The following is a 242,582-nucleotide window of genomic DNA, read 5'->3' as shown; positions in this document are numbered from 1 at the left end:
CCAGATTCTGCAAACTCTGATTTTTGTGTTTATAAAGCTGGGCCTTTTCTGGAATAGCATATTCATGGAATCACACCCCATGCCTCCTTTTGAGTCTGGGTTCTTTTATCAGCGTAATGGTTTTGAGGTCATCTCATTTAATTTGCATATACATTGCCATTCTCAAAGAAGAAAAATTATATTAAAAAAAGTTAAATAACTTAAAATTATAGTTAGCGAGATAGAAATCTGGCCCCAGCTTCACTTGTTTCAAGCTGTGTGTTTCACGTCTGCTATGTCATCTTGCCTTCCGTTAGCCTATAGCTTATTACACACTCCCACGATCAGTTCTGGAATTTATCTTCACATCCAGCCACTATTCCTCCACCTTCCTGTAAACAAAGACCGGGAAAGCTAACAAGCCAGATGACATCAGGGCACAAAGGGGAGGTCTGGGCAAACTGCCAGGTTTTGCCGTGCAGATGCCCAGAGTAGGTCACCATTTTATCTTAATACAGTTCACTATTCAGTTCTTACATGTATTTGTCACACAGTTTGGGGAACATTTTACATTACTCTTTCATTTAATTCCTACAATAGTCTGGAGAGATATCATTAATCCTGTGTACAGCTGAGGAAGCTAAGATGCAGAAAGGCCAAGCAGCAGCTATGTTCGAGGAGCCGGGATTTACAGGCAGGTGTATCTCTCTCCAAAGTCTGGGCTTTGTTTACCAGGCCTTCTGCTACCCACAATGGAAGCTGCCATTTATTATTAGACAGTATGCTGGGCAGTTTTATAGACACCATGTCATTTAATTCTGATGAAGGTCCTGCACATACATGGTATCAGCTCATTTCAAAAAGGAGGAAATTGATGCTCAAAAGGCTTAAGTAGTCTGTGCAAAAGGTTCCCATAACCACCAAGGAATCAGAATTCCATTCTAAGAGTGTGTGCCATGGTTCACGAGTCCATGGAGCACTGTGTCGGAGGAAAAGGAGGGAAAAAATGGAAGGGAAAAACGTAAGTATCTATGAGTGTATAGTTCAATAGAATCAGCTTCACTAAGTGTTTCTCTGTTAAATAGTAAGACAACATAAGAAAATAAATTAAGGTCCTAATACTAAAAGTTAACATTTCTGGGAGCACCTGGTTGGCTCAGTTGGTTGAGTGTCTGACTCTTGATCTCAGCTCAGGTCTTGATCTCAGGGTCGCGAGTTCAAGCCCCGCATTAATATTTCTGTAGTGTTTCCGCTGCACAAGGCACCACTCTAAGCATTTTACATATATTAACATGTTTACATTACAGAAAACCTTATAAGGTTGTCACTAGTATGGTTCCATCTTACAGACATGAAAACTGCTAAGATTTGAACCTCACTTCTGATTCAAGAGTCTATGCACTTAAAGCATTCTACGGTTCTAAGGCTATTTTGAGTGTACTTTTCCTAAGTGTTAGAAGCAATAACCACTGAAAATCTTCATTTAAGATAGTGTTTCCCTGGGGTCCCTGGATGGGTCAGACATTAAACCACTGTTTCTTATCTCAGTTCAGGTCATTTGTTTCCCAATCTTTTTATTTTCTTCTTTCTGGTAAATGTCTCTCTCTTGCGTGTGCTCTCTCTATATATACATTTATTGTGTGTGTGTGTGTGTGTGTGTGTGTGTGTGTGTACACACACACACACATAGAGAGAGTAGATATATTTGAAATTTGTATTACTTAGATATGAATTGTAGCAGGTGTATTTATTACATTAAGCAATTTTGGGGGAAAGTCTGGTGTGGTATGATTTTATTTGTACTCTCAGAAGTAGATATTTTTTAAAAGAAAAATAATTACATTCATTAATAAATTCACGGGACGCTTGGGTGGCTCAGTGCTTGAGCATCTGCCTTTGGCCCGGGTCCTGATCCCATGATCCCTGGAGTCCCACTCCTTGCGAGGAGCCTGCTTCTCCCTCTGCCTATGTCTCTGCCTCTCTCTGTGTTTCTCTCCTGAATAAATAAATAAAATCTTTAAAAAAATAAAAATAAAATAAATTTATTATACTCCTTGGATACATGGAGATAACTATTCAACAAAAAATTAAAACCTATTTCTTGAATTACATTATGACTCTAGGTTTTAAGGATACCTATTGTGTTTTTTTTTTTTTAAGATTTTATTTATTTATTCATGAGAGACACACAGAGAGAGAGAGGCAGAGAGACACAGGCAGAGGGAGAAGCAGGCTCCATGCAGGGAGCCCGATGTGGGACTTGATCCCGGATCAAGCCACCCGGGCTGCCCACCTATTGTTTTTATTAAGAGCTTTTAATGTGAAGGCTTCTTTAACATACTTATATATCTACCAATAATCTTCTTTAAACTCTTAATCCTAGTGCATTCCTAAAGTATTTCTCATTCAAATCCTCACAACCAGTTTCTTTTCCTTTAACGAAATTAGTCAATACGAAAAAAATATGTTGCTTTCTTGTTGGAACTATACTATCTCTAGGCTGTTTTCTTCAAGCCATTCTATGGGTTGAAGTTTCTCTGTTCAGACTTGTCTAACTAGTTTCATTTCAATTATTTGTAATTTGTTTTAATTTCTTTCAGCCGTGGACCTCTAATACATCTAGACATGGCATGCAGTTGATTAGAAAGTCAAGCTCAGGGGGGTCAGACCTTCAAGATCATATTCTTCCTCCTGCAGATGATGTATCGGTAAGTTCAGTTTCATTTAGCAAATGGCTTGTTTGCTCTACTGTCCGTGGCTAGATTTTCAATATGTCAGAGCACTGCCTGTGAGGTGTCCTCAATGGATTCATTCTGCATGGGTCCTGTGAGATTTCTGGAATTATTATAACAGCTGCATTAATTAATCTCTAGATGAAATCAATATTTTTGTATTAAAAATCATTCTTATTATTTCATGTTGCCAAGTTCAACAGCTGGATTTTGGAAGTTATTGAAAAACCATATTGCCTTATGTTCTGATTGATTCTGGCTTTGGGAGGTTGGGAAAGATGTTCATTTGTTTTAAGCACAGCATCCTTTAAGAAATCTGACTGAAGGGGGGATCCCTGGGTGGTGCAGCAGTTTAGCGCCTGCCTTCAGCCCAGGGCGTGATCCTGGAGTCCTGGGATCATGTCCCACATTGGGCTCCCTACATGGAGCCTGCTTCTCCCTCTGCCTGTGTCTCTGCCTTTCTCTCCCCCACCCCCCGTGTCTTTCATTAATAAGTAAATAAAAATCTTTTTTAAAAGTGTTAAAAAAAAGAAATCTGACTTAATTTAGCTTCTATAGCATTTCTCTTTTGTTACTTTTCGTTATACCTTATAGTCAGTCCTGGGAACTAACATGGATTGGGAGGTCCGTAGCTGCAGAGACACCTGCCTTCCTCATAGAAATCCCAGGATTCCTGTGGGAAGAAGGGAAACAGGAGATCCAGACTGGGGAAAGCCTGTTTACTTTCTAAAATTTTAATTTTAAATATTAAAGAAAAAAATCTCAATTATTTCAAGGTCTTTTCTTTCTAAAAGGGGTTTGCTACATGCAAAGGAGAGGGAAAATAATATTCTTTAGGATAACTTTATATGCAATTAAAATAGCGATTTTAAATATCCATGATGACAATAATACCTCATTATTGCTTAGATTTATGCCACTTTCAAAACATTTTTACATACATTATTTCATTTGATAGTCAAGACACCCTTGTGAGATCAGAATGGGTATCATTAACTCCCATTTTAAAATGAGGAGTCTGAGCAAAACAAATTAAGGAGCTTCTTTAGATCTATGAAGTTGTATGATGACACAGTCCGAGACCTGCCATCCACAAATCCCAAGACTTACTGGACTTTTTCAGCATCCCTAGGTGGCAAGGATTCTAACCAGGGGAATTTCAGAGATGAGAGTTTAACACTAGCTCAGCCACTAAGTTAGTAGACTTCCCTGGGCTTGCTTCCCACTAATAAAATACACATTTGTTTTAGTTCTTTAGTGAGCACACAGTAATTGTAAAAGAGTTTCTGAGATCCTTAGACAGGGTTTACAGGCTTCACACATAATCAGCACTCCACAAATATTTGTTGAACAAATGAATGAGTACACACGTGTAAATTCTAGTATAATATTTTGCTTATTCTTTAAAAGTCATTGAATTAAAAAATGCATATTTCATGTTTATGGAAACCATGATTTTGTAAAGAAATAGTTCCAAACTTTCATATGGCACATTCTCCAAATTATTCTTTTTTTAAAAAAGATTTTATTTATTTATTCATGAGAGACACAGAGAGGCAGAGACATAGGCAAGGGAGAAGTAGGCTCCCCACAGGGAGCCTGGTGTGGGACTCAAACCCAGGACTCTGGGGATCATGACCTGAGCCAAAGGCAGACGCTCAACCACTGAGCCACCGAGGTGTCCCATCCAAATTATTCTTTTAAAAATATCAAGTACCATGATTATAGACACCAAAAGTCCTCTTTTCTAATGAATATTTGTGTGTTTATAGAAATGTTTTTGGTTTAAGGAAAAGATTACAGGAGTAATATTGGGGGTCAGTGCTATTGTTCAGGATATCTGTGACATTTGGCAAAGAAAGAGGACAGTGGGAGACACTGGATGTGTATGGTTTCTTTAACGTAACTTCATACAACACTCATCCAGGATTTGGAGGATTTGCAGGAAATAGCAAGTCACACTAATAGGAAGACTGAAGGACTACAAAAGAGCAAATGCTTAATAATTACTATGATATTCTGTGTTTTACCTACAGTATTTCTACAATATATTTCATAGCCGTGATCACCATTTTTCTCTATTGATAAGAAATACAATGTGGAAGTTTTCTCAAAATATATTTGATTCATATCTTCACTGTTTCTGCTGCACTGAAACTTGGATCTCTTCACTATAAGTTTTGGGAACATCTCTACATTTCAGAGATAGTCCTTAGTGTTCAGACTTTTCTATGAATACCCATTTGTATTTGCCTTTGCATTAGAAGTATCCAAACCCCAACTCTTTCCTATAAATTAATTGGGTGATTCATTCACATAAAATATCAATTATTTTTCCTATACCAAATGGCTTCACCTGAGATTACTGTCCTGTTCCCAAAAGTCTGGCATTGTTTTCTTCCTACAGCTTATTATCTTCAGCATTGCTTGTTAATAAATACAAATATTAGGGTTCCTTCTCATTATCATTCTTTAGAGAAAAACATAGTCCTAGGGAAAACGTTACAAATATTGATGATTTAAATTTTAATTTCATTAATTTTGGATACTCATGTCAATCAACTGTTAAATCACCAAGTTTATTCTCTAATATATTCAAAAATGCTATCTTCAGGGTTAAAACCAAAATAACGAAGTAAAACCTCCATTTTACCTACTGAACACTAAACTTTGTATAAATTGTCAACTACACTTTACTGTTTGGTTCATTTTCAACAAACTCACAGTGCCTCATATGGACTACCTATTGGCTTATTTAATTCTTGCAACAATCCTATGATTAGATGCCTCTATTCTCTCTACTGTATAGATGAAAAAAATAACTGGCCATACATCACAGGCAAAGGAGTAAAAGGGTAGGGATTTCAGGCAGTCTGGAGACAGAATCTGAGCTTAATTATTAGTATATCCTGCTTTTCCTTCTTTTTGATAATTTTCAAGAGACAATAACTTTTTGTTTTTTAATTTAAAAACTGAGTAAAAGATTCATAGCACTAAAAAAGGTTCACTCGGTAGGGCTTATCTATAGTCAACAAATTGAAATATGTATTCATATCATTAAGAGTTAAAAGCTATTTATAGCATCTTCTTTGTTCTGCTTTCCCTCTTTTCCAATTATATGTCATACAGGGAATAATATACTTGTAGATAAAGCAGGCAGGTTGGCAGATATGTATATAAAGTATATGGAAACCCAGATGTTAGGAATTTATGATCAGATGAGTATATAAATCCTTATTGGGTGGTAGTTATTTTTAATTATATAATAACACCTGTCACTTATTATCTACTTACAAAATGTGAATCGTTTTCCATACAGTATCTCATTTATTGTTTGCAATCCTCATATGAGTTAGCTATTATTACCCTCTTTTAAAGAAAAAGAGGTGCCGCAGATCATGATTGCCAACTTTAAACTCAAGCTATCCACACCATCCTATCCCCGATATATTCACAGGCCTGTGAAACATATTGGGCAATGACAACAGGTTGACCCACCAGGAGTCTAAAAATAAGCGACATTTGAACAGTATACTACAAAGGGCTTTCACATTCATTATCACCAAGGTCTGGTTACAAATGGGGCAGATAGCCTTGAAGTCAGACTGCTCGCTCAGGCCTTCCCTCTCTTCAGCTCTGTTAACTATTTTGCTTCACCTCTCTGATCCTTAGTTTCATTAATGAGCTGGTGATAAGGTTAGGTAAGGCCCACTCCACAAAGCTGTGATAACAATCCTATGAGAACTCCTGACCAGAAGTAGAAATTTGATATGTGCTAGAGCCCTTCATTTACTCAATCTATTGCCTCATGACTCTGGGTAGTATTTATTAACAGCACTTTACAAATAGAGAAACTGAAATTCAGAGAGGTTTCATAAACTTTTCAAAATATATCTCAAAGAATTACAAGCAGGAACTGTAGCCAAAGTCTTCTGATCCTAAAAGGTAGAGTCTATCTGTAATACCGGGACTTGGAGAGGATTTGTCTAGGCAGGTGAAGACTTAAAGGAATTTTTAAAAATCTTTGTCAAAGAAAAATTCCGTGTGTTTTCCTTTACTAAATTACTAAACTCCTTTCCTAGTCCACTACCACACTCACAACACTTCTGACACCAGCTATGTGGGGGTTTCCTCCGAGCAATTCTCCACACCATCCAGGTGTTATACAATTCCATTCTGGCATTAACTGGAATTAGCACAGGCTCCACCAGTTAAGGACTCAGTCTTATAAGACCTTCTCTGCCCCTACTTCAGACAGAAATCACAAGTCCAGGTTGTTGTTACCTGAGTTCCTGACAACTGACTATAAATTGGAGCTTCCCACAATCCGCTCCTCTAGTTTTTTTAATATGCTAGGATGGCTCATAGAACTCAAGAAAACAGTTTACCTACAGGATTACCAATTTGTTCCAAATGATATTAAAGGATATGTAAGAACAGCCAAATGAAGAGATAAATATAACAAGGTCCAGAAGGGTTTCTAATGTAGGAGATTTTGTCTTTATAGAATTGGGGTGTACCACCCTCCCAGCACACGCTATACTAACCCAGAAGGTCTCCAAACCTCATACTATTAGGATTTTTGGAGGCATCATCACATAGACATGACCAATTATGAACTCAATCTTCAGCCCCTCTGCCCTACTAAGAGGATTATGGCAGGTGGGGGGTGGGAGAATGAAGTTGAAAGTTCCAAGTCTGTAACCATAGCTTGGTCTTTCTGGTGACTAGTCCCAATCCTGAAGCTATCTAGAAATCCACCCAGAGTTACCCCATTGGGACAAAAGACATTGCTATTAACCAGGAAATTCCAAGGGATGTAAGGGCTCTCTGTCAGGAACTGAGGTTAAAGACCAAATATTAGAACAAAATATGCTCCTAGTGCTCTTATCACTTAGGCATTACAAAGGTTTTAGGACCCTATGTCAGGAACTGGGGCCAGAGACCAATACATATTCTACTATTTCACAATTTTTAATGTTCATTTTTATTACTTTAGTAGAAATTTATTATTCGTGCTATTTAAAATATTTATAGAAAAGTTTACAATGCTTCATTTTTTTCAATCATATGGCACAAATTGAGACAAAAGCACTGTAGGTCATACCATGAGCTCATGAGGGTAGAATCCAAGTCTTATTCATCCATGCCTTTCTAAGCACTGCATGATGCCTTAAAACAAAATAGAGGTTCAATAAAAGATGGTGAAAAAAGAGAAAAAAAAGAAAAATAAGTGGATAGAAGGACACATGGATGGATAATTGGATAGACAGATGGAAAAACAAGAGGACAAAAGAGGAATAAGAAATATTATAATAACTGATCAATTCTTAGAAGAAGTTTGTTAGGACATATTTATAGTATATAAGGCATTTGAATACAATTTATTTTTCACACATGCATAGCATCTCAGCCTGGACCTTAACCTCTAATCTGATATATATTTACAACTTTAATAGAGAGGATTGCATCTTGTGCCGAAAACATGTTAGGACTAAACCACACAGACACACACACACACACACACACACAAATGCACGTGCACACATACCACATAACATTTGATGCTATCTTTTCTAGTAAAGTACAACATTCTGTAATAAGTTTCTGTTTTGTTATTCAATTTCATATTCTTCCATTAATATTGTACTTGTAAAACAGCATCTCCATTTTGTTATCACTCTGGATCCCAGTGTAACACATTTTTCTTGATTAATACTGCATTAAAAATATTTTGGGGGGATCCCTGGGTGGCGCAGCGGTTTAGCGCCTGCCTTCGGCCCAGGGCGTCATCCTGGAGTCCCAGGATCGAGTCCTGCCTCGGGCTCCTTGCGTGCAGCCTGCTTCTCCCTCTGCCTATGTCTCTGCCTCTCTCTCTCCCTCTCTTCTCTCATGAATGAATAAATAAAATCTTAAAAAAAAAGATATTTTAGGTATTTCCTAATACCCTTCCAATATGAGCTCTTTCCTGTGGGGCCACTCCAAGATGATCCTAAAATCTAAAATTCTACTTGTCTCAAAATTACCTACCATAAATATTCTTATTAGTAAGATGCCCATTCTCTTAGCATGGCTGATTTCTATCAAGTGTGTAGTAATAATAATAATAATAATAATAATTCATATTTATATGGTATTTATTATGTTCTGGTCACTTGACATGGATTAATGCGCTTATTTTTCATATAAATCCTATGAGGTATGTAGTAATTTCATTTCCATTTTACAAATGGGAAGACTGAGACACAAAAGACCCAAATACCCTGCTTCATATTGCAGAGCTAGCAAATGGCAGGGCTAGGACTTGAACACAGGTAGTCTAGCTCCAGAGATTGGTTTCTTATCATTAATGCTCTACCATTCTCAATTAGAAGTCAGTTCAATTATGTTGCATTAATTTAAACTAACATGTGATGGTGCTGTATCTTTAACCCAAAGTATAAGTTCTAATCTATTTAAGAAAGGCTTTAGGGGATCCCTGGGTGGCTCAGCGGTTTAGCGCCTGCCTTCAGCCCATGGCGTGATCCTGAAGTCCTGGGATCGAGTCCCACGTGGGCTCCCTGCATGGAGCCTCCTTCTCCCTCTGCCTCTCTCTCTCTCTCTTTCTCTGGCTCTCTAATTAATAAATAAATAAAAATCTTTTTAAAAAAAGTCTTTGCAGCTATAAACCAGCACCATAAAACTTCATATTTTGCTAATATCTGAAGGCAAAATACCTATCCTATCCTAGAATACAGTGAGAGAAGACCCTTTTAAAAAATTAAGACTGGAAGATCTAGAACAGACAAGAATTTGAAATCAATCTCACTCATTAGGGTTGGGTAGAAAAAAAAAAAAACAGGGCTGCAAGACTTTGGAGTAAATCCAGCTCAGCAAGCCAGACGTGATTAAGCAGGGAGTAACTGTGCAGAGAAGTGGCAGGAAGTGGGAGGCTCACTCCATGGGGATGAAGTATCCATGGGGATCCAGGAAAGGTGTTCTCTCTCTCTTTTTTTTTTTTTGATTTCTTTAATCGAGAAGTTCAAGTCCATTTCATATATTTATTGATTATTGGTACTTCATTTTCTGTGAAGTACCTGTTCATATCATTTGCCCAATTTTTTTCTTTTTTTTCTTTTCTTTTTTTTTTTTAATTGGAGTTCAATTTGCCAACATATAGCATAACACCCAGTGCTCATCCCATCAAGTGCCCTCCTCAGTACCCGTCACCCAGTCACCCCCATCCCCCACCCACTTCCCTTTCCACCACCCTGTTCGTTTCCCAGAGTTAGGAGTCTCTCATGTTCTTTCTCCCTTTCTGATATTTCCCACTAATTTTTTCTCCTTTCCCCTATAATCCCTTTCACTATTTTTTATATCCCCCAAATGAATGAGACCATATAATGTTTGTCCTTCTCCGATTGACTTACTTCACTCAGCATAATACCCTCCAGTTCCATCCACGTCGAAGCAAATGGTGAGTATTTGTTGTTTCTAATGGCTGAGGAATATTCCATTGTATACATAGACCACATCTTCTTTATCCATTCATCTTTCGATGGACACCGAGGCTCCTTCCACATTTTGGCTATTGTGGACATTGCTGCTATGAACATCGGGGTGTAGGTGTCCCTGTGGGAAAGGTGTTCTCAATTCGCTTTAGTTCATGCTTTCCTCTTTTAGCATCAAAATCCTTTTTTTTTTTCTTTTTTTTTCTTTTTTTTTTTTTAAGAGGGGAGAGGCAGAAGAAGTGGAAGATAGAGAATCTTAAGCAGGCTCCACACCCAGCACAGAACCCGACACAGGGCTCCATCTCAAAATCCTGAGATCATGACCTGAGTTGAAATCAAGAGTCAGTCGCTTGCTTAACTGACTGAGCCCACAGATGACCCAGCCTCAAAATTCTCAGTTATGCTCCCCCTTTTTTTTTGCCACTTCCATTTCTGGGGCCAAAGTGAAAACGTTCCTTAGATAGAAGAAGAAATAGAGTCTTTTCTTTTTCTGAGGTCCTCATTTTCCTTTTGAGTCACCTGAATTCAGCTCAGCTTGAATAATTTCATCATTTTCCACAAAAAATTTTCTTTGCTCTAGACTCACAATGATATTCAGTTTTCCCCATCCTCCCATTTCCCCACCCCTCACTCCCACCCATTACTAGGAGTTAAACAAAGAAGGAGTATTAAAGTTCTGTTTCTCCTTTTTTTTTCAAATTATTATTTAAATTCTAGTTAGTTAATATATACTGTACTATTGGTTTTAGGAGTAGAATTTAGTGACATATCACTTATGTATAACACCCATGCTCATCACAAGTTTCGACCTTAATGTCCATCAGCCATTTAACCCATCCCCTTTCCACCTCCCTCCATCAACCTTCAGTTTGTTCTCTATAGTTAAGAGCCTCTTACAGTTTGCCTTCCTCTCTTTTTTTAACCCCACTCCACTATGTTCACCTGTTTTGTTTCTTAAATTCCACATGTGAGTGAAATCATATGATATTTGTCTTTCTCTAACTTATTTCACTTAGCATAATACATTCTAACTCCACTCACCTTGTAAATGACAAGACTTCATTCCTTTTGATGGCTGAGTAATATGCCATTGTGTATATGTGTACCACATCTTCTTTACCCGTTTATTAGTCAATGGACAATTCGGGCTCTTTTCATAGTTTGGCTATTGTGGACATTGCTGCTATAAGTAAGCATCAGAGTGCGTGCACCCCTTTGATTCAGTAGTTTTGTATCCTTTGGATATGTAGTAGTGTAATTACTAGGTCATAGGGTAGATCTATTTTTAACTTTTTGAGGAACCTCCATGCTGTTTTCTAGAGTGGCTGCACCAGTTTACATTCCCACCAACAGTATAATATGGTTCCTCTTTCTCCACATTCTCACCAACATCTGCTGTTTCCTGTATCAGTCATTTTAGACCTTCTGTCTGGTATGAGGTGATACCTCACTGTAGTTTTGATTTGTATTTCCCTGATGATGAGTGATTTGAGTATCTTTTCATATGTCTGTTAGTCATCTGTATGTCTTCTTTGAAAAAATGTCTATACATGTCTTCTGACCATTTCTTGATTGGATTTTGGGTTTTTTTTTTTTTAGTGTTTAGTTTGATAAATTCTTTATAGATTTTGGATACAAGCCCTTTATCTGATAAGACATTTGCAAATTTCCATAGGCTTTTAGTCTTGTTGATTGTTTCCTTCACTGTGAGAAAACTTTTTATCTTGATGAAGTTCCAATAGTTCATATTTGTTTTTGTCTTCTGTGCCTCCAGAGACATATCTAGTAAGAAGGTGCTACAGCCAAGGTCAAAGAAGCTTCTGACTGTGTTCTCCTTTAGGACTTTTACGGATTCTTGTCTCATATTTAGGTCTTTCATTCACTTTGAATTTATTTTTGTGTATGGTGTAAGAAAGTGGTCCAATTTCATTCTTCTGCATGTGGCTGTCCAATATTCTCAAAACCATTTGTTGAAGAGACTGTCTTTTTTCCTGTTGGATATTCTTTTCTGCTTTGTTAAAGAGGAGTTGACCATAAGGCTGAGGGTCCATTTCTGGGTTCTGTAACATTCTGGAACAGAATGTTCCATTGACCTATGTGTCTTTTTATGTGCCAGTACCATATTGTCTTGATGATTTCAAGCTTTGTAGTACAGCTTGGAGTCCAGAATTATGATGCCACCAGCTTTGATTTTCTTTTTGACATTCCTTTGGCTATTCGGGTCTGTTGTGGTTCCATACAGGTTTTAGGGTTATTTGTTCCAGCTCTGTGAAAAATGCTGGTGGTATTTTGATAGAGATCGCACCGAATGTATAGATTACTTTGGGTAGAATAGACATTTTGATAACATTTGTCCTTCCAATCCATAAGCATAGACTGTTTTTCCATTTCTTTGTGTCTTCTTCAATTTATTTCATAAGTTTTCTATAGTTTTCAGAGCACAGATCTTTTATCTCTTTTATTAGTTTTATTCCTAGGTCTCTTAATGTGTTTTGGTGTAACTATAAATGGGGTCAGTTCCTTGATTTTTCTTCCACTTCATTATTGGTGTATAGAAATGCAACAGATTCCTGTACATTGATTTTGTATCCTTCCACTTTGCTGAATTTGTGTATCAGTTCTAGCAACTTTTTGGTAGAGTCTTTTGGGTTTTCTACATAGAGTATCATGTTGTCTGCAAATAATGAAAGTTTTATTTCTTCCTTGTTGACTTGGATGCCTTTTATTTCTTTTTGTTGTCTGTTGTCTGATTGCTAGGACTTACATTACTATGTTAAATAATAATGGTGCAAGTGGACATCCTGCCTTGTTCCTGACCATAAGAAGCAAAGTTCCCAGTTTTTATCCATTGGGGATGATATTAATTGTGTGTCTTTCATATATGCCCTTTTTGATGTTGAAGTATGTTCCATCTATCCCTACTTTGTTGAGGGTTTTTTTTTTTTAAATCAAGAATGGATGCTGTGTTTTGTCAAATGATTTTTCTGCACCTATTGAGAGGATCATATATATGGTTCTTAACCTTTCTTTTACTAATATGGTGTATCATGTTGATTGATTTGAAAATATTGAACCACACTCGCAGCTTAAATGCATGAATTATTCTTTTAATATACTGTTGGATTAGATTTGCTAGTATCTTGTTGAGAATTTTTGTTTCTATGTTCATAAGGGATATTGGTCTGTAATTCTTTTTAATGGTCTCTTTGATTTTGGAATCAAGGTAATGCTGACCTTATAGAAAAAGTTTTCCTTCCATTTCTATTTTTTGGAACAGTTTGGGAAGAATAGGTATTAATTCTTCTTTAAATGTCTGACAGAATTCCCCTGGGAAGCCATCTGGCCCTGGACTTTTGTTTGTTGGGAGATTTTAGATTTCTGATTCAATTTCTTTGCTGATTATGGGTCTATTCAAATTTTCTATTTCCTCCTTTTTCAGTTTTGGTAGTTTGTATGTTTCTAGGAATTTATCAATTTTTTCAGATTGCCCAATTTGTTGGCATATAATTTTTCATAATATTCTTTTATACATTGTTTGTATTTCTGTGGTGTTGGTTGTGATATCTCCTTTTCATTTGTGATTTTATTTATTTGGATCCTTTCTCTTTTCTTTTTGATAAGTCTGGCTAGAGTTTATCAATTTTATTAATTCTGTCAAAGAACCAACTCCTAGCTTCACTGATCTGTCTATTGGGCTTTTTGTCTGTTTCTATATCATTTATTTCTGCTTTACTGTTTATTATTTCCCTTCTTCTGCTGGCATTAGGCTTTATTTCCTATTCCTTTCTAGGTCTTTTAGGTGTAAGGTTAGACTGTGCATTTGAGACTTTTCTTGTTTCTTGAGGTAGGCTTGTATTGCAATATACTTCCCTCTAATGACCACTTTTACTGGATTGCAAAGGTTTTGAACTGTAATTGTTTTCTTTTTTTTTTTTTTATTGGTGCTCAATTTACTAACATACAGAATAACACCCAGTGCCCGTCACCCATTCACTCCCACCCCCGCCCTCCTCCCCTTCTACCACCCCTAGTTCGTTTCCCAGAGTTAGCAGTCTTTACGTTCTGTCTCCCTTTCTGATATTTCCCACACATTTCTTCTCCCTTCCCTTATATTCCCTTTCACTATTATTTATATTCCCCAAATGAATGAGAACATATAATGTTTGTCCTTCTCCGACTGACTTACTTCACTCAGCATAATACCCTCCAGTTCCATCCACGTTGAAGCAAATGGTGGGTATTTGTCATTTCTAATAGCTGAGTAATATTCCATTGTATACATAAACCACATCTTCTTTATCCATTCATCTTTCGTTGGACACCGAGGCTCCTTCCACAGTTTGGCTATCATGGCCATTGCTGCTATAAACATCGGGGTGCAGGTGTCCCGGCGTTTCATTGCATTTGTATCTTTGGGATAAATCCCCAACAGTGCAATTGCTGGGTCGTAGGGCAGGTATATTTTTAGCTGTTTGAGGAACCTCCACACAGTTTTCCAGAGTGGCTGCACCAGTTCACATTCCCTCCAACAGTGTATGAGGGTTCCCTTTTCTCCGCATCCTCTCCAACATTTGTTGTTTCCTGCCTTGTTAATTTTCCCCATTCTCACTGGTGTGAGGTGGTATCTCATTGTGGTTTTGATTTGTATTTCCCTGATGGCAAGTGATGCAGAGCATTTTCTCATATGCATGTTGGCCATGTCTATGTCTTCCTCTGTGAGATTTCTGTTCATGTCTTTGCCCATTTCATGATTGGATTGTTTGTTTCTTTGCTGTTGAGTTTAATAAGTTCTTTGTAGATCTTGGAAACTAGCCCTTTATCTGATACGTCATTTGCAAATCTCTTCTCCCATTCTGTAGGTTGTCTTTGAGTTTTGTTGACTGTATCCTTTGCTGTGCAAAAGCTTCTTATCTTGATGAAGTCCCAATAGTTCATTTTTGCTTTTGTTTCTTTTGCCTTCGTGGATGTATCTTGCAAGAAGTTACTATGGCCGAGTTCAAAAAGGGTGTTGCCTGTAATTGTTTTCATTTGCATTTTCTTCTATGTATTCTTTTTCTTCTTTAATTTCCTGGTTAACCCATTCATTCCTTAGTAGGATGTTCTTTAACCTCCATATATTTGAGGTCTTTCCAAATGTTTTCTTGTGGTTGACTTCAAATTTCATAACGTTGTATTATGAAAATATGCATGATATGATCTCTATGTTTTTGTGCTTGTTGAGGCCTGATTTGTGATGCAGTATGTGATCTATTCTGGAGAATGTTCCATGTGCACTTGAAAAGAATGTGTATTCTGCTGCTTTAGGATGAAACATTCTGAATATATCTGTGAAATCCATCAGGTTCAGTGTGTCATTCAAAGCCATTGGTTTTCTATTAATTTTCTGCTTACATGATCTGTCCATTTATGTAAGTGGGGTATTAAAATCCCTGACAATAAGTTTCTTTATGTTTATTATTAATTGATTTATATATTTGGGCGCTTCCAAGTTGGCAGCATAAATATTTATAATTGTTAGAGCTTCATTCCTGTTGGATAGATCCTCTTGTTATAATATAGTACTCTTCATCTCTTTTTAAAATCCAGCTTGTCTTATGTGTGTGGTTATGCTGACTTTCATTTAACTCCATTAACTCTATTAGCATGATAAATGGTTCTCCAACCTCTTTCTTTCAATCTGTAGGTGCCTTTAGGTCTAAAATGAGTCTCTTGTAGGAAGCATATTGATGGATCTTGTTTGTTTGTTTGTTTGTTTGTTTGTTTTATCCATTCTGATACACTGTGTCTTGATTGGAGTATTTAGTTCATTTACATTCAGAGTGATTATTGATAGATATGAATTTAGTGCCATTATATTACCTGTAGAGTTGGTGTTTCTGGAGATTTTCTCTATTCCTTTCTAGTCTTTGTTGCTTTTAGTCTTAATTTCTCACTCAAGGGGTCCCTTTAAATATTTCCTGCAGGGCTGGTTTAGTGTCACAAACTCCTTTAACTTTTGTTTGTCTTGGAAACTCTTCATCTCTCCTTCTATTCTGAATGACAGCCTTGCTGGATAGAATATTCTTGGCTACATATTTTTATCATTCAGCATGTTGAATATATCATGCCACTCTCTTCTGGCCTGTCAAGTTCCTGTTGAAAGATCTGCTGCTAACCTTATTTGTCTTCCCTTGTGGGTTAGGGTTTCTTTTCTCTTGCCGCTTTCAGGATTCTTTCCTTATCACTGTATTTTGCAAATTGTACTACAATATGTCTTGGTGTTGGCCTGATTTTATTGATTTGATGAGTTCTCTGTATCACCTGTATTTGGATATCTGTTTTATTCCCCAGGTTAGGGAAGTTTTCGGCTATAATTTGCTCAAATAAGCCTTCTGTCCTTTTTCCCCTCTCCTCTTCTTCTAGGACTCCTATGATACACATGTAATTACACTTTATGAAGTCACTGATTTCTCTAAGTCTATCTTTGTGATCCAATATTTTTCTTTCCTCTTCTTTTCACCTTCATTTTTTCCATAATTTTATCTTCTATATCACTTATTCATTCATCTGTTTCTTCAGTCCTTGCAGTCATTACGTCAAGTTGGTTATAGCATGTTTTATTTTGGCCTGACTAGTTTTTAAGTGTTTTATCTCTGTGGTAAGGTACTCCTTGGTGTCTCCAATGCTTTTCTCAAGCCCAGCTAGTATCCTTATGATTGTTGTTTTAAATTCCAGTCAGGCATAGTCTTCTGTATGTTGGAAAGCCTGTTATGTTTCCTGCTTCTGAGAGTAATGGCTGTATTAAGAAGAGATCATATACTGTCCAGGATCTGGTTCTTCAAGGAAGTGTTTCTGGTGTGTGCTGTGTACAATCTGCTGTTGTGTTTTGGGTGCTTTTTTCCTCAGGTCAGGCCTATGCAGAGTTTCTCCTTGTCTACATGAGGAGTGTTTGGATCTTGTCCACTGTGTGGCAAGTTTTAACTAGGTGTCTTTTGCTTGTTAAAAGGATCTAGGTCCTATTTCCCCTAGAGGTGAAACTCTGCAGTACTCTATAGTCAGTAGACTTGGTGAGTGCTGATAGGGGCAGGTGAGCCACTGTTGTGCTATGTGGTCTTCTGGGGGAGGGGTCTCTGGTGCTCTGACTCTCAGGCACACTTGCCCTAATTTAGAAACATCTGCAGAGCACAGAGGCATGGGGCTTAGTGAAAGTGGCCCAAGTCTCTACTGTGGGTGCTATGCTGCTCATTGAAGTCCTTCCATGCTAATGGGGTGTGGGGGAAAATGGCATCAGCCTGCTCTCTAATGCCCGGAGTGAGTTCATGCTGGCTGCTATTCAGAAAGCCCTCATAGAAGAGCTACCAATCTTCCCTTGTGTGTCCCAGGAATCCCTCCGATCCTTGCCTTCATCTTGTCTGTGTCTGAGCTGTCTGCCCATCTGGCAGTACAGTGCTCCTGTATTTTCTCTCTGGCACAACAGCTGGGCTTCCAAACTCCAAGTTTTAGGGATCCAGTGTGATAAGGACCTGAACTTAGCCTCTGGGGGAAGGTCTTGCCACAATATGTCTGGCGCTGATTGTCCCAGATGGGCAGTTGCAAGAACATGCAGAGGTGTAGAGTTTATGTTAAAGCACAGCAAAAGCCAATGTCCAGATTAGTTGCCCTTAGCAGGCATCTCTGCTCATATGTTAATGAACAGGGCAGCTCAATGGTGCCTGCCAGCTGTTTTGTCCCCTGAAAGGCAGTGCCACCTCTCCCAAATACACTCCAAGAAGGGGAACTATCTCTCCCAGTGCCACCCAGGGGATCCTCAGAGCACACTCTCTGCCCCTGAGCCTCTACCCTTCTTTTCCACAGGAGCACCTGTAAGCTCACAGCTCTGTCTGGTGATGGCATGGACTTCTAAAACTTCAGTCTTTGTGCTCCACTGCTTGTAAAAACTTGCAGTAATCAGGCTTTATTGTTTTCCCCATCAATGGTTTTGGGGAAGTGTTTTTCTTGGGCAATGCCCTTCTCTGTTCCCCACTTCTTCAGTCTCTCTCTCTCCCTTCTTCCACATCAGGGTTTCCTCTCCTCCACAGCATTAGTGATTATTTTCTCCTCCAAATCAGGTCTCTGCATCTCCTACCTTCCATGATGTGGCCTCTCTTCTCCCTCTAATTGCAGTTTGTTTTCTCATTCCTCGGTTTATTTCCTGAGTGTTCAAAATGATTTGATATTCATCTAGCCGTGTTTGATGGACAAGGCAAGCATTACTACTCCACCATCTTAACTCCTCTCCCTTGTTTTTCTTTTTATAACCTCCAGACAAGCATTCCATGAGCATCACAGTGGTATAAATACATCTAGAGCTATGTTTTCTAAACTATTCTGTGGAACATCAGAATCCCACAAGATATCAGTAGATATTGTGCTGTTTTAAAAAGTATATTTGAAAAACTTTCATTTCAGTCCAATTTGATAACAGTTTTCAAGTATTTACTAAGAGTCAGATGATGTATACAGCACTGGGGTTGCATCCGTGAACAGATTAGAATATATACAAAACCAAGAGAAATATATTGTTCACCTATACCTCCATTTAAAACCAGATTCTGAGACTTCTAGAAGTGAGGATTCTATCTAACTTCATTTAACCCATTTTTTCCAAACCTATTTGAATATGCTCTCTCTGGATGCTATACAGATTTCTATTTTTATGAATTCATAATATTTCCAGCTGTGAAAAAATTTTAAATGGATCTCTAAGATTCGCATCTCCTGGTGTACACATTTCTTCTCCCAATTATTCAAGCACTTATTTATGTGCTGTTGTAAGGGAATTTTACAGATATACTTAAGGTCACAAATCAGTGAACTTTAAGATGGGGAGATTATCCTTGGTGGGCCTATTCTAATCATGTGACACCTTTGGAAAGAACTAAGCTCTACCTGGAGAAAGAGAGATTCAAGAGAGATTTGTTAGGAGGGTGATTCTCCACTGCTGGCTATAGAGATGGAATGGGCCACGTGCAAAGAATGGGGATGGAATTTAGGAGCTGAAAGAGAGGTCTGCGACAGCCAGCAAAAAAACAGGGACCCCAGTTCAGCTTCAAGGAACTGAGCTCTGGGGTGCCTCGGTGGTTTAGTCAGTTGGGCACCTGACTCTTTTGGTTCACATCACGATCAGATGGTAAGATCGAACCCTAAGTTGGGCTCCCTGCTTAGCTCAGAGTCTACTTGAGATTCTCTCTCCCCCTCTCCCTTTGCCTCTCCCCCTGCTCACACACACTCACTCTCTAAAATAAATGGATACATACATACATACATACAATCTTCAAAGAACTGAGCTCTGCCTATAACCTAAGTGAGCTTAGGAGATGATCACTACTGTCAGATAAGAAAGCTGCTTCAACCAACACCTTGATTTCAACTTAAGAGATCCTGAGCAGAGAACTCAGACATGACACAGACAGAATTGTGAACTAATAAGTGGTATTTGCTTTATGGTGCTAACTTTGGTAATTTGTGGCAATTGAAAATTGATACACTAGTGTTTGTTTTATGGCGCAAGTAAAGCAGGAAGAAAAAATGTATGAACACCACGGTTCATTGCATCTCTACTTACAATTAGGCTAGATTTCCAAGGCTTTACTAAGCCTATTTCTTTTCAAATCTGAAGTGACATGCACATTACTAGCAGGACCTCTCCAGAATGGAAAGTCAATGATGCATGTTTGCTTTCATGCATTTCTTATTTGTATTCATAAAAGTGACTCTGAGTTGAAAGTTTATTCATATAAGGATTAAGTAGCTGCAGCTTTGTCTCATGGCTCCTGAAGCTTTTGTAATTTGCTATTGTACATCTGTTATTCCCCAGACATTTTCTCAAAGGAAGAAACATCTTAATACCCCCATTCATTAGTCATCATTCCCCAGACTCCAAGGAGTCTGCAACTCCTTGTATGGGATTTATAGATATGACTGCCACAGCACTTGAAGCAGTGTGTCATTGATTATTGAACCACTCTTCTGCTAAGAGTCTCACCGTTCAGTCTGTAACAGTGTGAGTTTGTGTACATCTCAGTAGTAGGATATGATCTTCCTGTCACTGATTTTCTTCATTTGTCCTACTCAGAGGAACTCTGCTGTGATGGGAAGATAGATTTCAAAGCTTGTAAATCTCCTTAAATTCTAGGTTTTCTTCTTTGTTTTTGTGTTTGAATGACTTAGAGACATACTAAGATTCTCTGAGAAAAGGAATGTTCAAATAAATGAAGAATGAATAAATGAGTGAATAGATGAATGTATGAATAATAAATCAATTTAAGAATTTTAATGTGCATTCAGTGGAAAAGCAATCTGGATCTGAAAAAAAAAAAAATAGTGCCCTAACGTTAGAAGACATGAGTTTGAGATGACTGCTGTTATATCAGAGAAGTCATTTAATCATCTCCAGGCTCAGTTTCCTCACCTGGAAAATGTGCTGAATTTTACCAAGTAGCCTCTAAGTTATCCTTCCCTTCTGATTTTAGATTTTAAGCTATTTAAGAGGCAGTAATATTATACTACATGGAGCTTATGTTTGTTATTATATTCTGGCACTTTAGCTTTTGTCCATTGGAAGACATGCTGCCTTTCCATAGCCAGTTGTCTAGGTTCTTTTTAATCAGTCAATGCACACATTTTCAATATTTCCTATACTCAACAGAATTCAGATCTCTCAAGTTCCACTAGATTTATTAGGCAAATGTATTACTTTGGCCAAAACTATCATCTTCTTAAGTATTTAGGTCCATACACTGAATCTTTTGTGCTTGGATTTACATATAAAATATATTTATGTTCAAAAGAAAAAATTCCTATAAATCAACTAATATCTATTTAAAATTACATTCAGTGCAAAACATTGCACTAAACCTTGTGAGGAAATATAAAAAATACTTTCTACCCCCAAAGCTAAATGAAAGGGATAAATAAAGCTGACTACAATGGCAAATTGCAGAGAAGGTGCACTACAAAATGAGTTAGATGACCAGGACCCATCCTCTCAGTCTCTGTTATTTCATATGTAAAGCTGGTATAATATCTTCCTCTCATGGATTTATAAAATTCCCACTCTTTACCAGGTATCTTATTAAATGTTGATGATAAAAATATGAACAACGCTAGTCTAGCCCATTAAGGAGTTCACAGTTAAGTTTTGATTAATATACATGCAAACAAATACTTGACACAATGTCATTAGCACTATTGTTAATCATATGGTTCTAGAAAAAAAAAAAGCAAAGAGTTATTTTTTTCCTCCTAAATTGTGGGAATTTCCTCTAACCTTCATGTGATAAAAATATAATATATATATACCATCCCATTTGAAGTAGTCTTGTCAAATGAATTTAACCAAAATCTAATCAAGTCTTTAGATATTTTTAACCTTACAGTAAGTGAGAGGGATAGATGAAAGAATTAGTGAAACTGTAAGAAAGCACTGAGACAAGCAATAAGGTGGGGTGTTCTAAAAGACGACTGGTTTGATGTCTACAATTCAATGTCATTAAAAATAAAAGGAAGCAGGACTCTTCTTTTAGACTGAAAGACTTAGAAGATATAACAATCAAATATACTACATTGTTCTTGATAATGTCCTGATTTGTACAAACCATTATTAAATATAATGCAGATAATAGAGTGAGTTTGAAGATGGACTGGATAGTAGGAGATACTGAAGAAATATTGTTAATTTTTAGGAGTGTTATAGTATTGTGGTTATGTGGGAAAAACTCGGTTTATAATAGTGATTTAGTGAAAAATCATAATGTCCTATTTCACATTAAAATATGGCAGCAAAATGAAGGAAGCAAAATGGCAAAAATATTAACAATTGAAAAATGATGTGATAAATACAAGGGTGTTCTACTCTACCACTCTAAATTTCTATGTGTCTGAAATATTTCGTAATAAAGACTTAAAAGACAAAAAGTAAATGGGATATTAGATTTGAAATCACTTTGTAAACTCTAAAAGGATAGATAGAGAAAAGAGAGAAAAAAAGGAGGAAGAAGGAATGGTGTTTTTTCAAGCATGTGTGCTACTTTGGACCACACTGCTAAGAGAAGTCAGACCTGGCCACCACAGAGAACCAGTGCCTCCAGAAATAGAAACCAGGAGCATAAAAATATCATGGATTCTCAGATCCTGATATTTTTAACACCTCTTTCACACCAAGATGACCTTGATGAAAATTGAAGACAAATGTCTTCTTGCTGGGAAAGGCAGACCAAAGCAACCTAATTTTATCCAAAAGAGAACCAGAAAGCCTTTAACTGTTGAAATGTAAGAGTAACTGGTGACTTTTCTTTTTCGCAGAACAGTAGGATTTCGCACCCAAAATAGAGATTTGAAACCATGGATGATTGCCCTTCTTGCTGTGTTATTACTGACAGTGGTGGCAGTAACCATTGGTCTTCTGGCTCACTTGTTAGTCTCTGGTATGTAAAAATTATGGATTCCACTCAGTCTGATTTCATTTTTCTGCAAACCTTCATTTGTACATCTGTATATGTAATTTCATCCAAAAACAGATTTGTACTTACCAACAAATGCCCCCATTTAGAATTTTTTAAATTTATTCAACCATTTTATCAATAAATAATTACTGACCGCCTATTATATATGAGTACCTTTCTGGATGATTCAGGACACAGTATTAAGTAAAGCAGACCAGGTACCTATCTACCTAGAGCTCACAACTTAGTATCCTTTCGCGCCTCTACACAAAAGATCAAAAATAGTAACTGAAATTTACTAGCAATCATAATAAAGAAGTCTAGTCACTCAAGTGAATAACTCTGATAAATTAGTTATTAAAATTGGCTCATTCACTCATCATTCTATCCACCAACATTGCAAAGGCAAAAGAAAAACATGTCTAATGAAATAATGAATTTTGAAATTAGTAAACTATAGATATGATAGAATTTTGCTACTTATTTTTAGAGAAAATTTTATTCTTTCCAAAATGATATTCAGCTATTTTTAAAAATTGTGTAAATAAATAAATAAAATTAGCATATTTATAATCATGTAAATACTGCATGTCAGAATTCTTTTTTTTTTTCAGAATTCTTTCTAAAATTGCATCTTTCTCTGCACAGACTGCAAACCATTAGTATTTTTTGACAAATCTCCATAGCGCCACTCACACAGATGTATATGATAAAACAACTAGCTCAGGCTGCTTACTTGAATGGTTTCATCTATTGTCATCTTCCTCAGACTTGATGTGGAGTGATGAAGACTCCATTAGGAGCTTTCAAGGTTTTAAGAACACGGTTCTGGGCTTCCTATGACAATCCCACCAATGGCCAAAGACTCTTAGGTCAGTTAATTTGATTGCACAAAAACCCCTTTATTATGACTATAAGGTTTGATAACAATATGGATTGCATAGGTAAGTATCAGGGGGATCAAAAAAGCACTACAGAGTCTGGAGATGTCCCACACAGATGTACCATCCTGAGATCCCTCCTTCTTTCCTAGGTCCATAGCTGGGAAATTCATTTTATCTTCCCTGACTCAGGCTCCCCTGGGAGAGATACTGTTCTGTGGTTGCTTCATTCTTCATCTTTCTCTATATTTAACTCTTTGTAGCTTTCTTGTCCACCCGCCTCCCCAAGGCCATACTCCTAAGATTACGAGATTTCCCAGGAGTCTCCACTGCTCTCTGTTTTCTTACCTTTCCCAGTAGTCAAGCAGAGATCTGATTGTTTCACCCCAATTACACAATGTTCTTACCTCTCACCTTAAACAGGTTGTTTCCCTTTCTTTTCCTGTCTTTCTTATTGGGCCTGGCTCTCCCATTACAAATCAAAATTCACAAGGACACTCATTACTACTACTTCCAGTTGATTATAAGGTGGTATACATTTCATTGTCCATCAGCAAGGGACATAATAAGAATTAATTGAATTAATTGTTCCAGCTCTAGAACCACACTGTCTAGGTTTAAACTCAGGCAACTTACTAGTTATTATAGCATAGAGCAAGTTACTTAACACCTCTGAGTCTCACTTAACTTCATCTGTGAAATGGAGGTAACACCAATCTTAGAGAGCTAGAGTGAGTACCAAATAAATTAATACATGTAAAATACCCAGAATAGTGTTTGACAACATGGTAGACACTCAATAAATATCAGCTATTATTAACATAAAACATTAATTATCATTTTCATTAGTAGTATTACGAAAGTAAATTTTTAAAAATCTCAGTAATAATTTAACACTTTATGTTAGCCCCATTATATTTGTGCCTTAGATCCTGAAAGCTATTCCCATATCATGTGATTTCTTACTTTTCCTTGGTATCACAGGCCAGAAAATGGAGTATTATCATGGCACCTTTAAAATTTCAGATCTACAAGTTAATAGTCATTCTGAACAAAACAGCACATACCAACTTAAGGACTTACGGGAGATGAGTGAGAATATGGTAAGTCAAATGATATCCTTTCTGTTGTAAAATAATGTAGATGGAAGGGATTTGTGGATCATTTCACTCAATATTTCTCAATAGATGATCTTCTGACCACTTGCATCCAAATCACCTTGAAGGTTCCTAAGCCCCCACTCCAGACCACTGAATCAGTATCTAATGGGATGGGTAGGCAGGGATGGGGAGTAAAGGAATTTGCATTCTAACAAATAGCAATTCTGATAAACCACTCTTTCTAACTCAAACTCCTCATTTAAAGGTGAGAGAACTGAGGCCAACTGTATCCCAGCTTATGGCTTCCCCCATTGCCCCATAATATCATCCAAATGGTAGAGTTTAACCATATCAGAAGTGGTTATTTGTAAAACCACATGACTTATTTGTAGGATCCCATTTTAAGATCTAAAATATTTTTAAAATATATGAGAGAAAGAAAGATAATCACAAGTATTCATTTTATCTCACAGACATGCTAATAAGGATAAAATACCCATACCTATTGCATAATATTCTAATGCAATGCTAATAAATTTGTTAAAACTAAATACAAGACTACCCCCAAAAAGGAAAAAGTAAATGCAGTTATATAATAGTTCTGCTCAGGATGCTTGTGAACCATCACTCAAAAACTAAGCTCACTTTAACTCCTTTGACAAGAAAGCACAGGAATACAGTTATTTCAAAAGGGTGAGAATGGCAGGTGTATTGGTTTTAGTAGTCAAAGAATCTTTTTAGTTCAAAACATTTCCTTTCTTTCTCTAATCAATTTTCATGTTTTCAAATCACCATCTGATCTTTACCCTTATGCATACTCAATTGCCCATAATTGCAATAATATCGAGTTATAACCTATAATTTCAGTTCTCACTAAATCATACGGTTGTGTTCCATCTTGCAGTCTTGTCCCCCCAAATATTAATTAATGTTCATAGGCTGAAATATATCCTTCCATTCTTTCATATCCACAGCACCTTAGAAAACAGCATTTGCAATCATTTCTTGAGGAATGCCAAAAAAACCTTGGATACATACCCTAGTACTTCCTTTATTCCTCTAATCCTGAGTGACTACACAACTTCTTCAATGTAAAAGCAGTAATAAAAAATCTGTCTTTGATATACAAAGTCTTTGAACTTGAGAAACATTTATAATAAATCAAGAAAGTTTAAAATCTGTTTTCTTTACATTTTATAGTCAACACTGCTGTTGTTTTAGGCTAATCAAGACACTGTCTTTTGCTTTTGTTTCTTTTGCCTTCGTGGATGTATCTTTCAAGAAGTTACTGTGGCTGAGTTCAAAAAGGCTGTTTCCTGTGTTCTCCTCTAGGATTTTGATGGAATCTTGTCTCACATTTAGATCTTTCATGTCCGCACATCTTTGCCAGCGCTTGGTATTATCTGGCTTGTTGATTTCTGCCGGCCTAACAAGCAAGAAGTTATATTGTATTTATGATTTAATTTACATTTTTCTAATTACTAATGAGTTTGTGCACTATTAAATATACTTGATAGCCCTTTGAGTTTTCATTTTTATAAATTGCCTATATCTAGGCTTTATCTGTTTCTCTATTAGAGTTATTTTTTTACTTGTTATTTTTCAGGAGTTCCTTATATTTCCTAGATGTGAACAGTTTGCTGGTTGTAGAAACTACAATTATCCATTCTGTTTTCTATTAATTTGGACCGTGTTATCCTTCATGATATAGAAATCCATAATTTTGAAATAATCATTTTCATCAATTTTCTTTGCTTTCAATGTATCTAAAGTCCACCTTTAAAAAAAAATAAAGTCCACCTTTGTGTATAATGTTAGGTAGGGACCCATGTTTTATTTTCCATGTAAGTGAGCTACTTTTCCCAATTTAACTAAACAGCCTTCCTTCCCAATATATGGTATGATTGTTCAGCTCTTTACATTTCTTTGCACTTGAGTCTTGCAGAAAAGGAAACATGATCTATCTCCTCAAATTGCTTCCAATCTCTTTGGAGAGATGAGAGTGACACACCTGAAACTGAACAGCATGACATAATTAAGGACTAAATTGTATGTTGAGGACCTTAAGGGCAGAATAACTTCAAAGAAAGGGAAGTTCAACTAGGTTTGCCATAGTCAAGAAAGGCTTTGTATTATTTAGCCCTGTTTAAATGAGACAGGTATCCTTTTTCCTCCACTCACCCAGTCACCTTTAGAAGAACTACACAAAAGGTTCATGCCTCATCCTGAGCCACTCCTGTTTATTGTTGCTAAAATCCCAATGAATAAAACCCAGATTCCTGTCTCTGCCCTATATGAGTGCTAATTAGACAGCCAAGAAAGACAGGTTGCAGGTCCTGTTCTTCCTCATAATTTGGGATTTACTGATTTGAAGGCAAACAGAGATGCAAAAGTAAATTGAGTTCATGTTCAGATACTGCTAAAAGAACCAGACACCAGTAATTCATGACACTCCCAAACATGTAGTCATCTACTTTAATTATTATAAGTTTGGGTGGGGTCACTGGCTGAGATAGTACTTTATTTGAAGAAACATATTTCAGAAATATCAGAAAATATTTTTAAACTATAGGATCATTACAAATGTGAAAGTTATAAGCTTGTAATATCAGAACAATAAGTAATATGTATTGAGTGCCAAGTACTACATTGAGCACCTTATATATATATTATTTTAGTTAATCCTCAAAAACAACTTTATGAGGTAGGTTCAATTAGTATCACAATTTTACAGATGAGAAAAATCAAGGTACTAAAAAGTTAATTTACTCAAGATCATACGGCTAGTAAATAACATTTAAGATTTGAGATTACATGTTCTTAATAAATTTCAGTCAATCCTAAAACTCATCTGTGTGATTTGACTCCTAACTACAATTCCACAAAATTCCAGATATCAAGTAATTATCCCTGGCACATTAGTCGCTTTCAATTACACTGTCAACATGGGCCAGTGACCATTGTTTGCATTAACAATACCAATAGTTGGGTATTTTCTTAAGGTTGTCTCTTCCAGAAAAATACTGCTCCTGTGCCCAAGGACACCAGAAAAGAGCCTAAAATGATTCTCAAAATATCCTTGATACTTTGTGTCTACAACTGTAGAAACAAGGAACTTGGAAACAAAGAGATGCAAGGACATAAACCAATTAGAAACATTCTCTAAAAGAATTAGAAGACAAAAGTAAGAGATCTGGCTCTGATCAACACTGAGTCAGGAAGTGTCTCTACCAAGAAAAGTCAACTGAGTCAAGACAAACAAACTTAGCAAAGGTGTTTGTCTTAAAGTTTGGAGTTGCATAAGGTAAGAGAAGTAAAAGATGTTCCATGCTTGGTGGAGGGCTGTGATCCTATGCCTAGAGAGAAGAAATTGGATTTGGAAGATTTGAGAGAAAACTAAGCAGACATTATCAGGAAACTTCACGTTCAGAGTTAGAAAAATTGGATGTAGAGTACGGCTGAGTCCTTACTTGAGAACATGGACTTAAATTTATTTTGTAATTAAAGATGAGGCATATCTGGAAGAGGAAGATGTGTATCACTGCACCTCTACCTTCAATGTGTTTAATGTGAATCCTGGAAGAAAAAGATAATTGTTGTATATTTCATGTCTAATCTGCAGTGTAACAGTGCAAAGGAGGCATGATTATCTACACTTTGCTGATAAGAGAATGAAACCTCTGAAATTAAGGTCCTCAGCCGGTAAATGACAGGGGGAGATGTGAAGCCATAGAGGCAATTTGAACATGTGCTCTTTTATTAAATTGTTCTACTTGTCAGGAAGGAGCTCAGCTAAGATAGGAAGCTCAGTTCTACATCAATTCTTCTTCCATTTAATATTTAAATTTATTTTTTTCCTATTTTTTTATAAATTTTGTTAGTTAAAAATTACATATGTTAAAAAAATTACATATGTTGTGCTAGGTAACTTTTACGTAAGCAACATGCCAGATTTATTTATTATAAGTATGTCCTCCAATTTCCTCATTTCCGGATATCGGCTTTGTGTTCAGCTTTATTGAGATAATTTAGAGGTAACATTGTGTTATTGTATGGTATAAAACATGTTGATTTGATATACTGCAAAATGATTATCACCGTAACACCTCCATCATGTCACATAATTACCCTTTCTTTTGTGGTGAGAACATTTCAGATCTTATTCTTTTAGCCACATGCAAGTGTATAACACACTACTATTAGCTATACTCCCCATATTGTACATTAGATCAGTTTGTACCCTTTGATCAACATTTTCCTGCTTCTCCCACACCCCTGCCCCCACCCCCAGCCTACTCTGTTTCCATGAATTCAGCTTTTTGGAGTCCACTTAAGTGATATCATACAGTATTTGTCTTTGTCTGATTTATTTCACTTAGCGTAATGCCCTTAAGTTCTAGCCATGTTGTCCCAAATAGCGGGATTTCCTTCCTTTTTGTGGCTGAATATTCCTGTGTGTGCATGCACATTTGTATACACACACACACACACGCACACAGACACCACATCTTCTTTATCCATTTATCCATCCACAAACACTTAGGTTGTTTCCACATCTTAACTATGGTGAATTAATACCCTAATGAACATAGGAGTTCAGATATCTCTTCTGTATCCTCTTTTCATTTCTTTTGGATATATATACACAGAGGTGGGATAGCTAGCTCTTTATATACTTGGATATTAACCTTTTATCAGATACATGATTTGCAAATATTTTCTTGCATTCCTTAGGTTTCCTTTACATTCTGTTGGTGACTTCGTTTGATGTGCTGGAGCTTTTTAGTTTGATGGAGTCCCACATACTAATTTTTGCTTTTGTTGCTCGTGCTTTTAATGTCTTATTCAAATAACTGTCGCCACACCAACGCCAAGAAGCTTTTCCCCTATGATTTCTTCTATAAGTTTTATGGTTTCAGGTCTTATGTTTAAGTATTTAATCCCTTTTGAATTATTTTTGAGATGGCGTATAGAGGCCCTATTTCATTCTTCTGTATGTGGTTTTCCGGCTTTTCAACACTATATATTGTAGAGATTACCCTTTCCTCATTGAGTATTCTTGGCTGCCTTGTTAAATATTAGCTGATCATATATGTGAAATCTTTAGGATTTTCTCTATATAAGATCGTAGATCTTCAAATAAAAATAACTTATTTCCTTCTGATTTGGATGCCTCTTATTTCTTTTTCCTGCTTAATTGCTCTGGCTAGAACTCCAGTAACATGTTGAATAGGAGTGGTGAAAGTAGGCACCCTAAGGGTTCTGTTCCTGATTTTAGAGAGGAAGATTTCAACCTTTCCCTGTGAAATATTATATAAGCTATGATCTGTGGGCTTTCCATAGATGGCCTTTATTATGTTGAGGTTTGTTCTTTCTATATACAATTTGTTGAGCATTTTTTATCATAAAATGATGTTGTATTGGTCAAATGATCTTTCTGCACCTATTGAGATAATCATATGATTTTTATCTTTCATTCTATGAATGTGGGTGTCACATTTATTGGTTTGTGTATGTTGAAGCGTCCTTGTACCTCAGGAATAAATACTACTTGATCATAATGTATCATCCCTTTAATATATTGTTGAATATGATTTGCTAATTTTGTTGAGAATTTATGCATCTATGTTCATCAGAGATTTTAATCTGTAGTTTTCTTGTGTCATTATCTGGCTTTGGTATCAAGTATTTGGAAGCTTTATCCAAGTATTTGGAAGTATTTGGAAGCTTTCCTTCTTCTTCAATTTTTTGGAAGAGTTTGAGAAGAACTAGTGTTAATTTTCTTTAAGTATTTGGTAGCATTCACTAGTGAAACCATTGTCTTGGGTTTTTCTGTACTGGGAGGTTTTGATTACTGATTCAACCTCCTTACTCCTTATTGATCTGTTCAGATTTTCTATTTCTTCATGACTTAATCTTGGTAGGTTGTATGTTTCCAGGAGTTTATCCATCTTTTAGGTTATCCAATTTTTAGTATATAATTATTCACAGTAGTCTCTTATGATCGTTTGTATTTCTGTAGTATCTGTTATAATATTCCTTCTTTCATTTTCTGATTTTGAGTCTTCTCCCTCTCTTAGTTTAGCCAAAGGTTTGTCAATTTTGTTTACCTTTCCATAAAACCAACCTTAGTTTTGTTGGTCTTTTCTCTTGTCTGTTAGTCTTTCATTTATTTCTGCTTTAACCTTTGTTATTTCCTTCTTTCTGCTAACTCTGGGCTTTGTGTTTTCTTCTACTTCTTTTTTAAAATTTTAATTCCACTATTGTTAACATAGTGTTATATAAGTTTCAGGTGCATAATAGTTTTTCTTCTTTTCTAATTCTTTGAGGTGTGAAGTTCGTTGTTTATTTAAGATCTTTCCTTTTTCTCAATATAGGTATTTATCACCATGAACTTATATCTTAGAGCTGTTTTGGTTCAAACATAGTTTTGGCATATGTTTCCATTTTCATTTGTTTCAAGATTATTTATTTTCCTTTTGGTTTCTCCTCTGACCCATTGGTTGCTCAGAAGTGTATTGCTTGATTTGTGAATTTTCTGGCTTTCCTCCAGTTACTAGCTTCTAGTTTCATACCATTGTAGTCACAAAACAGTATGATTTCAGTCTTAAATATTTGCTAAGACTTGTTTTGTGACCTATGATGATCTATCATAAAGAATGTTCTGTGTGTGCTTGAGAAGAATGTGTATTTTCTTGCTGTTGGGTGAAATGTTCTATATATGTCTGTTAAGTCCTTGGTCTAAAGTGTGGTCAAGTCCAAAGTTTTCTTGTTGATTTTCTGTCTGGATGATGGATCCACACTAAAAATGGGGTATTGAAGTCCTCTACTATTGTTGTATAGTCTATTTTTCTCTTCAGATCTGTTTATATTTGCTTGATTTATTTAAGTACTCTAATGTTAGGTAAAATATTTATTATGATTATATCTTCTCAATGAATTGACTCCTTTATCATTATAAAATGACTTTCTTTGTCTCTTGCTACCAGTTTTGGCTTCCTTTTTTTTTTTTTTTTAAGATTTTATTTATTTATTCATGAGAGACAGAGAGAGAGAGAGAGAGGCAGAGACACAGGCAGAGGGAGAAGCAGACTCCATGCAGGGAGCCCGACGTGGGACTCCATTCCAGGTCTCCAGGATCACTGCCCCGGCCGCAGGCTGCGCTCAATGCTCTAAGCTGCTGCACCACCCCCCAATTTTGGCTTCTTGTCTCTTGTCTGTATCAGGTCTTTGAGGAGGAAGACAACAGAAACAATGATAATAGAGGAAGGAGGTTGATAAAAATATCTGCATATGTATGTTTAGCATAAACAATCCATGATTGGGAAAAAAATGTGGATAGGTGTTTTCTGAGAAAAGTTTTTTTTGAAAAAAGAAGCAATATTAACCATCTCTAAACTTCCTGACAAAGACTACAGCACAATCTTTACTAGATAATCTATTTAGATTATTGCTCATCACTCAGGAACTATAACAGTGTCTAACAGTAATGATTCATATCCTCTCTTTTTCTCATTCTCACTGAATAATTAAATTTAGAAATTTCAAGGACAGCACACCTGGAGAGAACAGGAACCTTCTAAAAAATGACCTTTCTTTGCCTCAGGTATTCTGGTTTAAATATCTTTAGTACAGTTTAAAAAGACACAAATTATATATTTTCCTCTTCTAAAATGGTAATTCAGAGATCTAAGCTTTTGTGTTATACCAAGTTAATAATTTATCTTTTATCACTCTTAATTGTAAACATTTTAATTTACTGAATTTACTTTGCCTCTCGATCTCAAGAATAAAAACCAATTTGGAGTAAGATTATCCACTATATTGTTGCTTGGTAAGTGTGATTAGAGAGTCACAGATGTCCATCTGTTTCTTTCTGATATCCTACAAGGAGATACTGAGGAATGACTAGTACAATCAAAGAAATAACTTTGATAATATCGCATAGTGTCACACCCCACTTGTTGAGATCATTACCTCCTGGTTTAGAGTAATCAGAAAGTCATATTTCCATGGCACTCACCCACACACCCATAGACCCCATATGACACTGGATCCAAATGCCATATCTAATAGACATAGCACTGGGTTCAAAACTGTGGCAAGGTCTTGTTTTTTGTTTTTTTGTTTTTTTTTTTTAAGGACTTTTTTTTTTAACACAAAATGACTCAATTTCCAGAAGGCTATCAAGCTTCAGAATCCTATAAACACCATTACTGCTCAGGTTTGGCCATGCTCTTTGTAGGTTTAGAAAAATTATTCATAGCTGACTTCTTGATTCTTGGGTTTTGCCAAAAATCTAGAATTATAAATAGATACAACTTTAAAAATTGCAGTAAGAACTACCAAGATTTTATTCCTCATTTTTAGAGAGCAAAGAAAACAGATTGGTGTTATAACAGTTTCTTGACTCTTTACATGCTACCTGCTACACATCAGTGGGTAGGAGCCTTTAGTAAAAACACACGTGTATGCTCATCCCAAGGTCAGCTGGTTCACTACTTTGTCACATTGGGCAAGTCACTTCCTCATCTATATAATTCAGATAATAATAGTATTCACCTCAGAGGGTTGATGAGAAAAGCAAATGAGCTCACAAATACAATGGAGTTAGTGCTTGGTGAACAGGTGACACACAACTGTGATGACTATTCTTACTCTTATAACTATTGTAGTCTCATCATGGAGGAGCTTTCCACAAGCAATCAAATTACCTGAAAATGTCCAAAAGGAGGAAGAGTACCCATCAGTAATTCATAGTCAATTTGTTTTTTATTCAGAAGCATTAGTCTAAATCTAATGAAAAGCTCATTAAAAACTCTTGCAAATTTCTTAGTAAATGCAGGTCTTTCTGATAAATTCTTTCTTTCTTTTCTTTCTTTCTTTCTTTCTTTCTTTCTTTCTTTCTTTCTTTCTTTCTTTCTTTCTTCTTTCTTTCTTTCTTTCTTTTCTTTCTCCAAAAACATGCTGTATTCCTATGTATTGTAGGGCATGAAAAAAATCACCATACTGATCCATACAGGGTGTGCAGTATAGTAACGGAGATAACTTATTTGCATAAATGACTATGTTAAGGAGGGAGTTGAAGGGATAAGAAAAATTAAGACAGGAAGAGGAAAGATTACTCTGAGGTATAAAGAATAACAACAAAGTCAATTAAGTCTTATTTAAGACTAAACGTGTGTGTGTGTGTGTGTGTGTGTGTGTGTTTAAAGCATCTCTTATACTGTTCTTTGCGTGCTACTCTTATTATAATTAGGAGACAGCAACAGGATCTGAAGTCTTCTTCATGGCATGTTTGTGGATTCTTTAATTTCTGGTGCTCATGTGGTGTGACATTGAAATAAACTGTTTTTATACTCCATTGGCCAATTTTTGGTGGCATCTTTCTGAAGTTTGCAGTCTCAGTCATGAAACACCTCCTATGTAAACACTGGGGTTGCTGAGAGAGAAGTCAAGTTGGGAAGCATCTGACAGTGAAAGGCAAGCAACATGTATAAACAGACTTGGGTCAGGAATGAGAACTGAACGGTTGGGCGCAGTCTGTTAGTTGGAGTTACAGCCTCTCCCTAACTCTTTCATTAAACACCCCACTAACGTTCAATTGCCCTTTGAGAACTTAATCTCAGTGCAACTGCCAGCATTTCAACATCATCAAAATAAAGAAGTACTACCCTGAAAGGGGTGGGGTCTGTGTTTAATGTTAAGTGACTAAGTTCAACCAGCAAACTCTGCAAATGCCCCAGAATGGGAGGTAGGTTAGATTTATAAATCACTCTCTATTAGCTTGTGTAAATAACACATTTATAAAAACCCACATGCAATTTTTTAAAAACAAAACTTCTTCACATTTAGAATGCCAAAGTGTCAGCAGAATGTTCCTTATGAGGCAAGCTTTCAACTTTTAGGAAAAATTAATAATTATTTTAGTGACTCGTCCCTAGAAAGTTAGTTCATATATAAGATCCATTCAGCAATAAGGTTTACGCTCATGTTTTCTCTGATCTCCCCCCTTCGAAAATTTCTTTATTGTAGCCAGTCCCTGTGCTGCAGTATTTCTGTGTTTTCCTCAGGCTACTTGGATCACCTAAACATCCTGGGCCTCACCCCAAGCTAATCAAAGAGGCTTTAGAGGGGCAGGGTCCTGGAATTTGTATTAGAGGAAAATTTTATTTCTCTGATTACTGAAGTCACTTATACCTAGATTCTTGTTAATGACATTCTTTCAGCTTCTATCTTTCCAGACAACTGAACCATGCAAAGACGGGAAGGACACTGGGTGTAGATACTCTTCTCAGTAGCCATGTGACTTTAGAATGATGTCACATATAGTCAAAACTTAATCTCATACCTTCACCAACAATTACAAACAGCCAAAGGAATGATCGTGGGTAGAATTTCAGAGGATAATTACAAACCAAACTTCTGTAAATACTCAACTGTCATTTACTTTTCTTCCCTTTCATATTTAGCACTTTTCTTCCTGTTGGGTTGGTGTTTTGTTGTTGTTGGGTTGTTTTGTTTTGTTTTGTTTTGCCTTTTCTTTCCTTTTGGATTTTTTCCCCCAGATACTGTAACAAGACTAGGTATGTGTAACAAGAAGAGAAATGGTTACAACCATGCCACTCCTGCAAAAACGTATCTTCCAAGACAGTTCTAGTTTATAAACCTCACACCTCCCCAGTCCATTTAAGCTTTTCTTATGTAAATGAAAATAAGTATATATTTTGGATACTAACAATTTTTCTATTTTCTAAATACTGCCTTTGATCTTCAGGTTTACAAATACATGATTAATTATATCGACGGGCAGCCCTGGTGGCTCAGCAGTTTAGTGTCACCTTCAGCCCAGGGCCTGGTCCTGGAGACCTGGGATCGAGTCCCACGTCGGGCTCCCTGCATGGAGCCTGCTTCTCCCTCTGCCTGTGTCTCTGCCTCTCTCTCTGTGTGTCTCTCATTAATAAAATCTTTTTAAAAAATTATATTTGACAAGCTTTATACCTTAAGTCAACCAAATGTTTATTTTATAACTTATTGTTTCATAATCTCTGAAAGAACTTGAAGTAAAATGCACATCACAATTAACAAAGAGTCTGTGCGATCAATGAGAAGAGACACACTGGCAAATTGAAGATCTAAATTTAATTCCCAATTTATTATCCACCCAATGCCAGGGAAATTTACAATCTCCTTTTCAAATAAAATATGGATCAAAATAATGTTTATTCCATACCAGTTATTGTAAGGGTTAAAGGAGATGAGGAATATTTTGTGTCCCAATTAAGTATTTGTGAATGCCCAGTGGTTCCTTGATCTCTGAAATAGCCTTTCATTAATTTTTATGTTTTTGTCTTTTTCCAAATGAAAGTTGGTGACTGCTCCTTCCTTAAGGATTTAGGACATGGTTTTTGTACCTTTGGTTCTTCTACCAAGTGTGAAATGCAGTGCTCAACGTTTAGTTCAGATGACACTGTTGCCACCCAGTGGCACTAGGAGATATGCAAGCCAAAATCCAGGTGTGATAAACCACAGCCACACAGAGCTGGATCAGTCAATTAAAATTCTGTGCAAATGAACCAAAAAACCGTAGCTTATCTTTTCCTTCCTTGGTTATATAAACTAAGTAATACAACTTTGATCTAAATATGCAACACCATATTACTCTTTCTTCCTCTCTGATTTACCCTAGGGCCCCCAATCAACCATTTAAAAATCATTGGCTCTCTCCCAAATCCCTAATGCCTATTCTCTGTACTTAAACCAAAAAGCTGCAGGGAAATCTGAGACGGCAATGCCAGGATGAGGGGTAGGGAACCACCTGCATGTAGTTCACTACCAAAATATACCCGGCATTTTATGTGTGTTTAATCTTTATACCCTATGAGTAGCACATCAATATCTTTGTTTTACAGGTTAGGAAATTGAAGCTCAGATTGATTCAAGAACTTCCAACATTGCCCAGTTCATAGGCAGCAGGATAGGCTTCAAACCCAGCTCTCAACCAAGGTTGTCTCCATCATCTCTCAAGGCCTCCCTCCATGTCACATCTTGGCTCTGTGTCTTTTGGCTTCATCTTCTGTAGAATTTGGGAGGATATCTTCTATTCAAAATACCTATGTTAGCACATTAGAATCACCTGGGAAGGCTTTTAAAAATATGAATGCCTAGATTCCCTCCTGATCAATTTTATCCAAAACTCTGAGAGAGGGACTCCAGTATCTATAATTTTTTTTAAAAAAATCTGTCATTGATTGTTTCATTGTGAGAGTTGAGAACCATCAGTATAAATAATATTACTCATGTTAAAACTCTTTTCTATTGCTTTAGTATTTAATCAGAAGGATATTCTTATTATAAAATATCTTATTAACACAGACTTTTTCTCTTGTTGTAATCATAGGTGGATGAGATATTTATAGATTCAGCCTTGAACAAGCATTATATCAAGAACCAAGTAGTCAGACTGACGTATGTATATTTGGGCAAAGGTGGACTCCCAGCCTGGAGGGATATAGGGCAAAAAAGATGGGAACTCTCAAAAAAAAAAAAAAAAAAAAGATGGGAACTCTCATATATTGTTGCCTCTGTGGGCTTGCTCTTGCCTAGGATTTCTCATGAATAGTATCTCTATAGCAGTCTGGAGATATAGAGGGCTGACCATCATTTTCTAAATGCAAAAACAAAGATACAGGAAGTTAAGTGATACATTCAAAGTTCCCCAAGTGACAGAAAAAGGACTCAAACCCCATGGACTGATTGTAAAGCCCAAGACTACCAGAACCTGTGGCCATGGGAAAACCTACCAAGTTGTCTTTTTTTGACAGATGTGCCATTTCAAAAATAAGAAGGCAAAGTTGACTACAGGATGGGATCATAAATTTTACCTGTAATGAAGCCCCAGGAGGCATGCCCAAACAAAAAGATGTTCATGTTCTAACAGATTTTCTGTTTGTTATGGTAAAGGGGGAAGGCTCATATCAATTGTATAAATTGCTCAGAGGTTTCAGTTGTGTTATTTGGAAAGCACGTAGCAGAACATAAATACATAATAGATGCAAACCTATGGGCCTGTAGGACTCACCCTTTTTAAAAATGAGCATATTCAGATAGATTTACATAAAGGAAATAATTTTTCTCACCAATAGACTAATGCCTTATTGGAAGACATATTCCAAGTTCCTTACATCTTTACTAAATAGCTAGTGACCTCCAGAAGGATTTTATTATATAAATCGGACAAATTCTACAATGTTTAGGAAATAAAAAACACATATTTGCAGAAATTCTCTGGATTTCATATCCTCTATTTTCAAATTCTGATTTACTGTAACGTTCTAACAACATTATTACAGTCTGTGAACTCCTTTGAATATACGGTCGTTATCACAATGTAAGTTTTTGTGTGGGTCCAGAGAAATTCTACCTCATAAACAATGTTTTCTTTCTGTTTCAAGAGGGAAAATTACTTGGTCATACATTTGTCAATTTGACATAAAATTCTGATTATTTGTATCTTTACATTCTAGAGCCTAAATGGACCACAATATATAAAATGCCTCAGAATCAATATGATTTCCTTTTTTTTTTTAGTCAAAGGATTCAGGAGAATTAGGTCTCCTGCTTTTCATGGCTTGGGTCTTTTGAAATGTAAAAATAAGAGACATGCCAGATCAATACACAGATTTCATTTTTTTGAAAGACTTTTACTTGTTTGGTTTTCCTAATTTAAGAGGAAAAACTGACTACTACAGGTAAAGGGATTTGAATATTTTTATATGAAAAAAAGTTCAAGGAACTGGACATGTTTAATCTGAAGAAGAGTCAGGAACCAAGAAAGCCATTGTCTTTAAATATTTTATGTGGAAGAGGAACTTGATGTTTTATATATGTCCCAACTGGTAGACCTAAGCCTATTGTAATGAAAGATATAAGGAGACATATTTCAACTCAAAATGAAGGACTGTCTTAAAATCAGAGCTGGGCAAAGAGAAACAGCCTCAGGAGGGCAGCAAATTTCCTATTATTTTAATTACTGCACTGGGGTCAGAGGGCCAGGGATGCTGTAGAGGTGATTCAGGTATCAGATACACGAGCAACTGGCCAAATGGACCACTAATGTTTCTTCCAATATTCAGATTTTATGATTTTGATGAAAATTTTTTTGATATGTGAATCTTAACCGCTATAACAAGCCTTCAAATTAATGGGGAAAATCTACTCAAAACATAATGGAAACTTGAAGAGAGATTGTATGAAATGATCTTGGTTCAGACAGTGACATACAAATGAATGTCAAAACCAAAGGATTAGTCCTTGACACTTTTAGCAATTAAGATATAATTCAGGGGCATTAAATCCAGGAAAGAGTATAATAACTGATTTATTCTTTGAATAAACAGCTTTCTCTTGTATGTTGTAGTCCAGAGGAAGATGGTGTGAAAGCAGATATCATTATGGTGTTCCAGTTTCCCTCTACCGAGCAAAAGGCCCTACTAAGGGAGAAAATCCTTAGCATCTTAAATCAGAAGATAAGGAACACAAGAGCCTTATCCGTAAATGCCTCTTCCGTTCAAGTTAATGGTAAGTAGGTATACCTTTCTATGGGACGGGAAATTTTCTATCAGGTCCATTTTAAAGATCTAATCTTAAACTTACTTGCGATTATTTACATTCCAAATAACAGCTAGAATTTAGATGGGAAAAATTTTTCAAGTTAAAAAAATGACATTTCGAGGTTTTATGTTTCTCTGATGAAAGCATGTCTGAGATTAGTTGTCAAGTGGTTTTTCCTGTAGGTACTGACCGGCAGTCATCCTAAAATAAAAGCAAACATCACCACTAACAGAATTAATCTGACCTAGCCACTGCCTCCATGACTAAGCATTTAGCAACAACCATTTCTCTGGGTGAGATCTTCCTAAAACATAAACTCATTTGTTGCCTTTTAAGAATATGGATGGTTTCTGTATATGATGGAATTATAAAGTTTCCCTTAACTTTTTTCCTGTGGGCATTTGGGAAAATGATAAACCAACTTTGGAGCCACGAAAGCCACCTTATAAGCAATGTTTTAAAAATCACAGAGCTAGAAAAAAAAATCACTGGAACTATTATACCATTATCATTGCTCTAAAAAGGAAAACTACTCTTTATCAAGGCCCTTTTCTACACCCTTCCAATGCAACATCTAATTTTTATATTCTTAGGAAGTAGGCAAATACACTTTTATAAATATAAAAGAAAGACAAAAAATTAAGGACCCTAATAACTAAAAGATGTAAGTTTCAAATATAGATCTCTAATTTCCTAAAGGCTCTATATAATATAGTGTTCTGTAGTCAAACACATCTTAGAAATTCTATGATATTCATCTCTTACATTAGCATATTAAAGGCTCCGAGGAGTCCAACTAGATAGAGACGTATTTGCCCTTGTGCATTAAGCTGCGTCCACAAGCACCTGCTTCTGTCACACAAGTGCAGATTTCCCCTACAAATTCCAATCAACACCAGACTTAAGAGAGTTGCAGAGTAAGGGATTAATATCAGAGGTAAAACAGGATGCCCTACCTTTGTAAGAGTCTGGCTGACTCTTCAAGAGGAAACCTGATCAGGAAGTGAAAATCTGAGGGAATGGGATGGGCAGGAGTTTGCTGGTGAAGAGTCAACTACTCCGGGAATAAAGCTGGGGACCTCTCCCAACCCAGGAGGGAAGAACCTGTCAAGGGCTTAATCCACCTTGTAAGGTGGGGAAACAAATGAATTGAGGTTGTGAAATAGTGGCAATTCTGATAAATTATATGATGTGATTTCCAATAGCCAGTTAATTAGCCAGAAATTTAAAAGCCTGATCTATCTGAAACCAGCACTGAAGCATGAAATGGTGATCGGTTGCCTGGCCTTTTTGTTTTTTACAGGCTCAGTTTGTGTGCTACAGCTTATTTTAATGACTAGTATCTTAAAAGCCTGGGTGTGCTGATGGAGAACCTGATTTGAAAGTTACCCAATTCTGGGGATGCCTGGGTGGCTCAGCGGTTGAGCATCTGCCTTTGGTTCAGGGTGTGATCCCGGAGTCCCAGGATCAAGTCCCGCGTCGGGCTTCCTTCATGGAGCTTGCTTCTCCCTCTGCCTATGTCTCTGCTTCTCTCTGTGTGTGTCTCTCATGAATAAATAAATAAAGTAAGAAAGTTACCCAATTCTAACCCCATAGAGTCACTGCAAGACCACCCAAGTAATTGGCCTGTAACTTTTACTTCCATTCTCTCATCTGTAAAATTGCAATGATAATGTTTGTTCGTCCTGCAATCATAGAAATAACATGAGAGAATATACAAGAAAATAGAAAATGTGAAACATATAGGCCATTACGACTTAGAAAGCTATTAAGTTCTACACGTGCTTTGGAAACCTAAAAGCATTAATGTGAGTAGTAGTAGAAAAAGCTGGAACCTTGAAAGTTTCCAAATTTCCAAGTGTAAAAAGAGCAGTGTTTACTAGCATGTAGGAAAACCCATTTAGCGAAAAGCTCAGCAGAATCCTCAAGGCAATTCTTTCAGGCAAAAATCACTGCTTTCCAGGAACACTCTCCGGGTGATTCCCAATGAGTGAAAAACTGTCGAAATTCTAGACCAAGTCCAGAAATAACCCTGTAACCCAAGATTATCTGTTATTTGTCAGGAATTTGTGGGTTGTTTTTGTTTGTTTTGGGGGGGGTTCTTTGGAAAAACAAAAACTGTGCTATATGGGTCCTTTATAGGATGCAGTGTGTCAAAGCAAACCTGAAATCAACCTCTTTGCATTGCAAACACCATGGCTCTGGAAGAGCAGCTCACTGCCTACATTTGGTTCCTGTGTGCTCCAGTTCCCCTTATGTGGTTTGTAGCATATGAAGCACTGAATACTAACTGGATCACTCTCAACTCAGAAGTATGCTGGAGGGTCATTTTTATGACTAAGGTGTTAATGTTTATTTCACTCCTACATATGAAAAGTAAAACTATTTGGTAAAAATTAGATATCTTCTTTTTTTAAATAAAATATTTATTTATTCATGAGAGACACACAGAGACTGAGACATAGGCAGAGAGAGAAGCAGGGTCCATGCAGAGAACCCGATGTGGGACTCCATCCCAGGATTCCTACCTAGATCATGCCCTGGACCAAAGGCAGACGCTCAACCCCTGAGCCACCCAGGTGTAACTCTAGGTATAACCATTCTCCCTAAAAATTCAATCCTCAAAAATCCAATTACACTCACAACCATTTTGAGCAACCTGGTATCATTCTTGGAAAGGGGAAATTTGCATCTTGCTCAAACTAAGATGAAATTTTAACTGAAGAATTCTAACATTATACTATTTTCTATTTTAATGCATTACTAACTAATATAGGGCATATTAAATTGGCTTTTTAAAAAATGAAACAAGAAATTTACCTATCTTAAAAATACATTTGATAGAAAATTGAGTTCTTCCATAGAGTAAATACTGGGAATCTATCTTGAGCAACCAATTCTTCACTGTATAATGACTTGAGCATGCATGTAAGGGTATTCTTGAATTGGATATTTTCAAAATTTCCACTTTACCAAATTCCTTGGTACTAGTTTCTAAATGGAATTTATTGAAGGTGAGTAGAAAGAAACATTCTTGTTTTGTACAATGTAAAGTTAGGGACAGAGAATATGAGTCTGAGAAACGTAACACCGGTTGAATTAAATAAAACAGTTTATCCTCATTCTACTCAGTAAGCCTTTTTATCTTGGAAATCATCACAGTTTTCAAAATAACCTTCCACCAACTGAAGTTTAAATGTTCATGTGTCCTTTGTCAGATTCCTAACTTTTTTGGAAATTGACAATTTAATTTACATTCTGTCTTTACCAATATTCAGCAGATGTTGGATACAAATATACAATAGTTTATTCTTCCAAAAAAAACATTTTGATAACTTAGTAATTGTGTTTTAAAAGTATTTTAAATATAGTTTATGTGGGTGGTTTCAACGATTTTTTTCTTCCTAAACGCTTTGACTAAGTAAAGGCTTATGTGAATTCTTAAATAGAGGAGACAAAAGCAGAGCTGCTCTGACTAAGGCTGGGTGTAAGCCTGGAAATCCCATCTTCTTGCTCCCTCTTACCCCATTTTCTCTATCTCCTGAAGAAAATCCAAAGAGGCTATACCCTGCACCATTAGGAAAACATAGTTCTGTATTATTACAAACTATGTGTGGGTTTTAATCATCCACTATTTGTCCCTTAATCACCTACTGCTTGAGAATGTATCAACCTAATTAGAGACTGTCTGTGAATCTCTATAAAAATTGTATACATATCCTATGTATTGGGCTGTCATTCTCCTGATTATATTATACTCAATGTCTATATGGATATAGTCAATATTCTCTGATAATTTCTGGTCGTTGAGGACAACTAAGAGAATATCACATTATCATTTTGTTCTACTTTTTTTTTTCAGCGATGAGCTCATCAACAGGAAAGCAAACTGTCCAAGCATGTAAGTCCAGTTAGCTTATAAAAGCAAGTTAAATTTCCACATCAGAAAAGACAATATCTTCAAGTATTACCTCATGATTTTTCATCAATGTCACATATTTTCTTTGGAAGAGAGTAACAATTGGACAATAGAGTTGGACTTTTTTCCAACTCTGAGATTGATCTTTTTCATCATGTTCAAGAAAAACATATTATATGGTGGGAATTTGGGGGCAATCTGAAGAAATTATGTATTTCTGTCTTGGAATGTATTTCTGTCTTGGGCTTGCTTTTCTAATTTTTAAAAATGCTATGAAATATTCTTTCTGCTGAGAAAATCATGAGAAAGCATAAATGGGGAGGATATAGACAGTATTGACTGTGATTGAGCTATAAAGTTTTCTTAATAGGTTCATTTTCATGGTTTATAGCAGCTCTACCCACTCACTTCATATCACTGTGACCTAAATTTTGAAAGATTTATCAAAGTGGTGATGAATTTGAGCAAAGGTATTCATGCATTTGCCTCTGTGTCTTGCAAACACATTATATGTTTCTATTCATTCATTCATTCATTCATTCATTCATTCATCAAATGAGTATCTTTTTCACAACTACCAAGTGCCAGAAAGTGAATACCACTATGAATAAGACACAATCCCTTCTCAAAAATGAAGAATTTGAAGGTAGGGGAAGACATAAATCAGGAAATGTTAAAATGGTGTGATAAATGCTACAACAGACAAAGTTCACAATGCAATTGACAGTCAATCATAGAGTCTGCTTAACCTGGTCTTATAGCATCAGAAAGTGATCCCTAAGAGAGGAAAGAGTGGAGAGGCCATGAGTCAAGAGACAAGTGAGAAGAATGTCCTGGGAAGGGGCAGTATTATGTAAAAATGTCTTCAGAAAAGCAAGAACATGGTCATTTCTTGCAACTGAAAAATGTCAATGTAACTGGGAAATAGAATGGAGGTTGGTGAATATAGGAAATGGGTATGATTAATAGTGATCAAGGATCAGAACAATGATGAAACATTTTGACTTTATTTGGAGGACTATGGGAAGTCACTGAAGGATTTACACATATAAGAAAGATCATTCAGTTTTCAGTACAGAGAATAGATTAGCAGAGCAAGCCCGGAAGCAGGGAGATGAGCTGGGAAGCTGTTGCTGTCCTCCAGATGAGAAAAATAGTACTCCAAACTAGAGTAGTGGCAGAGTGGTAGATTTTTAAAATGACTAGCCACAATGCAGCATACTCAATATCAGTAAAATGAGTTTTTTTCTTTTGATATCCAATTAGTTGGAACAAGAATTGAACTACCATATATTTTTTTTATTAGCACCAGATTCTAAACAGTCTTAATTCTTAGGAACCCTAAGCAGCAAAGTAATCTCTGATCTGATGCATATTATAGAGTACATATTTATTCCCACCAATATTGAATGGGGTGTTTGTGTGGAAACATGGAACTCTTCATCCTGAAGAGTGAGAAACTGGTTATTCTACATTAACCCAGGCACACCTTAGGAAGTCATGCAGTCATGCAGAAAAATGTATGGGAGAAAGAGTTCCAAAAAATGGGCAATTACTTGTCTGGCGAGTTCTTCTGGTAAAGACACACACTGGATCATCTGAAACTGGGAAGCAATAATCTTGGTAGGAGCTCCCAGGACATCTAGATGATGGATACCACCTAAGTCCTCAGGGCACATACTTTGTGATATGTCAACCCTTTGTAATTTAACATAGTTTTAGTAGGCAATATATATCCACATCTCTAAATACAGGATGAGCAAAAAACATCAATATACCAGGAAGCACAGAGGATAGATATTAGTATTGCATATGTTTATATAATGACAAATGCCAGTACATTACAGTTCTCTCTTAGGTTCTCTGAATCAAAGACAATAGAGACGTTTCTTATAACTTAATGATCTTATCTCTTATAGGTTGTGGTAAACGAGTTGTTCCATTAATAGTCAATAGAATAATGTCTGGAGACATTGCAGCCAAAGCTGCCTGGCCTTGGCAAGCTTCCCTTCAGCGTAATAACATTCATCAGTGTGGAGCCACCTTGATCAGTAATACATGGCTCCTCACCGCAGCACACTGCTTTACGAAGTAAGTTACTGACTGTAACAGTTTTCACTACTGTAGAAAAACTGAGTTTTATTATGTTCTGAGTAATAATCAATGCCCCCAGGTATTACTGAAATAAATGAGAAAATTTTCTTTCTGGTTCTTTTCTAATATAATGTTATAGTTGCATACTTATTTGCAAAGTCAGTGGGGGTAGCAGTCATTATCCTAGCACTCATTGGTCATGGCCCTACAGGGCTTGGGGGTGTTTAGAGTATAGTTGACACAAATGTTACATTAGTTTCAGGTGATTCAATTTTTCTATATGTTATGCTATGCTCACCACGAGTGTGTCTGCCATGTATCACCACAGAATGCTATTACCGTATCATCGACTATATTTCTTATGCTGTGCCACTTATTCCTCTGACTTATTCATTCCATATTTTTCCCATCTCTCAATGCCCTTCCCATCTGGCAACCACCAGTTTGTTCTCTGTATTTATAGGTCTGATTCTGCTTGTTTATTCTTTTTTTAATATATATTCCACATACAAGTGAAATAATATGGTATTTGTCTTTCTCAGTCCAAATTATTTATTATTAGCATAATATTCTCTAGGTCCATCCATGCTGCTGCAAATAGCATGATCTCATCCTCTTTATGGCTGTGTAATATTCCTCTGTGTGTGTCTGTGTGCATGTGTGTACACATCTGACAGCTTCTTTATTCGTTTATCAGTGGATACTTCGGTTGCTACCATATCTGGGATATTATAAATAATGCTGCAATAAGACATAGGGGTGCATATATCCTTTTTCTTTTAGTTTCTTTTTTAAGTTTTTATTTAAATTCCAGTTAATGTACAGTGTAATATTAGTGTCAGCTGTACAATTTAGTGTTTCAACACTTACATACAATACCCAGTGCTCATCATAATAGTTGTACTCCTTAATTCCCACCACCCATCCAACCCATCCCACTATACACCTCCCCTCTGGTAACCAACAGTTTGTTCTCTACAGTTAAGAGTCTAATTCTTGGTTTGCCTCTCTTTTTTCCCTTTGCTTATTTGTTTTGTTTAAATTTCACATATGAGTGAAATCACTGGTTCATTTCACTTAGCATAATCTCTAGTTCCATCCACGTCATTGCAGATGGCAAGATTTCATTTTTTATGGCTAAGTAATATTCCGTTGTGTGTATATATATATATATTTTTTTAAGTAAATAAACCTTTATTCACATTCCAATTTTAACAAATCATATCTATATTCATGTTTCCATACAGTAATTTATATAAAAAATGCTAAATTTTAAATATACTTTATTTTTTTAAACATTTTGTTTATTTATTCATAGAGACACAGAGAGAGAAATGCAGAGACACAGGCAGAGGGAGAAGCAGGCTCCATGCAGGGAGCCTGATGTGGGACTGGATCCTGGGTCTCCAGGATCACACCCTGGACTGAAGGCGGCACTAAACCCGCTGAGCCACCAGGGCTGCCCTAAATAAGTGCTTTAAAATAGACACCAGTCACACTAGCTAGAGGGAAAATATATATACAATATGTGCTCTAGTACGTAAAATCAAACTTTTTAAAGTGAAATTTAAGGACAGTGTAAGTTATCACATCAATTACATATAGAAATACAAATACACCTCCACAGATCATTAACTTTCCCCTAACAATGGCAGGACTTTCAAAATCCTAATAGAACCAACCTGGTTTCTTTAAGAAGACAATGACACACAGGAAAAGAATTAAAAAATAAAAATAAAAACAGGTGGACATTTTAGATTAAGAGGCTGAAGAAACATAATCAAGTAAAATGCATCAGTCTTGATTGAGCCCTGGTTCAAAAACAATTAGACATTTTGCATATAAGGTGACATCGTAGTTTTGATTTAGAATGCATATATATTTTTTTTAATTAGTGTTTTTGTTTTCTTTGAATGATTACCCGGTAGTGGGATTACTGTGTCATATGTTAATTCTATTTTTAACTTTTTGAGGAACCTCCATATGGTTTTCCACAATAGCTGTACCAATTTACATTCTTGTCAACCAAGAGTTCCTTTTTTCTCCACATCCTAGCCAACAGTTGTTTCTTATATTTTTCATTTTAGCAATTCTGACAGGTTTAAGGTGATGTCTCATTTGGTTTTGATTTACATTTCTCTGATGACCAGGCATGTTGAGCCATCCATAAGTCTTCTCTGGAAAAATGTCTATTTGGGCCCTCAGCCCATTTGTCAGTTTCTTTGGTGTTTAGATGTATAAGTCCTTTTTTTATATTTTGAATATTAACCTTTTATCAGATATATCATTTGCAGATATATTCTCCCATTCAGTAGGTTTCCTTTATGTTTTGTTGATGGTTTCTTTCACTGTGCAAAAGATCCCAAATACCCAAGGCAATCTGGAGAAAGAACAGGGCTGGAGGAATCACAATCCCAGATTTCAAGATATATTACAAAGTTGTAGCCAATAAAGTTTGATACCGGCACAAAAATAGACACATAGATCAATATAGCTGAATAAAGTTCCCGGAAATAAACCCACCATTATGTGGTCAATTAATCTACAACAAAGGAGGCAAGAATATACAATAGGAAAAAGACAGTCTTTTCAACAAATGGTGTTGGGAAAACCATACAACTACATGCAAAAGAATGAAACTGGACCACTATCTTATATCATACGCAAAAATCAACTCAAAGTGGGTTAGAGACCTAAACGTGAGACCTGAAACTGTAAAATTCCTAGTAGAAAGCACAGGTAGCAATCTCTTTGTCATCAGCTTTAGAAACATTTTTCTAGACATGTCTCCTTGGGTAAAGGAACAAAAAGCAAAATTAAACTACACCAAAACACTACTATTTTGAGACTACACCAAAATAAAGAGCTTTTGCATGGTGAAGAAACCATTAACAAAACAAAAGACAACCCATCAAATGGGAGAAGATATTTGCAAATTAAATTCTGACTTTTGATACCATAGTAAATTCTGCCTACCTGAGTCTAAATCTGCATAGAGACTTAGATTCTTAAAGTTTGAAAGACATCAGAGTTCAATAGGTCAGTATTTTAGAATGCACAGAAATCCCTTATGCAGATGCCTAGTTTGGCATTGAATATCTCAAAGTAATGGAGAGCTTACTAGCTCCAAAGTTTGCCAATTTTGTGGTAGACTGTTCTACTTTGCAAATATCTTTAAACGCTGAAAACCAAATCTGCAACCTTATAACTTCCACCCATTGATATTTGTTCTTTCACCTAGAAGAGAAGATATCAAATTTCTTTCTTTCCCCATAGAATGATTGGTTTAGCGCTACCTTCAGCCCAGGGTGTGATACTCGAGACCGGGGATCAAGTTCCATGTCAGCCTCCCTGCATGGAGCCTGCTTCTCTCTCTCTATCTCTCTCTGTGTGTGTTTCTCATGAATAAATAAATAAAATCTTTTAAAAAATCATATTCTCAAAAGAGAATTATCTAACTACCCCTCCCCCCCGTACTCTATTCAAGTGCCCTATTTTATTTTATTCAAAGCCATTATTACTGCTTGGATTTATTTATCTGTTAATTATTTATCTGCTTTGCTCTTTTTCCTTCCCTGGAATTGAATATAGCCACCAGCAGGCACATTTTCTGTCTGGTTCACTACTTTAACTCCAGCACTTCAAATAAGTCTCACCATATAGGATTTCAATAAATATTTGTTGAAGAGATAAATGAATGATAGTTTATATGCTTTACAGTTCTAAAATTCAATCATTCTTTTTTGGATTTTAGCTCTAAGATGCTGTTTGTACACAGTTTATCTTTCAAAATAGCAATAGACTATATTTAAAGGTCAAAGGAAACTATCATTACAACCAAATATTTTTAAGATGGAATTTTTAAATTAGCCTTCATGCAATTATTATAGTGCAGTTTATATATTCTGTTCATTTCTAACCTTTTCCAGTAGTGCAAATCCACATCAGTGGACTGTTAGCTTTGGAACAACTATCAATCCTCCGTTAATGAAAAGAAGTATCAGAAGAATTATTGTCCATGAGAGATATCACTCCCCAGCAAGAGAATACGACATTGCTGTTGTGCAGTTCTCTCCTAGGGTCACCTTTACTGATAACATCCGCCGGGTTTGTCTGCCAGAAGCCTCTGCATCCTTCCAACCAAATTCTACTGTCTATATCACAGGATTTGGAGCACTCTTCTATGGTGGTAGGTATCTCAAAAAGGACCACGGGCACTATGTCCGATTTAGGACAATATGATTTAATCTCCATTAATATTATCTTGCCAGCCATTCCTGCACAGCTTGATTAAATTAGAGTTCTTATTTTGTACATAACAGAAATTCAACTTTCACTAAAGCAAAGATAATAATAAAATGGCAAACTTGGCCCTTGTAATTTAGAAGTCAATAGAGATATGAGCCTGGTTTCAGGCATAGCTGGATTCAGGAGTCTGTATGATGCCATTAGGTTCTGAATCTTCCCATTTCTGGCTCTGTTTTCCCCTAGGTTGCCTTCATGTGGAGGGATTCTAGCTCCACATAGTGTCAAAGGTGGCCAACAGCTCAGGGTTTATGTCATCTTCTCCTAGTAGATGTGGAGGGAAGAACATGTCTTCTTTGCCAGAATCCACACTAATCCCTGAAAAGGTCTCTTTTGGCCCTGCTTGTGTCCAGGGGTACTTGGATTGACTAGCTAACTCAATACTCACTTCTGTGCCCATTCCAAGAAAGCCAGGTTTGTGAGAGGCAGCCTGGTCAGAATCACATGGAGTAAGGGAGAGGCAGTTCCAAAAGGGTGGGCTTCAAGGAAGACATAAAAAAAGCAAATGTTCCCTCAGCAACACTAGAGCCTATGTCTATGTTCTGTTCTCTACACAATGCCAGCCGTACATCGATGTGTTGTCATCCTCATATCCACCTTCACTCCAAGACTCCCTCCCTTTATGCCCCACCTTTGTGAGCCTCCCTCTACCCTTTTCATCTCCTCCTCCCCCTTGTTTGTTCCACTACTCCTTTTCACTTTCCTCGGCCACCTTACGAGTTTCCCCATTGCTCAGCTACAATGTCCAGTTGCAGCAAAATCTGCTTCAGAACTACAGAGATTAATTGAAAAGTGATCAGTAATAAGAATGCTGTGTAGAGAGAGTCTCTGATAACAAAGCTTCCATGGCCCTCTCTAAAATGATTTAACTCGATATGCTAACTTAAACTTTTCATGAATAAAAATGATTTTGTTTTTGTTTTTTGGGCAAATGTAGTCAGATACACTCTGGATTGTAAAATCTCACCTAGTTACAGATACATAACAACAGCAAGAGAGTTTGCTTAACTCTGGGAAATGTTTTTCTTCCTAATATAGGTATTTATAAAATGTGATAAGCATAATAATTATCATTTTAAAAAATATTTTATTTGTTTATTCATGAGAGACACAGAGAGAGAGAGGCAGAGACAGAGACAGAGACAGAGACAGAGAGAGAAGCAGGCTCCCTGTGGGAATCCCTGGACCCTGGGATCATGCCCTGAGCCAAAGGCAGACCACTGAGCCACCCAGGCATCCCAATAATTATCATTTAAATGTGTCAGATTCCAAAGGGAAGTTTATTCTCTAGAAACTGCTTACATTAACCTCATTTTGTATTGATAATTTTAGTATGAAATAGTTTAGAAAAAAGTCCACTCACTTCATTCTAGCTAAGATGTTGATTGTAAACTCTAAAATTCCTTTGTTTTCCCTGAAGGGAAATCCCAAAATAATCTTCAAGAAGCCAAACTGAAAATCATAAGTGATGAAGTGTGCAAGCAACCACATGTATATGGCCATGATATAAAATCTGGAATGTTTTGTGCTGGATATCTGGAAGGAATATATGATGCTTGCAGGGTAGGTAGAGAGATTATTTTAATATCATTAATTCAAAACATGTTTATCTCTTTCAAGAAATAGTCTATGTTCTTTATGTTAGTACCTACACAAATATCTTGTCAGTTCAGTAATTTCTAAATGCAAATTTCACAACACAAACATTTTTAGGTGTTTTATTAAGCAAAATGATATAAGCAGAGTTTCTTTGATCCTATCAAACAACTAACCACCAAAATTAAATTTTCTTAGTACCAGAAGTCCAAAGATTCATAAAGCAGTCCCCTTCTTTAAAGGGCTTTCATCTAGAAAGGAAATAATCATGAACAATGAACTGTGATGAGAAGTTTTAAATAATATAATGGAGAGCAAATATTTTTAGGGTGAAGGGAACATTTTGCAGCAAGTATCAGAGAGATCATACTGAAGGGTATGAGGCCTGAAGGATAAATGGCCCTTGCCCAGTATAGAATAAAAGCACAATTGTCCGTGTATAGAAAGAGTGCAGCAAAAATTATGAAGGCATGAAATTATAATTCATATTTGAGGGAATTCCAAGTAATCAGTTGGGTCTCAGCATAAAGAGGATGATAGAGGAGAAGCAGTTAATGCTTAGTGAGAAGGTGGATTAGACCATGTTGAGACTACTTGGTGCCCTTTCCAGTGCCTTCCTCTGCTGTCCAATAGCTATTCTGAATGTATATTTTCAGACAAAGATCGAAAGTCTATTTCTTCCTGGAAGTACTTGCTTTATAACATAGGATTCTTGAAAACTCCAAGGAGGTGATGCTCCATGATGAAAGGATCAAAATTGTTTTGAAATCAGGTAGCAGAAAGCTCTGCCCAGAGTCCCACAAGTTACACATGGAAACTTCTGTTGGAAAAGGAGCAGGGAGTTTTGTAGTGTACAGGTGGGGCAGGAGCAGAATCTGGTACATATCCAGACTACTCAGTTGCTGAGAATGTGGAGGAAGGCAGTTGGAATTCAGAGAATGCACAGAAAATTCCAAACCATGATGGACAAGAGGAAGGTGGTAACAGGAGTCCGTTTGCAGACAAGATATGGGAGTCTAGGCAAATGGTGAGATTAGTGATATGTCTCAGGAAGGACGTGGTCATAAAGAAATTTCACTGAATTGAGGAGCAGAGGTAAGATTCCTGCTCCATGACTGTGCAAGTGAATTTCTATAACCATAGAAAAATTGGGGAAATTATCGAGAAAGTGAATTAGGAACAGAGTCCAAGACAGGAATACAGTGATTATAATTGAGGTGCATGGTGAGGGGTTTAGTTTGTCCAATAAAACCGAGGTCCAAACACCCTGCCTGGAGTCAGAAAAAAACCAACACCAGCTAGACTTTCTGTGTTGTGTACTTCAAATTTGCCAGTAGACCTTAGTCATTCTCAAAATACACACACACACACACACACACACACACACACACAGAGTACCTGTGTGAAGTGATAGATGTGTTAATTAACCTGACTGTGGTAATCATTTCACAAAGTATAAGTATGTTAAATATCTTGTTCACATTAATATATACAATTTTATTTCTCAATTATATGTCCATAAAGCTGAGAAAGTTAAAATGTGGAAATTGAAATTTAAGGCTTTTATAACTTGAAATCTACATTTCAATTAATTATCTATAACTGGTAATCAATATATATGCTTTCTAATAATAAAATATGTGATTCATCAGAATATTTTAAGTAATAAGTTTTATATTTAACTAATTTTCTTTCTTTTATTTTCAGGGTGATTCTGGGGGACCTTTAGTTGTAAAGGATCTTAAGGATACCTGGTATCTCATTGGAATTGTGAGCTGGGGAGATAATTGTGGTCAAAAGAATAAACCTGGAGTCTACACAAAAGTGGTTTATTACCGAAACTGGATCACTTCAAAAACAGGCCTTTAATTTGCTATAAAAGTTAAATATTGAGAGCTTTAAGTAGGCTATACGTGTATCAGAATTTAAATATTCAGAGAATGTAGTACAATGAAGTAAGATTAAATGACATTATTTATTTTAGATCACCTCAATCAAGCAATAACCTATAGCCCATTTATAAGGAGTTTAAGTCCTTATAGATTTGTAAAGGAGTGGGTCAGTTTAGTCTGAATTAGGAGTCTCTCATACAGCAGAGACACTCAGTTGTTACATCATGCAAGTTGAAGTATAAAAAAGATGTAATGAAAACTTTTGAAAATAATCCATGAGATTTTTAGAATGGCTTTGTCAAGGAGGTCCCCTTAAGTGGGAAATTTTTTGATCTCTTGGAGTTCAGGAAAACCTTACATAATTTTTTTTATCATTTCTCCTGAGCTCACAAATACTTCCTTTTCTTTTTCCTTATTATTCCAAGTTTTCCAAAGAGATTTTTCACCATAAAACATTTTCTACTTATAAACCCTTTGGAAGGATGCTTGGGGAAAAAAAGTTATATCTAGGAAACAAATTATGGTGATAAATCAAGCCAGAGATCTTCTAAACTTTCTCTATTATGAAACTTCCCTAATTTTTTGGTGATTTTTTTAAAACAACACACAGAGAAAGAGAAATAACCCTACCCTCAAATATATCCAGAGAAAACCTGATTAATAAAAGAATATACATAATAATTAGCTAATCAAAAATGTATCTTTGTTACAAAAGCTGGGGGGAAGATGATGTAATTTCATGAATCATTACAAAACAATGGCCCAAAAATTTGACATTTCATAGATACATTTACCGTGTTTGAGCCACCAGGAGGTGGCTGTGCACATTACTATAAGGTTAAATGCCTTGAAAAAAAAAATTGATAATTTGCTAATATGTTGAAGACTTAATGAACCTTGTCTTTCTCCATAGAAAAAAACATTTATACCTTTGAATTGCTGCAGCCAATTATCTTTATGGCAGTAGTCTAATTATTGCGACCATGAAACACCAATTTTTAAAATATTTAATAAATATAAATTTTAGGGACCTACCACACAGAACACATGAACAAAGTGATCTGAGAAACCACATATACTGCCTTAGTAAAGTGTGTCATGAAGACATTAGGAAAGTCAGGCTCATGTATGGAGTCCAAATATAAGCCAAACCATTGAAAAATTGAGTTACTTTCTAATAATATCTCCCCATGGGCTATTGATAAGGCATGAAAATAGTTCTATAATAATCTAAAAGACACTAACAATTTATTCACACACACACACACACACACACACACACACACAAATCCATAACCTAGACTCGTAGAATTTTAAAGCTTAGGAAAGACTGCAAATCATGCAGGCCAATACACCTACAGTTCAGCCAGCTCAACCCAGGAAACGTAAATGACCTGGTGAACCTATAGGTAGTTTGTACCCACAGTGGGCCTAGAACCTAGGTACCAATTTCACATGCCTTTTCCCTTACAAAGTCCCTTTCTTTATGTTGGCTAAATGAATTTAAATTTTTAAAAAATGTCTCTTTCTGATCATCTATATTTATTAAATACTCAGATCTATAAGAATTTCAGTGACTTCTGTTGAATCTATTTTAAATTTAAAAACTCTTAAGAATTTTAAATGATGTGATTCACTTACTTGGGCAGCTGGCTGCCAATTCTCTGAACTCATTTCAAGGTAAAGTTGCTTCTCCACATATAAAAATATATATAGGATTATAAATTAGTCGATATTATGGTGGTAAGATATAATTCTGACTTTTTAATGTTAAGTTTCAAGAAATGATCCTAGAGTTATAAACTTTGTATTGCTAAACTGTTTTGTGCAGCTTTTCATTCTGGCCTACATATAGGCAAATATTGATATATCATTTTAAATCTAATAATAAAGTTGATGATCAGAGCATTCTACAAATAATATCACTGAATCTGTGTTAGGCCAAATCTTAGCATGAATCTTACAACTGCTATTAAGAATTGCATTTCTTTTAAATAACTAGTTTAGGGCATTTTGGTCATTGTGATAAACAAAAATATCTCCACACATTGACAAATATCCCTAAGGGGCAAACTGTCCCCTCTTGAGAACTACAGTTCTGAAGGCAGTTGATCATTTTTAGAAATGCCAAGAGATGGAGCACCTGGTGGCTCCAATTGGTTAAGCATCTGAAACTTGGTTTCAACTCAGGTCATGATCACCATGAGCCTGCTTGAGATTCTCTCTCTCCTCCCTCTGCCACTCTCTCTGTCTCTAAAATATACGAATAAATAAAATCTTTGGGAAAATAATGCAAGAGATACCTCAAAATTATGACACTGAGTATTCAAAAATTATGGTTTCCTGATCAAACTGAACATTCACTACCATGCTTCTAAAAGAAGTAGTGAAATAAAACAGTGGCTATTTCAAATACAGACAGATCTCCCTATATACAATGTGCTTGAAGGATTTCTCTCATACCCTTGCCTAGACTAGAGCATATTTATGGAGTGCCAATAACCATTACCATGAAGATAGACTTTGTAAACATATCCTCTAGTAGAGTTCCTCTATCTTGACCACAATCCACCATAGAAAATATATTCCACACCACAGCTCTATAAAACTATAACAAAATTCATATATATTTAAAATATTAAAAACTGAAACAAAAGTTTCATAAAACAATACTTATCCTACTGAGTACAATAAAAAATCCAATATTTTCTATTCTATTCTTTTAGTTTTTTTATAATGCTTGCCCCACCAAGTAAGTTTATTTCAAAACCTAGTGGACCATGATCTGCAGTGCCTATAAAACATTCTAGAATAATCCACAATTATGAATACCATATTGTTATTATCTCATCTACCTCTACTGCTCTTCCCACCTTCATCCTCTCCCCACTCTATCCATTTAGTAAATTGCAGCTCAGTTATGACACTATTCAATAACATTGTTCCCACGCATTCAAATCTTCACTGCTTTCCCCTTTGCCTAACAAATAGTCTAAATCTATGTCACCATAGCTTTTAAGTCCCTGTACAATCTGACAACAATGAACAGACTTTTTATTTTGCTTGTACTCAGTACTCCTGTAACACTGAATGTTACACTTCATTCTCTAAATACATTCTCCTCTGGTCATGCAATGTTCTCTTCACTCTACAAGATCTAACCCAAATATTACCTCTACCAAGAATACTTTTATTTTCTCAGATAAATTTACTCTCCACAGTGAGGGTGACAGAACATGAGAGACTCCTAACTCTGGGAAACGAACAAGGGGTAGTGGAAGGGGAGGTGGGCCGGGGTTGGGGTGACTGGGTGATGAGCACTGAGGGGGGCACTTGACGGGATGAGCAGTGGGTGATATACTATATGTTGGCAAATTGGACTCCAATAAAAATAAATAAATTAAAAAAATAAATTTACTCTCCATTCAAAACCTTTGTGAATTTGTTTGTTCCTCTTCTAAAGCATTTCTCATACTTTGCATTATAGTTTTAAATACATGTATTATCTCTACAAAATACACTTTTAAGTTTCATAAGGCTAAGGACTGCTTTATTCATTTTTGTATTACCCACAGTATTACAGGATTCTGTATGTATTGTGTTTAGTGAAGGAATAAATTCACAGAGGCAAATTATGATTCCTATAAGGGCAAGACACTTCAGTCCTCAGTTACTAACTGCTTCCCCCATGTCACTTTACTCACCTTTCCAACCTGTGCTGATCCTGCTTTGCATATTCCCAAATGTTCCTAAAGACCTCCTGCTCCCCACCTGCACCAGAATTAATCAAGATACAGAAAAGTATGGATGACAGTGGCCTTTCAGGAGGCCCTCTAACCCAAAAACTGTTCCCCATATTACTTTAAATGAGTGCAACTCAAACCCATAGGGATATATGGAAATAAGGCTAAAAATCTCCCTTCCCCTTTCATCATTTTTATTTGATCTGCTAGGACTGTTCTTTCTTCCTTTTTCTCTCATGGGCTTCACAAATCTGGATACTTCCAAATGGTCATGTTATATATATACATATATATAAAATTTCATATAAGAATATATATATACACATATATACATATATGTGTATATATATATTCTTCTGATCGAGGCCCTTCTCTGTCGAATTTGCCTGATAGGAGACAATGTGAGATAAAACTAAAACTCACATGAAGTACACCTACATTTTTAAAAGTTCATAGAAATAAAGGACTTTGAATTTCCTCTTGAAAAAGAGGACATTTGACTTATTGATTTTAATTTTCCATATACAACTGTCCTTTTCATTTCCATTAGTAATCAAGGTTTGACTGATTAACTTTTTAAAATTGTTTTTGCTGTTTTCCAAGTTGAGGAGACTCCTTCCACACCAGAAGTCACTAAATTAAATACAAGGCAAAACCCGCAAATGCAACAATGTAATTCAAGAATATGCTAATGGTGATCTGGGGCTCATGGGCTAATGAAGGATGGAGAAACTCAGAGTGTGAAGACTTGGTATGTAAGTACATGCCAGGAATACCCAAACTGTAAGAAAAATGCCACATTTAAGATGGGTAACTGAAAAATCACTTGTCCAGAACTGTGGTATTTTGAGCTAAAGTTAGAATTATGGAGGTCCTATTTTAGAGAGAAGTTATATCAAAAGCCATTTTACAAGTTTTTAATCTAAAGATGAAAGCCAGTGGGGAGGGGAATCTAGATACAAATCTGCTTAGGTAGAAACAAGAAAAGTCTGAAAGAGTAAGTTCAAAGGAAAGTCTGGAAACTCAGAACCTAATTCTTAGAATAATAATGGCAAAGTGAGGCATAATTTAATAGAATAACATAGTTATTCTTTGCACAAATAACGGTAGATGATTAAAGATCCAGTCTCAGGTTTTTTCATTGAAAAACCCACATTGCTTGCTATGTTTCTAAAGTGGGAGGTGGGCTGCTATAGTAACATCATTAGCCTGTATACTTCGCAGGAGACAAAATAGGCCTCTTCATATACTTGGGTTTTCTAACTCAGGTTAATATTATTGGGATATGTAGATAGAAGCTAGAGTGAGGTCTTAATTAATTGGCATAGGGAAGAGCTGAGGAAGAAAGAAGGGATGGGGATGAATGGGAAAATTAAGGCTGAAAGTTCAGAGATTAATATTAATAGTTACTATCACCTCAAAGGGGCCCAGCAGACCTCTAGATCCTGGACGAGCCATAGGGACAGTCTGAGAGTGTATTCAGCACAGTAGTCTTCCTAAGTTTGCAAATTCAGCATCCCTAAGGATGCTACATAGTTGACATACTGTTGGCACCTGATCTTGATACTCCAGAGACTATGATGGTGGCATTTCTGCACGGCCTGTATGTACACCTCTCAAATGCTAAAACAAAACAAAACAAAACAAAACAACAGCCAGAGGAATGAAGAATGGTATGGCCACTTTGGAAGAGTTTGGCAATTTCTTTAAAAACTAAACTCGAGGGGAGGGGCAAGACGGCGGAAGACTAGGGTCCCCAAGTCACCTGTCCCCACCAAATTACCTAGAAAACCTTCAGATCATCCTGAAAATCTACGAATTCAGCCTGAGACTTAGAGAGACCAGCTGGAACGCTACAGTGAGAAGAGTTCGCACTTCCATCAAGGTAGGAAGACGGGAGAAAAAAAGAAATAAAGAAACAAAAGGCCTCCGAGGGGGAGGGGCCGGCGAGGAGCCAGGCTGAGGCCAGGGCGAGTGTCCCCAGGACAGGAGAGCCCCGTCCCGGAGAGGCAGGAGCTGCACCGACCTTCCCGGGGGAAAGGGGCTGCAGGGAGGTGGAGCAGGACCCAGGAGGGCGGGGATGCCCTCGGGCTCCCGGGGACACTGACAGACACCTGCGCCCCGGGAGATGCGCCGAGCTCCCTAAGGGCTGCAGCGCGCACGGTGGGACCCGGTGGGACCCGGAGCAGCTCAGGGGGGCTCGGGGGCGGCTCCGCGGATGGGGGCTGCGGGGCAGGAGCAGCTCGGGGGGCTCGGGGGGCTCGGGGGCGGCTCGGTGGAGGGGGCTGCGCAGCCCCAGGAGCGCTAATGAAACAGCGCAGGCCCCAGAGCACTGGTCGCCCGGACACAGCCCAGGATCCGGCCTCCCCCGGGACAGGCAGAGGCCGGGAGGGCCCAGGACAGCGAGGACGCTCCTGCCCCAGCTGAGCAGATCAGCGGCCCCGCCCCGGAGCCTCCAGGCCCTGCAGACGGAGAGCTCCGGAGCTACTGCGGGGGCTGACTCCAGGGCTGCAGAGCTGGCCCCGCCACTGCGGTTGTTCCTCCTGGGGCCTCACGGGGTAAACAACCCCCACTGAGCCCTGCACCAGGCAGGGGCACAGCAGCTCCCCCAAGTGCTAACACCTGAAAATCAGCACAACAGGCCCCTCCCCCAGAAGACCAGCTAGAAGGACAAGTTCCAGGGGAAGTCAAGGGACTTAAAGTACACAGAATCAGAAGATACTCCCCCGTGGGTTTTTGTTTTTGTTTTTGCTTTTTGATTTCTGTTTGCTTCCCCCACCCCCACCCTTTTTTTCTTTCTCTTTTCTCTTTTTTTTTCTTTTTCTCTTTTCTTTCCTTATTTCTCTCCTCTCTTTTTCTCCTTTTCCCAATACAACTTGTTTTTGGCCACTCTGCACTGAGAAAAATGACTAGAAGGAAAACCTCACCTCAAAAGAAAGAATCAGAAACACTCCTCTCTCCCACAGAGTTACAAAATCTGGATTACAATTCAGTGTCAAAAAGCCAATTTAGAAGCACTATTATACAGCTACGGGTGGCTCTAGAAAAAAGCATAAAGGACTCAAGAGACTTCATGACTGCAGAATTTAGATCTAACCAGGCAGAAATTAAAAATCAATTGAATGAGATGCAATCCAAACTAGAAGTCCTAACGAGGAGGATTAACGAGGTGGAAGAACGAGTGAGTGACATAGAAGACAAGTTGATGGCAAAGAGGGAAACTGAGGAAAAAAGAGACAAACAATTAAAAGACCATGAGGATAGATTAAGGGAAATAAACGACAGCCTGAGGAAGAAAAACCTACGTTTCATTGGGGTTCCGAGGGCGCCAAAAGGGCCAGAGGGCCAGAATATGTATTTGAACAAATCATAGCTGAAAACTTTCCTAATCTGGGAAGGGAAACAGGCATTCAGATCCAGGAAATAGAGAGATCCCCCCCTAAAATCAATAAAAACCGTTCAACACCCTGACATTTAATACTGAAACTTGCAAATTCCAAAGATAAAGAGAAGATCCTTAAAGCAGCAAGAGACAAGAAATCCCTGACTTTTATGGGGAGGAGTATTAGGGTAACAGCAGACCTCTCCACAGAGACCCGGCAGGCCAGAAAGGGCTGGCAGGATATATTCAGGGTCCTAAATGAGAAGAACATGCAACCAAGAATACTTTATCCAGCAAGGCTCTCATTCAAAATGGAAGGAGAGATAAAGAGCTTCCAAGACAGGCAGCAACTGAAAGAATATGTGACCTCCAAACCAGCTCTGCAAGAAATTTTAAGGGGGACTCTTAAAATTCCCCTTTAAGAAGAAGTTCAGTGGAACAATCCACAAAAACAAGGACTGAATAGATATCATGATGACACTAAACTCATATCTCTCAATAGTAACTCTGAATGTGAACGGGCTTAATGACCCCATCAAAAGGCACGGGGTTTCAGACTGGATAAAAAAGCAGGACCCATCTATTTGCTGTCTACAAGAGACTCATTTGAGACAGAAGGACACCTACAGCCTGAAAATAAAAGGTTGGAGAACCATTTACCGTTCAAATGGTCCTCAAAAGAAAGCAGGGGTAGCCATCCTTATATCAGATAAACTAAAATTTACCCCGAAGACTGTAGTGAGAGATGAAGAGGGACACTATATCATACTTAAAGGATCTATCCAACAAGAGGACTTAACAATCCTCAATATATATGGCCCGAATGTGGGAGCTGCCAAATATATCAATCAATTAATAACCAAGGTGAAGAAGTACTTAGTTAATAATACACTTATACTTGGTGACTTCAATCTAGCACTTTCTACACTCAATAGGTCTTCTAAACACAACACCTCCAAAGAAACGAGAGCTTTAAATGATACGCTGGACCAGATGGATTTCACAGATATCTACAGAACTTTATATCCAAACTCAACTGAATACACATTCTTCTCAAGTGCACATGGAACTTTCTCCAGAATAGACCACATACTGGGTCACAAATCGGGTCTGAACCGATACCAAAAGATTGGGATTGTCCCCTGCATATTCTCAGACCCTAATGCCTTGAAATTAGAACTAAATCACAACAAGAAGTTTGGAAGGACCTCAAACATGTGAGGTTAAGGACCATCCTGCTAAAAGATGAAAGGGTCAATCAGGAAATTAAGGAAGAATTAAAAAGATTCATGGAAACTAATGAGAATGAAGATACAACCGTTCAAAATCTTTGGGATGCAGCAAAAGTCCTAAGGGGGAAATACATCGCAATACAAGCATCCATTCAAAAACTGGAAAGAACTCAAATACAAAAGCTAACCTTACACATAAAGGAGCTAGAGAAAAGACAGCAAATAGATCCTACACCCAAGAGAAGAAGGGAGTTAATAAAGATTCGAGCAGAACTCAACGAAATCGAGACCAGAAGAACTGTGGAACAGATCAACAAAACCAGGAGTTGGTTCTTTGAAAGAATTAACAAGATAGATAAACCATTAGCCAGCCTTATTAAAAAGAAGAGAGAGAAGACTCAAATTAATAAAATCATGAATGAGAAAGGAGAGATCACTACCAACACCAAGGAAATACAAACGATTTTAAAAACATATTATGAACAGCTATATGCCAATAAATTAGGCAATCTAGAAGAAATGGACGCATTTCTGGAAAGCCACAAACTACCAAAACTGGAACAGGAAGAAATAGAAAACCTGAACAGGCCAATAACCAGGGAGGAAATTGAAGCAGTCATCAAAAACCTCCCAAGACACAAAAGTCCAGGGCCAGATGGCTTCCCTGGGGAATTCTATTAAACGTTTAAACAAGAAACCATACCTATCCTACTAAAGCTGTTTGGAAAGATAGAACGAGATGGAGTACTTCCAAATTCGTTCTATGAGGCCAGCATCACCTTAATTCCAAAACCAGACAAAGACCCCACCAAAAAGGAGAATTACAGACCAGTATCCCTGATGAACATGGATGCAAAAATTCTCAACAAGACACTAGCCAATAAGATCCAACAATACATTAAGAAAATTATTCATCATGACCTAGTGGGAATTATTCCCGGGACACAAGGCTGGTTCAACACTAGTAAAACAATCAATGTGATTCATCATATCAGCAAGAGAAAAAGCAAGAACAATATGATCCTCTCATTAGATGCAGAGAAAGCATTTGACAAAATAGAGCATCCATTCCTGATCAAAACTCTTCAGAGTGTAGGGATAGAGGGAACATTCCTCGACATCTTAAAAGCCATCTACGAAAAGCCCACAGCAAATATCATTCTCAATGGGGAAGCACTGGGAGCCTTTCCCCTAAGATCAGGAACAAGACAGGGATGTCCACTCTCACCACTGCTATTCAACATAGTGCTGGAAGTCCTAGCCTCAGCAATCAGACAACAAAAAGACATTAAAGGCATTCAAATTGGCAAAGAAGAAGTCAAACTCTCCCTCTTCACCGATGACATGATACTCTACCTAGAAAACCCAAAAGCCTCCACCCTAAGATTGCTAGAACTCATACAGCAATTTGGTAATGTGGCAGGATACAAAATCAATGCCCAGAAATCAGTGGCATTTCTATACACTAACAATGAGACTGAAGAAAGAGAAATAAAGGAGTTAGTCCCATTTACAATTGCACCCAAAAGCATAAGATACCTAGCAATAAACCTAACCAAAGAGGTAAAGGATCTATACCCTCAAAACTATAGAACACTTCTGAAAGAAATTGAGGAAGACACAAAGAGATGGAAAAATATTCCATGCTCATGGATTGGCAGAATTAATATTGTGAAAATGTCAATGTTACCCAGGGCAATATACACGCTTAATGCAATCCCTATCAAAAATACCATGGACTTTCTTCAGAGAGTTAGAACAAATTATTCTAAGATTTGTGTGGAATCAGAAAAGACCCCGAATAGCCAGGGGAATTAAAAAAGAAAACCATATCTGGGGGCATCACGATGCCAGATTTCAGGTTGTACTACAAAGCTGTGGTCATCAAGACAGTGTGGTACTGGCACAAAAGCAGACACATAGATCAGTGGAACAGAATAGAGAATCCAGAAGTGGACCCTGAACTTTATGGTCAACTAATATTCGATAAAGGAGGAAAGACTATCCATTGGAAGAAAGACAGTCTCTTCAATAAATGGTGCTGGGAAAATTGGACATCCACATGCAGAAGAATGAAACTAGACTACTCTCTTACACCAGACACAAAGATAAACTCAAAATGGATGAAAGATCTAAATGTGAGACAAGATTCCATGAAAATCCTAGAGGAGAACACAGGCAACACCCTTTTTGAACTCGGCCATAGTAACTTCTTGCAAGATACATCCATGAAGGCAAAAGAAACAAAAGCAAAAATGAACTATTGGGACTTCATCCAGATAAGAAGCTTTTGCACAGCAAAGGATACAGTCAACAAAACTCAAAGACAACCTACAGAATGGGAGAAGATATTTGCAAATGACATATCAGATAAAGGGCTAGTTTCCAAGATCTATAAAGAACTTCTTAAACTCAACACCAAAGAAACAAACAATCCAATCATGAAATGGGCAAAAGACATGAACAGAAATCTCACAGAGGAAGACATAGACATGGCCAACACGCACATGAGAAAATGCTCTGCATCACTTGCCATCAGGGAAATACAAATCCAAACCACAATGAGATCCCACCTCCCACCAGTGAGAATGGGGAAAATTAACAAGGCAGGAAACCACAAATGTTGGAGAGGATGTGGTGAAAAGGGAACCCTCTTACACTGTTGGTGGGAATGTGAACTGGTGCAGCCACTCTGGAAAACTGTGTGGAGGTTCCTCAAAGAGTTAAAAATAGACCTGTCCTACGACCCAGCAATTGCACTGCTGGGGATTTACCCCAAAGATACAGATGCAGTGAAATGCAGGGACACCTGCACCCTGATGTTTATAGCAGCAATGGCCACAATAGCCAAGCTGTGGAAGGAGCCTCGGTGTCCATCGAAAGATGATGGATAAAGAAGATGTGGTCTATGTATACAATGGACTATTCCTCAGCCATTAGAAATGACAACTACCCACCGTTTGCTTCAATGTGGATGGAACTGGAGGGTATTATGCTGAGTGAAGTAAGTCAGTCGGAGAAGGACAAACATTATATGTTCTCATTCATTTGGGGAATATAAATAATAGTGAAAGGGAATAGAAGGGAAGGGAGAAGAAATGGGTAGGAAATATCAGAAAGGGAGACAGAACATAAAGACTCCTAACTCTGGGAAATGAACCAGGGGTGGTGGAGGGGGAGGAGGGCAGGGGGTGGGGGTGAATGGGTGACGAGCGCTGAGGGGGACACTTGATGGGATGAGCACTGGGTGTTATTCTGTATGTTGGCAAACTGAACACCAATAAAAAATAAATTTATTATTAAAAAAATAAAAATAAAAACTAAACGCATTTTTACCAACAATCCAGCAATTGTGTTCCTTAGTATTTACTCAAATGAACTGAAAACTTATGTGAATACAAAAGCATGCACAGAGGCACCTTGGTGGTGCAGTCAGTTAAGCCCCAAGTCTTGGTTTTGGCTCAGGTCATGATTTCAGGGTCATGAGTTCAAACCTGTCATTAGCCTCCCTGCTCGGTGGGAAGTCTGCTCGAAATTCTCTCTCTCTACCTCTGCCCCTCCCCATCAACTCTCTCCCTCTCTAAGATAAATAAATAAATCTTTTTTTTAAAAAACACTATGCACACAGATGTTAATGGAAGCTTTATTCATAATTGCCAAAATTTGTCAGCAACCAAGATGTCCTTTAGTAGGTGAACAGATAAACTCTGGTACATCCAGACAGTGGAATATCAATGATAAAAAGAAACAAGCTATCAAGCCATGAAAAGACTTGGAGGAACATTTAATACATACTAAGTAAAAGAAGCCAATCTGAGAAGGATAAATACTGTGTGGTCCCAAGTATATGACATTCTGAAAAGGCAAAACTATGGAAATAGTTAAAAGAGCAGTGGCTGCCAGGGACTAAGGGGAGTGAAGGATAAACAGGTAGGGCATTGAGGATTTTTAGGGTAGTGAAACTATTCTAAATGATATACATAATGTTTGTCAAAACCCATAGGAAAAAAAAACCTCATAAAATGTCCATATCAAGAGTGAATCCAAATGTAAACTTAAGACTTTGGGTAATTATGATGTATCACTGTAGGTCCGCTGATTGTAACAGAGGTACTACTCTGACTCAGGTATCAATAGAGGGGAGGCTTCGTGTGTCAGGAGCAGTGGGTGTATGGGAGCTCTTTGTACTTTCTGCTCAGTTTAACAGAGCAGAGTATGGGAGCTCTTTGTACTTTCTGCTCAGTTTAACAGTTTAAATTTTAGGTTAGCAGTAAACCTAAAATTTCCCTGAATGTGAAAAATATATTTTTTAAAACGCCACTTGGAAATGTAATAAAATAGTATAGAGGCATACTGGTTCTAACTCACAGTGGAGTTAGTATGAATGAGTCCTTCTGGAGCTGAATTGTGTTGTTGGCAGAAAATACAAAACACATTTTCTAATTATCAAGCTGAAATCCTGTTTATCAGTAGAATTGAGCAGAGAACAAAACTCAAAGCATATTTCTTAAATGAATAGCTGAATATCATGTAGCTTAAAATTCAATGGAAACTGAGGGTAATAGTGTGGAGTGAGGCGCAGTGCGGGGACTGACAGCCTCACGAGGGCAGTGGAGACCCCCTGGGGAGTGCTACATCAGTGCTGGTGAGCAAAATCAAAGATAGAATGCAGGTTTCAGGGGTGAGAAAAAGAAAAAAACAATATTCCCTCAGCTTGTACTAATATGTCCTAAGCCAAAAAAAAAAAAAAAGGTGTTAGAGGTTTGGACATCGTAGATGATGTTACGTGGTATGCAGTCCCTGAAAATCCCTGCATAGCCCGTTGAATATTTTGTATGGGCTCTAATGGTCACCTCGGGTAACATCATGGTACAGAGAGAATGCTAGGTTGAGCACTTCCCTGACCGATATGTGGTCACTGCCTTCATAGAGCAGACTATGTCTGCACTCCGGGCCTCCCAGGGCCATCTCAGAAGGTTCTGGCATTCAGTTACACACCATCATCCGTAGGAATTCTCCCGCTGTCCTTCGAAGGATCATCTGCTTTTGCTGGAAACTGACAGCTAGAGGACTTCAAAATTCTCAAAATTCTCTGTCTACTTCAGCCAAAGCAACACACTCAAAGAAACAGCTGTGGTAACTGTGGGTGGTACAGGCCGCCGAAGTCTAGGCGCAAGGTTCTATGATACTGGTTCCCCTCAAAGGAATATGTTTAATGTTGAAGAGATGATATTTCTTCAGGGTATCTTATCTTTGTGCGAATGCTTTCCTGGTGAACTGGGTAGAAATGGAGATAATTCCAGTTTCAGTGGTAAAAGGCAGGGTTAGTTTATAGGAGGAGGTCGGAGGAATCCCTGTCATTATCTATAGACACTACACAGTTACCTCTGGGGTTTCAAACAAACCTTCCTTCCACACAAAGGTTTGTTTCACTTCGTTTAAGTGGCCAAGGCATTAAAGTATAAAACGAATCCCTGGGAAACCATAAATGTAGGAGATCCCCACATACAAAACTGTTGTGTTGCTTACCTTGCTAGGACCCTGCCTAGATGGAGAGAGCATTCGAGGCTCCTCTTAGCACTCTTTTTGAAACTACACTAAACGTGGTAACAGTCTGGCTCGGTCACATACACACAGCGGTGGTCTAGCACAAGCCTCTGGCTGAGCCTTCAACTGTCAAAGCTCCTCCTGCTTTCCCAGCCCTCTGGGGGGGCACCCTCGTCTAGGTCAGGAGTCCTGCCCACAGCTGAGCACAGCTCTGTCTCCACTCTCCCACTGTGTCCGAGGCAATGAATACTACCCCCGGTGCAAAAGCACAAACTTCACTCCTGGTGTTTCATGAAAACCTCTCTAGAAACAGCCTTGCCCTCACATTGCCTTTCACTGAGCCAGTTTTAAAAAGAACTTAACAACATGCTCTGATTACACCATCTCCTATTTGATCTGAAGTCCTTATTTCTTTCTCATTAGGAAAAGATCAGATCAACAGATTAGAGCCTAGGACGAAAAATACGCAGACACTAAAACACAGACTGGATCCCAGGATGAGCTGGATAGCTCCTCCCTTTGCCATAACTACAGACTATTCCTAATCCCGGACAGCTGTCATAGTATTAAAAGTATTCATCGTAGTATTAAATGTTCAAAAGTCCTGGAAAACAAACCAAGATGAATCGGTGGAAATGCACCAATATTACTGAAAACAGAAACAAAAACAAAAAAGAATTCAAGTAGGTGCTCTTCTGACAGTCAAGTGAGAATTGTGATCTTTGTGTCAGAAGGATGTGATGCTGCACATTCATGGCTCCAAAAGGCCCCAAGTTCTGTTTAAGTACCTCTCTACAGTCACGTATTTCACGGTTTAGTGGAAGAGTGAGACACAGTACAAAACCTGACCATTGATGGCTCATTTAAATCAACCAGAAATTGAATAGAGGTTCAAATATTCTTTTAAAGTATTTGTAAAAGATTACACTACCAATCACCCATTTGCTGAATGGTGGACAGTGGAACACAGAAGTAAACAGTATGAAGTTCAGTGGAATGTATTTGAAATCCCAGTCCCACAAGCTACCAGGTGAGGGATGACGGGTCTGTTCTTTGAACTTCATGATGGTTACTTTTATGTGGCATCTTAACTGGGCCACGGTACCCAGATGTACAGTCAAAATTTATTTTGGATGTTTCTATGAGATTGTTTGGATGATGTTAACATTTTTCCAGGTTTAAGATATAACTGACAAATAAAATTGTATATATTTAAAGTATAGAACGTGATAATTTGATAATACACATACATTGTGAAGTGATTAGCATATTAAGTTAATTAACGCATCTATCACCTCACAGTTGTTTGTTTGTTTTTGTAGTGAGGACACTTAATATTTGCTCTTTTAAGAAAATTTCAAGTATACAACACAGAATTATTCACTATAATCACTATCGTCCTTACTATGTGTGTACATTATGTTCTCAGGGGTTTAATGGGAGACATTGGTTAAAGGGTACAAATTGTCAGTTATCAAATGAATAAGTTCCATGATCTAAGGCATAGCATGGTGACAGTAGCTAATAATACTGGATTGTATACTTGAAAGTTACTGTAAGAGTAGAGCTTTAATGTTCTCATAACAACAGCAACAGCAATGGAGGTGAAGGGTCACACTTTGCGATATTTATGTGTATCACATCATCCCATGACACGCATTAAACTTACACAATATTATGTGTCAATTATATCTCAATTAGGCTAGAGGAAAACCAGGAGATTACCTTGAATTTAGCCCTAAATACCTATAAAAAGAAATGGGAAAAATTAACCTATTCAAAATAACAACTACAAATTTAACAAAACCAAATCAAGAAATTTACTCTAGCAATCCCCAGGGCCAAGGCAGGAAGAAAAATCCAAGTTCAATAAAAGGTCTACGTGACTAAAGATCTTGTAGGACATGTTAGGTGTAAGTATAACTAAAAAACGGAGTTCTCAAATCCCAACCCTGAAGTGAAGATCATGAGGGCAAACACTGTAAATTACAAGTGTTTGATTTGTAATCTATGTAAGTGACCTTATGCAGCTTTTTCTAGATAAGACAGACCCCAGGGTTTATTTATTTGAATACAGCCAATAATTCTCAGAATGGGATTGGTATACTTAATGTTCTATCAGATTTTAATTAATCAAGATAATGTCAGCTTTATAAAACTCACTGAAAAGTTTTCAGCATGTTCCATGCAGTCAAGGGAACAGCCAAGATAGCATAGAAAAATAACTGTTTTCCTGAAACAATCAGGAGTCCAGATGCTTTTAGGAAACAAATATTTATATGTTTTTCATTTCTTCCACACTTGTTTTCCTGTCCAAGTTTCCTAGTTCTTGAATCAATTTTGATAATTTTCATATTTTTTTCGGAAATCTATTTTCTGAACACTAAATACTTTTAGCATAGTGTCACATATTATAATTTGTCTCTTCTACATCTCTTGTTATTATCGTTCTCAACTTTTTAATTGTCGTGTATCTGTGTACTTTTTTATCAATGCAAGCTACCCTCTTTATCCTGGTTAATGTCGTAGCTTTGGACCTCCATTCTTATCCTATCTGTATATTCACTTGCTTTATTTTTCTTCTCTTTAACTTTCTTCTTGAATTAGTTGTGCATCTAATAATGTACAGGTTTCTGACAATTGAATTTTCCTTTTAAAACCATTAGAAGAGACTTCACTTTTTGCTATAGCTGTTGAAACCATTCATATATATTGGCATAGTTTTTATGTTCGTTATAACTTCTGTTGCCTTTCTTTCTACTGTGTTTTTTTCTTGTGTTGCCTGGCTAATTTTTTTTTTTTTTTTTTTTTTTTTTTTTTATTCATGAGAGACAAAGAGAGAGAGAGGCAGAGACACAGGTGGAGGGAGAAGCAGGCTCCATGCAGGGAGCCCGACGTGGTACTCGATTCCAGGTCTCCAGGATCACGCCCTGGGCTGAAGGTGGAGGTAAACCGCTGAGCCACCTGGGCTGCCCTAATTTCTTAATTATCTATATTTTATTCTCCAAAAAACATGCCCATCCCCAGAGCAACAGAGACTCTACTAAATATTTCTGTGTATTTCCTCACTTGGGGGAGGTTTTCTACATGGTATTCATAGTGGTCTAGTAACTTTTAAACATATATAAATTGTTTCCTTTAAAACTTCTGAAACAGATATGAAAACAAAAATTTTTATGCCAATACTTAATGTAATGTCATCTTCCACAACACTTCCTCTCTTCCCTCCTCTCCAGGGAAATCCCTCCTTTGCCAGAGGCCTGGTTTGTACTCTAGAGTCATGGTAGCTCCCAACAGGGTATTCGGAAAAATACTCACCATGGGAATCCATACTCATAACTTAATAGGTTCTAAAGTCCTTAAATTACAACACTGCACAGATAGAGATATATTTTTCAAAAATAACTACTTTAAAAAATGTTACCATATATTCAAGTCAATATTTGATGAGGCATTGTCTTGGACCTTAAGATTATAATCAAATCCCTTCCACTTTTTAATCATCTTTGCTATCTTTCATACCATTAATGATATTAGAAAAAATATTCTAAATAATACTATCTTAACACTGAGCAAGAGCCATGTCCAAATGCTTGTGGGATTTTTATACTATTTTTGATACAATTTTAAAATCAATTTTAAAGACCAGTGCATGGTTTTATGACTACTCAAGAATACTTCTAAAATGAGAAGACAGATACAAAAAAATATGACGGTAGAAAAAGCAAGCCTCCCCATTGCACTCCCCAAATCACACTTAGTCATAACCTGAAGAGAACATATTTCATAGCCAAAAACCTGTGACTTCTCTGGTTATTTTTTTTTCCCTACATGTCAAAAAAAGTGAAAGTAAATGGCAGGTGGTATTTTCAGACATTCTCATTTCACTTTTGAATGCACAGGACAATATGCAGTACTTTTAGTGACTTGAAACAATCACAACGAAATCAGTTATTAAAGAAGTATCTCCAGATTTTGAAAACAAAAGAAAAAGTTATACTCGTGATTATATGGAATTGACCCAATTAGAATGTTCACAACACTCCAAACAGTGCTGCTGGCTATGGCCTTCTGGGTAGGCAAGACAAACTCCTATCCAGAATAGATGTCTAGTCCTATAAGAAAGAAATGGCTGATGCTTTCAGGATGGAAGGGTTCCAATGCAGTCAATACGTTATCAGGTGGCCAGTTGGTCTCCTTATGGAACAGTGCCATCTTGTGGATTCAGTGTGTGTCTTTGTTGATGATGGTAGGTTGGACATTCTAAGAAGGCATTTGTTAGACCGGTGTTGGTTAAGTGGTAAGCACATGCTGTTGGACTCATATGGAGCCCCCATCTCTCCCACTGCAGCCATCTCATTTATGCACCCATCATGCCAACACTTAGTGATACTGCACTAGAGTGACCAACTATGCCAGTTTACCTAAGACTGAATTTCCAGAATGTTAGACTTTTGAGTTTTAAAGCCTGGCAGTTCCAGGCAAAATGGAAGAAGTCAATCCCCTGTTGATACCCCTCTCACCAGCACATTCCTGATGGCCTTGGTGAATGGTGTATTATCTGGTCTCGCCCATGCAAAATAATTCTGTGATGAGGTGTTGCATAATATATCCATTCCACCATGCCTGAGTCTCTGAGCCTTTAATCCCTTGTCTCTAACCAAAATTCTGGAATTTTGACCCTGTTTAATATGGGCCATTGTTTTTTCCTGGCTCTAAGAGCCACTCCAGCAGCAGATAGGCATCATTCCCTGAGTACCTTGGTAGGTACTCAGTCCTATATACTGAGAGACTGCCCCGAGTCAATCAACCCCTCCTTATCCAGCTTTATGTTCCAGACTACTTAAGTAGATCAAGCATACCCAAATCCAGTCAAACAGAAAGTACTCACACAGCCCCTGATGGCACCTACTGCTAATTTTTGCAGCAACTTTTTCCTCTCTCTTTAGCCCTGACACATGCCCAGATGTAATGTTATGTTGTGACCAAGCCTTAATTAGAGGACTGGCAGCCAGGAGAGGAGATGCATGCAGCTCCTGAAGAGGACAGCTATCACCTCTAGGAAAGAGGCCTCTGCATCTCTGCAGAACACTAACTCTCAAAAGAGAGAAAAGACCTACTTCTGTGGATTTAGAAGGCTCAAAAGAAGTCTGCTGAGCCAAAATCTTCAGGGACATCTAGCCAAATATCTACATTCTATGTATCAGGTCCCAGGTCTTCCCAAGTAGGGTTCTGATTTTAGAATAATAGACCTGTCTCTGTTGAGCATTCAACAATCATGGGAGTTCAGCCAGTCTATCCAATCCTGTGTTTGGTATTGTTTTCCTGCCTATCTACTGCATGAGATGAGGACTTCTTAATAATTGAACAAAGAGAACCTCTGGATCTCATACTCAACTTTCAATTATGTTAATTTCCCTCAAAATTTCATTATTATTATTATTGCATTATGCAGCATACACACAACCTAGCAGCAACCATGCAATTTGACTGTCCTTATGTTTACCACCCCCTCCTCTCTACCTTTCAAATACATGAATCAGCACACTGACCAGTGCATTCACCTCTACTAACATGCTGGCCTAGCTCACTAGTGGTAAGAGTTTTAATATCACGCCTGTGTTAGAGGCTGTCGGCATGCCACCTACCACCAAGTCCTCATTACCAGCTGGGAGGTGAGTCATCCAGGCCCCAAATCTCATTTTATTCCTTTTTTTTTTTTAAGATTTCATTTATTTATTTGAGAGAGAGACAGAGATAGCAATAAAGAGCACAAGTGGAGAGGAGATGGAGAAGCAGGCTTCCCACCTGGCAGGTGTCTGATGCAGGGCTCCATCCGAGGACCCTGGGATCATAACCTGAGCTGAAGGTAGACATTTAACTGACTAAGCCACTCAGGCACCCCTCCCCCACCAATCTCATCTTAATGCCTGTTTTCTTGGAGCTCTCTCACTACCACCTAATGCAAGTTGGATTTTCTGGAAACAAACACTTCGGAAACGAAGTACAAAGGTGAGTTTCCTTTTGCTGTTAAAGGAAAAGGAAGTGGGATTGGGCAGGGGAGTTATCAGACAGCAATGCCTATCTGACAAAATCTCTGCCTACCAGCTGGGAACTCTGGAGTAAATATGACCTGTCAGAGAAATGCATATTATGTGGCAATAGCTGTACTTTTATATCACCACCTCACTCAGTCATTGAATGGGAGCCACCAAGAGAAGAAAATGCCCTTGACTTTAAAACTGAGGCAAACCTGGACAAAGGTAGCAGCTACGGCCTGTCAGGGTTGTATTAAGCATATCTTTTTATTCTCATGATTTGATATCTGGGACTTTGCTAGCCCTAGAGGGACTGCTGCTCCCAGGGCTAGCTAATACCTAGAGACAGCAAATAGCTCCACCCATGAGCGAGTCCTTCATAGGCAAACCAGCCAAGCCAGAGCTCATATCCCAAACATCTCCTTTTTTGAGCTCTTACACTCTGAGCTATTATTCCTCTGCCATAGAGGAATGCGCCCTCTATTATAGTGAATGTACCCGGGCTGTGTACCAGACAATTTAGGGACAGCTCCTATACCACAGGGCTCACTGAAATTATTCAGACCTACATCCTGTAGTTGCTTATCTTACCTCACTTGCTTCTTCTGATGAAATTACAAGAAAGGCTTTTGTTCATAGTTCCTCCTTTTTCTCTCTGCCTCCTGACTAACCCTGGTGCTTCCCCAGGTGGCCCCACCTAGTATGGCATGCTCCTTCCTTTTGGGAGCAGTAAATAACAATCTTTTCAATAGCCACCATCTCCTGATCTGCTGGCCTTAAAATACCTAAACAAACATAAAATTTATAAATCTATATTTTAAAATACAGTTACTCATATACTTTGCAGCTGAACACTTTATCTTGAAAAATGATCTGAAGGATATCTCCATGTATCCTACAAGAATGATCTTTTTAAAAAGCTCAAACATAGCTATGGTACTTCTCATCCATATGAATGAATGCTTAACCACATGCCAGGCAGAGATGACAAGCTCTGAAAACTTAACAGTCCTTTCCCCCACGGGCCTATGGTCTACTGTGGAAGAATGTCAGAATGTGTATTGAGTTCTGAAATGAGTATAAAAGGAGAAGCAAATTGATGTGGATCATCCTGAAGAGGAACCAACCAACCTATCCTAGCAATTAAGATGTTCTGGTGGAGAAAGAAGCATATAAGCATACCTTAAAGACGAATCAGATTTGAGAATTTAAAAGAAATTTATTTAAAAAGGTGGAAAAGGATGGTGAAAGCCAAGGGAATAGAACTGGAGGAGACAGAGAGGGCAGTATATTCAAGTATCTAAAGGAGACTCAAGGGCAGCCCTGGTGGCTCAGTGGTTTAGTGCTGCCTTCAGCCCAGGGCCTGATCCTGGAGACTAGGGATTGAGTCCCACGTCGGGCTCCCTGAATGGCACCTGCTTCTCCCTCTGCCTGTGTCTCAGCCTCTGTGTGTGTGTGTGTGTGTGTGTGTGTGTGTGTGTCTGTCTCTCATGAATAAATAAATAAAATCTTTTTAAAAAATAAAGGAAGTACAATGGATAGGATATAGAGTGAGGGGGGAAAAGGTAGGAGAGGAAGGTAAAAAGGAATAGACAAGGCCTAGAGTCTGTGGGACTTTGCCACCCATGTAAAGGAGAATGAACTGTATGTTAAATGCAAAAAAGCTACTGAAGAGTTTTTAGGATGGTGACATAACTCAATTTGCAAATGGTCATTCTTATAGGTATGGAGAATGTACTACAGTGAGAAAAGATTAGAGATAGGGAAGCTAATCAGAAGAATGGTAGTAAACCAGCTGAGGGATTGTGGTGGTCTGGAATCACATGGAGGCAGTGGGGCTGAAGACAGAAAGGAAATGGGTTCAATAACTATGTACATAAGACATTTAGAGATGGAGTCAAGAATGATATCCAGATTCTAGTGTGAGAAACTGAGTGAATGGGAGGGAACATGGGGAATACTGGAGAAGCAGGTTTAGGAAGAGGAAAGATGAAGATGTGAACACCAAGCACAAATGGAAAGATTAGCCTCCCAAAGGAGGACAGAAACCTCTTCCACTATAATAGGAAGGATATAGGCAGACACATAAGATATATGGATATGACAATAAGTAGTCGAAGGAGTGGCCATCTGAGAGTGTCTATATCTTTCTCCAACAATAGAACTGTAAATAATCTGTTAAAAGCAAGAACAGGGAATAAAGAATAGAAAATAAATATTTGGGGAAGAGTAGAGAAGATCTGAAATGGTTTTTATAAACACTAACCTAGAAACTGACCAGAGAAACCTAGCTATATTGCTGGACAACACTGAAGAACCAGTTAAGCCCAACGGTCGTTAATCGATAATGCAATCAATCTGAAAATAGATACTACTTAAAACATTTGCAGGTATTCATATTAGTCCCTTGTTATCAACCAAATAAAAAAAATCACCTAGGAGACTTTTGTGGATATACTGGATAACTTTGAGTTTATCAGCCAGAACCTTCAGTTGATAAGATCACTTACATTATATATTAACATGTATTAGATTAATTTGCCTGGATTGCTTTTCTGAAGGTAAAGAAGAAGTGCAAGAACCAAATTTATGTTTATGCTCAGGAATTTACCCTCCATAGGAGAAAATAATTCTATGCAGCACAAGGGAGATTAATGTGGAAACCTTCACAGAGGGGTAAATGATACATACTTCTTCCTTTAATAAGATTAAAAGGAGGGGATCCCTGGGTGGCACAGCGGTTTGGCGCCTGCCTTTGGCTCAGGGCGCGATCCTGGAGACCCGGGATCAAGTCCCACGTCGGGCTCCCGGTACATGGAACCTGCTTCTCCCTCTGCCTGTGTCTCTGCCTCTCTTTCTCTCTCTCTCTCTCTCTCTCTCTCTCTCTATCATAAATAAATAAAGATTTTAAAAAATTTTAAAAAAGATTAAAAGGAACCTATGACCAAGATGCATCTTTGACCTCTTACTATTAGAAACTGGTTTAAAAAACTTACAGGAGGAAAGCACAAGAAATCACTGGCTGCCAACCTGAAAGCCATCATAGGAGGTAATAAGCTCTGGATTACTTGAACCACATTTGAACAAATGCCTTAAGAATAAGATTGGTTTGGAGAAGCAAGATCACATGTGCAAATCTAGGTGGGTTGGGATTTTAGAAACATTCAGGGCCATTTCCAAAGTACATGCTCTCCACATCTTAGGTAATTTTAACCCCTACACACATACATGCACATACTACCTTGAGCATCAGAGGTGAAGGAATGACTACATTACATGTTGAACATGCCCCTGCTTTAAATGAATTTGTTCATTCATTTGATTTGATTTGACTGAATTTAAGTTTTACAACTCTATGAGAGTAGTACTTTAACTCCATTTGTACATGTAGGAAATCTGAGGCTTATAAACAATTTTTCTGAACCCTGTTGGGTAGTAAGCAGAGGAATTTAGATTTGATTCTAGGTGTATTCTAACTCCTAGGAGTGTCCTGTTTGCACTGCAATGTGCCTTCTGAATAGACAAAGGCCACTGAAACATAGTGAGATATGCTGATTCCCTAACTTCCAACTACCTACAAATGATAATATGCAAAACTAAATTTGGCCACACAAACAAAATCCAATTATTACCTGATTTTAAAATGTACCTTTATAATAAATGTAAGTGTGTATATTTAAATAACACTTTACAACTTTCAAATGGTGGGCACATCAATTATCTTTCTTTCTGTATCTATATAATAATTCTGTGAGGGAGCCCATGACACATTCACTACTAACCATAGCCATATGACTGCGCTACCCTGAACCTGATGACTAAACATTTAAGTTCCAAATTCAAAGAAGATACCACTGGCCCACACTTTCTTAGATCATCTGCTTTTTGGTTGTTTTCTCTGCTCATATTGTTATGACGGGCTCCACTGAATGATTCATACTTCTGTCAAAGCAAGGTTTATTAGTATACATTTGCATATTTGGAGATATTCTCTTTACCATGATATCTCCCTCTCAGCCTAGGCAGGCAAAAGACCAATTTTGATAGCTCATACAGGGCATGATTTATCTTCCACTAAAATAAATTATCTCTTCTATTTTCCCGAACCCTATTCATGTCAGTCCCCTTAAGTTGGGTTGTCTTGGTTTTGTGAATGCACAACTGGAGAAGTAAAATCAAGCATATGACAAGGAAACAGAAGATTCTGTTATTTTTGGTATAACGTCATTCTATATTCCTTATTCTTACAATAGGCTGCCCCTCAAGAATAGAAAAGTCAAGACTATCCCGCCACTCTCTGAGGATCTGAAGATTAAGATTCAACATCTTTAGAACTAATCTCTATTAAGAGCAATTCCTTTGCCTCACAAACTATAATTTCATGCCCCACCTCTCTTTCTGTGTTGAGCTCATCACAGGCAAGCAGGAAGTTGCTTTCAGACTGTATGCAGTTTTTTTCCCCATGCCACTCCTCTGATTCACTCCCAAGATCTGTTGTGAATAGTGATAGGGCACTAGGGTCTGTGTTAATACACTCAGTTACTGAACATTTAAATAATATGTGTTGACTAAGTACTTACTCACTAAAAAAGGCTTTTGCTAAATTTCCAGGAAATACAAAGATGGAGGAGAAAGAGCATGCATCATTGGGGGAAAGTGCTGTCAACAAAAAACAGAAGGCAAATACTTCACATCCTTGAAAAAATTATTTTTAAAAAAGTAAATTTGTAAAACCCATTAAAATATTTATATAGTTTGGCCCAATACATTATTTTTCCTTTCCATTTATTTCAAGGGAAAATTTAGCAGTGGAGTGAAAAATAAAAAGTATATTAGTTAATGATAGTCATTGAAAGAATCACCTACTTGGGGTGCCTGGGTGGCTCAGTCTGCCTTCAGCTCAGGTCCTGAACTCAGGGTCCTAGGATCGAGCCCTATTATGGGCTCCCTGCTCACTGGGGAGTCTGCTTTCCCCATTGTGTTCCCCTCCTCAAATAAATATGTAAAATCTTAAAAAGAAACCCTACAGTTAATAAATAAATAAAATCTCAAAAAAAGAATCACCTACAGATTTTATGATAAATCTATTCAGTATAAGATGATTTACCCTTTAAAATGCAAACATTGAAATTGTTAATAATTGATGAATCTATATATTATATCAGTAAGTTTTCTTGAAGTTTGAAATTACAACAAAATAAAGTTATGCACATTCTAAAGAACTATTAAGTCCATATACAACTACTAAAATAATATATATATATAGCTATTAGACATAAAAATTTAATAACAGAGGTATACTTAAAAATTACATTAAGTATAAAAAGCATAATACAAAGTTATACACTATGATATAACTGTATGAAAAAAGCTTATACTTGCTTAAAGGTTAACATGCAAAATGAAGATAGTTTGCTTAGGTAACTCACAAAAGTTTTTAAAATATTTTTTCATGTTTTTACTAAAAAAATTAGATTATCAGGCATGAAATATAGGATCTGATGAAAATATATAAGGGAAGGATGGGGAGGATCCACTCCTTCAGTTCCTCTTGTCTGATGTACACATTATATAAGAAATTGAACACTTGTCTAGTTGAAGTCCTAGAATGAATTCATTAGCCATTAGCTATCAGTGATTTACAAGATAAAGGCATAGAATTTGAGTTGAAAACAGTCCTCTAAAGCCACCTGATTCAGCTTTCTTTCTCAGTAGGTTAATCAGATTCATAAAGGAATAAGTGATTTTTCCCCTTAGACTACACAATTAGTTGGTGAATAAACTAAGAATAAAATTTAAATTTTAGTACGCAGTCTAATTCAATTCCACATTCCAATTCTATAATATGCAGGAATTCCCACACAGTTACCTCAGCACAACTTTCCAGATATATTTCCTACTCCTTCCCAACACATGAGACAGAGATGTCCTTCCTCACTTCCACACTGTCCCTGCCTCTGTGTTTTCATGGGCTCTGCCCTGGCCTGCAAACACTGCCGACATCCCCCTCCTTACCCTCACCCCACACATGCTCTGACTACAGTCTACCATCCACTCATCTGCTACCGGTAGTGAGTTAGAATACTTTTTGCAAAAGACATACTTGAAAAAAGACAAAGTCAACTTTAGTTACAACTGTTCTGCTTCCTTATCCAACAACGTGTACTCCTACTCAGTTACTTCTCTAAATCTCTGTTTCACATTCTATAAGAAAAACAGTATTTTAATCACAGAAAAGAGTGAAGTCAGAGGTAGTACTACCATGAGTGCTTAGAAAGTATTTTCTGATCACCCTCAGCTTGCAGAGAAGGAGGTGTGTAACAACACCACACAGGTAAGAGGTTGTCATATCCTCTTGAATTAAAAATTCACGTGGAGTAGTTGCAAGCTTTCTCAAAATAGTTATCACCTGCTATCATGTTTTGTCACAATTTACCAGAATAAATAAAGTTTTTACTGATTTGTGAAGTCACCTGTTTCTGATTTCATCCCGCAAGTCATACTATTGGTTCAAGTTGATTCCTTCAGACTTGTTTAACAAGTTAGATTTTAATTATGTGGGATTTCCTCCTTTGTCTTCAGCTCCTTCATAGATCACACATAATACATGAGAGTCATTCATTTGTGTAGAAATCTCAGAGAAGTTAGATAGGCAGCAGAAAGGATCTCTTCGTTATTCAGGATCAAAATGTATAGGTAAGTCCTGTTTTTGTCTCTGTAGTTTTAGAAATTTTATGATTCACTTAGGGCATGTGAAAAATACACAGAAGCTGAAGAAATTTGGCTGTGTCTAGCAATCTTCTTGTTACTTTTCCAGAGCCTTCACTGAAACTTATATTGTTTAGAGAATACATTTGATTGTTTAGATAATATGTTTGATATTGTTTAAATAAGGTGCTTGCTGTGTGACTGATTATTTTTACAAAATGAGTAAATAATACAGTTGAGGGTTATAACTTTAAGGAAGTGTTTTTGTTCTCTCATGCTTAACTGTGCGAAGAGTGATGTGTAGATTTAAAAAAATGTAATCAGTAAAAAAAATCCTCTGTTGTTCTAGAATTTTTCCAGGATTCTGTATTTTGACTTCTGTATTATTACTAGCTTGAAATACACAATGAAACCTGAAGTCCTCTTGAAGAAAATAAGATAACATTTGTCTACTTTTCATATACCTGCCATATCACTATTTTTGAGTAAATTTTTATTAATATGTAAGAAAAAATAGTATTTGTTTAGTTTTCCTTTTAGTTAATGAATACTGATTTTTATATACATGCACACACAAAAAAGGCAACAAATTGTGGTATCATCTACTGTCGGTGCAATCTCAGTCATGATATAATTTGATGTGTTTGTATGTGCATCTATGAGTGAACATATTGTTCATTTTGTTTTTCCGTGAACACAGAAAAATATGATACAAGCCATTTTAAAAAGGTGATAAAAGCATAAGCAATGCATTAGCTATGTTGTGTAGCTCAGTTTACTTTAAATCTACCAAACTTTAGAAAACTCAATCAAAATTTAAATTATTTTAGTAAAATATGTATACAGTTATTCGCATTTGAATATAAATAAATACACAAGTGAAAAATGGGTAGCCATCTAAGTTTCTAACAAGAAATAATTAAGAATTAACAGTAATATAAATAAAATAATTTCATATTCCATAACGGATATGATGAATTCATTAAAAGAGGTTAAAGCCTATGAATTTGTTATATACTATACCTGTCCTCACTTTATACAAAAAAAATCACAGAATTGTATTTATTTATTGACTATCACTTCAGAAAGTATACATCTGAGAAAGTCTAATGAAGTATATAAAACACTAATCATATTTGTTGGATTACAGTGGTAAGCTTGGGGCACCTGGGTGGCTTAGTCAGTTGAGCAGCTGGCTCTTGATTTCAGCTCAGGTCATGATCTCAGGGTCCTTAGATCAAGCCCCAGTGACAAGCCCCATGTCAAGTCCCAAGAGGAGCCCTGTGTTGGGCTTCATGCTCAGCGAGGAGTCTGCTTCAGAATTTTCTCTCCCTCTGCCCCTTCCCCCACCCTCTTTCTCTAAAATAAATAAATAAATCTTAAAAAAGGAATAAGGTGGCAAGCTTATGAATTATATTTTTTCCATTATTTTAAAATTTCTATAACAATGTAATATTGTCTTGATAATCACAATACAGTCTGAAATGCATTTTGCTGAAACATTTTTAATTCCGTAAAGAAGTTTCTCTGATTTTTCAAAAATTGACCCTTAAAAGCAGCTAAATGTACATCAAAATATCATTCAAGGGATAATAAAGAAAGATAAACAATGCAAATAAATGAAAGAGATATACAATTTCAGAATGCCTTGACTCAATCTAATTCCTAAATTGATTTACCCTTACATTAAATGACACTCAATCAGAACCAAATTTTCTGATTACAAAAGACTCTTTGAAACCTTGATTTCTACAGATCACAGTCCGAGATATTTTATCCCCTTAATAGCCTACATCTATTAAAAACCAATTCATTGTTCCTTTTTTAACCTAAAATTTATGTAATTCCCAATTAATTTCATGGGTTGGTTTGTTTTTACCAAAATGAGATCATCAGGGTTACCATGTCAAATTGATGAAATTTGGAAAATAACTTACGGATCCTCATCCACCAATTTGAGGATCCATGGCTAGAAAACTATGCCATCCACCAACCTGAATAAAGAGCAGACTTTTCAGTAGAAAGCAGAAAGCATATTCAAGTGGACTGGGGAATTAAAATTAGACAAATTTGCAGTCTGATAGTTTTACTGCAAAGCCAGTTTAATATTACAAGCAATAAATTAAATCATAGAGTTTCCTTCTCTGCTGGAATATTCCTATCAGCATAAAGGTATGCTATGCTATCTCCAACTTAAATCTCAACCTCCATGATTTTCCAATTCCTCCATATGCTCTGAGAAAGCATCCAAATTGGATAAGGGGAGGAAAATAAAAGTGTATAATATATTTTTTAGGTGATTCGAGGTAATTTTTGGTAGATCTCCAGGTGGAAAATAGATGCTCTTGGACAGTTTGCTTACTTTTATATATAAATTAAAGCCCCAGGCCCTTCCAGGTTGTCCTTTCCTAAAGGTTACCCACCTTTTTTACACCTCTCCAAAGAAGGAAATCCTATCACAGGGCTCAGGAACCTGGACAGCTACATTATCATGATATAATTGTTATTCACTTCAAATCTCTGGGTATTCCAGACTTTGTCAAGTCTACATAAGGTGTGCGTATGTCCACCAGATTACAGTATGAAAGTATGAAATGAGGTTTGAAAAACAAGATAAAGATTTGTAGGCTGGAATTCAGAATGCAGTTTAAGGAAAGACTTAAGGTAGGGAGCATATCTCAGCTCAGGAAGAGACAAGTCTTAGCAGAATGCCTCAGACCATAACAAATCTTATTTTCATTTTCTTCCCTTTTGTCTGTGCTTGTGATATGATTAACTGACTAAACGGACATGCCAAAGCCAATCAGGTGGCTTGCCTTCTACCAACCCAAAACAACATGAGACAAAAGTAGGGAAAAAAAGCCATAGCTGTCAAAAATACATTTCAAACTCTGCCTTTTGCTTCAATCCTGCTTTATGAATTGTTATGTTAACTTTCAAAAACCATGCTTAAAATTGCAAAGCATTAGGCAAAGAATGTATCTCTTAATAGCAATTAGACAAATGGGCCTTATCTTTACAGTCACAGAGCCCCAAAATTGTGGATTTAAAGTTCAAGTTCTGCCCACAAACACCTCAGGCTGCATGCTAACACAGTTGCCATATTGAGCCTGAATTTTTTTCTAATCCTCCAAAATTTGTTACTTACCTGATTTTTATGATGCTTAAGCCCCTAACATGACTATGGTTGAAACCTCTAGAATAAGTCATGAGGATAAAAATCAACATCCACTATTGTAAGGAAAGTTAAAGATATTCAATCCAATTCCTTAAAAGGTATTGCTCCAACTTGAAGGATCTCATTCTCTTGAGCAAAGAAAACTTGCCATAATCTCAGTTTTTCAGAGTATGCTTTAAGCCTAAATACAGCATATGCTTATAATATGTAAAATAGAAGCACCGTCCTAATAAAACCATTCACTGGGTAGCTATCTAAAATGATTGAAAATAAAACTAACTTTTGAAAAGTTTACACACTAACGACTAACTCAGCAGAAAGAAAATGGCAGATTCTATTGAACATTTAGAGTATCCATTTGCCAGACTTATGAACAAGTGTCTTAGTGATTAATAAAAGAATATGTGAGCTCAAGCTTCAAGGAAGTATATTAAAAAGAGCCATTGAACATATTTTTTCTAACCTAGACAAATTTTTATTCTGCCAATCTTACTTCTTAGCCAGGATAATCACCTGAGTTCAATATTGCAAAGAGTGAATTAAAACAGTTTGCTTCTCTGCTAAAAAATTACCATCAGCATAAAGACATAACACACTATATCCAGTTAAACAATAAAACAAAGCAAAAACCTTCTTCTTTGACCTACAGCCCCCTTCCAGCTACTGCCTTATTTCTCATTTCCTCCCCTCAATAGCAAAACTCTTCCAAACGTTTCTCTAGACCCATTGCCTCTGTTTCAATTTTCCTACCCTAGTCAGTCCCTTCACTTTTTATACTTTTTATTGGGAAATGTATCACATCAAGACTAATTTTAAAAATTAATCCCAAAGTAGTCATCATTAAGAAAAATAGCATCACCAGTTAACATCCTGTCTGCTAACTGCCCTCTCTGATCTTGCCCAATCTGTAATCTGACACGTTATCTAAATGTCCTTGATTTTCTTTACACTTTTACTGTTCATAGACAGAACCCCAAATACCAAATCATTTGGTTCTACCTATATATAAAATTAATATAAATGGAATCAAAATCATGTTTCATAAAACACAGAGTAATAATTTGTTCATTCGCACAACTATATGATGTTCCATTTTAAGAATATACTCAAACTTACATAGCTGCTCTTCTGGTCCTTTGCCATTACAAACACTGCAGCTCTGAACATTCTCAAATGGATCTCATGGCACAAACATGCTAGAGTTTCTCCTAAAAATGGATTTTCTGGGTCATAGAGTGTGCACCTGTTTAGCTTTAACCCATTCCCTCTTATCTCACTTCAAAAAAGGTTCTCATCCCTACAGCACTGAAATAGCTCTTTTCAGATCATCAGTGATTGTCTGCATTGCAAAATCCAATAGTAAGACCTCAGCACTCATTGTTAATTAACTACTCCAGAGCAGATCATTCCCTCCTTGAAATACAATATTCACAAAGCTCCTCAGACACCATTGTTCTTAATTTTTATCCTAGCCCACTTGTCAAACTTTCTGAGTTTCTGTTACTGGATTTTTTTCATTTTTCTAGTCCCCAAATTCTGAGTAATTTGAGGTACAATTTCTCTTCTGTAGCTACACTTAGCTTCTGTGTGATTCCAACTGGTTCCAAGGTTTTTAATACTATATAAGCTGATGGTATCCAAGGACAAGCAGTGTTCCCTCAAGTCCTCAATTATTCATTGGTAAACCCAAAGTGCTCTTGCTTTAAAGCAACTTTTAATTCAATGTGGCAAAATAAGCCATTTTGAATCTTATATACATAAGCACTTTATTTATACTTTTATATTTTAGTATTCCTTATAAGTACTATGAGTACTCATGATCATTCATTCATTCATTCATTATTCATCCATTAAAAAATATATTCTTTTTTGAGGGCATAATACCTGAGAGTAGCTGTGTAGTGCGCTAGACATAAAAAACAGAACACATAGTCCTTAACCCTGATCCCATATTGTTTATTGGGAAGACTAACACTAAAACATTTAAATAAGCAAGGATCTATCTAGTTATAGCTGTGGTAATACTATGAAAAAAAGTTTGAGAGGGTGGCTTTTACTAATTAAGATGAATGGAAGGAAACAACTGTCATTGAACACATTTAGTCTATGGAAATCTCAGGAGAGCAAAAGATAGTCTTTGATGAAAATCACAACCTTCCTAGACAAAACCCTATCAGTGATTCATATGAAAATATGTGATTTCATTTTGATTTGTTTAATAAGATGATGCAAACAGATCATGCTGGTCTTCAAATGCCATATTAAGGAGTTGGGATTATATCATGAGAGAAATGTAAAACTGTTAAAAATTTGATGAGGGCAGGGGCACCTAGGTGGCTCAGTGGTCGAGCATCTGCCTTTGGCTCAAGTCATGATCCCAAGGTCCAGGGATTGAATCCCTAATTGGGCTCCCAATTAGGGAGCCTGCTTTTTCCTCTGCTTATGTCTCTGCCTCTCTCATAAATGAATGAATAAAATCTTTTTAAAAAATCCGATGAGGGCAGAGACATTATTATATTAGGATTTTTCCCAGATCATTCTGGTTGTCTATAAAGGATAATCATTGGGGAAAGAAGATTGATGAAGAAAGACCAGTTGAAGGCTAGTTCATTATTTCAGGAGAGGGATGAAGATGGCATGGACAAAAGTGGTGGGAATGGCAATAAAACTGAAGACAGACATAAATAGAAAGGATGGGACTTGGTGCTTGATTGGATATAAGAGGTGAGAGAGGTGGTGAATAGGACTTTCAGTTTTTCCACAGAAGTAACTATAGGGATGTTGGTGTCATTTACTGAAAAAGAAAATGCCGACAATGGGTCTATTTGATGGCACAGAAAGACTTTGTGAGTGTTAGGAGGGAGCAGACAATCAATTCAGCTTTAGAAATGTTGAGTTCTAAATATCAAGTGGGAATATGTGAAAGATGTAATTGGTATTATGGCTTTAAAATCGTGTGTAGATCAGTGTTTTCCAGAGTGTATATTTCAGAGTATATAATCTCCATCTCAATCCCCTAAAATACTTATTTAAAAATGAAGGTTTCTGAGGCACCTGTTGGTTGAGCGTCCAACTCTTTGTTTCAGCTCAGATCAAGATCTTGGGTCATGAGGCTGAGCCCTGCGTCAAGCCTGGCTTGGAGCCCCACATTGGGCTCTGCACTCAGCGTGGAATCTGCTTCAGATTCTCTCTCCCTCTCCCTCTGCCCCTCCCTCTTATGTGAGTACTTCCCCCCCCCTCTCTAAAATACATAAATATTTTTTTTTTAAATGAAGGTTTCTGAGTAGCAAGACCAGATCTACTGAAACAGTCTGCCTGGATGTTGGATGCAAGAATCTGTTTTTCCAAGCTTCTCAATTGATTCTTATGCACACAAGAACTTGAGAACAGTTGGTTTAGATGGTAATTGAAACTAATTGAATGAGATCAGCTAGAGAGAAAAGAGAACACCCAGACAGAGCATGAAGCAACATCAGAAACTTAAGATTAAATAGAGGGGAAGCAACCAGCAAAAGACATATAAAAGGGAATAAGAAGGATAGAAAGAATGTGGAATCATGGAAATTAAAAAAAAAAAAAAAAGACAGTGTTTCAATAAAAAAAAAAAAAAGAATTGGTCAGCTGTGGAAAACGTTGCTAACAGACATCTTATCCTCCCCCAGAAAGACAGGAATGCTTTAAGGCAAGGCACATTTTGGCCATTTTTAAGATCTCCCCAGTTCTTAGCAGAATGGTATTATAAGTAATCAGTTACTATTGATTTCTCTAACATATATTTAATAAATACTGTTAATAGAGTGCCCACCATGTCCTGGGTTTTAAAAAATATATATCAGGCAAAAAAGTCAACAGGCCTCCCCATAGCATCATCTAATCTCTCTGCAGATCAGTGTATTCTTCTGCATAATGGGAAGTCAGAGTGGTTCTTCCTGAAGCTCTCTTCTATTGCTAACATTCTGTGATTCTATAGGATGTTATCACTCTTGAGAAATGCCATTTATAAAAAATTATATTATTTGCAGCTAAAGCTAGGTTATACCTAAAAGAGGAATGTAAATTTACCATTTATTGAACACATGTCAGAGTTCTAAAGCACTTTACAAATAGCATCCCATTTAATCTCACAACCCTCTGAGGCATGTGATAATCCTTATTTTATGAATTAGGAAACTAAGGCTCAGAGGGGTTTTATCACTTGCCAATGGGTCACTTAGGCATGTCTGATTACAAAAAGTCATGATTATCACGATTGTACTATATTATCTTTCTATATTACTTGTGTAGTAACTAAAAATACAGATTATGGACAGGACTGGTGTTTCATAGAAGATTTATATAAAAATAGAAGAAACCCAGTTCAAGAGACAGAAAAGAATCCCTATGTGTGTATCTCTTCATGCCCATGACAGGAGCCGTGTTTACAGAGTCGACAGGGCCTCACTTCCATCATCAAATCCATCCTCCCCTATAGAGCCCCACTTAAAAACTTTGGGAGATACAATGGAGAACTAATCACCAGAAGTGCCTGCCCTCCTTTATTCGATTGACCAAGCACTGACACAGGGCCAAGCACCAGACATAATTCTAGTTCTGTTAACAAATGTTTAATTCATTCGTCCTCACAAAAATCTGGAAGTAGATACTACTGGTACCTTCATTTTGCAGGTCAGGAAATCAAGAAGTTAAGTGACTTCCCAGTTTCACAAAGTAAATAGCAGACAAGGATTAGAACCCAGTTAGTAGAGCTTCAGTGTCTACGCTCTCAACTGCTGCCACTCATGGAGCTTACAGGCTACTAGGGAGGAGGGGTGAGGGGGAAAGGGAGGGAGATAAGGACTTTGTAAGCAGACTTTCTTAAAAAATACAGTGTTTGCAAAAATAGAGCCGGCAGTAAAAGTGAGAACATGTACCAATAAAGTGCTCATGGAAATGAGAAGGAGCCATCTTTTTAAAGGAAGAAAGAATAGTGGGAAGGTGACAAGAAAACTCACTGATTCTTTGTATAATGACAAATGAGAAAACTGGAGTCCAGAGAAGTGATTTGCCTCACGTCAAGCAGTTTTTCTAACCACTTCAACAGTGTTTTTTACCCACCGCTATACGTACTACTTCCCAAGATAAGTGATGTGTCTGCATTTTTCCTAAGCTCTGAGGAACATATTTTATTGTGTAGGCCTCAAAAATATTAGTATCACTGTTCATTTCATTATGACACAAAACCATCCTGGGAAAATGATACTGAGAGTATCAATTCTTTCTTCTGCTTCTGTAGACAATGTGGGCAGGGAGCCTCTAGAATTAAATTCAGAAGAGGTTAAGTACTAGATGTTTTAAAAAACATATTGATGTAACTAAATATTACTCAAGAGCATTTGAAACACCTAATCTCGGTTTTTATCCATGATTCACTAGAAGTCACCTTTTTTTCCATGAGAATAATTATCATGTACTAGATATAATAAAATATAACTAACTATAATGAATAGATGTGGGGCTCTGATTCCATTCTCCACTCATTCCCTCTGAGTTACAGATAATAACCCTCTCCTGAGAGAAGCATTCCAGGAAATTCTTGGGTAGATTCTATCCAGCCCATTAACCTATGCCATCCAGATTGTACTGAAATGTCTTTTTTGCTTTAGACCCTTCACTAGTATATTTTTACTTCCTTAACCTATGCATTTAAAAATACTTTTCTTTTTTCTTTCTTCTACCCTGTCATTCACAGTATCTCCTTCCCTGCCTCCCTGCTCCCCTCCCCAAGCAAAACGTGGCATATATCCTTCTATACAAATTAAGCAGGATGGTTTCCTGGCAATCTTTAGATTTTTTTTTTGTATTTGGGTCTATATATAATAATCATATCAAACACATTTAGGGCCAAAAATGCTGCCTTGTGCTTCTTTAGAGTGTGATGTACCAAATTCTTCGCCTCAGTGGGACTCACTTTGTAGAAATAATGAAATATCCTGACACTGTCAGTTTCCCATTAAAAATCAAGTCAGATTGAACTGGATGTAAGGGCCCCTAAATCCTTTACTCATTTATTTTCTGTAGAAAGAAATATGTATCTAGTTCCATGTTAGGGTCAGTAATTTTGACAATGCACTAAACAACTACAATTAAACTTAACAGCTAAACAGTCATTTCTCACGTATCCAAAATGGGGAGAGAGGTAAGCAAGAAGCATCCTTGTATATTTAGATATGAATAAGCATGCCCTCTAAGCTGGGTGTGCAATAGTTCCCATGCCTCTCCTGCAGAAACACTTAAGGCTTTGGGCAAGTTAGAACTCACAGAGCAGCATTTTCTTATATGCATTCTGGGAACATTGTATTCCTCAAAATGTAAGGTATTTCAGGAATAAATACTTCTGTGCTCAACTAAGCTTGGGAAACATTGCTGTCAAGTCAGGTCATGGCACATGTGGGAAGGAAGAAACAGGAGAATTGGAGAATATGTAAAGAACAAATGGGTTTTATCATTTCACAGCTTGAATTTAAATATAAGCTTACTTCTGAGGCTTACCAGCCTTTCTTCCCCACCCTGACACATGACAATAATATGTGTGACACACTCCCATGTATCTAACCAGGCTTATAAGCAATTCCCCATGCACTACTTGTAACTCCACCCCAAAATATAAGAAAATGCAAGTCAGTAAGAGCAATGTTATGCTAGAATTATCTGCTCTGAATTGTGTAAGAAGTAAACATTTCAAAACTCTGAGGCTTTAACTATTATTTGAAACCAATTGCTTGCTATCAACAATATTACACCACTGGATCCCAGTACCTCACTGAGAATTGCATGGCACTGGGATTGAAACTTGAACTGAATGGGTTATTGAGTCCTTTGCTGCTTCTGGGAGTTCAAGCCTACCCTCACTGTCAATTATTCACTGACAGCTTAATAATTGTGTTACTGGAGGAAGATAACAATCATTTAAAAATGACTTTAAGGGCACCTGGGTGCTCAGTGGTTGAGCATCTGCTTTTGGCTTAGGTCGTGATCCTGGGGTCCTGGGATTGAGTCCACATCAGGCTCACCACAGTGAGCCTGCTTCTCCCTCTGCCTATGTCTCTACCTCTCTCTCTGTGTCTCTTAGAAATAAATAAATAAAATCTTAAAAATAAATAAATAAAAATAAAAATGACTTTAATTTTTAACAGTTTTTTGAGATGTAATTCTATACCATAAAGCTCACTTGTTTAAGGGTACAATCCAGTGGTTACTAGCATATTATGGAGTTGTGCCACCATCATCAAAATCATCCCAGCAGATATGCTTAAATTTAAAAATCTCAGGTACTCATTTCCCAAAGAGCCTTTTGAAAATAAAATATCACATATTTATACTGTCATGAATATTTCCTTATAATTTTCAGAAAGTCGGCTAAATCATGTTGATGCCAATAGAGGTTACAGATCATCTTCAGTCAAAAATAAAGAACAAAAGGAAAGGAAAACAAGGAAAAGAATAAAGAAAAGAGAAGGGCGGGAGAAAAACACCTAATTTCTTGAAAACTAAATCTAGTTAAGGACAAAAATTTTGTTTGGCGGAAAGCAGACATGGAAGCAAATCTTCAACTAAATAATTGTTCATTGCTTAGAACCTGCTCTAGGTTCAATGGTTCTGTCGATAGCTAACTTTCTAGAGCTCAGAAGGAATACTCACATTGAATAGCAGTGCCCTCCAGAGTACATAGAGTACATGCTAGGCTCTCCCTCACATTAATTAGCAAGGAGATGGATAAGTAACTTCTCTCAGGAATTTCTGTCATGACTGTTGGTATTGAAACACTAGGTATATATTCTTCGACAATGGTAGAGTCAACAAAATATTGCTCCCATTACTTTCTAGATTGATGAATTCTACAGAAATGCATTTAAAGTATCAGCACCATGAGAAGAAATATTTCTATCTGTTCTGTTGTTTCCAAATCATCTAGGTAGGCTCACCTTCGTAGATGCCACCATCTACCATAATGCCACTGTGCCCATTTGCATACTGCGAAGCCTCCATAATCTCAATTAGGGGAGCCAGAACCTACCCTTTGGGCAGCTGTTGAGTTCCAGCAAAGATGGCCTTTCTTATAAAAGCAAGTATAAATTAAGTGTAGCAAAGCAATAACCAGAATATGCCTCCAAGTCCTTAACTGACTCTGTCAATAATCTTTAGACATCTTCTACTAATAATTACACAAGATTAACTCTACAATGTAAATCCCCTAACTCCAGGTCTTTCTCCACATCCCCGTAGAAATCTTTTACAATGTGAGAACGAAACACGATACTCAGAAGTTTAAAGTCAACTAAACAAATCTTTTATTTTTTTTTTTTTTTTTTTTAAAGATTTTATTTATTTATGATAGTCACAGAGAGAGAGAGAGAGAGAGAGAGGCAGAGACACAGGCAGAGGGAGAAGCAGGCTCCATGCACCGGGAGCCTGACGTGGGATTCGATCCTGCGTCTCCAGGATCGCGCCCTGGGCCAAAGGCAGGCGCCAAACCGCTGCGCCACCCAGGGATCCCTAAACAAATCTTTTATATCTCAAATCTTTTATTTCAAAAATATGACTGCTATTGGAGCAAAGAAAATCTCATCAAAGAAGAAATCATTTTTAATTGCAAAAAATGTCAGTTTCTGCCTTATTTATTGCAGAAACATAAAGTGAACATTATTAACAAAGAAAATATTATAAAACTAAAACCATTTTTCAACTTATCAGGGTCCAAATAAATTAAGATTTGATACACTATGATGGAGCATGACCATCATATTCTTTCTCTAGTAGTTGTTTAATGCAGCCTCAATCACTAGGACTCAATGAAATTTTTCTAAATCAGGCAATAATTGTGGTAAATTATCTTGAAATACATTTCAATAGTATAATAAAATAAAATGGAGAAAAGGTCCATGGACTTCCAGTATAAGACAACGATTCCTTCAATTTTAGGACCAATTAGACAAGTATGAATAGAGCATCATTAGAGAAGGCATTTCCCCCCCCCCCCAGCAATAAAGGTAGATTTGCCTTCTTGTGGCCACACTCTCTCCTGGGATTCATTGTATGACCTTGATTTATTTAGAAGAACCTGAGTTCCAGAGTATATATGAAATCCTACGAAAGAAAAAGCTTAACTAGCCTGTGAAGCAATTGAGTCCACACTCTTAACTTCATTAGCGGCAGGATCTCATAAAACATCATCACCTCCCAACTCCACTACTAGATACATACATATATGCATGCACGCACGCACGTGTGTGAGCACACACACACACACACACACATTAGTCATTTGTTCATATCAACTTGCAAACTTTGTGAGAAGAATTTGAATCCTGGATTGGCTTTTCCTATACGTAGAAGATTCCAGAACTTCAACACACCACTTCAGGTCTGCTATATACAGTTGTGAAGTTTGTGCAATGGACAAAATTGCATGGCTCAGGGGAAGATTGGAAGCTGAGAAGGAAGGAGCCTATGCTTCTTGCCAAGTTGTCGGTCCCAGAGGGTAGCTGCATGCAGCCCAAGGAGCACTGTCTCTGTCTCCCAGAAAAGCTGCCTTTTCCTAATTCTCACCAAAGTATTACATAAGTTAGCTCAGGTCCCTGACTACTTGAGCAGCCTCTGTATCCTCAGAAAGTATAAGGTGATTTTAAACTTATTTAAAAACTACTCAAGATAAAAATAAACTGGCACAGAAGTCCCTAAATTAAAAGAAAGTCACATAGTACATTCCAAAGGCATACACACATAAAGTGGTGTGGGTTTGTGATTCAAGGATAAGATTCTAATCTTCCATATGAACCTAGAGTTTTCAGAATGCACCATGGTTTAATAAAATAAATATATTCAAGAAATCTTAAAACTGTGGCACTGACTCTGCCACCATGCAATCAGAATAATCCTCGTGTCTCTTTTCCTTTTCCTCGTGTCTTCTTTCCATTTGGGCTTGAGTTTACCAAGAAGAAAAAAACTTAAGAAAAAAAGAAAAATGTTGCACTAGATCAGTGAAAATTTGCTGGAAAGAGGAGGAGGGTATCATTTCTCCCATCCCAAATTAAATCAGGAGATCTATTCCATTTAATGTGTTTTCCATTGTTGAGCTTCTAAACAAGACCTTGTTTAAACGCAGTGTTTCTCAACTGAAAAAAGTTAATATCCTGAATTAGGTAGTCTCTACTTCCTGCCTAGTGATAAACATCTAGAGTTAATGAAATGGACTAAAATAAACTAAGTCCCTTTACTTTGGACTATTTCTCATAGTCTTCATAACTCCAATGTATAATGTAACATAAACACACACATATTCAAATATTTGTGTTTAAATATCCTGTAACCTAAGGTCTACAGCAGTATTTTTGAACCTTCCATTTCCTTGCATCAACAATAAGGTAGAGTGATAGAAATGAATAACAACAACAACATAATTAACAGAAAAATCTCTTCCCATTTGATGTGGACATTTGCAGTTTGAGCTTGACAGACCTGGATTCACATTCCAGCTCATCACTTACTAGCTGAGTAAGTAAGCTTCTATTTCAACATCTGTAAACTAAGCTTATTTACAAGGATTAAATTAAATGATGTAGAAAAACTCAACACAGTGCCAGGTACATGGCAAGCACTCATTAGATGGCAGAGATTATTCTCCAGTCTATATTTTGCCAGTATTTAAAACAAAAATGCACATTATATAATCCTATATAAAGTTCCTCCAAATTATAGTCAAATTTTTTAAACCCCTCTTTGCATTGTTATTCATCAATTTTTTCATAAATAATTCCTGATGTGGACTCTGTAATGGGTGTTGTGCTAGGGATGGGATATGTCCTGACAGACAAGATATACGTCTACTCTTCATGAGTTAGAGCCTAGAGGCAGGTGCAATAAGGACTAGAATAGAGAAATTCACTGGGCGGTATGAGATCGGATGAGGGGAAGCTCTGGGAGAAGAAGGTATCTACCTGGAGGGAAAAGAAAGATGGTTGAATTACCTTAAGAACAAAATGGGAATCTAGCACACAGTTGAGGCCTAAGATTTTCTAGGCAAAGGGTCATCACATACAGAAGTGGCTGTCTCATTTGGGCTGGCTGGGGTTAAGAGGGGGATATGGCAGGAGCTGAAGCTGCACAGGGGACTGTGAAGGGCTTTCAGTGGCATGTGGAAGGTTTGGATGACATCCTGAGGATCTGACAAGCTATACAGATAAATGTCAAGTGAGGCAGGGGAAGGGGAGAGTGTCCAAACTTAAGATGTAAATTCAAACAACTCAGGAAGGATTTGAAAAGTTGATTAGAATGAAGTAAAAATCTTGAATTCAATCTAGATTCCTCTTTTTCCCATATTTCATAAGGGAATCATCAACAAATCCTTTAGGGGCTAAATTAAAAATATATACAAATTAGACATTTCTCACCACCTCTACCACCATGCTTGTCTAAACTACTATTATTTCCCACCTCAATTACTGAATGACCTGTCATCCCCCTCTTCATCCCGTCACTCAGTGATCCTATTAGAGAAATAGATCTGATGTCACTCCTTTGCTCAAAACCCTCAAAGACTTTTCATTTCACTCAGAAGGCAGACCAAAGCCCTTACGTGCAAAGCCCTAAAAGATCTGCCCCACCTGCTAACTCCTATTCCTATCTTTCTGACCTTATCTCTTTTTCATGCTCACCACCTCTACCTTGCTCATTCTACCCCAGTCCAGCTGCCACCCCCTTGCTGTTTCTCAAATTTACCAAGCAAGCTCCTGGCTCAGCACCTATTCTTACCTCTGCTGAAATCATTCATCTCCTGGTATCTTCATAGCTTGCTAACTCACCTGCTTCTGGTCTTTATTCAAATGTCACCTTCTCAGTGTGGCCTTTCTTGGCCACTCTACCTAAATTTTCAGCACCATATACACACTTCCTTTCCCACCTCTATGCTTTTTCCCCTTATTTTATTTATCTTATTCATTTCTGTTTCCCTTCACCATTAGGACTGCTATGTTTGTCTGTTTCTTTTCATTGTATTCCAGTTCCTAGAACATTGAAGTCACTCACCAATGCCTCTTGTGTTAACTAATTAATAACAGTAATAATGACTGAGTTAATGGAAGAAGGGAGACCAGTTAAGAGGCATTTCAAGTAATATAAGTCAAGTGGTAACAGTCAAAATTAAGAATAAAATAGAGGGCATAGGAAAAAAAGATTTAAGTATAAGATAAAAACTGTGTGGTGACCTCTTGAATGTGATAAGTGACCAGGAGGGATCAGGTGCAGCTAATTCCTAGGTCTCCAAATTAGGGCACCAGGTAGATGGTAGTGACATTCATCAATTTTAGAAATAGTAGGGAGTGTGGTGCTGGGAGAAAAGTTCAGTTTCAGAATGGGTTTCTTTCTTTCTTTTTTTTTTTTCTTAGATTTTACTTTACTAGGTAAAACTCAGAAACTAATAACCAATTCACAGCCCCTCATCTCCTTCCCTTTAAAGAAAGAAGTTCCCCAGAGACATACAGGCTGTGGTTTGGGTATGAACCACCACCTCTAGGTTTCATACTTGGGCAGCCCATGGCCTGGTGGTCAGGCCTCCAGACCCAAAGCTCTCAGGCAATAGAGAAAGCAAAAGGAAGCTCTCATTTCAGAGACAATGAAGCTGTCTCTCCTTTCTTTCCCCCTACACACAGTCTCTCCTCACACCTACAACCTAAATAAAAATAGCAGAGGACAATGCGTGAGTGCGAGATATATACTCATAAATACAACATACACACACACAGCTTCCTTCCAGCCCAAGAGCTGCAAAATCCCTCTCTGGAGGGACAACAATTGGAAACACCAATCAAGGCTTGGTGATCAAGTGACAGGTGGAATCCTCTGAGACTGGTAAAAATCCAGGGAGAAAATATCTCACCTTCACCCCATTCCCAGACCTCTCACATTTTGGGAAGTTGTAAGCATCCATAAGATGTCTGGTGGTGACTGGCAATGATGGCATGGAGCTCAAAGACAGAGTTCTGGGCTGAGGATCTATCCTAGGAAATGTTATCCTATAAAGTGCTTCCTGATACCATGGTCTTTAACTGGGATTATCAAGAAAGAATGCTTCATAGGAGAAGATGACTGTGGACCAAATCTTGATTACTATGATACCTGAAATCTTACTTAAAAGGACACAAAATTGTCTATAAGTCCTTTATATACATACCATATGCATTTGAATTTGCAATTACCCTGTCACTGTTTTCCTCCATTCTTGCAGATAATGGAAATGATTGCCAATTGGCTCTATTAATCCATAGCCCTATATTGGTTATAACTATGTGTCAATGGCAAAGATTAATTAATATTCCTAAATAACTTTGATATATTAATATTTTTCTTTCAAATTAAAATTAAATGAATAATTATTTTATTGCACACTTGCTATGTGTAAGACAGAGTCCTAGCACTCAGTGGATGTTGATCACTTTTGCTTCCCCCAAATGAAGTCAAAAGAGATAGGAGAGTCCCAAAGCTTTCCTGTCTTCCGTAGTGTGAGGGAGGTCTTGTCTGTGAAAGGAAGTGCATGTGCGTTGATTTAGAACAACCTAGTTTCAGTTCTCAGCTCTGCCACTCCTGAGTAATTTTGAGTTATTTACTCTCTGAGCCTCAGTTTCCCTATCCTCAAAACAGGGATCATAATACCTGCTTTCTGCTTTACAATTGAGAAGACTGGCGATATACATGTTCAATGCCTGATGCTTAGACTCTCAAAGGTATTGAATAAATTTTCCAACATTGTTAACTTTTCCAAGTCAATAAAAGAAAGTGAAAGAGAAGGAGAAGCTGGCTAAACATGTTATAACTGAATTTTTTGTTTTACTTTGTTCAAACACAAGCACTAAAAATCTCACTGATCAGGAATCAGCTTTGAAAGCAAAGTATTTTCTTGCACAGATTTCCATCACATCGAGTCAAAATTCAGTGTTTGCAAACATTTATCTCTAATAGTCAACAAAGTAAATATTGCACACAACGTACTTTGCGTTAGCATAAGCTTTGTCATCAACCACATACAAACGTTCAATGACAAGTTGCGCTACCAACAAGAGAGTAGATAATTCTTCAGCTGTTTCTACGGGGTGGAACATCCCATTCTTATGCAATTAATTATGGCATGTGAGATTAAGGTGATTTGAGCTACACACCCATTGTTTATTGAGTCATATGTCTCATGATGCTTTTTTAGTCATTGAGTTTAAGGTGTTTTCCATGAACTGAAGCAAAGTCGGCGCTAAAGTCATTCCCATGGGAGCCTCATCCAAGCTAACACAGCACATGCTGACTCTAGCCTTCGGTTTTTGTTTTCGGCCTCCAGCTTACTCCTTGTTTGTCAGCACTTCTTCTCCACACTCATAAATCTTGACACATTAGTTCATTTCCAGTTGAGGAAAAGGATCAATCAGTTTGGAAATTATTCAGGCTTTGGGGTTTACCCTGGACCCCAATTCTGTCTCCTTTTGGCTCTGCCACTACTCAGCACCCACTAACATTTACTGACATCACAAATGCCAAACACTGTGCATTTGTGATCGCATGTCATTGGTTCCGTGACTACATATGGTGACAGATAAGTAAACTGAGTCTCTAGAATCAGCAAAGGTTAAAGTGCCAATTTTTTCCATTTGGAGCTTACCACAGTAGGAGTTTCCAAATGTTGGACTCTGGACAGGTGTCATTAAAGGTCGATTTTCACCAGTATAGCAAAATGAACAAATAAGAGCAATATAGTAAAAAGATATAAAGCTAAAGCTAAATCACTCATTTTATGTTAGCCTGAGACTATGTCCTTCCTACTTCACGTGAATGACCTTTCACTAATTGATAATGTTTGAGCATGGTCTGTATGTTTAATGTCTTTATTCTCCAAAGCTGAAAGTTGGCCAAGTCTAGGTTGGCTTCTAACAATCACCTGATATGTTACTGGTCCCAGAACCACAGAATACAATGTGCAGTTGGTACATTGCAAAACACCAGGAAGTGCTCTTCTATAAGTCTGTGAGTTGTGTAGAGGCCAAACAACATCAGGCAACCCTGCTATGGAAACTAAGTGTCTGGGAATCACTGACCCTCAGAGTGTTCTCTTTACACTTATATCAGAATGTTGGCAAAACAAATAGGAAAAATGAAAGACTATATTCTTGCTAAATGTAACTGCTTTTCAGCTATGTTAAGGCTTTATATCGGAAACATGCTCAGAAGTTAACATATGTAACAAATATTTTTAAATATTATGAATATTTATGAACTGCCTATTTGTGCCAGGCACTCTGCAAAGTGTCAGAAACATAAACATGCATACTGTCTTTCCCCTCAAGAGGCACATGCCCTAGTAGATAACCTATTTAACTAGAAATATATTTCCTAACATAACCTCATTGATCTTCAAGACGGCCTGTGAGGCAGATATTATTAATACCATTTGTCAGAATAGGAAAGTCTCAGATAAATGACAACATGATCCCTAAGCAAAGAAGTGATAAAACAGAAATTCACACAGCCCTTCTGGTTACCTCCCCAGTGCAAGTGAATGTGGTTGTGGGGAGGGGGTGAAGAAGATAGGACCTAATAATTACCAGATATTATATTAGCACAAATGTATTGGCTTAGACTGCAGTTGACAGATTCATGGGGGAAAATAATAAATCACACAAATCTGCTATTGGGACAGTTCTAATTCACTTCAGGAGCTTGCTACTCTCCTAGATCTGAGCACTTAACCTCTGGTCACACCCCATTTTTAATAATATAGAGAATATGACAGTGAGAAATGCTACGTTCTGAATCCCTCCGCCCCTCTCCCCACCCAGAATGACTCCCCTTCTGTACACTGGTGGAGATGGTGCCCAGTTAAGGGAGATTTATTATAGTAAGTGTCCAACATAGTGTCTTGGAAAGACAATAAAACAGTACAATTAGTTGTTACTCTTGAGAACCTCATCAACTGGCAGAAGAAGGGAAAATAACTGCAAAGCGTAGGCCAGATTTACTTATCTTTTCATCAAACTACCAAAATGTCAGCATTTTTGTGCTGAAAAAATTTTGAAAGAAAAGTCATTAAGGAGAATGTTGTTAGTTCAGGTTCAATTTCAGGATCATCTCCTGATCAAGAATCATGTTGTTTCCTATAAATAGAACTATGTTGGGGCACCTGGGCGGCTCAGGAGTTGAGCCTCTGCCTTTGGCTCAGGTCATGATCCCCGGGTCCTGAGATCGAGCCCCTCATCAGGCTCCCTGTGGGGATTATATATTCTCTCATGAATATATAAATAAAATCTTAAAAAAAAAACTATATTCAGGCTAAAAGACTTAGGAAGGCAGAAAATGTTCATGAGCACTGAAGTAATGGCTTCTCTGAGTGAAAGGATTAGTCTCTGATCATTTTCTCTTGTTTTAAGGCCAGCACGGGTGCCATCAGGCTCAAGATTCCTGAATCCATATGTAGTGTGTTTCGTTGTTGTGGCAGGGGTGGTAATCCTGGCCGTAACCATAGCTCTACTCATCCACTTCTTAGCGTTTGGTAAGTACTTAGAAGACTCAAAGTTCTACTTTTCAAACCAAATAACTAAATATGTCTTCAGATGAAAAGTCTGGCATTCTCTCTTCTATTGCCACTTTTCTTTCTTAATATAACATAATTGTATGTCTTATATATCCCTAAATATATGTTTATGTCTATATTTTCCTTCAATCAGTACTTTTTTCTCTTCTCTCTCTTTTTTTAGCATAATAAACATCATTACCCAGGCAAGAATTTTTCTAGCCAAAATAGCCAAAATTTGCCTATTTTGTTTTCTCATTTAATAGCATTATTTCCTTCTTCATATAATAACCCAATAAAATTGTAAAAGTGATATATTGCAAAGAACTTTAAGTTTCAACATCTAAAAATCTGTTAGTATTTGTTAATTCATGATCTTTCTCCAGATAAAACAATCTTGAGAGGACCATTATGAAAGATAAGAAGTAAAAACAAAATTTAAAAAGAATCTCTTATTATTTCTCTTATTATTATTATAATACAAAAATATAGGACACATGAGCAAGAAACAATATAAAGAATACATGATACCCTGTTTACTCATAATGTTATTATCCCAGTGAATATTCTTTCAGATGTTTTAATGTAGATAAATAAAATCTGTCAAATTCACTAAATAATATATGCTATAATCTGCTTTTTTCACTTTAAAATGCACTTTGGGGTTATTTTATTCCAGTTATAATTCTGTGAATCATTGAAATCACATGTGTGAGTGTGTGTGTAGGTATATGGGTATGTATAAGTATGGAGAGACAGAATATAATTTATTGTATGTTCTCTTGTAAATCGGCAAAACTGTTTATTTATGTGAAAGTTGAAAAACTCTTGAGGGTATAATAAAATTACCAACATTAGGAAAACCAGTGATAATGAATAATCTTTTCTGTCATGCTAATTATAAAATTATAGCTACATTTTGCTATCAAATCACCTGAAGTTGACTACATCTAAGGTGAATTACAGAGGCATGAAACCTCAAATTTCCAATACATTAATGAATTTTCACTCTTAATGGCACTATATTATCACACAGGTGGAGGAGTCTAGGTTAGTGCTCTTCAGAATGTGTCCCAGTGACCATTCATTGCCCTCAAAAGACTTGTCCTTCCACCACAAAGGACTATATTACCCTTCCACCAGGCTCTCCAGCTCTTTCCCCTGATTGAGGTAATTCTCTGCATAAATTATACATATGAATGATCAAAAGAAAGCAGAGATTTTTCCTGGGACAGGTTAAATTACATTCATGTTCATAACGTTTCTAAGAGGTATACAGCGTGTTTCGGAAATGTTTACTTTCTTCACATGGCTGAATATGTCCTCTGGAAGGCTTATTTTTGGTAAAAACAATTCACACTGGACAACCAACCTGTTATCTTGTTCAAAGGCTTATTTTCTAGCTTAGTCTAAAAAACTAAGGACAAGCCATCAATTCCTCTACAACGATAATTATTTGAAATAATTTTTAAAACTATTCAGAATTCATTTGGGTTATTCCTTAGTGATAAATGAATAATAGCATATTATAGACATTCATTAATACTTCTTGAATGAATAAATCAGCAATCATAAATCTCCCTAAAACATAGTAAAAATGAAAATTATGATACATCTCAGCAGTTTAATTTCACAAATAATGCTGCTCTCGTTTTCTTACATCCTTACATCATTACATCCTTACATCTTACATCCTTACATTTCTTAAATCTGTCAGTTTTTCAAAAAACTGAAAGAAAATAATTTTATTATAGCTACATTTCTAATAAGTTTGGGGCTTTCTCTAAGAGAACCAAATTTTTTTAATTGTGTAATATAGCATCCTGTAATCCAGGGTAAATTAAAGTACTTAGTGGTGAGACTGACTTTGCCTTTTCTTTGTTTTCCAGATCAAAAGTCTTACTTTTACCATAGCAGTTTTCAAATCCTAAATGTCCAATATAGTAATCAATTAAATTCACCAGGGACACAAGAATACAGGACTTTGAGTGGAAGAATTGAATCTCTGGTAAGTTAATATTTGTCTTTGCTCTTTATTCCATCATAAAACAAGTCTGATAATAAATCTAATATTTTGTGATCTATTTGTAATTACTAAATGCTCTGCATATTTTAATTCCCTGTATAGTAAAAGATGTGGTTCTTTGGGCTTTCTCCAAGTTAATTTGCTAGTATAGTGGTTCTTTACATTTTTTAAGTTATAAGTGAAAAGCATTAGAAAACTCTTGAGTAAATTCTTATTTTATATGATTATGACTTCAAAGGTTGGAAGTCTGCTGTTTGTTCAAGTTGAGTATTTATGACTGCTCTCCTTGAAATTGCCTTTTTAATTCTTTCCATTTTGCCTTCTTTCCTTTTTTCTTGTCCAATTAAATACACAGGTGGCAGGTGTTAACAGACATGTTTGCATGTCAATAATAACATAGTTTAGACAACATCTTACTCTGGTTCAATGATAGGCATAGAAAGTATGCAAAGCAAGGTCAGGCTTTCACTTGAAGAGGCCTGCCAGGAAACCCCACAAGTGGACCTTTTGCATTCATTTATGACCATGGACTAGAGTCTGGTCTTTAACCCACAGAGTCAGAGTTGACCAATCTCAAGGCTGCTTACTTACCTTTTTAAAGAGTCCTAAGAATACAAATTAATCCAATGGCTCTAAAACTTTAGCATGTAACAGAGTCACCTGTCATGCTTGTCAAAACATGGATTTCTGGGTCCTGATGTCAGAGCTTGCTGATTCAATAGGTAGGTCTAGGGTGGATCCAAAAATTTGCATTTCTAAGTTCCCAGGTGATACTGGTGCTAATGGTCCAAGGACCACACTTTGGGAACCACTAAGTTAATCTATAATGAGAACTCTTATGGCTGAAGGACTGAATCATTGGCTTGTCTAACACATTTTCCCCCAGAGGCAAACTTCGCTGGAAGCCAAGTTATGAAACATCTGCTTAGTTAGCATGGGATTAGACCAAATGAAGTTAGGTATATCATTTAAATGTTTAATGAGATCAGAATAAGTAGCTGAATCAGTGATTTGGGGAGAGACTCTATGACAGTTCCTAAGACGTTCCCTGTTTTCGAGAACCTTGACATTTTGCAGAGTACTGCAAGTGGCCTTTTTTTCCCCAATATTTTCTCTTGTTTAGAGTGGAGTTACAGGTTTTGGGGAGGGAAGAAGACCAAAGAGGAACAGTATCATTTTCATTCCATCACATGAAGGGGGTTCATTACACTGTCAGTATATGACTTATCACTGTTGACTTAATCACCCAGCTGAAGCAGTGATCATCAGGTTTCAACATTGTAAAGTTATTCCCTCCCTTTTCCATATCATACTCTTTAGAAGGAAGACACTATGTCTAATCCACACATAAGGAGTTAGAAGAGTGGAGAGCTATGCTCTGAATATTTGAAGACTATTTAAAATTCTTCTATTTGTATATTCTCTCCATATATTTATTCAATCACTTGCTTATATCAAATTTAGTGGCCTAATGCATTTTTAAGATTAATTTTTAGACTAAACTCCAGAAGTGCTCCAGTTCACATTCTCAACAGCAGTACATAGGTATACGCAGGTATGCTTATTTCCCCACAGCATTAATATGATGCAGCATTGTAAATCATTTTAATGGTTGCTAATCCAATAGGTGAGAATTGCCTGGTCATGACCTTTCCCATTTTCTTCTGGAGCTCTTGTCTATTTTATGTGGATTTGGAAAAATAAAAAACTTATCCTTACTAGAATATCAAAGCTGCCTATCATTCAAATTGCATATATTTCTCTAATAATATGATTTGACTCTCAATCTTGTTTATATTGTAGGTTTTTCTAAATGTTAAACATTTAACTTTTCGTATAGCCAAATTATCAATCTTTTTTATGATTGCTCACTTTTGTGTCAAGCTAAAAATGGCTTTCTCCACTCTAAATTCTCTTTAAAATATTCACCTTCGTTTTCTTTTTATAGTTTTATTATTTCAGTTTTTATAGTTTTATCTTTTATTCATCTGTAATTTACTTTGCAACAGGGCAGAGATCCAGCTTTATTCCCAAAATACGTAGGTGGTAGTACCAAAACAGTGTGTTAAATAGTGCAATGGATTTGTCAGGCCACCTTTATTATACACTAAATTGCTCCTTTTCTTTTGTCTGTACTTTTCCTTCATTGATTAATCTTTGCCTGTACCAGTACGATGCTATTTCGAGTACTGTGGTTTTACAATATATCTAAACATCTGGCAGAGAAAGATTTCCCTTGAAATATTTATCCTTCTGTGAAAACACTTTGAACATTAAAAACACTATATAAAAAAACACTATATGAATTATACTCTAATGCAGTGTTAATTTACAGTTTACAAGGCACTTTCTAACCTCCGGTTTACGACAGCCACATGAATTAACAAATCATTTTTATAGATGGGTAAAGTAAAGGTTGTGAGATGAGGAAACAGGTCAGTCAAGTGAAGAGTAGTAGAACCAGAATTCAAACCAAGGTCTCCTGACTCCAAATCCAAGGATCACACCATTTCCCAATGGTAACATGAGTACCATCATTATCCTTGTCCCACAGACAGCATTGTTATACTTAATAAGCAGAGTAGTCTCAGAACATTCTATTACATTAGGCAATTCACATGTATTTTCTAGCTCTGTTTACTCATCAGTGAAATAAAATCATTAGACCAGATGATTTTTATAGTACATTCTAACATAAAAAGTCTATGATTTTGTGACTTTCAAGCATGATATTCATTCATCTGTTTTTCCTATCCTGCCTCTCCAGCCACTCCTCTGTGTCCTTACAGGATCACCCTCCTGTACACTAATATTCAATGTTGAAATTCCCCAAGGTTTTGACCTTGCTCTTTTCTCCAGTCACACTTTTGTATCTTTAGATGATCTCATCCATGAATATTACTTCAACCAATACTTATCTAATGACTCACTTGGTCTCAAGCCCAGATTTTTCTTCTGTACTTCAGACCTTTTCACCCAACTGCCAGCTTAATATCTCTACCTGGCTGTTGTTGTTTTTTAAATCTCAAATATATTATGTCTCATAATCAAACTCATGTTCTCCCCACATTATAGTAGCCTTCTTCCAATAGCCCTGTTCCCATAAGGACAACAACATTTATTCACTTTTCCAAACCAAAAACCTAGAATTCATCTTTGACCTACTGTCCTCTATCATTCTAAATATCCAATCTATTACCAACCCTTGTGAGTTTTATCCCCTCTATGTCCCTCATATCCATTCGTTTCTCTTCATACCTAACACCATGCTCTTCCAAAGCCACTTCTACTCTCAAGCACTAAAATAGCACAACTGGGACACATGGGTGGCCTGGATTCTGGAGTCTGGTGGCCTCTGGTGATCCTGGAATCCCAGGATCAAGTCCCAATCAAGCTCCCTGCATGGAGCCTGCTTCTCCCTCTACCTGTATCTCTGCCTCTCTCTCTCTCTCTCTCTCTCTCTCTCTCTCAGTGTGTGTCTATGGATAAATAAATAAGATCTTTAAAAAAATTAAAAATAAATAAAATAGCACAACTAATTTGCACAATTTCTTCCCTAATGTTGAATTTCCATATACAACAAAAGAAATTATTCTTGGGGCACCTGAGTGGCACAGTCAGTTAAGTGTCTGACTCTTGGTTTCAGCTCAGGTCATGATCTCAAAGTCTTGAGATCAGGCCCTACATCAGGCTCCACTCAGCAGTAGAGTCTGCTTGAGATTCTCTCTCCCTCTCCCTCTGCCCTTTCCCACCATGCTCCTCTCTCTCTCTTTCTCTCTCTAAAATAAATAAATCTTTTACAAAAAAAGAAATTATTCTCAAACTGCAAATCTAACTATATTATCCTTTTGTTTAAAACACTTCACTGACTGCCACCATTTATGTTAAAGGCCAAAATCTTTACACACTAACAAGACCTGCATGGTCTGGCCTTTCTGTCACCCTAGCCTCCTTGCTCTCCATGCTATTGTTGCACTGGCCTTCTTTCATTCCTAAAACAACCTGTGTGTTCCCATCTCGGGACTTTGCATGAACCACTGACTTCATCTGTGAGGCTTTTCCTTCCTCTTCAATTAGCTGACTGATTCTTCCTAAAAATCTCAACTCCATAAGCATTTCCTCTGAGGAATCTCTCTAATCTCATTGGTTGGATCAAATGGCTCTATAATATTATTGTACTTATAATTTATTCAAATGTGAATAATAACTTGATTGGTACTTGTCTGCCCCCCTTAAATATAAGCTCCATAATGGCAAAGACTGTTTATTTTCTATCATCATTGTATCCCAGTGCTTGATAGAAGGGATGTGCAGTGCAGGAAGTGCTCAAAAACTGTCGTTGAATGAGTGAAAAAAAGAACAAGGTCATCTAAAAATAATGAAAGAAACTGTTTGCAAAATACATGTGTCAAAACTATGAGTACATTCTGATTGGATGGGTCTTTCTAAGTAAAACAAAAGACTTCAGTTGGGATTCATACCTGGGATCAGCTAAACTGTTGAAACTCTCCTTTGGTATCGGGACTGTTATTGCAACAAATTCTGCAAACAATTGCCATTTTTTCCAAAATATACCTAATTATAGTCCCATAAACAAACTAGGACATAGGAAGATAGAGAAAACAGTTATCAATTTGAGATTAATCTTATCGCATCACTTAGACCAGCAGGGCTTCTGGATAAAATTCATTTCAGGTACATTCATTTAATGAGCATCGATTGTTACTTAATGCCTAAAAAATAATTTGGTACACACTTGACATTCAAATGTTTTTTGAATGAATAAATAAATGATCCATTCTGTCTTTTGGTTCCTGTGCCAACTCTTAGGGACACAAAATAAAGACATCATTGCAGTTAGGCTCACAGCGGTCTCCAAAATGGTGTTGTGCATTCCAGGAAGAGATTCACAATAATTGTGAATACTCAAATAATCAGATATCACTCTACATGTATTTTTCCCACAAAGAATATTTTTTTAGAAGAAAGGAAGTGCTTTCCTATTATTTAATAAGGGAATTGACACTGGCACCCTTGTTTGGTTTTATGTCACCTGCTCCCACACAATGTGCGCAAAGATATTTTGAGAGAAGAGGGGAAGAGCAGTGACACAGCAGAACTGACTAGGTTACAGTATATTTATGTTCTCTGAATAGATTTCAATCATGTGCAGTTTCAGCTAGATTTAAAGATTCTATTACCTAGTTTTAAATAAACTGAATCAACAAGGAAAACAGAAAATCCTGCAAAACACAAATTTTAAAACCCACAATTTGGAGATCATTCTAACATGCACGGACAGTAGTGAACCAGTAAGAGAACAGAAACATAATGACAGAACTGACACTTTACTGCTCCTGACTAGAGCCAAATTACCGGGTGAAGCAATACCTTTCTTTGAAGACACATACACACATGTACACATCCTGTTTCTTCATGGTGTAAGTAAAAGAAATTAGCCACATTTTACATAAAACTCATACCATGGAGAGAAGACTGAAAACATGTTTAGCAATGAGTCCATCATTAGGTTTTTGGATTTTCTTCTGTCTTACTGAAAATGATGCATGTTATCTATGAAACTGCTTAGACGTACACACATAAAAATTAGCAGAGGAGAAGGATTAACAATCATGCTTGGTTGATTTGGAACACATTTCTTTAAAAACATATAATATGAAACACATTTTATTTGGTTTGCAAGGATAACCAGTTGACCTCAGGGAAGATGGAAAGTCACTTGCTGAACTTCAAGAAAACTTTTGCACAATGTGTGGGATGGACCGACAGCTTTGTGTCATTATTTATTAAATTCTGCAGGTGATGTACTTTATGCATATGAGCCACATAATTCTGTGGAAACTTCTTCAGAACTTCAAACCAAGTATTTAAATTAAACTTAGAATCATAACTTTGAGTCATTTTATCACAAAGTGTTTCAAAAATTAAAAATTCTATCCAGTCACATTAACAGGGAAAATATTATTATTAAATATAAATGGAATACAATTCCTTAATGTTTGTTCTATAACTCAGCCTTTTTAATTTCTAATTTTGTCAATGTTTTATAATATATATTGTCAGCAGTACAGTATTATTACATGTATATAATTTATAAATAAATAATACATGTTTTGGCTACTCATGCCAAAATGCTTTACCCATAGGAATGCATAATCAAAAATATTTAGAGACCACTGTAGTAACAGATCATATTGCTACATATTTTATCTTTTCTTGAAAACTGAGCTTTCCAGATCTTCTGGTTAAACAGAAAAGAAAGTAGTAACTGGAAAGTGGTTGAAATCACAAAACAATATTATTTCTATTATTCAGCTCATGAATAGTAACAACAGAATTATAGGTATTAAGGAAGAAGACACTGAAAATAAGGTGCTTTATTTTTATGGGTAGCTAATAAGATCTTTTTCTCTAAGGATGAAAACGTGTGATAATTACAAACTTTCTGTATGTAATGTTTTACCTTTTAATGACTTGTCTACTAACAAACTCAATGATTCACTTTGTTGGACCTTAAATAATCAACATCTCACTTCAATTCTTATCAACTATGAATATTACTGAAGTATGGTAGTTCTATTACATACTAGAATCCCAAGATAGTATTGTCCCCCTCAATCAGGAGGGAAATATAAAATATTTCTTTTTTTCCATTGTGTACTTGACTTTTGTCCAAGGTAACGAAAGTGTTAATAGTGCAGATGACAAAATCAAAGAAGTGTGAAAGTGAACTTGTTTTACCTTTTGAACAGTAATAATTTTGAAAAAAGAGAAAAGGCTAAGTGCTGACTGTAAAGCTCACTAAAAGCAGGTGCATAGTCTTTGGAAGTTGTAGTAGTTAACTGTGTACAGATAATTTTTTAATACACTTTTGACTGTACTTTTTTAAAGATTTTATTTATTTATGTATTCATGAGAGACACAGAGAGTAAGGCAGGGAGCAGGCAAAGGGAGAAGCAGGCTCCCTACAGGGGCAGCCCCATGTGGGACTCCATCCTAGGACCCCAGGAACACAACCTACGCCAAAGGCAGATGCTCGACCACTGAGCCACCCAGGTGCCCCTTTTGACTGTACTTTTACAGATGGAAAAACTGAGAGGAAGAAAGGTTACAAGGCTCATTTAAGTTCTCATAGTAACTTATCTCTGTGTTCTTCATCAGCTTCCTTTTTCACTATCCTATTGGAATTCTCTTCAATCATCTGCTTACTGATTTTCTACCAAACATTTGATAATTTCTAATGAAAGGGTCAATAACATTCCACTCTGGGAAATATAAAATCTTATCCATGGTCCTCTTCTTTTATCCTTGTATCTTGAAATCAACCAATGAATCAACTTGCTTTCTTTATGTTGCTTATTATCTTAGTCTTCACCAAAGTTTTCCACATAACAAAAATGTCATAATTGAGGTGGATTTTTTACTTTGGTCCAATCTAACCTGTGCAGGTGCAATGACAAGCTATGAATTAAAAAATAATCACAGGAAACATTTATCCAAATTTTAGCAATTCTTTCGCTTTAAGTCAGTTCCTTTTACTTCTGTTAAAATCAAGTAAAATTAAAGTTAAATCATTTTATTAAGATACCTCCTGTAATATACTATATTAATAAACATATTAAAACCCATTCTTTGTAGTTAACTGGAATATAGTTCACCAAATAACAACAACCATTAATTCTAGATCATAGAATTTGGGGAGAGTGGTTTTTTTTTCTGTCTTCTTAACACTTGCTAGTATTTCCAAAATTTTTAATAAAGAAACATGAACTATCTCCATAAAACCAATAGTCTCATTACTCTTTAAAATGTAATGAAAAGAAAGAAAATTATCATTTTGTCGAACAACTGGTTGGTCTGATACCAGCCTATAGGAACAGATATTTTAAAACATGCAATGTGGTGTAATAGAGATTGCATAAACATTACAATCTCAAGAAGGATTGGTGTCAGAGCCTGGTTTAATGTAACATTCAGTATACTACTTAATTTCCATGTCCACCTCTCCCTTGTTTCTGCCTTACCATATAAGCTGGTGGAATCTGCTCCCTTAATAGGAAACCTCAGTACCTCTGACTGACCCTGCATCATGAAAGAACCATTCCAGTCACAGAACAGCCCCTAGTTCACTGCAAAGCTGAGCTTTATAACTCAAGAGCACCATCCTTGCTGGGACTGAAAAATGATTCAGGGAAATGGTTAAGGTTAGGTCAGGAAATTACCAACTGATGTTAAAAATAATCTCTGATGTTTAGATATTAGAATTATCAAGGAAAAAACTGCCCTTTGCATCTTGTGCCCCTTTTCATCACTCATTTTATTCTTGTTTTACCCACTTAAAAACAGTGGTTGGGGAATCACACAAATATAAATTGTATCATGGACTCCCCTAGTGTGGGCTTGGCACCTACCCGAACACTCATGGGGAGAGCCACCAAGTAAAACATCTGATGTTGAGATGACTTCTAGTGAAGACACATCTTGTCCATTATCATCTTTGTATCATAGATGAGGAAATAGGCATTGCATCAGAGGGCTGCATCACCAGCCTAAATCAATCTCATGTGTTCTGAGATGGAATTGAACTGAACTGAAAACTCTAGTCCCTATTCCTCATTAACTTAAGCCCTATGTTGCAAGGTTGGGAGGAAGAAGGAAGGGGAAGAACAACTGAAACTATGAAGAGGTCTTTTCCTTTCTTTCTACAGATTACTAAAACATTCAGAGAATCAAATTTAAGAAATCAGTTCATCAGAGCTCATGTTGTCAAACTGAGGTAAGTGGAACTATATAAAAATATATATGAGTTTAGATACAATTTGGCCCATTTGACTTGTTCACAACGTGGATAATAAATGAGACGTTAGTGCAATTTGTCTCAATATTATGAAAGTAGTATCCTGGGCAGCTTAAAAAACAATGCCAAAACCAAAACAAAACATGCCACATATGATCTAATTACTAATGTAGCTACACATCTCATTTCAATTCTTGATAGGAAAGGAAGAAAGGTTAAAGAGAGTCAGGTGAAGGTATGGTAGCAAGGGCATCCTACTGTATAAATCCAGTGGATCCCATTTACAATACAGTGTAGGTAAACAGTTGTGCAATGCTTTGGTCATGGGCATATTCATACAAGATCAGAAGTCTATGACCAACATCAAGCTTTTTGGTTTGTATCTGCATGGAATGCTATAATATAAAGGATGCTGTGGCCAAAGCCAAGCATGTTTTGCATGAATTAATAATAAGGGGAGTAGCAGTAGTTATTTGACATTCGTGTCTTAGTTGAATGTGTACCTATCTGTGTGATGTGATGAGACAGGCCCTCTCAACTAAAATACCAACCCTCCCACAAATGCCTCAAATGCTCACATTACCCAATCCTTCAAATAAGCAAAGTCCTTTGGAAGAGAGAGAGGTATTTCTCAAACAACACCACTACAAGAAAATTAACATTTCTTATTTTTGTAGAATCACTTAGTAAGTCCCAGGAGCATGAACATCTGGTCAGATAAATTTTGTTAAGAAATGAGTGGAGAAGGAAGAATCCATGGGAAGAGTATTTATCAAAATGAATTTCAGTCAGTTCAGGGCACATTCGCCTTTGCACTTTCTTGTGAAAATTTCTGTACTGGCCACCAGCTCTCAAAATCCATAGGACGGATGAACCATCTGCATTTCCCCCTCCACCTTCCCACCTTCCCTTACAATCTCACTTCTTACCACAAAATGCTAATTACCCTTGCCAAGTTCAACAAGCTCCAGGTCACAAGCTCCAAACAAACTATACTTGTCTTCTATTTGGACCTCTCAATGGCATTTGATACTGTTGTAAATTATTTTCAATCATCCTTGAAATAGTAGCACTTCGGGGTTTCTATGACCCTGCATACCTCTATTTTTCCTTACCTCTCCATTTACTCCTCAATTTTCTTCACTAGCTCTAATTCCTTCTCTGCACATCCTTCAAATATTGTTGGATATCACCCTGTGCTATAAACCTCTCATCTTCTCAGTTTACATTCTCTCTTTTCAGCGACTTCATTGCCCTTTATACGTTCTATCTGTTTATTCTCAAAGTTGCCTTTCTGGGCCAGTCCTCTCTTCTCATCTCTAGACATGCTTGTACATAGCCACTACTTGACGTCATCATACAGATATCTCACAGTCAGCTCAGCTTTACCGTATCCAGACCTGAACCTATCATCTCTCCCCAACCAAATGTTGTTCTTCTACTTGCCTACCTCCCATCAATGGCATCACCTTCAATCTACTTGCTCAAGAAAGAAATATGCAAGTTATTTTTAATTTCTCCTCCCCCTCAATCATCTAATCTTTCAATTCTATTTCCTAATGTCAATTCTATTTGCCTAAATGTCTCTAAGATCCACAACTTTTCTTCAAATAGTGCCCTCAACCATCTCTTTCCTGGGCTATAAATAGTCTCCCTAATGAGTCTCCTTTCCCCTAGTCTTGCTCCACTCATTCTACACAGCAGCCAGAAAGACTTTGTGAAACAAAATTCTAAACATATATACTCCCTTAGTTAAAATCCTTTTCTTGACCACTTTCTTGCAATATGTCAAATATTATATATAAATATATGTATATCAAGCATACATGTATTCTTGATATATATAATGTGTGTGTATATATATATGTAACAAAGCTTACTGAATCTTCCTTTATCTGACTTTCTCTTACCATCTCCTTCTATGGGCTTATCTTTCACTACCCTCCATCTAGACTAGTCTCAGTTTCACTAGACTTCACTCAGTTCTTCATTATGCCTAACCTCAAGAGCAGTTTTCAATATTTCATTTTCAATATTTATGTATCCTTATAGGTTATACATTTCTCCTAAAACAGAAACACAGCTAGTTATATTTTCCAATGCATTCTGATCATCTTTGCCTTATTTTAGTGATTTTCTTAAAATTTATTTTTTTTTATTTTTTTTATTTATTTATTTTTATTTTTTTTTATTGGTGTTCAATTTACTAACATACAGAATAAACCCCAGTGCCCGTCACCCATTCACTCCCACCCCCCGCCCTCCTCCCCTTCCAACACCCCTAGTTCGTTTCCCAGAGTTAGCAGTCTTTACGTTTTGTCTCCCTTTCTGATATTTCCCACACACTTCTTCCCCCTTCCCCTATATTCCCTTTCACTATTATCTATATTCCCCAAATGAATGAGAACATATAATGTTTGTCCTTCTCCGACTGGCTCACTTCACTCAGCATAATACCCTCCAGTTCCATCCACGTTGAAGCAAATGGTGGGTATTTGTCATTTCTAATAGCTGAGCAATATTCCATTGTATACATAAACCACATCTTCTTTATCCATTCATCTTTCGTTGGACACCGAGGCCCCTTCCACAGTTTGGCTATCGTGGCCATTGCTGCTATAAACATCGGGGTGCAGGTGTCCCGGCGTTTCACTGCATCTGTATCTTTGGGGTAAATCCCCAGCAGTGCAATTGCTGGGTCGTAGGGCAGGTCTATTTTTAACTGTTTGAGGAACCTCCACACAGTTTTCCAGAGTGGCTGCACCAGTTCACATTCCCACCAACAGTGTATGAGGGTTCCCTTTTCTCCACATCCTCTCCAACATTTGTTGTTTCCTGCCTTGTTAATTTTCCCCATTCTCACTGATGTGAGGTGGTATCTCATTGTGGTTTTGATTTGTATTTCCCTGATGGCAAGTGATGCAGAGCATTTTCTCATGTGCATGTTGGCCATGTCTATGTCTTCCTCTGTGAGATTTCTGTTCATGTCTTTTGCCCATTTCATGATTGGATTGTTTGTTTCTTTGGTGTTGAGTTTAATAAGTTCTTTATAGATCTTGGAAACTAGCCCTTTATCTGATATGTCATTTGCAAATATCTTCTCCCATTCTGTAGGTTGTCTTTGAGTTTTGTTGACTGTATCCTTTGCTGTGCAAAAGCTTCTTATCTTGATGAAGTCCCAATAGTTCATTTTTGCTTTTGTTTCTTTTGCCTTCGTGGATGTATCTTGCAAGAAGTTACTATGGCCGAGTTCAAAAAGGGTGTTGCCTGTGTTCTTCTCTAGGATTTTGATGGAATCTTGTCTCACATTTAGATCTTTCATCCATTTTGAGTTTATCTTTGTGTATGGTGAAAGAGAGTGGTCTAGTTTCATTCTTCTGCATGTGGATGTCCAATTTTCCCAGCACCATTTATTGAAGAGACTGTCTTTCTTCCAATGGATAGTCTTTCCTCCTTTATCGAATATTAGTTGCCCATAGAGTTCAGGGTCCACTTCTGGATTCTCTATTCTGTTCCACTGATCTATGTGTCTGTTTTTGTGCCAGTACCACACTGTCTTGATGACCACAGCTTTGTAGTACAACCTGAAATCTGGCATTGTGATGCCCCCAGATATGGTTTTCTTTTTTAAAATTCCCCTGGCTATTCGGGGTCTTTTCTGATTCCACACAAATCTTAAAATAATTTGTTCTAACTCTCTGAAGAAAGTCCATGGTATTTTGATAGGGATTGCATTAAGCGTGTATATTGCCCTGGGTAACATTGACATTTTCACAATATTAATTCTGCCAATCCATGAGCATGGAATATTTTTCCATCTCTTTGTGTCTTCCTCAATTTCTTTCAGAAGTGTTCTATAGTTTTGAGGGTATAGATTCTTTACATCTTTGGTTAGGTTTATTCCTAGGTATCTTATGCTTTTGGGTGCAATTGTAAATGGGATTGACTCCTTAATTTCTCTTTCTTCAGTCTCATTGTTAGTGTATAGAAATGCCACTGACTTCTGGGCATTGATTTTGTATCCTGCCACGCTACCGAATTGCTGTATGAGTTCTAGCAATCTTGGGGTGGAGACTTTTGGGTTTTCTATGTAGAGTATCATGTCATCGGCGAAGAGGGAGAGTTTGACTTCTTCTTTGCCAATTTGAATGCCTTTAATGTCTTTTTGTTGTCTGATTGCTGAGGCTAGGACTTCCAGTACTATGTTGAACAGCAGTGGTGAGAGTGGACATCCCTGTCTTGTTCCTGATCTTAGGGGAAAGGCTCCCAGTGCTTCCCCATTGAGAATGATATTTGCTGTGGGCTTTTTCATAGATGGCTTTTAAGATGTCGAGGAATGTTCCCTCTATCCCTACACTCTGAAGAGTTTTGATCAGGAATGGATGCTGTATTTTGTCAAATGCTTTCTCTGCATCCAATGAGAGGATCATATGGTTCTTGGTTTTTCTCTTGCTGATATGATGAATCACATTGATTGTTTTACGGGTGTTGAACCAGCCTTGTGTCCCAGGGATAAATCCTACTTGGTCATGGTGAATAATTTTTTTAATGTACTGTTGGATCCTATTGGCCAGTATCTTGTTGAGAATTTTTGCATCCATGTTCATCAGGGATATTGGTCTGTAATTCTCCTTTTGGGTGGGGTCTTTGTCTGGTGTTGGAATTAAGGTGATGCTGGCCTCATAGAACGAATTTGGAAGTACTCCATCTCTTTCTATCTTTCCAAACAGCTTTAGGAGAATAGGTATGATTTCTTCTTTAAACGTTTGATAGAATTCCCCTGGGAAGCCATCTGGCCCTGGACTCTTGTGTCTTGGGAGGTTTTTGATGACTGCTTCAATTTCCTCCCTGTTTATTGGCCTGTTCAGGTTTTCTATTTCTTCCTGTTCCAGTTTTGGTAGTTTGTGGCTTTCCAGGAATGCGTCTGTTTCTTCTAGATTGCCTAATTTATTGGCGTATAGCTGTTCATAATATGTTTTTAAAATCGTTTGTATTTCCTTGGTGTTGGTAGTGATCTCTCCTTTCTCATTCATGATTTTATTAATTTGAGTCTTCTCTCTCTTCTTTTTAATAAGGCTGACTAATGGTTTATCTATCTTGTTAATTCTTTCAAAGAACCAACTCCTGGTTTTGTTGATCTGTTCCACAGTTCTTCTGGTCTCGATTTCGTTGAGTTCTGCTTGAATCTTTATTAACTCCCTTCTTCTCTTGGGTGTAGGATCTATTTGCTGTTTTTTCTCTAGCTCTTTTATGTGTAAGGTTAGCTTTTGTATTTGAGTTCTTTCCAGTTTTTGAATGGATGCTTGTATTGCGATGTATTTCCCCCTTAGGACTGCTTTTGCTGCATCCCAAAGATTTTGAACGGTTGTATCTTCATTCTCATTAGTTTCCATGAATCTTTTTAATTCTTCCTTAATTTCCTGGTTGACCCTTTTATCTTTTAGCAGGATGGTCCTTAACCTCCACGTGTTTGAGGTCCTTCCAAACTTCTTGTTGTGATTTAGTTCTAATTTCAAGGCATTATGGTCTGAGAATATGCAGGGGACAATCCCAATCTTTTGGTATCGGTTCAGACCCGATTTGCGACCCAATATGTGGTCTATTCTGGAGAAAGTTCCATGTGCGCTTGAGAAGAATGTGTATTCAGTTGAGTTTGGATGTAAAGTTCTGTAGATATCTGTGAAATCCATCTGGTCCAGTGTATCATTTAAAGCTCTCGTTTCTTTGGAGATGTTGTGCTTAGAAGACCTATCGAGTATAGAAAGAGCTAGATTGAAGTCCCCAAGTATAAGTGTATTATTATCTAAGTATTTCTTCACTTTGGTTAATAATTGATTTATATATTTGGCAGCTCCCACATTCAGGGCATATATATTGAGGATTGTTAAGTCCTCTTGTTGAATAGATCCTTTAAGTATGATATAGTGTCCCTCTTCATCTCTCACTACAGTCTTTGGGGTAAATTTTAGTTTATCTGATATAAGGATGGCTACCCCTGCTTTCTTTTGAGGACCATTCGAATGGTAAATGGTTCTCCAACATTTTATTTTCAGGCTGTAGGTGTCCTTCTGTCTAAAATGAGTCTCTTGTAGACAGCAAATAGATGGGTCCTGCTTTTTTATCCAGTCTGAAACCCTGCGCCTTTTGATGGGGTCATTAAGCCCGTTCACATTCAGAGTTACTATTGAGAGATATGAGTTTAGTGTCATCATGTTATCTATTCAGTCCTTGTTTTTGTGGACTGTTCCACTGAACTTCTTCTTAAAGGGGAATTTTATGAGTCCCCCTTAAAATTTCTTGCAGAGCTGGTTTGGAGGTCACATATTCTTTTAGTTGCTGCCTGTCTTGGAAGGTCTTTATCTCTCCTTCCATTTTGAATGAGAGCCTTGCTGGATAAAGTATTCTTGGTTGCATGTTCTTTTCATTTAGGACCCTGATTTTCTTAAAATTTAAATGAGAGTTGGCCTAATCCACTATCCTTCTTCCAAATAATGGAGGGAATTTTGAACTCTTGTTCATGCTATTATGAATGATGTTTTAGTTCAATCCTACTTGTAATGACGTCAAATTAGTCATTGTAATGACACATTACCAGTTTACTATTTTCTTTGCTCCCTATTTCTTACTCTACCTCCTGGGTTCAATCTCCTTCTTACTGAATTACTTCCTTTACATATTTTCACACGAATCCATGTACCTTTAAGTATCCTTTTTGTTTTGCTTTGATGGTGGTAATGCAAATCCAAAACTTTCATGCAGCTAGGCTCATGATCATGAATTATCAGGAGAATCTTCTTTTTTCTGTCTAGACCTGGAACTGTGAGATACATAAACTTCTTTTTTTTTTATGATATGATGAGCACATTTTTTTCTTTCCAATCCATGCTTTCACTTTTAGTTCTTTGAGAATCCTGGTCTTATTTAGAAACCTCACATTCATCTCCCTAATTAGCACTAGCCCAGAGCCTCCTCTCCAGCATACATGTAAATGCTACAACTCAAGTCTGTTGGACATTCTAGTGATTGCTACATAATATTCATGTTTTTTATGTTTGGTCTTCCAAGATTTCTCTTACTTTAATGTGAGCTTAGTTCTATATTTCAAATGACATTTATTACATTTTATTGAGCATTTCTGGTTATTTTATATGGAGAAGTTTTTAAAAACTATTTAGGCTTTCATGTTGCTAGAAATGCAAGCTATAATTATTTCTTCAGTGTCTGCTCCTTTATCTAAACTGCAAAATCCATGAGAATGGCAACTATGAATCTTGGTCACAGGTAATTTTTGAAACTAAGAACAATGCCTAATACAAGAAGATGGCTATTTAACATTTGCTAAGTAAATATTAAATTAATATCTGGAATGAGTTTTATTCTAGAAATGACAATTGAGAGGAGAGGAAGAGACCTAGAATAAATACTAGGAACAAACTTATCTAATGCACATTTTCAGAAAAGATAATGGCTAATGTTAGGTGGAAGAAATTATTTACATGGTAATTTTCATGTAAGGAGGTGGAAATTATATCGATTTATGATAATCATAGCCTTTAGTCAAATTACTAAGGCTCATTGTGGAGAATATCTGTGGCTAACTGACAAAGAGTTAAAATTTTAACATATGACTACAAAAGTTAAATTTTGCTTTTGTAGCCACATTAACACACTTAGGTACTAGAAAATTAACCTGATCCTTTAAATCACATAATTTGGAACCTCTTCTCTTTAGAGTTTTGTTTAATGAGATAATGTTTTCTATTTTTTTTAAGATTTGTGAAGTCTAATAATAGCTAACAATTATTCACTTACTGTATGCTATGTACTCTTCCCAAAAGTTTAGCATGTATTAATTCACATAACATTCATTACAATTTATTTTAACGTGAAGAGACTCAGATACAGAAAGATTAAGGAACAAATAACTTACCAAAGTTGAACAGTAAATGGCAGATTTGATATTCAACCTCTGGTGTTCCGACTTCAAAGCCAGCTATACTGCATGGTGGGTAGTATACTACGCTCTGAAATCAAATATTTGTGGAATAGCATTATGATATATCAGTAAGTATGCAAACACTGTTATATGAATCTGTTCTAAAGTCAAATTCCCCAAGTAAATTTTTTAATGTTTAATCAATAAGAGTATATATAAACAGAATAGCAGAAAATTATAATTATTTATTTTTTAATATATTTATGGTTTTTAGGCAAGAAGGTAATGGTGTGATAGCAGATGTTGTCATGAAATTTAAATTCACTAGAAATAACAATGGAGCATTGATGAAAAGCAGAATTAAGTCTGTTTTACACCAAATGCTGAATAATTCTGGAAACTTGGAAATAAGCCCTTCAACTGAAATAACATGCAAGTACCATTTTTATATGCCATTTTATACTAAAATATCAACTTAACCAGGTATAATTCAGGTTTTAATTTAATGAAACTGACCTTTTATTTCCTTGAAATTAACCTTTAAGAAAACAATATATTATAAGGGTAGACATAATGCATAGTTTTCCAAAATAAAACATTCTAAAGTTTAAAGAATCATTTAGTATTCATATAGTAAATTTTATTAGCTAAAGATTCTTTAGTAATTTTCCATCTCAACACTCCTTATGAGAGATGTTGTTGCCAGATGTTCAATCTGTAGATATGCCATAGAAATGGTAACTAGCTGCTCAAGATCAGAACAATTTTTTTAAAGAACACTTATTTTAATAAATGTCTATTTCAATTTTTCTACAATAGAATACATACTTGTCTTGATGACTGTAGATACGTAAGGCTGTTTGGTAGCATTCAGAATCACCACAACAATCAGAGAACAATTTAACTGCCACTCCACCTCATCCAGAACACAGAATGCAATTGGAAGGTATCTGATAAATACTTGTAGAATAAAGACGAAAATTAGATTTAGCGACATCCTTAACTCCTCTCTGAAAATATCTGTAACTCTGCTTGTCTTAAGTCTTTTTCCACTTTTTTCCCACCCCTATTGCTACCTGTTTGGTCCAAGCCAACATAATTTCTGACTTGAACTACTGCAGTAGCCTCTATACTATTCTTTTAAATATTTTCTTGGCCCCTTCCAAAATACTGTCCACATACTGATCAAGGAAATATTTTAAAACATAATTTCAATATTACTTAAAAGCTTCCCATGACTTCCCACAAATAGAATAAACAAACAAAAAATACCTGTAACTAGGATACCAAATTTCCTGGCTTACCTGGGACAGTCCAAGTTCATGCCAATTGTCCAAGAACCATTATTAATATTGATCCCTTGGTATCCTGGCTCGACACTAAATGATACGACCATCTGTTCTAAAGCACTGCATTATCTGGTTCATACTTGACCCTTGAGCTACTTATTATACCACTTACCACTCTTCCTCATTCACCATAATCCGGTCACACTTTCATTTTTTTTCCACCTGCCAAACTCCTCTCCTTCCTGCCTCAGAGCTTTTGCATACATTGTTCCAGTTTCTTAAAAAAAAAAAAAAAAAAAAAATTTATTTATTTATTTTAGGGAGAGAGAGAAAGCAAGAGAGAAAGACAGGCAGGAGAGAGGAAGAAGCAGTCTCCCCACCGAGCAGGGAGCCTGACACAGGGCTCAATCCCTGAACCCTCAGATCATGATTTGAGCCAAAGGCAAGCACTTAACCATCCAGGAGTCTCCATTGTTCCAGTTTCTTATGATACTCACTAGATCACCCCCTTGAATCCATAGGTCTTATCTGAATCACAGCTTTCTAACATAAGCCTTTTTAAACTTCCATTACTCAATTATTTACCTGTATCACTGACTTCATTTTCCTTCATAACATTCGTCACAATTGAAACCACAAAACATTTTGTGTGATTTTTGTATTGTTTGTCTTCATCCTACTCTGTAAGCTTCCTGAAGGCAAGAATCAGTCTGTCCTGTTCATCCTAATGTCCTTCTACTACCCAGTATCTAACATAAAATAGATACTCCATTAATATTTCTTGCATGACTAAAAAAAAGACTTAATATGTGCATAAAATTTAAAGACTCTCCTCCAACTTTGTCATGCACTACTATCTTAATAAACCATGATTCCCTCATAATAAGCTCAACATTAAAGGATTTTGGTAGCCCCCACGCTGGACTGGTATTCAATCAGTATACACCTGTGACAGCTACACTAACTGTTAAGATATTGAAATGTTTTCCTATGTGTTGACAAACCACCACTGCACTAGGCCCACAGAGGTGTCGTCCCAGGCTCTTCAAATCCTCCCATCCCTACCCTGGACTCCCAGCTCATCCCCCGTAACTGAAGAGTTAATGATTAGCATAGCTAGGACTTCCAAGACGCTGCTCTAGCTCCAAGGTTTGTTGTGTCCTTTCTGACTGGCTAATGCTCATCCATTACAGTTTGCTTAATCCTCAGAACAATCATGTCTTATACTTTTATTGTTCCCACTCAAAAAAGAAGAGAATTACCCAGGGTTATACAATCAGCATGTAGGGAAGGCAGGATTTGAACTCAAGTCTCTCTTATCCAAAGAACAAAAAGGGGTGGTCAGTTCTTTCCTGCCTCTAAAAGGATGTTTTGGCTCCTCTGACACTCACAAAGCGATATAATTCCCAAACCCTGTGACACTTTTGGCAGCAATTAAGTTTGGATAAACTGATTTTAGAGAGCATGAAAACTTGTCTGAGACGTTTTACGTTTATTTTATGGGAAGTAAGCTGATTTCTCATTAAAAGTTTTCAAGCAAGGAAATGTCTGACATACATTTTTTAGAAAAAAACAGCCTGGCAAAGTAGAGATAGACATACTGAAAAGTACAAAAGTTGAGGCAGGGAATTCAGATTGAAAGTTATTGTAATTAGCAAAGATGTCAAATGATGAAAGTATGAATTAAAGTTATAGCCAGGGGGATGGAGAGGATGGGATGCACCTAATTCAAAGGTTTGTTAGAGGCTAGAAGGTACAAAATCTGAAAAACAATAAGAGGTGAAGATGACAGGAAGGGAAGAATTAGAGACTGTTTCAGATTTCTAGCCACCGGTAGAAGTGGGATCATTTCCTAAAGGAGGAAATATAACATAAGTAGCAAATTTGAGGTAAATTTGGTCACGTTGAGTTTGAGATGGCTGTAGGACGTGCAAAGAAAGCAGCTCTGTAAGCAGACCTTAAATTGGAATAGACAGACCTTTACTATCTGCTAAACATTTTTTCTGTCTGTGCCCTCCCACCATTTCCCTTTTGCTGCACTTGCACTGCTCTACTGACTTGATGATTCCACAACATCATACATCTCCATACACTTGGACCCACTACACTTTCCACCTGGAATACCTTTTCACTGCTTGTCTGCCTGGAAAGTTCCTTTTAGGTCTTCAAAATGCATCTGAAATGTTTTTCTCACCATGATAACTCAGTGAATCCCTCAGGTAGCATGATAACCCTCTCCCTTTTCCTCTCCACTTAAATTTATTTGAATGAGTCCTTGAATAATTTCTAGCTGTAAATTATGTGAGGGCAAACCTCCTGTGTTTTGCTCACTGTTATACCTGCAGTACCAAGATTAGTATCAGTATTCTTGTACTAAAGTAGTACATACATCTCTATATACCCGCATATATATTCAAGTAAATGAAAATTTAACTTCTCTTATACTGTTTTCCCAACTAAATCGAGTAGCTTGAGGGCAGGAATATCTTTTAAATATCTTTTAAGTATCTTTTAGTGTTTGATAAGAAATTAAAGCACAAACTTTAATATAAATAACAATAAATTGGGGGAATATTGTAAGGGCAGAGATTTCTGGGGCTTATGACTCAGAGGTTCTTTTAGCAGGTCTAGGAAGAAGCCTAGAAATCTGTATCTTATCAGCTCTCTGAGTGATTCTGATGATGGCTGTCTGAGGACTACATTTAAGAAATTAAGGTGAAATAATATACAGTCCTTCTGGTATTGATCTTACTCTCACTTTTTTTTTTTTAACACCAGCCATTACTGACCAGGATACAGTAAATATTTTCACTGAAGGTAAGTTTCAAAATTATCTCATAAAAATGGTTTACCAAAATATAAATAGTAAATGTTTAAGTGTTTGCACTGTTTGCCAAGGTAGTTTCTGTTAAGGTGTTATCTTTTTTCTCAATTCACTCTTGTGCCTGCTGTTGAGATAAAAGATCACTGATTCCATTGGCCCATGGAGTGATGTTCAGGTTTTCACCTCCTTTTAAAAGGAGGTGGCAGCAGTGACATTCTGGGTCGAGTCTGACCTCAGGAAAATTTTCGTGGCAGCCTTGGGAACCTTTTCTTACCCTGTTCTATGTTGGCATTTCTGTAGACTTGTAAATTATGTTTGGTGATACCATTTATATGGCTCCCCCTAACCACTAGAATAGTCTGCTTTGTTGTTTAGGGTAATTTAAGTTAATTAAAAAGAATAATAGGGACGCCTGGGTGGCTCAGAGGTTAAGCATCTGCCTCCGGTTCAGGTCCCAGGATCGAGTCCCACATCAGGCTCCCAGCATGGAGCCTACTTCTCCCTCTGCCTGTGTCTCTGCCTTTCTCTTTCTGTGTCTTTCGTGAATAAATAAATAAAATTTATTTTAAAAAATAAATAAAAAGGAATAATAAAAAAATTATAAAAGTATTGTCAGTTTAATTTCTCTAATCTGAAAGAAAAGTCACTACTTTTCAATGTAATTCTGTATATTCTCAGGCTACCACAACAGAAATATAAACCCTAGAAAAGAGCTCTTTACTTCTCTAGTGATGAAAGTAGTTAGAAACTAGTTCAGTGTACCTCAATAGCTGGCCTATATCAAATACTTAATTGATGTTACAAGGTTATGCTACCTTTATGGGTATTTTTCAACTTCATTATGTATTTAATTCATGCTTCCTTTTAATGAAAACGTGCTTCAGTAATTTACTAGGGAATTTGGTTGAAGGATACAGGGGAGGAACTTATGTTCTGTGTATACTCTTAATGGAAGTCTGGCCCTCCTTTATCTGGAAAGTCTGTTAGGAAAAAATACCTTTGGATAGATGTCCTATTGAAGCAATCTCACTACTTTAGAGCAATAGAAATTATTGTTGGTGACTTACTTCTAATTTCTTAGTAATCAACTTAAAAAATGGAAACAAATCATGGGGATGGGAATTGGGAGGACTTGAATGATCATTTCAGCTTCACCCATTGGAGTGTTCATGGGTTTTCTCTCTTATGATGTGTAAATAAGCCTCTCTAGATACTGAGAGACCGTCACTTACCCTCAAGAATAGTCTGTGGACCTGAAGTAACTCTTTTTCAAGGGCACATCTGGTAATGTAGTTGATTATGGAGATGGCCCGGAAATTACATGAGGAGTTGAATTACCACTATGAAGATTTCTTGATAAGAACAGTTTTCCAACGTCAGTGTACACATGAGTCACTTGTTAGAATGCAGCTTCTAGTAAGTTCTGAGGATCTAACACACAGCACGGTGCCTATGGTCAATAACAGTATTGTATGCTTGCAAGTTGCTAAAAGTAGACCTTCATCATTCTTACCACACATGCACAAGAAGAGTTAACTATGTGAGCTGATGGAGGTGTTGGTTGCCTTGATCTTGGCAATCAACAATGTATACGTATATCAACTCATTGCACTGTACACTTTAAATATACAGAATTATATTTGTCAATTATTCCACAATAAAGTTGAGGAGAAGGAGAACACAGCTTCTCATTTTTCCCTAGTGTGGGTCTTAGAGTCCATTTTTTTCAGCTTTGAGGTATAATTGACAATATTGTAAGATATTTAAAGTACACAAGATCATGATTTGTTATATGTATACATTATGAAAAAATTCCATCTAGTTAACATATTCATAGCCTCACATGTTTAACACCTCTCCACACACTTTTTTGGTGAGAACATTTAAGTTCTATACTCCTAGAAAATTTCAATTATACAATAGTGTTATGAACTATAGTCATCATGTTTTACACTAGATCCTCAGACCTTATTTACCTTATGCCTGAAAGTTTTTACACTTTTACCAAATTCTCTCCATTTCCCCAACCCTCTAGCTCATGGCAACTACTTTCTACTCATTCTTTTTAGGAGCTTGACTATTTTTTTTTTTTAAGATTCCACAACATAAAAAAGAAAAAGATTCCACAACATATAGGTGGTACTATTTGTCTGACTTACTTTACTTAGCATGATACTCTCCAGTTCATCCACATTGTTGCAAACAGAAGAATTTCCTTCTTATTTAAGGTTGAATAATAACCCTCTGTGTGTGTGTGTGTGTGTGTGTGTGTGTGTGTGTGTGTGTAAACATTCTTTTGACCCATTCATCCACTGATAGACCCTTAGGCTATCTTCACACAATGGCAACATTTCTAATAAATTTCCAGGGTATGCCGGTACTGCAGGTACACAGACTGCACTTTTGAATAGGAAAGCTATAGAGAAGATGGAAATTTCCTAGTAAACTTGTGGCTCAAGCTGTTATATCCAGCACTGACCTATCTTAACTTATTTTCATGGAAAATTCCAGAGAACACAAGCTGCTCCAGAATTTGAAGCTCCATGTCAATTAAATTCAGAAATAATCTCTAAAATGCAATCTATAGGGCAGCCCAGGTGGCTCAGTGGTTTAGCGCCGCCTTCAGCCCAGGGTGTGATCCTGGAGACCCAAGTTCCGCATCGGGCTCCCTGCATGGAGCCCGCTTCTCCCTCTGCCTGTGTCTCTGCCTCTCTCTCTCTCTCTCTCTCTCTCTCTCTCTCTCATGAATAAATGAATAAAATCTTTTTAAAAAAATAAATAAAATGCAGTCTATAGTCAATAGTAGTCACATAAATACCCTAAAAAATAGCACACTGATCATGCTTTTGGAAAGCCTAGCATGTCCTGGGGAAGAATACATAAAAGACAAGTTGTAAAAGATAGATTCTTGGCAGCATCTCCCCAAAGTAAATGAATCATGATCTTCCAGCACTTTAATATCTTTTTCTCATTAGGATGTGGGGCCCGTCCAGACCTAATAACTTTGTCTGAGGAGAGGATCCTAGGAGGCAACAAGGCTGAAGAAGGAGATTGGCCATGGCAAGTCAGTCTACAGAAGAATAATGTTCACCACTGTGGAGGTGTCCTGATCAGTAGCATGTGGATCCTGTCAGCAGCTCACTGCTTCAGAAGGTGAGACCACAGCTTACCTACCCATCCAGGAATGACTAGGAGAGACATATATAGAAGAACTCCACCCATACCTCCCAGGACTGAACATAATTGGATTATGCTAAAAGGAATTGAATGCAAAAAGAAAAAATTAATGAGTGTTTTCTTCCTATTCATAATAGCAAAAACAAACTTTTTTTTCTCCCTTCAGCTTGCTAAATTTAATCCAATTTTTTTCTGTTTCAGGCAATAGCATGCCAACATGATAAAGAACAATGATTTATATGTCAGAATGTTTCACTTAAATCCTAGCTATGAAAGCTTGGGAAATTTATTGAACCTTTATAAGCCTCTTTTATTTTTCTTCCAAATTAAGAGCATACTATTATCTATGTCTTAGTGTTTTTGATAGAATTAAATACACTAATGTAAACATATGTTAAATCGTAGCAAAATGAATTGCTACAGGGGATCCCTGGATGGCTCAGCGGTTTAGCACCTGCCTTTGGCCCAGGGCGCAATCCTGGAGACCCGGGATCGAATCCCACGTCGGGCTCCCGGTGCATGGAGCCTGCTTCTCCCTCTGCCTGTGTCTCTGCCTCTCTCTCTCTCTCTCTCTGTGTGACTATCATAAATAAATAAAAATTTTAAAAAAAATGAATTGCTACAGGATGTTTGCACATTATATCATGAAAGCTGATCAGCGGGCTGATGGCTGATCTGAGACTGTTGTATGCCATTAACTAATTCTCTCAAAACAATTATTGAATATCTACTATGAGCATAGTATTATCAGAGAAGCTAATTAAACACTGCTCATACTTTAAAGGAGCCTACATTCTAATGTTAGAGATAGATATGCACAAAAATAATGATCAATAATGATGGGTAGCGTAAATAACATGAATTTAAACTACTTAAAGTTCTTCATTTCTTCATTGATGTGACTGAAGGTTATTGCTAACATGAAAGTAATAAACTGTCAGGGTAGAGTAGGATGAAAAACTTACTTAGAATAGAAGAACTTTAGACAGATGAGTAAATCTGTTAGGGAAAGACACAACCTTATTATTGGAGCATCCTAGATCCCTACAGTTGCTGGGAACTAAACTCAAAATGTTCACTCAAAAAAGTGAAGATCTAAATCAAATGTGCCTCTGACCATATCTATCCTCTTCTCAGACTCACTAAATAGCCACAGTCTAAAATCCAACTTACCACATACCCAGAGCCCTCCTATCCGATCAATCCAGACATTTCTCAAAGCATGAACCTTGAGTCCCAAGCAGACTGAATTATTCTCTTCTACTGGACTCTACGTACTTTTTCGGATTTAAGAGTATCGTGCAGTAGTCTTGTTAAACTTAACTCCCTCATAATAGTTTTGTAACAGGCACTATGTTATGCAGCAGTACCCTCAAATCTGCAAAGGACTCCTTAGAAATAGTGAAGATTCTTCAGAATTCCAAAGGGAAGAAATGGGGAAAGGGATATTAACACCTTATGGAAAAGAAACAGATTGAGCAACTGCTCTTAAATGCAATACCTGGATTTAGCAGGCACTTAGCATCATCAGGGATATAATACAAACTGTACTGTATTCTAAGCCCTACACAGATCCAACCACCAAATGCTAAGTAAAGGATATCACTATAAAGAAAACCACTGTTATAAATATCACCGATTACCAAAGGAATTCATGATTTTAAATGCTTGAAACATCTTCTTTCCTGCTTTGTCAAAGATTAATTAACCATATAATTCTGGGTTCATTTCTAGGTTTTCTATTCATTTCTAGGTTTTCACTGTTCTATTGATCTATGTGTCTTTGTGCCGGCACTAAACCGTTTTAATTACTAGAGCTTTCTAATATAACTTGAAGTCCAGAATTGTGATACTTCCAGCTTTCCTTTTCTTTTTCAAGATTGCTTTGCCTCTTGGGGGTCTTTTGTGGTTCCATACAAATTTTAGGGTTGTTTTCTGTAGTTCTGTGAAAAATGCCTTTGATATTTTGATAGACATTTCATTAAATGTGTAGATTGCTTTGGGTACATAGACATTTTAATAATATTTGCTCTTCCAATCCATGAGCATGGAGTGTATTTCCATTTCTTTGTGTCCTCTTCAATGTATTTCATCGGTGTTTTATAGTTTTTAAGAGTATAGGTCTTTCATCTCTTTGGTTAGGTTTATTCCTGGGTATCTTATTGGTTTTGGTGCAATTGTAAATGGGATTGATTCCCTAATGTCTCCCTCTGCTACTTCATTACTGGTGTATAGAAATGTAAAAGATTTCTATATACTGAGTTTGTATCCTGCAACTTTACTAAATTCATTTATCAGTTCTAGCAGTTTTTTGGTGGAGTCTCTCAGGTTTTCTAGATATAGTATGTATCATGTCATCTGCGAATACTGAAAGTTGTACTTCTTCCTTGCTGATTCAGATGACTTCTATGTCTTTTTTTGGGTCTGATTGCTGTAGCATACTTATTTATATTTTTGTTCCCAGACATTCACACTGTTTCTTATACAAAGTAGACACTTAGTAATGCCTTGTTCAAATCTAACTGATGAAAATAATTGTTACCTTCATTGAATGCTTATTGTGTGCCAAACACTGTGCTTGACACACTCGTCTCAATACTTACAACTGTGTTAGAGGATATCATCAATCATATTTTATGCAAAAATAAACTAAGAATTAGAGATATGAAATGAGTTTCCCTAAATAACACTGTTAATGTATGGCATGGCCAAGATTTAAATCTAAATCTAACTGGCTCCAAAATCATGCTCTTATTCACTTGCTGGATGAGAGAAAAAAGGAGGGAAGGAAGAGATGAAGAATATCTTTAGAATCTGCTCTGTAAAGATCCTGAGCAGAAGTTCAATATAAAAAAAATCATGTAATTTGCTTGTTGTAAACTACTTTTTTAATTTTTTTACTACTTTTTTCTTTAGAATTTTTTACTTAGCATTCACTCTCACACAAGCTACTCTACCTTATAAAATTATTTCCTGGACATAAAATTTTTATTTCTGTATCATCTCTATTTAAATTCCACAAAACTCTTACATTATTATGTGGTTACATTTTATTGTTATTCAACATTAGGAGCAACACTGAGTTAATCAAGCCCAAATCACAGACCCTTTAGATAAATGATCATTCATTTACTAGCTGTGTAATCCAGAAATACATACTAAAGAGATATTGATCAAACAGTTGCTAGCTGGTGACAGGGATGACAGACACAAAATTCAAATGTTTGACATGCTCACAAATTCCGTATTCAAAGTATGTTTTCATATTTTTTTAGCCAATCTAATCCTCGTCAGTGGACTGCCATCTTTGGTGCTTCAATAGCATTTCCTAAACAGAAAAGAAGAGTAAGGACTATTTTAATCCATAACAATTATAACCCTGCAACTCATGAAAATGATATTGCAGCTATACAACTTGAAGGAGGTATCAACTTTACCAAAAATATCCATAGGGTGTGTCTCCCAGAGGCTACCCAGAATATTCCACCTGGTTCTTCTGCTTATGTAACAGGATGGGGATCTCAAGAATACGGTGGTAAGTGTCTCGGGAAAAATAAAACAACAACAGCAACAAAACCTCCTGGTACTTGCTGCTATGCAATATTTTTTAATTAGGGAACACGTGAAGGACATGTTTTATGGAAGAAACCATTCTATATTCTGATGAGCCCAAGCTCTGGTTATTCCTGAGTTTCCTCAGCAAAGCAAAGCAGTGTCCCTACAAATTGTAGGAAATTTTCAAACATATTAATAGGGACATGTAAAAGAAAGTGATGAAGAAATATGAGTTCTTCAATGATGCAGAATCCCTAGGTCTCAAATGTCTCCCCTATAAAGAAAATTAAAAATAATTGAATAGAATATTTGGATAGGTATTCTCTAAGGGTTTTAACATCCTTTAAAGTATTAACAACCATTAAGGTATTCTGAGATGAAATGAATCCTGCCTCTAAAGCAAGAAACTCTACATGTGCATTGCCCACCCTTGTTTATTGAAGGAATAAAATAGGAATAAAAACGAGGGCAATGTGAAAGAACAAATAGGGCCATGGTGAAAATAAGAATATCAGCCAGGGCGTGGAAGGATGGCATTAACAATTTCCACATGCTTCAGCTCATGTTGTAGATCATGTCTCCAAGGAGTAATATGAAGGCTTAGTTGTCCTAGAAAATATTTCACTGTGTTTTCATGACCCAAAAAATTTAGTTTAATAGATAAAATTTGTGCCAATCACAAAAATGGCAGTGCCCCTTTGAAGGAACATCAATATAAAATAAATCAGTTCTCTAGCCTTGAAATCCAACTGGTTTCTCTTTCATTGTTAGACTAAAGGTTATTCAATGTGTTATTTTCCCAATTCAAAGTCAGTCAGTGAATAATTTAAATCCTACTAGTAGATCTTAAAACAGCAGTTTTATTTTGCTCTCAGGTTCTAAGGGGCACAGCATGGCAAAGCTAAAGGAAAAAAATAAAATTGACCTGTATAAAGGAGTTATTCTACTCTACTATAGGAATCTCTTCTGACAAGAAACTCTGACATATATCTTCCATAGCTTCCTTTGCTGCATAAGAAATTGTGTTTGGGATACATTTATTCCTTCACATATTTATCATAAGGTTATTAATTTATCCATTTTATTTCTGCTTTTATACTTCACAGGTAACACAGTTTCAGATCTACAGCAAGCACGGGTCAGAATAATAAGTAATGATGTATGTAATGCACCAACTAGTTATAACGGAGCTGTCAGGCCTGGAATGCTCTGTGCTGGCCTACCTCAAGGTGGAGTGGATGCATGCCGGGTAAGTTCATGACAATATTATCACATCATTATCCAAGTTTGTAAGTACTTACTAGCATGTGATACTGTGATAGGCATAGAGGTAACATAATTATAATACACAGCCTTGATCCTCTAAAAACTTAACTAGATTTTAGAGTTAAAATTCTCTTATGCAGTTGAACACCAATTTTTGTTGCTGTGGTTATTGAACACCAATTTTGAGAAACCAAATTCCAGAATGTTAACCACCCAAGTTCAAGAACAGGACAGAACTGCATTGAATTCCTTAACCTCTATGACAAATTTTTTTATCTGTAAAATGGGGATAATAATAGTACTGAACTTTAGCCAGGCCTGTGCTAAAAAACAAAGAAATCTCAGTCATCTCAGCTATTTTTCCTGTTTTTAACCTAGACCATGACCACTGATGTAATTTCAATCTCTGATAAAAAAAAAAAATTCAATCTCAAACTTTCAAACACTATAAAGGTTTAAATAAATTAATCCGTCCCCTGAGAGTCATAGACAATAATTGATTTTAAAATATAAATAAAACCTGAATATCAGCACCTTGAGGATAAAAAAAATGTACACAAAAAGCTTAGTTACTATAGTCACAACAGTTTCCATAACTGTAAAACAGCATAAATGAGGAGGGGGGGAAACTATTAGATCTAGCCTGTCATTTTCAACCAAACATAAAAATGCAAATAATTATGAAATCTTAAAGTAATTAGAATAGCATTTTTTTAAAGATTTTATTTATTCATGAGAGACACAGAGAGAGAGAGAGAGAGAGGCAGAGACAGGCAGAGGGAGAAGCAGGCTCCATGCAGGGAGCCCGACCTGGGACTCGATCCCGGGACTCCAGGATCACGCCCTGGGCTGAAGGCGGCGCTAAACTGCTGAGCCACCTGGGCTGCCCAGAATAGCATTTTAATACTAACATTTTAATTATATTATCTAAACAATTAACGTGTTTATGTCTTTTAGTAGATTTTAATCCTAAGTCTGAAACTCCATATTGTAACAGCAACAACTACTTACTATCAGAAATTACATTTCTAGAAATTTAGAAAAATTAATCTTTTCTTGAGGAATCTGCTGCTGTTTTGGGGGGGGGGCAGATAGTATGCAAAAAAATCAGGTTTATTCTTTCCTCAAACATTACTGAGTTTTTTATTTCGTGCTCACAATCTTGAAAAAGTAGATAAGAAGTAGCTCTTCCACAGTTTTCTCAAAGATCCCAATCTATGAGCATTTTCCCAAAATTAAACATTTTTATTGACTGCAAGGTTGTGTAAATGGAGAGGAATTGTTTATCAATTTTGAAAATACCATTAATTACCCATTGGCCTTTTCCCTTTAAGTGGAGATGTCTTTGTGATAGAGAACACTTCTTGTTCCACTTCCTGTTTATTTTTTATTGCTAGCTCTGTATCAACAAATTCTCAAATTTCATAGTGATTTTCAAAAAAACTCACCAATCAAATAAGCAACATACCTGTACGCTGACAATTCTGGTTCTACTAAGAGCATTAACTAGATTGAGTTAAGGAAACACCTGAAAGATAAAAGGGTGTTACTCATGCTTCACTCAAGATGCCCCTTTCCACCTTCATACACAAATTCTGCTCTTCCTTTTAAGCCCAGATCAAGCCCTAATTTATCATGAAACTTCCCCTGTGTGTTCCACTCCAGAACTCAATAATTTTCACTGAAATACAACAATACATAGAGTTTGTGCCTCAAAAAGAAATCACAGTTTACAAAAAGGCTTATGAGATCATACTTGTTTCAGTTCATCCACCCATTCATTCATTCATTCATTCAGAGAAAACGTATGAATTACTTTCTGTACACCAGATACTGTGCCAGCATAGCAATGTAGTCCTTGCATTCATGAAAGCTATATAGTCTAGAAGACAGAACACAAGCTCAAATGTCTGATCAGGCAGTGAAGCTGTCCAGAATCAGGAAAATTATGTGTGCCTCTTAGGTTAACATCTGCTTGCCACTCTTGGTAAGACATGCAGAGAAATTTCTTACTAGAAAGGAGAAGAAATCACAGCAAAAACACAATGATGAGTAAGTGCTGAGAACTGGCTAACTGAAGTGCAAACACACAACCCAAAGGAGGCAGGTGCCAATTAGCTCTATGCAGTGCTTACCATGGTGATTCACACACTGACCCTTCTCCCCATCTAGACCAGTAATTAAGTAGGTATGAAAAGCTAGCTACTAAGCATAGTCAAATGAACAGCAAACTATTTTAAACTCACACGTGGTAAAAGCTAACTTTTATAGTACAGACCATATGCCAGGTTGCACTGAAAGTGTTGTGTGTGTAAAACTCATTTATAGAAGCATTATTTGCAGATGAGGAAACCAAGGCAGAGAGAGCTGAGCACTGGGTGTTATACTATACGTTGGCAAATTGAACTTCAATTAAAAAGAGAGAGAGAGAGAGAGAGAGAGAGAGAGCTAGCTTACTGAAGTTCATATGGCTGATAAGCAGAGGATTCCAACCCAGGCTCTCTAACTCCAGAAGCCACAGACTTAACCTACCATGCAGTATGTCAAACAGACTAAATTTGTCTCCCCATCTAGATTACTGCATTAAAATATTTGTTGGTTAGTTTATTATAATTGGTGAGTAGGTATTTCATAAGGAATGTTTTACTCATTGCCATATAAATGTCTTTTTCATTATTCACCAAAGAATACTTTTTGATAATATATTATGCCTCAGACACCATGCAGGACTATGAAAAGGAAGATAAGTGAGACTTCTGAAGACTCATTCATCCAACAAATATTTCCTTAGCATCACCAATGAGATAGAAGTTTAGGATACAGCAGTGTCCAGAATAGGTAGGCCTTCCCTGGCAGGCCTTCTAGAGTAGCCAAAAAACCAGACAATTAGCAAGTATTCTACAAGCCGTGAGTTTTGCAGCAATGCACAGATGCCACGAGGGGAACTGGTACAAGGGAGTAAGTTCAAACAGTCACCCGAGGTGCTTGTAAAAAATAACACAGGAGGGGGGATCCCTGGGTGGCACAGCGGTTTGGCGCCTGCCTTTGGCCCAGGGCGTGATCCTGGAGACCCGGGATGGAATCCCACATCGGGCTCCCGGTGCATGGAGCTTGCTTCTCCCTCTGCCTATGTCTCTGCCTCTCTCTCTCTCTCTCTCTCTCTCTCTGTGACTATCATAAAAAATAAAAATAAAATAATAATAATAATAATAATAATACAGGAGGGAAAGAGATGTACACAAGATATGGGAGCACAGGCAATGAAAAACTAATCCAGCCCAAAGCTAGTAGGGGTGACAGTGGGGAGGAAGATACAGGCCAGGGAAGGCTCCCCAAAAGAGGTAACGTCTGGGATGGGAAGCACTCAGCCAGGCAACTGAGGACAGTGGGAAACGTGCTTCTCATCTTCTCACATTTGCTGAAGGAACAACATGTGGTCTTGAAGGATTTTGGTAATTTTCACTTGAAAATTGGTATAGTATTTCAACGTTGTATAATGTCTCAATAGGGAATGTTAGACTAAATTTATTTACTGTCATAATGGATGTGACTTCTGCTGATATAGAAATAAACTCCTTAATACTTTAGGTTGTCTCACACTTAAGCAATTAATCATTGTGTTTCCCTCAGGGTGACTCGGGTGGCCCACTGGTTCAAGAGGACTCACGGCGGCTCTGGTTCCTCGTGGGGATAGTAAGCTGGGGGGACCGATGCGGTCTGCCAGATAAGCCAGGAGTGTACACTCGAGTGACAGCCTACCGTGACTGGATAACTGAAAAAACTGGAGTCTAGCACAATAAATGCATCTTTGTGGCAAAGTCTGTATGCAGGTGTACATCTAAAATTCCAAGACTTTCCTTTTCAGCTGCTAAAGAAACCGAAAGTTCCCTATTTTAACATCCTGTTACTACATAGATATGGTTTCATCAACACTATATGTTCTTTATTACTCTGGATTTTAAGTTTTGTCAAGAAAGCTATATGAATGCTGCCTCGTATCATGGCTTGTGCCAGGGGTAACATGTAAACTAGCTACAGAGGTAACAATTTTATAGCAGTTGTGATAAGAGCGAGGAGTGAGAAAAACCAGTACCCTGCGAGTTAAACATTAGAGGACTCTGGATGAGTCTGCAGGGTTAGAGGAGTATTCCCCAAAAAGTCTCACTGAAACTGATAAGTAGGCAAAATAGAGAAACTCACAAGGGGAAAAAGTGGCAGGATAACTTTCAAGACAGAAAGAACAGCAAGAGGCAAGAAAAATACTATTTACTTGAAATTTCTGTTTACTCAATATTCTACAAGTGGTATAAGTCCTAGATCCCTACAGCAATCTTAATTATCCTATAAAAACACACTCCCATAGGAACTGATAAATTTCAGGCATTTAAGAGCAAAGCTAAAATAGTCATTCCTCAACTAAGACTCCATGAATTATGATTTCATGATGACTTTTATTAAAAATATCCCTCATCTCTATGAAAAAAGAGAACTTATTTCCTCCATAAACTGATGAAATACAACAACACAACCTTCTCAGCTGACTTATAACTATGCAGTGCTTTTGAACAACTAAATAGGAGTAATCTTAAGAACTAAAGATCACCCAGTGCAAGTTATTTTTGAGAATTTAAGGATCCTCAATAGCTAAATCCAAGTAATGAATTTTCAGTCATATATGAAGAATTGTTTTGCAAAGAGAAAGATTAGTGTAATTTCAATAAAATTATTGTAGAAAAGGAACATTTCTCTCTCTTCCTCTTTCTTTCTCCCTTTGTCTCCCTTACACACACTTTACAAAAGAACATAAATCCATTAAAATTTAATGGCACAGCAATTTATGTAGTCTGAATTGTGAATGTAACTGAATTTTTATGGGATTTTAGCATTAACTGAAGCTTGGTTACGCATGACCATCTATGTGTCAGGGCTTCCTCCTTCTAGAAGCTACCATAACATTTGGGTATCAGAACTACAACATGTGTTATGATGCAAACTTCTTGTATTTCCTCATGTAAATTGCTAAACAGATCTACAGAGAAATCATTTACTTTTAAGGAAAAGAAGTTGAAAATTTAACCAGTTTGATGAAATGTACAAATTATCGATACACCTTATTTCAGATAAACTCTTTTAAAACTATTTCCCCACCTAAGTATTCATGGAAGTCATAGTTATAATTTATGAAGGACAATTCAAAACAATTTATTTAATTGGTTCTCCTACAAGAGAACTAACTGCTAAGTAGAATTTAAAGGCTTGGCACTTCTGCTGCCTTATAATCAAGTCCTATAACTGAGACAAGCGTCCAGCTTGACACTCCTTGGCTTTACCCTGTGAGGACAACATTAAACTGGTAATTTTGAGTAAGCCTCAAAGAAAGTGTGTTTTGTGTATGGGTGTGTTGGGGTGTGTGTGTGTGTACATGCCCTCACATAATCATAAACATATTTTTATTTGTTCCTATATTTTGAAAGCTATATAAAGTACTTATTTAGCAAAATAAAACAAACTCAGTTTATTGAAAATAAAATATTATTTAAAAAATATGTTTATTTTTATGAAGAGATATTTGAATACCAGAATACCCATTTAAGAGCTCCTTTCTTATTTATTTATTTATTTTTAAAGTACTGATGGGTTCAACTTCTCTGAGACCTAAGTAACTCCATGAGAACAATTTTGGATATTTGTGGGAAGAGTGGTCATTCATAAATTCTTTCAGTTCCTAAAAAAATCATTCTGGAAACTCTGGCAAAAACTTTCTAGTATCCTAATTCACTGCCAGAAAAAGTTATTACTATCAGGGAAAACTCTGTTCAGCATATAGAAAACACAGACTAACCAGTAAAAAAAAAATAAAATAGGCAAACAATGTGAATATTTGATGTTCAAACTGAATCCTATTGGATTTAAAACAGTGAGTAGAACTAATGAAAAGAGAATTATCCAAGAAAGTTTAGAGCAAACAATTGGCTGTTTTTTGCACTACTTGGAGGGCTTAATTGCAGAGTGTAGATCATTCATTTAACAAATTTATTGAGCCCTAATATGTTCTAGGCTGTTTACCAGACACTAATAAAATTAAGATAAATAAGACATAGTACCTACACTTAAGACACCCAGAGAATGGTGGTTTTGATAAACATACAATAAAACTTGATGGATGCAATAATAAAGAGTAGGATATTCATTACAGAATAACAAAAAAAGGGGTGTGGTCCTAGAAGATTCAGGGGAAATATCTTAAATATCAAAAGTGGGGAGACGCCTGGGTGGCTCCAGCAATGGAGCATCTGCCTTTGGCTCAGGGCATGATCCCGGGGCCTGGGATCAAGTCTGACATCGGGCTTCCTGAGAAGAGTCTACTTCTCCGTCTGCCTATGTCTCTGCCTCTCTCTGTGTGTCTCCCATGAATAAATAAATAAAATCTTTAAAAAACAAGTGAGTCTCCCAGAACATTGATTTGCCAAAATTAAAAATTACTCTGTAGTTTATATGAGAATGGAGCAAAGAACTTCTTAGATTATCTATCTAAATCTGTCGCAGACTCTCATTTACACAATTTAATTCCTATTTTCCAGTTGGCTAAACATTAAACACTTCCAACAGATCCAAAATAGGTGGGGTATTTTTATACTTTTCATATGTCCACATAATCCAAATCCCAAAACACAGTCTTTCTCATTTCTAGTCAATCAGTTTGATTAATATCCTATGGGGAAAACAGGTTATTTCCCTGCATACTTCTAGTGATTCATTTCTATAAGAATCAGTTGTCCTGGAATGCCTGGGTGGCTCAGCGGTGAAGCATCTGCCTTCGGCTCAGGGTGTGACCCTGAAGCTCCAGGATCAAGCCCCCTATTGGGCTTCCTGCATGGAGCCTGCCTTTCCCTCTGCCTCTCACTGTGTCTTTCATGAATAAATAAATAAAATCTTTTTTTTTTTTTTTAAAGAATCCATTGTCTTTTGAAGGAACAGTTCCCATGTCAAGAGAAATACTTAGGCAGAAGCTGGATGATCACCTACAGAAATGTTTTGGAGGATTTCTACAATGGGTCAGGCTTAAAAAAGGATGATTTCCATGGTCCCTTCCAGGCTAATATTCTACCTTCAATAAGGAAATAGTTTTGAGGGAGCATAAGATCTCTGAGAAAATAAGGAGTTGCAAAGCTTTGGGACATTGTTTGCTTAATCTGGTGCACAACCATGATACAAATCATCTACAGAGAGGAGGGGCAAGACGGCAGAAGAGTAGGGTCCCCAAATCACCTGTCTCCACCAAATTACCTAGAAAACCTTCAAATTATCCTGAAAATCTACGAATTCGGCCTGAGATTTAAAGAGAGAACAGCTGGAATGCTCCAGTGAGAAGAGTTTGCGCTTCTACCAAGGTAGGAAGACGGGGAAAAAGAAATAAAGACACAAAAGGCCTCCAAGGGGGAGGGGCCCCGCGAGGAGCCGGGCTGAGGCCGGGGCGAGTGTCCCCAGGACAGGAGAGCCCCGTCCCGGAGACGCAGGAGCTGCACCGACCTTCCCGGGGGAAAGGGGCTCCAGGGAGGTGGAGCAGGACCCCAGGAGGGCGGGGATGCCCTCGGGCTCCGGGGACACTAACAGACACCTGCGCACCGGGGAGTGCGCCGAGCTCCCTAAGGGCTGCAGCGCGCACGGCGGGACCCGGAGCAGCTCAGAGGGGCTCGGGCAGAGGAAGAGGCTCCATGCGGAGGGGGCTGCGGGGCGGGAGCAGCTCGGGGGGGCTCGGGGGGCTCGGGGGCGGCTCGGTGGAAGGGGCTGCGCAGCCCCAGGAGCGCTAATGAAACAGCGCAGGCCCCAGAGCACTGGTCGCCCGGACACGCCCAGGATCCGGCCTCTCCCGGGACAGGCAGAGGCCGGGAGGGCCCAGGACAGCGAGGACGCTCCTGCCCCAGCTGAGCAGATCAGCGGCCCCGCCCCGGAGCCTCCAGGCCCTGCAGATGGAGAGCTCTGGAGCTACTGCGGGAGCTGACTCCAGGGCTGCAGAGCTGGCCCCGTCACTTCGGTTGTTCCTCCTGGGGCCTCACGGGGTAAACAACCCCCACTGAGCCCTGCACCAGGCAGGGGCAGAGCAGCTCCCCCAAGTGCTAACACCTGAGAATCAGCACAACAGGCCCCTCCCCCAGAAGACCTGCTAGACGGACAAGTTCCAGGGGAAGTCAAGGGACTTAAAGTACACAGAATCAGAAGATACTCCCCCGTGATTCTTTTTTTATTTTTATTTTTTTTGATGTTGTTTTGTTTTGTTTTGTTTTGTTTTGCTTTTTGATTTGTTTCCTTCCCCCACCCCCCTTTTTTTCCTTTCTTTCTTTTTCTTTCTCTTTTTCTTCTTTTTTTCGCTTTTTTCTTCCTTTTTTTTTCCTCTTTCTCTTTTCTTTCCTTCTTTCTCTCCTCTCTTTTTCTCCTTTTCCCAATACAACTTGCTTTTGGCCACTCTGCACTGAGCAAAATGACTGGAAGGAAAACCTCACCTCAAAAGAAAGAATCAGAACAGTCCTCTCTCCCACAGAGTTACAAAATCTGGATTACAATTCAATGTCAGAAAGCCAATTCAGAAGCACTATTATACAGCTACTGGTGGCTCTAGAAAAAAGCATAAAGGACTCAAGAGACTTCATGACTGCAGAATTTAGAGCTAATCAGGCAGAAATTAAAAATCAATTGAATGAGATGCAATCCAAACTAGAAGTCCTAACAACGAGGGTTAACCAGGTGGAAGAACGTGTGAGTGACATAGAAGACAAGTTGATGGCAAAGAGGGAAACTGAGGAAAAAAGAGACAAACAAGTAAAAGATCATGAAGATAGATTAAGGGAAATAAACGACAGCCTGAGGAAGAAAAACTTACGTTTAATTGGGGTTACCGAGGGCGCCGAAAGGGACAGAGGGCCAGAATATGTATTTGAACAAATTCTAGCTGAAAACTTTCCTAATCTGGGAAGGGAAACAGACATTCAGATCCAGGAAATAGAGAGTTCCCCCCCCCCAAAATCAATAAAAACCGTTCAACACCTCAACATTTAATAGTGAAGCTTGCAAATTCCAAAGATAAAGAGAAGATCCTTAAAGCAGCAAGAGACAAGAAATCCCTGACTTTTATGGGGAGGAGTATTAGGGTAACAGCAGACCTCTCCACAGAGACCTGGCAGGCCAGAAAGGGCTGGCAGGATATATTCAGGGTCCTAAATGAGAAGAACATGCAACCAAGAATACTTTATCCAGCAAGGCTCTCATTCAAAATGGAAGGAGAGATAAAGAGCTTCCAAGACAGGCAGCAACTGAAAGAATATGTGACCTCCAAACCAGCTCTGCAAGAAATTTTAAGGGGGACTCTTAAAATTCCCCTTTAAGAAGAAGTTCAGTGGAACAATCCACAAAAACAAGGACTGAATAGATATCATGATGACACTAAACTCATATCTCTCAATAGTAACTCTGAACATGAACGGGCTTAATGACCCCATCAAAAGGCGCAGGGTTTCAGACTGGATTAAAAAAGCAGGACCCATCTATTTGCTGTCTACAAGAGACTCATTTGAGACAGAAGGACACCTACAGCCTGAAAATAAAAGGTTGGAGAACCATTTACCATTCAAATGGTCCTCAAAAGAAAGCAGGGGTAGCCATCCTTATATCAGATAAACTAAAATTTACCCCGAAGACTGTAGTGAGAGATGAAGAGGGACACTATATCATACTTAAAGGATCTATTCAACAAGAGGACTTAACAATCCTCAATATATATGCCCCGAATGTGGGAGCTGCCAAATATATAAATCAATTATTAACCAAAGTGAAGAAATACTTAGATAATAATACACTTATACTTGGTGACTTCAATCTAGCTCTTTCTACCCTCGATAGGTCTTCTAAACACAACATCTCCAAAGAAACGAGAGCTTTAAATGATACACTGGACCAGTTGGATTTCTCAGATATCTACAGAACTTTACATCCAAACTCAACTGAATACACATTCTTCTCAAGTGCACATGGAACTTTCTCCAGAATAGACCACATACTGGGTCACAAATCAGGTCTGAACCGATACCAAAAGATTGGGATTGTCCCCTGCATATTCTCAGACCATAATGCCTTGAAATTAGAACTAAATCACAACAAGAAGTTTGGAAGGACCTCAAACACGTGGAGGTTAAGGACCATCCTGCTAAAAGATGAAAGGGTCAACCAGGAAACTAAGGAAGAATTAAAAAGATTCATGGAAACTAATGAGAATGAAGATACAACCGTTCAACATCTTTGGGATGCAGCAAAAGCAGTCCTGAGGGGGAAATACATCGCAATACAAGCATCCATCCCATCCAAAAAATGGAAAGAACTCAAATACAAAAGCTAACCTTACACATAAAGGAGCTAGAGAAAAAACAGCAAAGAGATCCTACACCCAGGAGAAGACGAAAGTTAATAAAGATTCGAGCAGAATTCAATGAAATCGAGACCAGAAGAACTGTGGAACAGATCAACGGAACCAGGAGTTGGTTCTTTGAAAGAATTAATAAGATAGATAAACCATTCGCCAGCCTTATTAAAAAGAAGAGAGAGAAGACTCAAATTAATAAAATCATGAATGAGAAAGGAGAGATCACTACCAACACCAAGGAAATACAAACGATTTTAAAAACATATTATGAACAGCTATACGCCAATAAATTAGGCAATCTAGAAGAAACGGACGCATTCCTGGAAAGCCACAAACTACCAAAACTGGGACAGGAAGAAATAGAAAACCTGAACAGGCCAATAACCAGGGAGGAAATTGAAGCAGTCATCAAAAACCTCCCAAGACACAAGAGTGAGTCTGGGGCCAGATGGCTTCCCAGGGGAATTTTATCAAACGTTTAAAGAAGAAACCATACCTATTCTCCTAAAGCTGTTTGGAAAGATAGAAAGAGATGGAGTACTTCCAAATTCGTTCTATGAGGCCAGCATCACCTTAATTCCAAAACCAGACAAAGACCCCACCAAAAAGGAGAATTACAGACCAATATCCCTGATGAACATGAATGCAAAAATTCTCAACAAGATACTGGCCAATAGGATTCAACAATACATTAAAAAAATTATTCACCATGACCAAGTGGGATTTATTCCCGGGACACAAGGCTGGTTCAACACCAGTAAAACAATCAATGTGATTCATCATATCAGCAAGAGAAAAACCAAGAACCATATGATCCTCTCATTAGATGCAGAGAAAGCATTTGACAAAATACAGCATCCATTCCTGATCAAAACTCTTCAGAGTGTAGGGATAGAGGGAACATTCCTCGACATCTTAAAAGCCATCTATGAAAAGCCCACAGCGAATATCATTCTCAATGGGGAAGCACTGGTAGCCTTTCCCCTAAGATCAGGAACACGACAGGGATGTCCACTCTCACCACTGCTGTTCAACATAGTACTGGAAGTCCTAGCCTCAGCAATCAGACAACAAAAAGACATTAAAGGCATTCAAATTGGCAAAGAAGAAGTCAAACTCTCCCTTTTCGCCGATGACATGGTACTCTACATAGAAAACCCAAAAGTCTTCACCCCAAGATTGCTAGAACTCATACAGCAATTTGGCAGCATGGCAGGATACAAAATCAATGCCCAGAAGTCAGTGGCATTTCTATACACTAACAATGAGACTGAAGAAAGAGAAATTAAGGAGTCAATCCCATTTACAATTGCACCCAAAAGCATACGATACCTAATAAACCTAACCAAAGATGTAAAGGATCTATACCCTCAAAACCATAGAACACTTCTGAAAGAAATTGAGGAAGACACAAAGAGATGGAAAAATATTCCATGCTCATGGATTGGCAGAATTAATATTGTGAAAATGTCAATGTTACCCAGGGCAATATACACGTTTAATGCAATCCCTATCAAAATACCATGGACTTTCTTCAGAGAGTTAGAACAAATTATTTTAAGATTTGTGTGGAATCAGAAAAGACCCCGAATAGCCAGGGGAATTTTAAAAAAGAAAACCATATCTGGGGGCATCACGATGCCAGATTTCAGGTTGTACTACAAAGCTGTGGTCATCAAGACAGTGTGGTACTGGCACAGAAACAGATACATAGATCAATGGAACAGAATAGAGAACCCAGAAGTGGACCCTCAACTTTATGGTCAACTAATATTTGACAGAGCAGGAAAGACTATCCACTGGAAAAAAAGACAGTCTCTTCAATACATGGTGCTGGGAAAATTGGACATCCACATGCAGAAGAATGAAACTAGACCACTCTCTTGCACCAGACACAAAGATAAACTCAAAATGGATGAAAGATCTAAATGTGAGACAAGATTCCATCAAAATCCTAGAGAAGAACACAGGCAACACCCTTTTTGAACTCGGCCATAGTAACTTCTTGCAAGATACATCCATGAAGGCAAAAGAAACAGAAGCAAAAATGAACTATTGGGACTTCATCCAGATAAGAAGCTTTTGCACAGCAAAGGATACAGTCAACAAAACTAAAAGACAACCTACAGAATGGGAGAAGAGATTTGCAAATGACGTATCAGATAAAGGGCTAGTTTCCAAGATCTATAAAGAACTTCTTAAACTCAACACCAAAGAAACAAACAATCCAATCATGAAATGGGCAAAAGACATGAACAGAAATCTCACAGAGGAAGACATAGACATGGCCAACATGCACATGAGAAAATGCTCTGCATCACTTGCCATCAGGGAAATACAAATCAAAACCACACTGAGATCCCACCTCACACCAGTGAGAATGGGGAAAATTAACAAGGCAGGAAACCACAAATGTTGGAGAGGATGCGGAGAAAAGGGAACCCTCTTACACTGTTGGTGGGAATGTGAACTGGTGCAGCCACTCTGGAAAACTGTGTGGAGGTTCCTCAATGAGTTAAAAATAGACCTGCCCTACTACCCAGCAATTGCACTGTTGGGGATTTACCCCAAAGATTCAGATGCAATGAAACGCAGGGACACCTGCACCCCGATGTTTCTAGCAGCAATGGCCACAATAGCCAAACTGTGGAAGGAGCCTCGGTGTCCATCGAAAGATGAGTGGATAAAGAAGCTGTGGTCTATGTGTACAATGGAATATTCCTCAGCTATTAGAAATGACAAATACCCACTATTTGCTTCCACGTGGATGGAACTGGAGGGTATTATGCTGAGTGAAGTAAGTCAGTCGGAGAAGGACAAACATTGTATGTTCTCATTCATGTGGGGAATATAAATAATAGTGAAAGGGAATATAAGGGAAGGGAGAAGAAATGTGTGGGAAATATCAGAAAGGGAGACATAACATAAAGACTCCTAACTCTGGGAAACAAACTAGGGGTGGTGGAAGGGGAGGAGGGCGGGGGGTGGGAGTGATTGGGTGACAGGCACTGGGGGTTATTCTGTATATTGGTAAATTGAACACCAATAAAAAAAATAAATAAATGAATTAAAAAAAAAACAAATCATCTACAGTAAAGAAATCAAACCGATCAAAAATCAAGTGAAGTAGAAATCCATTTTGGAGGAAAAAAAGCAACTGAATGAAAACAGGAATTCAAAATGCAAACAGGAATCTCAGGGCATTTTCCAGAACAACGCCAACCTTCAACCTCCAACAATACAAATTAGACTGAAATTACTAATGCAATAAAAATCAGATGATACATTAATAAAAGGGGTTTCCCTACAAAATTCATCCATCTAACCATTCATTTTTTCACTCATCCATTTATCAATAGTTTTTTTTAGATTTTATTTACTTATTTGAGAGAGAGAGCAAGCATGAGTGGGGGAGAAAGGAGACGAGAAGCAGACTCTCCACTGAGCCGGGAGCCGATGTGTGGCTTGATCCTAGGACTGTGAGATTATTACCTGAGCCAAAGGCAGACACTTAACCAACTCAGCCATCCAGGTGCCTCTAAAAATATTTTGAGTAATTATAATGTGCCAGGCATTATTCTGAGCTAGTTAAGGCAACTTCTAAGAAAGACCAAGCCAGGCAGATAAACAAGCAAGTATGTAAGTCCTAAGGTGACAATTTTGTGAGTTTGAGGAACAGTAAGAAGTCAATGTGGTTGGACCAAAGCTAATGAAAGAGAAACTGGTGTTAAAGAAGTTGAAGAAATAGGCACACAGGCCGTACAAAGAAGTTTTTATTTTATTCTAATTTGAGGATAAGATTTTGGGGAGAATCACAACACCTGGGTATCAGAATAACTACATGCATTGTAGTGCAAACTTCTTGTTTTTCTTCATGTAAATTCTGAAGAGGCATACTTTATTTCATTGGTTCTACAAAAAGAGCACTGCCAAGTTAACTCTGAAGGCTTGGCTGTTCTGCTGCCCTATACGATCAAATTTCCATTTTCCAAAGATTAATATGACTACTCTAAGAGAAAGAAGTACAACAGGACATAAGTATAAGAAGGGATACAAGTCAGAAGACTCTTGCAATAATCCAGCGAAAATGATGGCTTACTTCGATTGAGGAGCTAATGGTGAATGAAGATGGTGAAAAATACTTGAAATTCGGGAAATATTTGTAGAAAGAAACAGCAGAAATTAGCTTTAGACTAGATTTAGGGGCTGAGGGAAAGGGAATGATCAAGATTTTGAGCCTGAACAATGAAAGGATAATTTGGGAGGAGAACCCAGTTTGAGGATGGGGAATTAAGAGTTTCTTTCTGGGGCACCTGGGTGGCCTCTGTTTGTTAAGCCTCTGATTGTTGATTTTGGCTCAGGTCATGATCTCAGGGCTGTGAAATTGAGCCCTGGGTCAAGCCCCCAAGTGAACCCCTTTAGGCTCCAAACTGATTGTGGAATCTGTTTATTCTTCTCCCTTGTCTCTGCCACTCCCACTCTGTCCCTCCTCCTTTCGCTTGCACAAACACACACACACACTCTCTCTCTCTCAAATAAATAAATAAAACCTTTTTTTAACAAAAGTTTCATTCTGAAAATGTTACATTTGAAATGTACAAGCAATCAGATTAGGCAGACAACTATAAATATATATCTGTAGCTCAGAGAAGAGTCTGAAATTGGAAATATCAATTTGATGGTATTACACTTTCAGGGAAGTAGGGGACAAAATCATTTCGGATGACTGGAAGAAAAAATAGGAAATGTAGCTTCTGGAACATAAGGAAATACTTTGATAACCTCAAGAAATATCCTGATGTCTTAAGATGAAAAATTATATTTAGTATCATAACAAAAAAGACAAAGAAAATGTTAAATCTGATTTTATTAATTAAGAACATTTTGTTATTCAAAAGACACTGTTAAAGAATAAAGGGAAAATGACTGAGGGAAGATATTTGTAGTACATATAACTAAAATATAGCTCATATCTAAAATGTATAAGGATCACTACAAATCAATAAGTAAAACCAAATAATAAAAAATGGACAGAAGCTTAGGTACATCAGAAAAAAAATCTGAATGGCCAATAAATGCAATAAAAAGGGTTCCATCTTATTAGAAATAAGGAAAATAAAAAAAAATTAAAGCCGTTATAATATAGCACAACACACCAATGGATAAAAATTGAAAGTCTAGCAAATTCAAAAACTGGCAAAGATGGCATAGTGTAAACTGTCTTAATATCAGCAGTTTAACAACGGGAAATTGGCATTATCCAATAAAGTATATCATATGTATATCTTATGATTTAGCAATTCTACTCCAAAGTGAGTATGTTAGAAATGGGTGCACATAAGGAGGAATATTCAAAGTGATATGGGAGAGCTTGGTTCTTGTCTCACGGAGTCGCAGAATGAATCTCATGGACAACAGACAATGAGCAAAGATACGAGAAATCTCTCAAAAGTGAGAATGGTCCCTACAGGGTTGCCACGGAGGGCTTTTATTGTCTGTTTTTTTATAGGAAACTGACCAGGGAACTTGGTAAATTTCTTGTCAATATCCGGGTGGATATTTAGAACAAACAGGGTAGACTTGTAACAAACAAGGTTTTTGTTTTGTTTTGTTTTGTTTTGTTTTGTTTTTTTGTAAATATCATGAGCACAAAATGTTCCCTTCTCTCTGGTTATTATCTGCTCCATAACATTTCTCTACATCTGGGATTTCTGTGATTAGTTAGTTGCCATTAAAGGTGGATACGATCTAACATTTTGGAGCTAGGGAGCCAGGTTTATTTTTTGTTTTTACTGTCTTATCTCAGTTTTCTTTGGATGGGTAGGATCCTGACTCTGGGCGTTTCCCTTATCTTTCCCTGCCTGGCCCCTAATTCATTCCTACATCAAAAGCAGCATTATTCATAGTAGCCCAAATAGTGGCAACAACCAAATGGCCATCAGCAGGGAAATGAATAAGTAAATTCTGTTATATTCATACAATGGACTATCCTACAGCCATAAAAATGAATAAACTAGAGCCACACTTAACAAAGATGAACCTTAAAAACACAAAGTTAAAAGAAGCTAGTCATTAAAAACAAAATGCATACTATTCCATTTATATGATTTTCAACTGTATTGTTTAAGAATTCATTTTTACTCATGAAAAACTGTTTTCAAAAAAATCAAGAAATCTATTACCAAAAACTATAAACAATGTTCACCTTTAGGGGAGCAGGGTAGAACTGAACACTGAACCTAAGAAGGGAAAGACAGAGCACTGCTGGCTTGTTAGCAAACTTCTATGGATATTTGCTTTGTAGTAAGTCATTAAGTTGTACACATGTGTTTTATGTACTTTCCTGTATGTGTATTATTTTTCACATCTCTGATACAAAACAATTCCCTTACGATCCTCAGGCATTGTAAGGGAGAGCAATGAATAATTCTTGGATCATTCAGAAAAGAGCCCTTGAAGGAAATATATAAAACTTTTTTAAAAAGTATATATCATGGTAGATAGCAGAAAAAGCAAATTTTTCCCTGTTCATAATCCATATTAATATTTTAACAATTGTTTTCATTTGAATTTTTATAGATCTAGCACAATTGCTTAGCAATGTTAATACTGTTAAGAAACATCTCTAGTAAAAGAAAAAAAAAGAAACATTTCTAATGTGCATGGTACTATTAGAATATCTGGTACTATTTCTTTTGCAATTAGTAATTTTCCTAAACTATAAGTTTGAGGATAATATACATATACACATATATTTTTTTGAAGTGCTTTCATAGAGAAAGTCTTGAAGTAAGCATCTTTTAATATTCTAAACATTTCCATTTTTATGACTACCACAACTTATTTTCCTGTGTTGGTTCTACTGGTCAAGGAAAATGGTCAAGGTTTCCTGTCAGCTGTTTCTTTACTTGATTGGCAACAGGGAAAGAAAACTATCAAATATATTAGCCAATACTATGACTTAAGACACTAATATATGCTAAGAAGAGATAAATTCAGTAAATCCCTTTGATATCAGTAGATACTTAAATGTTTGGACTCATGGCAGGGAAAATGTCAGAATTTTGCCTAAACCTATTTCACGTAGCTTTCTAAACTATCATAGACTTATAATTTTTAAAAGTAGGTTTTATTGCAGGCATCCACACTGAAAAGAAGCTTTAACATGATGTCAGAGCCTTATGGATACATTTTTGGATGACAACCGTATAAAGAAAAATTTGATGAACAGCAATGATACTATTAGCCTAATTGCTAAGGCCTTGCATTGGATAGTATTTTCAAATTATCAGACATTTTTATATATTGTTATTTTTAGGAAAGAAAAGGATAAGGAAGCAAATTTGACTCATGGTATGATCTAATGGTCATATTTAGTCAAAGAAGCAAGCATTTTCCTTTAAAAAGATGTTTGAACTCTAAGTAAAATGTCAGACATGAACTGAAGTGATCACGCCCACACAGTAGGAAATGGTAGTAGACAGCTCAATTGCTGGTTCTCTGACTCAGACCAAAGCTCTCTATCCCTGTACACCACCTCTCAGCAGCCACTTTAACTATTCCTTCAGTCATACTGGTCTATTGAAGGAACATGGTAGGCTATGGGCAGTGTTCCCATTTCCTTAGCTGTAAGGCTTCGACAATAATTTTCCCTTTTCACAGGGGTTTACTTCAAGTAAACTGAACATTATAATAAAATATGTGAAATGGACATATTAAAATTAAGAACAAAGATTTTAAAATAGAGTAACTCTGAGTAATTTATTTCACAACGGCTATACATTTTAAAGGCCTATTTTTATATTAATCTTGGATTTTAATTCTAAGCAAGAGGTCTTTTTCTAAAGATCTAATCAGAGTCAAAAAAAAAAAAAAGATGTGCCCCTCCTTAGCGGAAAGTGCAAAATCCTCTTCCAGATGAAATTTCCAATCCTAGTAAGTGAAAGATTTCAGTTCCCTCCAGTCAGGCTGGGTAATTTCAGTTCCCTCCAGTCAGGCCATCTATTTTTAAAACGGACTGCACTGAGCTCCTCTTCAGAATTCATGCCAGACAAAACCTGATCAGGAAAAATTAAAGTGTGAAAGTTTCAAAGTTCACATGTTCTTGTTACCAATCATCTACATTTTCTCTTTAAATGAAACTAACATTAAACCTCTCTTTTTACACACAGAGATCAGGGAAAGTGTTTTTCTTAAGTTAGTAGGGGAAAGAATAAATTCATATAGAAATACCTCTGGATCACTTTCTTTTACAAAAATAAAGAATTCCTAAAATACTGTGAAGTGGGCTTTTCTTACATGATCATAAAACTCATTTGGGGGATCCCTGGGTGGCGCAGCGGTTTGGCGCCTGCCTTTGGCCCAGGGCGCGATCCTGGAGACCCGGGATCGAATCCCACGTCGGGCTCCCGGTGCATGGAGCCTGCTTCTCCCTCTGCCTGTGTCTCTGCCTCATTCTCTCTCTCTCTCTCTCTGTGACTATCACAAATAAATAAAAAAAAATTAAAAAAAAAAAACTCATTTGGGTAGAACCCAGGAAGTAGAGACAATTTCTCTGAATTCTAACATAAATGTATTGAAACTGTGGTTGTTAACATTTTAGGCCTACCCTACTATCAAAGTCTATATATTATCCAAAACATATTCTGTTCTGTTAAAACTTGCTTCAGGTAACAGTTTTATAAGAATATTTGTTCTTACTGATAGTAGTTTTGTTAGGATACTCTCACATCAGCAGATTTGCTGGGTTACCCCAGTTAAACACATGTATTCACAGTTTCTTCACTTGACCAATTTTGAAGTTATCAGCTAAGAAAATTCATTGTAATCTAGAATTTACAAATATTTCCTCATGAACTTTACTACTTCATTGAGAGTATTTTTATGTAATAAGTGGAAACCATAGAAGCAAAAACTTATTTTATCACAAGAATTTTTTGGAAAATAATGTATGACAGGGGACCAAGCAAACGTGACTGATACTCCACTGACTGAAAGTATGAGCTGACAATAACAATAGTTATAAGTTATAGTTATAAGTTATAGTTATAACTATAGTTATAAGTTATAGATGATTCTGATGGGGTCCAGAATCTCAAGATAGTTCTTGAATATTTGGCTTTTATTAATTGTCCTTTCCTTAAAATTTCACCAAACCCCTCATTATAATAAAATGTTCTGTTTTGGTTCTTGACTCCTCTAACCCTGAGAGATGACAGTCTTAAGGACCTGATGCTTCCTCTGAACTCCCTCAGGACACTGCCTCCAACAAAGTCCCGCCTCTAAAAGAAAGAAAACTAACACTTTCCATATATATGTCACTGCGATGAAAACAGATGCTGAGAAGGAATTTAGGATGAAGGTATGAGTGGTGCTGGTAAAAACTTCTGGGCTTCCCGTAAGTCAGCTGGAGACAGTGTTCTACTATAGTTTCAACTTACTGTATCTTTCTCTGTACATGGGGTTGACTAAATCACACACTATCTGTAATTCCTAAACTTCTTTTCTAGTTTTAATATTGTCCTATCTCAATACCACTCACTTGTATTTATCATGGGTCACCTGAAAAATCCTGCTTTTGCTCCTCTCATTGTGATTTATGCCTTCATGGGGTGATTTCACTGACATTTTCTAGGTACCTAAATGGACTGGAATGCAATCCTATATCTTTTCAATCTTAAATATATCACTTTCTACTCTTGAGAGTAAGAGCAATCTAATAAAATATAAATTTTAGTGAACTGTTAAACTCATAAGCAATAAAGATTTTTTCAAAAATCAACACTAGCTCCAAAAATATGTTTATACCACCTACCTGAACCTACTAAAAAAAAGAGCTTTAAAATTATTCTCCAGATGTTAAAGTCTATCTAATTATATTATTCTGGTGAAAAAAGAAAGAAAGAAAGAAAGAAAGAAAGAAAGAAAGAAAGAAAGAAAGAAAGAAAGAAAGAAAGAAGAAAAGAAAGAAAAGAAAGAAAAGAAAAAAGAAAAGAAAAGAAAGAAAAAAGAAAAGAAAAGAAAGAAAAAAGAAAAGAAAAGAAAAGAAAGAAAAGAAAAGAAAAGAAAAGAAAAGAAAAGAAAAGAAAAGAAAAGAAAAAAAAGAAAAGAAAAGAAATCCTTCTATTTGGTTTGTAGCACTTCAGCACAAGGAAACTTTTATTTTCTAAAACCCTGAAGATTTTACAATCCCTTCTCTAAACATTTTTATATTAGACTTGTCACACTTGGTTTACATAAATTGAATGTAACTTCATTTTTTTTTCCCCAAACTTGGCTCAGGAAACATCAGTCACAGCATAAAATGCCCTTAATTTTATGGTAACATTTATCCTAAATGGCAGAGATTGAAATGAAGACTTCCTTTCTTCTCCACCAATTCTAGAGAACCAGAAGCATGGCTTTCATTTCTTCATAGTTTCATATTATCTGGGGGATAAATGCCAGCATAGAGACATATAGTTGTAGGACCTTGCCCAGTGGCAACATTAAGAAGGTTAGAAAATAAGAATAACTCTCTCATGAAAGAGAGCTCTCTAATTAGAGGATTCCTTTACCCTGCCTCCAAAAAAAGATTTTTATTATGTCCTTAAATATGTCCTTAAATTTCAAAAGTAAAATTGAAAATTCTTAAATGAGTTAAAAGTGAACCAAATAAAATCAGGCAAAGTAATGGAATCTACAAGAATATGCTTCAGGATAATGTTTGTGTTAAGCAAACATGAAATTATCCATCAACTAAATGAAAATATTTACCAATATTTACCAATATATGAGTATATATTTTCAATACTTATGTGTATATGAAAAAGTTCAATAGGATCCTACTTTTTGACATACTGGATTTTAATTACTCAGGTAAGTTTTAAACATTTAAAAAAACAAAATTTGTGTATGTGTATTTGCACATTAGGTTTCTTATGGAATTCAATAATATTGAATGATATAATCATTGGGGCTGAGAAGACAAAAATATATAGCAATTGACCTCATGACCAGTTAGGTAATAGCTTTCTCATGAAATTTACACATTCAACACACACACAGAAACTATCCACAAAATCCTTGTGGGATTTAAATTTTCAATATTGACTTTTATCTTAGAATTCCTATCATGATGCATAACAAGTAACAGACATTCAGTGAAACCTTGCCAAAGGATTGAATGAATGAAAATTAAAATTCAATGTCACTAAAATAAAATTACATTTCTTCTCATAGTAGATGGATATTGTAGAGATAGGAAATTTTATCGTATATGCTCCTATTTTTTATTATGGCTTCTAAAATCAAAATACATTTGGGAGAAAAACCTAGAGTGCATTTGATCTAAACTTTAGTAAAATTCTTTCAAAAAGTTTTCCTAGTGTACAGGCTGAGTTAGAAAATGTTATAGTGCTAACACATCAGCTGGGTACATACAGAGACATAGACATAGATATAAACATTTTCAAATATATACAATTATGGAACTTAAAGGAAATATATGTATCCATAGAACCATAATCAGGTACATTAACAAAAAAAAATCAAAGAAAGTATTCTCAGGTAAAAATAGAGAATTTGACTAATATTTGTTTTTATTAGATAATTTTTACAAAAATAGATTAAAATATATATACACATATATTAATAAACTCCATAAATACTATTTCTCAAACTATGAATTGCATATATTACAGGATTACCTGTTAAACTATCTTTCTTGGTATTGCAAATAAAAATTTTTACACAGAACACTGTCTTCTAAAATGGGTAATTATGTTTAAAAACCAATAATCTTTCCTCATTCCTAAGTGCCTTTTAAAAAATGATTTTATTTATTTACTCATGAGAGACACAAAGAGAGAGGCAGAGGGAGAAGCAGGCTCGGGGTGGGCGGGGGGGTGAGGAGCCCAACCAAGGTGGGACTCAATCCCAGGATCACACCTTGAGCTGAAGGCAAATGCTCAACAGCTGAGCCACCCCATACTTAGTCACCTAAGTATCTTTTAAACATTGAGATATTTTTATGTTTTGTCTTTTGTGGCTTTCCTAACCTTCCCTTCATTAAATGTTTTCTATATGACAACTGGGTGGGAAAGTGCGTAATATGTATTTTATGCTTACTTTTAAAGGATATTCATTTTTAAATTTTCACATGAAGTATTAATAGTGGCTATAAATGAATAGGCCAAAAAAATTAAGCAATCCTTCCTTTCCTTTTAAGATTTTATTTATTTATTCATGAGAGACACAGAGAGAGAGGCAGAGACATAAGCAGAGAGAGAAACAGGCTCCATGCAGGGAGCCCGATGCGGGACTCGATCCTTGGGACTCTAGGATCACGCCCTGAGCCAAAGACAGATGCTCAAACCCCTGAGCCACCCAGGAGTCCCTCAAAATTACTTTTTAATCCTTTCTCATTTCAATCCTATAGTTGGTTATTTTTAAAGATGGCTTTTAAAGTGAACACATGAGTTGTAACAAGAAAAAAATATTTTTTTAAAGTGTTCTAGTATACATTATCACAGATGTTAGGTGTATAGATAGGGAAGACACTTTCAGACTATAAAATTATGGAATTTAAAAGGAAACTTAGAGCTGTAACTTCCTTATAACCCCTTTCTATGGCATCTTTGTTCTATATAATTTCATAAAGCTACTATCCTATGTCTTTCCTTAATACTTCTAAACATCTCATTGCTTAAAAACTAAAATTTTCTAGAAACTTTTCTTTATGATTTAAAAGCTGCCTCAATATTTAAGCTCATACTTAAACTTGCTACTCTAGCTGATATATTTTCTTGTGATAAACTGAAGTATGCCCCCCACCAAAAGTAATTTTCTTAATTATGTCTCTTTCGAGCCCCCATTCTGCCTAGTGGTGGTAACTATACACTCTCTTCTTGGTAGATTTAATCAATCCAGGGTTTTCCTACATAGCTTAGGGTTTTATCAGGCAAGCTACTATAGTCTTTCCCATCATCTTAGTTCTAGGTATTCTAGCTTTTACCTAGTGTCAAAAGATTGGGGCTAAGGGGCTGACCCTACAGTCATCATTGTCCAGACTGTCCTCTCCAAAGAGGCACATTGCCCCATCTGGTCTGCAGGCATTATCAGCCATCCACACCTGTCCTCTCAGAGGTCTGGGTTCCTATTTTATCTCTGATTTAGACTCAACTCATGCTACTAATGGCTGGCACAGTTTCCAACAGGTCAACCAGCTCTCTCGCACATTTTCTGCACATGGGTGACTTAATTGGTTCAGCATCTGACTCTTGGTTTTGGCTCAGGTTATGATCTCAGAGTCATGAGATTGAGCCCCACATCATTGGGTTCTGCACACAGCGGTGAGTCTGCTGGAGATTCTCTCCCTCATTCTGTCTCTCTCTCTCAAATAAATAAGTCTTTTTAAAAAATGAGTAGGATTTACAAAGATAAATGAGAGTGAGAACATACTGGATATTTTGAGAATATACAGAAGCATAGAGTCTGGAATGCTTTAATACAATTAAAATGGAAATTTTTAAAGAATGCAAATATATTTGTCTGATCAAGGTCCTATCAATAACTGATACAAGAACTACCATTATGGTTCTTTTTCATTCTAAGGCAAATATGATTTCTCTGATTATCTTTCTCTTTACATGTTTGGGAGAGAAGGAGGAGGTTGCATAGGTAGAACAATGATTTTACTTGATCATATGATAAGGTTACCCAAGGAAGCCTTCTGTCCCAGATTCCAGATAACTAGATTCTCCCTTGCTGCTGGTCCCTGGCCTCTGGTAAGTTCTTTCTCTTCCAGTTAGCTAAACATTAGGATGTGTCCTACGTAGTCTCCACACCAATATCTAAATTGGCTGCTGAGAATGAGAATTCTATCCAAAACTTGAAAGATTACTTGTTAAACCCATATATATTTTTAATAAAAAAGCAACACCCTTTGGATTTTAGGGCACAAAAAATTTTTAATGGGTGCTAGTATTAGGATAGCAGTCAAAATTTCATGGAGGAATTCATGAAAGGATAATATATGAGTAAAGGAAGTTGAAGACAATTATAAATTGGAGAAAATTCCGGTCCTAATGGAGGGTTAGAACTTGGAGAGCCACTGGCCCTCCACCAAAAAGCAATAAATTGCGACAGTCTTTGGAAGTGGATTCTAGAGCGTGAGAAGAGCAGAGACTTGTCTCCATATTCACAAAATCCAAAGCTGAGAAAAGGTTCACTATCCTTCTCAATCCAGGTGACCCAACTGGTTCCTCAGTCACAACAAATGAGAGTTTTAAATTTGCCTCCACTTGGGTCATAGGATTATTTATTACTTAAGGAGCAGCATATACATAGCACATGTTTTACTAATATAAAATTAATCAGTAAATGTTCAGAAAGCACTTTGAAGAGGAGTTATATGAGTGCTAAGTATTATCATTATCCTAAAACACATAAAAGTCAGAATTTCATAAGCTAAATAGGTGGAGAATGACTGTGCCACACGGCACTCAAGGCGAAGATGGCAAAGGGACGGGTTCCTCAGAGACAGCATGCATGGACACCACTGCAGAACAGGTAAGCTGATGGCAGTGGGTGGCAGGAGGGCTCGCCATTTCTCCTCGGAGATATTCTCTGAATGGATCAAATTAGTTAAAGTAGTTTCATCTCTATTTTAAAATTCTTAAAAGTAACATTTTATAAAAATAGGAACAATACATCTCCCAAATAAAAGAAAAACTAGAATGATTAAGATTCATAAATTTTAATCATTAGAATCTATTTTGGATGTTAATTTTTGTGAGAAGTATCTCCAGCAAAATTAAAGCATTCATGAAAACTATGCTGAAACTGCTGAAATAAAATTGGAGCATTTTACTTTTAAAAAGAATTTCACTTTGAAAATTAAAAGAATAGGGGGATCCCTGGGTGGCGCAGCGGTTTAGCGCCTGCCTTTGGCCCAGGGCGCGATCCTGGGGACCCAGGATCAAATCCCACATCGGGCTCCCGGTGCATGGAGCCTGCTTCTCCCTCTGCCTGTGTCTCTGCCTCTCTCTCTCTCTCTCTCTCTCTCTCTCTGTGCGAGTATCATAAATAAAAAAAAAAAAAGAAAAGAAAATTAAAAGAATACAAAATAGTTATATGTATCTATTTCTAATGATGTATGCTGATAATAGAGACATTAATATGTTCACAATATACATTTTAGCTGTAGGATGTGGCAGAGAAAAGTTTAAGTCTTAATTTTTAATTATTGAAACATCACAGTACTTCACTGTTGGACATTTTTAGTGGTATGATTTAAAATTTTAATTGGAAAAAAGAATAGGGGATCATTTCTTCCCATTAGCTATGCCTTATGCTCAGATAGCAGTTGGCCTGAAAGTCAAACAAATGTGCTGACTTGTTGGCACATCGCACACACAGATGAACAAATAATTTTTATGGCTTGATTCCTATGCTAATCAAATTAAGGCAAAGATAAATGTTCACATAAATATTACAGTCTTTCTTAGCACTCCAACAAAATGAATGCTTTGATAAACCCATTGAACCCAACCCATATTTTTAATAAAATCTTCAGACAACTTTTCTGGTTGCTACATCATGCCAACATCTAGATTCTAGGTGAACAGTTTAACATATTGTGCAGAATGTAACATCACAATAAACAGCTTTAATAATCACTCACTTTACATATTCACATTAGTATTTAGTTTAATTAGCTAAGAGAATCTCTGAAATATTTTCCAAATTGTTACTGTTAATCCTTATGAATTAACAAAAAGTCTAGTAAAAATGTTTTATCTTAGCTCTCATGTCCATGTCAACTTACTCAACTCCTTGTGCTCCATAAACAGTATGTGAGAAATAATATATAGACAGATCTAGTTTCATCCATTCAAAGAATTAATAAAAAGCACAACTCACCAAAAAAGCCAGTGTTTCTGAAATGGCTAAATAATCCTAAATATCACTACCATCTTAATATAGAACCTGAATGGCTCCAGGATATACTTTGTGAATAAATACAGAAATTTGAAAAAGTTAAGGCACATTGCTAAAATAAAAACAAGATTTTTTATTGCTCATGTTAACTACACCCAAGACCCACTTGCTGCCAAATAAGTAATCTATTTTCAACCAAGATTCCACATAATATAACACTTTGGGAAATGGAATTTATACGTCTGGCATTGTTTTTAGAAGAATACTTAAAAGAACTGGATCTTGACAGAGTTTAATTTTCCTTTTGAATTCAGGAATACACATACATACACATGCGTGTGCACACACACGCATATACACACAGGGGAAATCACCTTCCAAATCAATAAAACCCTTTGCAAATAGGAAGAACATCTGCATTTTAGAATACTCAGGTAAGAATGACAGCAACATTTAGTTCATTTGCCTTTTTTTTTTCTTTTTTTTTCATTTGCCTTTAAAATTAATTTTTACTCATTAACCAAAATTTTACATTTGTGAATCTAGATAGTAAAATCACTAGTGATCTCAGATTTTGGCTGTCCTCTTAAAATCAGGAAACCAGAATGGGTGATTTGCAAAATCCTTTCCAGTTCCAAAAGGCTATGCATCTCTCATTTTAGGAACTTTATATTGGCAGGAGGATTGAAATCAATCTCCCTATTAAACAAATTCTTAGTTACAAGAATCACTTTTATATCATCTTATGACAAGAGGAGACAATAAACAAAGTGTATCTGTGTACCTCTAGGGTGAATTATTGTAAAATTACCAAAATTCAAGTTTTTTAACCAAAAAAAAGCAGCATTTTTAAATAGTTCTATCTATTAGAAGGATGCAGCTGAGATGAATAAAAAATATACTTCAAGATTTTGCCACCAATTTCATATTACAATCATCATGTTTTCATTGAGGCTTATTCCATGGCAAACTGTATTGAGTAAAATATATAGGCATACATATGTGGATGTGGGAGAGGATGTTTTAGGATAACAGGAATTTAAGTTACCAGGGTTTCACCATATAATTTAGTCATTTATTTTTTCCTCGAATTTTAAACACTATTCTAAACTCAGTGATTTGGTCAGATTATAAATATTTACAGGAAAACATTTTTCATAGTGAAGTGTCTTTTAGGGATTTTTATTTTATTATGAACCAAAAATGTTCATGGGCATCATACCTTCATAGAAATATGAAGATATTAACATTTATGTGCAAACTGAAAACATAATTTGGACAAAATATATTGAAATGGTCAAAGTGGTTTTTAAGTAAAATGAAATTTCTAAGAACATAAGACTTGAAAATTTAACCTGCATTGGATATCTAGTTAACATTAGCTCCTTAGGGAGTATCATCTATTCAGAGAATGACCATTAACCAAAAAATAAACTTTTTATAGGTACTTGATTCTGTTTTCAAACAAAAACCAAATAAATATAGGTATTTCAAACTAATCAATATTTATTATTATCATTTCACTTATACTGATACGCATATATGAAACATACACACAAACATATAAGCATACATGGAATATTGTACATACTGGCATACTGTTTTGTTTTGTTTTGTTTTGTTTTTTTAATATATTTTTTAAAGATTTTATTTATTTATTCATAGAGACACAGAGAGAGAATGAGAGGCAGAGACACAGGCAGAGGGAGAAGCAGGCTCCATGCAGAGAGCATACTGGCATATTGTATATAAAATATAAAATATATAATATCAAGTATATAATGTAATCCAAAAATGTTATTGACTGAATTGTGTCCCCTCAAAATTCATGTCAACATCCTAAACCATAGAACATCAGAATCTGATTATATTTGGAGATAGGGTCTCTAGAGAAGCAACTAAGTTATAAGGATATCGTTAAGGTGGGTCCAATCCAGTATGGCTGGTGTCCTTATAAGAAGAGGAAATTTGGGCAGACATACACAGAGGGAAAATCATTTGAAAACCATGACCATCTTACAAAACAATAAGGGAAACCTCAGGAGAAACTCACCCTCCCAACACCTTGATCTCAGCCTTCTGACCCCTAGAACTGTGAGAAAAGAAATTTTTGTGTTAAGACAGAAAAAAAGAAAGAAACAAAAATAAGGACACAGATATGTACAGAGGGAAGATGATGTGAAGACATAAGGAGAAAAACAGTCATTTATAAGCCAAGGAGAGAAGCGTTAGAAAAAAAACAACCCTGCCAACATCTCTGTCTCAGACTTCTAGCCTCCAGAACTGTGAGAAAATAAGCTTCTGTTGTTGAAGGCACTCAACAACAGTACTTTGTTATGGTAGCCCAAACTAGTACCACCCGTATGCTTGCAAACAAGTATAATAATATAGTATATAATAAGTATATAAAACAAAACTAATATTTTACATTCTTGCAGTTTGCATTTGTTAGTGCTCTTGTTCATCATTGTATACCCCCTGCCTAGCACAATGTCTTGCACATACAAGATGCTTAATAAACATGAATACAATAAACTATTCAACTTCTAAAGAGTCATTTCCTCCACGCACATTTTGTGTGCTCCAAACATTTAACAATATTGAAACATAGAGACATGGAATAAAGTTGCCTCCCAATTCATAAATGATAGTTTATTATAAGAGCTTTTATTATTCTTATTCTCTTACTCTATCCTACTATTGTTTCCAAACTGTGCATGTCATCCCATGCTTCTAACAATCCCATGAGTCTATGAATAATGATGAACAATCTCCCAGAGCTTCTTAAAGATGTTTTGATTAAGGTATTTGAAAGGCAGACTTGAGCCCTAAAATACTTATAATTACACTAAATGTAAATTGTCTAAACATACCTGTAAAAGACAGATATTAATAAAATGGATTTAAAAATATAACCTAGTCATATGTTGTCTACAAGAAACTCACTACAAAATAACAATTTAGGCCATATACGATTGCCAAGGAATAAACTTAACCAAGGAAGTGAAAGACCTGTACTCTGAAAACTATAAAACATTGATGAAAGAAATTGAGGATAATACACAGAAATGGAAAGATGCGAATTGTCCATAGATTTGGAGAACAAATACTGTTAAAATGTTCATACTACTCAAAGCAATCTACAGATTTAATGTAATCCCTATCAAAATACCAACAGCATTTTTCATAAAACTAGAACAAATAATCCCAAAACTTGTGTAGAAACAAATAAAACCCTGAATAACCAAAGCAATCTTGATAAAGAATAAAACTGGAGGTATTGTAATCCCAGATTTCACATGTACTACAAAGCTGTAGTAATCAAAACATTATGGTACTAGCACAGAAATAGACACATAGATCAGTAGAGCAAAATAGAGACCCCAGAAATAAACTCACAATCATATTGTCAATTAATCTTTGAGAAAGGAAGCAAGAACATCCAATGGGAAAAAGACAGTCTCCTCAACAAATAGTGTTGGGAAAACTCAACAGCTACAACCAAGAGAATGAAATTGGAATGCTTTCTTAAACCATACACAAAATAAACTCAAAATGGATTAAGGATCTAATCGTGAGACCTGAAACCATAAAAATCCCAGAAGAGAGCACAAGCTGTAATGTCTCTGACATCAGCCATAGCAACTTTTTTTTTAGATAAATCCCCTGAGTCAAGGGAAACAAATGCAAAAATAAACTACTGAGCCTACATCAAAATAAAAAGCTTCCATACAGTGAAGGAAACAATCAACAAAACTAAAAGGCAACCTATGGACTGAGAGAGGATATTTGCAAATGAGATATCTGAGAAAGGGTTAGTACATACATCAGCAATTTCTGAAAAAAAACTATTGATATATGCAACAACCTGAATGAATGCCAGAGAATTTTGCTGAGTGAAAAAAAAAATCTAAAAAGTTGCATATTGTAGGATTCCAATTATATAACTTTTTTTTTTAATTTTTATTTATTTATGATAGTCACACAGAAAGAGAGAGGAGGCAGAGACACAGGCAGAGGGAGAAGCAGGCTCCATGCACCGGGAGCCCGACGTGGGATTCGATCCCGGGTCTCCAGGATCACGCCCTGGGCCAAAGGCAGGCGCTAAACCGCTGCGCCACCCAGGGATCCCATAACATTTTTTAAATGACAAAATTATAGAAAAGAAGAGACTAGTGGTTGCCAGGGAGTTAATAAGGATAAGGGGACTGAAGACAAGTAGATGTGGCAAAAAAACAAACAAACAAACAAACATGAGGGACCCTTGTGATAGACATGTTAGGTATCTTGGCCATATCACTATAAATACACTAATGTGATACTGTGCTATAGTTCTACAATTTGTTACCACTGGAGAAAACTGGGAAAAACGTACCAGAGATCCCTCTGTATTATTTCTTACAACATATGAGTCTGATTATCACAAAATAAAACATTTAATTAAAAATTTTTGAAACATAAATACACAAACTTCTCTTCCTCTGAGGTATTCCAAAGGACAACTAACCCAGTGCCTTTAATAAATCAATGTCATGAAAAAATTTAAAATGAGGGCAGAGTATTGAAGCTGTTCTAGATTTTAAAAGATAAGAAGTATAGTAACCAAGTGCAATGTGAATATTTGTATTTGATTTTTTGTTCAAAAACAAAAAAAATATATTGTGAAAGATCATTGAGGACAACTAAAGATATTTGAATATAAACTTGGTAATAGAGGCATTCAGGAATTATTGGTAATTTCATTACGTATTACAATGGTCATGTTTTTTAATATCCTTATTTTTTTAGAGGGAAAATGAAATATTTAGGGGTGAATGTCATGATGCAATTACTTTTCTGCAACTACTTTAAAATATTTCAGAAAAATAGGTAAAATACTGTAAGGTGTTCCCAGTTCTTAAATCTATGTGAAGGATATGAAGGTTTATTACATTATTCTATTATAAAATTTCTCTTGATCTCATTCCTTCAACATGTATAGCTCCATTTCTTTATTACCTGTTTTCAGCAAAATCTTTTAAAAAGTGGACTGTGGTCACTACTCCAGTCCCTCTACTTCCATTGTCTTTTTTTAAATATTTTATGTATTTATTCTTGAGAGACACAGAGAGAGGCAGAGACATAGGCAGAGGGAGAAGCAAGGTCCCTGCCAGGAGCCCAATGCAGGACTCAGTTCCAGGACCCCAGGATCACAACCTGAGCCAAAGGCAGACTTTCAACCACTGAGCCACTCAGGTGTTCCTATTTGCATTGTCTTTGAATCCATTTCTAACTATTCCCTTCCTCTTCCACTCCTAAAACTTCTTGCATTAAGGTAATCAATTATCTCTATAATGCTAATCCAATGGTCAATTTTCAATGCTTGTTCACTTATTTTAAATTATCAGCAGCATTTGACAGTTGATTCCCTTCCCTTTCCCCGATACACTTCTGTCGGCTTCCAGAACACCACTTTCTCTCTTTTCCTCCTACCCTTACTAGTTGCTCCCTCTGTCTCCTTTGCTTGGTTTTGCTCTTCTTCCTAATCTCTGGATTTGGAAGTGCTCCAGTAACCATATCCTGGTCTTTTCTATCTATACTTACCTGGTAAATCTCTTCTAGTCTCAGATCCTAACATTACATATTGAAGAATGCCAAATTTATATTCCTATCTGAGACCTCTATCCTACCAACTCTATACTCAAGACGTATGCAAATTCAAACCCTTTTCACTTCCTCTACCTCTACCACTCTGGTCCACATCAACATCATCTTGTGCTTGAATTACTATAATCGTTTTCAATCTTGTGGTTCTGCTTCCACCTTTGCCATACACAATTTACTTTCCACAAAGCAGTCACGGAGATCCCGTAAGAAATTAGGTCAGCTCATCATAGTGTTCTGCCCAAAGCCTCCTAAAACTCACATTTCACTCAGAGAAAAAGCCAAAATTATTACAATGACCCACCAAGCCCTTTATGACCAAGGCCTTGGGACCTCTCATAATTATTCCTTTGTTACTGTTCTCATTCACTGTTTCAGTCACACTGCCCTCCTAGCATGCTCGTCTAGGCATACCTCTCCCTCCTGGCCTTTGTAGAGTTATTCCATCTGCCTGGGACATTCCAGATACCTGTATGGCCAACAACATCATATTTCAAGTCTCTTGGATTTTACCTTCTCAGTAGGCCTAACCTGACCACTCTATTTAATATCATATTCTGCCTCTATCATCTCACATACATTCCCACATTTCTGATCTTTACCTAGCTCTATTTTTTCTATAGCACTTAAGATCTTTTTTTATATTTATTAATTATATATAGATATATATTATTATTTATTAATTATATTCTTCTTTGCTATCTCCCCTCAGTAAAATGTAATCTCCATAAGGAAAGAGATCTTTGCTCCGACTACTATGCCTAGTCCATAGTAGAACATCCATAAGTATTTGGTAAATGAATGAATTTTGATTTTACTATTACCATTATTATTCATAATAATAATGAATAATGAAAAATAAGCAGAAAAATATTATATTTACTAGTCCTATATGTTGTTTTCCAAGCTCAGCAGTCCATTGAGTCTATAATTAATGTAAAATAATTGATGTTATGCTTCACATCAAGTACATATTTATTATTGCGAATGTCCTATTTCTTGCTCTTATTAACACTTGCTTTCCTCTCCTTTCTGCCTAGAGGGACAGAGTCAAACACAAAAATGAAACTCACAACATGTGGAAAGATTACCCTGGGTATCTTAATGCTGGCTGTTGTTGCAATAATCATTGGACTCATTGTTTATTTTGTCATTTATGGTAAGTACTTACTGTGCCTAACTTTCTAATCGCACAGAATTATTGCTTCTATTATTGGGAAAATTAGGAATTTTGAAAATGGGGGAAGGAAAGAAGTCAGATAAGAATATTTAGTAGAGAGAATTTCTTAAGGTTAATAACATTGACTATAAACTTCTTTAGTGACCACTGGCTTAGAGTATTCTAGACCTGAGGATTTGGTGTACTCTTTTCTTAAATTCCTGCTAAAGACTTGGGTTCTAGGAATATGTTGATGAATAAGCCACAGTCCCTATCATTGCTGAACTTGTAACTTTCTCAAGAGATTATCAGTAAGTTAACAAATAAGTATAAAAGCCCAGAATATGGGATTTTAAGCTAAAATTTTTTGTTTCAAAGCCTATAATTTTTTCTCCATCCAATATTTTCTTCTCATAAATTCTGACTAAACCTAGAAGATTTCCTACTACTGAGGGATGAAATCTAAAAGGTCAGTACAAATACAATTTTTTATATATTTTACATAAAGTACAAAAAATTATGGGATCCTCAAGATCAATCTCTCTTAAAAATAGCACATTGGCCAGATTTGCTGTGTGCTGTCCTTGTCACTTTAACCCACTATTTTCTAATGTTTTCAAGAATGAGGGCCTTTTTATAGGAAAAAAAATTTCTACATTCTTGCAAGAGAATAATTACTTTGTTGAGTAAAGAAATGAAGACAACTATAAATTTAGTAATTCCTTTTAAATTAACTTGCATTTAATTAACTATATCTACCTATGTTTGAAAATTTGTAATACATATATGTATGAGAATCATCATTTTTTAATCTAGAATAATGAATGATGTATATATAAATATTTTTTCCTAGAATCATCTTCTACTGTCACCATTCCCCTATTCTATATAACTCATGGGTCATAAATTGGGAACCACTGCTTTAGAACATAATAGTATTTTCTGGAAAAAATATATTTAGAAAAAAAAGCTGTCTAGGTAAGCAACCATTTCAGTTTATAAGAAAAATAATTTCCATAGAGACAAATAGAGTTGTATACACTGGTGTAAAGAGGCCATATCCTCAAAAACTATTTATACTATTACACTTTGTCTTCCATACACACCCTTCCTACACATAGATTGTGTGAACATGATCATTAGGTGGATTGTAATGCCAGCTGCCAACACCGCCAGACCCAGAGTGATAGTATGGCAAATGCCCATAAATCTTTGAATAAGTTTCTCACTCAAGATATAGACACAGAACCTACTGCCTTTCCTCCAAAGAATAAAACTGCCAGACACTGGAGAGAGGAAAAGATATTTTAAGAGTTTATCTTTGGACATAGGCATACCATAAATTTTTTAAGCTACTACAACCTCCCCAATATGTGAACAACATATTTTCCCCCTCATATAAGCTGAGAGATGGGCTTTGAGAGAGAATCCAATTTAAGAAAAGTTCAGGAGAACCTAGAAAGAAATTGATTTTAAGTATATACTAAGTTTCCAGAGTACTAAAGCTAGATTCCAAATTCTTAACCTTTCAAGTAAGGACCTAGAGGAGTCCAAATCCAGTCAATGAAGTGGAAAAGGAGGAATAGCAGCACTTGGCTGAGTAAAGAGCTTAGAAAGAGAGGAAAAAACCCTCAGCTTTACATCAAGTTCAAATTTTGACTAAAAAAGAGATCTGGGTATTTTAATATGTGAATTGAGAGCACATTTTATGGTTTATAGTGACCAGAACACTATTTGTTACTAAAGAATTTAAAAACAAAATTGCTTTATGGTTACATACAATAAAATATACTTGTTTGAAATACCAAGTTTATCTATCTACCTATTTGTGTTTGTGTGTATAATCATCACTTGCAGTTTATACTAAAGCAATATTTTATGCAGATATTAAGTGGGCCTAGAAGAAACTATCCATATGAAAATTCATATGAGTTTTAATATATTTAAGATCTTGCTCCTAGAATTACTTATATTTATTTCCCAGAAATTGTAAACTTTAGCAACTTATAAGAATTTCTAAAAAGAAAAAAATCGGGCAGCCCCGGTGGCTCAGCGGTCTAGCGCCGCCTTCAGCCTAGGGTATGATCCTGGAGACCTGGGATCGAGTCCCACGTCAGGCTCTCTGCATGGAGCTTGCTTCTCCCTCTGCCTGTGTCTCTGCCTCTCTCTCTCTCTCTGTGTCTCTCCTGAATAAATAAAATCTTAAAAAAAAAATAAAAAGGAAAAAAGCCCAAATTAAGTACTTCTGCCTCAGAATAAGCAAGTTTTATTAATACTCCAAGTTTTCTCAAGTCATAGTAAACCTTTGGGAACAAGATTAGAACCTCCTGAGACTATGTAAAGTATTTGATAGGGCTTATCTTTTTAACATTCATTGGTTGGGCTGCCTGGGTAAACAAATTGATTTGAAATCTGGCACATTCAAATTTTACATTAAAAATTCCAAATACACCTTCGGGTGGGGTTATAATTTAATAAACATTGCTCTGTCAAAGTTAGTTTAACAATCACTAGGAATAAAGACTATTGAAATGTTGAGTTACCTGCAATTTCATTAGAATTTTATATTTCACATGATCCTCTTAAGAATGAAAATAATTACAAAATGAATTAATTTATAACTGTTTTTTTCTTTTCCCTCCTTTCCAGAGAAGACGCCTTTCTACCACCACATCAGCTTTAAAGTCAATAACATTGACTATGACAGCAAATTTGAAAAACCGTATTCACAAGAATATATGGATCTAAACAAAAAGGTAGTGTCTTTGGTAAGTTGACATTTTTTTCTGTGCATAGCCCTTTTAAATGTTATGTTTCTAGAAGTGCCAGAAACCCAACAATCACCTTTCAAGTTCTCGATTAAGATAGTCAGCACTTTCAGAAAGTTAGTTAGAAAACACGACCAGGAAAAAAAAAATGCAAGAGGGACATATTTAGAGAACACCTAAGAAATGCCTGACACATGACAGACATGAATATTTCTAATGCATTAATAAATTAAATAAATAAAATATATCCTACCTCCAAGATACCTGATGAAAGTCATGCAGTTTCTGTTCCTAAACTAAGGAGTCCTTCAAGGAAGAAGAATGTCCAATGTAGAAAAGGACATATAGCCCAAAGTAAAGATCTTTATCAAGTTTTAAATGTCTACTTAAGAGTGTGCTTTAAGTTAACCTTTAGCAGACTAAAAACCTAATGAAAAGTCTTGACTGCCCCTTAGACATAATCTTCCTTTATTGTAGATATACTCTAATTAGCTCAAGTAACTTTACCAACCAAACTAAATCCTGCTGAGAGCAGTGGTGGCATCATCCACCTTCCATTTCCTTGAGCAGATTCCTAACAGGACACCTTCAGATCCAGGTCGATCGGATTAAAGCTTATAGTCTTTCCATCTTTCCATATCCTTCTACCTCCAAGTTTATAATAAATTCAGTCTTTAAAAACCTTGGTATGCTTTTACCATTATACTAAAAGTAGCATATAGAAAATGGAGGAAGACAATACTCACCTTTAGTTTAGCTTTATGATAAAAAGGAAATGACAGGGAAGCTAGAGAACACAATGGTTAAGAACAGGCCTTGGACCCAGAGTCCTTGTTCAATTCTAAGTTTAGCCATTTACCAGCTATATAACCTTAAGCTATATATATGTATCTATATCATAGGATTGTTGTAAGCATCACATAAGATGAAATATGTCATAATCTTAGCAAAAGTCCTGTTATTCTGTAATCCCTTAAAATATAATAGCCTAAAAATATCTAAAACAAGAGCATCATTAACATTCTTAATAAATCATAAACATAATAGTTAATATAGAACTTCAAAATAATTCCAAATATACCCAAACTAAGAAAATCATCTTTTCATCTATAAATTTAGATCAACTCATTCAAATGAATTAACCAATGTTTACCTCAAAATTAATATTCTAAAATGATTGGTTTTATCAATTATCATATCGTGTTGGTCAATTAGCACCAATCCTGACACCTAGTTGCAGGCTCCTTTAGCAGTCCTCATTCCCAGCTTTAACACAACTATATTAAAACAGCTACCAGATAATTCTCATACTTTTTCCTCTACATGTGTTAAAGTCCTGCTTTTACATGCCTGTTTTCACTTATGATGCTCTGTGTGTTATGATTATCACCGTGTCCACAGCATTCATAAGTACAAGTATTTATAAGTACTCCTTTGGTATACGATCACCAAATGGAGTTGTGAATCATTCATGAAACTTACCTATTAATCATTATTATAATACACTGTTCTTCTTCTGGTTTCCATTAAATAATTCTTATGATGACTGACTCTAAAAAGAAGAAATAAATGGGATAAAGAAAGATGCTTCTTTCCTATGAATGGCAGTTTTTTAACTACAGAGGTTAGGCCTTCATAGGGAACATTTTCATATTTTAGACATGTGGTTTTCCAGTGGGCAACTCAAGAAGAAATCTCTATGCCATTTCTTATTTTTCGTAGATCTTCAGCAGATATGATGCCCAATTACAGTGAATAGAAATTCTAAAAATTCAAGTGAAATGAGACCTTAACAATAATTAGCTTTATTAATGATCAGTACTGCCCTAAGTACTTTGTATGTTATTTTTTTTTTAATCCTTACAATATTCCCATTTTCCATGGGAGGAGACTGAGGTCCTAAAAGGTTAACTTACTCAGGGTCACACTGAAAGTTTGCTTCCACCTTCTTTATGATTTTTCTGTCCTATGCAAAAGACCATGCAAATGTAAAATCTTGAGCGCATTTCGGATTACATCAATTTCATATGGCCAGTCAAATATTGAAAAATGTTTAAAAAACTCTATGTGGTTTTCACATATAATGCATTGGATTATAGATGACCAAAATTATATCTGATATGGATAGGGTACTAAAATTACCCATACCAAACAGGCCAGTCAAGCTCATATATCAAACCACTTATCACAGTGTCCAAGAGCAGGAGGCATCTTTGGTCACTACATAACCAGGTCATCTGTCGAATAAATTTTCCACTGAGTTAACCTGATCCTGATATAGGCATATACACCTTTATGCATATTCTTTCTTTGGGGCAGCCTTTCAAATGACAGGTTATCTATAGAATTAATCAGGATTAGAAAAATATAATTTTTAAAGGTAATAAAATGAAGGATAACATTAAGGACTCCAGTTCCATCCAATATAGGTTAACAATATTTTAGCTTGAGTAAAAATTGTCAGTGTTCATGCAATTTTATGCCCCTGAAAACATATCAGAAAACCAAAATACCAGCAATGGTCCTAAATTCCATATTACCATACTCTCTAAGCTATTTTTAAAACAAAATAATATCTAATGTATTAAATGATTGTACACTAAGTCTTTAGCCATGAAGAAATTAAGAAGATGCAAGGTTTATAAAAAAAAATGTAACCAACATTACAGAGCTATTATTCATATTTCAAATGATATAAATATAACTAACAAAATTACTGTTGTACTAGTTTTCTTTCTACAGTTGAGAAACAAGAATAGAAGAATGAAATACTGGATATTCGGGATGTCTGTAGTCATAGGGGGAGGGTGGTTACTGTTAAAAGGCAGAAAGAACCATAGATCCAACTTTCACTGCACATCTGAGAGCACCTATCTAGCAAACGTACTATCTCTTTGGCATCCATTTTTGGTGTATCTGTCCTGTGGAAGTAGTATTTTCCCGCCATTATAACAACACATCATCTTATAATCCTTTGTTATACATTTAACAGTATAATTTAATAATATAACAATACCACCAATAAAACATTTTCCTATATATTTGTGAACCAATTTGAAAGACAGAATTTTAAATATGTGGATGATTTGTATAAATATTAATTAAAAATGAATGTTAAACAATGCTAAACTGTTACTATACTAAAATTAGATAAATCAGAACTGGAACTGGAAATTTTTAGAAAAGCGCCTCCAATTGCTTTCTAGAAATATTTTCTTCTTTTTGTGACATAGTTATTTTTGTTGATATTCAGAAAATCTACGTAAGTCTGAAAGTTTTCATAGACAGTTCCTTATACACAATTTTATAAAACTTATTTGTTTTCCTCAGCAGTATCTCATCGAAATCCCTCCAAGTCAATATAAAGGTATAATCTATTCTTGTCAATGAATGCATACTATTTTTTGGTGTAGATGTAGCATAATATACTTCACCCTCCCCCTACTTACAGGCATTTATTTTGTTTCTAGGTTTTGACTAATATAACCAACATTGCAAAACAAATCCTCTTACATGCAACCGTATACTTACACATATTTGATAGGTGTATAGACTAAGATTTCTTCATCAAATGACTATTTTAAGAAATGTTGCCAGATTGTTTTCTAAAAGTTGAAATAATTCACACATCTACCAGTCATGTATTTGCTTACTCTTCACATCTACACCAGCAATAGGTGCAAAAAATACAGTTTTTACTTTGTACTAATCTGATAAATGTATATCATTGTTACTTTATTTTGAATTTCACTGACCAGTAGTGAGATTGAAGGTCTATTTCTCTGCATGGTGGCCATTTGGACTTTCTCATGTGTGAATTTCCCATTCACATCCTTTGCCTCATTATTCCAGTAGTCTTATCCTTGCCAATTTGTAAAAATCTCTGTAAATTACAGATGTTAATATTTCTATTTGCATGAAAATATCTTTCCAAATGTGCTTTTTACATGTGACTATTTAGATGGTCTTATGTCTACTTTATTATTTTTTTCATTTCAAACAATAAGCTTCATTTTTGCAAATATATTCTCCCATTCTGTAGGTTGTCTTTTAGTTTTGTTGACTGTTTCTTTTGCTGTGCATAAGCTTTTTATTTTGATTAAGTCCTAATAATTCATTTTTGCTTTTGTTTCTCTTGCCTTCATGGATGTATCTTGCAAGAAGTTGCTGTGGCCAAGTTCAAAAAGGGTGTTGCTGGTATTCTCCTCTAGGATTTTGATGGATTCTAGTCTCACATTTAGATCTTTCATCCATTTTGAGTTTATCTTTGTGTATGGTGTAAGAGAATGGTCTAGTTTCATTCTTCTGCATGTGGATGTCCAATTTTCCCAGCACCATTTATTGAAGAGATTGTCTTTTTCCAGTAGATAGTCTTTCCTGCTTTGTCGAATATTAGTTGACCATAAAGTTGAGGGTCCATTTCTGAATTCTCTATTCTGTTCCATTGATAGATGTGTCTGTTTTTGTGCCAGTACCACACTGTCTTGATGTCCACAGCTTTGTAGTACAACCTGAAATCTGGCATTGTGATGCCCCCAGCTCTGATTTTCTTTTTTAATATTCCCCTGGCTATTTGGGGTCTTTTCTGATTCCACACAAATTTTTTTTATAAATTTATTTTTTATTGGTATTCAACACAAATCTTAAGATGATTTATTCCAACTCTCTGAAGAAAGTCCATGGTATTTTGATAGGGATTGCATTGAACGTGTACATTGCCCTGGATAGCATAGACATTTTCACAATATTAATTCTTCCAATCCATGAGCATGGAATATTTTTCCATCTCTTTGTGTCTTCCTCAATTTCTTTCAGAAGTGGTCTGTAGTTTTTAGGGTAGAGATCTTTTACCTCTTTGGTTAGGTTTATTCCTAGGTATCTTATGCTTTTGGGTGCAATTGTAAATGGGATTGACTCCTTAATTTCTCTTTCTTCAGTCTCAGTGTATAGAAATGCCACTGATTTCTGGGCATTGATTTTGTATCCTGGCACACTGTCGAATTGCTGTATGAGTTCTAGCAATCTTGGGGTGGAGGCTTTTAGGTTTTCTATGTACAGTATCATGTCATCCGCAAAGCGGAAGAGTTTGACTTCTTCTTTTACAATTTGAATGCCATTTATTTCTTTTTGTCACCTAATTGCTGAGGCTAGGACTTCTAGAACTATGTTGAATAGCAGTGGTGAGAGTGGACATCCCTGTCATGTTCATGATCATAGGGGAAAGGCTCCCAGTGTTTCCCCATTGAGAATGATATTTGCTGTGGGCTTTTCGTAGATGGCTTTTAAGATGCTGAGGAATGTTCCCTCTATCCCTGTACTCTGAAGAGTTTTGATCAGGAATGGATGCTGTATTTTGTCAAATGCTTTCTTTGCATCTATTGAGAGGATCATATCAGATAAAGGGCTAGTATCCAAGATCTATAAGGAACTTATTAAATCAACAGCAAAGAAACAAACAATCCAATCATGAAATGGGCAAAAGACATGAACAGAAATTTCACAGAGGAAGACATTGGCTTGGCCAACAAGCACATGAGAAAATGTTCCATATCACTTGCCATCAAGGAAATACAAGTCAAAACCACATTGAGATACCACCTCACACCAGTGAGAATGGTGAAAGTTAACAAGACAGGAAACAATAAAGGAGAGGATGTGGAGAAAGGGGAACCCTCTTGCACTGTTGGTGGGAATGTGAACTGATACAGCCAGTTCTGAAAATGGCTGTGTGGAAAACTCTGGAAAACCGTGTGGAGGTTCCTCAAAGAGTTAAAAAATAGATCTGCCCTATGACCCAGCAATTGCACTGCTGGGGATTTACCCCAAAGATACAGATCCAGTGAAATGCCAGAACACCTGTACCCTGATGTTTATAGCAGCAATGTCCACAGTAGCCAAACTGTGGAAGGAGCCTCGGTGTCCATCGAAAGATGATGGATAAAGAAGATGTGGTCTATGTATACAATGGAATATTCCTCAGCCATTAGAAACGACAAATACCCTCCATCTGTTTCAACATGAAGGGAACTGGAAGGTATTATGCTGAGTGAAATAAGTCAATTGGAAAAGGACAAACATTATATGGTCTCATTCATTTGGGGAATATAAAAATTAGTGAAAGGGAATAAAGGGAAAGGAGAGAAAATGAGTGGAAATATCAGTGAGGGTGACAAAACATAAGAGACACCTACCTCTGGGAAATACACAAGGGGTAGTGGAAAGGGAGGTGGGTGGAGGATTGGGGGGACTGGGTGATGGGCACTGAGGGGGGCACTTGGCAGGATGAGCACTGGGTGTTATGCTAAATGTTGGCAAATTGAACTCCAGTAAAAAAAAATAAAAAAATAAGCTTCATTTTTTAATGAAATTATAGTCCTACTATAATATAATAATTATATAATTATTATAGTCTTACTATAATTATTCAGTATAAATATTGTATACTGAGTTTTTTAAAACTTTTTTTTCAAATTTTCGTTTAAATTCTAGTTAGTTAACATATAGTGTAATATTGGTTTGAGGAGTAGAATTTAGTGATTCATCACTAATGTATAACAACCAGTGCTCAAAACAAGTGCCCTCCTTAATACTGATCATACGTTTAAGCCATCCTTCCACCCACCTCTTCTCCATCAATCCTCAGGTTTTTTCTCTATAGTTAAGAGTCTCTGATGGTTTGCTTCTCTCTTTTTTCCTCCTTCTCTATCTTCATCTATTTTGTTTCTTAAATTCACATGAGTGAAATCATACCGTATTTGTCTTTCTCTGACTAACATAGTAGTATAATGCACTGTAGCTCCATCCATGTTGTTGCAAATAGCAAGATTTTATCCTTTTGGTGGCTGAGTAATATTGTACAGTATATATATACCACATCTTCTTTATCCATTTATCAATTGATGGACACTTGGGCTCTTTCCACAATTTGGCTATTGTTGATAATACTACTATCAACATCAGGGTGCAGGTGCCCCTTCGAATCAGTATTTTTGATTTTCTAAATTTTCTGTTTTGATTGACATGGCTTCATAGCTTCTTGGCCTTTTGGCTAAGATCAAATGATTGAAATGGTTTGCACAGTTCATAAAAGAAGTGTATTCCATTTCCTAGGAAGTTTTTGCACCCCACTTTTAAGTCTTTATCCATATTGAAGTAGTTTAGGTTAAGGTAGGAGCCTAAATTTATTTTCTTTCTGGCATAGGTAGCCAGTTGACCTGATACCACTTATTAAATAATCCAGCCTATCCCAATAATTAAAATGCCATCCTTGTTATATAACATAAATGTTATACTCTAGGATATACTTTTGGATTCCATTACTGGGTTTCAATTAATGGGATAGTATTTCCTTCCCACAGTTTCATCTCCAACAATCTTTCATTGCTTTATTTACAAGTATGATCCTTTTAAATAACAGAATCCGGGATGCCTGAGTGGCTCAGTGGTTGAGCATCTGCCTTCGGTTCAGGTCGTGATCCAGGGGTCCTGGTATCAAGTCCTGCATCAGATTCCCCACAGGGAACCTGTTTCTGCCTGTGTTTCTGTGTCTCTTATGAATAAATGAATAAAATCTTTATAAAAAATAACTAAATAAATAAATAAATAACAGATACCGAGGTTTTGTTTTCAAATGCAGCCTGATAGATTCTTTAATGACAAAATTTTACCTATTCCCATCAATTGTAACAAGTAGGATACTTGATTTTATTTCTGCAGTTTCCTTTAAGTAAATAATTTATTTTACGTTTTCGCTCTTTTCCTTATTTGTGGCTGGTTTAAATTGTTTTTCATTGTATTTTTTCTTCTTGGAAATTTCAACATACTTAGTTAATAGTTATTTTTTCTGGAACTCAAAATTGGATGCATTTATTTTTCCACTAGTTTTACAGAAATTATTAGCCCCATCAAATGTTAGTTATTTCTCTTACCTAAGCCCTAACCTTAGAAGAGGCTTTTAATGACTGTCACTTCTGTTCTCTCCTCTCTTCTCATTCTTTACTCTTGAAAAGGCTTTTTAACACTTTTATTTCCTCTTTCCTCCCCCACTCCTATTTCTAGTGATTAGGTTTTGCTGAGATAGTATCTGATGCTCTAAACTCTTACTAGGATGTTTCTTAAAGTAGGTTGCTTCCACTGCAAGCATTGAAATTATATATTCATTGCATTGAACACACCCCCTCCTCAGGTTTCATTGTTCACCACTATTTCCTCTCTGCATTTTTTCCTCTATTGAGATTTGAATTCTGATTTTTATCTTGCTTTAGAGTTCTTAATCCTGTATTTTTCTCAGTGGGGATATGTGAATAATGATTTTTAATTCAGAACCATTTTCTCTCACTGTTTATTATTTTTCCCCTATCTCTTTTTTCTCTTCTCAAACTTCGATATATTCAATGATATTAAGGGTTTATTTAATTCTTAGGATGCCGGTAGTAATAAAATAAAGCCTGTTTAGCCATTTAATGATAACTGGTGAAGCTGAATGATGGGCTCATGGGGTTCACCATACTCTTTCTTTTGCCATTGTGTATATTTGGAGTTCTCCACAACGAAAAATTAAAAGTTAAAAAAAGCAAATGGTGGGTATTTGTCATTTCTAATAGCTGAGTAATATTCCATTGTATACATAGACCACAGCTTCTTTATCCATTCATCTTTCGTTGGACATCGAGGCTCCTTCCACAGTTTGGCTATCGTGGCCATTGCTGCTATAAACATCGGGGTGCAGGTGTCCCGGAGTTTCACTGCATCTGTATCTTTGGGGTAAATTCCCAATAGTGCAATTGCTGGGTCATAGGGCAGGTCTATTTTTAACTCTTTGAGGAACCTCCACACAGTTTTCCAGAGTGGCTGCACCAGTTCACATTCCCACCAACAGTGTAAGAGGGTTCCCTTTTCTCCGCATCCCCTCCAACATTTGTGGTTTCCTGCCTTGTGAATTTTCCCCATTCTCACTGGTGTGAGGTGATATCTCACTGTGGTTTTGATTTGTATTTCCCTGATGGCAAGTGATGCAGAGCATTTTCTCATATGCATGTTGGCCATGTCTATGTCTTCCTCTGTGAGATTTCTCTTCATGTCTTTTGCCCATTTCATGATTGGATTGTTTGTTTCTTTGGTGTTGAGTTTAATAAGTTCATTACTCAGCTATTAGAAATGACAAATACCCACCATTTGCTTCACCGTGGATGGAACTGGAGGGTATTATGCTGAGTGAAGTAAGTCAGTCGGAGAAGGACAAACATTATATGTTCTCATTCATTTGGGGAATATAAATAATAGTGAAAGGGAATATAAGGGAAGGGAGAAGAAATGTGTGGGAAATATCAGAAAGGGAGACAGAACGTAAAGACTGCTAACTCTGGGAAACGAACTAGGGGTGGTAGAAGGAGAGGAGGGCGGGGGGTGGGAGTGAATGGGTGACGGGCACTGGGGGTTATTCTGTATGTTAGTAAATTGAACACCAATAAAAAATTTTAAAAAAATAAAAAATAAAATAAAAAATAATAAAAAAAAACATAAGTCACCATTCATTTTACTTTTGAACAGATAAATGAAACATTTCATGGATCCAAACTGAGAAGACAGTATGTCAAATCTCATGTTGTCCAAGTAAGGTATGTAAAATCACCCAAGAAGCACAGAGCAGAAAATTCTGTTCACTTCATGCCTCATCTTCACTTGGTATAAATTCAAAGGATGAAATAAATTTTAGTTTGAGGCTTCAAAAGCACTAGCATTTTCAAATGTTAAAAAAAAAAAAAAGAACAAAACAAAAAAAAAAACGATATTCAAGATCTTTTGGAAAATTATTTAACCAGAACCAATTCTGATTGATTATGAGTTTCAGGTAAAGGTTGCATAGGTTTGTTTTTTATTTGAAGGCACAAGGTCACAAGACAAATATAAAGTTTTGTTTTTTATTTGAAGGCACAAGGTCACAAGACAAATATAAAGTCAGGAGATTATTTCAATATAGGGAAAAAATGGGTAAGATAAGAAAGCCATATACAGAATATCTGGTCTGGGGGGAGCAAACTAATAGGTAGCCAAATCTAGCTTAAAGACTTGTGGATTAAATATAAAAGTTGGGGGGTGCCTGGGTGGCTCAGTCAAACATCTGCCTTTAGCTCAGGTCATGATCTCAGGGTCATGGAATTGAGCACCATACTGGGCTCCCCACTCAGTGGGGAGTCTGCTTCCCCCTTTTCCCCTGCCTCTCCTCCCCAAGCTTGTGCTTGCTCTTTCACTATCTCAAATAAATAAATAAAATCTAAAAATTAATTAATTAATTAATTAATGTAAAAGTTGGGAAATATTACATAAAAGACGTAATTCTCAGAATGTGTTGAAAAGTAAAAAGATCTGACAATACAAGACCCAAACCCCCAAGTGGTAACAGTATTAAGTCTGTCTTGGTCAAGGCCTTTGTACTTGCTATTCCTTTTTTCTGGGAGATTTCTCCCTCAGTTCTCACGACTCACTCCTTGTCATTGGGACCTCACTTCAAAGAGGCCTTCACTGAAGGAGAGAAACTGAGTGGGAAAAAATTAGAGAGGAAGACAAGCCATGAGAGACTCCTAACTCTAGGAAACAAACAAAGGGTTGTGGAAGGAGAGGTGGGTGAGGGTTTGGGGTAACTGGGTGATGGGCACTGAGGAGGGCACTTGATGGGATGAGCATGGGGTGTTATACTATATGTTGGCAAATTAAATTTAAACAAAACGTTTTGAAAAAAAAAGAATCTTTCCCTGAAGCTGTCTATAATGTTGCCACCTCCAACCTTCAAGTCATTGCTGTCTTCTTCATAGAACACACCTTGAAGGTTATTTTATACCTTCATTTTCTTGTTTATCTGTTTCTCTTACTTGCATGAGAGCAGGCTCCTTGGGCTCTTATATGCTGGTAGTGGATGTAGCTCTGGTACCTAGAATGCTGTCTGCTATATTGCCTGGACTAATACACACTTGTTAAGTGAATGACTGACTGAATGACTGAACTGAAACTTCAAGAATGGAAAGGAAAACTGCCAATGGAAAAGAATTAGATGCATTTGTCAAATAAAACTAAAGATTATTTTATGAGTCAAGAGAAGGTAATATTAAAATAACTTTTAGTTCATGATTTCAGTGTAAAAGAGGGTCATATGATTCTGATGATGTCAGATTAAGAATCCATATGTTGTATTTAGTTTATTTTTAGATTGTTATCCCATCCAGGAGAAAAGTTCAGAGTGACATCTATGGTTTGACAAAATCTTTAAAATCAACAGAGCAATACAATATGCCTTGTCTATTCCATGAGAAGTAAAGGGTTTGTCTCTACAAATAACATAAGAAAATACTAGCATTGCACCTGCGTAAAAGCAGAAGAGGTGAGAATACTTAGTAAATTGACATATAACTACTAAATGCTGAGTACTGTACCTAGGAAATAAAAAGAATACACGTATAGTGCTTAGAGGAAGAGCATCTAGTGTACGTATGTCCTAAAACATAAAATAATAAAAGGTTATATAAAACTTAGCTAATCCATTACCTAGAATTACCCTGGAAAAATATTATTAAAATAATAAAGCTTTGCAATTACTTAGAAAATCTTGGATCTTAGCCATGGCTTCTGTTTTTGTTCACGGGTATTATGAAGGTTTGCAAGTGGATGTTTTCAAGATCTCTCTTGAGTCACCTACTCAGAGGTTGCTGTGGATTTTCAGATGTATAAATATAGAGAAATGCCTGGGAAGAAGGGAGGAAGTACAGAAACATAGAATAGAGCAGAATAGATATCTCATCAAGTCAGTAATAGTTATCCCCTTTTAAAATTTCTGGATAGTACACTTGAATCTTCAAGTCAGAATTACAAATAAAATAAATCCAGTCTAAGGTGTTTGCTCAGTCTTGATTTCCAACAGATGAGAGAGAACTGGCCCACTCTTGCAAACTGTGCCTCCACCAAAACAAAAATAAAAACAAAAAACAAAAACCAGGGGACGCCTGGGTGGCTCAGCGGTTGAGCATCTGCCTTAGGCTAAGGGCATGATCCTTGAATCCTGGGATCGAGTCCCACATCAGGCTCCCTGAGAGGAGCCTGCTTCTCCCTCTGCCTGTGTCTCTGCCTCTCTCTGTGTTTCTCATGAATAAATAAATAAAATCTTTAAAAGCAAAACAAATGAAAACACACACATACACACAAAAAAACCAAGATAATAAATGATTCTTTCATCTCACCTGTTAAGTTTCATTCTGTTATGTGCTATTGGCCCTATGCTCTTAGAGACCATCATGGATTTATTATACATAGATATACTAATAAATTTTTTACACAGCACTGACATTTACAAAATACCTCCATATACATTAATTTATATGGTGTGTACAATAACCCAGGAAATAATATTATCCCCATTACAGAGATGAAGAAATTCGCCTGCTGTAGTCAAGGAGTTAGCAGATGGTGAATCTAGAATACAAACACAGTTCCTCTGAGTCTAAATCACACTCTCTTTACTGTTCACCATGGACATAAAGTGCCATTTCTACCCCCCTGAGAGTGGAATAGCTGCCAGGAGCTCTGCTTAGCAAAATTATAAAATGACTCCATTAAGAATGATCAAGGCTCCAGTAATAAAATTATAATTTATTTGTCTGTTTCTATTCTGCAGCCGAGCCCAAGGGAAAGTGATAATACATGCTGTGCTGAAGTTTAAATCCTGTTTTAAAAATACTGCAGCAAAATTTCGAGATAGGATTGAAACCACTTTATATCAGAAGCTAAAAGGCAAAACTGGGTCTTTATGTATAGATTCTTCTTCATTTAAATTTTCAGGTAAGTCTTTTTGTGTATGGCATAGAGTGATTTTCAAGTTTTAATTTTAATATAGTGTTTTTTGTAAAAATTAAAACAACACTTCCCTCTTAAATATGATTTCTTTTTTTTTAATTTTTTTTAAATATGATTTCATATACATCGATTACTGCTTTTAACCACTGTTAATCAGGGTCTATGTTTTAATCAATGTCTTGATATAATACCATTCTTGTACTCCTGGAATTAAACTTTACTTGATGATAGAGTTTAAAAAAAAAAAAAAGTAGTCAGGGACCCAAATAACATTTCTTTGCAAAACAAGGCAGCCGTAAACTCTTAATGGCTTGTTCTGTGGGTTGTGATTTCTCCCTGAGTTCTTTTGGCTATTTCAAGAATCTAGGCTCCTACATTCCAGAAATGAGTTTGAATCTCTTTATCATCAAGCCTACTTCCTCATAGGCTTTTAATGGACTTTCTCTCTCTCTCACTCATATGTACAATCTAATTCTTTTTTTATTTTTTTTAATTCCAGTATAGCTAACATACAGCGTTATATTAGTTTCAGGTGTACAATTATACAATCTAATTCTTATTCTTGGTCACCTAACAATATTGTCAAAGACAGTTTCTAAAAGGTAGAGACAAATGCCCCTTCATGCCCAGAATAACGAGTGTCTCTCTGAGATAGCCAATGCTTGGCACAGCTAAGCTTGGCCATCAATTCTCTGCTATCACATGTTTGACCAAGACAGAAAAGTATCCCTGACCCTATAGGAAGGACTAAAAGGATGAAATGTTTATGAAAAAAATAAATCTAGGCCAAGGATTCATTTGCATAGAACATCAAACGGATCAAAAGCAAAACCTGAACATGCTTCCCCTGGATAAGAAACCATTAGGTTATTGAAATGTGACTCTTCTCAGGTTTAGATGCTTTCTCTTAGAACCTTCCTTCTCACACAGCTTATCCTATGTGTGGTGACCTCAAAAGAACACAGAAAAATAGAGCAGATCTGCAATTTATAGAGAATTTGCCACCAAAGATATATTCTTAAAAATTCATCTGCTAAAAACATGAACTCATATGTAAAGAAACAGCATTAGATTTCCACTATTTTTTTTCAGTAATTCTATTTATTACAATGCCATCCTACAATTTTAGGAAGGGTGTCACTTAACAGTGACTGTTAAGTGTAATACACTTAAGTACAGATGATGCTTTGGTATTGTCTTAGCCTCTACTTGTTGCTTGGAAACCCCCTCTTCTTCCTCTTTCATCCCGCATCAGAAGTTAGATGCCTTGTGAAACCAGGGGTTCGCAGGTAGAGTACCAAACCCAGCAGCCAACTGTACCAGTTCTGCAAAACCACAATGAAATGAGAACACAAAACTCACATCTAAGACAGCTCTTAGTTAGGTGATTATGAATCTTCATTGGTCACCACGTAAACGTGCCTCTGGTTTAGGGATTTATGAAAACCTTAGTTAGATAGTCAAGGTTGTTGTCACAAGGTTGCTGCTATCTTATTGACAGTCTGACCTTATGTTTTCTGGTTAGTTTAGTTGCTTAGAGCCTGCTCCTAAGTATGTCAATATTGCTGAATTTTATTTTTATACAAGCTGCTTAACAAAGAGGAAGAAGTCACTACTTCCCACAGCTGTGGCTTGGACACCACTGGCCAGCTCTACTAGTTACAACATGGCTAAATACAGAACTAAGTTTCCTACATTATTATGTCTAGAAAGAGAAGATACAAAATATTGGTAAGACGTGCTGAGATTTTTTTTTAAAGATTTTTTTTTTTATTTATCTATTCATGAGAGTCACACAGAGAGAGGTTGAGACACAGGCAGAGGGAGAGGCAGGCTCCATGCAGAGAGCCTGATGCGGACCCGATCCAGGGTCTCCATGATCACACCCCGGGCCGAAGGTAGCGCTAAACCGCTGAGCCACCAGAGCTGCCAGACCTGCTGAGATTTAAATCCCAGGTCCACTGTATATCAACTGTGTGACTTTGGAAAAATTGCTTCACATTTCTGCACCTCAGTCTAAACACTTCATCATGGTGATGGCAAGAATAAAAAATACTGCATATGGCTGCTGTATTTCAAAGACCTCATGCACTTTAAAAAACAGGACTACGGTAAAGTAATATTAATTGGTTTTTAGAGAAAAAAAAAACACTCAAAATGTATGTCCTATGGATTATATATTTGCAAGTCAACTTTATATATGTGTATATGCTATTATTTTTATCAGTAGGCCGCCCATATCTTCTCCCCCAAACCTAGACTTCACTATGGATGAGGAGTCAGAAACTTCACTATGGATGTGTGGGGGAGTCATTGTCCTTTTCCCAAGTACTTTCCCCACACTTCAAAGTACTAGTGCAGTAGGGGCAACTCCATATCCCCCTACCCCTAAACCCCCACCAAAAACAAATTACTTCATCTGACAGAGCTTTAACTTTTTCACCTTTATAAAGGAGATCATGATTGATATACTTTATAGTAGAAGTGTTTTTTCTGAAAAAAAAAAAAAATGAACACACACATCTAAAGCCCTTAGTGCAATGCCTAACGTAGAGACCAAAAAAACAGTAACCAAGATAGATTTTCTTCTATATATATACTTCGTAAGAGTATTTTGCCAGAGATCATGGTTATTCTTCTGGTAACTGTGTTCTTGAATATTCACTGCACACCAATGGAATCTTAGGGAACATATCTATGTGCCTTTGATATATAGATTCAAGGCAGGGCAATAGCCCAATGTAAAAAAATGTTACAAGCCCCAAGGATGAAGTAAATCAGTGGTAGTTGAATCAAGGGATGAAAAGTATTGTTTTTGCAGAAATAATAAGTTAATCAACTTAAGTGTCCATCAATGTTTCAGTACTTGATAATTACACCTACCCCGGGAAAACTGCTTTATGTAATTCTTAGTAATAATACTAAATAATTATTGGCTTAATTTATTTTTTCATTTATCAAATAAGTACTGACTGAATACTGACTATGGGCCAGGAAATTTGGATAAAATTCTCACTTCCCATTTTTTGTTTATGCTAAGAGGAAATTCATTTATTTTTCTTATGCACATACCAAATGATATTGGAATGAGTATCTAAAAAGGATATTGGTTGATTTAAAAAAAAAAATAGTTTGCCATCTATCATCATGACTAAAAGGATAAATCTCACAGGATTTCCACTTAGAATTTGAATTCTCTATAACTGTCATGCAGGTTAAGTTATTTATTCCAGATCAGTGGCAAAATCAGGAATAGTGAAAATGGGTTACTGATTTCTGGTCCAAATTAAATTCATGAAAAGTGCATTATTTATTGCACTGTGGGCTTTTGGAAGAACTTAAAGTTGAAAAAGACCTTAGCAATCTCTGGTCTGGTTGCCTTATTTGTAGGTAAAGAAGAGTCAATGAAATAAAATTCACTCTAAGTCATAAAATAAAGTCTCGGGCAAACCTGATTCTTTAAGCCATATGTTCTGATTTTGAGTACACTCTGCATTCTCAACACTATTTCATGAATCAGTTTAGAACTGAGAGCTGCACTAAAAATCTACTTAAGATGCAAGTTTTAAAATTCCAGTGGAAAAAGAATATCTGGCTTCTTTTTTTAAATCTGAAGTCAATCGTTGCAGATCAAAATCTTTTAAACTCTGACTTCAGTGTTAACATCAATGAAGAAAGCATGTAAATCCATATCTAACTTAAAGAATCGCTGAGAGGAGTTGAAATCAAACATTATGCAATATTAACGCTAATCAACAATTATGAAGTACTTGAACAAACACTTTGCTGGGTACTGTAGGGAAATTTAAGAGAAAAAGAATTTTGTCCCTCTCAGCAAAAAGCCTATAAAATAAATAAATACATATACGAGGATATATATTTAAGCTTACACTGATTTAGTGTATATGAAAAACACAAGCAGTATGACTATTACACAAATATATTTTAAGCTTATCTAGTATAAACAGTGTAATGTGGATTGGACCTAATGCTGTCATCAGCTTGTAAAATGAATGATCGCAAGTATGCTACTAATAGACATTGCCACTCCCAGATTTAGGATGGAAAGAATGCTTCAATTATTAATACCCATGAACACAACGTTTAATTTTCCAGTCACTCCTGAATTCCATGAAAAATTACATCTACTACTTTCCAAGGTACTAACAACCAGTATTTATGGAGTGCATTCTTTAGTTAGATAGCCATGTTTTTTCCACCAATTCTAAACTCTCCTAAGGCAAGTTCCTTAACTTAATACCACTGACTTCAATGGGAAAAATTTTTATGCATTCCCAAATCTCGGAATTTCTGTTTACTTGCACTTAATTGATATCACATTCCCTTAAAATAGAGATGATAGGGGCACCTGTGTGGTTCAGTCAGTTAAGTGTCTGCCTCCTGACCAGGTCATGATCTCAGGGTCCTGGGATGGAGCCCTGAGTCAGGCTCCCTACTCAGCAGGGAGTCTGCTCCTCCCTCTGCCTCTTTCCTTAACACATCTCCCCAACTCGTGCTCTTTTTCTCTCTCAAGTAAATAAATAAAATCTAAAAAAAAAAAAAAATAGAGATGATAACCTCAATATTTAAAATTGGCTAACATAGTCAATTTTCCTTTATTACTTATTTTATAGTATGATTACTCACATGATCTTGTTATTTCATAGTTTAATGACCAAAACAGAACATACATATAATACCTAATGTTTATGCAATTTAAATTTTAATGCATACAAAAAAGAACAAGTAAAACAATGCAAATGATATCTCACCAAACAAGTTGACCTCACAGCATGATGCACTTGACACTAACTGTCATAAACTATCACACCAAGAGCTAAGAAAAAAATGTAACACTAGACTAGATGCACCAACTACAGGACTGCAAGGATGACTACATGGAGGCTCTCCTAAAAGTTCTGGAAGGAAAAACTGAAGTCATTCCTTGTAAAAGTGAAAAAATGCCTCATAAGCTAAGTAGAGTTTTAACTGAAACGCCTTATAAAGTAGAATGCTCATAATTTTAATGAGTATATAGAAAAATAATAATCATTTCCTACTCAAAGATGCCTTGTATATATACTGGTACACTTAGCTATCTATTGAATAAGTATGAGAAATATTTTAAATACTTATAGTAAATCATAATTTGTTAAAGTAAAAACTCAAATTATGTGGAAGTAATAGAAAGAATAAGAACATAGAACTTTATATACAAGGATGACGATCCTAACCCATTATTAAGAGTTTTACAAGAGGAAGAATGAAGCTCTGTCCTACCACTCGTTTGGGAGCAGCTGGCAAACACTGAGATATGGATGACGATGTTAGTAGAACACATTCTTTCACGTGGCTTGATCCTGAGATAATGCATGGCTTCACTTCTACTATGCTTTTAAGGAACCAATCATTCTTTAATGATTCTTTAATCCTAGAGGACATTTTCTAAAAGCATAGGATTGCCCAGAGTGTCCTTTCTTAACAAAGAATCAATCTTAAGCTCTATAAACCTGTTTTATCAGCAAATAGTTTCTTAGAATATTCTTAGTGTAAGACCTTGACCATTCAAAATTCCTTGGAAGTAACTCTTCTAAATAGGCAAATTTTCCAAATACTTTATTTTTAAATTTTTATTTAGTCAAGAGATAGAGAAAGAGTGAGCATGAGCAGGACAACAGGAAGAGGGAGAGAGAGAAGCAGACTCCCTGTTGAGCAGAGTCCAACGTGGTGCTCCATCCAGGACTCCAGGATCATGACCTGAGCCAACAGAAGACGCTTAACTCATTGAGCCACCCAGATGCCCCCCACCTTTTTTAAGGTTTTATTTATTTATTTATTTATTTATTTATTTATTTATTTATTTATTTCTTACTTTTTTGACAAATAGCAAAAGTCTCTTTAAAAATTTTTTTTTTCAAAAACCTTTCTCAAATTCAACACCTACTTTTCTGACATCGCTATGGACATTCATTAATATATAATGGATATTGTAGTTCCCTTAGGGAAATGTAGGGTTATTGGTGCCCTCAATAAATGATCCTAATATTTAGGGTTTTCAGCTCTTATGTTTGTTCTTTTTATTTCTTTCTCATACTTCAATGTCAAGCAGAATTCTTGCTATCACTTCTGTTTTCTGTGTTCTTTCTTCTACGTTCTCCAAATTTCTTTTAAATATTTCATAGTAATTTATACATAAAAATTGGAAAAAGTAAGTAGCCTTTGAATGAGGGTGTCTAGGACCTCATTACTTAATTAAATAAGCTCTAGGGAGTTAACTTTTTATATAACTTTTGACTCCTCAGACACCATTGTTTCCTGATTCTTGTTGTTGTTGTTGTTGTTGTTGTTGTTTGTTCCTGATTCTTGACTTTATTCCAGAGAAAATGTTGCCAAGTCTCCTAAAAGATATGGAGCATTATTCCTGTTGGTATTTCAAAATGTCTTCCAATAAAGCTGGATATTTATTTAAAATAATATTTAAGGATTTTAAAAATGCAGCCTCAAGCTTTGAGTTTGACATGCACATTATTAGATAATACAATTATGTATTAGACATGCCTGGAACACAGACATTACTGTCCTAACTGATATCCAACATTATCCATCTGAAGTTGGTTAGATCTGTGTGATTAATTTTATGTGGCAACTTGACTGAACCACAGGATGGTTAGATAGCTGGTTAGATATTACTTCTGGGTATATCTGTGAGGATGTTTCCAGAAGATATTAACATTTGAATTAATGGACCGAGTAAACCTGATTGCCTTCCCCATTGTGTGTGGGGGCATAATCCAACCCATTAAAGGCCTAAATAGGATAAAAAGATACAGAAAGGGTAAATTCTCTCTTTCTGCCTGATTGTTGAGCTAGAACATTGGTTTTCTCCTCCCCTGGTACAGGAATTCACACCATTGGCAATCCGTTTCTCAGGGCTTTGGATTTGAACTGGAGTTATACCACTGGCTTTTTGGGTCTTCAGCTTACAGATGGCAGATCAGAGGACTTCTCAGCCTTCATAATTGCTTCTGAGCCAATTCCTCATAAAACATAAATGAATGAATGAATAAATAAATAAACAAATACTTCTGTTTCTCTAGAGAACTCTAATATAACCTGCAAGAGTACACAGCCAGTCACCATCAAGCCCAAACAATCTCAAATTTGCTATGGGCTTTCAGACAGCCTACTTGCCTCACATACTCCTAAGAGTACTTACTGTACTCTTACTATAGGTATTAACTGTACATATAGGTAGACTAATGCCCCTTTCACCCTCAAGTTTGTTCTAGCTTTTTATCATTTCCTAAGAACCTAAGCCTTTGGGGCCATTACACTTCTTATGCCCAGCCTGAATGAGTTATAAGAGTGGTGAGTTTTAAGTTAAAGAGTTTACACTTTGGTAGGGTCTGTTAAAGTCCATTAAATTACAAAAAATACAAGGCCAAAATTTTGCTTTCTAAAATTTTATTTGATAATATTGTATAAAATGAGCTAGAGGGGAGAGTTTTTAAGCAGAGAGATTGGTTAAAAAAGAAAATGGTGCAAATGTGAAGAATTGAAAATAATACTAGATGGGACACCTGGGTGGCTCAGTGGTTGAGCATCTGCCTTGGGCTCAGGTTGTGATCCCAGGGTCCGGGGATCGAGTCCCACATCGGGCTCCCTGCATAGAGCCTGCTTCTCCCTCTGCCTAGGTCTCTGCCTCTCTCTGTGTGTCTCTCATGAATAAATAAATAAAATCTTAAAAAAAAAAGAAAATAATACTAGAAATAGTGACATATATCAGAGAGATTATATTTATAGAATTGACAGAACTTAAATGGTGTGAGGCATAACAGTGAGAGGAATTGTATACAATATTCAAGTTTTAAGTCTGAGGAATTAGTGGCATGATAACTTCATATAAAATAGTGGACAAGAGAGACATAGTAGAATATAGATGATTAGCTTACATTTTGAGTATTAGAATATACATCTCCAGATAAAATTACTGTTAAGAGGATGGAAAGACAAGCTACAGACTGGAAAAAAAATTTTTACACCACTTACAAAGGACTAGAATCTAAAATATAGAGATAGCTCTCAAAACCAGTTAAAAAAAAAAATCAATTTAGAAAACAGGCATGGGACACCTGGGTGGCTCAGTGGTTTAGCCCCTGCCTTCAGCCCAGGGCATGATCCTGGAGTCCAAGGATCGAGTCCCACACTGGGCTCCTGCATGGAGCCTGCTTCTCCCTCTCCCGATGTCTCTGCCTCTCTCTGTGTGTGTCTCTCATTAATAAATAAATAAAATCTTTAAACAAAAACAGGCAAAATATGTGAAAAGATACTTAACCAAAAAGAGTATACAGATAGCAAATAAGCACTTGAATAGGTGTTCAATATCATTAGCAATTAGAGAAATACAACTTAAAACTACAATAAGATATTGCTACATTTACAGGAAAGGCTTAAAAAATTTTAAATGATGGCAAAACCAAATGCTGGCTAAGATATGGAGGAATTGAATCATCCATACTACACTTCTGGGGATTTAAAATGGTACATCCATTCTGGAAAACAGTTTGGTTGGGTTTTTTTTTTGGGGGGGGGTATTTTTTTTATTAAAAACGCAAAAGCCATAAAACCCATTAATTCCACTCCTAGGCATTACCCCAGACAAATGATGGTTGTGTTCATCCAAAAATGTATACATGATCTTTACAGCAGCTTTATTCCTAATAGCCAAAAACTTAAAACAATCCAGATATCCTCCAAGAAGTTAAGGGTTAAACAAACTTGAGCACATCATATCATGGAATACTACTCAGTAATAAAAGAACTTGGATGAATCTCTAGAAAATTACACTGAGTGAAAGAAGCCAATCCAGAAAATTACATACTGTATGATTCTATTTACATGAATATATAACATTCTTGAAATGACAAAATTATAGAAAGGGAGAACAGATTAGTGGGTACCAAGGATTAAGGTGGGAGTAGGATTGGAAATAAGATGTGACTATTAAAGAGCAACATGACAAATTCTTTTTTTTTTTTTAAGATTTTATTTATTCATTCATTCATGGGAGACACAGAGAGAGAGAGAGGCAGAGACACAGCCAGAGGGAGAAGCAGGCTCCATGTAGGGAGCCTGATGTGGGACTCAATCCCAGGTCTCCAGGATCAGGCCCTGGGCTGAAGGCGGCGCTAAACCGCTGAGCCACCCGGGCTGCCCAACACGACAAAGTCTTGTGGTGATGGAAATGTTTTGTATTTGACAGTATCAATGTCAGTATCCTGGTTTTGATATTGTACAATCAATAGTTTTGAAGATGTCTTTACATCTCTAAGAGATATTATTACCTTTGGGGGAAATTTGGAAAAGGGTACACAAATATTATTTATTACAAGTGCATCTGAGTCTATTATAATAAAATGCTAGATTTTTAAAAATTATACTTACATACACATTTCTTGGGATTAGATATTAGACATCCTGATAAGTTTAACTCTTTATCTCTTATGTTCCTAGATTTCTGGGTTACTGTTGTAACAAATATTATTTAAATGGGTCATAGTATGAGTTATTTTTTTTTTAAGATTTTATTATTTATTCATGAGAGACACAGAGAGAGAGAAGCAGAGACATAGGTAGAAGGAGAAGCAGGCTCCTCTCAGGGAGCCCGATGCAGGACTCAATCCCAGGACCCGGGGATCACCACCCGAGCCTAAGGCAGGTGCTCAACCACTGAGCCACTCAGGCGCCCAGCATGAGTTTTTTAAATGTCTTTGAGAAGCTTGGCAATATTTTTAAGACTAAAAGTCTAGCACTATGGAGTTACTCCTACCATAATATAATAATGATATTTTATCTTCCATTCCAGCAGCCTAAAATCTTTTCTACTGAAGTATAATTGATATGTGACATCACATTCATTTCAGGTGTACAACATAACGATTCAATATTTGTATATATTGCCAACAATCACTCTAGTTAACAACTGTCACCATAAATATTTATTTAAAACATTTTCTTAAAAAAATAAATAAAAAATAAAACATTTTCTTGTCATGAGAACTTTTAAGTTCTGTTCTCTTAGGAAGTTTCAAAAATGCAATATGGTATTAATGATAGTCACCATGCTGTACATTACATCCCCATGTACATGCACATGGCTTATGTATTTTATAAGTGGAAAATAACCCCCTTTAGACTCACTTCTCCCATTTTGCCCAACTCCCCCCACCCCACATTGATTGATTTGCAGATATTGAACAAACCTTGCACCCCTAGAATAAATCCCACTTAATCATGATGTCTGATTCTTTTAATCCATTGTTGAATGCAGTTTGCTAATATTTTATGAGGATTTTTGCATCCTTGTTCATCAGAGACATTGACATATATATATATATTTTTTTTTTTTCTTATGACATCCTTCTCTGTTTGGTGTCAGGTTAATACTGGCTTCATGAGTTTGGGGTGTTCCCTCATCTTCTACCTTTTGGAAAAGTCTGAAAAGAATTGGTATTAATTCTCCTATAAATGTTTGATAGAATTCACCAGTGAAGCCATCTGTTCCTACACTTTTTTTGTTGGGATCTTTTTGTTTACTGACTGAATCTCTTTAGCAGTAATTAGTCTGTTCAGATTTTGTAATTCTTCATGATTCAGTCTTGGTAGGTTGTATGTTTCTAGAGATTTATCTATTTCTTCTAAATTGTTAAATTGTTGGCAATATAATTGCTCATAGTAGCTTAGGATTCTCTGTACTTCTGGGTATCAGTTATAACATCTCTTTCTCTTCTGATTTTATTTATTTGAAATATCCCTCTTATTTCTTAGTGAGTCTAACTAAAGCTTTGCCATTTTTGTTTCTCTTTTCAAAGAACCAGCTCTTAGCTTCACTGATCTTTTCTATGATTTATCTCTATTTTACTTATTTCTTCTCTGACACTTGTTATTTCTTTCCTCATGGTAACTTTGTTCTTCTTCTAGTTCCTTGAGATGCAAAGTTAGGTTGAGATTTTTTCTTGATGTTAAACTCTTTTGACATTCACAAACACTTAATATAAGATTGTAAAGGTACTAAAATTATCAGGCAAAACCACTTTGATTCTTCTTTTACTTTACTGATGAATTATGTATGACTCTTGCCTGCTTCTCTTATTGCAGTACACATTAAATAGCTGAAAATACCATATACTAGATGCCAGTTTTAATGTTTTTTTTCCCCTTAAAGTGATTTTTGTTACTGATAAGTTGTGCATCCAAGAGCTTTTATTAAAGCTCATCTATGGAAAAAGTCAATAAGGGACCAAAAAAAAAAGTCATTCAAAATATGAATAGCTCTCTTTAAAAAAAAGAAATGTCTTTACTCAGTCTGTCAACTCGAGTCAGGAAGAAATTTAAACTTAGAGATTTCAGAATTTTTTCCTAACCAGTTTTTCCATTCTTTGTACCTTCTACATTCTTTGTCTCTTATGTAAAATGTCTGAAGAAACACACAGGAGTCCTACGTGTTCTGAGTAAGAAAAGAATAGTTGTGGTTTGTGTTCAATGACAGGTTACTTGTGCAACTTCAAAAACCATGTAATTTTCATGGCTTTACTCATAAGTATTGCATAAAATAAGTCTACAAGTTCTCTTAAGGTTATCATTGGGTCCATTAACCAATGCCTGAGTATTTTTATTTTTCTGTTTTTTTAAAAATGCACAGTTCCCAGAAGAATTATTTTACTGTAGAAAAAATACATTTTAAACAAGCAACTTAGGTAAATTCCAGAGAAAAACTTTTAATTTGTTCAGGATGAACAAAATTATTACAAGGTGATGGTTATTTTGCATCAGAAACTATGTGCAAACTGACAGAGAACATGAAACTAAGAAATTGTCTGAGAAGGGGCGCCTGGATGGCTCTGTTCAGGTCAAGCCCCACCTGCTCCCTGCTTAGTGGGGGATCTGCTTCTCCCTCTTCCACTCCTCTCCTTGTGCTCTCTCGCGCTCTCTCTCTCTCAGGCAAATGGCTAAATAAAATCTTCTTAAAAAAATTATCTGAGAAGACAGAGCTAAGAAGTAGCTTCGTATATTTCTTAAGGAAAGCAATGGATACGAACTGAAAGAAATCCGTCCCCAAAGTATTCTCCGCTGGGTGTTACCCCAGAGCCAAGCCATGGAAATGCTGACCTTCACAAGATGCCTAGATCCCAGAGAGGACCAAACTAGAAACTTTTCAAAGTGAAAGTGCTAATCGTACATATTAACCTTCTATCCAATATTTGTCCTCAAAAGGGCCCCTTAGAAACACAAGCATGTCATTTCAAAAGCGTAAGACAGATGCCATTACTCACAGTGCCCACTGCTCCCTGTACCAACTACCCGAATGCATTCTTCAGTACATGTTTGTCCTCTCTCCATTTTAGGAGCCTTTTGTACTGCTTAAAGGCTAAAGATCAATGATGGCTAAATATAGAATAATATCCAAATAAATTTGCATTCTTCACATTTCTTGAAATCTGCATAAAAATTTTAAAGAATTGGTGACACTGTAGAGCAATGGTGGTGGTGGCAGCCGCGCAGAGCCCGGCCGCCGAGGCCCCCAAAGTGCTGCTTCTGTGGGGCGAGCCCGCCGCCCCCCGCCCCCCGCCCCACCTGAGCCCCAGGAGGAGGAAAGAGAGTAGCAGCCCAGCCTGCCAGAGACCGCAAGAAAGCTCGAATGAGGGAGCTGGAACAGCAAGTGGTAGATTTGGAAGAAGGGAACCAAAAACTTTTGCTAGAAAATCAGCTTTCACAAGAGAAACCTCATGGCCTTGTAGTTGAGAGCCAGGAGTCAGGACAGTGGTTGGGGATGGAGACCCAGGCCCAGGGGAACGGAGTGAGGCCGCAGTAGGTGCAGGCCCAGTTGTCACCCCTCCAGAGCATCCCCCCCATGGATCCTGACAGCGTTGACTCTTCAGACTCAGTCTGATACCCTGTTGGGCATTCTGTTCAACTTGCATCCAGCCGTGTCCTTCAGACATCCTTCCCCAGAGTCTACAGCATGGAGCAGCTTCCAGGGGTCCACCCAGAAGGACCCAGTTCCTTACCGGCCTCCCCTTCTCCATCACTGGGGACCTCATCAGCCAAGCTGGAAGCCATTAATGAACTTATTCCTTTTGACCACGAATATACCAAGCCGCTAGTCTTAGAGATACCCTCTGAGTCAGAGACCCAAGCTAATGTGGTAGTGAAAATTGAGGAAGCACCTTTCAGCCCCTCAGAGAAAGATCTCCCTGAATTCACTGTCTCAGTGAAGGAAGAACTTGTAGAAGATGACTCCATTCCAGAGCTGGGCACCTCAGATCTACTTTCATCCAGCCATTGCCTGAAGCCATCTTCTCTACTGGATGCTTATAGTGACTGTGGATATGAGGGGTCCCTTTCTCCCTTCAACGACATGTCCTCACTGCTTGGTGTAGACCATTCTTGGGAGGACCCTTTTGCCAATGAACTCTTTCCCCAGCTGATTAGTGTCTAAGGAATGATCAGTGCTGTTACCCTTTCCCTTGACCATTTTACTGCCTGAAGATAGCAGAGAAGCCTGTGCTTCGTTTAAAAAAGCCAAAGTAGAGGGTATACAGTCCTAAGGGATTCTTCTAAAGTATTTGTCTGTTCAAATCTTATAGGTCACCTCAAGTATTGTCTTTTGTCATCTAGCAGTGCTAGGTATTCAGATATATTACTATAATCCAGAATTACAGCTTTTGAGGTAGTACCTGTATCTTAAGGGCAGTATTCTGACCTAAAATTCTTATGTAAGCATCATTAGACAAGTGTCTTAGACATGAAATTTGAGTGGGCCTTTAATATTTCTTTTCCCTCGTCTTGGCATCCCAAGCTGGCCTCCAATTTTAGGTCCTTTAGTTTGCTTCTGCAAGCAGAGAACACCTATCTAAGGGGGCTCCTTTCCCTCATGTACAGTTCAAGTAAAGATCAAGAATCTTTTGTATGACTATGAAAATTTACTATGTAAATACTTGATGGAATCTTTCCCTGCTAGTGTAAGAGAGGAACAGTGCTCTGGTTACAGTGCTTTCTCCATTTATTTAAAACAACCTGTGCGATTAAAAAAGTGCAATGCAAAAAAAAAAAAGATTAAAAAAAAATTGGAGCACAGTTCTACCTTAAAAACTACCACCTGCAGGGACGCCTGGGTGGCTCAGCAGTGGGGCATCTGCCTTCAGCTCAGGTTGTGATTCCGGGATCAAGTCCTGTATCAGGCTCCTTGCGGGGAACCTGCTTCTCCCTCTGCCTGTGTCTCTGCCTCTCCCTCTGTGTCTTTCATGAATAAATAAACATTTTTTAAAAAGCTATCACCTGCATATACAATTGACTATTAGGTTTAATTAATTTTAAAGATATCATTAATTGTAAAATTTATTAATTTTATTAAGACATTTTATTTTATTTTTTTAAGATTTATTTATTTATTCATTCAGAGAGAGCGAAGAGAGAGGCAGAGACACAGGCAGAGGGAGAAGCAGGCTCCATGCAGGGAGCCCTATGTGGGACTCGATCCAGGGTCTCCAGGATCACACCCCGGGCTGCAGGTGGCGCTAAACCGCTGCTCCACCGGGGCTGCCCTAAAACATTTTATTAAAAGATGTATTTGTTATAGTTAATTAAGTCTTAAAATATTTTTTAAATTTCATCTTCAGGGACAAAATAGCATATTGAAGATACGTGCTGTAAAAAAAACTAATCTACATCACTCTGAGGAATGACAGATATGTTATGTCTAACCATAGACATAATTTTCAGTCTAATTAGAAACATAAAGAAACGCATTTGCTAAAGCTACAGATGCAGTCAGGTGATTAATCCAAACCTGTACTGTGTGAAGAATCAGTTTTTGTTCAACCACAATCCAAGTTCATGCTCTGTTCCTTTGTGTTTTAATTCAGACCAGTCATATTAATGTTCCTTTTTGGAGGGGATGGGGATGGTGAAAACATTATAAATAAACTTCCGAGGTGGAAGATGATAATTCCTGTGTTACAAAACAATTTTATAGCAGTAACCTTATTCAGAAAGTCTATGTACATTTATTTAGTTTTAAAATTTCCTCAAACCTAACACATGAAAATTTTTAAAGATCCCATAAAAAACTCCAAAAGTGTATCAGCTAATCTCCTCTATATTTTTAATGCTAGAACCCTAGGAAAACTATCTGAAAAGTAGGATTAATCAATTTATTTAACATTTGGACTCACATAAAGTAATAAATTCACCTAAGCAATAAATTCACTAAGTTAAAGCCCATGCTCTATGCAAAATTTATGTTATAAATGTATCTACTGCTACTGTAAAAATCTTCCTTATACTTCAGAATCATACAGCTTAGTTTTCATCATTCTTATGTTTCAGATATTTTTTAAGGAAGAAAAAAGTCGCTGGATATCAGACTTTTATGAGCATATCCAAATTTGCATTTCTTATTTTACAATCCCAGAAAGACACTAAATATTAAATAATTATAGATCCAAAAGCCCATTCAGAAAGCATCTAAGCATCTCTCCTAATCCAACGTTCAACAATGAGTGAATCATGCCTATTTTGCCCCCAGTAAATTTCATTGACTCCTTTCCAAAAGAATGTTTGTCATCAGCTATTCCTATTTCCCCTGCTGCCCCTCTATGCTGCATGATTTTTCTTGGTGCATCCAATTTTCTATGCACAAATATACCATAGCACTAATCATATAGGATTACATTAACTACTTAGTTGTACATCTCTTCCACTACACTCCAAGTTCACTGAGGACAGGGTCCACATCCATTGTTTTTTATTCCTGGCCCATAGGAGATCAATGCACAGTTCCTCAGCTGTTTTTTAAAACTGATTTGTCTTATTATCCTTTGATGGAATCTCCTCCTTGGCAGAGACAGTGCCATTGTTTTTTGTCACTTCCTTTATACGCTACATTGTAGACAGTATCTTAGGTTACAGACTTGACTCCTGATTCACAGGTAAATCCATAGGAGTTCTAGCCTTTGAGTGTGAGCCAAGGGATTTAAAGGAAGGAAACACAAAGAGCCACACAGCAGTGACTCAATCCGAAGGAGTGACAGCTTAAATTACTTCTCCATTTATCGTACTTGTCTGTCCTCCTCCTACCCAAGTGATAGTTATTCTATTAAGCTCTGGGATTATACAACTATTAAAAGCAAATTATAAGTCAAAAACATTTCTTCCCTTTAGCAAATCATACATCAATAAAGAAACCTCAAAGAAAGAAGGTTCTGTGAATATAGTAGGGTTTTTTAAATAATTAGTTCTCGTAAGGTGTAGGATTTGACATTTTTCCAGTTGATTTTCAGGAGTTTAATCATTTCCCAAACTCTTACTACGGTTTGGTATATTTTACTAACCACACAAAGTTCAATATCAAACTCTAAAGGTGTCCTGTCCAAATAAAATTAGCTGCTGGAAGGCAGCTCTGAAGGATTAGGTGGAAATGGGCCACCTTTCTGTTTAAGTGGATCTGGCTCATGTCTACTCAGTCTATCTGACAGTTTAATTGGTCCTACCTTTTTGTTCAAACAAGCTGACTTTCTGGTAAGATTCTTTTGTCTCCCTGATTTGTTGTGCAACCTAATGTAAAAGTGTGTAACTATAATTATCATATACAAATGGATACTCCCTCCTGGATTTATAGAAATACAAGAGCATAATAAAAATGAACTTACATTGGCATTTATAGTATTTAACTATCAAGCAGGTGGTAATTCATTTTTAAAGAGAAACTCTTAAATAGAAATGGCTAGTATATTTACATTTCTTTCCATATGAAATTTGGGACATAATCCTGATTCACTCGTCCACCTTCCCACACACTTTCATCATGAATTAAATAGGTTTGCAGTTCTGCAAGGATTTGGGACCTAGAGCAAAACAATCTATTGTAAATCTTAGCCTAAAATACTCCCTAGATGTCTAGGAATGGGTAGACAATACTAAAGTCTGCCTTATTACTAGAGTAAAAAATTTTTTTATCCAAAGCAAATGGTAGATGAAATGACACGCTTAATTGAGTGTTTTGAATAATTGAAACCACACAAAGGATATTAATTTTAAAAGGATCAAATTGTAGCAAAATGCACTCAACACCAAAAAATGCACTAAATATAATAATGTGCATAGTCTCTCATACTTATTAGCATTATCTGTTATGGTAAATGGTTATTTCAGTATCTTAACCTGGTTTCTCAAAAAGCAAAGCCTGACACAGAGACTTTCATGTAGTAGTTGATCTGAGAAAGAGTAGAGCAAAAAGAATAAAATAGGAAGAATTTTCAGCATCGGAAGCAACTCTAGCTCCATCCCATGGGATCTTCTGAGTACTATATTAGAACTGTATTCCTCTATTACTAAAGGGGTAGGCATTTGTCTATTGACTCCCATCTTACACCAATTCCAACAGAGTTACCTCTCACATTTCCTATTGTCCATCTTGGAATGTCCAGTGGGTTCCTTCTGGCAGAAAATGAGAAATCTAAGGCACTAACTTGAAAAGGACACGTGTCAAATCACTCCTGAGTAAAGTGGATCCAAATATGTGTAGAATTTGTTACAACATTGTTATTGGGATAAGCTACTGGTGAAGACTATTTAAAGTGGTACATAGGGGATCCCTGGGTGGCTCAGTGGTTTAGTGCCTGCCTTTGGCCCAGGGCGCGATCCTGGAGTCCCTGGATCAAGTCCCACATCAGGCTCCCTGCATGGAGCCTGCTTCTCCCTCTGCCTGTGTCTCTGCCTCTTTCTCCCCCTATGTCTATCATGAATAAATAAATAAAATCTTTAAAAAAAATAAAGTGGTGCATAAATGAGTCATCTGGTGATTTGAATTCAAGATACAGTGAAAGATCACTATTTTTCATATATTGTAGTACTTCCCAGGACCCAGACCTCTTTTTCAACTTATAATGCGGAACTTGAGAGTCTTTTTTATAAACAGAAGAATGAATACTAAAATTTTATTTCTTTCCATGAACTAGAAATTATATGATCAAAAATGAATAAAATTATTACATTTACAGAATAATGTGTTCCTCAAAAAGAAATAATTATTATTAATATGTTCATAAATGTAAATATTTCCTTTTTCTTTTTTTTTTTTACTTTTAGATATTGCAATGCCGACAGCAGAAAATCTTCTCAATGCTTGTAAGTCCATTAACAAAGAGTAATTTTCCAGTGAAATTTAATTCCCTGGATGGCAAAAAAAGACTTCCACTTGACAATCAATATGGTACCCATAAGGATATAGTGGGAAGTCTGCTTTTAGAAACTTGTGAAAATGTGTCTGTGGTTGGTCTTAAATAGACTGATATCATTGATTAAAATGACTGATATAAATTGATTTTAAATGAGAAACACAGGATTACATGGCATAATGACATATGGGATCTATGGACAAGTAGTGATAATGAAGAATTTAGGATCTAAAACCAGCTGCACATCAGTTTTGAGCCCCAGATCCAACACATCCTAACTGGATGGTTAACGTTAGTTTCCCAAAACTTCAGTTCCAAGCTGTTGCAATGACATAAGAAGATAGCACAAGTAAGGTACTTACAAAAGTATACAGTTCATAATAAGCACTCAGTAGATGTTGGTTGTATTTTTTTCCTCTACCTATAAAAACTTTAGGCCTAGGAACTCACTACGGAATTCTGATCATGCAAGCCAACCTTAGTGAGCTGGGACTTACATGCAAGAAGCTTCCTTGCTGACCAAGACACTCTGCTTCCACTTTCCCTACAACCACTGTGGGAAATTTGATCCCCAGGGTTGCCAGAACCTGTAGCAGGCTGTCAGAGAAGCACTGCCCTTATCTGGGCATTGACACTAATGGCAACAAGAAAGAGATCAGCCAATTTATGCATCTGAACTAAGCAACCATTCAGATCAATATTCTGAATTTGACTTGGCCTATTTGAAATTTTTAATTGTACTTTAAATAAAAAGTGAGAGGGGAATGGTAGGCAAGAAAAATCAAACAGGATTGAAGAAAGACTGGAGTTTGGTACATGACAAAATATATTAAAGTACAGTAATGAGAGATGAGATGGAAGTTAGAAGGGTAGGGAGGGTGTAAGAGCTTGGTAGAGTCTTTGATGTTTCAGAAAATGTCAACCATCAAGTCTTCATGATATTCCTTAAATTCTTGAAGTTTACCGTATGACCTTTTCTGAAATAACAAAAGCTACAAGGTGCCATTAAGATTTCAGCAGAGGTAACGACAAGGTAATACTGCAGAGGTGGCAGCTGGAAGCTTAACAGACACAACACTATGAGTAAAGGAGAACTCAGAATGGAAATTGAGGCATGGATATAAATTAGATTACAATTCTGAACAAATGCACAAACAGGAAAGTAGAATCACCCAGGGGAGGTTCTCCTAGCCCACAGAGAAGCATCTTTGTTTTCCTATTTCTCTGAAGCAAGTTGAGTAAAAGCCAACTTCCTTTAGGAGTTGTCCAAACCGAAGGGAGGATAGGGAAGAACCATTATACCTTTGGGTTCTGAGTTATTTGTTTTATCCTCTGAAGATTCCATGATAAGGGAGTGGAAAGAAAGAGGAAAAGAAAAGGGCGTCACAGTCAATGAGTCAAAGTGAGACTCTCTCATTCAAAAATAACAACCACCTAGGCTCTGCTTCAGCTAAGTGGTTTTTATAAAGAGGATGCCTTAATAATCAGAGGTTTAGATTGCATCAAAGAGAACAATCCAGTATCAGAAGCAATATACAAATTTAAGGACTTCAGAGGGCTAGCAAAGACCTTTTTAAAAGTCTACATGTCCCTCCCGTGTCCTCTTGATGCCTTTCCACCTTCCAGAAAGAGTATCTCAACCATATCTTGTAGTATCCCTATGAAACAATTGACCATCTACCCTCTCCAATTAATTTAAATGTTCTCATTCTTGATACAAATACCTTTCTCTAAGTCAGAGTTTCATAACCTTAACACTATTAGCATTTTGGGTCAGATACTTCTTTGTTTTAGGAACAGTTCTATGCATTATAGGATTTTTAGCAGCATCCCTGGCCTCTACCTACCAGTAGTGCACTCCCACACATAAATTATGACAACTAAAAATATTTCCAGATATTGCTAAATTTCTGTTGGGATTAGGGGTGGAGTGCAAAATTGTCCCTGATTGAGAACCACTGCTTTCATCTATGCCCACTGCATTGATTATGGCAAGTGTTTCTCATTCTCTATATATTATGGAACACACCCATTACAGAAAGGGGTCTTGAAGTCAAATATCATTTTTACTTCAAAATATCTTGTGGGTTATATGACATAGACTTCATTTCTACAAATATTTATTGAGCTCCTTATAGGTGATAAGTTCTCTGTGATAGGTCCTAGAAATATATATATTTTAAAAGATATGGTTCCTGTCCCCTAAAAAGGTTGATTAATGAGGCTGACAATCTCTAGTAAAAGATACCACAAATCTTTAACGAGCTCAGTGCTTTTGTTAGAGTAAGATGACATAGTCAAGAGAATCAGAAAGAGACAAAATAAAAGTTGTACTATTACTACAGATTTGCTTTAAAGATTTAAAGAATCCAGTTTCTCTGGATCTAAATTGACACTAGAGGGGCACATGGGTGGCTCAGTGGTTGAGTGTCTGCCTTTGACTCAGGTCATGATCCGGGGGTCCGGGGATCAAGTTCCACAACGGGCTCCCCGCAGGGAGCCTGCTTCTCCCTCTGCCTATGTCTCTGCCTCTCTTTCAGTATGTCTCATGAATAAATAAATTAAATCTTTTTTAAAAAATAAATTGACACTAGAGCACAGTCCTGATGCAGAGAAGTATTTTACTTTGGGAGAAGTTTGGCTCCCTTCATGTGTTATTCCTTCTAGCCAGATATTGTGGATTGAACTTGAATGCAAACACGTTTCTGTTTACTGTCTCTTGTCAACATCTCATTGACATTCACCCTCTCTTATGAATGTTTCAGAGCAATCACTGCTTTAAACAACTGCTCACAAAATTAAAAGCACACATTTCTATATACAACTTAGTAACTGGTTAGCAATTCTTCTCTTCCAAATTCAAACATTTCATTTCACTTGGTTCTTATAACAGATCATAGCAAGGCCATACAGATACACAGAGAGTATATGTAACTGATGAGGGTGGAGGAGGAAGATGTCAATCTAATTTGAATGAATTCTCAGGAAATCTCATGTCCTCAGTTAGACTGTGGGCTTTTCCTCAGTCAATCTTATTATGAGAGTTTGTTTACTATAGCAATGCATGCATAGGCAATATCAATATCATTATATGCTAATGAATTCTATTTTGAGCAGGTTGTGGACAACGGACAATAACTCCTTCTGGCAACAAGATAGCAGGGGGTATGGATGCCCAGGAAGGGGAATGGCCTTGGCAAGCTAGCCTTCAACAGAACAGTGTCCATCGATGTGGAGCCACTCTGATTAGTAACAGCTGGCTTGTCACTGCTGCTCATTGTTTTATAAAGTAAGCTTTGGACTACATAAAGCCTCAAAGCTACTCATGCACCAAAAGTCTGAAACATATCTTTCAAGAATATGGACATACATCTGAAACTAATGGTGTACTATATGTTGTCTATTGAGTTTAAATAAATGTTTTAAATTCAAAACAAAACAAAAAGAATATGGCCATACAACTATGCCTCCAACTGTTCAGTATTGTGGAGTATACTCTCAAAATCACTCAATGAATCAGTTTTAAAAAGAAGATATATTTAGGCTAGAAGAGGGTCTGTCAACAGTGGCACTATTATATGTGGTCCAAATGACTCTTTGTTTTGGGATGGCTATCCCAGGCATTATAGGATATTTAGGAACATCCCTGGCCCCTATCCACCAAATGCCAGTAGCATCCCCCCAGGATTGACAACCAAAAATGTCTCCAGTTATTGCCAAATGTCTCCTGGAGGACAAAACAGCCCTCAGCTGAGAATCACTAAGCTAGACTTAATTCAATTTTATAAAGAAACAATAAATCCTAAACTGAACACTGGCCTTCTATTTCTTTCTCATCATTATTTTATCTGGTCTTATTTATTTAATCACAGATATATGACTTCATCTTGCATCACCCCATATATATTATAGCCCTACTTGAAATTATTAATTCTTTAAAGGAGTGCACCAAATGTTTGGTTTATTTTTACCCTTTTGTTTGATGTTTCCTTTTTTAAATTTCTATTGGCTTTATGTAGCACTTACTGGTTTTATTTTTAAATAAAAATCCCCTTTAAACTTAAGACTTTGAAATGTTCTAGCAGCACTATTTTTCAGGGCTTAATACAAAAATCCTTCATTAACAAATTGTAGTAAAAATCAGAAGCATCTTCCTCTTTATAGCTTTTAATGGTAATAGAGAATTTAGGCTACTTCCATAAGTTTACTCTGTCCCATAATCTTGCCCACTTTTTATTTAATCTTACTTTCTTGTCTTATCATATTTATCTTTCTAAATACTCTTGAGCCTTTCTAGTCAGATAAAATTAGTTCCCATGGCTTGTTTTTTAAAATATAGCTTATTGAAAAAATAAAAATATAGCTTATTGAATTATTCAGTCTATTTGTGTTGTTTTTATTTTTTCTTTTACATACAGCTTTACTTTTGTATGTTAAATGCACTATGGGTATTCAATACATACCTAATTGCTTTAAAACATATATTAATTCCTACAACTCTGAAATATAGGACTTTTAATAAATAAATCTATTTTCCTTAGGGCCAGTGATCCCAAAGAATGGAGTGTTAGTTTTGGACTTCTTTTAAGTGACCCACAAACACAGCGAAGTATCAAGGATATTATAATTCATGAAAACTACCATTATCCCGCACATGATAATGACATTGCTGTTGTACATCTGTCCTCGCCAGTATTATATACAAGCAACATCCGAAGAGCATGTCTTCCAGAAGCTACTTATACATTCCCACCCAATTCAGATGTGGTGGTCACTGGATGGGGAACATTAAAGTCTGATGGTGAGTTCCTAACCTTCCTTCATTACATTGTTTGAATTTGAATTTTAGGAGTTAAAAAAAACTTTCCAAATCACAACTAAACCTGAGAGATACTCTCTCTGGATCATTTCAAAGAAGATAATGTGCAATGGATGGAAAAATATCCTCAACTACATTCATACAGAAACTACAATTTCATAGAGCTTTTGCCATAATTTCCCTTAACAATGGCAGTTTTGGGGGAGGAGCAAGATGGCGGAAGAGCAGGGTCCCCAAATCACCTGTCTCCACCAAACTACCTAGAAAACCTTCAAATTATCCTGAAAATCTATGAATTCGGCCTGAGATTTAAAGAGAGACCAGCTGGAACGCTACAGTGAGAAGAGTTCGCGCTTCTATCAAGGTAGGAAGACGGGGAAAAAGAAATAAAGGAACAAAGGCCTCCAAGGGGGAGGGGCCCGCGAGGAGCCGGGCTGAGGCCGGGGCGAGTGTCCCCAGGACAGGAGAGCCCCGTCCCGGAGGAGCAGGAGCTGCACCGACCTTCCCGGGGGAAAGGGGCTCGCGGGGAGGTGGAGCAGGACCCAGGAGGGCGGGGATGCCCTCGGGCTCCCGGGGACAGTAACAGACACCTGCGCCCCGGGAAAGTGCGCCGAGCTCCCTAAGGGCTGCAGCGCTCACGGCGGGACCCGGCGTGACCCGGAGCAGCTGAAGGGGCTCGGGCGGCGGCTCCGCGGAGGGGGCTGCGGGGCCCCGGGAGCAGCTCGGAGGGGCTCGGGCAGAAGAAGAGGCTCCGTGCGGAGGGGGCTGCGCGGTTCCAGGAGCAGCTCGGAGGGGCTCGGGCGGCGGCTCCGCGGAGGGGGTTGCGCGGCCCGGGAGCGCGAATCCACCAGCGCAGGCTCCGGAGCACAGGGCGCCGGGACACAGCCCAGGATCCCGCCTCCCCCGGGACAGGCAGAGGCCGGGAGGGCCCAGGACAGCGAGGACGCTCCTGCCCCAGCTGAGCAGATCAGCGGCCCCGCCCCGGAGCCTCCAGGCCCTGCAGACGGAGTTCCTGCCGGAGCTGACTCCAGGTTTCCAGAGCTGCCCCGCCACTGGGGCTGTTCCTCCTGCGGCCTCACGGGGTAAACAACCCCCACTGAGCCCTGCACCAGGCAGGGGCACAGCAGCTCCCCCAACTGCTAACACCTGAAAATCAGCACAACAGGCCCCTCCCCCAGAACACCAGCTAGACGGACAACTTCCAGGAGAAGCCAAGGGACTTAAAGTACACAGAATCAGAAGATACTCTCCGGTGGTTCTTTTTTTGTTTGTTTGTTTTTGTTTTTGTTTTTGTTTTGTTTTGCTTTTTGATTTGTTTCCTTCCCCCACCCCCTTTTTTTCTCCTTTCTTTTTCTTTCTCTTTTTCTTCTTTTTTTTTTTTTCGTTTTTTCTTCCCTTTTTCTTTCTCTTTCTCTTTTCTTTCCTTCTTTCTCTCCTCTCTTTTTCTCTTTTTCCCAATACAACTTGCTTTTGGCCACTCTGCACTGAGCAAAATGACTAGAAGGAAAACCTCACCTCAAAAGAAAGAATCAGAAACAGTCCTCTCTCCCACAGAGTTACAAAATCTGGATTACAATTCAATGTCAGAAAGCCAATTCAGAAGCACTATTATACAGCTACTGGTGGCTCTAGAAAAAAGTATAAAGGACTCAAGAGACTTCATGACTGCAGAATTTAGAGCTAATCAGGCAGAAATTAAAAACCAATTGAATGAGATGCAATCCAAACTAGAAGTCCTAACGACGAGGGTTAACGAGGTGGAAGAACGAGTGAGTGACCTAGAAGACAAGTTGACAGCAAAGAGGGAAACTGAGGAAAAAAGAGACAAACAATTAAAAGACCATGAAGATAGATTAAGGGAAATAAACGACAGCCTGAGGAAGAAAAACCTACGTTTAATTGGGGTTCCCGAGGGCGCCGAAAGGGACAGAGGGCCAGAATATGTATTTGAACAAATTCTAGCTGAAAACTTTCCTAATCTGGGAAGGGAAACAGGCATTCAGATCCAGGAAATAGAGAGATCCCCCCCTAAAATCAATAAAAACAGTTCAACACCTCGACATTTAATTGTGAAGCTTGCAAATTCCAAAGATAAGGAGAAGATCCTTAAAGCAGCAAGAGACAAGAAATCCCTGACTTTTATGGGGAGGAGTATTAGGGTAACAGCAGACCTCTCCACAGAGACCTGGCAGGCCAGAAAGGGCTGGCAGGATATATTCAGGGTCCTAAATGAGAAGAACATGCAACCAAGAATACTTTATCCAGCAAGGCTCTCATTCAAAATGGAAGGAGAGATAAAGAGCTTCCAAGACAGGCAGCAACTAAAAGAATATGTGACCTCCAAACCAGCTCTGCAAGAAATTTTAAGGGGGCCTCTTAAAATTCCCCTTTAAGAAGAAGTTCAGTGGAACAGTCCACAAAAACAAAGACTGAATAGATATCATGATGACACTAAACTCATATCTCTCAATAGTAACTCTGAATGTGAACGGGCTTAATGACCCCATCAAAAGGCGCAGGGTTTCAGACTGGATAAAAAAGCAGGACCCATCTATTTGCTGTCTACAAGAGACTCATTTTAGACAGAAGGACACCTACAGCCTGAAAATAAAAGGTTGGAGAACCATTTACCATTCGAATGGTCCTCAAAAGAAAGCAGGGGTAGCCATCCTTATATCAGATAAACTAAAATTTACCCCAAAGACTGTAGTGAGAGATGAAGAGGGACACTATATCATACTTAAAGGATCTATTCAACAAGAGGACTTAACAATCCTCAATATATATGCTCCAAATGTGGGAGCTGCCAAATATATAAATCAATTATTAACCAAAGTGAAGAAATACTTAGATAATAATACACTTATACTTGGTGACTTCAATCTAGCTCTTTCTATACTCGATAGGTCTTCTAAGCAAAACATCTCCAAAGAAACGAGAGCTTTAAATGATACACTGGACCAGATGGATTTCACAGATATCTACAGAACTTTACATCCAAACTCAACTGAATACACATTCTTCTCAAGCGCACATGGAACTTTCTCCAGAATAGACCACATATTGGGTCACAAATCGGGTCTGAACCGATACCAAAAGATTGGGATTGTCCCCTGCATATTCTCGGACCATAATGCCTTGAAATTAGAACTAAATCACAACAAGAAGTTTGGAAGGACCTCAAACACATGGAGGTTAAGGACCATCCTGCTAAAAGATAAAAGGGTCAACCAGGAAATTAAGGAAGAATTAAAAAGATTCATGGAAACTAATGAGAATGAAGATACAACCGTTCAAAATCTTTGGGATGCAGCAAAAGCAGTCCTAAGGGGGAAATACATCGCAATACAAGCATCCATTCAAAAACTGGAAAGAACTCAAATACAAAAGCTAACCTTACACATAAAGGAGCTAGAGAAAAAACAGCAAATAGATCCTACACCCAAGAGAAGAAGGGAGCTAATAAAGATTCGAGCAGAACTCAACGAAATCGAGACCAGAAGAACTGTGGAACAGATCAACAGAACCAGGAGTTGGTTCTTTGAAAGAATTAATAAGATAGATAAACCATTAGCCAGCCTTATTAAAAAGAAGAGAGAGAAGACTCAAATTAATAAAATCATGAATGAGAAAGGAGAGATCACTACCAACACCAAGGAAATACAAACGATTTTAAAAACCTATTATGAACAGCTATACGCCAATAAATTAGGCAATCTAGAAGAAATGGACGCATTCCTGGAAAGCCACAAACTACCAAAACTGGAACAGGAAGAAATAGAAAACCTGAACAGGCCAATAACCAGGGAGGAAATTGAAGCAGTCATCAAAAACCTCCCAAGACACAAGAGTCCAGGGCCAGATGGCTTCCCAGGAGAATTTTATCAAACGTTTAAAGAAGAAATCATACCTATTCTCCTAAAGCTGTTTGGAAAGATAGAAAGAGATGGAGTACTTCCAAATTCGTTCTATGAAGCCAGCATCACCTTAATTCCAAAGCCAGACAAAGACCCCGCCAAAAAGGAGAATTACAGACCAATATCCCTGATGAACATGGATGCAAAAATTCTCAACAAGATACTGGCCAATAGGATCCAACAGTACATTAAGAAAATTATTCACCATGACCAAGTAGGATTTATCCCTGGGACACAAGGCTGGTTCAACACCCGTAAAACAATCAATGTGATTCATCATATCAGCAAGAGAAAAACCAAGAACCATATGATCCTCTCATTGGATGCAGAGAAAGCATTTGACAAAATACAGCATCCATTCCTGATCAAAACTCTTCAGAGTGTAGGGATAGAGGGAACATTCCTCGACATCTTAAAAGCCATCTATGAAAAGCCCACAGCAAATATCATTCTCAATGGGGAAGCACTGGGAGCCTTTCCCCTAAGATCAGGAACAAGACAGGGATGTCCACTCTCACCACTGCTATTCAACATAGTACTGGAAGTCCTAGCCTCAGCAATCAGACAACAAAAAGACATTAAAGGCATTCAAATTGGCAAAGAAGAAGTCAAACTCTCCCTCTTCGCCGATGACATGATACTCTACATAGAAAACCCAAAAGTCTCCACCCCAAGATTGCTAGAACTCATACAGCAATTCGGTAGCGTGGCAGGATACAAAATCAATGCCCAGAAGTCAGTGGCATTTCTATACACTAACAATGAGACTGAAGAAAGAGAAATTAAGGAGTCAATCCCATTTACAATTGCACCCAAAAGCATAAGATACCTAGGAATAAACCTCACCAAAGATGTAAAGGATCTATACCCTCAAAACTATAGAACACTTCTGAAAGAAATTGAGGAAGACACAAAGAGATGGAAAAATATTCCATGCTCATGGATCGGCAGAATTAATATTGTGAAAATGTCAATGTTACCCAGGGCAATATACACGTTTAATGCAATCCCTATCAAAATACCATGGACTTTCTTCAGAGAGTTAGAACAAATTATTTTAAGATTTGTGTGGAATCAGAAAAGACCCCGAATAGCCAGGGGAATTTTAAAAAAGAAAACCATATCTGGGGGCATCACAATGCCAGATTTCAGGTTGTACTACAAAGCTGTGGTCATCAAGACAGTGTGGTACTGGCACAAAAACAGACACATAGATCAGTGGAACAGAATAGAGAATCCAGAAGTGGACCCTGAACTTTATGGGCAACTAATATTCGATAAAGGAGGAAAGACTATCCATTGGAAGAAAGACAGTCTCTTCAATAAATGGTGCTGGGAAAATTGGACATCCACATGCAGAAGAATGAAACTAGACCACTCTCTTTCACCATACACAAAGATAAACTCAAAATGGATGAAAGATCTAAATGTGAGACAAGATTCCATCAAAATCCTAGAGAAGAACACAGGCAACACCCTTTTTGAACTCGGCCATAGTAACTTCTTGCAAGATACATCCACGAAGGCAAAAGAAACAAAAGCAAAAATGAACTATTGGGACTTCATCAAGATAAGAAGCTTTTGCACAGCAAAGGATACAGTCAACAAAACTCAAAGACAACCTACAGAATGGGAGAAGATATTTGCAAATGACATATCAGATAAAGGGCTAGTTTCCAAGATCTATAAAGAACTTATTAAACTCAACACCAAAGAAACAAACAATCCAATCATGAATGGGCAAAAGACATGAACAGAAATCTCACAGAAGAAGACATAGACATGGCCAACATGCACATGAGAAAATGCTCTGCATCACTTGCCATCAGGGAAATACAAATCAAAACCACAATGAGATACCACCTCACACCAGTGAGAATGGGAAAAATTAACAAGGCAGGAAACAACAAATGTTGGAGAGGATGTGGAGAAAAGGGAACCCTCTTACACTGTTGGTGGGGTTGTGAACTGGTGCAGCCACTGTGGAAAACTGTGTGGAGGTTCCTCAAACAGTTAAAAATATACCTGCCCTACGACCCAGCAATTGCACTGTTGGGGATTTACCCTAAAGATACAAATGCAATGAAACGCTGGGACACCTGCACCCCGATGTTTCTAGCAGCAATGGCCACGATAGCCAAACTGTGGAAGGAGCCTCGGTGTCCAACGAAAGATGAATGGATAAAGAAGATGTGGTTTATGTATACAATGGAATATTACTCAGCTATTAGAAATGACAAATACCCACCATTTGCTTCAACGTGGATGGAACTGGAGGGTATTATGCTAAGTGAAGTAAGTCAGTCGGAGAAGGACAAACATTATATGTTCTCATTCATTTGGGGAATATAAATAATAGTGAAAGGGAAAATAAGGGAAGGGAGAAGAAATGGGTGGGAAATATCAGAAAGGGAGACAGAACATAAAGACTGCTAACTCTGGGAAACGAACTAGGGGTGGTAGAAGGGGAGGAGGGCGGGGGGTGGGAGTGAATGGGTGACGGGCACTGGGTGTTATTCTGTATGTTAGTAAATTGAACACCAATAAAAAAAAAAAAAAAAAAACAATGGCAGTTTTTATAGAAATGCATTATTTGAAGCAGTAATTCATTTTCCTCTATTTTATTCATTCATTCATTCAATAAACATTTATCTTGATTACCACCTTTATTCCAAACACCAGTATGCATGGTTTGGATATTTTCATGAATAAAAGAGGCAAATATTCCTGTCCTCATGAAGCTTACATTTTTAGCAAACAAAGACAATAACCATGAAATATAATAAATAAGTACATTACACAGCATGTTTTGTGCAGGTAAGTACCATAGCAAACAATTAAAAAGGACTACAAAAAAAATAAAATAATAAAATAAAAATAAAAACATAAAAAGGACTACAGAAGATTTGACATTTCTGATGGGGAAAAATGAGTAGCCCTAAGTGACAAGGCAATACCTAAGCAAAAATCATTTAAATATGTGCATCCCATGACCTTAATGATGTAAAGATTTAGTGGCAATTTATGTTCATAAATGCATCTGAAAGCAAGAAAAAATCTAAAATTAATTATAAGATTCAGAATTACAGTAACGGCAGAAAATCTTAGAATGATTATAAAATATATGCTTCTGGAATATGAATTTTACATTTTGTCTTCTAAGACATACATGTAATCTGCTTTGTGACTAAGAAAGGAGACAAAACAAAATGGATGTTTTACATTGATTTGAAAATTGTACATAGTGTTAGGTACTAATAAACCTAGACAGAGATATTAATATTAACTTTAGCAAAAATTATATAATTTTCTTCCTTTAGGAACAAGTCCTAATATACTCCAAAAAGGATTAGTGAAGATTATAGATAATAAAACCTGCAACAGTGAAGAGGTATACAGTGGTGTGATCACACCTGGAATGTTGTGTGCCGGGTTCCTGGAGGGAAGTGTGGATGCCTGCCAGGTAAATCTGCCTACTCCATTTTCAAGATTGTTTTTTTGTGGGTTTTAATTCCAGTTTACTTGTTCAATTTTCTCAAAAGAAGAAATTTTTATATTTAATAAGATAGTTATTAAATTAAAATACTACAGGGCTAAACTGCTCTTACTGTTACAAGAAGCTGTCATGACGTAGGAGTGGGGAAGAGACTAAATCTGGAATAAGCAATAAAGAGATGAATGGAATATTGGCAACTTTAGTTAGATTGGTCCTCCTTCACTGAGAAGCACTTAACTGAATCCAACACCAAACCTAATGATCATGGAGCTTTCTTCTTTTGGGTGATTCCAACACTCTAAATAATTTGCTGACTTGACAATGCTTGTATAGCATCTCCATGTGGCAGGCACTGTTTTAAGCTCTTTACAAATATTAATTTATTTAAGTTATGATCATCCTGTGGCATACGTTTATACTATTGTAAGTCCTATTTCTCAGATGAAGAAACTTGAGACAAGGAGATCAAATAAATTATTTAAACTCACAGGTATTAAGTAGTAGAACTCAGACTTCAGCAGAGCACACTGTGCTATAGAGCGTATACATAGTGAATGCTCCACTAAGCTGCCTTTCCTATGCTTAATATGCTTCAAACACCTCTGGTGCTATTTATAAGCAATAGTCTCAGAGTTAACAAAAGTACTACTGCAGTTATCTAGGCAAGCAGAATCAGTGGTAAATCCAGAAAGACCCTTTTTTTATCCATTCATTTTAATGGACTACTACATAGCAGACGCTGTGCTAGGTGCAGAGGAGTTAAAAGTGAATAAAGCATTATGCCCGTACTCTAGAGTTAGAAGACATACAAACAAGTACTTACAATACATAATTATCATCTCCAATTACAGATTCCCATCTTTCCAACTGCCCCACTAACCTTATTCTTCCAAGTTATGACAAGTTTAAATCCTAGTTTCTCTCAATTTTCTCTATCCATCACCTTTAGCACCATGACTCTCTTCTAACCCTATGCAGCCTAGAGGTCTTATTATTTCAACCACTCCATTGACAGTACCCTCAGTGACTTCACCATCTTCTACTTCCCCACACCTACGCTAAATAATCTCCAGCCGCAGAGCAATATGATTATTTTATTGACTCCTATATGTGAGCTCCTGAGCACAACTGGAAGAAATCTGATAGCCTTGTAAACTGGTGTCATATATATCACAGCTGGGTCCTTAACACACTACAGAATTATTTAATACCTCCTTTATAGTCTGTCAGCCTTTCATTGCATTGTTTGAATGTGATCCTATATGCCCTTACACTCCTTAACATATGACATTTCATCATACTAACTAAAAAAGAAATGAAAAAAGTCATGAGAGCTCCTTTAATTTCTTTTCTACATGATAAATTTATATTTGTACTTATCTTCACCTTCCAGGCTCAGGACAAACAAATTAATTACTGTACTCTTCAAACCTAATCTTTTGTCTGTATTCTTCACCCACTCTCTGTTTACACAAATATTTGAACTTTACATTACTTTGAACTTTCTTCCATATTTTCCAAACTGTCCCACTCCAATGGACTCTTCCACATTCCTATAAGTATTATTAGGTCTCTCCTTTAGTACACCCTACTTTATATTTCTTTTTCCCTTCTTGGTCAAATCTCTACAGAATAGTTTACCATCAGTGTTCCATAGTCTCAACTTATTTACTCTCTAACCCACTGCTTGCAGACTTTTGCCCTAGCAGATCAGTGAAAGTATTTTAGCCAAGATTACTAATAACAATATAATTGCCAAATCCAATACACGTAGAGTGGAAGATGGACTGGAAGCAAGTAAGTTAGAGATATTGAGAACTATTAAAAGATCCTAAAAAAGGTAATAAGGGCTTCAACTAAGACACATTAGGAATGAAGAGACAAGACAGGTAGACAAGACTGCAGGAGTGATTAGAATTAAGGATGAGGGAAAAGAAGGAATACATGCTAAATTCCATATTTCTCCCTGAGCAACTGGAGAGAAGATGTACAGGAGAAAAGGAAGTTTTGTGGAGAATGAAGTTTGGAGTGTGCTAAATTTGAAGTGCCTGTGAAATATCCAGGTATATATGTCCAATGTGCCATTAGAAATAAAAACCTTAAAAAAAAAAGAAATAAAAACCTTGAGCTCAAGAAAGAGTTCTGGCTGTAGATATATATCTGAAAGTTATCATCACCTTGTGGTGGTAGTTAAATTCAGGAGCACTGACACAAATTGCTCAGATACAGTATATAAAATAAGCACCTAAGTGATAGAACTCTGGTATAAATGCTTTTAAGGGGCTAACAGGAAGAGATAAGAAAGATCAGAAAAATAATAAGAATAAGAAATTGGTTTCATGGGATTCCAGGGATCAAAAAAAAAAAAAAAAAAGAGAGAGAGAGAGAGAATAGTTAATAGTGACACATGCCAAAGAGTAAGATAGATGCTAGAAAGAGTGTATCAACTTCAACAATAGTTTATTGGTAAAGTTTAGAAGGTTCTTTGGTAGAAAGAAAAACCATTTAGAAGAAAAATAAGACAAGAAAATTAAAATTTCAATATAAACTTCTACTTCAGAAGAAATCTGATAGCCTTTCAAGCCACTTAGCTATGAAAGGAAAATAATTAGAGCAATAGAAGAGGTCTTAAGATCAGAAAGGCTGTCATTTTTTTTGGATGGGCAAAACTGGAAAAAAAAATGTATATGCCTGGTGGAGAAAGACAGTGGAGAAAATGAAAGCATATTAGGAAAAACAAACAAGAGAAGATTATTGATAGAACATGTCCTTGATCCAGAGCGCAGGTGGAGGGATTAGCCTTAGAAAGAACTAAGTATCTCCATTTAGCTGACAAGGAGTATGAATACAGGTGTGCATTGATGCAGATGAGCCAGGAAGTCAAAAGAGACAGGACAAGAAAGGAGAGATTGCTATCTATTATTCTCCATTTACTCCATGAATTTGAAATTAAGAGATTAGATTCAGAGGGAGGGCACTAGATTTTTTAAAAATTGTAAAATAAGCTTTGTGCACTATTGGTGGGAATGTAAAATGGTGCAGCCTCTATGGAAAACAGTATGGTGGTTCCTCACAAAAGTTAAAAATAGATTACCATATGATCCAGCAATTCCACTTCTGGATATATACTCAAAAGAAGGGGCACAAATAGATATTTGGACATTTAACCCATAGGAGCATTATTCACAATCCAAAAGATGAAAGCAACCCAAGTGCCCACTGATGGATAACTGGATAAGCAAAATGTTGTATATACATAAAACTGAGTATTATTCATCCTTAAAAAGCAAGGAAATGCTGACACATGCTACAACATGGGTGAAACTTAAAGACACTGTGTTAAGTGAGATAAACCAGCCACAAAAAAAAATACTGAATGACTCCACTCAATATTGAAATATCTAGGGTTTTTTTTTTCCTTTTTCTGCATCTCCCTGACTTTATTACAGAAGAGAAAAATAAGCAGTATTCACCTTTCAAGTATAGTAATTGTATGTATCCTTTTTCTCTCTAGGGTGACTCCGGTGGACCTCTGGTTGGTGCAGATTATAAAGGCACTTGGTTCCTTGCTGGCATTGTAAGCTGGGGAGATGAATGTGCTCTCCGAAACAAGCCTGGTGTCTACACTCGTGTAACATACTATCGAGACTGGATCTTGTCCAAAACTGGTCTCTAGTGCAGAAGTTCTTTTATAAAGTTTGAAAAGTATACCTTTTTCAGGTATAATTGTATACAAATTACAAATTGTAATTTGTAAACAGTTACAAATATGTTTGTAATTCCCAAACCACATTTAACTTAGAATACTTTTCTTTATGTGCATTTAATGTTGCAAATATAAGGATATACAATTTCAGAACTATGAAAAATGTGTATGTTAGATTGTGAAAAGGGGCTAGTGACAGTAATGAACTAGGATATATAATTTCCCCTTTACCCCTCTCCAGACTGAAGGTAATTATATGAACAAACATGGATTACAGTTTACTAAGGAGGTCTTCTCCACCGATTTGTAGACCCAGGTACCTTAGGAAATCATAGAATAGGTGTTGGCAATAAACTCCCTTCTGAGTGTATGAATAATCCCCTGCTGAATCACACGGCTGCCACAAGATCCATGTGTTGGTAAGTTGCAGCCTAGTGAATTGCAGTGTGATGCCTATAAAAGTTTCCAAAGAAAATCTGTCTAGCTGTGTTCTTTCCAGTCTTCATGCCAATGTTAATCTCTTCCCTATCTAGGCTTCCTCACTCTGTTAACACAAAACAGCACGATAATCCCATGGGGTACGTTGTTGATCTGTTCCTATTTCTCTTTTACATGTGAGGCCAAGATGTTTCTCACAGAGAAGCACGTAATAGTAAAATTATCATCAGACACATGGGCTGTGTTTCACTATGTAGGCTTGAACATGCTATGCAGATAACATATAAGATATGTATTCCATATCTTCAATCTCTTAAAATTCCTCAATAATATCAATTACCAGACAGAATAAATAATATGGAAATTTTGCTTTCATTTCACTTTCCTTTTGCCCATACGGAAACATTCTAGCTGAGGGCACAGAGGTCTATAAATGCACTGTTAGGGCTCATGCCAACTTGCCACATAAACACATCAGTTGGCTTTTTTCATGAATATTATCTTTTGGCAGTGAGTTCCCAGACTGTGTGTGGTCCAGGCCATATCTCTAAGTCAGTTTACCTTTCTCTTTTTCATCACTGAAAGCTACCACGAATAGCTTTTATTATGATATAGATTTTGTTCATGGACCCCAAGAACAATTATGTTAATATAGTAGCTGACATTTATAGACCACTATGTGCCAGGCACAGTTTATATGCATTATTACACTAAGCCCTCACAACAACGTTGTGAGGATGGTTCCCCTGCAATCATAATTTTATAGATAAGGAGACTGAGATAGACGGAAGTGAAGTCCAGAGAGCTTATAATTCCCTGAGCTGGGGTTCAAAATCAGAAAATTGGATTCCAGGGCCCACACTTTAAACAACTATGCGCTGTTATGTGTTATGGTTATACTTAAGGATCTATCGAGCATAGTATTCTAAAATGTAAGATTTGTCATAGACTATGTAGATGAATGAATACAGTAGCTTTATTATCTTATGGATTTCTAAAATATTTTGACATATCTCAAGCTATACATTTATAAGAATTAGTATTCCTACTTTCTAATTTTTTAGAAATTAAGTATTTACAAAAAATATGGATATTGGTCAAGATTCATTGGTCACAAGCGAGAGAAACTCAATATAGCTTTAGTGAAAAGATTAAACTTTTGATTCATTTCACTAAAAATAAAGGGATCCACATGTGGATCCTGGGGCTAGCTCCAGGGGTTCCAACGGTGTCTTGATCTCTAGCCACGTCTTAACTTTTCTCTCCTCTGCTTTCATTCATGGCCAAATGCTACCTGCTGAGGTGGTGGTAAAGACCAGCTCTATGATTAGGTTTCCTTTAGTGCTAAACTGACAGATGCACATATAGGCAGCACTCCGGCCCTCTAGCTCCATTAAAAAAAATAATCCTGAGGGTGCCACCTGGTGGAGGTGGGAGGGGCCTTAATCAATAGCCCCTCAGAACAGGGAGGGGCATTTAAAGAAAAAAAATTCTGGCAGACAAAAAAATAATGGTCATCTATTACCTAGTGCAAAATGTGTTAACTTCTGAATCAATACAGTGTTACTCTAAATTATACTATCTCACAACAGATTCTATATTTTCATGTATTTATTGTCTTTACAGATTTTGCATAAAGCAATATCATGCTATGCATATTCTGGTATCTTAGAAAAAAGCTAGATGACTTAAGTCACCAGTACTCTTCTTTTCCTAACTTCTTCGTGTTTAGAAAGTGCATAATATTCCTGTGAGGAAAAAAAAAAGTACAAATACTTTTTATTTTGGAAAAGAATTTGACATGAAACAAGTACATTAGGTAAGCACATTTAAGAAACCTGCCACTTCCAGATAGTGTCGGTTTAAGTAAATCACCCTGTGTAATGATTCACTCTGTGATGAAAGACTCCCTTTTCCTCTCCTCTACAAGAGAGACTGAACAGTAAGGAATGACAGTTAGAAAGGTGCCTGCCCTCTGGGTCAACAATGTCGTAATTCCTGGGTCTCTCCAGATTCAGGCATTCCTGCTCTAACATAGTATCTGGCAAGAGTTAATGATGAGAACTTTGATATAATAGTAAAAACTCAGTACATTGAATATAAATATGTTATTACCTAGTTTTTTAAATAGACAAGTTAAATATCATATAGATAACACTACAAGTAAGTACTGTGTGTTGAGGTCCACTTTTCCATCAACCCCTCCTTACTACTAGTGGTAATATGTTAATTAATTTATAAGGTTCAGTTCTAAGTTGGTTTATTCTTTTGCCTGTTTAAACCTCATGCCTTTGTGCTGCAACCACTTGGATTATCTGGCATCTCTTGCAGTATTGTGATTGTTTATCAAGTAATTCAATATCTGGCAAAACCAGTTTTATTAGAATTTGTTACCCTTACTGCAGATGAGTATTTTCACTTTGAACTCTGAGTTCTCTCATTTTTACTCAGACTGCTACTTTTCAGGACTCTTTTTGCTAAGCATACTATCCTTGTTTATGCCACTGGAAAATGCATGTAGCATTGTTCAGACTCTTTCTGCCATAATTCAACTTCCCTCAGGAGATCTTCTAGGTTAAGTGCAAAATAATTGGCTTCCTCAATGATTTTCATCAAGACTTTTTAACAAGTAAGCAATACAAAAGCAACAACTTTTGTAGTTTATTCTTTCTTCATTTTCAAGGATCCTTTTGTTAAAAAAAAATAGAGCGAGAGAGAGAACCTTATGACATACATTTTGAAGTACTAGAAAAATAGTCTTGTCACATTTTCTTTTAACCCTTCACTATGTGGGAATTTTGATATAAATTCATGTTAATTATTTTTCTAAGAGGAAAATTCTTATTTTCCCATATGCTTCAAATGACACTTCTTAAAATTTTTTCATATAAAAAATGTAAAATCCATATTATAGGCTTTCAACCTATATTTTCAACACCTAGAACTCTGTTTGATGCACAAAAACATTTGTTAAATAAATTAATGAAAAAGTGAATGAATGAGTAAAGCTTGGAACCTAGTTCCTATGACTGTATTAAATAAGGCATATCCAACAAATGAAAATACACCATTTAATGAATAGAAATCTGTGCATAATTAAAGAAAATGATTTTGTAGTTAACAGAGAACATATCCTATGAATTTTACAGGAAATAGCTGAGGCCCCAGAGGCTTGAGAGTCACACAGGGAAATGGGGATCTCTCGAGTCCCAATATTGTTCTCTTTCTTCTCTACTATATTTATTATGAAAATTTGGTTTAAATTCAATTACAGAGAATGTTATTGCCTTCAAACCCTGATTTCCTAGAATGCTTTGAATGGATTTTCTGCTTGTAAGGGACATTATTTTTGCTCCACCCAGACCCCTCTATCAGACATGGATACTCCTCCATCAATTGTTGAGCTACTCTCTTCTGAGAAATGCCTTCAGTTTCTGGGAGCCATCCCCCATCTGAGCCTGAGAAGTGATACTTCTACCCACCCAACCTGTGGGTATCAGCCAATGGGTAACTGATGCAGGAGTACAAAAGCTCAGACCCCTATATAAATAGGAAAACTGTGGTACACGTGTGCTGCAGTGCTCCACGTGGGACTGGGCTAAGGCTGAAGTCCAGCCAAAGCCACATTTGCCTGGTTTCTTCCTCTGCCCTATCTTGCTTTCCTCCCTCTTTTATAGGCTTCCCCTTGGAGCCTTCCTCAAACCACTTACACAAGAATCATCATCTCCAGTTCTGATTGACCTAATACATTGGTTAATTTCATTTTCAGGTGAGTTAGGGAAAGCCATATTTTTCCTGAAATACATGAATGTGTTTTCCTAATTCAGTAAATCCACTATAATAAACCCAACTGAATCTTTATTGTTTCAGAATATCTTGACTAAAGTTCATCATTACAAACATGATATTTCCTTGTATTGTACTACAAGGTTAGATGCAGGTAGTTTAAGCGTCTAAATGTAACTATATTGATTTTCGGACATGGTCTGTGTTTAACTGAATCCCTGTTATCACTTTTCTTTCTTTTTCCTTCTTCTGATTTTCATGGTAGTATAGTGCAAAAACATGTCCAAGTTACTAACCATACCCCGGTTTGTAAAATTCCAGTTAGTCAAGTTTTGGTATTCAAAGACTTTTGCTTTAAGAGATTTTTATTTGTTCCCATGGGGGATTTGATGATCCAGTAAGAAAAAATTCTATATAAAAATAATACTATATTACAGATATAGACTCCTATCTATGAAATTACTCTTTATAATAAGTCTTGAATATATGATATCTGCATTATAGACCAGGGAAAATAAATTGGAGAAGGGTTATTTATAAGCTTCCTATTATCACTCCTACCTTCAAAAAATACTACTAAGTTTCAAAATTACACATTCTAGCTAAACAATCACAAAAACATCCCAGATAAAAGACAATAAAATCATCTATTTGAGTAAAAATCCTTTCGAAGATTTTTATCTTCGAAAAGATGTTAAATAACTATAACATCCCTGAGTATCAATTCTCTTTCAACTTTAAGTCCTAATGATTTAAAAACGTAATATTGATTTTTATAAAAATAAATTTTTAAAAACTCTGTTTTATTAAAAATTATCATAAAAGAATTAGTGTCATCGTCATTAACTCCAAAAGGAATAGTTATGTCCCATGGAGCAGGAAAGGTTGCTGAGTGGTTTTTTTGTGAAGTGGCAAAGTATAGGGTTAAGAGCCAACATTACCTGAATTCAGATTCCAGTTCTGCCACCTAATTTGCTATGTGAAGTTAGGCAGCCTACCTAACATTTCTATACTTCAGTTTCCCCATTTATAGACTCAAAATAATAATAGTATTTACCCCAAAAGGTAGTTATAAGGATTAGATGACTAGCTACAAAGCACTTAGAATAGTTCTGACACAAAATAACTTCTATATTGGTATTTGTTAAGTAAAATCTTTATTTACAAGAGGTTAACATATTTAAAGAATATTATCTTGAAGAAAGATAAGCATTTACTTCATATTACCTCCTTTTGTTAAAGAAATATAAGTAAAAAAAAAACAGGGAAAAATACTAAAATGAGAATTGCTTAAGTCGGTATATTCTTATTCTGGTGGAATATTCTGTATAGATTTGTGATACATTATTCTCATTATTTTATTAAGCAGGAATTAGGAAATAGTTCAATCTTATAAACAGAGAGAAATTTCCTATCCTCTCTCTAGAGGTAGCATAGGTAGTAAGATAAATTTTAAAAGCATTTCTTTACTATTTTCTCAGAAAAATATACTACGTATTTAAATATTTATTGCATTATACTAATTATTTCTAAGCTAACTTCAGTGGCACTCAAAAGTACTTCTGGCATTTTGTTATACCTCACTCTGATATAGAATGGAATTAAAGGTTGGAAATCAAGTTAATTCTACTACAAAAAATATTAAACTTTAAAATACTAGACTGTATGGAGCACATAACAGAATTTAAAGTAAGCAATACTGATGATTTTTCATATATGCCTACTGAAAGGAGCATCAGGAATTATAAAAATAAGTAAACCACTCTTGAAAACATCCTAGACTTTATAGAAACATTTTTAAAAGTAGAAAAAGAAGGAATTTGAACGAAATAATAGTGAGTATGTTATATAGGAATTAATAGGATCAATTAATTTTATAGGAACCCAGTCTTACTCAAACTTAATTTGAATAAAAATGGGTAATACCAATGACCACATACACTTTCCAAATTGTATTCTAAAATTCATGTTACTATACTTTTGCATCATAAATTCTTAAAACAATTATTGGAGATAATAGTGTTCAAATGTTCAATGCTAAAAATGATGAGGTTAAGATGTGTTGTATTTTAAAACTTGTGAAATGGAAATGCTAAGTGTGTCAACAGAAGATTATCAGCAAAAGAATAAAATTAAAATTGTACTATTTTCAATACCCAGCAGCCCACATGAAGTTTATGTGAATAAAAATATCTCAACATAATATAATTATTAAATGTTAGGAAATAACAAATATAATGAGCTTTGGTCAGCCTTTCTTCGGTAACTGCAAGTACAGTGCCTAAGACATAATGTTCAATAAATGTTCAATTAACTGAATTATTGAAATAAAAAATGATCATTCTTGCTTTATTAGCTTATATTTATTTACATATTAATTATAATTAAAACAAAAAATATTATGACTTTCAGTATTTAGTGAACATATCAATTTTGACAAACAAAATCATTATGCTTCTGCTTCCTCATTAACTTCATAATATTGATAATTTATGTTATATGGTTTTCGTTAATCTTATCTGTGATATCTTATGTAAATTTTCTACCATAAATTCCTATCATTTACCTCTGACATCTCATTTCAGTTATACTGAAATGAGAACTATAATAATATCTCATGGCATGATTCTCCAAATAAGATACACTCTTAGAAAAAAAAAGGTGAATCTCCCATTTTAAATGCTATGTATAATTTAACATGGTTTAGAAAAAAATTGAATAGCTTTGAGAATTTGCTCCTCATTTCCATAGCAATTTCATGGAAACACTTCCTCAAAATGAAGAGCCCACCTTCCCTACTCAATTCCTTCCAATTAAACTGAAATGAAAATTCTCCCCCATTTACTCACATCAGAGTTGTCACAGACACTAATATTCTTGGTTAAACAAAGTACACAATGTTTTGAAAAACAGGGGAAAATATATATTCTTTTTCTCTGGTAGAGTGGTACCTCTATCTTTTCTTCCTACCAGAAGCAAAATGTTCCCCAAATATTCTTCATTTACATAGTTCTCCTTTAAAAGACCTGCCTTCTTCTATTCTTTCAGTCTTACAGGTAAAGAGGTATTAAAAATCTATTTCTTACTCCTCTGGGTCACTTCCAAACTACTATCTCTGTCTGTCACCTTAGAATTTAGACTTGGAATCCAGAAGGAGCTGAACAGTCAAGTACAAGAAGAGGGTGGAGAAGATAATATAAAGAAAAGCAAAGATACCATGTTTGAGGACTAACTCAGGGCATAAAACAGAGATTTGCTTCTCTCTGGAACTGCCTGGATTCCTGTTGGCTTTTTAGGCATTGTATATTATGAAAGTGGGCTCTATTATTTAGTACAGTCTCCTTTCTTGCAACCAAAAGGACATAATTAACATGGCATCAAACTTCATTCACCCTGTACTTCACCTACCCACTTTCATGGCCACACCCTATTCTTTCTTGTTAATCAGAACAACCTCACGTCTGGAATCTTAAATTCAAATTTCTATGTACATCCTTCTAGGTTTAAGATTCCTTTACTCCATTATAACTTGTTTTCATTCCATCAAGATCCTCTTTCCTGACCCTCCTCTTATTTGAGTCTACCTTACCCTTTCATAGACCCACTTCCTTCCCTATTAACCCTAACTCCTTGGTGCCTTACTTCGTAGTTTCCCTAATGGATCTGCTCCCTTGTCTTTCTGATACATCTGCCCTAGTCCCTTGGCTTGCTCTCCCTCTCTACTGGTTCCATCTCTAAATCTCTAAACATCCTCAAGACTTACATATCTGTTTCTAAAATCCTTTTTTCTTTATGTCTACTCCCTCAGACTTCATGTGCTCTCTACGGTCATTCTCACCAAAGCTCCAAAGCTACGCTAGGCAAGTCATCAGTGACTTCCTAATTGCTTAATCCTACTAACTCTTCTTGAGCCTCATCCTATCACAGATATTTGAGGTATGGATCACTCCCTTTCTCCTGAAATTCTCTGCTCCCACTAAGTTCTATTACATTATTCACTTCTGGTTTCTTCTTTACCTTACAATGTTCCCCATTCTCTATGTGCTCCTTAAATGATTATGTCCACAGTGTTGTTTCCTAGCACTTCTCTCTAGGTAATTGCTTCCATAGCTTCACCCACAAGTAATATACAAATATATTCTACTAATTTATATCTCCAGCCAGGTCGTTTCTCTTGAGCTCCACACTTCTATAGCTAAGCACCTATTAAAAATTTCCTTTGGGCTAATTTACATGTACCCCCAAACTTCATATGTCTAAAATTGTTCCCTCTCCAGTATTCCCAGTCTTAATACATAGCCCATTCAACTCATGTTTCCAAGTGGAAATTAAGGACTAATTTTTTATTCCATCTGCTCTCAAAAATAAGAACTAACCAACCAAGTCCTATTAATGGTACTATATATATTATATATAATATAATATATGCTCTCCATAGTATATAGTATACTATATAGTATATATTATACATAATATATATATATATATATATATGCTCTCCATTTTATGCTATCACTGTACTTTCCATGTTGTATTGGTAGCAAGGATTTTCTGAATAAATTAACTGTCTCAAATTTTGATCTGCCTACTGCCTAAAGCATTCTCTGCATGTTACACAATGATCTTTCTAAAGCATGAATCTGGCCATATCTACACCGATACCATCCATCCTTCAAGGCACTATTTACAGGGAAAGCCCAAACTCCTTAGCATGTACAGCAGTGGCCCCTTATCTGCAATTTCACTTTCAACAGTTCCAGTTACCCCAGGTCAAGTGCAGTCTGGGCACAGATAATATATTGCCAGAAGGTCAATTGTGGCCCAATACTCCATCACAATGCCTAACTCATTCACTTCATTTCAATTTCATCTCATAATAGAAGCATTTTATTATCACACATCATCACCAGAAGAGATGTGAGTATAGTACAATTAGACATTTTGAGAGAGAGAACACCTTCACATAACTTTTATTACAGTATATTGTTATTGTTGTTTTGTTTTACTAGTTCTTATTGTTAATCTCTAACTGTGCCTAATTTACAGATTAAACTTTATCATAAGTATGTATGTATAGGTACAACATAGTATATGCAAAGGGTTTGGTATTATCTGCAGTTTCAGGCATCCACTGGGGTTTTAGAACGTGTCCCAGTAGGTAAAGGGAAAATACTGTAATATAGAGTTTCCTAATCTGATAGCTGCCTCAACTGTTGTCACACTCACATACCCTCTTCCAGGTACACCAAACCTTCTAATGTCATATTTGCGTGTGACTGCTCTAGCTGCCAAGAAAGTCCTCCCCATCCATCTACCCCATCCTAAAATTGCTTTTTTTGCCTGTCTCCTAAATTCCTTTTCTCTTCCCTTCTCCTGTCTTTTGTTGTCTTTCTTTGTTCTCTTTCTTACATTGATGAACAGATACATTTTGGAGGAACTTGCAGCCAAGATGAATATGGGAAAGGGAAAAAGGCAGGAAAGGAAAGGTAGAAATTAATAATACAGCTTTCATGCTCCAGTTTTTTCTTTCCCTAAATAAGAGACAAAAGGCAAATCATACTTCAAAATAATTAGATTTTTATCGTGAATATTTTTCCTTTCTTTTTTTTTTTTTTTTGGTTTCTGGGACCCCTTGTAATAGCTTTTCTGATTTGTAAAATCTATCCAATGGTTACCTTGTTTTGTTTGGTTTCAAACATGTGGCCCTGCTCAGATTAGCTGACATGATGTGTATGCAAAGTCTTCTGAGTTCTTCAGAATAATAAACTGTTATAAGGAATCTCATTTGGCTAATCTAGTAGGTACAAATTTTATGGTCACAAATCTCAGATGTAAAAGAAATGCCTTTTTAAATATTCTATATAAACATAATTTCACTATCTCCCCTAAACTCTCAACAGCTGAGGACTCAAAAAACAGTATTTCTTTCAATCTATTGTCAAGTTCTGATAACTCCTTGCTTTTTAATGTTATAAACATTTTATGTTTTGTAATACAGTTGAACTTACTTGGAAGTTCTAGTAGGAATTTCTATTTTTCTTTAACGTTTTGGCTTTACTCACTGATTTTTATGTACAGGAAATCCTTATTACTTGTAAACTCACTTATTTGTTAAAATTCATTTGTAACCCCAAATCAATATCCACAGTGCTTCTATAATTATTCCTAGACATGTGCATATACAGAGAGGGAATAAATTTGAGGTTAGAGAAGGTGACGCTCTCTCTGCCCTTCTCATTACAGCTGTCACACTATAAGCAAGCTTCCTTTCCATAGTGTATTTAGTGCCATGTTTTTCATATTTTTGTACATTTTGGTAACGATTTCACTGATTAAAATGACCCAAACATAGTGCTGAAGTACTATTGTCCAGTGTTCATAAGCACAAGAAGGCTGTGATGTACCTTACAGAGAAAATATGTGTATTAAATAAGCTTCCTTCAGGCAAGAGTAATAGTGCCAGTGGCTGAGTTCATTGTTAATGAATCAACAATCCAGTACATCCAGAAAAAGGAGGAGAAAAATTGCTGATCTGAACGCGTGGCTGCTCTAGAGAGTTCTAAAGCGTAATCACTGTGTGATGAAGCCATGGAAAAAGTGGAAAAGTGGCATAATATGTGGTTTCATGAGATGAGGATTAATTTTTTAAAAACGTAGTGGACAGCATTGTTGAGACAGTGAAAGCCAAAAAATTATGGTAACTGACTTGCACAATTCAAAAAGCCATCTGGTATGAAAAATGTTCAGCTTGAAGGAGTAGCAATTTCTGCTATCAGGAATCTTGGGACAATATTTTAAATATCTGCTAAATGTTATACAGGAAAAGGGTTATGTGAAAAAGCAGGTTTTCAATACCGAGACCACCTTGTTTTAAAAGGATGTTGGCAAATGAGCCTATATAATGCAAATGGTTGGGGGTCACAGGAACCTAACCCCATATTTTTGTTAGGAGCAAGTACTTGCTCAGGATTCACCAATTCAGTGTTCGTGGCAACTTTATAGAACTACCACAAATAATGAGAGTCAAGTCTATGATGCTATCTTTGTGCTTAAAAATACACGTGATGTTTCTCCAAAAGGTGTACTTCTCATAATTTCTGACTCATCTGTTCCTTCCACTAATTATTCTGAAGTAGTCCCTTTCAGAATCAAAATATTCCTTCAGAAAATATTTCCAGACCCTTCAGAAAGCTACTTAGGAAGCCAGAGTCCAGGTCCTGCAGTATAATATTTCATTTAAGTCTAGAAGTAGTGAGAGAAAGCCAGTAATTCTGGGGATGTGGTGACAGCCAAGAGGGAGCCCAGGTAAGCAACTGCTCTAAGTTCCTCCAGAGGCAGGAGGCAGCCAGCACAGAGGGACTCTGAGGAGACACAGAGACATACCCAATACTCTTATGTAATCTTCTGTAATACCAGAGAACCTCCTTCAAGGCCCAGATGATGCCATGTGCACATTTTATCACCTGCAAAGGCTAAGAGTATATATAATAGGTATTTAGTAACTATTTATTAAATAAATGAATATAAGATGGGAAAAAATGAGCCAAGAATGGACCATCTAAGTCAAAAGAGTCACCTCTACTCTTAACATTATTCCTGCTTTAGCTATCACAGTAGCAAACTAGTTAACATAAGACCAGTCATGTTAGTGATTTAATAAATTCCAGCGTAAGTCATAGTCGTGTTAGTAAATAACATCATCAAACATTTACTGTGAAAGCTAAAGCAGTTAACACAGAGAGTTTCTCAGTGGCCCCAATTTGAAACAATCGGATAGCATGAAAGGAATTTAAACAAATATTCATATTATATATAAATGTGGGTACAGCATTTATACAGTATTCTCTCCAATATCTAGCTACCTTATGCAATGATGTGCAATAACGGCAAGTATAATATTCAAACAAATATAAAAACAAGGCAATAATAAAAAAGAGTTAATCATTTTTACAACAGCCTAAGAATGGATGGTCTGGCCACTTAGACTGATACATAAATTTGCATGCAGGCCAATTTGTATTAGACTAAATGAATTCTGTAAAAGTAATATGAGGGATCCCTGGGTGGCTCAGCAGTTTAGCGCCTGCCTTTGGCCGCGATCCTGGAGTCTCGGGATCGAGTCCAGCATCGGGCTCCCAGCATGGAGCCTGCTTCTCCCTCTGCCTGTGTCTCTGCCTTCCTCTCTCTCTCTCTCTCTCTCATGAATAAATAAAAAATAAAATAAATAAAAGTAATATGACGTTTTGTGGAGGATGGTTTTAAACGAACATATTTGTCTAGTGTCTGAATGTATAGCAGTGTGTGGTTGAAAAGAAAAACAAATGTTTTTGAGAAATGAATTAATTTCTTAAAACAGATTTGAACTGGATAAAGTTCTTTTTTAGTATTTTTCTTCATTTTCATTTTGTACCTGTTAAAACAATAATACTAGTTTTTAGAAAATCTCTTTATTAAAGTTATGTAAAGAGTAGCATGAGTGGCTTTTAAATCCAAAACTAAGCTTCGACCTTCTCTCCTTAGGAAAAATGTTGTGAAAACCAGGCCATCTGCTGAGGTACTAAGTTACATTTGGCCCTCAGAATGTGTTTGACATGCTCTGTTTTAGCACTCTGTTGGATTATTAGCCCACAAAACAAGTTCACCTTGATCTTTTATGTTAAACATAAAGTAGCTCAGGGACAAAATTTGACATAAACCTATGACGCTTCCATCTAAAGAAGGCAGAAATAAAACGGAGCTGTGGGCTAGATTACAATAAAACATCAGAAGCGCCAGAAACACAAGTCTTGAAGCTCCATCAGTAAGGAAATATGGCAAGCGCCTCCCCTGAACAGAATCAAAATCACTGCTCAGCTGTAAACAACAGCAACATGCTGATGCAGGGCAACCTCCCCACCCTGACCTTATCTGGGAAGATCCGAGTGACAGTTACTTTCTTCCTTTTTCTTCTCTCTACAATTTTTAATGCTTCTTTCTTGTTGAAACTTCAGAAGTGGACTCAAAAGAAAGAGAAAGGGAAGAAGCTCTCGAGAATGAAAGTGCTTTTAAAACATCTGACCTTGGCCAACCTGTTGGAGACCCTGATTGTCATGCCACTGGATGGAATGTGGAACATTACCGTCCAATGGTATGCTGGAGAGTTCCTCTGCAAAGTCCTCAGCTATCTGAAGCTTTTCTCCATGTATGCCCCAGCCTTCATGATGGTAGTGATCAGCCTGGACCGCTCCCTGGCCATCACGAGGCCTCTAGCTATGAAAAACAATGGCAAGCTCGGACAGTCCATGATTGGCCTGGCCTGGCTCCTCAGTGGTATCTTTGCTGGACCACAGGTAAACCAGATCATGAACTTGTTAGCATATGGCAATCACAGATTTCCTATCTACACTTGAGTACTGTATGCAGCATTGCATATCAAAGGCAGTATTGTGGTATCTTGGAGAGCTTGGACTCAGGAGATTAGAGTGGAGTTTAATCCCGGCTCTGTTACCTTGGGCACATCTTTTAGCTTCTCTGGGTTTCAGTTCCTTCATTTATAAGATGGAGGTAATGCCTACTTTATGCAGCTTTCATGAAAATTAAATGAACAATGTATTAAAGTGCCTGGCATAATCTCTGGTATGTAGTAAATGCTCCTCAAAAAATGTAGCTATTGTCAAATTTGACCTCATCCCCATCTTATTCTTTCAACTAGTTTTCTTTTTTTTTTTTAAGAATTTATTTATTTATTAATGAGAGGCAGAAAGAGAGGCAGAGACATAGAGGCAGAGAGAGAAGTAGGCTCCATGCAGGAAGCCCAATGCAGGACTCAATCCTGGGTCCCCAGGATCATACCCCAGGCTGAAGGCAGACGCTCAACCGCTGATACACCCAGGTGTCCCTCAACTAGTTTTCCATTCACTCTGATTAATACGGTAAATTGAGAGAATTTTTAGGAACTGTGAAATTTGCACAGGTAGGAAGTGTTTATAATCTGTGTCATTTGGGACTTCTTGAGGGAAACTATCCTGTCTTGTTGCAATTTAGAATGATTCTCAACTAGTATGTTGTTCTGTAGTTTGCAGCTGGGTGGGACTGAACAAAGAGGAAAAATAAGAATCCTGGACTATTGAAATTTGAATATTTCCCTGAGCTTGACTTGAGCTTATCTGGAAGTAGGCTAGACTACAACAGGCTGTTAGCAAAATTAAAATTGTTGGTGTAGGCACAGGCCCTCTGGTATAGGCAGATACCGCCCCAGATTGCTCTCATCAGAGGCAACCTGATTAATTGGCCTGCAGAATCTGTCTTTTTCAGCATTCATATCTCTGAAGAAAATGACACATTCTTACAGATGGCAAAGATCTTTTAATGACTGATAAATAAGTTGTCCCTAGACATACCCTGATGATGAACCCAGGGTACAAGGATGTGTTGAGAAGTAATGTCAAAGTTAACTAGAATGTTCCAAAAACTGGCCACTACAAATGGAAGTTATCTAGACATTCTAAATGAGCCAGGTGGTTAAAAAAAAAATAAAGAAACAAAAACAAACAAAAAACCTACCATGCAGAAACCACTAAATACATTAAAGCACCAGAAAGTTGGATTACCCAATTTTCCCACCAATTCCTCACTTAACTAATAGCTTTTGGATATTAGATCAATTTAATTAGGGTGTATTTTATGGCAGGAGAAATGGGAAATGCTAGTGTTTTGATTTCCCTGGAGAAAAGCATATTATAATGATTCTCACAGTGACTAAATATACAAGAATAGGTTTAGTAAATGTGTCTCTCCAAATGAGGTTATTTAGCCAAGGCTTATGCCTGAAGTTTCCATTTCATTTCTTTAAATTAAGAGTGCTCCTTACTTACTGGTTTTCTTGGGGAAGATAAGCAAGTTAGGCTCTTCACACTGAGTGTGATACTGAAACAAAGAAACAGCCCTCAAAGGAAATGTAATTCAGTTGTGGAGACAAAACTTATATAAAACTAATGCAACTATATACTAAACATTTTTTAAATCTATTACAAGTGTAAGAATAAGGAGAGATGAGTAAGAGTGGAAATGGGGAAGGAATGTTTTAAGGCTATAGGTAGGATACGTTGAGTCTTTTAAAATGAACAGTATTTGGATGGAAAAAATAAGTCAAAGATCACATGTATTTTTCAGCAAGAGTTGAAAAGTGTGCTTAATTTTCAGACTTCTCTGGCTGAAGTAAAAGATTGAGAGATAGGATGGCAGGAAATCAGATTTGGTGGTTGCTCCTTTTCTTCCACCTCATAGCACATTATTTGTCATAAAACATCATAATTATGCATTTGCTTGTCTTTGCTATTAAGGAATATACTCTAGAATGATGGAGACTCCATTAAGTTCAACTTAATTAATATTTACATTACCGAATAAGATAACTAGCAAAAACAGAAATTTAAAATGTTTGCATAATGTGATTTCTCTTCAGATCAAATAAATCCTTCACCTTTTCCTTAAACAAAAACTTCAGACGGATGAATCAGTGAATGGGGGTATGATGGACCTGTATTATAAAAGACAGTAATAATCATGGGGAAATTCTGAAATTAATGTGGGAACCATAAATCCTTTGTGAGTCCTGGGCAAGAAATAAAGTGATTTTTTAACAAAAATACTTTTAGAAAATTTACATAGACCCAAATAGACATGAGAGACAGAGAAATCTTTTCCAGCTTTTCTGGCAATGAGGTGATTAGGTTGGTGGCTAAAATAGTCTCAGAGAGAACTGATTGTAAGAGGGACGTTTCAAACAAAAAAACAAAGCTTGGCAACAAACTGGATTTAGGGAGTTAATAACCAGAAGGGTGTAAGCTACAGCTCCAATACTTTTGGCCAAGGGGTTTTAACAACCATTGAAATAGGCAGGTAGATTGAGAAAAGGAGTGTTTGCCTCTTTGTTTCTCTGTTTGTTTGACAGGGAAGGGAAGGCAGGCTCTGAAAGAGCTGAAAACATTTGCTTTAGGACATAATGTTACCAATATGAGGTCATTGTATAAGTACAGGTATTTGGAAAGTAAGTTAGGATACTGATGAAGGTCAGTTTATGATAATAACTGAAGTGCAAACCAATAACATCGGTCTCCCTTAAAGGACTGTCCCAGAGGCTATAAAAAATATATTGATTTATTAATTCAATTATTTTCATCTAAGTATATGACAGCAATAATAGAAAGGTAGTGTCAAATACTTGTCTATCTTGATGTAGTAAAAAGAAAATATGAAATTAAATTTGAATTGTTTAGGATGTTCATGTAATAGCCTGACCTCAAATACATTACTCTTCCTGAGAGATTTATGTGAAGATGGGCCACAGAAAATAATGGTATTATTTTATGGTGAAACACATGACTCATCCTTACTTTCAGCAGCCGATTAAATTTATAAAGCACTTTACTGAAGTTTCCTGAAAAAGCCCATTCTATGCAGTACATTATAGCCATGTACATATTATCCCTATCCAGTGCATCAGAGAATGTACAAAGAAGTTTGAGAGCAGTGGCAGGCAAATACTTCTGGCAGTAACCCAAAGTAAGACATCTGTACCACATACAGACCTTGAGAAAATATTTCATAAAATAAATATTCAACTGTGTTTCATTTCATTCTTTAATGTTGATTGCAACTAACCAATGGGTACAATCTGCAGTTCAAAAACAACAGTCTGCAGGGATTCATTGACTTTCCCAGGGTCAGTTGGGTTGTTGGACTCATGCCTTTTTATTAAGTCTAGGTTTTCTTTTTATTATAGCTCTCTGCTTTCTCTCTGAATAGAAGAGGTTTTTAATTCCACGACTAATGCTTACATATATTAAATGGGGAGGATAAGAGATTGAAAGGGCACATTTCTGTTTCTAGACTGGCACATACCAAGCCCTCCTCATGCTTCACCATGTAGTGGAATGAGCCCATTGACAAAGGTGCATCCTGTAGGCTAATTTACACTGAAAGGAAGACTTTAATCATCATCCTCTGGTGCATATATTAATCATCTATTACTTGAGTAATTCTATGATGGTTTGAGGATATATTTTCAGAAGTTTCAGCATAGCATAACTGAACTTTCAATTTTTTTCTTAGTAAATGGAATTTTTTAAAAAGCAAAATTCTATCTGGAGTCCCAATACATGAAACATATAAGTGGAGCTATTCTTGTTGAAGAAGGATAAGAGAGGCCAGTCTTCTGCTTGGGCATTCACTAGCCCCGTTCATGGTCTCTGAAGACCTTAGATCTCCTGCAGCAAAGCTTGGAAGGCAATGGAATAGTAGAAATGGCATGAGTATGGGTTTTAAACAAAGTTGGTTTCAAATCTCAATGCTGTCTCTTACTATCTCTGTGGCTCTGAGTAAATCACTTAACTAAATTTAAAAGAATAATGGTGAAGAATAAATTGTAAAGAATAAGATACATAAACTCACCTAGGACAAGAATTTATAATTGTACATTCCATTAATGTTCATTCCTTCCCCTCCGCCTGTTTTCACTCCTTTTGTTCATAATAGAGTTTTTGAAGTCAGGAGGGAAAATAACAGGAAATATGAGTATAAAAACTACATGATTCTTTAAGGGACAGCAAAGATAATTGCTTATATGAAGATTGATTATTTCTAATTTCTCAAATTATAGCATTCATTGTGACTGATAAGTCAGTTTAGCCAAACTACCTCCTAGTCATCAGGCTATCCTACTCATTCTGAAAGCTATATATGCCAAAGCATAATTATTTAAGTCTTGAAGGTATTATTTGTAACAGTAATATAAGGATGAATGGAAGAGGGACACCTGAGTGGCTCAGTGGTTGAGTGTCTGCCTTTGGCTCAAGTCATGATATCAGGGTCCTGGGATCGAGTCCTGCATCAGGCTCCCTACAGGGAGTCTGCTTTTCCCTCTGCCTATGTGTCTGCCTCTCTCTCTGTGTCTCTCATGAATAAATAAATAAAATCTTCAAAAGAAAAAAAAAGATGGATGGAAGGAAGAGTGAGGGATAAAGAGGGAAAGAGAGAGCAAGAAAAGAAAAAGGAAGGAAAGGAAGGGACAAACATGAAAGGAAATCTGCCTTAAAACCATGTGTGGTTAGGCTGGTAAGTGCATGTTGAGGAGAAAACATTTCCTGAATTAGGTGTGTTTATATCTAATCAAAAATCATATGGTTTCCAATGGCAATCATCTCCCACCACAAGAATCATTTGCAGAAGTTCATACCACTAGTTTTTCTGTGTTAACTGGAGGATTACATGCTGACAGGATTTAAATTCTATCATTAACCCAGGTTGGAAGGCAAGATAGATGAGACGTCCTTTGGTCTTTGGTGTAAAGATATGTGATCTGAAGCTGTATAGAGGCTTGCCTTGACACACAGAATGCACCTGATAGGACTAGAATGCACTTCTGAACTTGACAGGCAGCTTAAATTCAACAAATACTCAACACACATATACAATATGCCAAGAACTATACTAGAACATAGAGTAGCATGCTAATAACATAAATAACACCAATAAACATAAATAAATAACAATGATAATGATGATGGTGATGACAAATATTGAAGACATAAATATGTGTCAAGAATTGTGCTAAATCCTTTTGCTGCACTATTTCATATAAGGCTCCCCCAAACCCTATATATTGTATACAGTTATTATCTTGATTTTATTCACACAGAAACTAAGATTAAGAAAATTATATAAAATGCCCATGATTACTGTCTAGTAAGTGCAGGTGTCAGTACCAATTAACTCCATACCCAGAGCTATTGGCTACTACACTGGATCACACTACACAATATCGTCTATTTCCTTTATTCTTGTAGGAGGCTAGAGAAGGAAAAGGCAGGAAAGTCTTAAATTGAGAACAGATAGTTAAGAGCTATCAGGAAAAAAACACATGGTAAACATTTATAAATGTATAAATAAATATATATGAATACACGTTTATAAGTTGTGTGTCTTGAAATTTTTATAAAAATAACGGTTATGGTTATTACTTATATGGCACTACGTGCCAGGCATTTTTCTAAATGCTTTGCAAGCATTAACCCATTTAGCTGTCTTGCCAGCTCCTAGAAGTAAATACTACTAATATCTCCTATTTTATAGATGAGAAAGTTGAAGCACATCATCTAAAGATAATTACAACGGGAAAAGATTTGGTGATAACGTAGCCTGGGGTAAGGTGAGGGTGAAGACAATAAGAAGCATCTGCAAATGACTGTAAAGAAGAAAAACAGATTGTTCTCGTTTATGGCAAAATAAAGCAAATACTTATGAGACCTGGGGCCAAGGATAAGAAAGAAGAAACTAAGAAATTAAAGAATTATAATCCAAAGACAAAAAACAAAACACTGAAGTAAAATGGATCTCTATATTAATCATTCTAATGAACGTGGATTTCGAGCACAAAATAAACTGAACCTAGCCTAAAACAATTCAAGGGCAAGTAAGATTCTGTGTTACTGTCACACTCTTCTGTATCACTCTTTTAGAACTTACAACAATCTACCTTGTGTGACAGGTGTCACATACATGCTTTAGCTCCCCTACCAAATTTAAATTCTCTGATAGCAGGATATATCTGGTTCATCTTTTATGACAGAGAGCACCAGGATAGTTTTTCATCAAGAAGGTGCTTTAACAATAAGCATTTGGGCCACCTGCTTGGCTCAGTCAGTTAAGCAACCAATTCTTAATTTTGGCTCTGGGTCATGATCTCAGAGTTGTGAGATCAAGTCCTGTGGTGGGCTCTGCACTGGGTGTAGAGCCTGCTTAAGATTCTCTCTTTCTCTTCTTCTGCCCCTCCCCACTATGCACTTGCTCTCTTGAAAATAATAATAATAATAATAATAATAATAATAATAATAATAATGAAGAAGAAGAAGAGGAAGAAGAAGAAGAAGAAGAAGAAGAAGAAGAAGAAGAAGAAGAAGAAGAAGAAGAAGAAGAAGAAGAAGAAGAAGAAGAAGAAGAAGAAGAATATTGAGGGAAGCCTGAGTGGGTCAGTGGTTGAGTATCTGCCTTTGGCTCAGGGCATGATCCTGGAGGTCCTGGGATCCAGTCCCACATCCCGCTCCTTGCAGGGAGTCTGCTTCTCCCTCTGTCTGTCTCTGTCACTCCTTCTGTGTCTCTCATGAATAAGTAAATAAAATCTTTTTTAAAATTGAATTATAAAGTATATTAAATAAAGATATTAAAGATAACCATTAGTTCAAATCATAGCACTTAATTTGTCATTTTACTGAAAGTTTCATAATGATTTAAAAACATGAAATATTAAAGTGAAAATGTGGCAGAGTAGTGCAGAACACAAAGTCAACTTGGTTCATCTGGGTCCAAGGATGGTTGGGAAGATGGGGAAAGAAGTAGCTAAGGTTTTAAAGAAATACTAGATTCTCAGGTTCTATGTGAAGTAACCCAAAGACTTCAACTCACAACATCTGTTGGATCAAATTCAAAACTGAGTTTTAAATAAGGGCAGGTTGCAAGGCAGTATAGAAAATTTAAATGGTTCCTTCGTGATGTGGAAAAAGTGGATTGTAAAGTAGAATCAATTGAAGTGGTGTTGGAGTTTCTGAACTTTAAATTTGATGATATGGTCATTGGGCGCTCTCTAGTGGATTAATTTAAAAATAACTGTTTTGCCCTTGAAAAAAGATCTGAAACTGAAAATCAACATTTTAATTACAAATAAAAGATTCAGCATTATGTTTTATATTACGTTTACTTATATTTTATTTATGGTATGTTATATTTATACCTTTTAAAAATCTTCTACTCTACAAGCAAAGAAAGGAAATACAGCATTTTTTTAAGGCACACTTAACTCCCATTCCAATGCCCCAAAGAGGAAAGAAATCCGGGGCCTGCTGATTAATTAAGCTAAATTAAAATTTATTAATTGAGTCAGAAACTTTTAAAAGTCAATACTGTCTCTCATTTGCTTAAAATTTTTTAAAATCCTGTAACATTTTTGTTTTAATTTATTTGCTATTAATTTTACAGTGCTTGGGCATGCTTTTCATTTTAATAATGTGTCACAGTAAAAGGAAGTTTCTCAGTGGAGAAACTTAGAAATGACTGGATAACAAGTGTGCTTCATAAATGGGGAAGGAATGAGTAAGTAGACACTTATCATTAGAACTTGTTTTTGACAACTACTTGAAACATTTCTTAAGTAGTTGATTCAATTTGTGATTTTAAAAAACATAATTTAATACTTAATGAAAGGTTGCAATAATCATGAAGACTTCTGGAATAGCTTTCCTTCAGCTTCCCCAATATTAACATTTTACTGCATCCATTTATTTGCTTTGTTTCATATATACATTTTTTTCCGAACTGTTTAAAAGTGAATCCAGATATGATGTCCCTTTAAAAAATACTTCAATGTGTTTTTTCTGGCATATACCCACATTACAAGTATCAAAATCAGGAAATTAGCACTGAAAAAATATGATTATTTAATCTATATAACTTATTCATATCTCACCAAATGTCCCAATAATGTCCCTTTTAACAAAAGAAAATCCAAGATTATGCATTCAATTCAGTTGCCACATCTTCTTAGCCTCCTTTAAATTAGAACCATTCCTCAGTCTCTCTTTGTGTCTCACAACATTGACATTTTTTAAGAGTATAGGCCACTTATTTTGTAGAATGCCCCTCTATTTGAGTTTGTCTGATGTTTTCTCATGGTTAAATTTAAGTTATGCACTTTAAACAGAAATACCAAAGTAGTGGTGGTGAATACTTCTCAATGCATTATATAAGGAAGCAGCTGCTGTCCAATGGTTCCATTATTGGCAATGTTAATTTAATCATTTGGTTATTTTTGTACTGTCAAGTTATTAATTTACTCTTCATAATGACTAAGTAACTTGCAGGTATATATTTAGAAATTATATAAATATCCTGCTTTACTCAAAATTCGCCCATGTTTTTACTATCCATTGATGATTCTTACCTGAATCACTTATCATTACCATTCAGTAATCACTACTTTCATTATTCCTAATACATTTATTAGTTTGCTTTCTATAATAAATAGGTTCTTTCCCCTCTCCTCATTTCTTTGTTGTTATTGTTTCATAATTTATATCAGCGTGGACTCAAGGATTCTTACTTTATTCAATGGTTAATCATGCCTTTTTATCAGGGTTTGGTTTTTTGGTGTTTGGGTTTTGTTCTCAATGCTTATGCTGTCCCAGATTTGGCCAATGGGAGTTCTTTCAAGGTGGCTCCAGACCTCTTTGGACATGCTCCATTATTCTTTTAGTACTTTTGCATTTTGGGCACAAGCTGTTCCAAGCACCTGTTGTAGTTTGTCTATGCCAGCCTTGAGAATCATTCACTTTTCCAATGAGCTCTGGTGCTCTTTGATAGAGAATGGTATTTAGACAACGAAATCCAGGTACAAAATGTGTTTATTGCTACTAGGATGTTCCTAGCCTCCTAGAAGACAAAGCTACAAAATAAACACACACACACACACACACACACACACACACATACATAAATATACCTAGAAATATTTCTTACCTTTTATGCAGGTGTATAGGACTCCATTGTGTGGTCCACCCCATTTTATTCAGCTACTGTTCTATGTTATTTTCAAGTTTTTCAATTACAAACAATAACAACCTTCTGCCTATGTATTTTCATATAATGGAGGTAGGAGTGTATCTTCTGAGTAAATACCTGGATGTCAGATTGCTGGGTCAAAGGTAAATGCATATATAGATATGTCACTTATTGCCAAATTCTTCTCCATAGGGGTTGTGCCAATTTGCATTCCCACTAAGCAGTGTGGGAGAGTATCTATTTCCCCACAATCCGCCCTCATATGAGAATGTGTTGCTATTTTTCATTTTTGCCAATTTTGAGAATGAAAAATGCCATTTCAGTATAGCCTTAACCGGCATTTTTTTTAATCACAAATGAGGTTGAACATCTTTTCATATGCCAAAGGGGACTGCTATATCTTTTTTTGTGAATAGCCTATTCATGTCTTTTGACCATTTTAATGGGGTTTTCTGTCTCAAAAAAGTAAAATTTAAATATGTATTTGGGGGGCACATTCTAACCACTGGACACAGTTTTGGGTGCTGCAGATACAATGATAGACAAAATCACTTGCAAAAACTTTACTCAGCATAATTATATCTGATAATGAAATACAAACAGAATTTAAATCCTTGGTTGATGATTGTTCTGCTAGTTTGAAATAATTTCGAAAAAAAATAAAATCCTATAGATTCATTCACATTATCCAAATATATTTTAAGTTAAGATCCATTTACAACTTTTTACTGAAGGGTCAAAAGGATAGTATCAAGAAGCTGAGCCCTTGCTTTCGGTAACATGTTCAAAGGCCTGCAGAAGACAAAAGGAAAAAGCTTTCAAGAAAATATGCAAATAGTGTTTGAAAGAAAGTAATGCCACTCTCTAATTTTTTTTTCTTTTCTCATACAGTTGTACATCTTCAGGATGATCCACTTAGCAGATAGCTCTGGACAGACAGAGGGTTTCTCCCAATGTGTAACACACTGCAGTTTTCCACAATGGTGGCATCAAGCCTTTTATAACTTCTTCACCTTCAGCTGCCTCTTCATCATCCCTCTTTTCATCACGTTAATCTGCAATGCAAAAATCATATTTACTCTGACACGAGTCCTTCATCAGGATCCCCATGGTACGTATTTCTTAGATTTGGTGTTCATTGTGGGTAAACAGATTTTAACAGCAATGTTCACAGCAGAGTGGCATGTACAAGGTGCCAGATACTGTTCAAAGCAGTTTGCATATTTAATACAGTAACTCCAAGAGCTAATACTTATATTATACTTTTACTATCCTCAGTTTACAGATGAAGTAATTTGGTATCTCCCAATGTTCCAAAGTTGTACCGTGAAATTAAAAATGAAATAACAATTTTCTCATTTTACCCAAGATACGAATTGGCAAATTGCTCCTGCTGGGCCACCACAACACTATGCCAAACGCCTGATTTCTAGAATACCACAAAGCACGCCTCGTCAAATGGTAGTCAAAGACTTGCTAAGGTTAAGCTGTTCCATTTCCCACTCAGATCCCCTTTTCCACACAACATAACTGTATACATGTATGCATGTGTGTCTTGTGTGAAATACTCTTGAATATGGAGTTGACTCTTTCATCTGAATCTTCACAGCTGTGGTTGTACCTTTTTTGCTTCAGTAATCCAGAGTAGTCTCGAAAACTAAATTTATGAATTTGCTAATTAAACGTGGCTATATTGGCCTGACGTCCAAAAGACATGTTTTCAATGGCATGGTGCATAGTTAAACGTGGTACAACTTAACAGGAAAATCATCTTAATTACTGTAGCATGATTACTAATCTCAGCAGATATTTTCTCAAGGAAATAATTGTGGAAATGCTCTATAATAAATACTTGAGCAGTTCCCAGCACAAAATGGGTATTTGATACTTCTTAAGTATACAAAAACATTTGCCCTCAAAATCTTATCCCAGAGAAATTCAGTTCTATAAGGGATATCTAAGAAGGCCATATGGAGAATAAGAAGATAAATCCCAAATAGGGATTAATCTGAAGAAATGTGAGCTAGGCAGAAGCAGAGAAATAAAACAGCAGAGGCAAGGAGCAATAGTTCAATATTACTAACACAGATTTAGTTAATTAATCTTTTCTCTATTCAACCAATATGTATTAACTACTCAATATTGCTGGAAATGGTGATAGATGTGGATACCGCAGTGGATAAAACAGCCCACTAACTATCCTGCTTTCATGGAGTCTACAGTCTTGCAGAAGACGGTATAACAGTAAACCAATAATGATATGTGATGATATTTCAAAAGAGGTCGAAGGACAGTTATAGGAGGTTGAACATTTTTTCAGATTCAGCCCCTGTGCTAAGCCAAGATGCTTCCCTAAATGTGTCCATTCCTATTGATTGCTTTATTACTTATATCATTAGAGTTTACAGATACTGAGGATTAAATGAAATAATGTGTGAAAAGAACAAGGCCCATAGCAAGGTACACAGTAAATGATAATTAGGTTTGTATGACAGAAATCCATAACCTACCTGTTCTCAATAAATTACTGACTTTAACATTTGTAGTCAAAAATTAATTTTATAATTAAAACATCATGCACGCAAATGTTTTCATCCATATTTCCATTCTTTTGTGATCAGTGAATAAGAAGTTGCAAAATGGTTGCTTCTGAATAGCATGATCTATGTCCCTCATGAAACATACAGCATGGGAAAGGCATTTTTTGCTTCAAAATAGCAGTTCTGGCGTATGAAATACAAGAACAGATTTTGAGCACTTTAAAACTGCAGTTAAGAACTATGTGCTAAATTTCATGCAAGCAGCCTGTGAGTGTCAAAAATTCCATTAAACCCTAGTGAATTTACACACACACACACACCATATGTGACAAACACACACACCTCACATACACCACACAGATGGCACACATACAAGCTTCACACATACATCACCCACACACCTACATGTGGACTTTAAGCGATTTACTGATATGAAAAGGGAAATTGTTTTGAATATCATAGAGAGAAGCACATGGTTGAGAAAGATAATTTTGGACATACACTTTCATCCATACGTGATTCTTATTATCTTTACTGTCAGAGATAGTAAGTATGGTTCTGTGTAAACACACAATTCAATTTAGCTCAACTTTAGTCTACTCTCAAATTTATGTTTTAAGAGTTTGAGTACCCATACATTTCAAATCCAAATTATTTGGTGGAAATTTATTTTTAAGAACACTGCTATCTTTTAATCTTTTTTATTTGTTATGTGACATAGGGGAAAACTTGGAATATTAAACATTAAAGAAAATTTTCAAACAAATTTTCATTATGAAAAATATTGGAATTTGTTCCCTATTCCATTAATTAGTTTGAATTAGTGAATCTCTCTTTCTTTTTTTCCATGTTGGTTTTGTAATAAAACTGGTCTTTAAATATCTACTTTTTTCTCTATCTAACAGAATTACAACTGAATCAGTCCAAGAATAATATACCAAGAGCTCGGCTGAGGACCTTGAAAATGACAGTTGCATTTGCCACTTCGTTTACTGTGTGCTGGACTCCCTACTATGTTCTAGGAATTTGGTACTGGTTTGATCCTGAAATGTTAAACAGGGTGTCAGATCCAGTAAATCACTTCTTCTTTCTTTTTGCTCTTTTAAATCCATGCTTTGATCCACTTATATATGGATATTTCTCTCTGTAATTGATAGTCTATGTAGGAAGCCATATAAAGAAGAGCAAGGTGGTAAATTTCATCAAATGGAATAATAAACACAAAGGTCGCAGCACATTTACGGATAAACAGAGTTTAAGATTATATTAACATCCTTTTTCTTTTTGAAAACACATTGTCAGAAACTCAAATGCAAATAAAAATCACAAACACAAAGAAAAAGAAAATTCAAGAAAAATAATAAAATATTCCCTCATAATCATAAACCTCTGAATTCAAGAAAAATAATAAAATATTCCCTCATAATCATAAACTTCTGAATTAATCTGTCCCCTTTCTGGGCTTCTGAATTAATCTGTCCCCTTTCTGGGTTTCTATAACACATTACATAGGTTTCTTATTACTTTCTCCTTGTCTAATTATGTATAAAAATTTTAAATAGCCATGGCCTAAGGCATTGAGATTCCAAAAAGTAAGGCTGAGGGCTGCCTGGGTGGCTCAGCAGTTTAGTGCCACCTTCAGCCTAGGGTGTAATCCTGGAGACCAGGGATGGAGTCCCATGTCGGGCTCCCTGCATGGAGCCTGCTTCTCCCTCTGCCTGTGTCTCTGTCTCTCTCTCTCTCTCTATCTCTCTCTCTCGTATAAATAAATTTTTTTAAAAATTTTTAAAAAAGACAAAAAGTAAGGCTGGGAATCTACAACACAGCCTTAACCTAGGCATGCCTTTAAGAGTTTTTTTTCCAAGGAGCCTAGCAGCAGTTATATCTTATGCTCCAATAATACGCAAAGCACAGAAAATTTCCCTGTCCATAGGATCAATTTTCCTTCCTCTGGTTAAAAAAATGCAACAAATATAATTTTTTCTTTGATTTCAAAAGCATTCTGAAGTTTTAAGTATTCAGCAACCAACTCACCAACCATTCCACCAATGTGATAAAATTTACAAGTAGTTCTCCTTTATCCCAGTCTTTATCCCAGTGGAACAGTGTGAAGCGCCTTCATAAAAAGAGGAGGGGTAGAGGGATTAGTATTTGGACAAAGGTTAGAACATTCCTCTAGGCTGTAGTCAGTGGAGTTCGTGGTGATTACCTGTAGTAATAACATTGTTTTTAATACAATCAAGAAAAGATTGATTATGTTTTATATATAATATGCACTCTATTTTAATATGAGAGATTTTTTCCATCTTCTGATTTTACTAAATCTATAATCCAAAAGTCACTGAGAAAAACAAATCAAGCAAATGCACAAGTGAAAAGATATTTGATACATAAGAAGCACACTGAAAATGACAGTGTGCTTTAATATATACAGGTCAAAGAAATCAACAAAGTATTGAGAAAAGGAAAAGAAAATTTGTAAATGGTAAGTAACACTTACTGATATTCACATTAAGTGATGGTTTTCAAAATATACGGGCACAAACCTCTTTTAATTCAGGCCTGTTTCTACCTGTTCCATGAAAAAAGGGGAGGATGAAAATTAGGAAACTGCAATATACACAACGAAAAAAGTTTATAAAGAACTTTAAAGAAATTCAGCCATCCTTTAACTTCTTCCTAAAAAATAGGTAAAATACTATTATATTCATATGAGGTATGTAGTGCCACCCAAAGACAAAATGCAATTTCCAATTTTCTAGGGCATAGAGAACTGTGGAAAGTAAATTACTAATTAGACTAATGTAATCTTTCCTTATTTTTCTCTTCTCATACATATTCTTCAGTGTAGTTGTGTGTGTATGTTGTGTGTTTCCACAGCCTATATTATTTTCTAATTTCCACTTCCACTAATCTGTTTGTCACCATTCAGCTCCTTCCTTCTACTCTTTCATTCATATTTTCTTTTTTACTAAGCCCATACCTTTAATTCATCAATCCATGTGCCAACTCTACAGTTGAATTGGTCAAGGCTCAATTCAAGGCATCGAGAAACATATAATGTTTTGAAATGCTCAAAATTAACTTTTAAGGCATGTATATTGATACCAAGATTTAATAGTTCTACCAAATGACACAATAATATTGGTAAGTCACAACAAAACCAATTTTCTTCTTTAATCTTTATCATATACTTATTCCTAATATGATACAATTCTTACTTCCAGACTTAAAGGCAAAACAACAAACATATAAACATATATAAGATATGATTTAAGGGCTTTATTAGATATGTGTTTAATGAACACATGCCAGCTTGGCTCTTAGAATCTCCAGAAATTGTTCTATTTAGATATGCTCTCAGGCATTTTTTGATACTAACTAAAGGGCTATTCAAAATTTGGTGTAGGGGTTAGTAACCTATGGTCCATGCACAAAATTATATTTCAATGCAACTGTTTTTCTTTTATTTCTATTTGTATTATTTTATGCATTTAAAAACATTATCCTAAAAGACATTTATAGGCCAAACCAGACTGCCAAAGGAGCTCATGTCACAAAAAAGGTTGAGTTCCTTATTGATTTTGTATAAAAAAGCTTTTTACAATAAAATTTTATCAGAATGTATTCATTTGCTTATAAGCACGCATAATAATATTAATATTAGATTATTTCAATTTGATTACTCACCACTTCAGATTTAAAAATTTTTCTAAAGCTCAATATGTAATTAAAAACTTTTCAGAAATAAGTATATTATATAAATATAATATAAATTGAATTGTAATATAAATTATAATATGGATTTAAATTAAAATTTATAGCTCAAAAGGTAAATGTGGCTTTAAATTAAAGATATATACCATTCAACAGAGACTATTCAATACATTTGATATTCCAGTCATTTACTCAATTTTCAATCATAACAAAAGATGAAGATTCCTTGTAAAAAA

General features: G+C 36.5%; 4 protein-coding genes, 1 long non-coding RNA gene and 1 pseudogene across 6 annotated transcripts; 5 read left to right on the top strand and 1 right to left on the bottom strand.

Moving 5' to 3' along the window:
• Nucleotides 1-22,517: 22,517 nt before the first annotated feature.
• Nucleotides 22,518-53,039, top strand: TMPRSS11A (transmembrane serine protease 11A). The gene is given in 9 exon segments (XM_077846633.1): nucleotides 22,518-22,644; nucleotides 24,528-24,682; nucleotides 37,044-37,111; nucleotides 39,063-39,223; nucleotides 43,119-43,157; nucleotides 45,095-45,266; nucleotides 49,199-49,458; nucleotides 50,995-51,137; nucleotides 52,878-53,039. Coding segments are annotated over 9 exon segments (1,239 nt in total). The 5' UTR covers nucleotides 22,518-22,565.
• Nucleotides 53,040-79,569: 26,530 nt separating this feature from the next.
• Nucleotides 79,570-134,185, top strand: TMPRSS11D (transmembrane serine protease 11D). The gene is made up of 10 exons (XM_077846632.1): nucleotides 79,570-79,700; nucleotides 99,327-99,448; nucleotides 101,359-101,477; nucleotides 110,225-110,292; nucleotides 118,524-118,681; nucleotides 122,317-122,355; nucleotides 125,338-125,515; nucleotides 128,815-129,074; nucleotides 130,201-130,343; nucleotides 133,991-134,185. Exons 1-10 carry the CDS (start codon nucleotides 79,693-79,695, stop codon nucleotides 134,150-134,152), a joined length of 1,257 nt encoding a protein of 418 aa, XP_077702758.1. The 5' UTR covers nucleotides 79,570-79,692; the 3' UTR covers nucleotides 134,153-134,185.
• A 28,596-nt stretch (nucleotides 134,186-162,781) lies between these two features.
• On the top strand, nucleotides 162,782-214,626 carry LOC144282979 (transmembrane protease serine 11C-like). Its single transcript, XM_077846631.1, has 10 exons — nucleotides 162,782-162,855; nucleotides 163,376-163,494; nucleotides 166,144-166,262; nucleotides 175,812-175,879; nucleotides 178,924-179,087; nucleotides 197,251-197,289; nucleotides 200,457-200,628; nucleotides 201,881-202,140; nucleotides 209,396-209,538; nucleotides 213,086-214,626. The coding sequence occupies exons 1-10, from the start codon at nucleotides 162,809-162,811 to the stop codon at nucleotides 213,245-213,247; spliced, it is 1,293 nt and encodes a 430-aa protein (XP_077702757.1). The 5' UTR covers nucleotides 162,782-162,808; the 3' UTR covers nucleotides 213,248-214,626.
• Nucleotides 191,641-193,378, top strand: LOC144282978 (uncharacterized; annotated as a pseudogene).
• Nucleotides 214,627-226,171: 11,545 nt separating the features above from the next.
• Nucleotides 226,172-240,090, top strand: GNRHR (gonadotropin releasing hormone receptor). Its single transcript, XM_077848205.1, has 3 exons — nucleotides 226,172-226,830; nucleotides 236,981-237,200; nucleotides 239,535-240,090. Exons 1-3 carry the CDS (start codon nucleotides 226,312-226,314, stop codon nucleotides 239,777-239,779), a joined length of 984 nt encoding a protein of 327 aa, XP_077704331.1. The 5' UTR covers nucleotides 226,172-226,311; the 3' UTR covers nucleotides 239,780-240,090.
• On the bottom strand, nucleotides 236,408-242,331 carry LOC144283723 (uncharacterized). 2 transcript variants are annotated; one of them, XR_013352278.1, is made up of 4 exons: nucleotides 241,130-242,331; nucleotides 240,694-240,838; nucleotides 238,600-238,812; nucleotides 236,408-237,144 (listed from the first exon to the last, which is right to left on the bottom strand). It is a non-coding gene; the product is annotated as an uncharacterized LOC144283723 (long non-coding RNA). The 2 variants fall into 2 exon arrangements; XR_013352277.1 differs by having other exon boundaries at nucleotides 236,410-237,144; nucleotides 240,694-242,330.
• Between the last annotated feature and the right edge of the window lie 251 nt (nucleotides 242,332-242,582).

Source organism: Canis aureus, chromosome 14 (assembly GCF_053574225.1).
Source record: "Canis aureus isolate CA01 chromosome 14, VMU_Caureus_v.1.0, whole genome shotgun sequence".
Lineage (NCBI taxonomy): Eukaryota > Metazoa > Chordata > Mammalia > Carnivora > Canidae > Canis > Canis aureus.
The sequence above is the reverse complement of the archived record's forward strand: the minus strand, read 5'-3'. Positions and strand labels throughout refer to the sequence as shown.

Excerpts from the sequence above, each read along its gene's own strand:
- TMPRSS11D (XM_077846632.1), top strand. Across the intron at positions 99,449-101,358 it reads CATCCACTTCTTAGCGTTTG|ATCAAAAGTCTTACTTTTAC; the intron begins GTAAGTACTTAG and ends TTTGTTTTCCAG. Across the intron at positions 118,682-122,316 it reads CCCTTCAACTGAAATAACAT|CCATTACTGACCAGGATACA; the intron begins GCAAGTACCATT and ends TTTTAACACCAG.
- LOC144282979 (XM_077846631.1), top strand. The coding sequence starts at position 162,809 with ATGGCCAACAACATCATATTTCAAGTCTCTTGGATTTTACCTTCTCA. Across the intron at positions 200,629-201,880 it reads GCTGCTCATTGTTTTATAAA|GGCCAGTGATCCCAAAGAAT; the intron begins GTAAGCTTTGGA and ends TATTTTCCTTAG. Across the intron at positions 209,539-213,085 it reads GAAGTGTGGATGCCTGCCAG|GGTGACTCCGGTGGACCTCT; the intron begins GTAAATCTGCCT and ends TTTTCTCTCTAG.
- GNRHR (XM_077848205.1), top strand. The coding sequence starts at position 226,312 with ATGGCAAGCGCCTCCCCTGAACAGAATCAAAATCACTGCTCAGCTGTA. Across the intron at positions 226,831-236,980 it reads GTATCTTTGCTGGACCACAG|TTGTACATCTTCAGGATGAT; the intron begins GTAAACCAGATC and ends TTTCTCATACAG. Across the intron at positions 237,201-239,534 it reads CCTTCATCAGGATCCCCATG|AATTACAACTGAATCAGTCC; the intron begins GTACGTATTTCT and ends TCTATCTAACAG.